The 254,795-nt window shown below is 43.3% G+C and overlaps 1 protein-coding gene across 4 annotated transcripts; it reads left to right on the plus strand.

The window, feature by feature from the left end:
- The first annotated feature begins 116,702 nt into the window (after positions 1 to 116,702).
- Positions 116,703 to 243,083, plus strand: LOC101935011 (heparan sulfate glucosamine 3-O-sulfotransferase 1-like). Of its 4 annotated transcripts, none has more exons than XM_005304161.5 (3): positions 116,867 to 117,506; positions 174,491 to 174,510; positions 240,855 to 243,083. In XM_005304161.5, the coding sequence occupies exon 3, from the start codon at positions 240,958 to 240,960 to the stop codon at positions 241,885 to 241,887; it is 930 nt and encodes a 309-aa protein (XP_005304218.1). In that variant the 5' UTR covers positions 116,867 to 117,506; positions 174,491 to 174,510; positions 240,855 to 240,957; the 3' UTR covers positions 241,888 to 243,083. The 4 variants fall into 4 exon arrangements, with proteins under 4 accessions (XP_005304216.1, XP_005304218.1, XP_005304217.1 ...); XM_005304160.4 differs by lacking the exon at positions 116,867 to 117,506 and adding an exon at positions 118,011 to 118,216; XM_005304159.5 differs by lacking the exon at positions 174,491 to 174,510 and having other exon boundaries at positions 116,703 to 117,506.
- The last annotated feature ends 11,712 nt before the right edge of the window (positions 243,084 to 254,795 follow it).

Raw genomic sequence — 254,795 nt, forward strand, 5'->3', positions numbered from 1 at the left:
GGGAGCGGAGCAGACTGGGGCCCGACCGCTTCTGGAGTCCTCAGGGGAGTGGGGGTGGGGCTGGGGCAGGGCGGAGGCAGGAAGAGGCAGGGCTGGGGTGGGGAAGGGGTGGAGCCAGGGCGGGGGCCCTGCAGAAGAGCCGGAGCAGGGGCTGGAGCAGCATGCAACTTTGTTGGGCACCAAATTTCCTGGTGCCCAAGGCAGCTGCATATTTTGCGAATGGGTAAGGACGGCCCAGGATTTATGTATCTGTGACTTGACTAGTCACATAGGTGAGGGACTGTGCACACGGAACATAGGTAAAACACTACAATTATACATGGATATATGTGTGTGTTTTTTGTCAGACACTATCAAAAGACACTTGCCAGCTTTGACACAGAGTAATTAGCTTGGCTATTTTAATACTTTTGAAATAGAAAGGAATGCTAATTTATATGAAAAATATAAAGCAGACCAAATACTTCTCTGAAGTGTTAAAATATGCTTCTAAAAGTTTTGCAGACGTCATGTGTCAAAGTGCTGTAACATGGTAAAAAAGTGACCCACTTTAAATTTTGCCCTTGCAAAGCTTGAATAACTCAAAGAAAATGTCTTAAAGTATAAAATTTGCTATGTTTATCATTTCATGGGACTTTTGTTCAACTCTGTGTATTCATCTTGCTTTGTCAAACATATTTTTTTTCTTAATAGAATAAACTCTGTTGCCTTAGCAATCCACTCTCTATACAGTGAAAGTCTCTCAACTTCCATTGAATTTCTGCAGAGTCAGCCAAAACATCCTTTCTCCCACCAGCCACTGAGTCTACTCAGTTTATATAAACACATGCATCATGCACATTCTTATTTATCAGGTCTCAATTATTGTGATAAATATTTACATATAAGAAAAAAGCCTATTTTGCTGTTTTCCTGGGGAAGGGCACATCAATTTTGTGACTTAAAAAAAAGGTAGAAATATGGACAGGAAATAAAATGAAAGGCACTATAAGAAATGCAAACTAAACTTCTGGAGAAAATTAATCCAAAATGCAGATGCTCAACAGAGGAAGGTGGTGGGAAGGCTGTTATACTCAAAAGGTTCTGGGAAAGGAGCACCTAATAAACAGCAGATTAGATATGAACTTGCAATGTGTTATGTAGGCAAAATATGTGGTTGGTTTTCTCTTTTGGGGCAGGGCTTATGCAGAGGCAAAGCATCACAGGCCAAGGAGGCAAATAGTCCTCCTTTACTGGTGAGATTACTGGTGAACCCTGCACACCGTTCTGGGTACCCAGTATCAGAAAGGTGTCAAATTATATAGAGAACTCAGAAAATGTAACAGGGCAGATTTCTGCATTGGCAGGGAATGAATAGACTGGTATCTCCTCACTCTACTTCTTATGGGGTTTGATTTCTTGTTTGTTACTGTCATACAATAATTTGTGAAGGGCCACATTCTCCAGGCTTGCTGAGCTATGGGGCGAGGGTGGGAGAGACACAGTCCAAAGATGTCTTTTAGCTGGACCAGTCCACAGAAGAGATCCATTTCCTGGACACTACAGTACAAATAAGTGATGGTCACATAACTACCACCCTATACCAGAAACTTACTGACCGCTATACTCACCTACATACCTCCAGCTTCCACCCAGGACACATCACACGATCCATTGTCTACAGCCAAGTGCTAAGATACAACTGAATTTGCTCCAGTCCCTCAGACAGAGACAAACACCTACAAGATCTTTATCAAGCATTCTTAAAACTACAATACCCACCTGGGGAAGTGAGAAAACAGATTGACAGAGCAAGACGGGTATCCAGAAGTCACCTACTACAGAACAGGCCCAACAAGGAGAATAACAGAACAACACTGGCCATCACGTACAGCCCCCAGCTAAAACCTCTCCAGCACATCATCAATTATCTACAACCTATCCTGGAAAATGATCTTTGAGAGGCAGGCCAGTCCCCGCTTACAGACAGCCCCCCCACCCTGAAGCAAATACTCACCAGCAACTACACACCACACCACAGAAACACTAACCCAGGAACCAATCCCTGTAACAAACCTCATTGCCTACTCTGTCCCCATATCTACTCTAGCGACACCATCAGAGGACCCAACAACATTAGCCACACCATCAGGGACTCATTCACCTGCACACCTACTAATGTGATATATGCCATCATGTGCCAGCAATGCCCCTCTGCCATGTACATTGGCCAAACCAGACAGTCTCTATGTAAAAGAATAAATGGACACAAATCAGACATCAGGAATGGTAATATACAAAAGCCAGTAGGAGAACACTTCAGTCTCCCTGGACATTCAATAACAGATTTAAAAGTAGACATCCTTCAACAAAAAAACTTCAAAAACAGACTTCAAAGAGAAACTGCAGAGCTACAATTTATTTGCAAACTTAACACCATTAATTTGGGCTTGAATTGGGACTTGGAGTGGCTGGCTCACTGCAAAAGCAATTTTTCCTCTCTTGGGATTGACACCTCCTCATCAGTTATTGGGAGTGGACCACATCCATCCTGAATGAATTGACCTTGTCAACACTGGTTCTCCACTTGTAAGGTAACTCCCTTCTCTTCATGTGCCAATATATATTTATGCCTGTATCTGTAATTTTCACTCCGTGCATCTGAAGAAGTGGGTTTTTTACCCATGAAAGCTTATGTCCAAATAAATCTGTTAGCCTTTAAGGTGCCACCAGACTCCTCACTGTTTGTTTTTAACAACTGTTGCACTCCCCAGTATGGTACCCAGCACAAATTAAAAGGCTGTTTTGCATAGGCTGCCAATTGCTCCGGGGGCCATTCCATCAGCCAGATCAGATGGACACAGAGTTGGCCTGGGCTCCCCTCCTTTACCCAATCATACATTCTCTTCTGGGAGCTGGAGGTGGCCAGAGTTTCCTGTTGGAGCACTGGACTGGGACTGGATTGGGACTCAGGCATTGGACTGGGACTCAGGAGACGTGGGTTCTGTTTCTGGCTCTGCCACACGCACACCCAAGCAGCACAAGTTACAGTGACCTAAGCGCTGTCCAAACCGGCGCTATGTCGGTGGGAGATGCTCTCCCAACAACGTAGCTTCCGCCTCTGATAGAGTGGAGTGATTATGCTGATGGGAGAGCTCTCTCCCATCAGCACAGAGTGTCTTCATTAGACGTGCTACAGCGGGCATAGCTGAATCGCTGCATCTGTGCCAATGTGGTGCTTCTAGTGTAGACAAGCCCTTTGTTAACAGACCCAAAACCTCTCTCCCTTTTCCAGGATCACACTGTGCTCACTAGCTATTGCTTGGCTTTCTTGCCTTTGCCTCTATCTCTTGTTCTTCTGTTCTCTGAATGAATGCATGCTCTGCGTGTGTGCACGCACACAGCAAAATCCTCCTCCCCACCCCTCCCCAGTCCAAACTCCTGGATGGGGTCGTGACCGTTATTTGTCTCAGGTGAGGGCTTCTGATTAACTCATCCTGACAGTTGTTAGTTGACACTCAATCTCCAAGAGGTTTGTGATTCATGCAATCACCAGCCAGCATACCAATAACAATATCAAGAAGTGTGAGAGAATAATCAGCTCTTTATCACTTTTGGTTGTCCCTCCAGTAAGCTCTCCAATTCCCATTTTTACAATGGAATTTGCTTCACCTGCATAAAGCTTGAAAATCAGCCTCAGCCCTTCTGTGCCATTTTCTTAAGGTGTTAAGGACACTGCATCTGCAATACAAAGATCTGATTGCAGATCCCCTGGCCCATCTTCTGGCCCACCAGACAGCTGCCCTCTGCAGCAACCCCTCTGTACAACCTCCGCAGCAGTTCATCTGGTGCAGTTTAACAGCAGGATTTAAAAAGTGCAGTGTGCCCTATCCAACAGGGTGAGTTAGATCCTTCAGTTTTCTTACGGATTCCTACATTCTTCTTGAAGAAGTAATCATGCAGAGTATGAATATTGTAATCACTGAGCAAAATCCCTTTGTTTTGGTAGCCATACATCTCAAGCTATTTGCATAATTTAAAAATTTAGTTGATGCCCTATTGACACCACACCAGGGCCATATTGCATAATTAAATTACACTGGAACTTCAAAGTCATGTTTTAAAAGTGTACTGCAGTGTTGATGTAGTTTCCCTTTAAATCATTGTATCAAAACTGCAGTTAAAGGGTTTTGTTTTTTAATTTTTGCTTAGTGAAAAAAGACCAGTCCATATTCATAACTTTTATCTCTGGACAACAGCTGAAACCTGCAGACTTAATTTCGTAACGATTTAATTTTTTTTTCATCCAGATAAAATGTTTCTGATGTGTTTGGATTAAACCACAGAGGCTATTCCTCTCAGACCTTCCCAGAGGAAACATGCACTCTTTCTTGTTGAAATCATTAGATATAGCTGTGATATAATATTATTTCTGAATATTTTATTTGGAACATTTTATGAAATCTTTGTATATTCACAAATTATTCAATATTAGGATCTATATGCTGGATGAGTAACAAATACCATTTGTCAATTTTTTTTTTGAAAATTATCACAAAATTTGTCCTATACTTATTCGATGGAGATTACTCAGCTAGATAAGGTTATGATATAAAGCCCTAGAATCCCTCACTGAATTTATTTCTGTGTAAATCACTCTCACCGGTGGAGGGTGGATGATATTAGAAAGCCCATTTTTGATACTAGAGTGTTTCCCTATACATAAACACGGGGGGGCTGGAGGAGTTCCAGGGCACAGTACTGAAGCTTGATTGAATTTAACCACCCAAGAATTACAAATGTTTCCTAAAATGACACACAGATATTATTACTACTATGAAATAGAAAATATAGCTGAAATGAGGATGAAAGTTGCATTTAATGGGTACTATTGGTATGAGTCTTGTATTGACAATTGAAGTCATTAGTAGCCAGAACTCTGAAAATGTACATGTTTAGTATGTACAAACACATACAAGAATATTCCAAATGTGAACACGCATTGAAAAATATACATTTCTACATACTTTTTCTCCACTTAATAGAAGAATACCCCTATACTATTTTTGCTATGCTGTCCTTAGTTTTCAACATTTCTGTGCTTTATTTAAAAGAAAAACCACAATAAAATTTTGGCCTTTTTTGTGTGTGTTGCAACAATGACATTTACTGTATTGGATTACTCCCCTTGCACAGTGTAATTAATTGCCTCAGCACTGCTGTCGAAAATACTCTTCCACAGCTGAGTCTGGCTTTGTGCCAAGCTCCGTAGATAGTTGTGTTAGTGGCTTTTGTAGATCCTTGTTTTATGGTTAAGCTTAAAACAGACAATTTAGGCTGCTTTGTCCTCTTCAATCTAATTTTCTTTGAACTTACCACTGAAACGGTGGAATTTGTTTATGTATTATTGGAGAAGTACCAGTACTTCAGCACCTGCCAGTCTAAATTACTTAGCGACACTGGGAGTATTCGTGCTATCACAACTAATTGCCTGTGAAAATTCACTGTTATTTGCAATTTGAAATGACAGCAAGTGTAACACTAGTAGTAGTAGGAAGCTATTCCCTCCCTACCCACCTCCAATTTCTAGCTTTACTGTTTTGAGGGTTAGAGTATAATAAGTGTGTCAAGGTACAAAAGTGTTAAGATGTATAGTGGGGAAAAATTTCCCTAATATATTAATAAAGTGGTGGGCTAGATCCTCAGACTGGTTAAGTTATCATAGCCTTATTTGATGTAACTATGCTGATTTACATCATTTGAGGATCTGGCCCTATGTTTTATTTCTTTATTTCTTTTGCACCAACCTTAAATTGAATGTGACCTCAGTAAATCTCTGCTAAGCCATCTCTTTTGCTTTAGAGGGTCATGTGACCTCTGAACCTATAGTTGAGCTCTAGAGGGTTGGGCTCTATCTAAGCTGCCATCTTGGATCAATGTTAGTGAAAAATGTCCTATGTATTTATATTTTCTTTCCTCACGTTAAGTTTTACATCTTTATTTTCATTTAGAACATTATTCTACAACTATAGTGGACAATTAACCCTCTTGTTGGATCTCCTTCCCTGAATCCCTATATGCACCATGTTATGGGATGTCCAGCTCTAAGGAACCCTGCATGTAGGTGCAGAGCTATTTTGCTGACTCAACCTGGCAGCAAGAACAGGTGGATATTATTAATTGCTGCTCAGAAATATGCAAGAGTTTATATCTCTCTGAGGTAGCAATAGAGGAGAAATAGGCTTAAAAAACTTAGGCTATGCTGCACTGTATAAATAGTTGAGAACATAAAAATATTGAGGCTGCTATTGCAGAGCAGAGCCCGAAAGATAGGTTATTTGCAGCAAACCTTTTTTCAGCACAGCAATTGCAAGAAGCGCCATTTTGATTTGAGTAGGAGCCACATTTACACCTGTCTTCTCTGTTCGCTGAGCTAAGCTTGTTTACAGGGTTTATAAATTAATGTTGCTTAGTTTTGCACATCTGTAGCTTTTATAGGTCTGTGAAGTTCTTCATTTGAAAATTCTCCGAGATATTTAGCCCACACTAGTCGAAGACAAGTTGTCTGCATTCCCATTCATGTTTCCCCAGAATTGCAGTTGTGAATCGTGAATGAAATCAGGGATTTTAAATCTTACTCCATATACACTGTGCTATAAATATTAGCTTTATTTTTTGTATCTTGTACCCTCCGCATATTTTTTTAGTTGAGTAGCATGTTGATTGCATGCATTTTATAGTGTAATTACACTGGCACTATTCATACCATTATGTTTAAGACTCAGCTAGCATTTTCATGTTAAATCTGTATTTTCAGGGTGTTAGTTTAGCCATAAAAAATCAGGCCCTGCTCAAAACAGAGACAGAAGGTCTAAGCCAATGTATTTATTTTATAGTTTTAAATTCTGGCCTTTTAAAAAGTGACAATTTTAAAAAATACAAATAACTATTTTATAGTGTCCAGATGAATGATGACTTTTTTTCCCTACAAATGGAAATTCAGTAGGTAATTTCACCAGAATAAGGACTAATTTATTTCACTCCTTTTAACAAAACAGTTATTTTTTTTGTTTGTTTGTTTAAACATAGCTTTTCCTCTCAGTAATTTTGATTTAGCGCTGGTTGTAGAAAAATTGCAAATGCTCAATGTATTAATGGAACAAAAAACTTCCTTACGGCTTATAGATTCTGCATAGTGGCCTGATCCTGCAAACACTTAACACCAGGTGTAATACTTACTACTGTGATGTCAATGTGTTACTCATGGTATTAAGCACTATGGACTTGATTCACAAAAGTTTCCCTATTCTGGAGGTACGTGCTTAACTTTAAGCACATGTATAAGTGCCTTTGAAGTCAGTGGGACTTGAGCATATGATTAAGTGTTTTCCTCCAAATATGGGGTAAAATTTTCAAAACACCTAAGTGGCGTAGAAGCCGAAGCCCCATTTTCAAAAGTGACTTAGGCTATGTCTACACAGCAACTAGACACCTGTGGCTGGCCTGCGGGACTGTTTCATTGCAGTGTAGACTTCTGGGCTTGGACTGGAGCCTGAGCTCTAGGACCCTGTGAGATGGGAGGATCCACCTCTAGGCCTGCAAGCAGCAGTAGCTAAAGCATCATTGGAATTCATTGGGGCTGGGCTCAGACATGTAAGGATTTGCACACATGGAACAACTTGCAGGATCAGGAGGACCTAAGACAGGAACAGACCGCCCTCAGGCACAAATCAGGGCCTTACACTGTAATATACACAATCAATACGACTACAAGTCTGATGGGTTTAAAAACAAAAAATGGAACTTACAGAATTGCAGAAAGCTGTTTTCTTTATTGCCTTTCGGCTCAGTTGGGAAATTTTTTAAATTCATTTTTGTTCACCCACTGGCTTGTGGTGGAAAGTCTGCATGGAAGTTCCTGAGAAACAGCACAAAGTCACTGCTGACCTCTGAAACAAAGACCATTTCTGTCATTTTCCATGTGGTTTTGTTGTATTAAAGGAAGTAGGGAGAGAATTGTGGGTTCAGAAAGGTTTAAAGTGAAATTTCACAAATTCCTGTGTGTGTGTGTTCATTTTGAAAACAACAATCATTCTGAGACTTCCCCCCTCTCTCCCTTAGAGCACTTGTGTTCAAACTCTATTATTAGGATTATATACATAACTTATATATGTGTGTCCAGTTAAGTTATATGCAGTGCAGTTGTAGCCGTGTTGGTCCCGTGACCAGTAGATGGGTGAGGTAATACCTTTTATTGGACAAACTTCTGTTTGGTGACAGAGACAAGCTTTCAAGCCACACAGAGTTCTTCTTCAGGTCTGGGAAAGGTATTTCCAGCATCACAGCAAAATGCAAGGTGGAACAGATTGTTTAGCATAAGTTTAGCATATTGTAAGGGACATTTCAAGGTAGAATTGCCCATTAACACCTCTCCCTTCATGGACTCACCAGAGACTTAGGATTTATGGTTTATTACAACAATCTGTAACTCACTAACCCCCTCTTTTTGTCCTATGACTGCAGAGGTGTTAACAGGCCACAGTCCCTTACAATATGTGCCAACTACTAAAGGAATATTAAGGCCTTGGCTACACTCGCAGCGCTGTATGTACTCCACCTCTCCGAGGGGAATAGCTTGCAGCGCTGTGAGCGAGTGTGCAGCGCTGCAGGCTCTGATTACACTGGTGCTCAGGAGGGGGGCATTTTCACACCCCTGAGCGCAGCAAGTTGCAGTGCTGTACGGAGCCAGTGTAGCCAAGGCCAAAGTCATGTTTTTTTCATAATAATAGGTGACTTCTGTCATGTGCCTCATTGTACTTGAAATATACCATCCAATATTGCAGCTTGCCATAGGAAGGACAGACTTGTAATTAAGGGATGGGATGAAGATCTGGGGTTTTCATTTATGACTGTCTGCACTGAGGTTCATGGTTATCCTGATTTCTTCTGGGCATGACTTCCCATTTTGCAGGCCAGTCTCTGAGAAAGCTGTCTCCTGCACGTGAAACTTAGGCCTGGTCCCCACTAAGCCCCCACTTCGGACTAAGATACGCAAATTCAGCTACGTTAATAACGTAGCTGAATTCGAAGTACCTTAGTCCGAACTTACCGCGGGTCCAGACGCGGCAGGAAGGCTCCCCCGTCGATGCCGCTTACTTCTCTCGGCGAGCTGGAGTACCGGCGTCGACGGCGAGCACTTCCGGGATCGATCCCAGAACATCGATTGCCTGCCGCTGGACCCTCCGGTAAGTGAAGACGTACCCTAAGGCTATGTCTACACTACAGACCTTACAGCGGGACTGCTGCAGCTGTGCCGCTGTAAAGTCTCCCTTGTAGCTGCTCTATGCTGGCGGGAGAGAGCTCTCCTGATGGCATAATTAAACCACCCCAACAAGTGGCAGTAGCTATGTTGGCAGGAGAGAACTGTCCACACCGGCACTTTTGTCAGTGAAACTTATGTCTGTCATGGGGGTATGTTTTTTTTCACACCCTTGACCGACATAAGTTTTACTGACAAAATTGCTAGTGTAATCATGGCCTTACTCTTGAGGTTGACAGTAGAACATAGCTGTTCTGGTCCTGCTCCTGTCTTCTGCTCTGTCACACAGATTGAGTTTGACAGACTAGAAGACAGGAGCAGGAGTTAGCCCAATCATGCCTATTAAACTTCCCAGTGCAATTTGTTTACATTTTATCTTCCCACTTACTAATCCATACACCATAATTATTTACAGTTTTAGTTTCTCCTCCTCAGTTTTATGCCAACAGAAGGGAAGAGATCTTTCTGCCCTGAGATCCTTTCTGACAGTAGCCAGCCTGTCTGTCTCTGTGTGTCTCTCTTTCCTTCATGTGTTGTCTTATACCTATTTGCTCATTATTCCTCCCTCCGCCTGTTCTAATTCACTAATTAGGTCCTTTCAGGTCCACTCTGAGGGGAATTAATTGGTGTTCAAGTGACTAGAGTACTCACTTAGCTGTGGGTTCCTAGTACTCTGTTCATGGGGGGAGGGGGTGTCTCAGGTAACTTGGGCCAGACATAGGTAAGACTTGGAAGATGAGCACTGAAAACTTGAGTTTGATCTAGTTTTCTATGAGGAGCTGGTGAAGAGAGCAGAGCGGTGATGTGCTCTTCATGTCCTATGTTGCTGAATTACTGGATTCTGAACCAGTTATAGCTTTGTTAAGGTCAGCAATTTCATTCCTAGCTGCAATAATCAAGCCTGGAAAGTAAGAATGTGTGGATCACCATGGCTGAGTTCAAATCCAAGAACAAAGGGCACTCTTCTTCCCAGCCATAGACAGAAAAGTGCATTATTCATGGCCTTATCAGCCTAAATATCCAGGAGCAGTGAGGAGGCCTGCTAAACATTTAAGTGTACATTTATCAAAAGCAGCTGAGCAATTTATGAACACAAGTCCTATTGATTTTTCCAGGCGTCCTGTGAAAAAAAATAGTAAGTGATAATGTAAGTAAAGACTGGATCATAATGGATATGCAAAAAGGGACCAAATTAAAGTTGCACTGGCAACCTTAATTTTGGCATTTGTTAACTGTTGAGTGCTTGACCCTTTTAACATAGTATTTCTAATATACTTTAAATAATTTCAACCTAGCCTCTCTGCTTGGGCACTTCTCTCCCATTTTTAAAGAAAAGTTGAGCTTTTTTTCTGGCTTCTTTTTCCTTTTTGTTATATGGAACATGTATTTATTTTGAGAGATTTTCAATTTAATAATATTCCCTTATCTTTCTTTTTCTCTTTACCATCTACAGCTCTTTTTGTACAATACCTAAAAACGTTTTCTTTTGATGTTTTTCAGCGTTCAAAGGTCTAATGTTATCATCTGAATAATGTTACTGGATTTTGTTATTGATCTGCTATCTTCTTTGTCCTTCTTCCATGTTTAAACTGTAAGAAATTTCTGCCTTTCTTTTATTGGCACAGCCAACAATGAGAGAATTAATCTCCAAAATAGGCACAATTGCTTCCCCTTTTTTGCTGGTGATTGCTTATTTGATCCGTCAGTCATGTCACCAATTTCAAACACAGCTAGAAACAAAAAGTAGGACTAAAGGAAACATATTAAAGATGCTCACATTTTACCATTCAAATCCAGGACAAGCCTATCAATATAAATTAGACTTCTATTTGTCACCTTTATCACAAAAAATATATACTTTTCATTTTGGGAGATTGCATTAAACACAGATGGAAATATCTTTATACATAATTTAACAACTGAAGGAAGCTAAATTGGGAATAGACAAAGTCAAGTGTAATTTCAGAAAAGCAGATATCAGTAAATGGGAGATGCCTACATTTATTTTAGATGGACAGTAGTGCTCAAAGTTTTAGGAGGGCATATTTCACGCTTTTCTTAAAACAGAGTGGTTTAGCTTGGTTAGGCCCTGCTCCTGCAAAGATTTACACATGTGCCTAATTTTATGCATATGAATAGTGCCTCTGAAGTTAATGGGAATACTAACATACTTAAATATAAGTATGTGAATGAGCCTTATAGGAGTGGGGCTAAAATTAGTCTTTTTTTGGGGGGTGGTATATTTATAGGCAATTTTTTGTAACCAATAAGCAATTTTCAAAGATAAGATGTTACTTATGCTAAAAGTGCTCTAGTCCCTATGCTCTTGAGTTATGGTTGCATACACATTTTTTAGCTCCCTACTTTCGTTATTTTCTAACATTTTAATCTGTGGACACATTTAACCACTTTTGTGATCATTACATATATATGATTTGGAGGAGTTTTACTCCTGAGCCCCCTTTAATAGTCTTCTGCTTGATCCCTCTCGAAACCTTGTAGTGAGCCTAATCCAAAGCCCATAGAAGTCAATGGAAGGAATCCTATTAGATTCAGTGGATTTTGGATTGGCTCAGTATCACATCCCTCCTGATGGAGAGCATTCTCTTGATTAATCTTGGTTCTGTACCAAGGCTAATCTTGGTGTGAATGATGTGTAAAGATACTACTGGTAACTAACAGAATTTCAGAGGGGTGCCATTGTGGTCTCACAAATAAACCTTGCTGCATCCAATGAGATTCCACTTTTACCTAGCAATCGGCGTAATATATTAGTCATAATTTGACTTATTATGAATAAATAATTATTATGTACATAATTGTGGAATCACCAGCAGAAAGGAAATCTACAAAATAATTAAAACCAGCAGATGTTTTACCACCTGCTCAATTTAGGTCACCCCGCCTATACCCTAGCAAGGCCTCAAGGCATGACCCAATCAATTTAGGCAACCCCACCCTTTCCCTTCCGCGGGCTCAGGGTGTAAGACACCTATCCTTACCCACAGTGCTCAGGAAGAAACCCTTTCAATTTAAGTACCCACCCTTTCCCTCTGGACTCAGGGCTTTACGGGTCTGCAGAATCTTTTCACAGTGACAGAGCCTTGCACAGTTGGGCTCTAAACATCTATTTATTAGCAATACACACAGAATACGTATACCAAGCAAATCTCTTATGCTCACCACTCCCAATATACAGACAAATTTCACCCAATGGCCAGTTAGGATTCATTTATCTGGGGATTCCCGGCGGCGATACCTCTGCATGTCTCATTCGTTCAGAGGCGTCAGAGTTCCAGCAGCTTGATCTTGCACTGCAGTCCAGAAATGGTTCCCAAAGAGCATTGTTTTTCATTTACATTATATAGGTAAAACTAGTTACCTCCTTTAAATTTACTAAACCTATCTCATTATCCCACACTCCTAAATAACAATTTTAACCAATTACATACTGGCACCTATGTGTCCTTCTTTCTGCCCAAGTTTTTTACCTTTTATCTTTCATGCCCAAATTGTAACTTAGTTGTGACCTTCTCTGTTTATGCAGATGATCAGCATAAAAACACTGGTTAGAGCTTATTTTACCATTTATTGAGTCTCTCTCTCTGTATCCTCCCTAATTTCCCAGAGCCTAGGTGCCTCTACTTTACAACCTTGGTGGTTATAACTCTTGTTAGGGACATTCCTGGGGTGGAGGTGCTTTATCAGCAGCAGAAAAATCTTTTTTTCAATTTTAGTGGTGAACTCCCTGAGTTTCACCCAAGGCTGGTTTAGTATGAGGCGGGGGGAAGCTTGATCAGGTCTCACAATTTCCTGCCATGATGACACTTTCTGGGAAGTCTGGTGATAGTTGTGATATCTAAACATGGTGCATCCTATGGTGATGGGGAATCTTAGTACAGAAGGATGTATAGTTGGCTGAAATGAAGCAAAAAGTTTAGTTGTGTGCTGAAAGACCCATTTACCCTTGCTATCCATTGCATCCAGCACCCCAAAATACATGTAGTGCCATTTAAAAGGCAACTATTTGATAATAAAAAGGAAAATGAATGTGTCTGTTTCGTTCCAGATTTCAGACACAACCAAAACTTGGGTATGTTCCAATTAGTCAGGTTTGGCCCATCATAGAGAGAGATGCTAATAATCAAGTTTGGACCTGAGTCTACATTTTTAAACTCTCCCTTCATCTACCTCAAAGTTCAGCTCTGTTCAGACTCAGATCCCAGTATGGATTCATCTCTGTTTTATTGGGGGTTTCATGGGAAAGACAATAATAAACTTTAACTAAATATTGTGCATATAGGCATATTATAGGGTATCAAATAATCATCTGAAAACTCCAGTAAATTCTGCTATTCATTTTCAATATGCGAGTCAGACCATATGCCATGATGGCTCTTCACTATATCTGCATACGAACAGTGGTACAACCCAAATATTCTGAATGTAAAGTTGGCTGTTTGTGTACTATTTCAAGTATGTATTTAGAGCACATATCCTGCAATCACTCCAGCAGTTCTGAAATAAAAAACAATATGCTGTTAATTCATTTTAACTTTCAGACACATTTGTGGATTATGGCTCTATGAGTTTTTCTGAAATATAGATCTATCACATGAAATATGCAATAAAAATCTTTATGAAAAATAGTTACTACACACAAAGTAGCTCTTCTTATACTTCAATATTTCAACTATTTACATTTTTCCTAAATACCAAAGCTGCCAAGTCCACACTATAGATTACTAGTTTGTACCTTTTAATTTTACAACACAAAACTGTTTAAAGTGACATGACTGCTAGGAACTTAGACTTGGATGTTAAAATAAAACTTTACAATGTATATTTTAAACACATTTCTGAAAACATCTACTCTTTTGCTGAACCATTGTATGCCTGGAAAAAATGTTTAGAGCTGAGTTACAAATGCCTGAAATTACCTTTCTGTAATGGGAACTCTGATGGCCCCATTACGGTAGCATCAAATGCTGGTGGCACTATATTGACATCTTTATAGAAAATATAGGCTATAGTTGTAAAAATAAGCTCTGGATCCAGACATTAAATACTCCAAAGATTTTTGGTGGTGTTTTGCTGCTGAAGTTTTAGTTCTCCTCAAGATAGAGGTTATTTTCAACACTGGGATCCCAACATGGGTTCAGATTTTGAACAGATCCAGGATTTTGATTTGGCTTCATCTCTATCTGCGGTCACAATGGTTTCAGTGTGCTGATGACACCCAGCTTCATATACTCCTCTCCCATGAGAGGTAGTGGAGAAGTAACTTCTCCAATGTCTAGCCATCAGAGCTAGCTCCTTGAGAATCAACCCAGACAAAACTGAGATCCTACTTATTGGATGGGGAAAGTAGCCAGAGGAAATAGTGGAAGATACATCCGCCTGTCTGATTGATGTCTGATTTTGTTTCTAATAGTCATGTCGGATCCCCAGCTATGGCTGGGTATCCAGTAAGGTGTGCTACTTATCTTCTGTATTTTGCAAGAAGGTGGTGTCCTTCTCTTTCAGAGACAGATCTCACTATAGTCATTCATAGTTTTGCCACCTCTAGGTTAGACTATTGTAATGTGCTGTATATGAAACTACATGCTAACACTATTCAGAAATTGCAGAATGCAGCAGCCTGTTTAAGTGGCCTTTCCTACCAGGAGCACATATTACCTTTCTTCTATAAACAACAGGATCTAGCAATTAATTTCCTGGTGAAATTCCAGATGTTGGTTTGTCCTATAAATCCCCAAATAGTTTGGAGCCTGTATATCTGAGACTGTCTCACATGATACCATGGCAGTTGTGATCATCTGAGGAGGATGAGTAACTGTCTGCTGTAACAAGGAGATGGATGGTGGCAGGGCATTTTCAGTGAGAAGTTAGCAGCTCTGGATTGATGTTTTGCGTACTCTGCAAAACTCACTTGTTTTGCAGACTTTTCCTGGGGAAAGGGTTTTAAGAAGTTGGTTGAGGTTGATGATGGTTGAGACTGGGAAGGTTTTCTTTCACTTTGTATGAAGGCTTATTTATAGATCTGTAAAATATTGTGCCATTTTAAATCTGCGTAATGCATCTAGAGTTCGAGAGAAATACAATAAAAGTCTAAATAAATAAATCTTCATTCTGTAAGAACACAAAACCAGGGAACTCATTAACTGAATATCCATCTTTCATAGTTTAAGACCTTGCTTAGTGGCGTGTTGAACTGAAGTACAACTGTAGTGGCATGGACCATGCCTAAGCCGTTGTCTAAAGCATCGATCTAAAATCCCTCTTCAAAAATTTCATCTAAAAATGTCAGTTTTAATATAAGTACACGTAAAGCATCTCAACTGCTGGCAATTGCTGGAAATCCTTTTTTGGAGATATCCTACCTCTGGGGAAGGGGATAATTGTCTCTTAAAAATAGCTAGCAAAAGCAGACTATAGGAATTACCCCAAGATGATACCATCCTTGTTGGGTGGCAAAGAAGCCAATCTCATTTACAGTGGGCTCCTTTAAATTGTCCCACTGGCCTGAAAGATTCTACCAGGTCTAATAAAATTCTGTATTTTTAAGACAGGTAATATACCTGCAACTTGCAGACTCTCTTAAGTCAGTGGTACTTTTTTAAGGATGCCCACTAGATGTCCAGTGAAATCACTGTGACCTGTTCCTACTGCTAGACTATATTTGTATGTTCCTTTTAAAGGTGATTTCTAATGCTGGTTCCCTATAAATGTAGCCATTTATATATCTAACTTACAAATTCTGTGGGCAAGATGCAAAGGTAGACAGATTGCTATGACTAGAGGTGTACGAAATTCAGCCATTTCTCTTGGCAGAGGTGCAAAACTTTTCCTTGGTTTTGGTTCATATGGGATGGGTTCATAAGCTCAAAGTTTCACTTTGAATTTTGAGTTCAACAGACCTCAAAATATTAAGATTCACATCATAACCATGTGAAAGCAATGCAAAATTTTGAATTGGCCCATGTTCCCTTAAGAGGAATATAAATACAATATATATTTTTTTAAAACTTCAGCAAACTTTGGTCTCATTTTGTAACACATCTGCAACCCAAGCAATCTTTCCTACCTCAGCATCTATTACAAATCTTGCAGACATCTTGTTTTTGTTTGTCTGTTTTGTGCTCCCGTAGATGTGGCTGCAGTTAAAGTTCTGTTACTAGCGTTAGAATTCACAACTGTTTAAAAGAGATAATTACATGATTTTGAAGATGACCCTTTCTTGATATGTATGTGTCTATTTTGTAAGTAGAGATTTTATATTGTATGCAGTAAATTTATTTGCATACAGTGTATACTTGATACTAATTGTTAGTTTGCTTTACAATTTGAATGTTTTGACAATTATTTTGAATCTGAAGTTATGTACTCAATGTCTTTAAAGATTTCATTTATGCATTGCAGCCATATGTTAGCCTTTCCCAGTAGTATTCTTTAGGAAGTATGTTCTGAAGTCAAACTAGTGACTTCATACTTAAACATACAATTCAGTTTCCATTTTGAGACCATTCTGATAATATCGTTCCCCCCCTGACTCCCCCACAACCAAACAGTCACGCACAATCTATTTTCAGCCTAAAATATTATATGTCTAGTCTTATGCTGGAGAATAATTTTGGGGGGAGAGTACTGAGTTTAATTGGAGAGAAAATCTGCTTTTGTCAACTCATAATTTTAAAACACTCTATCACAATTATTTTTAAGATAATTATTACAAAAAAACCCCACAATTACTGTATTATTAAAACACTTTGGCCTGTAACATACATCTGTATCTGAATGAAAACAAGTGCAGTAAGCTTATTGTTTCTTTTCAAGGCCCACAAGCACATCACATATACATGGTGAACTCCAATATATTTAGGGTGACCAGATAGAAAGTGTGAAAAACTGGGACGAGGGTAGGGGGTAATGGCCCATATAAAAAAAAGCCCCAAATATCAGGACTGTCCCTATAAAATCAGGACATCTGGTCACCCTAAATATACTGGCTATTAGAGGGTTTATAGTGCCTGAAGATGATGCCTCAGCCTAATAATTGAATATCAGGGTTGGAAGGGACCTCAGGAGGTCATCTAGTTCAACCCCCTGCTCAAAGCAGGACCAATCCCCAACTAAATCATCCCAGCCAGGGCTTTGTCAAGCCTGACTTTAAAAACCTCTAAGGAAGGAGATTCCACCACCTCCCTAGGTAACCCATTCCACTACTTTACCACCCTCCTAGTGAAAAAGCTTTTCCTAATACCCAACCTAAACTTCCCCCACTGCAACTTGAGACCATTACTCCTTGTTCTGTCATCTGCTAACACTGAGAACAGTCTAGACCCATCCTCTTTGGAACCCCCTTTCAGGTAGTTGAAAGCAGCTATCAAATCCCCCCTCATTCTTCTCTTCTGCAGACTAAATGATCCCAGTTCCCTCAACCTCTCCTCGTAAGTCACGTGCTCCAGCCCCCTAATCATTTTTGTTGCCCTCCGCTGGACTCTTTCCAATTTTTCCACATCCCTCTTGTAGTGTGGGGCCCAAAACTGGACACAGTACTCCAGATGAGGCCTCACCAATGTCGAATAGAGGGGAATGATCACATCCCTCGATCTGCTGGCAATGCCCCAACTTGTATAGCCCAAAATGCTGTTAGCCTTCTTGGCAACAAGGGCACACTGTTGACTCATATCCAGCTTCTCGTCCACTGTAACCCCTAAGTCCTTTTCTGCAGAACTGCTGCCTAGCCATTCGGTCCCTAGTCTGTAGCAGTGCATGGGATTCTTCCGTCCTAAGTGCAGGACTCTGCACTTGTCCTTGCTGAACCTCAACAGGTTTCTTTTGGCCCAATCCTCTAATTTGTCTAGGTCCCTCTGTATCCTGTCCCTACCCTCCAGCGTATCTACCACTCCTCCCTATTTAGTGTCATCTGCAAACTTGCTGAGGGTGCAATCCACGCCATCCTCCAGATCATTAATGAAGATATTGAACAAAACCGGCCCCAGGACCGACCCTTGGGGGACTCCGCTGGATCCCGGCTGCCAACTAGACATGGAGCCATTGATCACTATCCGTTGAGCCCAACAATCTAGCCAGCTTTCTATCCACCTTATAGTCCATTCATCCAGCCCATACTTCTTTAACTTACCGGCAAGAATACTGTGGGAGACTATATTAAAAGCTTTGCTAAAGTCAAGGAATAACACATCCACTGCTTTCCCCTCAACCACAGACCCAGTTATCTCATCATAGAAGGCAATTAGGTTAGTGAGGCATGACTTGCCCTTGGTGAATCCATGCTGACTGTTCCTGATCACTTTCCTCTCCTCTAAGTGCTTCAGAATTGATTCCTTGATGACCTGCTCCATGATTTTTCCAGGGACTGAGGTGAGGCTGACTGGTCTGTAGTTCCCCAGGTCCTCCTCTTTCCCTTTTTTAAAGATGGGCACTACATTAGCCTTTTTCCAGTCATCCGGGACCTCCCCCAGTCGCCAGGAGTTTTCAAAGATAATGGCCAATGGCTCTGCAATCACATCCGCCAACTCCTTTAGCACCCTCAGATGCAGCGCATCTGGCCCCATGGACTTGTGCTCGTCCAGCTTTTCTAAATAGTCCTGAACCACTTCTTTCTCCACAGAGGGCTGGTCACCTCCTCCTCATGCTGTGCTGCCCAGTGCAGCAGTCTGGGAGCTGACCTTGTTTGTGAAGACAGAGGCAAAAAAAGCACTGAGTACATTAGCTTTGTCCACATCCTCTGTCACTAGGTTGCCTCCCTCATTCAGTAAGGGGCCCACACTTTCCTTGACTTTCTTCTTGTTGCTAACATACCTGAAGAAACCCTCTTGTTACTCCTAACATCTCTTGCTAACTGCAACTCCAAGTGTGATTTGGCCTTCCTGATTTCACTCCTGCATGCCTGAGCAATATTTTTATACTCCTCCCTGGTCATTTGTCCAAGCTTCCACTTCTTGTAAGCTTCTTTTTTGTGTTTAAGATCAGCAAGGATTTCACTGTTAAGCCAAGCTGGTCGCCTGCCATATTTACTATTCTTTCTACACATCGGGATGTTTTATTCCTGCAATCTCAATAAGGATTCTTTAAAATGCAGCCTGCTCTCCTGGACTTCTTACCCCCTCATGTTATTTTCCCAGGGGATCCTGCCCATCCTGAGGGAGTCAAAGTCTGCTTTTCTGAAGTCCAGGGTCCGTATTCTGCTGCTCTCCTTTCTTCCTTGTGTCAGGATCCCGAATTCGACCATCAAGAAGAGCTCTGCCCCTAGTTGGTTCCTCCAGCAGTTGCACCAGGAAATTGTCCCCTACACTTTCCAAAAGCTTCCTGGATTGTCTGTGCACCACTGTATTGCTCTCCCAGCAGATATCACAGTGATTGAAGTCAGGGCCGGTGCAAGGAAGTTTCGCACCCTAGGCGAAACTTCCACCTGGAGCTCCCGCCCCAGCCCTGCGGCAGCTCCCTGCGCCCCCCTCGCCCTGAGGCCTCCCCCCCCCCCCGTGGCAGCTCCCCTCCCTCTGCCCTGAGGCATCTCCCCCACGGCAGCTCCCCCCTGGGGAGCTGTGCGGCAGCTCCTCACCCCAGCTCACCTCTACTCCGCCTCCTCCCTGAGCATGCCATCCCCACTCTAATTCTCCTCCCCTCCCAGGCTTGTGGTGCCAAACAGCTGATTGGCGCCGCAAGCCTGGGAGGTGGGAGAAGTGGAGCGGCGATCACGCGCTCGGGGAGGAACGCTGTAAAAAAAAATTGGGGGCACCACTTTTTGGCGCCCCCAAATCTTGATGCCCTATGCAACCACCTAGTTTGCCTTAATGGTAGCACTGGCCCTGATTGAAGTCTCCGATGAGAACTGAGCCTGCGATCTAGTAACTTCTGTTAGTTGCCGGTAGAAAGCCTCATCCACCTCATCCCCCTGGTCTGGTGGGCTATAGCAGACTCCCACCACAACATCACCCTTGTTGCTCACACTTCTAAACTTAATCCAGAGACTCTCAGGTTTTTCTGCAGTTTCATACCGGAGCTCTGAGCAGTCATACTGCTCTCTTACATACAATGCAACTCCCCCACCTTTTCTGCCCTGCCTGTCCTTCCTGAACAGTTTATATCCATCCATGACAGTATTCCAGTCATGTGAGTTATCCCACCAAGTCTCTGTTATTCCAATCATATCATAATTCCTCGACTGTGCCAGGACTTCCAGTTCTCCCTGCTTGTTTCCCAGGCTTCTTCCATTTGTGTATAGGCACTTAAGGTAACTTGCGCTCTCCTGCTTTCTCAGTATGAGGCAGGAGTCCTCCCCTCTTGCGCTCTTCTGCTCATGCTTCCTCCTGGTATCCCACTTCATCACTTACCTCAGGGCTTTGGTCTCCTTCCCCAGTGAACCTAGTTTAAAGCCCTCCTCACTATGTCAGCCAGCCTTCTTGGGAAGATGCTGTTCCCTCTCTTCGTTAGGTGGAGCCCATCTCTGCCTAGCATTCCTCCTTCTTGGAACACCATCCCATGGTCAAAGAATCCAAAACGTTCTCTCCGACACCACCTGCATAGCCATTCGTTAACTTTCACGATTCGACAGAATGCTACACAGCTTATGTAAGCTAATGCTGCACAGCTTAAAATCTCCGCATGGACTGCTACAGTGGATTACAAAGGAACTCTGTGGCAAAAGTAGAGTTAGAATCCACTTCTCCAGGACATCATTCCACTGCTTTAACCCGTTCCAGTATCCAGCCCACCCTGGCAGCTGGCCTGGACCAGCAAATACAAGAAAGGTTCTTCTGAGTCCCAGTTAATCCTGGGCTGGAGCATACTTGGTCATTCTGTGGGGGTGGCACATATGCAGTCTGGTTAGCACTGGGAGCTGTGACAGTCTGGTAGCATGCTCGATGTGGACAGAATCTTCAGAGATATTAGCCATTAAAATCACAGAAGTCATCACAGAAATCATGTGCAAACTGAGATTTTTTTCAGAAGTAAAAGGCTCATCCCAGACACCAAAAGTCAACCCTACAAAATTTGAAGTCCCTGCCCAAGGCATGAGGGTACTAGAGATCTTAAAAAAAAAAAAAAAAATCCTGCAGCCTGTCCTGGGAGTCCAGCTGGTACATGCCAGCTGAGGGTTTTTCTTTGGTGTGTGGACGTACGCATTGTGGCTGGCAGTGTCCAGATTCAATACAAGATTTGTAAGAGAATTTTAGCAGCTCTCTCATCAAGGAAGAAAGGTTTTTGGAGTAAATCATGAATGAAGATTTCAGACTAATTGTACACTGTACAAATTAACCAGTGCCAGACACTGGCAGTGCTGCGTTGTGTCTTATTGTGCAATCATGATATGACAGCCTAGAAATCTCAGAATTATGTCACTGTGGGAACCAGTACAAAGAACCACCTAACAAAAGGAGAGAATGAGGGACACTAAAGAAAATCAGTTGTCTAAATCTATATATGTATTGAAAAGAAGCAAAAGGGAACTTTAAAATCATTGGATCACCATATGCCATTAGTTTTCAAGCATAACTCTCAAATGATTTAAATAAGTTCTTAAAACATTGAAGTAGCCCATCTTTTGGGCTGGGGGTGGAAGGGTCTGGGATTCATCTAATTCCTCCCTGCTTCTGACACCCACATCACCCTGACGTTACTATTTCATCACCGTCAGGCTAGAGTTTGGTGGAAACTGGGTTTTCTGTTTCATAGCAAAATCTGAAGTTTCAAAGATTTTTCTGTTCTGAAGTTCAACCAAAAATTTTCAACATTTCCTGCAAAACTAAGTTCAGGAAAAAAAATTGTTTTGGGTCAAATTGTTCTGATTTTGATTTTTTTTTAATGTTACCGTGTATTATACAGCATAAAATAAAAGAATTGAAACCTTCCATTCAGAAAAAAGTTGAAACAGAACATTTTGACCTTATTGAAACGTTCTCCATTTTCTTTCTGAATGAAATGTAAAAAAAAAAGAGGTTTCACTGTCAACGAATCAGTATTTTCTGACAGAAAACTGAACATTTCCAAGTTGTTCTACTGTAGGCTGTACATCATCAAGGCCTTCCCTTTGGTTTAGAAAGGCTAATTCTACACTCTCTGGTGTTCTTCAACAGGGCTCTGAGTTCTGGCCAGAAGGTGATGCTTCTTCTTCCAACATCTGATATCATGCTCCCCACACCAATGGGGGAGCAAGCCACACATTTAAGTTTAAAGCATATATATCTAACACATTAATGGCACAGTCTAATTACCCCTGGTCAGCACGGATTACAGTTAGTATAGCTTTAAAAACTCTATTTTGAATAAATCACGAAAACGGGCTTTTTGATTTCAAGCTGTATTAATGTTGTTTGCATTGCAGTAGTTCCCCAAAACCCCACTCAGGATTGGGCCTGGTTTTGCTAGATGCTGTATACAGTCAGTTAGGAAAATATGGTCCCTGCCCTGAAAAGCTTCCAAGCCTAATGGGAGAGACAAGACACCACATCAAGTGTGGGGAACAAGAGAAGAGAGTCTGGAGATAAAAATAAGCTCACACAATATAAGTGATCAAAAAGCATGGTGTGGTGATAGTCTATTATGTTACAAGCAAGGAGAGGGAAGAAACTGGTAGGAAAAGGCAAGGGAGAAAGACTATGCTTTACATTGCAATTTAAAAGCCAAGTTATTACACACAAGGAAAGTTGGTTATTCTTTGAAGAAACTGATTACAATTGTTTAAAAGGGGGCTGATGTGTGAAAAGGATGAAAATATTCCTGGTGCCTCATACTCAGCAGTTACTGCATTCAGAATATTTTGGCTGTTACTTTGTTAGATTGCTATGACTTCCTGCAGCTTATTAGGTGCAGCAGTAGTTTTCCCATGGTTCTCTACTTTGTCTGGAGCATAGATTTGGACACCTTTGGAAAATTAAATTGAAGTGGGTTGCAATAAGATTGGCAGAAGCAGCTGATGCTGGAGATTTTGTATAAATCCATCCATCCTAATTTTGAAGGAAGGTGAACAGGACATCAAAAAATAATGAGACAGAAGACAAATGGCTTGCCTGTTTGGTCACGTGGTGTGCAGAACTTCTGTTTCAGATGTATTTGCACACTAACCCACAGTAGTCAAAGAAAAGGAAAAGCGGTAAGAGCTGGAGGAGAAAGAAAATAGTTATATTAAAAATATATAGCATGGCTGTTAAGACATGCCAAATAGTGACCCACAAGCTAACCCTCATCACCCTTTACCCGTTTCTCTCCCTCCTGATTGTATGTTACTCTCACTCATTGTGTCACCTCTAAAATTACATTGTAAATTCTTGTTTGTTTTGGAAAGTGCCAGCAGTGCTAAGGTGCTGTATAACAATATGCCTGGATCTAATGTGTTTTTAGATGTGATATTTTGATACAGTTAACAACATGAGTTTGGTTTGTTAATCAGCTTAGTCAAAATTATGTTAACTATTTCCACTAACCCCCTCACACACACACAGTGCTGCACAGTTTTAGCCGCGCTGCTGCGCGTGTCTGGTGAAGATGCTCTATGCCGATGGGAGACAGCGCTTCCGTCGGCATAATAAAACCACTTATGCTGATGTCAGCTGTAGTGTTACACAAATCCTAAGACACAGGAGCCTGCCCATATAGAGATCAGTGTGGGATCAGGGCCAGAGGACTGGTCTACACTGAAGAGTTACATCAGCATAGCTGTTTCTCTCAGAGGTGTGACAAATCCACACTTTTGAGAGACGCACTAAAGCCAGCCTAACTCCTGGTGTCGACAGCGCCTCTTGTGGAGGTCGATTACGATAGTGATGCTCCTGTCACTGTAGTAGGTGTCTATACTGAAGCACTACAGCGGTGCCACTGTAGCATTTCAAGTGTAGACATAGCCTAAGTGGCTATTATCTCCTTTTCACTTGTGAATGAATGAATCTTGGGGAAAGAATTAATAGCATTTTCTATGGGACCAAATCTGAAGTTCATACTTGGGGTCTGGTCTTATAAGGAGCACAGGAAGGTGCAGGTTCTCAATACATCTCCGGATGTGCTCAGTAACTCACAGGATCTGACCTTTATCCCTTACTCGAACACTCCAAATGAAATCAATGCAGGAAAAGCCTGAGAAGTGCTACACGCTTGCAACTCTGATGGACTGCAGTGGGAATTGCATATGCTCAGGAGCTCTCAGGATTTGGCTGAATTGGAGGTTTGTCTGAATAAGAATGTGAGGTATTGAGTTCCTTCATCTTCCATTGACTTCAGTGGGAGTTGAAAGGTGCTCAGTGGGAGTTCTCAAGAGGCACTTAGCACCTAGAAGGATCAATCCCTGTGGCAGGAGTGACGAGCCTTAAATAAAGGTTAGGTAAAGAACTCCTAAAAATTGTATTTATTTTGTTGCTATTGAATTGCTTAGCTGCATATAGAAAGAGAAAGAATTGATTTATTTTAGTGAAAACTATTAGAATGCATATACCTGTACAGTACATCCAAACACTGTCACATTACTGTCTATTCATGGACGGTGTGGGTTTTCATTTTGAGACTTGTGATCGCTGGCACTGCCCTCACAGGACTACTCAGAGATGCTAGATTGTCAGAGTGATTGGCTCTGTGACAGAACTTTGAACTTGTTCTGGAAAAGAAGGCTTTCCAGAAAATATAGTTGAATTTTCAGGCTCTTTCTTTGAATTACAGCTGAGTGACACTTATCTGTCCAGTTTCCACCTTGATCATCATGAAACCTACAAAAGAAAGAAAACAAATATGAGCATAATTAACGTTTGGAACAACTTAGCAAGGGTTGTGGTGGATTCTCCATTACTGATCTTTTTAAAATCAAGATTGGAAGTTTTTCTAAATGATATGATCTAAGAATTATTTTGGGGATGTTCTATGGCCTTTGTTATACAGGAGATCAGACTAGATGATCACAATGGTCCTTTCTGTTCCTGGAATCTGCGAATCTGTGAAAATGGACTAGAAGCAAAGAGGGAAGTTGGATATGCCATGGGTATACAACAGGACACATTTGGGACGGTTTCCCTTTCTTCCTAAATTTACTTCAATTCCACAGCTTTCACTCAATTTTCATGATTCCTATATTGAGCCAGGTGAAATAATGGACCTTATGCTGACAATCGCATTCAGTGATTTGGTGCTTTTTTCCCTCCTATGTTGAATCTGAAAACTGTTGTCACCAATAATCAGTAAAGCTATAACAAGACTCCTGCAAATTTCCAGAGATGTTATAGTTCTCATTCATCAACGACTTCAGATAACTGAAAGACTGCAATTGCTCCAGGTTGCGTTGTTAACCCTGTTGCTCTCTCTAATGTGCTACTTAATTTGATTTTTTTTACATTCATATTAAGGCCAAAATGAGGAGCAGCTGTAATTACTCTTGCATCAGGATTCTGTATGCAACTTTGTGCTCACGATGAAAACCACAATTTTCTGCAAAACTCATGGTTTGTGACCATGGTAATGTCAACATATAATGTACTCTGCCTTTAAAAAACAGCACATTTCTTATGCTGTTAGCTTCCTGCTCTCTGTTTTACTGCTGCTTTAGCATAACTTGGGCTCAGGAGCACAAGGGAAGAAACGGAAAGAGTAGTATTCCATTACAACTCTGCTTGTCCCTTCTTTCTTCCCAAAACAACAATTTTCTATTTGGGTGGGGGGGACTCCAGAGTAATTAGACTTAACTCTTGTACAGGTTCTGAGTAGAGATGGGTCTGGGTTATGAAGTTAGGCTCCCAGTTTGGATTCTAATCCAAATGCCTCCACATTTGGGAGTGGTTTGATTGGATGATCTAGCATGTCCCAATACAGTGTTTTGTATTCTAATGGCTTGATACAGATTCAGATCCAAACTACAGTGGTGTTTGGATACGATGTTCTAGTCTGGGACCATCCCCGATTCTCCAGTTATAAATTTGTTTGAAGCAGTAAGTCAGTCTGTCTGCCTTATTTTCTTGCTCCCTGAAAGATGTATGCATCATTACAATCCTGAAAAGGATAATTTTTCTTACCTCTAGTTTTGAATGGGCCAAGGTCCAATAGAAATATTTTGCCTACCTCTAATTGTGAGTCTTTGATTCTGGGGAAGTTCTAGAGTACGCAAGCACTAGAGGCTGTTGGCAGCAGAATACACATTGACTCAGGTAAGGAGGATATTTATCCAAACCTCCAAAAAGATTATGTGGTTGGGTGTAGAGATGGGGCTGAACATAACACCAAATGAGAGTCCTTCCCCATCAAGACTTTGTAGCAAATCTGGATCTGAATTTCGTCTCTCAGGACTATTTTCAATTCTGTACTTCAGCTGCAGGGCTGGTGCTACCATTAAGGCAAACTAGGCGGTTGCCTAGGGCGCCAAGATTTGGGGGCGCCAAAAAGCAGTGCCCCCAATTTTTTTTTTATAGAGTTCCTGGGCTGGGCTGCCGCGCAGTTGCCACTCCACTTCTCCGGCCTCCCAGGTTTGCAGCGCCAATCAGCTGTTTGGCGCTGCAAACCTGGGAGGGGAGGAGAATTAGAGTGGGGGCGGCGTACTCGGGGAGGAGGCGGAGCAGAGGTGAGCTGGGGTGGGGAGCTGCCGCACGGCTCCCGGGGGGGGGGGAGCTGCCGCGGGGGGAGCGCCTCAGGGCAGGGGGGGGAGCTGCCACAGGGTGGGGTGTCTCAGGGTACCGGGGGCGGAGAGCTGCCGCAGGGCTGGGGGGGGGACACAAGGTGGAAGTTTCGCCTAGGGCGCGAGACTTCCTTGCACTGGCCCTGTTCAGCTGCGGTCCAGGTTAGTTCCCATGTTTTTCTGAACCATTTTCCCCATCCAATGCATTTACAAAGGATATTGCACCACTATGTATGGATATTGTAACACAACATTCTGATATGAAGAGTTCATTTCTCAAAGAAAGTTTTGTTCTTCAGGAAGAAAAGTGGCAACCCTGAAGTTCCTGTAATCCCATTACATCCGTACTTAAGCAGCATGTATGGCACAAGTCATTCCTAGAACAACCATCTCATGGAGGCCAAATTTCAGGGGAAATGGGCCACGAGTGTTGGAAAGTAGTTCTGTGTATAGCAAAATCCCTCTGTCAGTATTCCTCCTTTATGTACAGAGGTACCAAATGACAGGTACCCTAGCAAAGATTTATCAAATGCATAGTACTACAGTGATTCTGGAACTAGGGGTGCTGCCCCACCCCCTGGCTTGAAGTAGTAATAAACACCAAATATATGGTTTCCATCATCAACACCTCCACTATAAGAATTGTTCCAGCACCATGTAGTTCTATGTGTTAATTTGACTACAGCTCCACTTGACTTCAGCTTGATATTTGCTTTATATTAACTTCTTCCACACAACTCTGACCTCTGAAATTTCAAGTTAATAGGGTTGATTATAGAAACTATTTCTCGGGCAAGTAGTCCTATTGATTTTAATGGGACTGCTCACATAAATAAAGACTACTCAGTAAGGGTTTGCAGGACTGGGCTCATAGGGTTCATGAACTTTTGTACAGATAAGAGGCAAAGGCCTGAACACTAACCTCTTTGGAGCAATAATACTTTCCAGCTCCCATTACCACTCTCCTCTTTGATACTTCTTAACCAATTATTAATCCACCCCCTTGTTTGGCCCAGGATTCTTGTAGTTAATAGAAGTTTGCCATTAGGAATTTCATCAAAGGCTTTCAGAAAATATAAATAAATAATATCATCTGCCATTACAGAACTTTTTGTAATCTCCCCTAAAATATCAAGGAAGTTAGACTGGCAGAATTCATCACATTCTGTACTATGCTAGTTATCCTTTATTAAATTATTGCTTGTCCTTAGAGACCTGCTAGTTCTGAAATATCTTCTACCTACTTATTATTTCAATACTATTTCTGATTGCTAATTACCTGGAAAAAGTTACCTGACATCTGACCCAAATCTTATGAATAGCAGAGATGTTTTTCTAGTCTTTAAAAAGTAACTGGTAATTTTCTTTTGGTTGTTGTAGAGTATCATTTTTTTGCATGTGATGCGCTGGCTAAAAGGCTATACATACCATGGGCCAAAGTTGCTTGGGCTATTGTCAGTGTAAGACTCAGAGAGAGCTTCCTGTTCCCCTGGCCCACTGCCTAATCAAGGTCCAAACCAGCTCCCAGCACAACTTAGCACAGCTAAAGGTCCAGTTTGGATGACCATGTATCACCCAAGTACAGTGCAATCTTGCTCCCTTCTCTAAACAAACTAGGGAAATATGCCCTAGATGGAGCTACTATGAGGTAGGTGTATAACTAGTTGGTAAATAATTTCCAGAGAGTGGTTATCAGTGGTTCACAGTCAAGCTGGAAGGGCATATCAAGTGGGGGTACTGCAGGGATCAGTTTGGGGTCCAGTTCTATTCAATATCTCCATCAATGATTTGGATAATGACGGAGAGAATACACTTATAAAGCCTGTGAATGATACCAAGCTGGGAGGGGTTGCAAGTGCTTTGGAGGATAGCATTAAAATTCAAAATGATCTGGACAAAGTGGAGAAATGGTTTGAAATAAATAGGATGAAAATCAATAAGGAGAAATGCAAAGTATTCCTACCTAACTGGAGTAATCAGTTGCACTCATACAAAATGGGAAATGACTGCTTAGAAAAGAGTACTGCAGAAAGGGCTCTGAGAAATACAGTGGATCACGAGCTAAATATAAATGAATAGTGTAATGCTGTTGGGGGGAAAAGCAAACATCATTCTGGGATGTATTAGCAGGAATGTTGTAAGCAAGACACAAGAAGTAATTCTTCTGCTCTACTTCACACTGATTAGGCCTCAACTGGAGTATTGTGTCCAGTTCTGGGCACCACATTTCAGGGAAGATGTAGACAAATTGGAGAAAGTCCAGAGAGAAACAGCAAAAATTATTAAAGGTCTAGAAAACATGACCTATGAGGAAAGATTGAAAAAATTGGGTTTGTGTAGTCTGGAAAGAGAAGACTGAGAGGGACATAACCATTTTCAAGAACATAAAAGGTTGTTACAAGGAAGAGGGAGAAAAATTGTTCTCTCTAACCTCTGAGGATAGGACAAGAAGCAATGAGCTTAAATTACAGCAAGGGTGGTTTAGGTTGGACATTAGGAAAAACTTCCTAACTGTCAGAGTGGTTAAGCACTGGAATAAATTGCCTATGGAGGTTTTGGAATCCCCATCATTGGAGATTTTTAAGAGCAGGTTAGACAAACACCTGTCAGGGATGGTGTAGATAATACTTAGTCCTGCATTGAGTGCAGGGGACTGTACCAGAAGGACCTCTCAAGGTCCTTTCCAGTCCTATGATTCTATTATTGCTTGCTCCACCCAGGAATGTTCCCCACACATAGAGGAGGTGAACATATCCCGTAGACCCAGTTACGCCAGCATAATGCCACTCAGAAATCCATCTACTTCAGGGGAATCCCTAACTGCCCTGTTAGAGCAGCTCTGTCCCTTAGTGCAAAAAGGACAGAGGCAGGGGAATGGGATCTGGCTCTATGTGTAAATGGTGAAAACTGGAAGCTCACTCCTGGGAGTGAAAGTCTCTGCTCTGTCCATACCTACATTAGCAAACACCTTCTTATATTGAAAAATGGGAGTGGTCCATTCCAGATGTTCCTTTCAGAAGGAAGAATTCTCCAGCCACTATGAAAATTATATCTTTCTATTTGAGCATTTTAATGATTCCAGAAGCCTATCCTTAGATTTCTATAAATATCTTGCTGAGCTGCTCCAGACAATGTTGAACTGTAATTGTTTGGGGGAAGGAAAGCTCAAACAGTGGCAAGGGTTAGTGATCAGTGTACTGAGAATCTAGGCTCTCTGTTTTCAGTGCCAATGTGGAATAATCATTTTCTAAAATTAAGATTGTAGTAGGAGGAGGCCCGGAGATATAAACCTTGGTATCAGAGGCCCGGTATGAGGCCTAAGGCCTGAACTAAAGTAATGGTCAAGACTTTGCTAACATAAAGCAAAGTTAAGCTGTGAGCCAGATGCAGGCCCTGCTCACAGAAGCTGGCAGGAAAAGGGCTGATGCTGCATAAATATATATTCACCTAGCAAAGTTAAAGTACAGAACACACTATACTGGAACATTCCACAGATAACATGGAACAGGCCGACCCATCCCAATGACAGGGCCAAAAGGGGAATATGATGGATAGAGTTATTTTGATTGAACCAACATGTACAAGGTGAGAGGCGGCACCTTACTACATAGAGGGGTTGTACCTTGCTATGTAGAGGGGTTGCACCTCAATACATCAGGAGTGATGTATAACTTGTTTGTACCGGTGTATAAGAATGTATCCCTGGGGTGGTGTCTTTGTCCGGCCGAGGGGGCAGTGGAAAGTCCCGCCACTGACTGAGCCGGGTCCATTGCCAAGAGGCATCTATTAGTAGTATGCCCGGTAGACTAAGTAATCTACGGGGAACTGCAATTGTGTCAGAGGTCACAATAAACCTAGTTGACGTGACTTTGCATCTTACTAGACTCTGTGGTTATTGGGGGTTCTCGTTGGGTTTGCTGTGTCAGCTATCTGCAGAGCTGGGACAGCACACAGAGGGAACACACGCACGCAGCCGAGTGATATCAACATAGGAGAAAGCAGAGCACCACACCGGTAGCATCTGACAACAAAGATGATATCTAATGAAGGGAGCAGGGATGTCTAAGTACTCCCTAAAAGTATACCGTATGATTCACTGTAAAAAATTAGAAGAATGAAAGCATTAACACTTATTATGCTTCTCTGTGCTGTTATGAACTTCTGTTCTTCAAAAGCAATCTTTAAATAACATTTAATATTTGTAAAAAAAAAATTAAAAAAACACCAGCTCAATAAAACACAAGTTTATATGAATTGTTGACGTAAAATCAATTGTAGTAACAAAACTGGGTAATAGTGCATTTTGGTAGCCATTTAAGAAGAAAGTACTAGTTTTATATTTTAAATTCTTACACAAATTTGAGAGTAAGCACCTACGTTGTATATTTCAGCTATTTTATCATCATCTACAGTTTTTTGTTCCTTCCGTCTAATCGGAGATATGCATGACTGTTCAGATACATAAGTAGAGCCATTGCAAATATGGGTATCTTCCTACCTTTGCATATCTGGTGTGCAATTGCTTTCCCTCTCATTCTTATGCAAGAAGACTAGTAATAACATTACTTGATTACATTTTCTATGTCTGGTGGAATTGTGGGTTGGCCATGGGAGGATTCCTTCAATGTATGTGGATCCTGCAATGTCATGGGTCTCAAATATCATCTCCTAAACTGCTCTCCTACTTATCAGGTGGCCTTACACGCTGCTGTTCTCTTTTTGTATTGGCTGATATCAGGCAAAGGTTGCTCTAAGTTGCATTGGGGGACCAGGAGACATACCCCCGCTGCCCCATGATCTTGAGGGGTACAAAGTTAAACTTTGCATTCCCCTTCTTGACCAGTGCCACGCAGTGCCATAGCTGTAGATGAAACATTAGGGCCCTTGTATTTACATAGCCTTTTGCCTGAATGGGGTTAGGGGCTGATTGTGGGGCAGGTATATACATTGTAGTTTTGTTTGTAACTTATTCATGCTGGATACATGCTGGACACAATGTAAACAAATAGCCCCTGATCATCTGAGCCCGCAAAAACAAAATGATGGAAAATTATGCTCTCTGTCCCTCTATTTATTTCCAGACACCATTTAGTTCAATACTTGGGAAGATGGCGAAAGAGGAAAATGTTCTAAATGACAAAAACAAAATGTTAGAGGACTCAGTGAATACGGGATGGTGGTTTGGGGAGGATGCCTGGGGGGACCTATTCTTTCCAGCTCAATGAGATGTTACTTGGTGCACATTGTATTGGAATTAAAATAATTGAAACAGACGAGCCTAAAAATACTTTTCACAATCATGTGCAGTGTTAGAGATGGGTACGAATGGGACTCCCTGATTGTATTGCTGTAATACGCAGTACAAGAATGAAATATATTGTTATGTTATGAACATATTTATATCCTCTTCTACGGAAAAATCCAAATGATACTAGTTAAATATATTTAACACAACATTTTATAAAAGGATAACTCTGGATCCATCATTTATTTTTGTGAGTTATAGATGACCTCATAACTTATGAGCGATAGAGCAAAGCAGAGCTGGAAGTGAGTTATAAAAGGTCATCAATAGAAATAAATGGTGTATTCAGAATCAGCCCGCTCTACAAGTTCTGTTTATGCAACACCAATTTTAGCTGCAGTCTGCACTGATGGACTATAATAGTTTTTATTAAGTGCTGGAGCACCATGTGTGTCTTGGTCGCAATGTGCATGACTGGTTGCATTGCTGATGTTTTGAAAGTAGGAAATGAGCAAGCATGTAAAGTAGTGGACTAAATCACAAGAGCAGCCATTGGCACTGATCCTTCCAGTGCTGATACAAGAGACGAGGCGATAGTGACAGGATCACAGGAAGGCAGTTAGCAGATTTTTTAAAAAAAAACGGAGGGTAAATTCAATAGATCGAGTCATGCTCCCAGGATCCACACGTGGGGACCCTCCATACATGAACCTTAACTGCTCTGCTTAGGAGAGGACTTGGGAATTGTCTCCCATTCCAGAACCTGCAACAATCTCTCTGTGTGATCTGGGGACTGTATGATCAAATGGAGGAGATGGCGATGGGGCAAGGCAGGAGGAGTGGTGAGACCTGGGAATGCCTGGCAATTCCTATTTTTGTGCGTCTAGTGGAAATTACCTGGAAAAGGAATAGAGTTTGAGGCACACCAAGGGATTCAGACATGCATTTGTATGTGTCTTTCATATTACAGTTGCAAATCTTTCCTGTGCCTATCATGTTTTTCTGTGCCAAATAGTTTGCTAGGTAAACAGGCAAAATTCCATTGGGGTTCTGAAAAGGATTCAAGGGTTATAGTGGAGAAGCAACTCAACATTATGTAAGCGGGGGAATGGTCCTGCTGTTGTGGGGACTTTCCTGGCTTCTGCAGTACCCCAGTGAAATGGGCTAGTGGAAGGATCTGAGTTCTCACTCCCACTTCCTTTACCAGGGGCCTCCCTGCCCTCGAGGACTCCCCTTCCACTCTCCTGTCTGGCAGAGTCCTTGTAACCCCAACAAGGCTGGGCCCAGGATTCCTGGGGGGCTCGACCCCCAACCCTGCTGTGGTCACCTAGGTCAGGGACTAGCGTGTCCCCACTCCAAAGTACTATCTCTGCACTAGATGCTTTCCTGACCCACTGATCATTACATACAATTTAAAGCAATACCGTTTATTTAATTAACAATTAGTTTTAAAAGGAATAAGGAAAATGGGAAAAGTTAAAGGAAACACATCGCCCTGCTCTGTGGCAGGGAACATCACAAACAGTGTCTCTGGAATGTCAGGGCAGGTCACTGTCTGTTCCTTGTAGGTCCCAGGCTCCTTCTCAGGCTCTGGCTGTGCTGCAGGGATGCTGTGGGTTGGACACTTGCTCTGGTGGTGGTCACACGCTCTCAGGCTCTAAGTGGCAGGACCCTTCTTCCCAGCATCACCCCCACCCTGTCAGGGTTACAATTCCCCTCCAAGTCTGGCCTGCAGAGCCTCTTGGCTGAGGAATATCCCTGTGCTGGGCCCACTGCCCAGGGTCCCCCTCACTCTCTCCAGCTGCTCACCATACCCGGCTCCGGACGGCTCCACTGTGCCTCAGCATGGCTGCTGCTGCTGCTCTGCCTCGAGCTCCCTGGGGCTGCTTCTCTGGCCCCTCTGGCTCTGGTTGCTAGAGCTCTGCCCCCAGGACAGGTCTGCTCTGCAGGCGGCTTCTGTGACTCTGCTCCCAGCTCTGACCTGCTTCCTGGGCCGTTTTTCTGGCCCCTCTGGCCAGGGCCGGCTCCAGGCACCAGCTTAACAAGCAGGTGCTTGGGGTGGCCAAGGGAGAGGGGCGGCATGTGCGGCAATTTGGGGGCGGCAGGTCCCTCACTCCCTCTAGGAGCGAAGGACCTGCCGCCGAACTGCCACCGCCAATCGCGGCTTTTTTCCCCCCCCAATTGCCGCCGCCGGTCGCGATTGCGATCGCGGCTTGTTTTGGTTTTGTTTTTTTTTGCTTGGGGCGGCAGAAATGCTGGAGCCGGCCCTGCCTCTGGCTCTGGTTGCTGCAGCTCTCCTCCCAGGGCAGGTCTGCTCTCTTTGGGCTGTGCTTTGGCTTTGGGGCTGCAGCTCTGCTACCAGCAGCTCAGCTCGGGCCCCTGCTCTCCCCTTAGCTCGGCCCCACTCTGTCTGATGCAGGCAATTCCAGCTCACATGGAGGACGGGACCCCCCTGGCCTCCTGACTCCTTGATTAGCCTGCCCGTCCTGTCAATCAGGCTGACCTGGAGCATTGGCCTCTCCCCATTGCCCCTGGGGACTGTCAGTCTCAGGGTCCTGATTTCCCATCGACCCTTCCCCTTTTGGCACTGGGAGCTAGCCAACCAAACACCCACACTGAATGTTAGTTAGTAAGGGGATAACAGTCACCTTACAATTAGTTCCCAGTCCTATGCTGTGACAATAAGAGCCAAATTGATCCTTGGATGTATAAACAGGGGAGTAGTGAGTAGGCATAGCAAGGTAATTTTACCTCTGTATGTGGCATTGGTGAGGCTGAAACTGTAATACTACGTACAGTTCTGGTATCAACATTTTTAAAGGATGTTGAAAAATTGGGGACAGTGCAGAAAAAAGCCATAAAATAATTTGAGAACTGGAGAAAATGCCTTGTAGTGAGAGACTGAAAACTTGACTTCACTACTGGGGAGATCTACACTGCTGCAATCAATGCAGCGGGTGTTGATTTAGCAGATCTAGTGAAGACCTGCTAAATCGATGGCAGATGCTCTCTGGTCGACTCCGGTACTCCAGCTCCCCGAGAAGAGTAAGTGAAGTCAACCGGAGAGTGCCTCCCATCAATGCAGCACAGTGAAGACACTGGGATAAGTTGACTTAATTATGCACATAGCTGGAGTAGCGTAACTTAGGTCGACTTACCCCGGTAGTGAAGACAAGCCCTTAAAGAGCTCAATCTGTTTAACTTATCAGAAAGAAGAGAGCTGACTTGATTACGATTTATTAAGTACCTTCAGTGAGAAAATACTGGACACTAAAGGGCTTTTTAATCTAGCAAAGAGAGCCTAACAAGAGCCAATGGCTGAAAGCTGAAGCCAGACAAATTCAGATTAGAAAAAGGGTACAAATGTGTTTTTTTTAAACAAGGACAGTGACTAATCACTGGAACAAACTACCAAGGAAACTGGTAGATTTTCCATCTCTTGATGTCTTCACATCAAGTCTGCATACCTTTCAGGAAGATACGCTTTAACCAAGCACAAGTTATGCTTTAGTCACACACAAATTTAATGGGCTTAATATAGGGGTAATTGGGTTAAAATTAATGATCCGTGATATACCAAGTTTAAACTCTCTATTGCAACTCTCCATTGCCTATTTTTAAAGTTGCTCTATATAAAGTTATATATATATATGGCTTTACTTTCAACTTTTTATCCTATTTAGTAATGCACTGAGGTACATAGGCTTAATTAACACCAGATAATTTGCTTATCTTATAGTATTGTCTCAACTATTTTGAAAGCACTAATGCCCTCCTTGTCATTGGTGTTAATACCAAACCAATATAGAACCTATTAGCACTAGAGGTTTGAGTTTCTAATTAATTCAGATGATGATATTCACTACATCTTCATATCTGTATCTCTTCTTCTCTGTCTCAGAGGTTTTTGGTAATTAGAGGATTGGAATTACCCACTCTTATAGTCTTATTATTTTTTACCTTCCTTCTCTCATCTCATCTTTGAGCAGGATTTTATTCTCATGTCTTTTCTTTGCCCTGGAGGTCTGTACAATGTCCCTAGTGCTATCCTTATTTTTAGCCCTGCCTAGTAGCTTAATCCCAGATTGATTCATTATATTTCTCTGAGGTTCACTATTGCAATTTTTCAGTTCCGATTTTTCTCCTGATACACACAGTTCCACTTCTCCCTCTCTCATACTTTTGTCTTCCAGAAAATCCTGAAGCCCTATACTCAGAATTAATACCCTTCCTTGGGAATAAAGCATGTTTCTCATGTAACTACTGCAGTAACATGCATTTGATTAACAGATGCTTGATTTTTTAATATTGTACTTCTGTAGGAGCATCCCCAGAAGCAACATCGTAGTTGCAAGCTGGGTGAAGAGGGGTTCCATTAATATTTTATAACTCAGTTCATGGTAGGTCCTCCTAAAGTGTACATTTCATATCTCCATTCCATGGGGAATCAGTTGTACTATTTTTCAGGAACCTGCAGCACTGTTGCTAGATTCACATGACTGTTATCAATAGTTCCACTAGGTCTGACCCTCAATTTTAATTACAATATCATAGAATTGTAGGACTGGAAGGAACCTCAAGAGGTCATCTAGTCCAGTCCCCTGCATTCATGGCAGAATTAAGTATTATGTAGACCATCCCTGGCAGATTTTTGTCTAACCTGCTCTTAAAACTCTCTAATGATGGAGATTCCACAACCTCCATATAACATAACATATAAATAGTTATGCTGCATGTCTCTACTGTTGTATATGCGCATCTGCTGGAGAGGGAACTTGGAGGCAAAGTTTGGTACCTCAATGACTGAGGTGTTTGGATCTGTAGTTTTGGAATGCAAAGACTGCAATACTGGATATAGAGCTCAGCAAAACTTGGGATTTCACGAGAAATTTTGGGATTTCATTGATCCTGGAAGCCCATTCCAGGACTTGTAGACTACCATCCCCACAGTGCTGAGCCTGCAAGTCCTGATAGCCCCTAGGATTTCCAGGTTAACTGTTGCAGAGCTATACACATAGACTGACAGCCCTGGCCAGAGCTGGGTCTTTAGAGCTTCCATGCTGCCATCTCCACAGGCAAGAGACTGGAAGCCCTGAAAGTCTGAGTCAAGACAGGATTCTCAAGGCTTCCAGGCTCCCTGCTGCAGAGCCAGGAGACAAGGTCCTTAGCAAGTTATGTACTTCTGGTACTTACCAAAAAAAGTTTAAAAAAAATCCTTTTTATTTTGGTAGTTTTATGCCATTTCCCACAAGCAACTTTCTACATAATTAAAAATGCTTCTACAAAACCATGCAGTAATTTTATCCTTGGGATAAATGAGTTCAATCACTGTCTGAATTTACAAGCAGAAATGACTTTTGTGGTCTTGTTCCAATCTCCATTTATCCATATCACCAAACTGCTTCATAATTTGGCATCATTCATGACAGGTAATCTCTACTGTGGAAGGGCCTGCAACTGTTGCAAGTCAGGATTGAAGTACATTATATCAAAGAAATTGTCCAAACTTTCCCAGCCTTGTGCTCCCAGCTCAAAGCACTATGTGAGCATGAGCACTAAATTCACTCACAAGTTTAAAGAGAGGTTAGAAAAAGTTCTATGAAGTAATTTTTCCATATTTAAATTTTTTTCACTGCAGATATAAGTTTGTAAAAATAAACAAATGTACTATAAAAAGGTTCAGTGTTTGCTTTGTTCCTTTTATGGAAATGGAAATAAAAATGTTTAGAGATAGAGTATGTTATACTTACATACATGGTTGTAACTCTTCTGAAAACTATATTTGCCTCTAATGTTGAAAGTTGCATCCAAGTCCCCAATACCATCTTACCTTTTTATTACTTTTATTTCCCCATAGCCAGAGACCAGCTATCCTAATCTTGATGTAAGCTATACACCGGAACTGCATTAGCTATCATTTTGATATTATGCATTCAGTATCGAGTAGGAGGGTGCAAAGTTTATGTATTTAAGTGCGGCTGAATCTTCCCTAATGCAGTTATATATGCTAAAATTTGTGGTTTTGACCATACATTCTTTCCCATTGTTTATAATGTACTGGGACATTTATGGCTTTTTTCTGGAATGCTGAGTGAGTGTTAAGAAAATACTCTTGGCTTGAAAAGCATACTAGGAAACTTAGCTAGCTACTCCATTGAGAAATGCTACTAAGCACTGAAATACTGCAAAAGAGCCACTTCTCTGATCATCTCTGTGCATAACTCCTATTGGCTGGGAATTAGAAGGACACAGCAAGAGCAAGAGCACAGAATTTCCAATATAATATGTACTTAAAGGAAAACTAACATCATTAGTGATAAATAAAATAGGGCCTTATGTTCCCATTCACTTCTTCAAGCAGATGTGTCTGTACCCACAGATCTGATTTGGCAAGTCATGGAAGTGGGGAATGCTGCCTTTGCAGTATGCGCTCCTTTCCATGCCTGATTATGCAGAAGCGCCTCTGTGGGAACTCCAACTGATGTATAGAAACATTGTTTGGGAAGGAACAGTTAAGGCTTCGGGGCCAGCTTCTCTGTACAGCAGGTTTCCCTTCCCAGTCCATGGGCCAAGTAGTGCTGAGCAAGATGTGTCCTTTTTTGCACTATCGAACCCTCACTGATGGACATTTAGTGCATAGTGAATACAGGCTCTGAGACTGCATTTTTTCCTAATGCTACTTACAGAAATGTAACTACAAAGTCCTATTTTACACCACTTCCTAGTTATGTTGGTGAATGTATGGCAACTCCTCATAGGGATAATTAATACAAAATTACCCATATTGTAGGGTGGTTGTGACGATTAGTTAATGTTTGCAAAGCACTTTGAAGATGAAAAGTGTCATCAAGATGCTAAATATTATTGAATACATAATTATCCAAAGGCTTTATATTCCCTCTTCAGGTTATTTTCATGTAGGGGAGCATAAACTCTGAGCTTCTCATCTTGAAATTCAAATCTTGAATTTCTGAACCATGGAAGACATTTTAAATACTATTGATTTCAAATATAGTTCCTTCCAAAGGCTTGAATCTGATCCCATTGAAGTCAATGGCAAAAGTCCTATTGATTCCTATGAAGCAGGATGTACAAACAGGAATAATCCCAGGTCTGGACTTCTTTCATAATTATTATTTACATAGCACAATACATATGCATGATGCTTTGCAGACAAATGGGGCAGACTGCATATTTCTTAAGAATTACTGTCTCTGCACCAGTCTTGCAGATCCACTTTTACAGACCCTTAGGGAGACCCATTGACCTCACTGGGGTTTTATACAGGCACAATAGATCCCATTTCAGGTTAAGGACCTAAATTTGATTTTATACAATGAGGTAATGGCAGTAGGGAAGAGTAAGAGGGGCAGGAGTAATTGGAGGACAACAATTTACAATAGTGTTTTTAGGGATTCCGCTTTGCGTATTGAGGTGTCACTTTAAAGACTTTTTAAAGACTTTGTTATTTATAACTATAAAAAGTTTTTAAATGTATGTTTATGGGGTTTAGGAGCATTTTCTCATTTTTCCCACCCAGCCTCTTTTTTTCCCCCTCCCTATCTCTCTCCTCCTTATGTCCCAATTTTTATTGGTTTAGTATTGTCCTGATGTATTAATGATGCCTTTCCCTTGACGATGTCGTCCATCTTCATTGATTCCCTTTCCTGCCACACCCCTGAGTTCCCTAGTTAAAGCAGTCATATCATGTAAACAAACTGAGGAAAAGGAAAGGCAGATAGACTGTGAACCCCACCTCAGAAGATAGGGCCCTGCCCACATCAGAAGCACTTGATACAAGTATCTCTCCTGCCCCTGGTATTTCAGCTGCTGCTTCACCATAAGGTGGGGGGGGAACAAGGTCCTCCACTTGCTAATGGGGGTGGGGTGAGCAGGAGGCCTCCTTCAAACTGAGCTCATTGGGAAGTGCATACAATGATGTTACAGAAGTAGAGTTCATAATTGAGTCCTCACTAAGATAAAAAATGACATCTCAACATTAGCTCATTTAAATTTGACCTTTTTAATGTGTTACAGCAGCATATTATCTTATGCTTTTAGCTGTGTTGGCTCTTAAATCAGGGTCTAGATGTAAAAGGCCATTACTGAGTCCTTGAATTACATATTTCACAAGAGACAATATCTAATTTTTTCATGGTTAATGCTCAGAGCATACAGGGATATTTAGAGGAGAAAGCAGGAAAGCATGTGACAATTCAGTGTCTTTGCATACCATATTCCACTGGTTGCAAATGTTCAGTAATATGGTAAGAATAAGCAAAGTTAAATAAATAATGGTTAAAATGTAATGCTATAAAATAAAATCCTTTGATTTCCTGTGAAATCAAATGTAAATCTTTTTTCATTCAAGAAAAAAATTTGACCTATGTGTCAGATACTCAGGAATTACAGAAGTTAATTATAAGTTTATGATTTTATGGTTCTAAAAAATTCTTTTCCCATAGGGAAGCATGAGATATTTGTGTGTTTGCAGGAAATTGTAGAAATAGTGACTCATCTTTTCAATAATTTACACAGGATAACTACTTGAAAAGCAAGATCAGCCTGGCCTTTTTTTTTTTCTGAATAAAAAGAATTTGGCCAGCTAGTTTTGTACGCTCAGAAAACAGGGGGACTTTTCAAAGCAGAACATGGACAATGCTTGTTCTTTGCTAATATGCTTCTGTATTAGGTGCTGCAGTTCTCTTGGCCATTTCAAGCCTCAGCTTGGTGCCTCATTTTTGAATGATGCTGTTCTCCATGTTTCTAAAGATCATAGTGCCCCCCAACTCAAAGCTCACTCAGACACTTCCCCAGTCTTCTCAAGGGACATTTGTGGCCTTCCAGTGTCAGGACACTTCTCTTACCATCACTTAAACAGATAGATTGAAAATAGACTTGGGGATAAGGAGGAGTTAGTCAATGTTTTTTTAAATGTTATTTCAAAGCAACTTTACACCTTCTGTGCTTGAATATTACAAATGTGGAATATGAAGCAAATGAGGGTCAATTTCTATGTACCTTCTTCTGAACTAGGCATTTATTTTTATCTGCTGGAAGGGAAGTCAAGAGAGAGAAAGATCCAGTTTGTGTAACTCTGGGACATCACTCTACCCCACTTTTGTGGACTCCAGATTCTTGAGAAGCTAAAGATTGTTTAGTCCATATTGTAAATTAGAGGACTGTCACAGGCTGATGCCCCTTTAAGAGGAAATGGGGGTCCAGTGCTCAGTTGGTCTTAGTGGATCTTAAAAAGGGGGAGTCAGCAGCAGGTGAGGTAGGCTACTCTGACCTCTTGCAACCCAGACAGGTAAGGGTGCTTTTAGACTAGACGAAGCTGTGGTAGAGACCGAAAAGAGCAGGAGGCTTCTGAAGATCACCCTGAGTAATAGGGGGAAGACCAGGAGAGGAGCAGAGAGGTTTTGCCTGCTGACCTCTCTGAGACAGAGAGGGTATGTCTACACTGCATCTGGGACGAAGGCTTCCAGCCCGAGTCCCCAGACTTGTGGCTGTGGGGCTTGCACTAGCATGATTAAAAATAGCTGTGTAGATGTCGCAGGTTGGGCTCTCAAGCTGGGGGTGGGCTTGAGAGCCCAAGCCGCAATATCAAAGCAAAGTCTACTCACCATATTTAGTAAGCTAGTGCAAGCCCCACTAGCACAAGCCTGGGGACTCAAGTTGGGAGGCTTGCTCCAGAAGGGGGGAGAGCAGAAGAAGGCTGAGCTCTAGCTGGGAAAGGCTGGGAATGGCTGCTTGGCAAAGACAGATTGGGTCAGAAGAAGATCATCTCCAGACTGGTTGAAGATGGCAGAGCTGAGTATGAGCTTTTGTGTTGTGTTGATGGACTTTATTTTGGGTTGTTGAGGATTGTTTTGAACTGTTTGTTGTTAAACCAGCCCCAGGCCAGGGTACTGGTAGGCACAACAAAACCTGCATGGAGCCCTAAGAGAAGGGGAAACCATAACAGTCCTCTGCAGAGCCAACCCGGGTCACGTGGGGGTGCTAGGGAAGTGATGTACCCTGTTACATGGACTCTTTTCATTTCTCCAATTTGTAACCAGGTGACCACAGCCCTGGAAGCCAGAATAGCTGGCGTGCAGTACCTGTGTTGCCACTTTGCTTTGGCCACATCCCTTATGCCAGAAGCTGGGAGAGGGGATGGCACAGAGCCACTTTAGTAGTTTTATACCCCTAGGGCAGTTCCAGGTAAAACATCATCAAGGCTATTGTTAAACAGTGTCAAATAATATACACATAAAAATATTTCTTACAGATTTGCTGGTGTTGTACACAACAGAATTTTGACTGTGAACAGAATTCAGCAAAAGTTTTGTTGCTAAAAATTAGAACAGGGTCTTGTGAAAGCCTGAACATGACTTGATGTCCAACATAATGAATATGTAAAATGATTAGCCACAGGACACAGAAAACACATTAAACGTGTTCCATTAAACTTTTAACAGTGGGAATCTGCTATGACATTGCATTTTTCTTTTGGGCATTTCTAATTTAAAATTTATTCTAGTATACATGTCACTCTGGAACCTGTAAATGGTAACTAGGATAGAGGGGTATAAAAAAAAAATTAGTACCAATCAATAAAAAGTATTACCAATAAACACACATTTGAAAAGTACATATGTAAAAAGTACAATCCCAGACTGCAGAATATTCTAAATGTTTGAGGTGAACTGAATAACCCATGCTTAGCTATGCCATACATGAATAATGCAGTCACCCTGAACTCATGCTATTAGAAGTTGTAATAATAGTATGATATGAACACACTACATTACATTAGGGATTTATTTGGCCCAGAGCATTCCATTACAACACACAGTAGGATTCAATGTGTATGTTAAAATGAAACATCCAGTATCTGCTAAAATGGAAAAGGAAACTATATGTTTCTAGAACAGGCCCTAGATATTACCATATGTTTTTCTCTTTTTAAATGATTTTTGGACCTTTCACAAAATTGGAAGTAGGCTGAAAGTGATATCAGACTATATTTAATATTCAATCAATGCTCATTTTACTATTGCTTATTTTTATTACAAATTCTATTTGTAATATATATGTATATATCTATATATAAGACACTTCAGGCTGTGCACTTTAGAGATATTACAGTGCTACTTGAATACTTGCTGCTATTTAATATCTACCTTATAGTTATACCTGGACTGTAGTCCTATTGTGTTAGCCACTGAAGGAAGACATGATTCCTGATCTAAAGAGTTCACAGTCTAAGTTTAAATTACCTGATCTTTGGTCCTGTGCCTTAATGTCAGACAAAACCTGTTAGAGTTGTCTGGAAATTGAACTGTTCTTCATGTGTTAATTCTTAATTATAAAACATCCAAGAATGTGCAGCAATTCAGTTCGCTCCATTGGCTCAATATCCTGGTCTCAATTCATGCAGTGGAATAGTTAAGGGATTTTGTCTTTGTTTTTGTTTTTAAATTGCATTCTATTTAGAGAGTCTTCAGTGTGCTCCCATAGCATCTGATGGCTTCACATACATTAATGACTTTATCCTCATGACACCCCGAGAGGTATGATCCTCATTTTACAAATGGGGAACCCAAACACAGCTACAGTAAACCAACGTCCTCAAAAGGCATTACTAGCTTTGGGAGCCGAAATTGAGATACAGGCATCTCGTGTTGGACAAACAAAAACAGCCACCCAAAATTCTAAAATTTTAACATGTTAGGGCTTATCTACATGGGAATACACAAAAACATTAATCTGAATTATTTTTTTTAAATTGATTACTTGTCCTAGATTACATAAGAAGGCTTTGACAGAGTCATGAATAAATCCCAGGTCTACTCTTACAGAACCTTGCTAGTTAAAGGGCCTGGGGGGTGGAGGGATAGGGGACTTTCCTTTTAATTATGACATAAATATTTTATTTTTAAACCAAAATTAAGTTATACAAAATCCTTGAGCATTCTTCACAATGTATTATTAATATATAGCTGCTGCTGCATGTATTTTTTGCTTCTTGAGTGAGCTTCGGTTTTCAGTTTAATCCAAACTGCTCCTATGAGTAATAGTGTGAGGAGAAATAAGCCCCACAGCTGCACTTATTGACACACAAATGCCAAAAAAAATCATCATAAATATTAAGGCAATGATGCTGCAAAGAGAATGGCATGGCTAAACCCTGCACCCATCTGGTGCTTGCCCATACAGTTCACTTTGCAGGATCAGGACAGAGATCTAAAATTTAAATGCTGAAAAGTCAGGAAATTCAAGGGTAATACAGTGGAGTGGAGTATTTAGCCCTTTAAATGCTATGAAAGGAAGAGAGATATTACAATAACGTGTATCTCTATTTCTTTAAGAAGGGCTTGTTTGTCAGTGGGAGAAATAAGATGCAATTGATTCCCTTTATAAAGTTTGTGGAAAATTCTGTACAAGAAGCATGGACATAAGATAAAAAGCAATTATTTCAAAAGTTGCTAAATGACTTAGGAGCCTATGTTCCATTGAAATCAATAGGAGTGAGATTCCTAAATCGGACACTTTTCAAAACTTTACTCCTACTCCCAAAAGTAACATCATCTGAATAACTGAAAAATAAAAAAGAGAATGTCCCTAATTATTTAATAAGATTAACATCTTTCCTCAGATATTTACCTCCTGTTATTTGCAGCATGAATGAGAATTTATATCTAATCTACTCAGGCCCTCTCAGCAGTCCAGAGAGGCCCGGGCCACTTCCAGCTTTTGAGGCCACTAGCCATAATAAAAATTAAAAATGATGACACATGAAAACAAAATAAGGCACCAAAAAAAGAGTGAGACATAATTTGAATATTTTTTATTTAACAAATGCTTTTCTAGCTTTTTCCTGTGCAAATGCACTAATTATTGAGGAAAAATCTAGCTTTCGTGCAATGTCACAGTTGATATTAAACATGGCGAGCCCATTCAAACGCTCTTGTCCCATAGTTGAACGGTGATAGTTCTTTACCTGCTTCAACACATTGAAGGTGCGTTCACCTGAAGCCACTGATGCAGGCAAACTGACAAAAATACACAATGCAATTGTGATATTAGGAAACCCCCCCAAGAGTTCAAGTTCGAGTATTTCTTGAAGCAATTTGTTTGGCTTGCAATCCAATTTAAAGTTCGTGGAATATACTCGTTTGAGGAAGATCACCTCGTCACTGAGATCTTTTGAGATTTCTTTGTTGTACTGTTGCTGAAATTGTTCAGCTGCAGAAAGTAGATCTTCATTACTCAGTCTGTTGAACTGCCAAAGAAACCAAAAAGGGTACAAATTAGTCGCAGTGACTCAAATAGACGTGTAAGACTGGATTGAATAGAGTCAATGATGACAAGGAAGACATTGACCTTATAATGCTGCTCAGCATCAGATTCAGTAGATAAATTGTGGTTGGTGGAGAACTCACATGAAATGCCAATATTCTGTGTTACTAATTTGTACTCAGTCAAGATCTCATCCAATTGGTCACAAATCTGTTGAATGTCATTGATAAAACTTTCAGTGTTATCCCTCTCAACATCAAGTGTAGAATTGCGTGCTTTAATTGCCAGATTCGTTTGGTGGATCATTGTAAGTAGCTTCATCCACAAAGATGACATCAGACTGCATTCAAATTTGGACATGTGCTTCTGAATAGACTGAAGTTGCCCCCATGTGTTGGATTAATTCCGCTGATTGTCTCTTTCTTCTCTCGCTCCTGACTTTATGGGGTACTTTCTTCTTGGCCAAAGCAGAGTAGGTGAGAGTCCTATTGGTGCTTCTCCTTTACTGCTTGAGGGGTTCCAGTGAAATGAACAAAGCACTTGCTCCTCACCTCAGAAGCACAAGAATTTTGTAATGATTTCATATATATAAGTTTTGAAAGCATCATGATCCATGTTTTCCAAGCTTGTACCAGAAAACAATACTGACTTCTTTTAGATTGTTTTCTTTGAAGCCAATGTAGTCTACAATGCAAAAATATATTATACTTTTAAAATCTGTAATGTTTAAGAGGTGTTTATCATCTGCCATGAGGCAGATCGACAGGGCAATTCTCTCTATCTGTCCCCACTCCCAGGGCATTATTTACCAGCAGAATTTAGTAGCACGTAAGTGCCTAACAACTTGCCCATGTCTGTATGAAGCCATTGGGATGTTAGTAGTATAGGAATGTGAATTTAAAAAGATATAAGATAAAATCATTGTACATGTGCTGTAGCCAGTTGTATATAGCTTGACAGTTTTATGATCATTCTAAATTCTCTAATTCATTTAATCTGTATATTTTTCAATTAATACAACAAAAAAACTTTTAATTTACTTCCTTTCCTCATAAAATTAGAATGCAATAAACTGTTTTCTTAACACTCTTACTGAAAAAATGCAATTTTTTTAAATTGCAAAACTGTTTCTTGCAGGGCTACAGTCATCCAGTGCACACCAAATTTCAGCGTAGAGTGAATTTTGTAACCAAGTGGTAAACAAGGGGTTAGAAAAGAAATGCTGACAGTGACAGGTCTGCTACTATGCTGGTGGTAACTTACAATGCTGTAATAGTGCCAACTGTGAGAAGTTTCTAAAAACTGCCCTACTATTTCCATCTTGTGTAATTACAGTACTTACAAAAGCATTTCTCAACATAGAAAAAAGGCTAAACTTAGCTGTAGCAGACCTGTCATTTTGCCTCTTTTTCAGCATTCCTACTTTTCTTGGAGGTCATTTTTAATGAGTGCATAGAGCACCTGAAAAATCAGGTGCATAAATTAACTACCAATTAGAGCAGTAAAAAAAGAAAAAATAATTACTGGTTTCTATATTTAAGTCCACTCATTAGCATGCAGTACGCCTGCATGTTTATCACATGGCAATTACTGAAGCTCCAAAGAAAAGTGATGCTTTCATTGTGTTGCAGTCCTGAAACTGGATACAATATGTACCAAAATCTGCTTTCAAGTTTATATGTCAGTTGACACAGTTGAAAGACTATTATCACATTTTAATAGAAAAAGTGCTTAATTATTTCTTTATAAGTCCTCTCCCCCCCACCCCCAATTTAATATCATCTGTCTGGAGTGGCTGTTGACCTAGTTTTCAATTAATTGCAATGGGAATACAAAATTGACTTTAAGGCAGTGAATTTCTTCACTGGGTTACCTGTGATGGCTCATCTGAAATGAAGAATTCCTAATTGCTAAACTCTATCAACAATGAAGTGGCATCATAACACAAAATCTTACTCCACAGTATGGCATTAGAAAATATACAGAGTGTAGAAAAACAGGACTGTATAGGATACATAACATTTAGCCACAGGATAGGGGGAAGGAATGAAATATACGTCATCAGGATTCAAGATGCCAATTACCCTACACATTCTGGTCAGCTGTTTGTTATCTATTTTATGTAACTTTGCTGGGGTTCAACTAAGGAGCATCATTCAGCTGTATAGTCATAAAGCTAAAGAGCAAGTGGTTCCCTTCAGCCTCCAAAGAACAGAAGGTGATAAGATAAAGGACAAACCAAGCGAAGAAAAAAAATTGGTCATTTGCTGCAAATCTTCTCACTCTAGTCGATCAGGTGTACAACCCAGCTTATCTGAAACAGTCAGGCCATGGTTTAAAGTGCAAAAGACAGAGTCAATAAGCTGTATGTGGCAAACTATACATCTTTGGTGAAATTTTTGTCAGTATCAGCCAGATTTGGGGGAGATTCTCACATGTGTTATAAGGAAAGGTGACCATATTTCATTAATTCTCTTATAAAGTCCAATTCTTAAATGAAGAGCCTCCTGCTCCTTCTATATGTCTGGCTATCACTGATTTCTATTCCAGATAAGATCTTCCAAACAGAGGCCTTGACTATGTTAGAAAATGTGCACTGCCACTGCTGTAACTAAACGGATTTTAAATCAGTGTTACAGTGGTACAAACTCCTGTAACACTGCACTTATGCAAAGTGGGGTTTAAACAATTTTAGTTCAACTTGGTAATTAAAGCCATTAGAGATTTACACTGGTGTAACTGCATCAGTTTTAAATCAATTTGGTTGCATCCAAGCAAGTCCTCTAATATAGACCAAGTCTATAGAAGTAGTATAAAGTCAGCAGGTGGCAAATACACAGTGGTATAGTGGTGGGTATCTAAGCACACCTCTACTTAAAGGCCATTTTTCTGAACCATCTCTCAAAGCAAACATCAGGGAGCAAATGGATTGTAAATTGGTTGTTGTTGGCATCTCAGATTCCAAACTAAGTGAATACAATTTAGGTAATGTGCAAAATGCAGCACACTGCATTACGGACATTTTACTGTTTGAGTGCATTCAGGCCCATAATTGCTATGGATTGTGTTCAGAACTTGCTGTCCAAATTAGTGTCAGGGAACACACAGCTAACACCGAGTTACCATTTCATTATTCTCCATCATACTTTGTTGTAGCACATAAGCCTACAATAAAATACAAAATGAATCACCTTAAAGTGATTTTATCAGCCAAATTCTCCTCTTTTACATTGGTCAACTGGGGCTGCAGTGTTGTAATGAGAGAGCATAATTTAGCCCAATAACTGAAAGTTAAAAGAGATGATGCTTCTGTATAGATTGCAGTCTTACTTACAATTTGGACTTCAAGTTGGTTGCATTTTAGTAGATCCTGTATGCTTAATATGAATTATACACAGTACAGTAATGACAGGGGTTAATGGTGGCATTATTAGCTATTAACACAGCGCTCCTCATATGTGCTAGTGATTGCTTACTCTCATGCCAGTTATTATTCCCCATAAAATTACTATTAAGCATGCAATTCAGGCATGTCAACACTTTCATCCCCAGCCATAGAGAGTTCATTATCTATAAACACACACAAATTATTCAGGGCCTAATTTATTTAGAAATTATTGGCGAGCTGTATGTGGTTTTTAGTTCAGTCATTTTCCATATGACCTTATATGTTTACAAGTGTGCTGATATCAGCAATTCAGAAAAGAAAGGCAGTGGATGGACCTGGGGTGAGAAGCCCAGGTAAGAGCATGTTAACTAAATGTGGGACCCAAAATAGAGGTATGTACAGACAAAGGAAATGATTACAAAATCATAGCTGAAACAAGTCTGTAGGGTTTCATTCATTAATATGAGCTGCAAAGCCTGTATTTTGCTGCTGGATAAAACAACTGTACAGAAGGGTATAGACTCCACACATCCACAATGCCGATGTCCAGTTCACCTACACATGCTGATACAAATCCATGTACAGAACTAAATAATACGAAAGCACAGTAGCCCTCTATAATCATCAGTGCACATGAACATGGTGCATCTAGTCTGAGTACATTTGTTGTATAGGACAAAAGTGGAGATACATTGGATGTGAGTATGGGATAGGAGGTAACTGAGGATGAGGAGGGGAAGTGATATGTGGAGATGCCAAATGACTTAACTGCTTATTTCCTTGCTTTGTGTAGCTGTGATGTTGGGATAGACAGCCCAGCAACCTTAAATCAAAAAAGCAAGAGCTAGACAAGAGCAAGTTTCACACTAAGTGGGAAATTTAACCTGAAGGAGACTGTTCCTGCTTCTCATGCAGATGATATCCCTCAGGTATTTAGATTTGGAAAATGAGCAAATACTGTTGTTTGAAAATTTGTGGGTAATTACCAAACAAGCTAGCCTATGAGAAGTTGGTATCTCACCACTGCTAATCACCATGCATATACATAAACTGTCTTTTATTAGCTTTAACATCCTGGCCAGAGGCGGATTGTGGTTTTGTGGGGTCCTGGGTCAGAACAAGTGGAGGCCCCTCCCCACCCCTTCTACGTGCAGTCCCCTGGACCCCTAGTGCTCCTGCCAGGGAAATGGGGTCAGAGCCTGGGGTCTTGTCCCTCTCTGCCCGCCTGGCACTCCTGCCAGGGAGCGGTGTTGGGGTGGGGGCTTCCCCTGCTCCCTGGAAGGAGCATTGGGTGGGCTGAACAGGACAAGCCCCCCAACCCCTGTCCCCAGCAGGAGCGCTGAGCAGTTGGAGCGGATTGGGCAATGAGGGCGCCCATTTTGACCCTGAGCCACCTAATTGGCCCAATGAGGGCACAGGCCCTGTTGGCCCAGTGGCTAATCCACCACTGATCCTGGCAGACAATGTCATAAGGAAGGGTCTCAAACTAAGGGACTCAAACACATGGCACCACAGATCATCAAATTACAGCCCAAAGATGTGTAGCAGTTTTATACCCGTGTCTATAGTACTTCTTATCAGATCCATATAATTGACTGTAGATTATTACATGATGAACAACAACAAATCTGATGTCCTCATAGGGTAAGTTATTGACCAGTCAGCAGTTATATGTTACTGTTATGCCAGACAGAGAAGTTACTGGTATTTAGAAGCTTAATCTGGGTATAGAGTGGGACAATTCAATTTGCCATGCAAATGGTGACACCATGAGTTTGTGTTCATTTAGGCCAACTTAATGGATTATTGAGTAGGACTGATTTAATTTAAAAAAAGGAGTCAAATCATAATTCGTTTTCTGTTTGTCCCATACAGAATGCCTATTTCTGAATATTTAAGCTGGTTGAAAATTTTCTATCAAAGTGGTTGTAGATGGAAATTGTCTTGTCAACAAAATGGAAATTTTCACAAAAAAGTCTCCATTAATGTCAAAAATGTTCTGTTTTTTGACAAAAAAAGAAAATGTTTTGGTTCTCAGCATCCAAAAAAATGTTCTTTTCAGGTTTTCGATTGCAAACTCAAAAAAAAAAAATTCAAAGAGGAAAAAAAGGGGGTTTTATCTAAATTTTTGGCAGGGGAAAAATTTTTCTGAATGGCTTTACTGGGTATTCATTTGGATTTTCTGAAACCAGAAACAAATACTTGTTGTTCTCTGTTATACATGGTACCTATTCATGGTACACAGTTGGTACCTAAAAATGACTACTTGCTCCTTACATGGAGCCTGATCTTACCCTTACCTCTGATTATTCACCGTAGGTTTTTGAAGTTTGGATATTTGGATAAATATATATATCAGATATTCAGCATCCTAATGTGCTTCATGGTAGTCTTTTACACAATAAAACGTTGTACTCTGGGATCCCATCCCTTCATGTGCAGATCCATGGATCCATCCTTAAACCTCTATTGTGTACCATATGCTAATTTACATGTGGGAAATAGCCTTTTTTATAGTTTTGCATCTCTCTGCACTTTAGAAGCTCACTAAGGAGAATGCTTAGAAAAGTATCTCCTAATTAGGTGATCATTCCATGATAATAGTGCCATGAGACACTTTAGGAAACTTTTCACTTCCTTTTCAATTGAAATTACATAATTTCTGAAAGCACCCAGTTAAGATGCATTCCCAGTTCAGACTGGTGGCTTTTTGAATTCTTCAAGGGATGAGTGCAAATACAATATCCTTTCATTTCATAGCTCTTGTCATTCATTTATCTAGCAGAATATAGGAAAATGGCAAAGACATATTTCTGAAAGGCTTTGTGAAGGTGTGTAGCTACAGTATTGTGCATTGTGTTTGGGTTAAACAAAGGGAGTGGGGCGCTGCAGAAACAGGAGGCAGTGAGGGTGACAGAGAGGGTGTAGCGAGAGCCTGCTGGGGTGGGGTAGAGTGACTTAGTGTTTCAGAATGATTTTAATTAATAAAAACGATATCACTATCAGTGTAGTTTTATTGTAAACAGTAGAGAAAATGTCTCTTCAATACATAACCATATTCAGGACCTACTTTTCAACTCCGTTTTTCAGAATTAAAAGTGCCTTAATTTGTTCCTCCATCTCAATCTCCTCCTGCCCCACGTAAAAAGCAAACACTTCCAATTAATTTCAAGCCTTATGTTTATTTTCTTAATAGGATTTACAGAATTCTCTGTTTGAGGATGACTGAGTTTTATCTGCACATCTGTCAAGGCAGTGGCTAAGAATATCTTATAAGGATGTGAAAAAGGAAAGGGACACAGAGGAAGACTGGGAAAGACCTTATGTACAAACAGGACTACATTATTCCCTTCATCTCTGCAGGTGGAGAGTACATGAACCTGATGAATTCAGGTAACATGAAGTGGAGAACCTTCAACTCAGGGTTTTGCATTTTCTCAGCTTTGCAATTTTGGGAAATTTGAATCTATTTTGTAAAATCTGGCAATTTTTCCTCAGTAACAGGGCGATTTTATTATTATTATTACTATTATTATTTATTTATTAATAAATTTTCATTCAAACATACATCCCATTTTGAGTCCAAACCTTTACAATTTAAATGTTGAGTTCTTGGTTCAACAGAACAGTTTTGCATCAAAACTTTTGACATTTCATATAGTTCAATGTGAAATTGACTTAAAAAAAAAACTTGTAAAAAATGCTGGGGCAAGAACAAAAAGGCAAACATATTTTCACCAAATTTCTTAAAGTCGGTGGGAAAAGGCTCTTGTAATTTCTGCACAATGGTATCTTGTCAAAAGTTTACATTAAATTCTCAATGCTGAAGCTCATGATTGCTATAATGAACCGTAAAGATGTTAAAATGTAGAGAAAAAAGTAACTTTTTGGGTGTAAAAGTTGAACCACATGTTTCAATACTGTGTTGTGTTTTCAAGGCCCTGATCATGGAAAGACTTCCACACATGCTCAACTTTAATACATGAGTAGTCACATTGCGGTCCAAGGGCCCAATCCTGCAAACTGTTACTCATGCAAGTATCTCTATTGCCATCAACCCAGCACAATGATGATAGGGATGAGCAAAGATTTGCTGGATCTGGCCCCAGTACAAAAACCAGTCAGAGAGCAGGTTCTCCTTAACATTCCATTGGCTTTAGAATATTTTAAAAACATCAGTAGCTATAATAGGTATTTATAGGATAGTTATCTGTATAATTTTCTTCACTTTTTACAGTTTTTGTTATAAGCCATAATTTGTGAGGGGAAGAATGGATTGAATCCATAATACAGTGCTCTATAATACTAAAAGCGACCCATTTTTGAATCAGAGGTATATAACTCTTTCTTAGAACTGTGGTAATTACAAAAATTATTCAAGCTTCAGTCTCATGAATGGTCAGCACCAAAACCATTCAATGGAATTATCATCCCTCTGATTGGCAATTATTTGGTCCTTTACAGGTTAACGACTCACAATGAGCGGTGAAGTACCTCTTGTATGAAAGAGCCTCCATTTCCTTTAAGAAAAGTCATTTCAAGAAGGAATTATCCAGTTGTTTAAATTGTGCCCATTGTTAAAGTAATTAAGACTGGAAATGGGAGAGAAGTATAAAATGTGTAGCTAGAGCAGCTGTACCATAGTAAATCTACAGCTGGGTAGGTTATTTCACTGGGAGTTTGAACATCATTTTAGAGGCTTGTCTACACTGGCAAGATTTGTCAATGAAACTAATGTCAACAAGGAAAAATCGACAAACGCAAAGTCGCCAAAGCGTGTCTACATTTAATCCCTCAGTCGACACATCATGTCCAAATTCGGGACACCTTTGAGGAACCACTTTGACAATAAGGGGCAGTAACACATGTCTGCTTTGGAGTTGCTTCCCTGTTGCATCTATGTAGAATTTTGGAGCCCAAGATTCATGCAACACAATGCTTTCGAAGCCTGTACCCGAGAGTGAATTGATTGCTATACGCTTCTGTAGAACACAGAATAAAAACGCTGTACCATTAAATACCTTAGCCTTTATTTATTGTTTAAAAGTTTACCACTCTGCACTGTTGCATGTCCCAATCATAGCCCTTTTCACATAAGCCTTGAGAAATTTGCCCATATGTGTCCCGATTCCTGCAGGTCACTTGCAGCTGCGACTGAACTGACTCCTCTCCCCATATCTTGATCAGATCTAACAACTCAGGGGTAGTCCAAGTGGGAGTGCATTTGGGGTGATAGCCAGCCATGTTCACCTCAGAAGCTCCTCTGGAAAGCCAGCAAACAGAAAATGAGATTTAAAAGTCCCGGGGCTTGCAAGGGGGAGGGGTGGGTTGGCTGCAGGGCAGTGTAGTTCAAACCGCTGACCAGAGCGGCAGCAGGGGTATTGTGGGATACTTTCTAGAGGCCAATAAAATCGGGGGGGGGAGGGGGGAACTGTGGTGTCTACACTGGCTGTTTGTCATCAATAAAGGGAGGGGAAAAGACAAAAGTCTCTCACAGGGGTAGAAGTTTTTTTTCCGCCAAAACTTGGCTTTTTTTTTTTTTTCGAAAAAAGTGACCTTGCAGTATGTACGCTATTGCTGTTTTGTCGCCAAAAGCCAGTTTTTGGTGACAAAACTTTCAAGTGTAGACAAACCCTTAGAATACTGAAAACAACTGAGAAGAGTTTCATAGAGTTTAAGGCCAGAAGGGACCATTAGATTCATCTAGTCAGATCTCCTGTACATCACAGTCTAGTACATTTCATGCAGCTGCCTCTATATTGAGCCCAGTAACTTGTATATGTGACTAAAGCATAACTTATGTGTGGCTAAAGCACATCCTCCAGAGATCCAGTCTTGGTATGAAGACATTGAGGATGGAATCTCCATCACTTCCATTAAAAGTCTGTTCCAGTGGTTAATTACTCTCACTGTGAGAATTTCCAATTCCCCCTACTTGATATCCAGACTCCTAGCATTGCTATGTAAGTAATTGAAAATGTTCTTCTTTACATTCTTTGTCACATTGGTTCAATTTGTTCATGATGTGCTGAGTTTGAGTTTGTAATGCATTTGCCTTCTTAGCACTCTCCCCTTGCACTAATGCTCTCTTGGCTGCTCCAGCTAGCCTTTAAGAGAGAAGATTAGCTCCCCTTCCTGTGAAATACAGGCTGTCCCATTCATACAAGCCTCTTTCCCACTGAAACATGGCCCAGTACTCCACAAACCAAAGCCTACAGTCACACAGCCAAGGCCTTCAGCTACACACCAGTCACACAGCCACTGGTGAAGCTCATGTACTTCCAGTGGCAGGCAGACCCCTATAGACCTACTGCTAGTATTTTCATTACCTCTCATAATGTGAAACACAAATCTGTTCACTTCATAACAATTCCTTCAAAACCATTTCAATTACAGATAGGCCAGCCTGGTTTGGAAATCTTTGAATGTGGAGGTACCCAGCACTGATAGGTCACTGAGACAGAGAGAGAGACCAGAGCTTAAAAATAATGCACTGATGCACAGATGTGCAGTGATATTTGAAAAACATGCACTGACCTTTTAAAAATGTACACATTGTTTAAAACAAAAAATCTAAAGTCCTTCACTCTTTGACTCTGTCGTATAATGTATCACAACTTTTCTTATTACAACATTCAGTTCCAGAGCTCTACCTTTTTTAACTGCTTCATGTTCCTTCCAAACATACTAGCTATGACTGACTGGTATATACCTCCTTTCTGGCCAAACATACCTAGCATGTCCTGACATTCCATTATGCATTTTAAGATCTCCAGCAGAGAAGAGGTTAATCCATTGTTCATGACTGCCCAGCTCCCATGGCTATACCATTTTCTTTCCGGCACTTGTATTTTATTGAATGCTGCCTTGAGTAGACACATGATCAATGTGTCCATCTCATCACACTCCTTTTCTCTTCACAGTAATTTCAGACTTCATTTGGAGTTTGGGGAAAGCAGTGAATTTCATTACTGCAAATAGTTCTCAGTCTGTTTTGATGCCAAGAATTAGTGAACTTGTATAAAAAAGGCACTATCATTCTTAAAACAACATTGCATTAATTTTAAAAATCATATTTTTCAACTTATTTAGCTGTGTGACTAATAAGACAATAGAATCTGGTAAATGAAATCTGATTTCAGACTGAACTAGATGTTTTCCATTTACAGCATGTAACTTTTTTTATGTTAAACAGTTCTTAAAATTCATATTTTCTCTTTTCAGCCTCCCAGTCTTCACAACAAGTCCAACACCTTATCCACCATGCCCAGTTCAGATTTCTCTCCAAGCTCCAGTTGCCCCTTCTTACCCCCATATGTCCCATTTCTGAGACATCCCAGGCTTGCCAGTGTAGGATGTCTGCAGTGAGTTTCACTACGCTTCTTCATCTCTAGGGACCTGATCTAAAGCCCATGAAGTCAATGGTAAGACACCCATTGGTTTCAATGGGGTTTGTATCAAGCCCTAGAGGAGCAGGATGTTCAGTGAGAAGCTTTCACCTCAGGCCCAGGATACCCTCATCAGATACCAAGAATACTTTAGGGATAGCCTATCAGTAGCAAGAAATTCCTTAGTAGGCAGACAGTTTCCCTGATAGAAACATCTGGGGGGAAAGAGCATGATAAAACTCTGACAAAACCTCATTCTGCTATTCTTTTGTGTCAGCAATGAAGATACAGTCCCTGCCCTGAGAAACTTCCTCTCTGCAAGACAGGCAAGTCAAGACAAGTTAACTTAGCACGTATGTGTGTGTGTATAAGTGTAATTTAGAGCCACATTATCAATGACCCTTGCTCATGGACAGAACGCATGGTAGGGATGTGCTAAGTGTCAAGTGGTCCATGTTTAAACAGTCTTTAGGCTCCATCAGTCCTATTTGAATTGTGCTATTCAAATAGGACTGAATTCTGCAAGGTGCTGTGCACTCCGGTCCTGATCCATCAAAGTTTTTGAGCATGGGAACTGTTTGACTAAATGCAATGGGACTACTCATATGCTTAAAGATAAGCATTGGGCTTAAATGGGTTGCTGAAGTGGGGTCAGTGTCTTCAGCACCTTGCAAAACTGAGCCCACAGAGGATAAGTGGATTAGGTCCTAATTTTGCCTTGAATACTCGTTTGTTATTCCAACAGTATTTCTTATATTGGAAAATATTTAGGCCTTTTTTGTAATAATTGGGAATATGTGATTTTTAACTGTGCTTGTATCTTTACAACCTTAAAAGATCACATCCATTCTGTTCTGCAGTCAAGGCAGCTCTGTGGGGAATCTTATCCCTGACATATGCCAAATTATACAGAATCTCCTCCATCTAATTGCGTATCATGTACAGTGACTTTTTTAAAGTATTTTTAGGCCCTGTGTGTCTTACTAACCTTTAAAAAGTGCTCAATCCACTTGCTGTGCCATCACCTCTTTAATTTTTGTCTTCTGGCCTTTAAGGAGAAAAAAGCTTGGCTGCTTACTATGTATGGTAAGTGTATAAACAGATGCACAAGTCCATCTTAAGGTATGGACTCACAGGCCGAACAATCACATTGGCAGTGGATGGTGCAATGCACACCTGTGGCTTGATGAGAGTGCGCTGGACTCAGACACTGACTCCATGGTTGCTCCAGGGCTGGAGCACCCACGGAAAAAATATAGTGGGTGCTCAGCACCCACCGGCAGTCCTGCCGATCAGTTCCTCCCTCTCCTCCCCCACCCCTCGCCAGCACCTCCTGCCCACTGGTGATCAGCTTAGATGGTTAGGGGAAGGGACAGAGTGGGGGTGGGGCCTGGGGCAGAGTGGAGGATCAAGCAACCCCCAGGAACTCAGGAAGATGGTGCATCTGGCTGGACTACAGTTTGGGAAACATCTATCGTCAAAGCCAGCCATTTTGTTCTTTCATGTGAGACTTTCTTTTCAGTTTTTCTTCTGACCAGTACATAGCTTCACTGGATCGGTGGACTCTTACACTCACAGAAATCAACTTGCAGGATTGGGGCTTATATAAATATTCAGCGTTGTCCACATATCTATTTTGCCACCATTTAAAAATGTGCTAAATATAAGTGCATCTATGGAAATAAATGCACTGGGATTTAAGGAAGTATGTAGTGGAAATAAAAACCCTTTAATAAGCATAAAATCATTGAATGGGGTTTTCTAAGTGACCTAACTGATGTTAAGTTTCAATGGGAATTGAGTTTGTAACTATGAATCCCGTCCATTGCCCCTACCTTGTTTTTGTATTGGGATAAGAGTGTTGTCCCAACTTTTTATTTTTAAATCTAGAAATTAAAATTATTTTGCCACACTCTGAAACCTCAACAATTGACTTTATTTTATTGAAATGTGAAACATATTTGTAGAAATAAAATGTCCAGGGTCAGCTGAAAAAGTGATTTATTTTTCCAACTAATTTAATTTGACCTGCTGCTGTTTCATTTCATTATTCTGTCAAACTTTGATTTGTTCCTCTTCAGCTGGGTAGTGTGCAGTGCCCAGATCAGATTCAGTAATGCTGTAGCTATGTATTGTTAACGATGGAATCCTGAAAAACTCTCACAGGCAAACCTATCAATTCACATGGGGCACAATTGCAAGAATTCCCCTCCCAAACTCCAATGCACACAAGAAACTATTTTTGAATATATAACTTGGTATTTGGTCCCTGGAAAATCTGCAGAATGCTGTGAGAATTGGAAGCTACAAGGTTTGACAGCTCAAACCATAATCCCTAAAAATGCTTCATCTACAATAATTCTCCCTTACTCTTGTGCATTAGGATCAATAGAACTTAATGCTGTTTCTTTTTACTGCATGGGTGGCATAGATTCTTAAATTCAGTTTTAACAGGAACATAAATACTTAAGAGAAGCTGTAATGTATTTTTGTGGATTTTAACCCTAAAATACTTTCCCTGTTTATACCTAAACCAAATAGACAACCATGAAACCATCCCACTGCCTGGGGGAAAAGGATCAGATGTGAGGGGTATTGAAGATTCAGGTAAGGGTGGTTTTGTTGTTGCTTGTTTTTTAATATTATGAAGGAGCAAAATAAATGTGTTTCAATAACTCAGACACACTGGGGATAACCGGGTAAACTTTTCCTCCTAAAATGCAATGTTATCTAGTGTTAGCACAAAGGCTGTAATTAAAAAACACATTTTAACATTAGTTAGGCCAGGACCTGTGGGAAGTTCTTTTTTGTTTTTTAAATATTTTTACAGTTATAAAAAGAAACTCGGCCAGGTACAGCAATTCTAGTTTTGGCACTTTGAATTATGCAGGTGCGCCCCAGAAGTCCAGATGAAATAACTGTCCTTTTGAGGAGGGTGGGGATGGGAAGTGTTTTATACATGTGTTTCATACTCATCCCAAGGAGCACTTGTTCCGTATGCTATTATTTAGATATATACCAGTATTTTGAAAATGTAAAACAAATACCTTTCCCCTTTAAAGACCATGTAAGGGGCAAATAAAACTGGCGTGACAAGGGCAATGTATCTCACTATGTGCATGATTGGGGAACATAATAGAAGATATATAGGAGGGTCCATGATAAACTTCAGGATCCCTGACCCATAGTTTCTCCAGTTGCTGTATGTGGTAATTAGGGATGTCTTGGGCTCCAGTCCATAGCAAAGAATAGTGAGCAGTGCTGCCTTTCCTTTCCACCTCTCCAGAAGCTTCCTCTGCTGTTCTCCACTCCACAGTATTCCAGAAGATCTAGGGAAAGTCTGCCCATACCTTACCAATGTTCCTAATGATATAAGATTAAGAACCAGGCTAGCTGACCACCCTCAAAGATCCCAGGATGGGGTAGTGTGCCTGTCAGTTCCACCAGAAGAACCTTGGAGGGAAGAAAATAGTATCAAAAGGCCCTGCTCATCCCAAAGATGGCTTTCAGAAGTGGAGGGAGGCAGGCAATCTGGGAGAGATCCATAATCCGCTTACCTAAAGGGATCCAGGATGGAGAGAGCTGGATGGATGTGAATGAATATTTCTTAAACCCTCCCCTGGAGTCTACGGATGAGTGTCTGGCCATGGGCACAAATGTGCATTATTTGGAAGACATATTATCTGATCCATTCCTGTTCATTTTAATGTGGCTTGTTTATTGTTGCCAAAGACGTTTGGATACCAGTTTGGTTACCTTTTTACATGTAGAGTAATGTAGCAGTATTCATGGATAGTTGATATCCTATTTTAACTTTTTTTTTTTTTTTAGATTATTAACCTAGTGCCTAAAATTCCAAAGTGAATAAAAGTAAAAACATTGTGTAAGGCAGGTATACAAAGGGTAAGTTAGTGGCAGGTCTCAGAAAGCAGCTTAGGGCTCTCCTGTACACTTTCACTCCTCCTGGGTCTGCTGTGTGTATGTCTGTTACACTTGTCCTGTCTTAGAGTTCACTTGTTTTGCACTAGCCTTTTATGGTCAAAGGGGGCCAGAAATGCAGTCCAGGATCAGTGTGGCATAAGGGCATCCCATCCATGCCTACCTTCCTCCATTACACTAGCAGCAAGGAATCCTGAAGTCAGCTCTGTACCATTGCAGGAGCACTTTTGCAGTGGGGTGATCTTTCCTGGGCCAGATGCAGTGAAGTTCCTTCTGCAGCTTAAAGATTTGTTAGACTCTTGGAAAGGATTTTCTCTCCATATTCTCCTCAGGGAAGTCCTAGTCCATGCACTCTAGGTTCTGAAGTCCTGATAATCTTTTCAGAATGGTTCTTACTCTAAATTCTCTCTTCATTCCTCTGTCAGTCCAGCTATAGAGGACTAAATGCCAGTTGTTTCAAAACTTGTCAATGAGACTCCTTAATTGACGAAAGCAAACTACTCCTTTTCTTTGGAGTAAAGTCACCTCTGCCAAAACCTGCCTGCTCATAGACAAAGAAAGGACATTCAGCATTCTTTTGAAAAACCAAAGCCATACTCATGCAAGTTTTGTTGGGGGAAAGAAATGTATATAATATACAGAAGCATAATTTCCTTTAACTCTTAACCTCTTTTCTTGAACAGTCTTTTCTCATAAAGGTAATACAAGCTTCGGATCCCTTAAGGGATTTCATTCTCTTTCATTAGCATCGTAGTGAATTCGGGTATCGCAAACAATGAATTGTTACATCTCTAGAAATCAGATTCTAATGCTCTTAAACCGAGTAGTGCTTCATTCTCTGAGCAGCTCTTTGATTTCAGTGGGGTAGTGAGCAAGAGCACTAGAATCTGGCCTACAATGGAGACTGATTAGAAACATATTCTATATCCGCAGGAATATCTTAGTTCTTAACAGCATTAGGAAGGGAACTATAGAAAACATATCTGCTAGCATAGGGCCTGATCCTGAGATATGTTGCTTCTACAACTCCCATTGACTTCAGTAACTTTCAGGACATTTTGGTAAAATGTGATATTTTTGTTCATTTTTGAAGTAGTGGCTGTATATCTGGAGAAATCAAATGTCAGTCTCCAGATTTAGTCCAAGGTGCTGAAATTTTCTATTTTAGGTCCCAAAATATTATTTTGCTTGAAATAAAGTGGTTTGTTTTGTGAGAAGCATCTATAATTCTATGTGTAAACTGCTTAGCTCTTCAGAACAGCGTAGAGATTCTGAAGCTGCTGTGTTGCAGAGGCGTCACTGCATTTTTTCTGTTTCACCCACACAAGTTCTGTCCAACAGCATTTCAGATGTATATACATTTGGCAAAATATTTGATTGAAAAAAGTAATAGCTTTATATTGGCTTGCTGTTTCTTAAGAAACATAGTGCTGTACGTTTACATGGCAGGAGTTAATAAATGATGGCAAATTTCTTAAGGCATAACCAAATGTTGTGAATTTGTGTATCTGATCAAATATTTATTAGCTGCAGTCTTTTCCTGCTGGATGATTTCTCTTTTCATTTATTGCTCTAGGCCTTACTGCACAACGCTAAGGTGACACTCTTCGGCTTATGGCCCCAAAGAAAGGCAACCATTATGAAATATCTGACTTCAAAACCACAGGCTGCCTATATTTTAAAATGTTTAGTATTATTTCTTTAAATAAACTGCCACACTATTTAACTATCTTTTCCAGCTCATTTACTTGCCCTATATTAAAACTAACCAGAAACAAAATTTCATTATCTATGCTGATCACAGACATTAATTTCCACTGATGTGACCTTTTAAGCTTTTTACTCTTGTATTTAAGCCGTTCTCACCATTGTAGTTTGCTACACTAAGAAAATGGATACTTCTGATTGATTGTTTGGCATCAATATTTACTGTTTTGTATTGTGGTGGTCTGTTATGAATTGGCTGGCTGCACAAAAGTCCTATTGCACCAAACTATTTGTGCAGTTTTGGATCTTGCTGTGGCATCAGTGAGGGTCGTGAAAGAGCAGAGGATCACAAGGGACCTTTCACCAGCATCAACGTGGGCTGGCCAGGAAGAGTTCATGACGCTCGCGTCTTCAGGAACACTACTCTGTTTAAACGGCTGCAGCAAAGGACTTACTTCCCGGACCAGAAAATAACCATTGGGGATGTTGAAATGCCTATAGTTATCCTTGGGGACCCAGCCTACCTCTTAATGCCATGGCTCATGAAGCCATACACAGGCAGGAGCTGTTCAACTACAGGCTGAGCAAGTGCAGAATGGTGGTAGAATGTGCATTTGGACGTTTAAAAGGTCGCTGGTGCTCGTTACTGACTCAGTCAGACCTCAGCCAAACCAATATTCCCATTGTTATTTCTGCTTGCTGTGTGCTCCACAATCTCTGTGAGAGTAAGGGGGAGACCTTTATGGCGGGGTGGGAGGTTGAGGCAAATCGTCTGGCTGCTGATTATGCGCAGCCAGACACCAGGGCGATTAAAAGATCACACCAGGAAGCGCTGCGCATCAGAGAAGCTTTGAAAACCAGTTTCATGACTGGCCAGGCTACGGTGTGAAAGTTCTGTTTGTTGAAAACCCGCCCCCTTGATTGACTCATTCCCTGTAAGCAAACCACCCTCCCCTCTTAAATCACAGCTTGCTTTTAAAGGAAATAAAGTCACTATCATTTAAAAATCATGTATTCTTTATTAATTGATTATAAACATAGGGAGAGAACCGACAAGGTAGCCCAGGTGGGGTTTGGGAGGAGGATAGGAGGAAAGTAAAAATTCAATATAATGACAGCCTTTTGGTTGGGCTGTCCACTGGGGTGGAGTGGGAGGGTGCATGGAGCCTCCCCACCCCACGTTCTTACACGTCTGGGTGAGCAGGCTATGGAACATGGTGAGAGGGGAGGGAGGTTATACAGCTGCTGCAGCGGCACTCTGTGATCCTGCTGCTGTTCCTGAAGCTCCAGCAGATGCCGGAGCATATCCATTTGATCACGCAGCAGCCCCAGAATTGCCACCTCTCATCTTGAGCGTCCCTCATGAGCTCACGTTCACTGGCATCTTTCCTGTACTTAGATACCATGTCCTTCCACTCATTCAAATGAGCGCTTTCATTGCGGGTGCATTCCATTATTTCCGAGAACATCTCGTCTCGCGTCCTCTTTTTCCACCACCTTATCTGAGATAGCCTTCGGGACGGAGGAGGGAGGCTTGAAAAATTTGCAGCTGCTGGAGGGATGGAAAAAAGGAGAGAAGTTTTTAAAAAGATACATTTTACAGAACAAGACTTATACTCTTTCACGGTGAACAACACTATTCACATTACATAGCACATGTGATTTCAGTACAAGGTCGCATTTTGCATCTTAATATTGAGTGCCTGTGGCTTTGGTGTTAGAGATCACAGACGCAGGTCCGGGCAACAGAATTCGGCTTGCATGCAGCCATGGTAAGCCATTGTCTTTTGGCTTCTACGCCCTCCTTTCCCACATACCAAGCAAAGCCCATTGAGTGCTGTGGTTTTCCTGTTAACCTTCAGCAGCAGAAAACAAACTAACCCCCCCCCCCTCCAATTCTCTGGGATGATCGCTTTATCCCTCCCCCCATCGCGTGGCTGGTATCAGGGAAGATCCCTGCAGAAACCAAACTAACCCCCTGTGATCGGTGTCGGCCCACCTACCCGCTAGGGGGCGGTGGGGAGCTACGAGGTCACTGGCCGGCCTGGGTCACGCCACCGTCAGCGGGGAATTAGCGGCGGGGCGGCCGCCAGCCAGAGTCTGTAGCGCGCCCCTCAGGCAGGGGAGCGCAGGCAAAGGTCAGTAGCGCACCCCTCCGGCAGGGGAGCGCAGGCAAAGGTCAGTAGCGCGCCCCTCAGGCAGGGGAGCACCGGCTAAGGTCAGTAGCGCGCCCCTCAGGCAGGGGAGCGCCAGCAACGGTCAGTAGCGCGCCCCTCAGGCAGGGGAGCGCCGGCAACGGTCAGTAGCGCGCCCCTCAGGCAGGGGAGCGCCGGCAACGGTCAGTAGCGCGCCCCTCAGGCAGGGGAGCGCCGGCAACGGTCAGTAGCGCGCCCCTCAGGCAGGGGAGCGCCGGCAACGGTCAGTAGCGCGCCCCTCAGGCAGGGGAGCGCCGGCAACGGTCAGTAGCGCGCCCCTCAGGCAGGGGAGCGCCGGCAACGGTCAGTAGCGCGCCCCTCAGGCAGGGGAGCGCCAGCTAAGGTCTGTAGCGCGCCCCTCAGGCAGGGGAGCGCCGGCAACGGTCAGTAGCGCGCCCCTCAGGCAGGGGAGCGCCGGCAACGGTCCCGGCGTGGCTCTGCCGGGTAGGGGAGCGCAGGCCCACCCTACACCACTGCGCTCCAGCCCAGGGCCCTGACAGTGGCAGAACGAGGGTCCCACCACTGGGTCAGCGGGGTCGTCCCGCTACATAGACTCACCACTGTGCAGCTCTGTCCCTGGGCTACTTCCTACCCGATTGCTCGCCCGAATCCCTCTGGTCCCGTCAGTGCGTCGGGGTAGTCCGCTGCTGGCAGCTCCGGCTCCCCCTCAGGCTCAGGCTCCTCCAGCTCCTCTGGGTACTCGGCTGCTGGCAGCTCCCGCTCCCCCTCCGGCTCCTCCAGTTCCTCTGGGTACTCGGCAGCAGGCAGTCCTGGCAGCCCCAGTCCGTCCTCCAGGTGAGGTTTCCACGGGTCCAGGGCCTCCCCTGGTGTGGCAGCAGGCTCTGAAGGGAGCAGCCCGCGGTCTGCGTCTGCCTCCCTCCCTGGTGCTGCCCTAACTGAGCTAAGGGCCCCGCCCTTTATACTTCCTGTTCCGCCCCTCCCCTTCCGGGAGGTGGAGCGAGCTTGGGCTGGCCCCGCCCACTCAGGCTGAGGGAAAGGCACTTTACCCTCAGGTTCGGAGGGAAGCCACCCTGGCTCCCTACATACCCCACCCCTCAAATCCAGCTCCCGAACCTCGGAGCTGGCGTCCTCAGCCTCCCCCAGACGGGAGAAGAAGTCCGCGTTGGCGTTGTCCCGTCCCGCCCGATGGTGGATCGTGAAGGCGTAGGTTTGTAGTGTAAGATACCACCGCTGCAGGCGGGCATTCGCGTCCTTCATCTTGTTGAGCCACTTCAGGGGTGCATGATCCGTAACCAGTATAAAGGGGGCCCCGAGGAGGTAGTAGCGGAGAGCATCAACCGCCCACTTAACAGCTAGGGCCTCTTTCTCCAGGACGGAGTAGTTCCGCTCCCGGGGGAACAGTTTCCGACTGATGTAAACAATAGGATGCTCCTCCCCGTCCACCTCCTGTGAGAGGACCGCCCCAAGCCCCACGCCGGAGGCATCGGTCTGGACAATGAAGTCCCGATCGAAGTCCGGGCTGAAGAGAACGGGCTCGCTAGACAGGCGGTCTTTGACAGTTTGAAAGGCCCTCTCGCAGTCGTCAGACCAGCACACTCTACGGGGGCTATCTTTGGTCAGGAGTTCTGTCAGAGGGGCCGTAATGGTTGCAAAGTGGGGTACGAACCGCCGGTAATAGCCGGCTAGGCCCAAGAATTGACGCACCTGCCTCTTCGTGGTTGGCGCCTGACATTCCTGGAGGGCTTGAACCTTCCCGATGAGGGGGCATACCTGTCCCCGCCCCAGGGTGTACCCCAGATAAGTGGTTTCTTCGCGCCCGATTCGGCATTTCTTAGGATTGGCTGTGAGGCCGGCGGCGCGGAGGTCCCGGAGGACAGCCGCCACTTGGTTGAGATGTTCCTCCCAGTTGCTGCCATAGATGACCACATCATCCAGGTAGGCGGCGGCATACTTGGTGTGAGGTTGCAAAACCCGATCCATCAAGCGCTGGAAGGTTGCTGGGGCCCCATGGAGGCCGAAAGGCATCCGAGTGAACTGGTACAAACCTGACGGGGTGGCGAACGCAGTCTTCTCCTTGGATTGGGGTTCCAAGGGGATCTGCCAGTACCCCTTGGTGAGATCCAAGGTGGTGATGTAGCAGGCTTCTCCAAGCCGGTCAAGGAGCTCATCGACGCGGGGCATTGGATACGCATCAAACTTTGAAATGGCATTGACTCTTCGAAAGTCAATACAAAACCGCCGGCTCCCATCTGGCTTCGGAACCAGGACGACAGGGCTCCGCCATTCGCTCTGGGAATGCTCGATAACACCCAATCCCAACATGGCCTGGACTTCCTCCTCCACAGCCTCTCGCATTCGCCTAGGCAATGGCCGGGTCGTCTCTCGGACCACCACCCCGGGGTCGGTCTGGATTGCATGGTAGGCAAGCGTAGTCTGTCCGGGCTTCGTGGTGAAGGTCCTGGGGAATGCCTTCACTAGGCAGAGGGCCTGTTCCCGCTGCTCAGCCGTGAGCGTCTCGGCTAGCTGGGGTTCCCCATTATCAGACTCTTCGGGGGGTTGTGGTCCAAGGTCTGGTTCAGGTGGGTATGGGGCAATTAGTAGTCCTTCCCGTTCCCGCCAGGGTTTTAAAAGATTCACGTGATAGATCTGCTTTCCCTTCCGGTGATCAGGCTGCCGGATTTCATAATTGACAGGCCCCACTTGGCGAAGGACTTCATACGGGCCCTGCCAGCGGGCAAAAAGCTTTGATTCCTCCGAGGGGAGCAGGAGGAGAACTCGGTCCCCGGGGGCAAATAATCGGACCTGGGTGCCCCGATTATATTGCTGCTCCTGGCCCCTTTGGGCCGTGTTTAAGTTTTCCCTCGCGAGTTCACCCGCCCGGGCCAACCGTTCCTGCAGCTGCAAGACGTATTGTAAAAGGCCCTGCGTTGAGGATGGTGTATGTTCCCAAGTTTCTCTCAGGAGATCCATCACTCCGCGGGGCCGTCGCCCATAGAGGAGCTCAAATGGAGAGAACTTCGTGGAGGCCTGTGGAACTTCCCGAATCGCCAGTAGTAAAGGGGGAAGTAGTTGATCCCACTGACGGAGGTCCTGGGTGGGGAAGCGTCGCAACATTCCTTTCAGGGTTCGATTAAAACGTTCGACTAACCCATCCGTCTGGGGATGGTAAACTGAGGCCTGCAGCTTCTTAATCCCCAGCAGGGCACATACCTGACGGAACAACTTAGATGTGAAGTTGGTCCCTTGGTCAGTAAGTAACTCCCGAGGGAGGCCTACCCTGGCGAAGATCTTCACGAGCTCTGCCGCAATAGTGCGGGCAGTGATACTCCTTAAGGGGACAGCCTCAGGGAAGCGGGTGGCGTAGTCCATCAAGACAAGGATGTATTGGTAGCCCGCCTGACTTTTCGGGAAGGGTCCGACCAGGTCCATTGCTACTCGTTCAAATGGAACGCCCACGGTTGGTAATGGAACTAGGGGGGCCTTCCGGATCCCGGCCGGGGCGGCGCGTTGGCAGTCCGGGCATGACCCACAGTAATCCTTCACTTCGCGGTGGATGCCGGGCCAGAAGAACTTGGCCAGGACCCTAGCTGCGGTTTTCTCTGGTCCTAAATGGCCTGCGGCTGGGATGTCATGGGCTAGCTTTAGGACCGCCCGTCGATGAATGCGGGGAACCACGAGTTGGGTCCGGACCTCTTGAGTTTGAGGGTCCCGCTCCACACGGTAGAGACGATCTTGGTCAAGCTCAAATCTAGGCCATTGGGTAGCCCGCTGGGCCTCCACGACCTTCCCCTCTACCCGTGCCAGCTGTTCATAGGCAAACCGGAGCGTAGGGTCCTCCCTTTGGTCTCGGCTAAAGTCCCGAATGTCCACCGGGGGGCCCCCTGTCTCCTGGCCGTCCTGCCTGGGTGAAAGGGATGAGTCACCGTCGGGGTCGGGGCTCCGCCTGGGGCCTGGGTCCGTCGCAGAGGAGGCTCCCTCGAATGCCTCTTCCGGAGATAGGGACCGGAGCAGCTCGACGAATTCTGGCCAGTCCCGGCCCAGGATGATTGGGTAGGTAAGGGACGGGGCCACCGCCACATTCATTACCTGAGTCGCCCCGTCTACCGTGAGAGGGACCTGCACGGTGGGGTACGGTTTCACGTCCCCATGTATGCACTGTTTCCGTACCTCCCCGATGATCTGCTCGGTGTCCGGGAGGAGGGACTGGCGGACAAGAGTCTGCCCACAGCCCGAATCAATTAGACCCACCACAGGTGTCCCGGCGATGCTCATGGGGGCTGTCAATTTGGCCGCGGATGGTGTGCGGGCCCGGCTCTCCCCGGTGTACACCTGGCCAAAATCGCATTCCATCGCCGTACAGTCTCGTTGCAGGTGGCCGTACTCACCACACCGAAAGCAAGGTCCTACCTCTGTGCGCCCCGGCCGTGCCGAGTCACCCGGGTGGCCGCGGGGTTGGCCGGGGCCCGATGGACGGGCCAAACGTCCAGACGGTGCGGGTTGTGGGGCCTCGGGCCGTCGGGGAAAAGTAGTGCCGCCGCCGTTTGGTCGTCGGGCTCGAGCGGGCACGTTGACTTTGGGGGTGGACCCCCTTTCCGGCTTCTGAGCGCCGGGTCCAGAGCTTGGGGGTCGGGCTGTCGGTCCTATTGGGGCCTCGGCCTCTAGAAAGTTCTCCATAAGTGTGACTGCTGCACTTAGAGTTTGAGGCCGGTGCCGCAACACCCACGCCCTCCCAGGAGTCGGAAGGATGTGCACGAATTGCTCGAGGATGATCTGTTCTGTCACTTCAGCCACAGTTCGATGCTCGGGTTGTAGCCATCGGCACGCTGCATCCTTTAATTCCTGTGCCACGGCTCGGGGCAGGGCCCCCGGGGGGTACAGCTTTCCCCGAAACCGTCGCCGAAAAGTCTCCGGGGTGATGTCGAAGGCATCCAGGATAGCCGCTTTTACTCTGGCGTAAACCCGGGCTTCATCGTCTGGTAGCCCCCGGTAAGCCTTCTGGGCCGGCCCCGTTAGATAGGGGGCAAGCAGGGTTGCCCATTGGTCCGGCGCCCAACCAGCTACTGCAGCAACCCGCTCAAAGGTCACGAGATAAGCCTCTGGGTCATCCTCAGGCCCCATCTTGGCCAGACGGATTGGTGGAGCAGGAGGGTTGGGGGTGGTCACCCCACCCGGCTGGGCTCCACCGGGGCTCGGCCACAGGGTGGCAAGTTGCTGGAAACATTGAGTCTGTTGTTCGCGGTGCTGGGCCCCCAAGGTTTGAAGCAACTGCTGCTGGTGGGTACCCAGCTGCTGTATGAGTTGTTGCTGCTGCTGCTGCTGAGTCTCGGCCAGCACCTTGATAAGCCTTTCCATCTCCATCTTCTGTTTAGGGGCTGTCACTGCCTCCTTGCTCTAATCCCTTCCGGCAGGGATAGGGGGCGCTGCCCGCATTCTCCACCACTTGTGATCGGTGTCGGCCCACCTACCCGCTAGGGGGCGGTGGGGAGCTACGAGGTCACTGGCCGGCCTGGGTCACGCCACCGTCAGCGGGGAATTAGCGGCGGGGCGGCCGCCAGCCAGAGTCTGTAGCGCGCCCCTCAGGCAGGGGAGCGCAGGCAAAGGTCAGTAGCGCACCCCTCCGGCAGGGGAGCGCAGGCAAAGGTCAGTAGCGCGCCCCTCAGGCAGGGGAGCACCGGCTAAGGTCAGTAGCGCGCCCCTCAGGCAGGGGAGCGCCAGCAACGGTCAGTAGCGCGCCCCTCAGGCAGGGGAGCGCCGGCAACGGTCAGTAGCGCGCCCCTCAGGCAGGGGAGCGCCGGCAACGGTCAGTAGCGCGCCCCTCAGGCAGGGGAGCGCCGGCAACGGTCAGTAGCGCGCCCCTCAGGCAGGGGAGCGCCGGCAACGGTCAGTAGCGCGCCCCTCAGGCAGGGGAGCGCCGGCAACGGTCAGTAGCGCGCCCCTCAGGCAGGGGAGCGCCGGCAACGGTCAGTAGCGCGCCCCTCAGGCAGGGGAGCGCCAGCTAAGGTCTGTAGCGCGCCCCTCAGGCAGGGGAGCGCCGGCAACGGTCAGTAGCGCGCCCCTCAGGCAGGGGAGCGCCGGCAACGGTCCCGGCGTGGCTCTGCCGGGTAGGGGAGCGCAGGCCCACCCTACACCACTGCGCTCCAGCCCAGGGCCCTGACAGTGGCAGAACGAGGGTCCCACCACTGGGTCAGCGGGGTCGTCCCGCTACATAGACTCACCACTGTGCAGCTCTGTCCCTGGGCTACTTCCTACCCGATTGCTCGCCCGAATCCCTCTGGTCCCGTCAGTGCGTCGGGGTAGTCCGCTGCTGGCAGCTCCGGCTCCCCCTCAGGCTCAGGCTCCTCCAGCTCCTCTGGGTACTCGGCTGCTGGCAGCTCCCGCTCCCCCTCCGGCTCCTCCAGTTCCTCTGGGTACTCGGCAGCAGGCAGTCCTGGCAGCCCCAGTCCGTCCTCCAGGTGAGGTTTCCACGGGTCCAGGGCCTCCCCTGGTGTGGCAGCAGGCTCTGAAGGGAGCAGCCCGCGGTCTGCGTCTGCCTCCCTCCCTGGTGCTGCCCTAACTGAGCTAAGGGCCCCGCCCTTTATACTTCCTGTTCCGCCCCTCCCCTTCCGGGAGGTGGAGCGAGCTTGGGCTGGCCCCGCCCACTCAGGCTGAGGGAAAGGCACTTTACCCTCAGGTTCGGAGGGAAGCCACCCTGGCTCCCTACACCCCCCCTCCCCCGCCCACCATAGATTCTCTAGGATGATCACTGTACCCCTCCCCCACTGCGTGGCTGGTATCAGGGAAGATCCCTGCTAGCCAAATGCGAAAAGCTCAGCGCCAATTTCCGCCCCCCCACCTCCCGCGCTTGGCTAACTGCAGGGAAGGATTTCTTTTCAGCCACTGGCAAACAGCCCAGTAGGAACGGCCACCTCTGTCCCCTTAATTAAATTCCCATATTTCAACCAGGTTACCATGAGCGATATCACTCTCCTGAGGATTTCACAGCGGGATAAAGAACGGATGTTGCGTGAATGCCAGCAAACACCGGGATCATACGCTGCCAGGCTTTGTCGTGCAGTGATACCAGATTACTTGCTACTAGCATGGCATGGTCAAGTGTCCTACCATGGAGGACGGAATAAGGCTGCACTGACCAGAAACCTTCTGCAAAGGCTTTTGGAGTACCTCCAGGAGAGCTTCATGGAGATGTCCCTGGAGGATTTCCGCTCCATCCCTAGACACGTTAACAGACTTTTCCAGTAGCTGAACTGACCGCAAATGCATCCCAAGTCCTCAGGGCAAATTAATCATTAAAAAATGCTTGCTTTTAAACCATGTTTTATATTTTAAAACGTAAACTCACCTGAGGTCCCTTCCATGGGGTCATGGTCTTGGGTACTGGCTTGGGAGATTTGGGAGGGTACTTCAGTCAGGCTGAGAAAAAGATCCTGGCTGTTGGGGAGAACGGAGTGCTGTGTGCTCTCCGCAAGCTCGTCCTCCTTGTCCTCCTCCTCCTCCTCTTCCCCGTCCGCAGAATCCTCAGGTGTGGCTGATGAGATTACCCCCGCCTCGGAATCCACTGCTCTGAGTCCCTATTGTGGCCTCTCTCCATCATGCTCTTGGAGATTTTTTCAAAAGTTTTGGCATTTCGTCTTTTCGAACGAAATTCTGCTAGCACTGAATCATCTCCCCATATAGCGATCAGATCCAGTACCTCACGTACGGTGCATGCTGGTGCTCTTTTTCGATTATCGGCCTGCATGGTTACCTGTGCTGATGAGCTCTCTGTGGTCACCTGTGCTCTCCTGTGCTGGGCAAACAGGAAATAAAATTCAAATGTTCCCTCTGGCTTTTCCTGTCTACCCGGCCAGTGCATCCGAGTTCAGATTGCTGTCCAGAGCGGTCACAATGGTGCATTGTGGCATAGCTCCTGGAGGTCAATACCATCGAATTGTGGCCACACTAACCCTAATTCGAAATGACAATATCGATTTCGGCACTACTCCGCTCGTTGGGGAGGAGTACAGAAATCGATTTTAAGAGCCCTTTATTTTGAAATAAATGGCTTTGTTGTGTGGACGGGTGCAGGGTTAATTCGATTTAACTGTGCTAAATTCGAATTAAACTCATAGTGTAAACCAGGCCTAAGTGTTTCAGAATTGATTCCTTGAGGACCTGCTCCATGATTTTTCCAGGGACTGAGGTGAGGCTGACTGGCCTGTAGTTCCACAGATCTTCTTTCTTCCCTTTTTAAAAGATGGTCACTACATTAGCCTTTTTCCAGTCATCCGGGACCTCCCCCGATCGCCAGGAGTTTTCAAAGATAATGGCCAATGGCTCTGCAATCACATCCACCAGCTCCTTTAGCACCTTTGGATACAGCGCATCCGGCCCCATGGACTTGTGCTTGTCCAGTTTTTCTAAATAGTCGTGAACCACTTCTTTCTCCACAGAGGGCTGGTCACCTCCTCCCCATGCTGTGCTGCCCAGTGCAGCAGTCTGGGAGCTGACCTTGTTCGTGAAGACAGAGGCAAAAAAATCATTGAGTACATTAGCTTTTTTCACATCCTCGGTCACTAGGTTGCCTCCCTCATTCAGTAAGGGGCCCACACTTTCCTTGACTTTCTTCTTGTTGCTAACATACCTGAAGAAACCCTTCTTGTTACTCCTAACATCTCTTGCTAGCTTCAACTCCAAGTGTGGTTTGACCTTCCTGATTTCACTCCTGCATGCCTGAGCAATATTTTTATACTCCTCCCTGGTCATTTGTCCAAGCTTCCACTTCTTGTAAGCTTCTTTTTTGTGTTTAAGATCAGCAAGGATTTCACTGTTAAGCCAAGCTGGTCGCCTGCCATATTTACTATTCTTTCTACACATCAGGATGGTTTGTTCCTGCAACCTCAATAAGGATTCTTTAAAATACAGCCAGCTCTCCTGGACTCCTTTCCCCCTCATGTTATTCTCCCAGGGGATCCTGCCCATCCTGAAGTCTGCTTTTCTGAAGTCCAGGGTCTGTATTCTGCTCCTCTCCTTTCTTCCTTGTGTCAGGATCCTGAACTTGACCATCTCTTGGTCACTGCCTCCCGGGTTTCCATCCACTTTTGCTTCCCCTACTAATTCTTCCCTGTTTGTGAGCAGCAGGTCAAGAAGAGCTCTGCCCCTAGTTGGTTCCTCCAGCACTTGCACCAGGAAATTGTCCCCAACACCTAGTCCTTCAGGTCTGGATACAAAAAGGGGTTTAGAAACCATTTAACAGAGAGCGGGAATGGTACCTCTCCCCATTTCAAGGGCCAAAGAAAGATTTCCTTTATTTTAATAATTTATAGCATGTCTAATTAATAGACCTGAGCAATTAATTGATTTTTCTGATTCAGTGGCTGAATTGAAAAAATAATTTTAAAAAAGACTTTTTGAGCCAGAACTTTTTTGGGGGGAAGTGAAGGGGAGGAGGATCTTGCTCAAATGAAAAAACAAAAAAAAATTGTTCAGGTTGAACAAAACATTTCAAATGTTGTTTCAAATTGATATTTTTTTACATGAAATGTCAAAATAGTTCATTTGAAAATGCCAATACAAAGTATTTTGACATTTCTCGGGGGGGAGGGACATAAATTAGTTTTTTGGGGGAGTTTTTGGCCAAAAGTGTTGGCCGAATTTGACCCAAATTTGCAAATAATTTTGGAGCCCTGAAAAATGCATTTTTTGGTGAATTTACTATTGGCTAAAAAAAATTTCACCCAGCTCTATAAATGACTTAGCAGATAAGTGCCAATTTACTAAATCATATAAAACTATAGAAAAAAGGGGAGACAGAAGAGGTGTTCAAGTTATTGTAATGTTATTTTAAATGTTTTAATCTCACTGAAGACTGTCACAAATTATCATCCCTCACAATGCTGAGTCAGCTCTCCCATAGGCACTACTTCTAGTGTTCTCAACTGGGGACAGCAGGGGACAGCATCATCACTGGCTGCCCATAAAGGAAGAAGGATTGAAATTAACCCAATTATGCAGTGCAGTTGAGGGAATTTGATACTGGAAGAACTGAATCAGCACAGGCAGCAGGTACTGTGTATTCCTGCATAACAAACCCCAGCCCCTTCAAACTCAAGCACTAACCAGGTTTACCTTTTCTTTTCTGTTCCTTAGCCACTGCTGAGCTATGTTCAGTTGCCAGTCTCAGCTCCCATAGTGCTAGCCCAACCTTTATTTATGTTGCCATGACAGATGCCTAAATGTGTATTATAGTGTTTCCTAAAATACTTCTACTTGATGCAATGGGAGCATGAACTGTTGCTGAGTGGTTCTGGCATGGTAAAATCAAGGTACAATATACACTTCATACAATGCATTGAAATATGAAATAAGCTTTCTTTTATTATAATTAATTTTGTGGTGTTAAACTCCCTCTAAGAATAATCTTAATATATTCCACCATTTGGACGCACCATCTGTGTGGTTCCCTGGGCTGCTGTAGCTGCAGGCTATGAAGGAGCCAATCCCACAAAATAGGCTCCTGTCTGGATCAGTGACTGAAGGATGGTGACTAAGGTCGCTAATTATTGCAGCCATTCACTGCAGGGAGCTGGTGGCTGCAGTAGGCAGGTTTATTTTATATCCTTTTCCCCTCTTTATTCTTTTCCCTCCTCCCCAATCTGTGGCTGTGTTTTTGGAGCATTTTTGTTTCTCATTTAGGTGTTCGTTTTTCTTAATAATTATACTATAAGTCTGTGGAGAGATCACAGTCTGTGTGTTGATTTTTAATGAGGCATTAGGGCCTGATGCAACTCGCACTGACTTCAATGGGCATTGAATCAGGCCATTAGAGACTCTTTCTTTGCATGAGTGGGGTTTTTTTTTTTTTTTTAATGTATCGCTTTCGAATGTCTGAGGTGGGAGGGGAAGTGACAGTTTCCTTTCCGGCTTTGTTTTATTTTGTTGTGATTGTGAACAAGAGAAACCAAATAACTATTCACTGTTCGATATCTGGTTAATCAAATGTACCAGTAATGTGCCTTGGTGGAGTTTAAAATGTATTTTTAATTGGGCTTTTCGGGTCTGCACTGGCAGTGTCACATGTATGTATTTCTAGCTTGTGTATATAAGAGAGGTTTCCTATGAACCCCAGCATTCCAATACATCAAAGTTGAAGAGTTCCTTGACTTCTAGACAGGGCCGGCTCCAGGGTTTTGGCCGCCCCAAGCAGCCAAAAAAAAAAAAAGCCTTGATCACAATTGCGATCTGCGGCGGCAATTCGGCGGAAGGTCCTTTGCTCCAAGCGAGAGTGAGGGACCATCCGCCGAATTGCCACCGAATAGCTGGACCTGCCGCCCCTCTCCGGAGTGGCCGCCCCAAGCACCTGCTTGCCAGGCTGGTGCCTGGAGCCAGCCCTGCTTCTAGAAATCCATGACTCTAAACTAGTTTGAAGAAATCCAGATGGTGGAAAAACAAAGGGCCTGCCTTCACGTACAGCACTACAGCAGCGCAGCTGCACCAGTGTAGCACTTCAGTGAAGACGCTACTACACCAAGGGGAAAGCTTCTCCCATCGGCATAATTAATCTACCTCCCCAAGAGGCGGTAGTTAAGTTGACAGGAGAAGCTCTCCCATTGACATAGCACTGTCTACACGGGGAACAGAGGGCGGGAGGTTAGAGAAGGTATTAGGCCAGTATAACTACATCGCTCTGGGGTGTGGATTTTTCACACCCCAAATACTGATTATAGATCTGTAGTGAAGACCTGGCCAAAATGTTAATGAAAAATATTAGTCCTGTTTTTGTTGTATCAGTAGCTGAATTTGGATCTGCACATATGCAGAACAATAGGCTTTATGGGAGCTTTGTTAAGGCTTTTAGAAAGTATCAGTGTTCTAGATCCTTCCGGTTTCAAAGCTGTTTAAGTCCACTGGGCCAATGAAGTCAATGGAGCTTGTCCATTAACACCAGGTGAGAATCTGGCTTATTGTCTTCTGAAGTCCCCAATGCCTAGCTCAGGAGGTTTATTAAATATTTCATATTCCTAGATAACGTCATTTGAATAAAATGCTTTTCTCTAATCAGTAAAAGGGAGTGTAACTTTATGTAAAAGTGGAATGTTACATCATTCTGTCTAAGAGACTGTGAAGTTAACACATATACATTCTGATTAGTCGTGTTTTGGCTTCGTCTGTCTAGCTAACTAGGTTTATATACTACATGCAGCACTGGGGTAGGGAGCTTTCAGAGCACCTTGCAGAATTAAATATTCGATGTGAGTGATCTATTTAGAGTTGATTTTTTGTTTGTTTGTTTCTCTCCCCATACTCAGAAGTAGGTAATATTAGTGAGAACTATTTTTATCCTCCTATTCTTGCCCTTCCTTCTTCTGGCCTCCCCCATCCTGTGAATAGGCTGAGTGAAGTCATGGTCTGGGTTAGGTCCTAACAGGTCTTTGGGGGAAACCCTTCTTTCAAAGATGTAACTATGCTCGGAATAGTTTGACTTTTAATAGGAATATGAGGATTTCTCTTTATTCACCTTAAAACTGTTACCATATGTTATGAAAACTACAGTGAATGGGATTCAAAACCTCAAACACTATTGTCAGCTGCTGAAACCCCTAACAGACCAGTTTCCTTCCTGAGACTTGGCTAATTTTTGTGATGCTAACTGTGAAATATAAGCTTGTGTCTAGAAATAACACTACAGTCAAATTGTAATAAAGTCTGATTCTGCTGTCTTGATTTGATTTTTTTTCCCAAGGATGCTCTGACTCTCAAACACAAACAGCCTAGGGCACAATGTAGGTGCCTTTCTCTGTCTGTTATCTTTTCATACACTACAACTAGGCAGTCTGCTTAAGTGTAAGGATTAAGGGGGAGATTTTCAAAGGCACAAATGGCAGTAGGTGCCTGACTCCCACTGAAAGTCTCAATTGAAATGTACAAGAGCTTGTCTTATTTTATAGAAATTGGTAAAATCTTCACTACTAATAAAAATGCAAATAAATGTATTTTGATTTTAACTTGCAATATGAAATAGTGGTTCATATTGCAACTTAATGTTGTAGCTGAAGAAAAAATGATTGCACCTCGGTAACTTAGACTTTATTTTCTCTAAAATTATAATAGATATATCTATTTCCATAACATGCTATTGTTGTTGTCTCTTCATTTACATGCACTATAATGATATTGAGCACAACTTTGAATTTTAAATCTCGTCTCAGATATGCTGTTAATCTTTCAAAATGAAAAGACCAATGACAGTGGTATATAAATGAATGTTAACAGCAATATAATATAATATTGTATGTAGAGCTGGCCTAAAATTATTCATGAATAATTTGTTGGATGTGAAACCACTTTTGCATTTTGTACGCATTTTCTGGGAACATTTCTGTTAGCAAGTCAGTTACATATAGAACAATGTCCCCCCTGTTTGCTGGGGTTGGGCTTTAGCTGACAAGGCAGGAAAGAGTCACCTGAGAGAGAGAGCAGAGTTCAGTTCTGCCTCCTCCCCACTCCCTTTGAGTGCTCTTTGTAGGTGGAGGGAGGAGAAACAGGAAGAGGTGGGTTTGAAGTGAGCCTCTGGTCAGCCATCACACCCAGGCTAGGCACGACTCTGTGGTTTGGATGTTTCAGAAGGGTCTCCACAGGCCCACCAGGCCCGCACCCATCTGGTTTATAAGGGGCCTCCTGAATGGTGTCTAGCCAGTGCCTGAAGCCCTTTCAGGAAAAGTGGAAAAACCTTTCCAGAACAAACCTTTCCACAGTAAAGGAACCAGGACTGGTTCCGTCTCTTTGAATTGTTCTGGTAGCACAAAGGAACTGGAGAGTCACTCTAACAGGTAAAGGTGGCATTCCTAGGGGAGCCAGGGGCAGGCATGCAGCACTGCATTCTGGCAATCTCCACTTGGTGGTGTGGTCCTAGGGAATTGCGCTGGCTGGCATAATTTAGAGCAAACTTGCGCTCGGGAATGGTTTGGCCCCTGGTCAGCAGAATGGAAAGCTGAGCCACCCTGCGTCTTGCGCTGAGTGCAGCTCAGCCAGATCTGGAACCTGGCCCCAGATACTTCTTGTGTGCCCTGTTTTCAGAGGGTGGCATTTGTTGTTGTTTGTCTGTTAAATTGTTTGTTTTTATTCATTGTACAACACTCCAAAGTTGGGTTTATGGCGAAAAATGTAAGGCCCCAATCTTGCAAATGATTACAAGGGTGAGTAACTTTATGCACATGTAGTTCCACTGGGCCTGAGCCTTTGCCTGTGTCTGCATGGTTTGAAGTAGTTTACACCAGCGTGATGTGGGTGTTAAAACGCTGACTTTCTGATCTGAGTGCATCTTATATCCACTTTACACTGGTGTAAATTACTTCAAACCAGGCAGGGCAACATAGAATCAGGCCCTCTGGAGTCTGGTCTACACTACAGATCTACATCGGTATAAACATCACTCAGGGGTGTGAAAAATCCATACCCCTGAGTAATGTCATTATACTAACCTTGTAGACAATGCTGTTAGCAGGAGGGTTTCTCCTGCCAACATAGCTATCGCCTCCTAGTGAGGTGGATTAACTATATCGACAGGAGAGCTCTCTCCATTGGCATAGAATGTCTTCATTATAGCGCTACTGCAGCACAGCTGCGCCGATGTAGCATTTTAAGTGTAGATGTGCCCTGAGTCAATGGGGACTCTCTTGAGTAAAGTTACTCATGTGCATGTGTTTGCAAGATCAGAGTCTCTGCCAGCCTCCGCTGCAGTGACAGCACTGCCACCAGTATTTCATTCTCCTTGGAATATCCTCTACAAAGCTAAGAAATGCTATCACAACTAGCTATGAGTGCAAATGTGGATTTTTGTAATTGGGAGAAGTACAGTAGCTTTAAACAAAGGGCATATCATTACAAGGAGACTTATAATGAGGGTGATGAGTACTTGCACTGCTGCAACAAGAACCTCTGAACTATACTGTATGGAAGTCTAATTACTGTTTTTTAAAATTAGTTCTGCGATGGAAGAAATCTAATATGACTTTCCCCTATTGTCTTTTTGTGACATTAGATCATTTTCTTCAGTTAATGTTTCATAGAATCTCCTGACTGCTCTTTGTTGTCAATAGAACACTCTTCTTTGTTAGCGTATGGAATTATGACTGGTTCTTTAAAAATATAGATCACAGTATTGCAGAAAAAAGCATATGGGCACCTAAGGTAAAACCAAAGGTTCCAATCTGTAATAGACTGGCATTTTCCAAATTGTGTCTCTTGGGGACAAACCAAAAGCCTCTGGCAAACTGAGTTTCCAACCAGAGTTCCATTATGAGTTAAAGTTTCCCTTTCCCTGAGAACTTCAGAAAGGAAAATGATTCAGGCATAAATATTTTTGGTTAGTCTCAAGGAAGAGTTGATGATTTTTAAAGTTTGAAGTAAATTGATCGAACCATATTGTGTACAAGAGCTTGTACATACATATATATGTGTATGTTACTGGACTAGAAAAAGATTTGGGGGGGGAGGGGCACATTACATTGTAATGGAAAAGTGTCTTACATCTGCATCCCTATAGTTTAAAATAAATTAATTTAAAAATAATAAATAGGAGTATGATATAAAAAATCTTGCATTTGGAAGCTGACCAGTTACCTGAAATTTTCATGTTGTCTAGTTTTCTAAAATGTTCAGTATAATGTGCATCAACTTATCTCATTTTTATCTATTTTTGTATTATATCTATGTGAAATTACATTAGTTCCAGTTATAAAATGCATATTCTACTCTCAGCATTCTTATTGGCTGTACTTAGCTTAAATTAACATGTTAGATATATTTTCCAGTCAATGTATGCACATAACTTTGATATATAATACCATTTCTGGTAATTTTAGAAAGGTCTCTCAATGACGATTCAAGCAATATAAGTTTCTATACTGCTACACAGAACAGCATGAGTCCTGGTAGTTTATACTGGCCTAATTATATTTCACATTTAGATTTTGTTTATTCTGGATAGCATTTCTGGAGTGTATCAACTCAAACACACCAGACCCAGCCTTTAGAGAAATGTATAGAATGTGCTGATAAAAATCAATATATATTTTGCATAGTACATCCCACAGGAAACATAAAATGTGTGTGGCTTGAGATTGCTTAGTGCACTAAATCATAATATTCATGCAGTGCAGAAGATAACAACTACACTTAGCTGTGAAGGCATTAAAAATGAAAATAAAATAAAAAAGCCCTGAAATTTAATGTTAAGATTCATGCAACATAGAAGAGTAAAAATATGGTCCTCTCAGTGGGACTAACTGCATAACAAGAAAGAATGAAAGTGATACCAGGTCAGAATTTGAAAGTGCACAGACCCAAAAGGCCTGAAAAGATCTTGTCAAAATTAGATAATTTCAGCTGTATGTTTTAGTGTTGTATCATAAACAATGTCTAAAACTTACAAAAAGGTTAAAATAGCTTTCTTTTTACCATTTCACAAGGCACTTGACTGAAGTCATTATATGGGAGAATTTTGAATTCACAAGTTTCTGACTGGGCCATAAATTCCCTAACAAGCTGATTTCTGCCTTACAAAATTTGTAGTTAAATATCAGTGTTAAATTCTGAAGCAGTATTTGTAGGTTTTGCCTGACAAAGACTCTGCACTGGAGTTGACCGATTTAGAGACATGATGATCAAATGGGCTACATCACTAGTCCCAATACTTGTGACTGCGGCAGAGACCCTCCAAATATGAAGCATCTCCTGCTATGCCAGCTGCTTGAGCATGAATGCTTTTCCAGTGTTCTTGCGGAGTGCAATGATTGGGTAATCACATATGCCTGGAAGGGGTACGAAATAGCATGAGGACATGACAAGAAGCATACTTGACAAAGAGAGAGCCAGGAAACAATGTATGTCTTTTATTACAGCAGTGGCTGTTTGTGTTACATGTTTGAGATCAGTTTTGCAATTTGAGAGCTTTGAGATCAATAGAGTAATTATCAGAGAGTGGATGAAGGGACCACTTATAACCAAAGTAATACACGAACAGCCTCTTCACCTACTTGGCCCTTGTTTTCAATGGACCATATTCACCTCTGTTGATGCAAGGATGGACAAGTAACTCAGCTCCCTGTGTCACCATACACAGAAGGACACATCCACAGAGCAGGGCTGTTGGTGCTTCCATGTTTGTTTTTCATTTGTGGGATTCTACATGGGGAGGTAGCTTCTAGTTCCACCCAGGAGTGTAGAAGGAACCTAACCAGTGGAGACTGCTTTAGGAAAGTGTTGATACATAACATTCTCTGACAACTCAAGTCATGCTCCTTCCCCAGCCAGCACTGCGCATTGTTTGGTTTGTGTTGACTGCTTGTGGACCCATTAGCAGAAGGGAAGTCACTGCTAGTATAGACAATGGGTAAAATTTTCAAAAGTACCTACACTTAGGAGCCTAAGTTCCATTTTCAAGTGATTTAGGCATGTAGAGCCTAATAGTATGTCTAATGCCACTGCAAAAATACCCCTTGGCAGTGAGTCTCAGAGCCTGGGTCAACTGACTCAGGTTCATGGGGCTTGTGCTATGGGGTTAAAAATAGTGTCAATGTTTCCACTCAAGCAGGAGCCTGTCCTCTGAAACCCGGTGCAGGGGAAGGATCTCAGAGCCTGGGCTCCAGTCCAAGTAGGAATGTCTACACTGCTATTTTTAGCCCCGTAGCGCAAGCAAGCCCTGCGAGTGCTAGTCAGTTGACCCCGTCTCGGAGACTCAGTATTGTGTGGTTTCAGAGAGGTAGCCATGTTAGTCTGTATCAGCAAAAATAACAAGGAGTCTTTGTGGCACCTTAGAGACTAACAAATGCAATTGGGCATAAGCTTTCATGGGCTGGATGAGGCCACACAAGAGATCCACTTCCTGGACACTACAGTGCAAATAAGCGATGGTCACATAAACACCACCCTGTACTAGAAACCTACTGACCGCTATACTTACCTACATGCCTCCAGCATTCATCCAGACTACATCACACGATCCGTTGTCTACAGCCAAGCCCTAAGATACAACCACATTTGCCCCAATCCCTCAGACAGAGACAAACACCTACAGGATCTCTATCAAGCGTCCTTAAAACTACAGTACCTACCTGGGGAAGTGAAGAAACAGATTGACAGAGCCAGAAGGGTACCCAGAAGTCATCTACTACAGGACAGGCCCAACAAAGAAAGTAACAGAATGCCACTAGCCATCACCTACAGCCCCCAACTAAAACTTCTCCAGCACATCATCAAGGATCTACAACCTATCCTGAAGGACGATCCCTCACTCTCACAGACCTTGGGAGACAGGCCAGCCCTCGTTACAGACAGTCCCCCAACCTGAAGCAAATACTCACCAGCAACTACACACCACACAACAGAAACACTAACCCAGGAACCAATCCCTGAAACAAACCCTGTTGCCAACTCTGTCTGCATATCTATTCAAATGACACCATCATAGGACCTAACCACATGAGCCACACCATCAGGGGCTCGTTCACCTGCACATCTACCAATGTGATATGTGCAGCAATGCCCCTCTGCCAGTACATTGGCCAAACCGGACAGTCTCTACGGAAAAGAATAAATATTCAACGAAAAAACTTCAAAGCCAGATTTCAACAAGAAACTGCAGAACTGGAATTAATTTGCAAACTTGACACCATCAAATTAGGCCTGAATAAAGATTGGGAGTGGCAACAAAAAATAATTTTCCCTCTGTTGATACTCACACTTTTTTGTCAACAGTTGGGAATGGGCCACATCCCACCCCTGACTGAATTGGCCTCGTTAGCACTACAAAAAGTAATTTTCCCTTTGTTGATATTCACCCCTTCATGTCAACTGTTGGGAATGGGTCACATCCACCCTGATTGAATTGGCCTCGTTAGCAGTGACCCCCCCACTTGGTAAGGCAACTCCCATCTTTTCATGTGCTGTATATTTATACCTGCCTTCTGATTTTTTCACTCAATGCATCTGATGAAGTGGGTTGTAGTCCACGAAAGCTTATGCCCAAATAAATTTGTTAGTCTCTAAGGTGCCACAGAGACTCCTCGTTGTTTTTCTTGTGGGGTTGTTGTTTTTTTGTTTGGTTTGGGGTTTTTTGTGTAGACGTAGAAAGTCAGTGGGACCTAAGAACCACATCACTTTTGAAAATGGGACTTGGGGAGACTAAATCATTTGGTTATTTTTGAAAATCTTATCCAGGGTGTGTGAATTTAGGCCAGTTTCAGACTCATCTCTACTATCTAAAGTTGCATCATTTCCCAACTCTGATTATCCAGCTTTTCCCCACTTTTTTGCCCACTGCTTTGGTGGAACACTTCACCTTATGAAATTCCCTTTATTCCAATTTAAATCAAAGCTTTGGAACTGTTATTTTTCTTCTATATATTTTCTTCTTAATTCACTCTGAAATAATTGCTTTGGGGCTTGTGAAAAACACTCCTAAATTTGCAATCAAGTGGGGATTTTCAGATTCCCTGCTTTGCTATCCATGGCTTCAATTATATGAAATCTTTGTGGAAGAAGGATTCCAATTTGAGTTTTTGTAAGTGGTCCAAAAAAAATCCAAAAGCCCAAGAGCAGTAAAGTAGTTAATATAAAGGCAAATTAAATGGCAAATACGATTAATAAAACTGTCATGCTTTATTCAGCAGATGGATGCCTTCTGTATTGTTGTGGAGGGTTATGGATTTGGCTTCTTGGCAGAACTAATGAGTAGGAGCCAGACCTCACTGCAAAAAGCCTATCTGAGATCTTCTGTGTGTGCAGGGTTCCTGGAGAAAACCATTCAAGAATGGAGACTTCATTAAAATGATTTAGCCCAGGCCTTTTCCCCCCTTCACAGCTGTCTTATTCAAAGGGTGTGAGGATGATAATTGACCTTCTGGATACAAAATGACATTTTAAAATAAATAAATGCAATAAAAAATTAGTCCGCTTATTAAAAAAAAAACATAGTGTAAGATACTCCTTGTTTTCATTATTACTTGGAGCAAAATCCTAAGTCCATTGAAGTCTATATGAGTTTTGCCATTGATTTCAATGGAGCCAGGCTTTCATCCTTGATCTCCCACATTCAGAGGGTCTCCCTCCTTTGGAGAGTGGTTAACATTAGACCCTGGTCATGAAATTTTTGACAAAACAGTTTTTTGTCAAGACCAAAACTTTTCACGGGAATGTGCCAGATTTGACTAAACTTTTGTTTGGGAAGGTTTCTCTGGTCCAGGAAGAAATTTCTGGTCAAAAGCCGTGGGAGAGAGCTGCATCAATAGCCTAGTGGTTAGAGCACTCACCTGGCATATGGGACACCTAGGCCTCCAATTAGGAACTTGAACTTGGGTCTCCCACATCCCAAGTGCCCTAACCACTGGGCTACAGACTTCATTTCTGTCTGTCTGTCTCTCTCTATCCCGCCTGTTGGAGCGATTCCACTTTTTATAAATAATTAAATGTTCATTGAGCCAGATCATCGACTGAGATCAATGATTGGGCCCTCATTGTGTTAGGTGCTGTACACACATGTAGAGGAAAGACAGTCTTGGATTTAGTAGATGGATGTAACCAACAAATAGTGGAGGGAGCGGGTGGTAACAAGGACTCTGAATGAGATAACGGACAAGCAGGGGTTTTTTTGCACAAATTAGCTGTGTTCATAATTAGTCTGCACAGACTTAGAAAATAGATTTTCCCCCTGCATCTATTGGAGATACCAGTAAATGTTTGAGCTGTAATGCATTCTTATCTTGTCTAGAGCTCTGAGACCATCTGTGAAAGCTCTAAAAGATTCATTTTTACTAATTCCACCCTTTGAGTACCCTGAGACGTAATTGGTGCATCTCAACAAGAAGTGTGAGCCATGAATGTATCTTGGGTTCATGATGCTGATTATGTCTGCCTCAGAATAGATGTCTGTGGGTGGGGCAGGGAATGACAGGCAAGTATTTAATGCACAGTGGGGCTTCATCCCCCAAGAAAAAAAGTGATTGATTTTTTCCCCCTCCTGCTAAGAAAGAAGTTAGACTAATAATTTTCTCATTTTCAGATGGCTTTTCTTCTTCCCTTTTGACCCCTTTGAAAATAAAGATATTTTATTGAGAGACTCAGGCCTGGTCTACACTTAAAATTTAGATTGCCCTAGCTACATCACTCAGGGGTGTAAAAAATTCACACTCCTGTGCACTGTAATTAAGCTGATCTAGCCCTCCACCACCCCCAGCGTAGATGTGGCTCAGTTGAGGGAACAATTCTTCTATTGACCTAGCTACTGGCATTTGGGGAGGTGGATTACCAGTGTGGGAAGTCTATATTACAGTGGCATAGCTGCAGCTATAGTACCCATATTGTAGACATGGCCTAAAAGTGATGTGACTATATTTAGAAAATATATACCAGAATACCTCTTTTTGTGGACATTTTTAGAGGGTTCTGTATTCTGGTGACTAGAAGATTGAATTCTCAGTGGAAAAGGTTGAAGAAATATAATCAGATCTGACTGAAAGCCGATGAGAAGGAGATAAAAATGGGGGGGGAGGATAGACTTTTTTTTTCCAAACTTCACACACCAGAGTTGCAATTTGCAACACAGCTGTCATCTTCAGCAACGCAGCTGACTTCTTCCACCGCTTCTGTCTTAATGCAAGGCAATGCATTTAGTGAGTTGCTATACCAGAATAGACAAATTTGTCAATGCTGGATCACAAAAGATTAACTTCACAAACTAACAGGCTGCACAGCTATATGATGGGATAAAATAAATAAACCGTGAGTTAAAAATGATAGACACATGGTGATGCCACAAGTGAAATAAAATGCCTCACAATTTAAAAAAACAAAAAACAAAAAACTTTCAGTGGTTTAATTTAAAATTGAGATTTTTTTTTTAAAATTAGGCTTGGGCAAAGAATGTAATTCGTGGGAGTCTCTGTTAGAGATGTGGCCAATCAACTCATTTTTTAAATCTTGATTACCATAGATTAGGCTTTAAATTTCATCCGACATTACATATAACTCTGGGGGAAAGGTCATGACACAGCATATTTGAAAAAGTATACATATGGCACCAGGAATATTCTATCCTGGGGGAAGGTGGAGAATATCTTCTGTGCCTTTCATAACTCATCCAGTACAGCAAAAGGCAATGTGGGGAGGGGGGATGACTCCCAAAATACTTCATGGTGACCAGTTGTGGAATTAAGTGCTTTAGAAATTAAATTACATATTTATTTTTGGGAGGGAGTAATGAGAACAGAGGCTAGAAGTCAAGAAATCTTGGTTCCATGCTAGCACAATGCCTCCAGGAGCTCCCACAGGAAGAGATCTCTGTACAGCCCCCACACCTGGCTCTCTTAAAGGCCCAATAAAGTTATCTAGTGTGTGCCTCCATTTTCCCATCTGTAAAATAGTGCTAATAAAGCTTCCTTTGTGGCTTAATTCCTTAATGTTTGTCAAGTACCTTGAGATTCTTGGAGGGAAGGCACTATACCATGTGAGTGCACTATATTCGGTTTTTTTGACAAGCTGTGGTGTATAATTTTTGCTATATGATTTTTGCTAAATGAGTCACATGGTTTCCACTTCTTTGGTCTCCCTACGATGTAGATATGCTGCAAACAAGACTCTGCCAGGTCTGGATAGCTCTGAGTAAGGCAGAGTTTTTCACCTGCTTCTCGCCATCTAAGCTTCAGCTGTACTTACAGACACGCCTATGGTGATGGGTGTTTCCTAGGGTACGTCTACACTGCACACTCCTTATGGTGGCATGTAGAGCGTATACTCTGTACACCCCCTACTAGGTGTACAAACAACAGTGTAGATGGTGAGGCATTGCTTAGGTGAGTAAAGATGCACCTTAACCTTTTGGATATGTACCCTACATGGCTCTCTACATGCACAAGCAGCACCTTCCCAATCTACACCGCAGTTTTTAGCAGTGTAGTGTCCTGCTGCCTCCCTGCTTCTGGAGACTTTCCATGGGCTTCGGCAGTGGGGAGACACTGGGGAAAGGCTCCGGCAGCTCCCCATCGCTGAAGCTTTTCCCTGTTGCCTCCCCCCGCCACAGCTTTTCATTGAGTCGTGTAGCCACACACTGTGATGTGGAGGTACCCATAGTCACCTGACAATAAACTGATACATTTTTAACTGGTTACATTGTGTCTGTACGTACATGGAAAATTTTACGGCTGCTACTAACAAACTTTCATTTTCCTTTCAGATCAGATGAGTAGAAGAAATCCTCCTATAATACGATGCCCGCTTAAGGAATAACAAGGCCCTAATCCTACAGTCAGAGTTGTATTAGCAGACCTTATGCCCACACAGTCTAGCTAAAGTCAGAGCTCCCAGTTCAGATTCCCCTTGGGTTTTCATTTTCCACCAGAGAGGAGGAAGAGCTCTGGAGAGCCAGCACTACCTCAAAGCTGCTCTCCTCCTGATCCTCTGTCTTCCCCTGCATTCCCTCTTAGTTGAACCTTGGAATGTTTTCAGCTTGCACCTGGGAAGATCAAACTTTGTGATTTCTGTGTTAACTCCTAAATCAGCCCAGCTTCACAGGAAAGGTTCATAAGTTCTAATAAGCCTGGCTGGCCTGATTTTAAAGGTGGTTATAAAACCAGAAAATAAGTGAGTTTCTTGTTGTTTTAAGGTTTTATTGAAAAGATTTTATACTGTTCAGGTCTCAATCACTTGTGTCTTCAAGAAAGTTATGAAACCAAGTCAGTAATATTTCATAGCAGTGGGGGCGGGAAGATATGTTCAGAAATCCTGTTAACAAACAATAAGATTTATATTACTCCTGTGCATTGCTTTTAAAATGCACCATTCGGTATCTGATTTTAGCTATGTAGGTAAGAAATCCTAGGTGCTTGCAATTGTGAAAATGTCATTTCTCTGAAAGTTGGATTCAATCTTTTCAAGCATTTTTTCCAAAGAACTGATTTTTGATATAACATAATTAGTCGTATGTGCACTAAAGTAAATGAGAGATGCAAATTCGTGTTGTTTACATCCAGTTTACTGTTGCCAGTTGAAGTTGGTGATGTTGCAGTCACACAACCATAATGTGTTAAATGTCAATGTGTTTAATTTGGCATTTATTCAATCTGATATTTTAGTGACATAATGTGACCATATTACAATCACTTCCATTGATTGTATCAGCATGACTTAGGTATATTAAACTTTCTTTTCCAGAGATGTATCCCCATATCCCCACCTATGGGGAGACTTGTAATACCAGCTTCTGGGATATGAATTCTGCATACCTAGAGTGAGCAAAGGAAGAACTTTTTTTCCCAGTCTCCATTATAAATTCAGAAATATAAAGAAAAAGCTGGTTTTTCCTTGAATAAACTGTCATTTTTAATGAATACTGCATTAACTCATTAATGTTACTTATGAAATTTTATAACCATTTAATTTATGCTGTCCTTGCTTATTGAAATTATTGTCATGTGGTTTGTAAGCTTGTAAATGAACAGGGCTATGTTTCATGTTTCCTCCCACCCTTAGCTCCTTTCCCTTTCAGTATCTTTAAAAAGGCATTGGAGAAAATATGTCGCGCTGATCTCCCCAGGTAGAAATCTGTACTTTGCCAAACTTTGCAAACAGCATTACCTGTTCCTGTTTCACTTGCCTCTAGAGCATACTCATTCACTAAGTCGATGCTTATGAGTAAACTGTGTCTGAGCGATGCTGCCTCAAGAACAGTTCTTATTTTATAGCTGCAGTATCCACTGCAGGGGATGGGGGAGGGGGAAGCCTTCCTGCTTTGTTGAAACTATCTATGTTGACAAATTTGCTGTGTGTAAATTTTCAAGGTTTCATTTCAATAATTAAACTATCTGACATTCAGTAGGAAAAATCTATTCTCTTTTCAACTTGAGTTTAATTATATCAAGAATAAACGGTGCACAAATACAGGCTGTTAAACTGGAAAAGTCTTTGCTCATGCTTTCTTCATGCACCATTGATGAAAAGTCAGACAAAACAAGTAATGATTTAATCAGTTTCATGTTTATAATAAACTTTGATATGGCGATAATCAGTGTATGCAGGCAAAAAATTCCCAGTGGAAAAACTCCGACCCTGATTTTCCATTGCCTTTCTCTTCATACAGCCAGTCACACCAGTGCAATGTGAATGTTAAATGCTACCATTCTGATCTGAGTTGATCTACCTCCCATCAGCCACCAGCCAGCACAGTCTATTGGAGTGAGGTCTGAGAGTCAAAAGTTCGTGGCTTCTAATCCCATCTCTGCCACTGATTTGCTGTTTGCTCTTGGGCAAGTCACTTTGGACCAGATTTGTAAAGGTACTTAAAGATGCAGGTAAGTGCCTATTGGGATATTCCAAAGCTCATATGTGCCTAACTCCCATTGATTTGGAATATCCTACTGGGCACTCATCTGCATCTCTCTTGTTTTTACTTTACCCATACAGGGCCGTCCTTACCCATACGCAAAGTACGCAGCTGCGTAGGGCATCACATTTCCTGGTGCCATGCACAGCTGCATGCTGCTCCAGTCCCTGCTCTGGCTGTTCCCCAGGACTCCCACCTCTTCCTGCCCCAGCCCCGCCCCCACTTCCCTGAGGACTCCAGAAGCGGTCGGGCCTGCACTCACTGGTAAGTAGAACGACCCGGCCCCAGCCGCGCCGCCGGCGAGTGCTGGAGGGTGGTTCCCCCCTCCCTCCAAGCCTGGGAGCCAGGGGAGCAGAGCTGGCTGGGGCCGGGTCACTCCACTTCCTGCAGTAAGTGGCCAGCCCCCGTCCCCCCCGGTTTCCTATGGAGGCCTGGGGCCAGCCCCCCCTCCTGCAGAGGCCTGGGGCAGGGCCCCACACAGCCCCCCAGCGGAGGCCTGGGGCCAGCTCCCTCCCCATGGAGGCCTGGGGCTTCACACAGCCCTCCTGCGGGGGGGCTGCGTAGGGCGCCAAAATAGCTAGGGACGGCCCTGTCCCCATGTAACTTCCCAGTTAACACAGTTAGTGATACCACATAAAAACCTATGTAATAATATGAATCTGCCTAACACTGGTGGTGTGAGGATGTTTGTACAGTGGTTTGAATAACATGAAGCCTTCAATAAGTGTTCAGTATAATTATGAATAATATTAAACATGTTTGACGGGGGAGGGAGAGATTGGACTGGGTGCTATTACTCAGTTCTGTTCAGAGTACACCAGTTAGCAGAAGGACACTCTGAGTCACTCCTTTAGGCTATATCTACACTGCAGCTCAGAGGTGTATTGCCAGCTCAGGTAGATCTAAACACAGTAGCTCTGACTGAGCTAGCGCACTAAAAACAGCAATGTGGCTGCAGCAGCACTGGCAGTGGCTTGCCGGAGTACACTGAATAGCTTACATGCAGACAAGATATTCTGGAACTCCTGGAAAAGAAAGTGAAGTCAAGGTTCTCCCACTGACAGATATTCCCATCAGGTTCCCTTCTTTTGACCCTCTGACCACACTCCTGTCCCTGTTATTTCATTAGTTGTCCCCCGAAATCAGTTGGGTTTCAGGTCCTGTAGATCCTCCCCTTAGGCTGGGGGGGGGGGGATCCTTTAGCAGTGGGCGGGCTTCCGCCCACCCACTTCCCGGAACCCAATAGGTACACTGAATAGCTACCTGAGTACAATCCTGTCTGAGATCCTTGGTACAGGTACATACTCGGGTGGCTAGCCCGAATCACTGCCCATGCCACTGTGGCCACACTACTGTTTTGGTAAAGGTCAGAGCATGGGCTGGGCTGACACTACTCTAGGGCAGTATTCCTTCATGAAGACTGTTTTGGGTTTCGCTGATCTGAGGGTACAAAGGTCAATCCTGGTCCTTATGCTGAGCAGAGTGTAGGTTGGGAGCTTGCTGGTGCAAAGTTTTATACAGGGCAACATTTGCTAATAGCTGCAAACATCAGTTCTCACTATGAAAAAATCTATGCCGTAAATCCAGGGGATTTTACGTAGTTCTGTCACAAACTTAAACTAGCAAACAACATAATTACAGAGAGACTGTCAAGTTGTTCACACCAAACATGTGACTTGCCATAAAATTAGAATAATGTCCTTTGATTTCCAAACACCTTTACCCCTAAAATCCACCCTTTTAAAAATAGAGAAATTAAAGAAGAAACAATTGACACTGTCTATATTGTAGCTAAACTATCTTGGCATGACACCTTTTTCAAACTAATGAAGCCTTACTCTATACAATACATTTCTATTCTAGCATCCTCCCTTGCTTAATTATGTACTAATTACTGCCTTTATATAGAAGTATAGCGTCATCTTATTCACTGCAGAGGAGGCTGAGGAGCTCACATTTCTGCATTTGGCCTTTTAGCCTGAAGCAGTTTTAAAAATAGATATGACAATGGATGTTCATTTTTCAACCCTCTCTTTATTCCACTATAAATTGCCCATTTAAAAATCAGTGGCATGCATTCACTATATCACAGTACATGTAGCTGAGTGACACAAGTCTCTGCCCTCTTGTGGCAGATCAGGCTGGCAAAGTTAGATAATTATTGGGAAATGTTTTCTTTTCATTAACTGCAACAGCCTAGCGTTATTATAAATGATGCAAAGTATTAAGGGCTCACTCCTGCACCCACTAAGATCAATCTGCATGTTGGATGCAGGATTAAGCCCTAACTGTTCAGTCCTCCTCTTCTGGAGGTGCCCATGAAAATTAAGTAAAGGGACATTAAATCCTGATTGGGGTGTATTGCAATTTAAACGTTACAAAATAAAACTAACTTATAAATATATGGACAGTGCAATGAGAATCGACATCCTGGCGTGGGAGATGCTTTTTCCCTCCCTTTCTATTGCGCCAGCATCAGGATACATTACAATGACAACTTTCCAGGCACTCATTGATTAGCTAACTCTTTTGAGCTTCTGACAAATCAGGTGGCTGGGAACACTGTGAAGAGAAAAAAGAGAAGGAGTGGGAATGATTATCAGCAGGAGGTCAAGAGAACGATCTGGAGGAAGGCTAGCATGCCATGGCTATGATGGGCCAAATGTGACAGGAAGTGAGAAGGAGGTAATGGGTTACAATAAATAAAAGGCAGGGGTTCAAATGTGTAAGGTAAATAGTATAATTAACAAAAATTAAGTCACATTTAGCTACTTTTCTTTGTATGTCTGTCAGGTGTCTATCATGTGCAGAGTTATTCTGCTGGCTTTGCTAGCCAGACCAAAGGGGTCTCATTCACTCCAATTCAGGAAGTGAATGAAAAGTGAACTCAAACTAGAGTCCTACCTCAGTAATTTGTGATATAAAATAAGGGTAAAGAGGAGCTCCAAGAATAGGGTTATTTTGGACTATAATCCATTGTGTGTCAGATGCCTTAGAAGTAGCATTGAAACTCATACAGATTTACAAGGAGAAAAAAGTGTTTGTCTGATTATGGTCCAATCCTTCAATAGGAGTCTTTATGGGAGTAAGGTTCTGTGAGTGTGGGTTCTGTGTGGGTCTCTGTAAGCTCCTTAGGGAACAGACCATTCTCCTGTATGTCTGTGAAGTGCTACTGGGAGTCAGAGAAATAAATAAACAAATGGGACAACCATAAGCAAAAGAAATGCACATACCTGGCTCTTTGTTTATACAGCCAATTGCTACTATGTAGCATAAAAGCCAACAAAACCCACAAGAATATAAAATAAAAATGAATCGGTAAAATAAATTAATGTATTTAAATGCAAATAAAAAATAAATTGTGGCATGGCATCAATTTATTGTGAGCATATTTCAATTCAAATTTGCTGCTGCTTGTCTTTTGTGTACTGCTAACATTAGCAGATAGCCTCCCATTTTTCAAACATCTGTTTTGAAAGGCTTGTGAATATTTGCTTACAGTAGCATGTATTTAACATTTAAGCACTTTCAGCAGCTCTTTGAACAATTAGCTCATAATGAGCAGCCTCCATGCTAGCAAGCTATACTAAAATGCTTATTAAATACTTTAAAATGTTAAGGTTTTGATTCTAACAAGAGAGAGGCCACACAATCCTCAGCTCACCCTGGGTAGCCTCCATGATGTGTTATATCTAAAAAGTCGAAAATAATTGCTGTTAAGAAGTTCTGTTTCACTGTATGCTTTGTTGCTAGGTCAATGCCTCAAGGTGTACTTGAAAGCCTGCAGAGGTCCAGGGCTTTTTAACAGATCCCTGAGGTGCTACAAGAATAGATCTTTGACATGACACAACATAAAAGTTTTGGGGATAGACTTGAGCTTCTTCATAAGAAGTTACTCACCTTGTGCAGTAATGGCTCTTTCAGATGTGTGTCTCTATGGGTGCTCCACCGTAGGTGTGTCTGCGTCCCTGTGCTGCTGAACAGAGAACTTCAGTAGCAGTGTCAATTGGGTCCCACATGTGAGCTGTCTCTCCTCATGCTGTGCCACGAGGCTAGCCAGCAGGTGGACTAACCATCCTCAGTTCCTTCTCTAGCACAGAGTCAAAGCAAGAACTCTGAAGTAGAAGGGAGGAGAGTGGGTAGTGGAGCACCCATGCAGGGACACATCTCGAAGAACCATTATTACTGTACAAGGTGAGTAACTTCTTTCTCTTCTTCGAGTAGTGTCCCTATGGGTGCTCCACTGTAGGTGACTCCCGAGCCCTCTTGGAGGGCTGCGGCTTTGGAATCTGGCTAGTCACAGATGATAGTGACTGGGCAGCCAAAGATGGCATCAGAGGCAGAGTTTCCAGTGATCGCATAATGTTCTGCAAAGATGTGGACTGATGCTCACATTGCCGCTCTGCAGATCTCTGATATAGGGACATCCTTAAAGAAGGTGACAGATGAGATAGATCTTGTGGAATGTGTACAGATCGAGTCCGGAGTGGTTATGTTATAAATTTGGTAGCACTGTCTGATGCAATTTATGACCTACTTGGAGAGTCTTTGGACTGATATCGCTGAGCCCTTAGACCTTCCTGCCATAGAGACAAATAGGTCTGGTCTACATTATGAGTTTAATTCAAATTTAGCACCGTTAAATCGAATTAACCCTGCACCCGTCCACACAACAAAGCCATTTATTTCTAAATAAAGGGCTCTTAAAATCGATTTCTGTACTCCTCCCTGATGAGGGGAGTAGCGCCGAAATCAATATTGCCATTTCAAATTAGGGTTAGTGTGGCCACAATTCGACGGTATTGACCTCCGGGAGCTTTGCCACAGTGCACCATTGTGACCGCTCTGGACAGCAATCTGAACTCGGATGCACTGGCCAGGTAGACAGGAAAAGCCCCGCAAACTTTTGAATTTCATTTCCTGTTTGCCCAGCATGGAGAGCACAGGTGACCACAGAGAGCTCATCAGCACAGGTAACCATGCAGGCCGATAATTGAAAAAGAGCACCAGCATGGACCATACGGGAGGTACTGGATCTGATCGCTATATGGGGAGATGATTCAGTGCTAGCAGAATTTCGTTCGAAAAGACGAAATGCCAAAACTTTTGAAAAAAATCTCCAAGGGCATGATGGAGAGAGGCCACAATAGGGACTCAGAGCAGTGCCGCGTGAAAGTCAAGGAGCTCAGACAAGCCTATCAAAAAACAAAGGAGGCAAACGGTCGCTCCGGGTCAGAGCCACAGACATGCCGCTTCTACACTGAGCTGCAAGCAATTCTAGGGGGGGCCGCCACCACTATCCCACCTCTGACTATGGATTCCAAGGCGGGGGTAATCTCAGCCACACATGAGGATTCTGCGGATGGGGAAGAGAAGGAGGAGGAGGAGGAGGACGAGCTTGCGGAGAGCACACAGCACTCCATTCTCCCCAACAGCCAGGATCTTTTTCACAGCTTGAGTGAAGTACCCTCCCAACCCTCCCAAGCCAGTATCCAAGACCATAACCCCATGGAATGGACCTCAGGTGAGTTTACCTTTTAAAATATAAAACATGGTTTAAAAGCAAGCATTTTTTAATGATTACTTTGCCCGGAGGACTTGGGATGCATTTGCGGCCAGTAAAGCTACTGGCAAAGTCTGTTAACGTGTCTGGGGATGGAGCGGAAATCCTCCAGGGACATCTCCATGCAGCTCTCCTGGAGGTACTCCAAAAGCCTTTGCAGAAGGTTTCTGATCAGTGCAGTCTTATTCCGTCCTCCATGGTAGGACACTCGACCACGCCATGCTAGTAGCAAGTAATCTGGTATCATTGCATGACAAAGCCTGGCAGCGTATGGTCCCGGTGTTTGCTGGCATTCAAGCAACATCCGTTCTTTATCTTGCTGTGTAATCCTAAGGAGAGTGATATCGCTCATGGTAACCTGGTTGAAATATGGGAATTTAATTAAGGGGACAGAGGTGGCCGTTCCTACTGGGCTGTTTGCCTGTGGCTGAAAAGAAATCCTTCCCTACGGTTAGCCAAGTGCGGGGGGGGGGGGGGGTAGGAGGGTGGAATTGGCACTGAGCTTTTCGCGTTTGGCTAGCAAGGATCTTCCCTGAAACCATGCGGTGGGGGGAGGGGTAAAGCGATCATCCCAGATAATTGATGGCAGGGGGAGGGGAGGGTAGTTTGGTTTTTGCAGGGATCTTCCCTGATACCAGCCATGCGGTGGGGGGAGGGATAAAGTGATTATCCCAGAGAGTTGGATGCGGGGGGGCATTAGTTTGTTTTCTGCTGCTGAAGGTTAACAGGAAAACCGCAGCACTCAACAGACTTTGCTTGGTATGTGGGAAAGGAGGGCGCAGAAGCCGAAAGACAATGGCTTACCATGGCCGCATGCAAGCCGAAGTCTGTTGCCCAGACCTGTGTCTGTGATCTGTAACATCTAAGCCACAGGCACTCAATATTAAGACGCAAAATGCGACCTTGCACTGAAATCACATGTGCTATGTAATGTGAATAGTGTTGTTCACCGTGAAAGAGTATAAGCATTGTTCTGTAAAATGTATCTTTTTAAAAACTTCTCTCCTTTTTCTCGTCTAGGGGCATGCTGAAAGCCTTTGTCCTATCGAGGTAGAATGCAAGGGCTCTCCTAATGTCTAGGGTATGCAGTATGGCCTCCCTATTGTCTTGGTGATGCTTGGGGTAGAAGACAGGAAAGTAAATAGACTGAATCATGTGACATTAGGGTGTCTCTTTAGGGATGAATTTTTGATATGGTCTGAGTGTAACTTTATCTGGGAAGAACACTGTGTATGGGGGATGCGCCATGAGAGCTGCTATTCACCCTATTCTTCTAGGCGAGGAATTGCGATTAAAAAAAACTCATTGATAGGTGTGCTAGCGAACAGGTAGTCATAGGTTCAAAGTGGAGCCTAGTCAGTCCTTTCAGGACTAGGTTTAGATCTTGAACTTCTGAGCTTTGACGAACTTGTTGACAGCTCTGAGGTCCAGGACGGGTCTCTAACCTCCCTTCCTTTTGGGCATTAGGAAATAATCAGAGTAAAACCCCTTGCCTTGTAGGTGTTGAGGTTCTGTTTCTATGGCTTCTAACTGCAGGAGTAGATCTATCTCCTGCCGTAGTAGACTCTCATGAAAAGGGTCCCTGAAGAGGGATGGGGAAGGGTGTTGTGGAGGGAGTAGGGAGGTGAAGTGGATGGAATATCTGGCTCTAATGATCTCTATGTCCCATCTGTCCAACGTTATGCACTCCCAGACACTGTGGAACGCTGCCAAATGGTGGCTAAAAGGGTGAGTGGTCACAGGTAGTAGTGGGGAGTGGTTTTGCGGTGTCTTGACCTGCTTGTCAATAGTTATGCTTAAGGGCAGGTGGTTGGGTCGAGGACTGGGAATCTGAAGGATTTTGTTTTGAGAACTTTCTCTTTTTCCTCTGGGGCTCATGGTGCCTTTGTGGCAGGAATTGGGATGACTACTCTGTTGGTGTTGAAGGCTAAAGCATCTCTTTTGCTCTAGTGTGTAGATTCCCAGTGATCTGAGTGGCCCTGGAATCCTTCAAGGAGTAAAGAGAGGCATGCGTCTTCTTGGTGAAGAGCTTCACCCCCTCAAAGGAGAGGTCCTCCACCATGGTCTGCACATCCTTTGGGAATCCCAAGAGGTGAAGCCATGACGCCGGTCTCAGCACCACAGCCATGGAGATAGTCCTGGCAGACATGTCGGCAGCATCAAGGTCATACACCTTAATACCAAAAAAATCAAGGTGCTTCCAATGTCTGTTGTAGGGTGTTGTCAGCCACGAGATTTCACAGCATCCGCCACGATGGAATTGGATGGTGGATGGGTAAATAGGCACTATGATTCCTTTGCGGTGATATATTTTTTGCCTGACCGCTTGCATGTTGGGGCCCACCAAAGCCTGGGTTTGCCACACCATCTTAGCTGGGTCTAGGATGGCTCATTGATTGGGAGGTCGATTTTGGAGGTAGATGAAGCATGGAGGATATTGGTGAGCTGGTGGTGCATAGCTTTAATCTCCTCCAGTGGTATGCAGAGGGTGTCCACCATTCTCTTCACCAGCTCTTGGAATAAGCAGAAGTTGTCCACATGGAAGGTGGCGATGGCATGACCACTTTGTCCAGTGAGGAAGAGGATATAGCCTTAGATGTGACCTCCCCTTCTGTGTCCACCTCCTGCTCTCCATTCCTTGGGGTTCTGTGGCCCTCGATGCTGTGGCTGAGGGAGCATGCCTGGGAGGCTCTCGGGCAATGCTCTGTGCCCTCAAGGCAGGCTGTCAGTGTGCCGCCTCGGGTGACCAGGTGTCCTGATTTTATAGGGACAGATCTTTGGGTCTTTTTCTTATATAGGCTCCTATTACCCCCCACCCCCATCCCAATTTTTCACATTTGCTGTCAGGTCACCCTAGTGCCACCTAGGGATCCCAGTATGGCCACTGCAGTGGCATAGAGTCTGGTTGAGGTTCCCATGGGTGACCATAACAAGATGGTAGTGGTACCATCTGGTGGTACAATCCGGGACCCTGTTGATATTGGGTCCCATATAGAGTACTGGAAACACCTTCCAGTTCAGTGTGATCCCTCACCTGACATTGAAGGGCATGGCATGATTGTGGAGATATATACCCCTTGGTAAGCCATGGCTCAGTGCCGTGATCTCCGAGGGACGGAGAGTCAGGAGCTTCCAACATGGCCAGGTCACATTCTGCTGGTACTGAGCATCCCAGTTCAGTGGTGGTGCTGGGGGAGATGGAGACCTCACCCACACTGATCTCTCCAGTGCCGGATGGGCTGATGCTGCTGGTGGTACCTATGTCAGTTTGTGTACCGGGAGTGTCTTTGGGCATTTGCCCTTATCTTTCTGTACTGAAGATTCGGTGCTCCCACCCAAAGGGTCTGTGGACCTATCAACAGTACCGGACACCAACGGTCATTGTGAGCTGTGGATGCCAGACAGTCTTGGTGCCAGCGGTGCCAAGGATACCCAGCGAGATGATGATCACTTTCGGTTATCCCTAGGCTCTCTGAGGGGACTTCCTGCTCTCTTATTTGACCTGTGAGAGGAAATCCCAGATCTTTTTTTCAACCCACTATCCTTCAGAGTCAAAGGTTGAAGGGAAGACTTTCACCCGCCAGAGGGCTGGGGTCAGAGGGCCGCCTCCATAAAGATGATTTTCTGAGCTCTCTGTCCTTGCAGGATCTTGGTCGGGGCTGTTGGCAGAAGGAACACTTTCGCTGGAAGTGGCCCTCGCTGAGGCAGCGAATGCATTGGGAGTACTTGTCTGCGATCAGGATCGCCTCACTGCCAGTACAACATTTCTTGTAACCCAGAGAGCCAGGCATGCCCTTGTCCAGGGGGATCCCACTCTTTCAACCAGGGTCAACACAAGAACAATGTCTTTTCTTTTTTCGATTTTTTCTTTTCTTTTCTCTTTTTTTTTTTTTAAAAGCACTGCCAATTAAAAGTCAGAAGGAAGCTAAAAGGTTTCTAAGAGCTAAAGATTAACAAATGAAAAGGACAGTTAATGATCTGCTAATGGACAGCTAAAGGCTCTGTTTCTAGCCAGGGGCAGATCAGAAGGACCTGAGGACGATTAGCCCATGCATGCTGGCTAGCCTTGTAGTGCAGCATGAGGAGAGACAGTGCATGTGCACGCTCAATGGACACTGTTACTAAAGTTCTCCGATCAGCAGTTCAGGGATGCTGACATACCTACAGTCGAGTACACATAGGGTTTCTTCTTTGAGTAGTGCCCCTATTTCCCAGCTTCTATGCTGCCAGCAGCCCCAAATCTACAAAGCCAAGATTCCTGGCCACAGACCCTGAATATGACAGATTTCATTGTGTGCCCTTAATGGTGTGTGTGTACTTGAGACAGGTGGAGAAGAGGTTAATAAACTTCCTTGAAAGAAACAGAACTGCCCTGGAGGTAGAGGCTGACAGCTGGGTCTTGTTAAGGAAGTAGACCATTAAAAGGAAGAGCTTAGGCCCCCTTTCTCCTAGGGATATGTGTGCTTTTCTGGGTGGAGATGGAGAGTACCCTGTTTATAGGGCTTGGAACTGAACAGCATGCAGGGAGAGAGAGACTCTGAGCTTGGACTTTTTGTGAACTCTGACTTGTAGCATTCTCTGGTTTGTGGTGGAAGAATCCTTCCGGGGGAATGGAATAAAACCCAGGTTAAGGTATACAGTCGTAGTGTGTGATGGAGTTTGAGTCCTGCAGTCAGCTGAACCCCAGGGGCCCTGTGGGGCTGGTAAAGACTCAGACTGAAGCTGCAAACATGAGTTATATTTGTTCCTTGAACTACTTTCAGGAATCAAGGGATATGAGGAGTCCCTCCTCTTCTCCCAAAATGCTTTCAAGTGGCCAGTTACCACCCCCTCCTCCCAAATTTAGACTTCTCTTACCTAAATGAGTCTAATCCACAATTTTCAACTCAAACAACAAACTTCAATGTATGACACAATTCATACCAGGCTCTTAAGCATATGCTATAGTAACTATAAAGGAGATGTTGAAGTGTATCATGTCAATAATCCATAGTATGGCACTATTGTGGCGCTAACTCAAACATGTAAATCACCAATGTTATGAAAAAATACAAAAGTACATCTGTCTAATTGTATAAAACATAGAGATGTTAAATTATGTTGTTAAAAAGCCAAAGTCCATGTTTCTGCACTTTTTAATTTAAAACTGAATACAGGTTTTCAAAAACATGTTAATGGAAATGGTAAAAATGCCTGTCTTTTGACCTTAAGTAACTAACCAGCTGCAGAATTGATATTCAAAAATTTACAAGAAAAACATTGTCCCTGAGCTGGGAACTTGTAGTGTACTGGATATAACAAGTCTCATCCCAGAGCAATTTTCACCAAGCTAAGAACCTTAGGAGGAAAAAAAAAATATTGTAACATAAATACTGACAGAATCTTGACTACAGCATTTGTAGAGTTTTCCCTATAATACAGTCAACCTAGCAATACTGAAAATGTGTCTATGTTTTGCTAAGTGAAGAGGTCAAAGCTGACCGTTCTTTAGCTACTCAGATTATATTGATATTTGTTTATTACTCTGTATAGTGCAGAGCCTTAACTCCCAAGAACTAGGACTGGGACTAATCTTTGAAATAAAAGCTTACTGATGTTGTTGAAAGGTTCTCAGGTACAGTTTACTTGTGACCATGTTACAGACAGCAGTAGCAGTGATTTTATAAATATTATCCTTTGAATGTATAAGTCTGAGAAAAAAGCCCAAAGGAAGAATGCTCCAAAGACAAAAAAATGGTATTAAAATGTTTCTGGTTTTGATGTAAACATAGGTTTAATGGGTAGAAAAATCTCCTGGACTACAGACTACATTGACACCTGTCCCAAGGGAAAATGTTTTAAAAAATGAATATTTCTGATTCTCTAAGAATTGATAGTTTACTTTCCTTAGAACAATGAAAGGGCACATTGTTCTGGAAGTGAAATACTTTATTGAAAGCAAATATACAAAGAGCAGAATACATGAACATCTTCAAAATGTCTGATTATCTCTTATACTGCAGCAAGAACATGTCAAAGCCTGCAGTAGGTTATTACAATAATGTATAGAGGCACCAACCAACACTGGGGCTCAGTTATGCTAGGCTTTATACAAACACATAGTAAGAGATAGTCTATACCTGGAGAGCTTACAATCTAAACTGACAAGACAGAAGAAAGGAAGGAGTATTATCCCTATTTACAGATGGGGAACTGAGGCACAGAGAGATGAAGTGACTTCCCCAAACTCACATTGGAAGTCTGTGGACTAGGAAATGAATCTAGATCTCTTGAGTCCTCATCTAGTGCCTTCACTACAAAGCCATCCTTCCTCTATAACATGTTGGTCATTTAAATGTTTACTTAATTGAAATGATTCACAAACTTTAACATAAGAAATGAAATAACAGTGGTATGTAAGTGGATTACAAATAATGTGAAATCCTGGGCTCACTGAAATCAATGGAAGTTTTGCCATGAACTTCAATGAGGCCAGGATTTCAGCCATTATATTAATCGCAAACTTTATTACACATGTATATTTTCTTTTAACAGGAAACATAAGGCATTCCAAGGTAGAATCAGGATGGTTTGAAAGCTTTATGAGGTGTTCTTGTTAGAAATATACTTGGACTAAAACACCGGTTCCCCACAATATGGCAATGTTCTAATCTGGAACTGAAGTTTTTGGCAGTCCCCTGTCTGTTTGGTGCGGGTCCTTCTTGAACTTTCGAGCACAGCATGAATTGTAGCTGCTACAAAGTATAGATTCACAGGAGTTAAACCTACTTTTGACACAGGCCACCTCTTCCAACAGCAAGTATAAGGCTTCAGAGTTTCATTCCTTCCTAAATGCAATAGTCTAGGTCAAGTATTCAAGCACTAGAGATTGATTCTTCCTTGAGTAGTTACATGTGTATTCCTTTCAGGTGTGTGCACTCCCAGAGCACTGAAGCCTGAGAAATTTGCATAGCAGTACCCATCAGGGCAGTGCACGCTTCCTACACCTCATTGTGGTGCCTCCCCCAATGCCACCCTGACCCTTCCTCAGTTCCTTCTCACCACCCATGGCTTGAGTCAGAGCTTCCTGTGTGTGTTTTTCCTCATGGTTACTGAGTGCCACAGTGAAATTTCTCTGTGTTCTTTTTTAAATAACTAGTTTAGTTAGTAGTACCCTTTAGTTAGTTAGTTTTAGCTCTTATATATATATATATGGAGATATACCTATCTCGTAGACGTGGAAGGGACCCTGAAGGGTCATTGAGTCCAGCCCCCTGCCTTCACTAGCAGGACCAAGTACTGATTTTCCCCCAGATCCCTTAGTGGCCCCCTCAAGGATTTTACTCACAACCCTGTGTTTAGCAGGCCAATGCTCAAACCACTGAGCTTAGTTAGTGTTCTTTAGTAATTAGCCTGGTATTCTGCCCTCACCAGGTTTTAAACACTGTCCTTCATGTGGGATGGCTGTCCTGAATAGTGACCCCCACACTTGGTAATTGTTCTGTCTGGGAGAGGGGCACATGAAAGAAAAGTGTTCTATCTGCAGGTCATTCAAAAGGAGAGCCCAAGTTGCCAGAGACTTACACCTGGAGCAACTCCTCATGGAACAAGCCATGGGGCCCGCTTTGTCTCCAGGACCTCAGATTGCCTGGCCCCTCAGACTACTTTGGAACCAGCACTGACTGCCAAACTCCGATTCTTCTCTACAGAGAAGAAGAGACCATTCTTCTTTCTCTGATCCTCAGAGGACGAGAACTCACCAGATTGATTGGAGCCATTCTAGGGATTCTTTCACCTCTTCTCTGAGGAGTGCTGGCATCACGGCGATTCCTTGGAAGCCCAAGATAGAGCATGACCATCTATCTGCTGCCCAGTTTTGAGATGAGAACAGACAGGAACTGTGCCCTTGACTCCAGCACCATCCATTGAGTGCTGTACCAACATCTATTCCGGCACCAATGATATCAAGTCCAGAGGCTTATCAGGCAGCAGCTGATTTACTCTGCCTTTCTGTCACAGACTCTCCTCTGAAACAGGAGTTCTCAGCTGTGGTAATGTTCCTGGCCGCCCAGAGACAGTGAAGGTTGGTTGCTCTGGACTATGAACTGTTGCCAGCATCTTCCGTGGTACTGATTAAGAAGCTTAAGAAGGAGGTGAATCTGGTCCTATCATTGGCATCAAGACATCCTTCTTTGGTATTGATACCATCTTTGCCCAGTGATAATGCTAACTCAAGTCTCCACACTTTTGGTACTGACTTATTCTTCATATATACTACCAACTTCTGCTCTGGTAGCAATGGCCTTTTTGGTACCGAATTTGAGTGTGGCTTCTATTTTCCAACTGGTACTCTCAATACCGACTACTGTATCATCCTTGGTATCAATGTGGCTTTCTCACTGAACCTCCGATAGATCAGGGCACTTGATGTCCCTAACAAGTTCAGCCCATCAGTTGCCTGCAAACTATTTGGGGAATTCCTCATACTCGGGCTCAGAGTTGTCTTCTACTTCTCCATCCTATTCCAGGTACCAATCTCAGAAGTCCTTTAGATCGCCTCTGGAGGCCACGAGCTTGGATTTAATGGGGAGAAAGATTTATTCAACATTGTTATTACAGATGCATATGGCTAATCTGCGGGTACTTTTATTTGAATAAGATTTTGTAAATTGGATCTTGATGTCCAAATTTATGGATAAGTTGCCCAAAGATGCCAAGGAAGATTTTAAGCCATACTTGGAAGAAGGTCAACTAATGTCCGATATCACTGCAATCAGCAGTCAGTGTGGCAGATGCTGATGCTAGGGTTATGGCTTTAGCTGTACTATTACAAGGGCTTCTTGATTACAGAACTCTGGGTTTGCTTCTGATGTCCGACAGAATATAGAAGGACCTCCCTTTTCATAGACGGTTCTTGTTTACTGATAACACTGGTAAGAGCTCACTGGTAAGACTGCATTCTTTGAAAGACTCTCAAGCCACTTTGCAAGCATTGGGAGTCTATACCCCACCCATTAAGAGAGAGCATAACAATGGACAGCAACAATATTGACAATACTCAGCAGTTTCTCAGACAGCTAGCTTATTCCTCCAGACAGCAAGACTTCTCCAAGAGGAGACACAAATCACAGTGGAGAAGGTCCTCTGGTTCCAACTTTAAACAACTGTCAGATTTGGGCAAACAGGCAATTTGAATCTTCTCTCAAGGTTAGCATTCCAGCTATCTATGACTGCCCAGTCATATCACCTGTTTGTGGACAGGCTGTCCCACTTCTTCAATGCTTGGGAAGCAATAACCACAGAGGGGCTTAAGCACTGGGATATGTCATCCAATTCCTAACCATCCCCTCTTCACATCATCCTACCCTGTCCCTTTTCAGGGACCCATCTCACAAGTTGTTGGTGCTTCAACAGCTTCAGACTCTGCATGTTTCACAGAAGAAGTTCTCCCTCCAACACTGGGGAAAGTTCCTGAACCCCAAAGTCCAAGGGGGAGTTGAGACTGATACTCAACCTCCAAGGTCTTGACAAGTACAACAAATATATGAGATTCCACCTGGTCACCTCAGCCACAATCCCTTTCTCCTTGAATCACAACAGCTGGTTTGCTGCCCTCAATCACCAAAACTTTACCAGCCACAGGAAGATTCTGAGATTTGCAGTAGTGGGTCAACATTTTCAATACACAGTACTCCCTTTTGTTCTGTCCTCAGCCCCATGGGAATTTACTAATAGGCTGCCACTATGGTCATACATCTCAGGAGAATGGGGATTCATATCTTCCCATACCTGGATGATTGACTAGGGAGGAGAAAGTCCAAAGACCAAGTCCTCTACCACATCCAGTTCACTCTACGTCTCTTCAATCATCTGGGGCTGATTTTAAACAAAGGAAAGTCCACATTAATTCCAACACAAAAAATCAAGTTCATTGGGGGCACTGCTAGATTCTAAAGTTCAAGGGCCTTTCTCCCACATGAGCAGTTTCAAACAATTCGCCACTTATATTTGTCTTTCACACTCTGATTCAGATGAACAGCACCTGCATACACTGGATGTAAGATGATCCTGGATATTCTATCTGGACAGGACTAAACTGTTTCATTTATCGCCCTTATGTGGAGCAGATGAGCGGTCAAAGGATTTCAGCACAGACAGCTTCTAGATGGATTACTTTCTGCACTATGACAGCATATGATGCAGCAAAGGCCACACTTCCACAAAGGCTATTGGCTCATTTGATAAGGGCCTAAGATGCTTCAGTTGTGTTTCTTAGGGATGTTCCCCTATTGGACATATGCATTTCTCGACCAAGCATTATGCTATCATAACTGCTTCTAGGTCTGGATGCAAGCTTTGGAAGAGCAGTTCTGCAGTCACTATTTAAATAGACTCTGAACCCCACCTTTTTCCGCTACTGCTTGTGAATTAAGTGAGTGGATACTCATCTGCAACCACTCAAAGAAGATGAAGTGATTACTAACCTGTAAAGAGGTTACTAACCACTGAAAGAAGATGAAATGGTTACGTAACTGTTGTTGTTTGAGATGTGGATGCAGACATGTATTTCACAAACCACCACCTGTTCCCTCGGTGTTGGAGTCTTCAGACATGGATTACAATGTAAAGGAATTGAGGGGGCTCAGGATGGTGCTGTTCCTAAATAGTCTTGGGAGGGGGCCATGAGTGGAGGCATAAGGTGCATGTACCATCCTGATGAGTACTGCTCTGCAAAGTTCTCCATCTTTGATGTGCTGAGTCTGCGCACGCCTGAATGCAATGCACACTTGCACCTACATCTCAAAGAACCATAGGCGCCAACTCCATGGGTGCTCCGGGGCTGGAGCACCCACGGGGAAAAATTAATGGGTGCTCTGCACCCACTGGCAGCCAAACTCCACTCCTCCCCCCACCCCAGCATGCCGCGTCCCCGCTCCTCCATCTACCTCCCAGCGCTTCCTGCCGCTAAACGCTTAGGACTTTCCAGGAGGGAGGAGGGAGGAGGGAGGAGCGGGGACGTGGCGTGCTCAGGGGAGGAGGCAGAGAAGATGCGAAGGGTGGAATGGGGGCAGTGCGAGAGCAGTGCAGGGGCAGGGCCAAGGGTGGGGGGCGGGGTCGAGCACTTACCGGGAACAGTGGAAGTCAGCGCCTTTGCAAAGAAAAATAGTTACAGTGCAGGTAAATAACTGTTTCCTCTGTTAGATACACTTCATGGACCAAATGTGTCTGAGTCCTAGAACTGATATTAAGGAGTCACATGGATTGAATCAGTTGGGAGTGAATTGTGGACCGAGGCCTACAGACATAGTTTGCTCTAGGGAAATAGGAGTTAGCATGAAGTGAGGGGAGAATCATAGAAATGTAGGGCTGAAAGAGACCTTAAGAAGTACATCCTGTTAGGCCATCCCTGACAGGTGTTTGTCTAACTTGTTCTATGGGTATTATTCATGCTTTTTATTTTTTTCTGAAGTGCTGAAGTCTGGGGATTGCAGGAGTCAATTCACCTTATTTAAACTTGCTGGCATGCAAAGTTTTCCCCGTGGAAAGAGCTTGGGACTAAACATTTCCCTTAGAAAAGTGCTCTCTTTTAAATTTTTGCCCAAGGGGCTCATATTAAGATTTCTCTGTGAAAAACAGCTTGAAGAGGAATTAGTTTTTGAGGCAATTCCTGACTGTATTCCTGTGGTGACAAAATGTGGGATGCTATGTCCATTGAAGTGACAGCCCACATCTTAGCTTTCTCCACAACATGTGGGCCACAACTCCATGGATCATTTTTTGCAGTATCCAAGGCTACCCTGCTCCTAAGCAGACCAGAGAAAGTCAGTTCATAAAGAGCCCACATGACATAGGTGTCTCCAGGGAACGATCTGGGCTATAGTTTTTTGGAAATGCTTCGTTTTCCCTACCTGCTCAAACACAATTTGAACACTGGTATAAAATGTATAAAATATGCATTGAGTGTGTCAATGATAAAAGGCTCCTTTCAGATTCTGTAAATAGACAAGAGCCCTTGCTAATTATGCAGGTTTTGAAGTCCTAAATCAAATAACCAAGGCATTTTCTGCACTCCTTGTTTTCGGTGATTATCCATGCAATTACCATAATTGCTTATTGTATTCAATGCATTATATTAATAGTCTAATAACCAATGTTTTGCAGAAAATGTCATATTTCTAGGCATTGTGTAAAAGTCAATGGAAAGTGCATGTGTTTTGCATGATAGCGGGCATATCGTGTCAAAAGATAACATATAGCTTTACCTCATGCTATCTTAACAGAATATTTTATTTTTAAAAATCTATTTTCTATATTTGTTTAGACTATGATGTTTGTTTAGATTATGAAGGTAGTGAATGTGAATGGTATAGTATGGTATAGTATGTTTGCATAGCACCTTATATCTAGAAGAATTTGCGAAGTATTTTATAAATTTAGGGCTAGATTCTTATATACGTACACTGAGTAGTGCCTTGATCCTTGAGTAGTCTCATTGCAGAGAACAGGACTTCTCAGAGTAAGGTACATTCAACAAATGAAAGGGTATGAGAATCTGGGCTTTACTAGACTGAAATACACAAACCATGGGATATACAAGGATCACTTCTTCCACTGCTGGAATGTATCCATCTCTGGGGTGAAAATAGCCACTGCGATATAGCACAAAATAACATTCATAGCCATTTAGGACAGAAAGTGATGAATATTTTATTCATTTGAAACTACAGGAATAGATTAGTTATGAACAATTTAATTACGCAAGTTGAAATTTGGCCAGGACATTGGGGTGAATATCTCTACTTCTACAGAAGGTGCCCAGATGACTGTCTCGCAGCACACAGAAAAATAAGACCGTGGGCTCCTGACAAACATGGCAATTGTTATTAAATTCTGAATTAAGTTTTCACTTGTCTTTTAAATTGCAGTATTTGGCTTTGTGATACATTTAGAATGCCTGTGCCAAATCTTATTGTGCGTTTATTAAATTCCCACTCCGGTCCATGAGACTTTTGCAAGTGGAAGGACTACAAGATTGTGCTCCCTGTGGTATACAGGATACGTTAATGTTCTCAAACCCCTAAAATATCTATGCACAACAATATGAATTAAGCCTTTACTTCAAATTGACTTACTTTTGTGGATTTGTCTGATCCTTAATGTTGTTTGAACACAAGGCTTATGCTGTAATTGATTCACAGGCAAAACTTCCATTGACTTCAGTGGCAGTTCTGCACAAAATCAATACTACATAGAAAGCCCATAGATCTAATTTGTTTGCCCTCAAGTTCTTCTAGAGAAACCATGGATTTAGTGGAAGTTGATGTTATAGCAATTTTAATAAGGTGTATCTTGAAGTTGATTGATGTTCCCATGCCTCCATTTTGAATCTTCATTGACAAAGTAACTCCAAATGAATTTTGAAAATTTTTATGATACATTCTGTAGAGGTTTGATCTGAATGACTGTGGGCGTTTCTTCTAGGAAGCCAACCTGATTTGAAGGTACCTGCACTATTGTCCCTTTGCATGCTATTCACAAGGAACAAAACTGGACTAAGGAGTGACTGAAAGTGATTTTTCAGTGTTTCCCAATATGTGATGCTTTTGTTCCACAGTGTATCAAAAGACCAATGGTTTGGACTGGGAATATTATGTGAAAAATTGGTCATAAAAAGATTTTTTTAAAATAGTTCTATAGAACAAAATGTTTATAAGTGGCCTCTGATTTGGGATGCCTCCATTTTTGGGTGTCTAGTTTGAGAGAACTTGAGGGTCATTTTTCAGAAGAGTTGAGCATCCAAAGTTCCCATTGGATTCAGCTGGAACTCTTATTGCTTAGCAACTCTGAAGATCAGGCCGAAGTTGTCCACAGTTGTCAAAACTGAGGCATGTTTTTGAAAATGTTGGCAATTATCCATTAACCATAGACTTAGTAGACTAGTATGGCTATCGACCAAAAATCCTGATGCAAAAGGCTCCATTATTTAAGTATTAATCCGCACTATAGCCTTAGCCTATAAAATGTCTGTGTCAGAAAGTTTATTTTTTTCCTGTGTTTTCACTTTTCGGAACACTATGTGAAGTCTGAAACAACAGGAATACGATGATGATTATTGGGGTTTTTTGGGGGGATGGAGGTGTCTAATTAAACCATAGTTGCAGCCACTGCTGTGAGAGAATTGACTGTGACATGAGTTATGGATCCTAAGCCAAAAATGAGATTGTGCAGTAGAAGTCTAGTTTATTATCTCACAGTGGTACCCATAACAATAGAGTATTATGATTAGAAGAGTATAGATACCATTTCATTTTCTTGTTTTAGTATTTCTCCTGTGACGAGTGTGTTAACTCATTCTTTTAAAGGACCATAAACATTTTCTCACAGCATAAGCATCATTTTCTGGGATTAACCCATGAGTTAGAGTCCAATGAGAAATAGATTCTGGGTATCTAACCATGTTCCATAGTATTCTAATTTGTTAAAATGACCCAACTAATGTGTTTACCAAAAACAAAACAAAAAAACAACAACCCTGAATTATTTAATATTTATATACTGTCAAATACAATCCAGCACAGGAAGGAGGATGAACTGAATAACCCAAAGACTGCCCTTTTCCATCTCTAATTTCTTTGGCTCCTTAGTTCCCCATTTGTAACATGAGATTAATAATGTTTCCTTAGTCAGTCTTGTCCAGTTAGACTATAAGCTCTTCAGGGCAAATACTGTGTTTTGACAGTGTTTGTAAAGTGCCTAACCCAATGGCACCCAACTTTGATTCAGGTCTCTAATCAGTATCATGATGCAAATATTAAACATTTATGTTCTGCACCTAGTGGCTTTGTTCTGCTCCCACTGGAGTCAATGACAAACCTTGAATGATTTGTACAGATACAGGACTGGGTACTAGGTGCCCTTTTCGTGCTAGGTGCCCTTTTCATGATAGGTGCTCAATAGTTATTTAAACAAATGAATATAATTTCCCCAGTGATCTGGGACTTTGAGGCTCTGGGAACATGCAGCCTAATTATCAACTCTGAAAACTGCAGTTTATAACATATTTCTTTCTTTTTACCCAAGCATTTCATTTGAAATATTTTTCTTTTTGAGTCTGATCCTGCTTCCAAACCCTTTCTTTCGTAAGAAAAGTTCAAGTTTTAAGCCTGTGACTCAAAATCATTTAAAACAATTAATTAAATAACTGTTAACGCAACCATGCAGATAAAGGGGGAAACTGAACTGCTTTTATGGCCTGAAACGTTACGTACATGCAGGGACAAATAGGTGGAGGAACATAAAAACATTAATGTATAAGTTAAAGGTATGTAATGTGATTCTTTCATTGTAAATGTAATCATTTATCAGTTAACCTCTGTTTCATTATGCTGATTGATATGACTTCACATTCTCCTTGGAAAATAGTGGGGTTTTGCCTGTTCTCTGTATTTTTCTCTTCTGTATCTATCACTGTCATCTGTTAAACCATAACGAATATTTTACTTGATAAAGAGGATAATGATCATTCCCCAATGTCTGGATAAATAAAATCCCTGTCTCAGATTTTCTCAGCACCTAGATGAATAAAGCTGAGATTAACTGCAACTTTCAAAAACTGGAGGAAATATTTTTTTAAGTAATTCTTGTCTACCAAATTCTGGTCCCTATTTCTCCTTCATAAAAGAAAGGAGAGAAAATTGTTTGCCCAGTGCCAAGGGCTATATTTACATTTAGGCCTAGTTTGTGATTGGCCCTTGTGTGGTAAACTTGCAAAGAGCCTTACTCTCTTTACAGCCCTGGCACAAGAGCCAGGCACAGTTGCAGACTCTGTGCTCCACTCAGTTTATGGACTGCTCCTTTTTCAGCACACCCTGGGTCTCTAGCCACCCCAACGGGGAATGGAGGAGATGGAATCTGTTGATCAGAGTTGCTCTGGTATAGGGACCTAATGGATGATAGTGTGTGTTCATCTTCCATGGTGATCTTTGGAAATCCAGGGGAGACTGTTTTTTCCTGGAACAGAATTCCTGTCATAACAGCCCTGGGGAATGAGGTTCTGCAATGCCCCCAAGTGGGGCCAGCACCATCAAGGCATAGTCTGGTCCTTAAGATGTGTCTGTAACTTCCCACCATTGTACTTCCACCTGTGCAAACCCAGGAGTAGCAACAACAGTAATGCCAACAAGTGACTGGCCTTTTAACCATATCATCTAATCCTGCTCAGAAGAAGGTCTTCCAATAGATGTCATGGTGGTTGAAACACTCCTGGTTGATCTGCACAAGGGTTTCTATCATTACTACTACCAGTTGAACTGTACAACTGGTATCAACAGTAGATTTTCTTAAACAATGTTTACCGTGGACAAGGACTTAATGAGCCAGGTAAGTTTATTCAAACATAAAGTTAATTGGTCAGTGTTATCACGCCAATCAGACCCAATATATTTTTCACCTTGAAGAATAATCAGTTATGTAACAGTATAGATTGGCAAACTGTCTGCCATATATCTTGCATGACAAACTCATTCACTGAGCATTCTGTCTTAATTCCCTATGTGTTGCAATCATTGTGCTGGGATGCCTGATAATGTCAATGCATTAATCAAGGGGCTAGAACTCTGTGATTTCTTGAAAATGTATGAGTTTAATATATTATTAATGGTTATTTAATGTTTGTATAGCACGACAGTTGTGAACAGCAACTTAGACTAGGTCCTTGTATGAATTAACCAATATAACCCTTCAGTTCAGTGAAAACCAAAGCCAAAACTTTTCAGCATTTTCGATAACCCAAAAAGTTGATTAATTTCATTCTGGGTCAAATGAAGCATTTTATCTGACCCAAAGCTAATGTTTCATTTTGTTTCTGAGCATTTTTAACCTCCCCCCCGCCTTTAAATAAAAGCAAAGAACATGATAGGGTAGATTTACAAAACAGAGGAGGTGTGGGTGCCCTCTGCCCCCAATAAACTTTACCCAGTGGTTAGGGCACTCGGAAGGGATGTGGGATACCTAGATCTGAATCCCCACGCTGGAACAGAGACTTGAACCCAGAGTCTGCGCCCCTCCTTAATGAGTGCTCTAACCACCAGGCTATAGAGTAGTCTGGAGTGGGTTACTCTCAATCTCTTCTGTTGATGCTATTTCACTTTGTATCACTAATAAAATAATCCTTGGGGTAGGGATTTGAGTTTGGGTGTCCCATATCCCAGGTGAGTAACATAACCTTCAAGCTAAATGTTATATGGGGTAGCCGCACCATGACTGTTTGTTTGTGAATGGCTGCTAAGCCTTCTTGTGAATCTAGCCCCAAACTTACTTTTGTCTAAATTTGCAAATTGTTTTGATTGGCCTGAAACTGTATTTTTCAGTGAATAATCTATTTGTCTGAAAAAATTTGCTAAGCTCTCGGTCATTTTCCTGAGTAGTGAAAACAGAAGTAAGAGTCAATTTTTTCCTCATCTTAAGAATCTTTCTATAATTCTGGTATTATAATTGATAGGCAACTGTGAGCTAAAAAAAGAAATAAATATGTTGAGGGGTTGTGTTGACACATTGTTATCCATAAAGTGTGGAAAATCTTGCATCACTAAAGTCAATAGGAGTTTTGCCATTGACGTCAATGGAGTCAGGATTTCACCCTCAGAGCACATAGATTGGCTTTTTTTATTTTGAATAATGTAAGGTTCATCTATTTTCCTGTCCTTCCTCCCAGTTACTTTTCTCCTCTTCCTACTCTCCCTTCCTTTAATTTAAATTGCCTAGGGAGGTTGTGGAATCTCCATCTCTGGAGATATTTAAGAGTAGGTTAGATAAATGTCTATCAGGGATGGTCTAGACAGTATTTGGTCCTGCCATGAGGGCAGGGGACTGGACTTGATGACCTTTCGAGGTCCCTTCCAGTCCTAGAATCTATGAATCCTTACCTCCCTTTCATTCTTGCTCTGTCTGCTGTATCTGCCAAGCAGTTAAATTTTAAAATAGCTTTTTTCTTTTGAAGTGCTAATGCCTGCACTGATGTTTCTGTAGCGTTTAACTTTGCTGGCTGTTGTGGTTCACTTTTATTCTTTGTTTTGTGTATGTGGGTTTTTTTTAGTAATCAGGAGCAGAAAAAAAAAACATTCTTAATTACATTTTCTAGATAAAAGTTAAATCCAAGCAGCCATACAACCTCAGGCTGTGATCTTGTCAGATCTCACAAACTAAGCAGGTTGGCATTGGTTAGTAATTGGCTAGATCTCCAAGGAAAACCCAGGATACTGCTTGAAATGGTGCTGGAGATTCAGTAGTTGCCCCTCTTCCTTCTTTCTGAATCATATTAAACCATTGCATATAAGTCTTCTTTATTCACTATTCTAAATTATTGTGTAGTTTTTCTGTGAGCTGTTAAACAACTGCCACCATCCATCTCAATGGTGGCTGCTTTTCAGTACTGAACAAAATGACTCTATAAAGATGTGTGTATATATGTAATTATTATTTGTATTATAGTAGTGCTTAGAGGCCCCAACAGGGTTGGGACCCCATTTGTGCAAAGTATTCAACAGACATATAATAAAAGACAATCTCTGCTCCAGTTATTTATCTATTTAGTTATATAAATATGTTAATATATTAAATGCTTTGGGAACCTTATAGATGAACTATAAACATGCAATATTATTAAAGCAGCCATCATGTTGTGTAAATGATACGTACATTGTAAGAGATAGAAAGTTTAGAAGGGTCTCCTTTTTAGCAAGGCAAATGTTTTAATTCATGAGTGTGCTTTATATTACATTTTGGCGATTTCAGGTTTTTCCAGCTGCAAAAAAGTATGACCAATTAACAGTAAAGCCACCAGTTGTGCTGCAATAAATTTACTAAAGAACTCTGGCACTGTTAATTAGCCAACATTGCCTACCTTGTGATCCCCCAGTAAATGTATTGCCAAACTATTACATTTCCTGGTAGAAGCAGACTTTGTCATTATATAAGTTAGCTAATTAGTTGTATTTAGATCTGTCTGGTAAAAGTGAAGAAGAGGAGAGCAGGGAGAGAAATGAGGGTACAAGGGGGGGGGGGGGGGAGAGAGAACAAGCACTGTTGCCCTGGCACATTCTGCAATGATTTAACAGGTGTATGTCTTGCTGTTTACACACTGAGAATATTCATTTATTGCACTAGAATCATCAGATAGCTGGATATATAAAATTATTCTAAGGTTCACTTTTGCAAAATAACTTGAGATGTTTGGAATGCAGGAAGTGAGACTGTGTATATCCATATAACTGAATATTATCACTGCCACCATAAATATTGTTACAAACCATAGTTCAGTTAAAGACTCTGAGCTAGCTATTCAATCTCCAATACGTCCGTTTTGTGCTGCAGAGTGGCACAGGGAAATCCTCTAGGCTATCATCTTCCATGTCCAGTGCCGGTGCTGGTTAGAAGGCACACGGACTGTAGCACATTGCACACCAAAGATCCTTGGCTATTGTAATAGCCTCGAGAAGCTGTTAAGAGTCGGTGTAATTTATAACAGACTTATGGCTACTCTAATTTATGCCAGGGTCTAAGGCTAGGTCTACACTACCTGCCTGAATCGGCGGGTAGAAATCGATCTCTCGGGGATCGAATTATCGCGTCTCGTCGGGACGCGACAATCGATCCCCGAATCGACGTGCTTACTCCACCAGTGGAGGTAGGAGTAAGCGCCGTCGACGGGGAGCCGCGGAGGTCGATTTTGCCGCCGTCCTCACAGCGGGGTAAGTCGGCTCCGATACGTCGAATTCAGCTACGCTATTCACGTGCTGAATTTGCGTATCTTAAATTGACCGCCCCCCCCGTAATGAAGACCTGCCCTAAAACTGGCCTGTGGCTGCCTGCATGAGCAAGGGAGTGCAATGGTGGCTTTAATCCTTTATTCACCCTCTGCCCTGGTCCTGCACAGCTCGGTGAGACCCAAGGCTCTGGAAAAATGTCTCCCTTTTTTATATAATCTTTCATTAGTCCATACCCACTCCAATTGTTCACCCCTCCTATTTTCTCTTCTCCCTTCTTTTTCTTCAATTCAGTCTCTCAGAAGGACCAACTCAGTACAGTGGATGCAAGAGTGAGTAGATTTAAAATGGGAAATAGAATAAGTAATATGTGTGGCAGTTTTAGAAATTATCTGTTCTCAATAGGAATATCCTCATTAGCCACTGAAGAGTGAAATGATCACCCCATTTTATGAAAAGAAATTCCAGTATTCATAGAATAACACTGACATACTCCAACTAACTTGTCTGTCACTTTAATATTAATAAGAATTTCTAACTGTCTTATGACTTCAGTGAGAAAAGCCATTTCATGATAATTAAGAGGTCATGGATTACAATACCCAATTACCAAATAAATATTCGAGAAGATGCACTTCTCTGGAGTCTTTCAAAGGTTAGCACTGCATGAATACCAGATGCTGCAGATGTCAAGCCCTGAGGTTTAATACGATGAAGTTCCTGTGAGTTTTATGCAAATTTAAATCCATATTTATCTGAATAAGCTCACTTTATTATACTATTGTGAAGAAAATTTCTAAGGAAAGTAATAAAACCTTGGGCCAATAGTCCCAATAGTGTCAAAACACTTTAAACTTATTAAAAATTAAATATATATTCTACATAACATTTATATAAATATAACAATTAAAATTGATATAACAAAAGGAAATGAATAAAAAAGAATGCAATGAATGAATCAAAAAGAATGTGTTGAAATCGACATATTCCCATGAAATATTTCAATTTTGATGAAACTGCATTTTTAGATGTGAAATTTCTCTCAAAAAAATTTCCACCAACTTTTCCCTGAAGCCTAGGAATAGGTGTAGAGCACTACTGATAAGTCAGGGTTAGAACTGGTCAGAAAGTTACATGGAAAATTAAATTTATATGAAAAAGAACCTAAAATTTCAAACAAATTATTCACGTTTCATTAAATGTTAGGGAGCCAGGCTGGCAGTTTCTGAAGGCAGAAACAGAAGTAGTCATCCATTTGAATCACCTTGGTCAAACTGAATTAGGTTGTGACAACTAATAGAATAACTGTGTGTGCTTAAAATTTCATAACTGGCTTTTGCCTGAGTTATCACATTATGTATGCAGTTATTGGAAGATTGGTGGTTAGAATTACAGCAATCCCAAACGTGAGGAAAATGGTAACATTTCAGAAAGGAAGAATTTGAAAATGTTTCTTCTGCAAAAATTAATATAAAACAAAGAACATGCAATTGTCCTCTGAAGGGACAAGTAATGAAGTATTACTGTGCCAAACTTGTAGACTAAATTCATTCAGTCAAGTATGAAACGGGCTGCTTTAAGCACAAACCACAATCCAAGCTCAACTGTGGAATTGCTAGTGCTTATTCCTTTGAATATAGCCAACACCTAAAAATCGACAACAAAAAAGGAAAAAAAGAAAACATAAAACAACACTGTGCCATGTAAATTAAATTCCTCTAAGAGCAGTTTTCCCTTTTCCTCTTGTCTTTTGTTCTCTTTCCTCAGACTTTGTCCTCATTTGGCATGATGTGGGCTATATGCTCGTCAATTACCAATGTAACCCTATTGCTCCCCATCCACTTGGTGTAACCAAGGGGCAATTGGTCCTTAGGTTCTGATTCTGCAAATCCTGGGGAGAGCCCTGTTCCCACCTGGAGCCCCATTAATGTCGCTGCGGGATTCGGACCTTCGTTTGTAAGCTTTTTGGGACAAGGGGCCTGTCTCTTTATTTGGCAGCAAGCAAGGCACCATGTGGGGCAAAGGACTAGCCAGGGGTGGTGCCATTGAAGTCAATGGGGGTTTGGTCCAATATCCCCAAACCTCACCATTCAAACGAGCAAGCTGCTGGAACCCGCTCAGCCGCCCGGCCCCTCTGCAGCGCCCTGCCCGCCAGAGTCCCTCTCCAAGGGCGAGCCTGAACTTGCCCCGCGGACTAGCCCGGCTTTGCTGGAGCAGGGGTTTAGGTACTGCGCTGGATGCCCCGGCGCTACCGCCTCCCTGCCCGGGAGCTGAGCGCTACCCCCGCCCCCTCACTCCCAGCGCCTCGGCAGTCACGGTAGCCTGCTCCCCGAGAGCGGCGTGCGGGCGGGGCAGCGCCCGGAGCCCGCCCGAGCCCAGCCCGGCGGTGGCCCCGGAGCGGGAGCGGTACCTCCCAAGGCAGGGTAAGGAGGAGCCGGGCTCGCTCCGACAGCGGGTGTCTAGTCACCTACCCAGACTCCTCCCCTCTCTCGGAGCCAGGGCCGCGCTCCCCGCTGAGCGGCCCCCCTCCGCTCTGTGCCCGGCCGGCCGAAGAGCCATGCGTCCCTCCAGCAACTCCGGAGTGACCGTGCGAGCCGCCTGCCCTCCCCTCGCGCCGCGTCTCCTGCTCTGGTCACCCGCGCTGATTAATTAATCATGATGGGGCTGCTGCTGTTCCTGCATTTATCTGGAGCGGACGGGGCCACCGGCTCCAGCCGCAGCACTGTGGGGTGAAGCGACTGCGCGCCTGCCCCCCGCTCCCTCCAGCATCTGCTCCAGCTCCCAGCCCGGCATACCCTGACGCCGAGGAAGCGTCGCTCTCTATGGCTCCGGAGGAGGTAATGAGAGTAAGGACTTGCCGTAGAAGCCAGGGACTGGCTTAATCCCTGGCTCCTGTTTCCAGCAGCAGGCAGGAAACAGGGCTGGATTGGGGGGCAGTTTATGGTTGTGCATGAGTAACTGCTGCTTTTATTGCTAGAGATCCCTTGGTAGCTCAGGAAGAGTAGTAAACAGACACGCAAGTAGCCTGATGTCCTTAATCCTTTCAATAGTTAAGAATCGGCTCTCCCTGCATAACTCTGCATCATTCATTCCTACTTTTACAGCTACTGATGCTGTCAAAAACATTGTGACTTAAACCTCCGGACTTCCAGGTCACTTGAAAATATATGAAATAATAAACACAGCTAGTACATTCATAGTTCCCTGGTTACACCATAGGAATGAAAACTTGCTAATTAATTTACATACTAAGAAATTATTTGGGGGGGGGGGGGAACCACACCCCATTGCACCTGCTCCATAGAGATTTGTCATCTGAATCTAGAGAACAGCCATAAATCATGTAAAGTGGTTGCCTTAGATTATGCTTGTGAGAGCTGTGGAATTATGAATCCAAGTGCTGAATTTAAATTTGCCACTAGGAAAAGACAGACACCATTTAAACTCAGGTTAGATCCAAAGTACCTCATTTCATTTAAAGCTAAGCTGCAGTTATTTATTGTAATTCTGAAGAGAGCACTCTTGTCTTGTTCTGATACAAATACAGGTAATCCTTTTAGAGTACATAATATTGGGTAAATTGTTAAACTGTGATATTTCTCAGTCTCAAAAGTGGGTGACTAATATAAGGATTATGTTTTAGACTTAAATGCATCTTTTTATTTTGACACCTGTCAATGATAAAATGAGAATCATTGTGCTATGTTAAATTTCACTGTCAAAATTCTGGACAGTAGGCATGCAAAATCATGTTCTCCAATTTATATCATGGCTGAAAATTTGACTGGAAAAGCTGCAGCTTCCAGTATAATGATTCACTTTCTCTTTTTAAAAAAAGAAAATCTATGCCAAATGCCAAATGTATACAGACTGCCTTGATCCTCTGAATCACCCTTTTAAAATTGTAGTAAACTTCATTCTCTGTAGATTTTTGACTACTCCAAGTGAAACACTTTTAAATAGTTTTTGGTTCATGAGAATGAAATGAGATTAGCCAATATTTTGTTACTTTTTCCCCAAAAGCGATTGCATGTGAGCGCTATTTATAGGAATCTCTTATCAGTATGGCTGATATTGGTTCACTAATTGGGGAATTTGATTATAGACTGGTATAGTTCTAGAAAATCATTTGTTTCATGTTATAGTATCTTTAAGATAAAAATTTAGATTTTTTTGTTGTGACATCAGTTAAGCTTGCCTATATTTTATTAGTCATACTTGCAGATTTAAACAGATGGCTTGTGTCTGTACATATGCAAATAATATTTATGTTGGATTAATATTAGCAATCTATAATATTTGTAATAAGTGTGATTCCTATATGTAAATCTTATGGCAGGAAACAGTGAAAGTTGCAAAAACTACAAAAGTTTTGTTCTTCCAATTGTGCAAAAATACTGATGTCCGTACTGAAAAGACAAATTGTTATGTTTTGCAAGTTTATTTGAGGCACAGTGACTGAAGAAAATGCGGGGTGCTGTTGTTATAATAGAAGTGGTGTTGACCTTTCAAATAGAATCTGGTTTGACCTTTCATAACTTGCAGGTTTAATGAAGAGAGATTGTTGTCAATTAGTGTAAGTGAGGCTTCTATGAAGCTATTTGATAAGCCCAGGTATGTCGGAAGTAACAAAAATAATCACAAGTGATCTTACTACTGGACACATGTACTCTTAAAAACAAAAATGGTTGCACTAACTGTCTCATCAAAATTCAGCACTACAACTAAAGCATGAAGGAGTCAAAAACAAACAACCAAGATGTATAAAAAGGACAAAATATAAAAAGAAAATATTGAGGAGGAAAATATATTTGTGAGTTGTGGTCTTTTTGTCAAACCCAGTCACTCAAGGATTGACAGAGCACAGCAGATAGTTCATCAAATATACAGCTGTGGGGGGGGGGGGGTTAAGTTTGTCAATAAGCCCATCAAAAAGGTGGGGCACCAGGTATAGATGTGCGTGAAAAAAGGAAACTACAGGTCAAACCACTGTGAACAAGGGGGTCTTCTTTATTGGCTTCTTAGTTGGCTTGAATATCTTCAGTGGCAATTGGAAGGCAGCTGTTTTTCTTTAAAAGCATAGGGTTTGCCAAATATCATTCTGCTATCACTATCAATGGCATGCTCAGAACTGTCAGTAACATTGGAACATCCCGGGTGTTCAAAATATACACTGAGTGGTGAGCAACTCAGAGAATAACATTTTGGATATTTGGCTGGGGAATGGGGGTGATGGGAATGGTGAGGTTAGCACCATAGTTAACTTTTTATTTTTGGATATATCAAAATGTCTTCCCTTATGTGCTGACTTTTTTAAAGAAAAAATATTTAGCAATAATAATTTTTCACTGATCTAGAAGCTGATTGAATTTGGATTGAATTTGGATTGAACCTGTATAGATTGATAAGAGAAAGTAAAGTGTTCTACATGCTCTGTAGGAGTCTGGGGTGGCAGGAACATGATGTTCTATTGCTACTTTTAGTAGTCCTCTTGCTGTCACTCTGGCTGGTGTTCTGCCTGAATACGTTGCTGCACATGGTATGGAAGCTCTGGAAAAAAAAGATGATACCAGAACCACCATCCCAGTTTGAGATTAGTATCCATATAAGGCTGAAGTATAATATATGTTTGGCCACTGAAGCCTGGATCATATTATGTTGGAAATCATTTGTTTCCATTTTAATCAAAATGGGAAGTCATTGGTCAACCAGCAGCAAGGAAGGAATGTGCATGTACAGTCGTCATGCTTTACGTCTCAGACTATATTGACACCATTGGTTGATGCAATGAATCCAGGGCTCAGCAACTTGAGTAAGTGACAGTCCCATCTGGTTTTTCAACTGCTGCAACAGGTTGAGTGTTACTTTTCTTAAAAGTGTGGTGCTCCATGCCTCTTGGTGACACGTGGTTTAAAAGGAGCAGGGCAATACCAGAGGGATATTACCTGGGCATCAGCTGCAGCCATACATTTTAAGAGTGGTTGCTATGAAATATTTAGATGGCAGCATAAGTCTATAGAGTGCAATGCTGACAGCATAGGCCTGTAAGCATGAACAATTCACTATCCAGTCGCTCTTCTTGTTTTATACATTGTCACTTTTCTTGAGCATGTCTCTTCAACTTGTGCTCAAAAGGTGGTGGTGCTTTCAGGGTTCAAAACAAGCTGTTCACTTCAGCAAAACTGGAAGGAGTTCCATAGGCTTTGAGAGTGGACTCATAGGGGCAGTCAATTACAGGCTAGCAGTGGGTGGCAGTAATCTAGGGAAATAAAACCACACTGAGAATTGGAAGGCACACGCAAAGACATAGGTAATTACAAACCTGGTAGCTGGTGAGTGGTGGAATGTTAATTTTCTTATGAGCCTGTACGCGAGGCAATATGTTTCCAGGCCATCAGTCTGTTTGGTAAAATTTCCAGTCTTTGCTTGAATCTCTTGATTTGAAGAAAAGAGTAAGTCTTCTTCCATGCAAAGATAGCCTTGAAAATGTAAAAGGATATGAACCAATCGCTAGTGGTTAAAGCGTGGAGCTGATTGTTTCCTAAGCATTGTGGGTTATTAACAGTCATCCTGGTTTAGGATTTGGTGTCCAGAAAAAAGCATAACTCCAGGTCTTTGGTGTATTTTTGTGGGTTGGTGTATTTTTGTGGGGGGAGGAGGGGTTAGAGTGGTGGTGAAGACTGCGTACCGAGTTTGTGGTTGTAATCAGTGTCACGTAAACTATTGGTGAAGGCACTAGAGCCACCGCAAGCTCCCTAATAGCTAGCTGCCTGGGCCTGTCTCAGTGCCTTTGCTGAGCACCCTGCATGACCTGTGACCACAAGGAAGGGCAACTCGGTAGTATGAAAGCCGATGTGGTCTAGTTGACTAATCAAAGGCCTGAGAGCAAGGGACTAATCCCAGCTCAGGCACTGACTCTATCTGTGGCCATTGTTAAGTCACATAAGCCAGATATTTCAAACTGGGTGCCTAACTTTAGGCACACAAAAGATGGAGGTGAAATACCCTAGTTCACCCTTGTGTCTCCTTCTTCTCCCTCTACACTGTTTTTCTATCACATTCACTAGTCATGCTAGAGCTGGCTGGGAAATACGTTTTGTTCTTATGAAAAAAAGATGAAAATTTTACTTTTACTTTAGAAGATTTTTCTTCAAAAGTTTTCAGGTTTTAATTAAGAACCCCGAATAGCTTGTTAATTTTTGAAAACAATAATTAATTATTGAAAACAAATTTCCAGGTTGATGAAAAAGCCATTTTTAATTTAAAAAAAATATGGAATGAAAGATTTTGACCTGCTCTAATCAGTCCCTCTTATTCCCTTTGTTCTTTTGCCACCATCATACTACACTCTCTGTGCTCACCTTTGGCCCAGAGACTGTGAGGAGAAGCAGGAAGACCTGGCATTGGCCACTGTTGGAAGACAGGATACTGGGCTAGATGGACCTTTGGGTTGACCCAGTATGGCTGTTCTTATGTTCTAACACCAGCCCACACTTTTTTCATCAGTGGTTGCCTGCATGTGTTAGTGCGGCTGCACTGCTCGTAGGCTCACCATTTGCAGAGTGTCCAGAGTCTTGCACTTTGCATGGATCTGACTCTGGCTTTGTTGACATTAGAAACTTTTACCAGTATAGCTGTGTTGGTTAAGGATATGTTTGTTTTTTACTGACATTGCTGTGACTGCAAAAGTCCTAGTATAATTGCAGTTTTACCAGTTTACGCCATTACAGCTTATGTCCATTCGGCCAGGTCTACACTTAAAGGTTTTGCTGGCATGTTGGTTAAGAATGTGCAAAAAAAAAAAAAATCTCACCCCTCCCTACCTGACAGACCTATGCCAGCATAAGCCCTAGTATAGATGGAGTTGTACTGGCAAAGTCTGTTAGCTGGTGTAACTTATTTCATTTGGGAACTGATATAAGCTATACCAGTGAAAGAACTTTTTGCCGGTATAAGCTATGTCTCCACTAGGAGGACAACAAAGAGTCTGGTGGCACCTTAAAGACTAACAGATTTATTTGGGCATAAGCTTTCGTGAGTAAAAACCACTAGGAGGGTTTGCCAGTAGGGCTATTCCAGCAAACCCTGTCCAGTGCAGATACTGATACCAGCAAAGCCTTCCTCATGTAGACAGTACCTTTGTGTGGAAGAGGATTATCATGAAAAGGTTGCTTGTTGTGAGGCTTCCTGGGGACTTATGTCAGAGCTGGAGTGCTCCTTGAGGTGCATATGTACTGACCCATCCTGTTGTCTGTCTTACCAGCTCAGCTGGCCAGTGGCTATTCAGGTGACAATTCTCCGAGGGCTGACAAAAACCATGAGACAACATTCTGTTTGTTTTTTTTTAAACTGACAGGGACAGGCCCTGAAAATGAAGTCGTTGCGCTTCTAGCAAAAAACAGACAGTCTGTCATGAAAATCTGCTACTATACAGGATACTACATGGGGAGCTCTGGGAAATTACAGCCCAGTAAGCCTTACATTTGTACCTGGTAAATTGGCTGAAACAATAATTAAAAATAGAATGATACCTAGAATATCATGATATGATAGCAATTAACAAGCATGGCTTCTGCGAAAGAAAATTGTCCCTTGACAAAGAAAATTCCTTGAACAGATCAATAAAGTAGTGGCTAAAAAAGAGCCAGTTGATATTTGTTTGGACTTTTTTAAAAGGCCTTTGACAAAGTCCCTCATGAGAAGCTACTAAAGAAATGAAGTAGTCGTGAGGCAGAGGTAAAATGCTATCATGGATCAGAAACTGGCAACAGACAGAAAACAAAGAATAGGAATAAAAAGTCAGTTTTCATCATGCTAAAGGTAAACAGTGGGGTGCTTACAAGATTCTGTACCAGGATTGGTCTTATCCCATATATTTATTAATGATTTGTGAAAGGTGGTAAGCAGTGAGATGGCAGTTTACAGACAACACAAAATTATTCTTATTATAAAAGAACAATGGAGGATTCAATGAAACTGAAAGGGCAAATTCAAAACTATAAAAGCAAATGCTTTTTCACACAATGCACAACCAGCTTATGAAATGTATTACCCAGGGACATCTCGTGGGATGTCTTCACTAATAAAAGACCCGTGGCTGGCCTGGGTCAGTTGACTTGGGCTTGCAGGGCTTGGGCTGCGGAGCTATAAAATTTCAGCATAGACATTTGGGCTTGGATTGGAGCACAGGGCCTGAGACCCTCCCCTAAGGACATTCAGAGCATGGTGGTGCATCCCTGACCATGTTGGCTAATAGCCATTGATGGACCTATCCTCCATGAACTTATCTAGTTCTTTTTTGAACCCTGTTATAGTTTTGGCCTGTTTTGAAGGACAATAGTGGCTGGAAACAATCAATTCAGGTCACTAACCTACAGATAATACTTCCTTTGCTTAATCAATCAGTTAGATTTAAATGCAAAGCATGTTTTAATAAACCTTTTTTCTTATGTATCCAGCATATTTACAGTAGTTTTATTTAATTAATTTTTAAAAATGTTGGTTTTGTGCATTTTTAATTGAATTCAACTTTTCATCCAAAAAGAGCTTGACACAAATCACAAGTGAGAAATGCATCATTCACCATTTTCTAACTTAATAAAAATGTAAAAATTAAGAATCTGAATAAGTGTACTGACCACTATCAGAGACAGGATACTGGAGTAGAATGACCACTTGACTTATCTGGTATGGCAATGCTAGTATTTGAAGTTCACATGATAAGCTTATTATTTGTAAAACCTGAAATTGTGGTGGTCATTTATATTAATGCAGAATGGTTGTGATCATCATGGACAGTCAGAGTTATTTTTGTTTGCTTTTGGTGGGGGACAGAACAGGAGTCAGTAATTTTGGTCAGAGGCGCCAACTTTCTAATGTGCTCGACCCCTGCTCTACCGCAGGTCCTGCCTCCACTCCATCCCTTCCCCCAAGGCCCCACCCTGGCCCTGCCTTATCCTGACCTGCCCCCACCCTGCCTGTTCCTGTCCCTGCTCCCACCCCTCACTCACTCCTCCCCCTCCTCCCCAGCGCCTCCTGCACATTGTGGAACAGCTGATCGCGGCAGGCGCTGGGGAGGGAAGAGGAGGCACTGATATATGGGCGCTGGGGAAGGGGGAGGAGCTGATCGGGGGGCTGCTGAGCACCCACTGTTTGTTTTTCCACATGGGTGCTCCAGACCCAGAGTACGCACAGCGTCAGTGCCTATGATTTTAGTGGCTCCAGAATGGCATTAGTGTTGGATGTCATCTTTAGTATCAAACTTTAGCCGGTAGATGTTGGATAAATTAGTAGCCCAGGCACCTGTCCACTGGAATGAAAAAGGAGCTTTCTTTCTCCCACTCCCCTGTCAGAGTATCCTGACTGATAAGGGGAAAAGAGGAAAGATTTCTGCTACTCTCCCTTCCCCAGGACCTTGGTTGCTGCTAGAGTAAAACTGGTCTCTCTGACACTCACACACAGAAGCAGCCCTAGTTGTTTTGTTGGCCAGGATGGAAAACATTTCAGGCATCCACACGCATGAGTTGCTGAGCAAAAAAAATATCCACACAATTGAGGAGAGGGGGCCGGCCAATTAACTGATCAAGACCAGCTGCCCTCCTCTCCCCAAAAAGCCAAGCAGCACAGTGGTCCAGCACTCCCTGTAAGGGCGCGCCCAAGGTGACGAACTTGGTTGCCCACCCTTAGGTCCTGCATGCACACACACTCAATTGCTGTTTTGTTGGTCTTCCTCACCTGTGTGAGAAACTCCAGTGCTGCTTGCAGCTTTCCCTAGCAAAGTGAAATTGACATAAATGTTGTCCATTTCACTGCTGCCCAAGAAGTTCTGAATGAAAGTCTCCTGTTACTTTCAATGTAAAGGAGCTGCATGAACAGTAAGGAACTGTTAGTCTGTGGGCTCAAGAAAATCCTGTCCCTTCAGTGCACATTTAGAAGGTTACTCTACAACCAAGAACTTAAATTCTTTTAAAATAAAGGGCTAACTTCTGTACAAAATAGAAGGATTTAGGCCCCATTGGCTACTCATCTACTCTCAGGCTACGTCTTCACTGGGGGGGGGGGGGGGATCGATTTAAGATACGCAAATTTAGCTACGCGAATAGCCTAGCTGAATTTGACGTATTCGAGCTGACTTACCCCGCTGTGAGGACGGCAGCAAATCGACCACCGCGGCTCCCCCATCGACGGCGCTTACTCCTACCTGTGCTGGTGGAGTACAAGCGTCGATTTGGGGATCGACTGTTGCGTCCCGATGAGACGTGATAATTCGATCCCTGAGAGATCGATTTCTACCCGCCGATTGAGGCGGGTAGTGAAGACGTAGCCTCAGTGGTGAAGTTTTTTTTCCCCAAGCCCAGACAACAAACATATGTACTCCGTATTTATGAAATATATATGTTCAAGTGGTAAACAAAAGAGTTGGGAACACTAATAGAAAACCATAAGTACTATAAAGGCTTGGATAAATGGAACTCAAATAAAAATGTCCGTGTATTTAACATATTTTTTTCAAATGTAGTAGTTTTAATGTACTTTTGAGGTTGGTTAGTACATTGACTAGTGATATTAGTGTATTGACCTTATTTTAGTTCATGTTGACATTATAATTAGGTTTGTAAAGACTTGTCCTGGTATTGATTTGTTTCATCTTGACATTGTAACATGATCTCCGTGGAATTGCACTCTTACAATTTTGCTAGTGGCTTAAAATTAGAATGTAAACATCAAGAGAACAATACAAAAACCCTGTGTGAATGACACATTGAAAAGTCAGGACAAGATGTACAGATTCTTATCCTAAGTAGCACTAGTTTACTCTTACACCGGGGTGGGCAAACTATGTCCTGGGGGCCGCATCCGGCCCTTCAGATGTTTTAATCCGGCCCTTGAGCTCCTGCTGGGAAGCGGGTTCTGGGGCTTGACCCTCTCCACGCGTACCGTGGCTCCGCACGGCTCCTGGAAGCAGCGGCATGTCCCCCCTCTGGCTCCTACGCGTATCGGCAGCCAGGGGTTTCCACACGCAGCCCCCCGCCCCAAGCACCACCCCCACAGCTCCCAGTGGCTAGGAACCGTGGCCAATGGGAGCTGCAGGGGCGGCGCCTGCAGACTGAGCAGTGCACAGAGGCACCTGGCCGTGCCTCCACGTAGGAGCTGGAGAAGAGATATGCCTCTGCTTCCGGGAGCTGCTTGAGGTAAGCGCCACCCAGAGCCTGCACCCCTGACCCCCTCCCGAGCCCCAACCCCCTGCCCAGCCCTCATCCCCCTCTGTCCCAGCCCAGAACACCCTCCTGCATCCCCAACCTTTTATCCCCAGCCCCACCCCGAGCTTGCACCCCCAGCCTGAGCCCTCCCCCCTGCACCCCAACCCTCTTCCCCAGCCCGGAGCTTTCTCACGCCCTGAACTCCCCATTTCTGGCCCCACCCCAGAGCCCGCACCCCCAGCCGGAGCCCTCACCCCCTCTCGCACCCCAACCCCAAATTTCATGAGCATTCATAGCCTGCCATATGATTTCCATACCCAGATGTGGCTTTTGAGCCAAAAAGTTTGCCCACCCTGTCTTACATACACAACATTTACCTTGTTTAAATGCTTATACTGTTTGCTCAACACACTTCCCTGTGGGGAGCTGTCCTGCCTTTGGGAAAAAAACTTCTCCCTCCTTGTACAGGCAACACAATAGTGGGGCGGGGGGAGGCAGAGGCAGGAGTGCCTGAACACACATGGCCACATCATGTTCCTGAGTATAATCTGATCCCAGTCTGGCCCATACAGTACGTGTGACATGGGAAAGTTAATGTTACTTGTGTGAAATAATATGTATGGTCTAAACACTACATCTGTATTGTTTGTATGCATGTAATTTCCATTTTCCCCTTTAAAGTGGGGGAGAAACCCTATCCAGGCTTAAAGTTTAGAGTGGAGGGTTTGAAGTGTATAGCTCTTTAAAGTGAATGGATTGTGGGAAGGGAGGAGCCTAATGAGTCAGATCTTGGGGCGTAGATGAACTGCACAATGCATAGGTCAGGGTGTGTGGGTGCAAAGATGACACAGCTCACATTAGCACTCCTCGATACAGTTGTATGTAGGTACCTATCTTTTTTACCATGTTAGAACAGCCTAAAGGCTCTTGTCATTTACTTAGGCTCCAAATGTTCACAAGAGACTGAAAATGCCAATGACAGCTGTGACGCGCACACCCCTATTCTTTTGGCCATGCCCCTTTTATCTGCTATGTCAGTAGCAGAGAACGGGAATGGCATCTGAGTACCTACATTGGCACTGCACCGTGGGAGGATGGCCTGTATGCTTCATTGATACTCCATGCACTAGGTAACCTTGTTTAAGGGCCAGATTGCTGTGTGCCAGGAAATCTGTTTCGATATCTTGACTATTGCTTGGTTGGAGATAGATGTCTGCAAGGTTGGGTTATTAGGCCAGCGGTGCATCTATTTCCAAATGGACAGCTGTACCTTCACAATGGAGGGGGTTGGGGACTTATCGCTAAAATGAAAGCTTAACATTTTACAGAATCTTGCAAAATGCAGAGAAATCATAAATTGATGGGATCCACAATTTTCTCACATTCATGATTTTTTTTTCTTGCCCCTGATGTGAAGACATGGGTTTCTGGAGGTCTGAAGATATATGTACTTGAGGTTTATAATTTGGTATAGTATTTCTCAAAGTCTGTGTAATCTCCGTATGACTATATTGTAATGCTGCCTAAGGCCCATCAAATCACAATTCACATCCTTTAGGGTGCCCACACATGAAGTGCCTTCTAGAAAAAAATAAAGGGCTTTCTCTGTATGGCAGTCAGGCCCTCTCTAGAAGGCAGAGACACACAGAATTTTGGGAGAATGACTGAGAGCTTGTCAGCTGCAAGAAACAGCCATGAGCTGAAACACTGTGAATCATATAACAATACAATTTCCAGTCTTTGGCCTTTTTCTTGATTTCTCCCCCTCCCCCCGCCCCCCAAACCTGGATGCATCTTCTTATAGTCTGAATTTAACACTGGTAAGAGTAAATGACTTTGGTTTTTAATCTGTTTCTCTTCTTGCTTTCTTAAACGAACATCATCTTGTTTAAATGTAGTTATAATTGGGATCTGATTGTTAGCCTCTGTTCCCAGGGACACACAGATCCTTTGCTCTTGGGGACTGAGTAGGGTAGACCACAAAGGTGGCATATGTAAGCGGGGGAATGGTCCTGCTATTGTGGGGAACTTTCCTAGCTTCTGCACTACCCCGGTGAAGTGGGCTAGTGAAAGGATCTGAGTCCTCGCTCCCACTTCCTTTACCCAGAGGCCTCCCTGCCCTCGAGGACTCCCCTTCCACTCTCCTGTCTGGCAGAGTCCTCGTAACCCCGACAAGGCTGGGCCCAGGATTCCTGGGGGGCTCAACCCCCGACCCTGCTGTGGTCACCTGGGACAGAGGCTAGGGTGTCCCCACTCCAGGGTACTCTCTCTGCACTGGGCACCTCCCTGACCCACTGATCATTTCATACAATTTAAAGCAAATACAAGTTGTTTAATTAATAATTAATTTAAAAAAAGAAAAGAAAAAATGGGAAAGGTTAAAGGAAAACACATCACCCGGATCTGTGGCAGGGAACATTACAAACAGTGTCTCTGGACATCAGGGCACTTCACAGTCTGTTCCTTGTAGGTCCCAGGTCTCCTTCTCAGGCCCTGGCTGTGCTGCAGAGATGCTGTGGGTTGGACACTTGCAATGGTGGTGACCACACACCTCCGGCCTTCTTCCCAGCATCAGCCCCCCTCCCCCCCGTTGGGTTAAGATCCCCCTCCCAGTCTGGCCTACAAGGACCCTTGGCTGGGGGTGTCTTTCTGTGCTGGGCCCTTTGCCAAGGTCCCCCCCTGCTTCCTGAACTGCTTTTCTGGCCCCTCTGGATCTGGCACAGCTCTGCTCCCCAGCTCAGCTTGCGCCCCTGCTTTCTCCTTAGCTCTGCCCCACTCAGTCTGACCCAGGCAATTCCAGCTCACACAGAGGAGGGGACCCCCCTGGCCTCCTGACTCCCTGATTAGCCTACCCGCCCTGTCAATCAGGCTCAGAGGCTGAGGCTGACCTGGAGCATTGGCCTCTCCCCAATCTTTTAGTGCTGGGAGCTAGCCAACCAAAACACCCCCACTGAATGTTAGTAAGGGGGCAACAGTCCCCTTAAACATAAAATAAACCCTCAAGGCTAGTAGTGTGCAGAGACTGCCAATAACAGGGAATGACCATCTGTTTTAATGAGATGTTTGCAATCTCTCTGTTGTGAATTGTCCCAGATGCTTGAGCTCAGAAGCCTCTGTCTTGGCTGGGCAACTGGCCAGGCTAAGAAGGGAGAGCATGCAGTTGCTTCTTCATGGTATCACAAAAGGGTGGAGAGCCAGTGCACTCTGCAAAAATTTTAGCAGATAACTACAAAGCATGCTCAGTTATGATTTTTTGATTATTTAATTTCTTTTCATTCCCCATCACCAAATTTAGCCAAAAAGGTTTTATTCATGGAGGTTAACCACTGGTTAACTTTGGAGGGTGGGCAGGATTTATTTGTATATCATCTTTATAATATTTGGGATCAAAGAAGTCTTTTGCTTTTTCATCTTAGTGTTTAGCTCCTTTTAAAAAATATCTTTTCCTCCAACTTTAAATAAAACACAAACTAACACCATTTCCTTCTGGCATGAGACCAACCATGGAAAGCTTTAGACCCAAAAATATTTTTTATACAGCTTTGGTTTGTAATGGAACTTTGCACAGTGTGTAACTGAAATGGCAGCTATTACTACTGTCCAGTCGTGATATCCCAAAGCACTTTACAAAGTATAAAGAAAAATGGAAGCTAGGAAGCTGTGTAGATCTTATTTAATAGCAAAACTAAAAAATACAGTCAGTTTTTCAAACTTGAGTGCCTAAAGTTTAAGGCAATCAGAATTCTCTGAGCAGAGCTGAAGAAATATTTACTTTCTGAGGCTGAGAGAAATTGGACTAGTTATGTTCCCTGTCATAATAACTTAGCATTTATATATAGTGCTTTCTGTGTTCAAAGAACTTTGCAAACATTAATAATCTTAACATCCCTGCAAAGCATGTCGATATTATATTTGTTTTACAGATGGACAGTTTAAGGCCAACAATTTTTAGACCTGGGACCTTTAAAGTTAGGCTTGATGTCCCCTTTCCTGCTCCCCTTCCCCCCCCCCAGTGATAATGGGTTGGGTTGGTATGCTCTGCCTCTCATACTCCCCTTATCCATGATCTGTCCCACTCTGATGGCAACCTCCTTCCCTCTCTGCCAATGCCCCTGTTCTGTTTTTATCCTCATCCTCATTTTCCAGCCTTTCCAAGCTGGAAGCTTCTGCAGCCTTCCTTAGGAAGAGAGCAGTTGAGGAGTTGGCATGACAGGGGATGATGGGACTAGCAGTGTGATTTGGTATTCCTTTCCTTGTTCTCCTCCGCTCCTACCCTAGTATTAGATGAGTCCAATAAACGTAAATTTCATTGTCTCCCATCTGTGTAACCAAGCTAAGAGTTGGTGAACGAAGGTTAGAGTTTGTTGTCTGTGCTGAATGCCAAATTTTTAAAAAATGTTTCTTAATTTACAAACAGCTTGTCCGATTTAACATCAATTTCTTTTTCTGTTGACAAGCCACTCATGTGTTCAATTGACATATTGAAGTCCAACTCTGCAGGAAAAGGTCTACTTAAAAAAAAAAAAACTATAAAAATTTGCCTTTTGATTTGGGCATGGTATGGTGGAGCCAATGTCATGCTTAAAATGGAAACTCTTTTGCAATCTTTAATTCTGATGTCTCTGCCATCAGTGAAGCCATTGTAAAGACTCCACAGTCTTCAGTGAGACTACTGTCATGCTTAAATCTAAGCATGTGTTTAAGTTCTTTCCTGAATCAAGCCAGAGTGTGTGAACCTCTGCAGGACTGATCAGACTTTGCATCCTATTTCTGGACTCCACAAAGGTGGAATAGAAGAAAAATAATTTTAAATCTAGTTACTTGATTTTCTTGTATATTAATTTATATTTACAGAATTCCATTTTTACTGCTTTGGTTTTGCACCACATTATTAAATGCTGAGGCTTCTGTCTTGGCACTAGTTTTGATAACCTGTGCATCACTGATACTTTCTGGCTGTAATATTTTTTTTGTTCCCTGGGATACAACATTAATGAAGTCTCTCTGCAATGTATAGCCTCCTGTGTACTTCTAGGGGTTTCTGAGTTCAGAAACTGACATGTGCACTGGAGAATGAAGAAAAAGAAAAGGCTTATTATTTTCATACTCTACTGCATCCTCATGGTAGCGCTAAATTTCTGGATCTTAAAGTTAGACCCAGGTGTGTATCCAGCAGAAAACAAGAAATTGAGTCAGGATAACAGGCCAGATGTTTGAGTTTTCACTGTGTTTTCAACTCCCTTTTCCCTCCATCTTTTAATCAAATTGTAGAAGTTGAATATAGCTAGCAAAAGTGAATATAGACATCTTCTCATGAGCTCCTTCTTTATAGACTTTGTAAAATAATGATAGTTCAAACAATATATCAGTGATACAAAATGGAAATTTTCAAACTAGATTTTTTTTTCCCCTTGAGACCAGGGATGGGGGGAAGATTACAGTTCTGTTTTTATAGAACTGCCTGTAATGTGAATCTTTGCTAGATGAAGAGCCAGGCATTCTAAATCTCATCAAAATATCAATAAAATCCAATCCTGATGCCCGGGTATTCAGAAAAGAGTACTGCATTCTTTTTTCATTCTTGCATGGTAATACACATAGAAAATTGTGCTTTAATACTCCAAGGAATTGTTCTACTTTGCTTCTATAATGAATCAGTTTCCTTTAATCAAGTGAAAGCCAATGGGGATACACAAACATCTAACGTGGTTTTATTTTGCCCACTGGGAGATATTTGGATTAGTGCTGGCTTGCAGTAGAAGGAAATGCAGTAAAAGCATTTTTACCCCCTCCCCAAAAAAGGAAAAATACAATGTTCTCACCCCACTCCAGCAGTTAGTGTATACTTGTTATTGTGTTTCTAAAATGTTAGATCATATTCTATATTACATTTTAGTGTTCAGATAATCTATTGACATTCCAGTACCAAAAACACATTCTTCTAATCCACTCATTTGTACTACTGATGATTTTTTTTTCTATAGTGTGCATGAAAAATCAGAGACTGGGAATCTGAGCTCAGGAGTTCCTAGTGCCTGCTCTGCTATCAACTTGTTTTGTGGTTTTATAGAGCGCCAAAGGGGCTTGTCCTCATCTGTTAAATGGGGATTATCAGTCTTGCCTTCATCACAGGGATGTTGGGAGGATAAGTATATCAAACACTATTTAAGTTCTATTTCTTTCAGAGATGATTTTCCTCTCTTTATAAAGTATTCCACACACAAATCAGTTCCATACAGAAACCTATATAAAAAGAAAAAATGTTTAGATTTCAAAGAGAATAATAAAAAATAGTCAGGAAATGCCAGATTTAAGTTTGTCCACACAACCCCTGGTGTCTTGATATTATGATGCAGTCTTTAACTTAACTGCTACATACTATATTTTCCCACAGGACTCCTACCTCAGTTGTTGAGCATATATAATAATTACAATGAATGGTTGCCTCTTATATAGCACGCTTCAATGTAGATTTTAAAATGCTTTAGGAACTCCCATTTTACTGACAGGGGAAGCAAGCTGTGCAAGGTCTCATGGCAGATTGGAGACAAGACAGGTAACAGAACCCAAGTATAGTGCCCTATTCACAATGAATATGGCAGCTGTTCAGTACTTTTATCTTTATTGTTCAATGGGTGGTTGTGGGCCTCATTACTACACAACCCTTGCTTTATTCACTATCCAGTCCGTGCACTTGAAGTAAGCAGGGGTCCTTTGGGGGAAAGTATAGTATGTGACTATGTACAGTGTATTAAGGCTGAATTATAATGCATATGCATAATGAGGTAGAGCTAATGGAATGGGAGCTTCAGATTTTCAGTGCCTAAAGAAATACCTATAAGAAGGCACCCTGGGATGGGTTGGAAGGAGTGTGGAGGATAATATTATGTGGATATTGTCTCTGCGTAGACTCTCTCAAAAGGTTTGGATCCTGCTATTGAAAGTTTTAAATATGAAATCCAGTTTCAGAAAAGAGGAGACTAAACAGTAAACTAATACTTTGTGACCCCCTATAGTGAAAGTACTATGGAAACAGAAAGTGCTTTGCAAATGTTGATTAGTTAAGCCTCACAGCACCCTGAGAGAGAAAAAAATATCCTCGCTAATTTATGGATGGGGAAAGGATAGTGCTGAAATTGAAGGTGACCTGCATAGGAAAAACCTGTGCTTGCTTGTCCTTTTTGCTGCTTTGCGATGGATAAAGATGGCCTGAGGGGTTGTTTTGTTTTGTTTTTTAATTTTGTTTTTTAATTTCTGCTAGGGTTTTTTGTTTTGTTTGTTTGGTTACATTAGAAATTCAGTTCTTGTTGAGGCCAGTAGACTGGACATGATGATTGGAGAACAAGTGCGATAGTGACATCATGTTAGCAAGAGAGCTGAAAGTTAATTGAAAAAAAAGAGGCAGTTTTCAACTGTTTAAAACTGTTATGGTGTGTGGCGGGGAGAGGGAGTTAAACACCTGTCTAGCCCTTCAGTGATTGATGCCGAATAAAAGGAAGTCTGTTAAAGATTCAACACGTGCATATCTTCAACTAAGGTGTTAGAGCTCTTAATAAACATGTTTTCAAGACCGCATTATGATCCCACAAGAAAAACCAAGGAAGACCAGACTTGATGCTCCTTTTTCTAAAGTAAGAATAGGGAGGAGGGGAAGCTCAGGCTGTCTTTATAAATCAGCAAAAAGGGGGGGAGAGAAGCCCAATTTAAAAAAAAAACCCTTTACAATCAACTTTAAGTGACTTGACCAATTTCACACTGGAATTTATGGCAGAACCAGGAATACAATAAAGATTTCAAAGCTTCCAGTTCTGTTCTTTACAGGAGAGGAGGGATGGTTTTGTAGTTTAAATATAATACTTTTGTTTAATTCTCATGCATTTAAATATGTAGTTACATTTTAGTAGATGTTGCATAGTGTAAATATATTGAAGGAAAGTGTAATAAGTTAATCATAATATCGTACAGTTGTATTGTTTTGACATTTTTCTAAGACATGTTTTTCTTTCTTGTTTATTTGCTGTTTTTCTATTATTTATAGTTGCAGTTTTTTCCAGCTCACCATTTTGGTGTACTTTACAACACTGTCACAGCTTTTTTTTTTTGTCCTTATTTCTTTAGTCACTTGACACCTATTTGTGCTTTTCTATTTCTCTCGACGCTTTACTGTCCATTTCTTCTTTTGATTCCCTGTTGCCATCCTTCACTATCTTCCAGTCTTCCAGCTTGCATTATACAGGAGGTCAGTCCCTTCTGGCTTCAAAATAATCTTTAGGCTCCTAAATACCTTTAAAAATCTGGTCGTTAGATCGCTTCCAGCCCTCGTCTCTCAGTTTAATTCCACCTGGGTTTTTCAACCACATAAGGACAACTTTAAACTATAAAATCAATATGTTCTTGCAGTAATTTGTTGAAAATACCACCATAGGCTTTTCCAGTCTTCTGTCAGGAGACTCCAAAGTACAAAACTACTGGTGTTGCAGGCCATTCCAGAACATGCACACACAGTGAAAAGCAGTTTCTTGTCCATTTTCAGTGGACTTGCTGGATATAGTGGAGAGGCAGATGGGCCCAGATTCACAAAGGGATTTAGGCGTTGAAACGCTCACTGTTGCGATACTGAACTTTTGAGCACCTAACCACCTAGTAGAATCCACAAACCCTGAGGGGCCTAGGCTCCCTATACAACACGTGGGGTCGGGGAAGAGATGTGCCCAAGAATGAGATCCACAAAAACTAGTGTGTAGGAGGAGGGGTCACAAAAGCTAGCCAATAGCAGATGCTGAGGAAAGGGGTGTATCCTAAGTCACCCCTCCCCCCTCCCTCTGTGAGTTAGGTGAGTAAGCGTAGGCTGGAGGGAGACCCCAATCTCCAGTTGGGATCCACAGCAGGGAAACATCTTCAGGAGCGAGGCACCTAAGCCATTTCTTGCAAGAACTCAAGTGCAAGATGCAAATTCCGTGCAAGATGCAAACTCAATGCAAAATGGCGGAGGAAAGAGGAGAAGTCCTTCTAATCTTTAACCCTATGGTTAGGGCACTCAGCCAGGCTGTGGGAGACACTGGTTCAATTCCCTCTTCAGCCTGAGAAGAAGGGTGTTCTACCCTCAGATGACTGCCCTGACTACTGGGCTACAGGGTTATTCTCACTATCTCTGCCTGGCCTAATTCATATGTAATTATTTATCCAGTGGAAGAACTTCAACAGGAGAGATTGAGGAAGATCCACATCAGAATATCCCAGAGCCAGTGGTTAGGGCACTCACCTGAGAAGTGGGAGAGCCATGTTCAAATAAGGTAGCCTACTGTCTCTTTTCCCCCATCCTCTCCCACAGCCATTTTATGTGGAGTTAGGCATGCTTTGAGAACACTGACCAAATTGGGCCCTGCAGGTGAGATAGCAGCAGGAACACCTATTTTCACCTGGTTTGAGGATCCCGTTGGGGCTTAGGTGAGAGAGAGTTGCCTAGGTACCTAGACTGAGACATTGTGTGCCCAATAGCAGCAGCAGAAACATAGGCACATAAGGGACTTCACTGGCAAAAATTTAGGTTCTGAGGGACTTAAGGCGCCTCCAGATTTAGGGGGCAACCAAGCAGGAGTTTTGAGGATCTCAGTTGTGCCTGAAATGGGAGTTAAGTGTCTTTTTGTGGATCTGGGCCTAGGTCTTCTTCTTTTACAGAACAAGTAATTTAATGTTGACTTTGGGGAAAGACTTGACAAAAGTAGAATTGGACATTTGGAAAAGCAGTGTGAGAGCTGTCAAAGAAAGGTCAGACTAATTATTTGGATTGCCTGACAGTATTGCCACTGGAAAAGAACAAGACTTAAACATCTTGGCCTACATTTTCAAAAGTGACTACTGATTTTTTGGATGCTTCAGTTTTGGGGTGCCAACTGCCACCTTAAAGGGGCCTGGCTGGCTGAAGTATTCAGCACTAGCCCTCTGCAAATTAGGTCTCTTTAAGGTGTCTCAAGTTGGGAGCCCAAAATTATTAATATTTTTTTAAAATGTAGCCCCATATAACTACACATTTTAAATCTTCGTTTTTAAATTGATATTGGACTTTTTGCTTTTTCTAACATGTTTTCATAGACTTGATCAGCTACATGTAAATAGCAGAAATTATTTTACTGAAATGCTGTACCCCTGTTCTGCCTTTCATTGAAGTAAGGCAATGCTAATTGATTGCTTAGACCCCTCTTTAGATTTATAATTGAGGTGCAATCATTGCTAATTAATAAAGCACCTGATTCCATGAGATACTTAAGCATGTGCATAATTTTAAGCATGTAAATAGGCCCATGTAAGTAAGTAGAATTATTCATGTGATTAAATTTATACAGTTCATGGAATTGATGCCAAAACTGTATTAAACAAAATTTGATGTGTCTTCTATAAAGGTAGAGGTGAAAGCAGTCCGGTCCAGCATATCGGCAAGAGCTGGTATGCTGTGCCAGACTGGACCGGCTTCTCTGGCAATGATTTAAAGGGCCCGGGGCTCCCTGCAGGGGCCAGAGGTCCGGGACCTTTAAATCTCCGCCGGAGTTCCAGCAGCCGGGCTTGTGCGGGGATTTAAAGGGCCCGGAGCTCCTGCCACTGCGGGGAGCCCCGGGCCCTTTAAATCACCGCGGGAGCCCTCTCCGTGGTGGCCGGAGCCCAGGGCCCTTTAATTTGCCCCTGAGCCCCGGGGCTCCCAGACGCCTCTGCAGCTGGCAGCTCCGGGGTGATTTAAAGGCCCTGGGGCTCCCAGCCAGAGCCTGGAGCCCCAGGGCCTTTAAATCTTAAAAGGCCTGCCTCTTCCAATTGAGGGCACAGCCCCGCTCAGGTCTCCAGCATACCGGAAAGTCCTTTAAGTTACTTTCACCCCTGTATAAAGAGTTAGGTGGAAAATGTAAACCTGTGGAAAAATAAAAGGATGGCACATCAAATTAAAAAGAAGCTTAGTGGCAGAAAATCAGCATCTCCAAAATCTTTTCAGGCTGGAAACAATCTATCAGCTTTTAATAACTTTTAGATGAAGTTTGGATTGTAGAATTGAAAGAAATTAGGAGGAACAATGTGGTCACATTTTGAACAAAAGATTTTAGGCCAGTTAAATATACAGGCTCAGAGCTGTCAGATGCAGATATGGAATAGAATGACTCTTGGGTCAAATATTAAAAATTAAAAATATCTAAATGGAAAATATTAGAGCATACTAACCAGAAGAAGGATGTGAAGGCTTAATACATTAGAAAAATCTCTAATGTATTAAGCATTATTTCACTACAGCTCTATGGTGGTGGGGGCAGAGAAATTCCTAGAAGAATATGTTGGAAGTGATAAGTGGCTATTACGGTGATAGCCAGGACATGTCTACATGGGGATGCTCAGGAAAGTTGCACCAAATTTACTGATAGTGGAATTTACAGCTAGTTAAACCCCTGTGTGGACTCTGGCACATTCAGAAATAAAGTGACTGTAGTTCACTTTAGTTTAATTTACAAAGTGGCCACTTTACTTCTGAATTGGAGCATCCGCACATGGATTTAATGCACTTTAACTAATGCACCTCAACTTAACTTTCCTGAGTGTACCTGTGTAGACGTGCCCTCAGACCTTATCTAGCCCCCTACAGTGCTAGAAACTGTGTACTATTGTGTGTTTGAGTAGTTAGTTAATTTATGCGTCAAGTCACTCAATTCAATTCACTGCTGATGCAAGAGGAGATAACTTAGTGGGACTGTACCCCCTTAACCCAAAGGTGAATTTGGCCCATTGTGTGTAATTCCTTTTCAAGAGGTGAGATGGAGAGTAAATCAAATAATACATATAATATAAAAAGAGTGTACTGGTCTCTCTGGTAGGTGAAGCTTTCTCTGCTATTTCACAGCAAAAGATACAGAACAAATCCTCATCCATCTTCCTGGGTTAAGTTTTGGTGTTTTAATAGGTCTAGCTAAGACGAGTGACAAGAATTAACCCAGAATGTCTGGTTATGTATGTTCCGACCCTGCTCTGACCAAAGTATAAGCACCGTGAGCTTGATTTTTCTGTAGCAATCCAGCTGCTTTATGCTATACCAATGTAGAGGACCTTTGGGTATGTCTGCATGGCAGGTCGGGGAGTGATGCTCAGACCAGGTAGACAGACTCATGCTAGTGGGGCTTGACCTAGCATGCTAAGAATAGCAGTGTGGAAGTTGCGGCTTGGGTGGCAGCTTGCATTCTCAAGCCCACCCGACCCCCAAGATCTGAGCTCAGGTGGGTAGCCTGAGTCTGTGCTGGAACTGCAACGTCCGCACTGCTATTTTTTAGCGAGCTAGCTCAAGCTTCACTAGTGGAAGTCTGTTTACTGGGCTGGGAGGCTTGCAATCAGCTGAAGTGGAGACATACCCTCTGTGACTGGCACAGAGCAGGCATCAGGACTCTGCCTCTGTCCCCCTGACAGCCCCCAGCATAGGAAGAGTGGCCAGAGCACACTGCACTCCTTCTGTTTTAAGGTGCCCATGGACTCCTTTGCTCTGCCCACATTTCTGTGCACAGAAATGGAACAATTGAGAATCAGGGCCTCTGTATTGAGAGAAAGTCACTTTTTCTGGGGCCTGGTTTTACTGGTAACTCAAATGAAAACATATGCCCCAAACCCGGCCGGTTCTTTGGAAAGACCCTTCTGCCTAAAGGGCTGCTCCCACCTCCTCCATATGGTGAGCTAATGAGCTACATCTTCCATATTGAGTAGTCAGGAATTAGCTGGCAGTTTTATGCAGGATTCCATCACAGCATGGGTCAACAGAAGAGCCTGGCCATCCTGCTACTGTTATCATCAGTATAATTAAGCTGGGCAGAATTTGATACTTTGTAAAATTTCAATGGATAATATCAATATTTATCTTAAGCAATATTTTTATTTCTACTGATTTTTAAATTTTCACAGTTGTACAAAATTATGGGTTTTAAACATTTTTTTTTCAATTTTTATCAAATTTTCCCAGTTGTGGGAATTATAGGTGGTCAGACAATAATTATTTAATGACAGTAGAAGCTGAGATTCAAAAAGGTAGTTTTATAACCGTTAAAACACAAATTGTCAACATTACGAGTCAAAATATACAAAGTTTATATATCGAATCAAACTCTTAAGAAGTTCTCAAGCAGCATCTTTCTTTTCCTATCTGTATATTTTGATTTTTTTTCAATGGCAATATTTTTTGTTGCTCTGTGTGAAATCTATGTTTATCAACATTTACCAATCTAATTCTTCCATGCCTACATATAATGCTTGATTGCTGAAATCAGTCTGAAGTCACACATCTGCAATAGCCATAGTTAAGACTAGTTCAACAATTGCAGAAGCAAAGCAGGGTCAAGCATGGACAGGGCCGGTGCAAGGAAGTTTCGCGCCCTAGGTGAAACTTCCACCTTGCGCCACCCCCCCACCCAGCTAACCCCGCCCCCCGTGGCAGCTAATCACGCCCTCCCACTCTCCCCACCAGAGGGGCCCCCCCGCGGCAGCTAACCCCGCCCGCCGCAGCAGCTAACCCAGCCTGCCACCTCCCCCGCCACACCCAGGGAGCCCCCCCGCAGCACCTACCCCCCCTCCATGGCAGCTAACCCAGCCCGGGGAGCCCCCTCCCCCCATGGAAGCTAACCCCGCTTGGGAGCCCGTCCCAGCTCACCTCCGCTCTGCCTCCTCCTCTGAGCATGCCGGCACCGCTCTAATTCTCCTCCCCTCCCAGGCTTGCGGCGCCGATTGTAGGAGAATTAGAGTGGGGGCTGTGCGCTCAGCGGAGGAGGCAGAGTGGAGGCGCTCTGGGGCGGGGAGTGGTTCCCCTGTGCACCCCACCCTGTTACTGCGGGCAGCCCTTCCCGCGCCCTTCTCCCTGCCCCAGCTCACCTCCACTCCACCTCTTCGCCTGAGCGGGCTTTTAGGCCCTAGGTGGCCGCCTAGTTCGCCAAGTGGTTGCACCAGCCCTGGTCATGGACAATACTTGGATTGAACATGCTGGACAGGAATGCAGCATGTAGGAGTGTAGTGGTGGTGGTGATGATGATGATGATGATGGATTATCTCTGCCTGACTCAGTACTGAACGAATGCCTTAGCAGGATGTTAGAGGTGAATATGCTGTTGGGGTTCCATAGCTCAAGTGTTAACCCCAGTGCCCTGGCTAAGTTTTGGTTTAGGTAACTATATTCTGCCTACCTAAACTACTGTGTGTTTCTGTATTCAGTTAAATTGGGTAGAAGGAGAAAGGAAATTGCCAACTGCACAGGGCGCACAGAAGCAATTCTACCGCCGTATTATTACTATTAATAATAAAAACAAAACCTAAAGCAATAAAGTTGATCCTGCTTCATTTATGCACTATTTTTATTTTAACCACTGGAATTGGTTTTCAGTGTTTTATGGTAGATTCTCTCATCAGAGCTCACTGATGTTATTGTTTGTCCCCTTTGTCTCTGCTCTGGGCTTGTTGGTATCTTGAATAATTTCTGTATTTAGCACTCTCTAATGCTGGTTAGGGGAAACAACGTATCTCTGTGGCCTTGAAGCGTCTGTTCTTCGTTTTTAAATGAAGCAACTAAACCCCAACAAAGGGAAAACTGCACTTCTTCAAAAAGCTAATGGTGAAGAGGAAAAAAACAGTTTCACAAAATGAATGGCATCAGCTTTTCATTGTATGCGCATCAGCAATAAAAGTCCAAAACTGACAGTCATTTATGTCACCAAGCACTACAGTAGTATTGGGTGCTCACATATTGTGGTGGTGGAGGGCAAAATGAGTAGCTAGATGGATAGACAGATGGTATTTTTATTTATTCTCCTTGCTGTAGTCATCAAGGCTGCAAATTGTTTAAAGTTTTAATGGGGTGAAGTACTGAGTAAAAATAGAAGAACAGGAGTACTTGTGGCACCTTAGAGACTAACAAATTTATTAGAGCATAAGCTTTCGTGGACTACAGCCCACTTCTTCGGATGCATATAGAATGGAACATATATGCATCCGAAGAAGTGGGCTGTAGTCCACGAAAGCTTATGCTCTAATAAATTTGTTAGTCTCTAAGGTGCCACAAGTACTCCTGTTCTTCTTTTTGCGGATACAGACTAACACGGCTGCTACTCTGAAACCTGAGTAAAAATCTTTTTTTTTCCAAGTGCTAATATAGACAGGTGCAGTGATATTCACTCTAATTAATCAAAATCTAATTGTAACAGAATCTTGATCCACTATTTTCCTAGTATTTTCTTCCTTGAGACTTTCCCCATTCTGTGTAATTTTGCTGTGTATAGCCTGCATTAAACCGAATGCAATCTGGTTCACATCTCGATGATACTGAAAAGTATCTTAAACAACAGATGATATTTCAAAGATATGGTGCATCTTTCCGATAAATAGATTTCTTTCTTCCACTAGATTGAGTTAAAGATACAGCAGCTCTTGAATGAATGCAAACTTTTATATTGGGGGATTTGCAGACCCAGTATCTGAGCAAGTTCATGTGGGTGGGGAAGATCTCAAATTGTAGATGGGCTGGAGAAAATAACAAGTACAGATCATGCTCCATTTAAAGTTGTGCAATGCTTCGCTATAATGTGGTTTGGCTGCCCGCTTTGTCCACAGCTGGCAGCCCCCCCATCAACTCCCCTATGCCCCTCCACACACTGCCTCCTGCCTGCTGGCAGACCCCGCAGATCAGCACCTTCTCCCTCCTCCCCCCGCCTCTTGCCCACAGCAATCAGCTGGCTTGCGGCGTTTAGGAGGGAGGAGGGAGGAGCGAGGACTCGGCACGCAGGCTCCCCCTCCCTCCCCTGCCTCCTGAATGCTGCAAACCAGCTGATTGCCGCAGGCAGGAGACAGGGAAGGGAGGGGGAGCCTGTGCCAAGTCCTCACTTCTCCCTCCTCCCTCCTGTCCCCTGAACGTCGCAAACCAGCTGATTGCTGCAGGCGGGGGGAGTGAGGAGTGCGTACGCGGCACACCTCCCCCCTCCCTCCCCTGCCTACTGCCCATGGCAATCAGCTGGCTTGCGGTGTTCAGGAGGCAGGGGGAGCCTGCGCGCCATGTCCTCGCTCCTACCTCCTGCCTCCTGAACACAGCAAGCCAGCTGATTGCCGCTGGCAGGAGGCAGGGGAGGGAGGTGGGAGGAGGAAGGATGTTGCGTGCGGACTAAAGGGGGAGGAAAGGGGGGAAGAAGAAACTGGTTAAGGGTGGGGACTTGGGGGAAGGCAGGGCCGGCTCCAGGCAGCAGCGAACCAAGCAGGTGCTTGGGGCGGCCAATGACAAGGGGCGGCATGTCCGGATCTTCAGCGGCGGGTCCCGGCAGAGATTTAAAGGGCCCGGTGCTCTCCGCGGCGGCCAGAGCCCTGGGCCCTTAATTTGCCCCTGAGCCCAGGGGCTCCCAGCAACCTCTGCAGCTCGTAGCTCCAGGGTGATTTAGCTGCTGCTGCGCAACGTGCTTATCCTAGCCTACAGCACTTTCAGCCTCCTTGCCTGCCTCACTGTCTCCAGTGCCAGTGGGCTGTGCCTGTGTGGGGTAAGGTGGGGGCACCTCCCTACTATAGTACTGTACTGTATGGCAAAAAAAAAATCCCTGGAACTTAACCCCCCCTCCATTTACATTCATTCTTATGGGGAAATTGGATTCGCTTAACATCGTTTCACTTAAAGTTGCATTTTTCGGGAACATAACTACAACGTTAAGTGAGGAGTTACTGTACCAGCTTTTTCATGCTGCAATAAGCAAGATAATAACTGAAGAAACAAGGTCAGAGCTGGAACATTTCAAAGAGGTGAGGATCTAAGCAATTGTCTCTAGAGAACCAACAAACATTATCTACAAAGAACAGTTTAGGAGGCATCCTTAGGGCCCAAGGACAACTTTAGCTTATTGGGAAGAAAGTTATGTTAAAACTTGTCACAGCAATCTTAGTAGTCTTTGAAGGACCTGTTCCCATTGAAATCAATGGGAGTCTAGCCAGGCACTTGAATGGGAGCAGGACTGAGCCCCGTGCACCTGATTTGTTGCGACACACTAGTGCAGCAGGAATTATAACCAGCCAAGGAAACCCAACACATGTTGAACTGTTAAGAATTTTTTCCAAACTGGATGACACTTTGGCATGTGTTCTGTGCATGGATCAGATAGCTATGATGAAGGCATAGAGGGAATGGATTTTAGCTGATTTTGGTAACAAGTGAAAGATTTTCAAATCTGTTCTGTAGGTGGTGTGCATAATAATAATGTGTAGCAACCAAACCCGTGTTGTGATCCATGCCATTTTCATTCTGCTTTGTGTACATGTGGGTGGGTAAAATTAGTTTTAAAATTTAGCCTGAAAAAGCACCTCTAGCTTGTCTTTTTCTCTAGTTGTATTAATTTCCTTTTCCCTACACCCAAACAATTATTTTAGGAATATATGTTAATTTCAAGATCAATCACTGTAAGTGCCTTCCCATTTTTACATATGTAAAACTTGTTCCCAGTGCATCTCATAGCTTTAGTTTCTTGATGAACAATTCTAGTAAACAGAAAACTTTTCACAACATAACTCCAAAAGGGCTTATTCAGATTTAATTAATTTCTGAGGAATGGAATGTTCAGAAGAAATATTTCTTTCCTGGTTCATTGATGAGCAAGCATCAATACCAGGAACTCCTCTGTCACTAATAGCAGGAAGCCTGGTTAAGACCATAGACATTTAAGTACTCTAACTCTCTTACAAAAAAGACACATTTCACCTTTGCATTTTTTTGTGGTTCTGACACTGTAAAGAGCAAAATTTAATCCTCTTTGCTTTAGTGTCTCTGTGTGCACCCATTTTGTTTGAAGAATTACTTTGCTAGTTCCCAAAAATCTAGGACAGAAAGAGTGTGTCAAATCCAGGACTGATGTAAGTGCAGGAGCGTCGCAGCTTTTCTGCCGCCCGAGGCGGCGGAAGGTCCCGCCCCGAAATGCCGCCCCCCACAAAGGCGGCGGAAAGTCCCGCCGCCGAAATACCGCCACGGTCGCCACCCCCCAAATTGTAGTGCCAAAGGGAACCGCCTAGGTTGCCTAATGGGTTGCGCCGGCCCTGTGTAAGTGGCTATAATAACTCTATTGAATATATTAGATTTCCACATGTATTAGATTTTTTTACTCTAAGGACTGAATTTGGGCCAATATTTTGTTAGCTCCTCCTGGACTCTAATGAAATCTTACAGCAGCAAATGTTGTTTTGGGTAAACTATGAATTGTTTTATAGAAGCTTTGCAATGGCTGGTCCAAACTTAGAGATTGTTCTCTTTCACAAACCATTACTTAGCTTAACTATTGGTCCTTCAGAATATTCTGCCCAGATGGGCAGGATCCCCTGGGAGCATAACATGAAGGGCAAAGGGGTCCAGGAGAGCTGGCTGTATTTTAAAGAATCCTTATTGAGGTTGCAGGAACAAACCATCCCGATGTGTAGAAAGAATAGTAAATATGGCAGGCGACCAGCTTGGCTAAACAGTGAAATCCTTGCTGATCTTAAACGCAAAAAAGAAGCTTACAAGAAGTGGAAGATTGGACAAATGACCAGGGAGGAGTATAAAAATATTGCTCAGGCGTGCAGGAGTGAAATCAGGAAGGCCAAATCACACTTGGAGTTGCAGTTAGCAAGAGATGTTAAGAGTAACAAGAAGGGTTTCTTCAGGTATGTTAGCAACAAGAAAAAAATCAAGGAAAGTGTGGGCCCCTTACTGAATGAGGGAGGCAACCTAGTGACCGAGGATGTGGAAAAAGCTAATGTACTCAATGATTTTTTTGCCTCTGTCTTCACGCACAAGGTCAGCTCCCAGATTGCTGCACTGGGCAGTACAGAATGGGGAGAAGGTGACCAACCCTCTGTGGAGAAAGAAGTGGTTCACGACTATTTAGAAAAACTGGACGTGCACAAGTCCATGGGGCCGGATGCGCTGCATCCGAGGGTGCTAAAGGAGTTGGCGGGTGAGATTGCAGAGCCATTAGCCATTATTTTTGAAAACTCATGGCGATCGGGGGAGGTCCCAGATGACTGGGAAAAGGCTAATGTAGTGCCCATCTTTAAAAAAGGGAAGAAGGAGGATCCGGGGAACTACAGGCCAGTCAGCCTCACCTCAGTCCCTGGAAAAATCATGGAGCAGGTCCTCAAGGAATCAATTATGAAACATTTAGAGGAGAGGAAAGTGATCAGGAACAGTCAGCATGGATTCACGAAGGGGAAGTCGTGCCTGACTTACCTAATTGCCTTCTATGATGAGATAACTAGCTCTGTGGATGAGGGGAAAGCAGTGGATGTGTTATTCCTTGACTTTAGCAAAGCTTTTGATACGGTCTCCCACAGTATTCTTGCCGCCAAGTTAAAGAAGTATGGGCTGGATGAATGGACTGTAAGGTGGATAGAAAGCTGGCTAGATCGTCGGGCTCCATGTCTAGTTGGCAGCCGGTTTCAAGCGGAGTGCCCCAAGGGTCGGTCCTGGGGCCGGTTTTGTTTAATATCTTTATTAATGATCTGGAGGATGGTGTGGACTGCACTCTCAGCAAGTTTGCAGATGACACTAAACTAGGAGGCGTGGTAGATACACTAGAGGGTAGGGATCGGATACAGAGGGACCTAGACAAATTAGAGGATTGGGCCAAAAAAACCTGATGAGGTTCAACAAGGACAAGTGCAGAGTCCTGCACTTAGGACGGAAGAATCCCATGCACTGCTACAGACTAGGGACCGAATGGCTAGGTAGCAGTTCTGCAGAAAAGGACCTAGGGGTCACAGTGGACGAGAAGCTGGATATGAGTCAACAGTGTGCTCTTGTTGCCAAGAAGGCTAACGGCATTTTGGGCTGTATAAGTAGGGGCATTGCCAGCAGATCGAGGGACGTGATCGTTCCCCTTTATTCGACATTGGTGAGGTCTCATCTGGAATACTGTGTCCAGTTTTGGGCCCCACACTACAAGAAGGATGTGGAAAAATTGGAAAGAGTCCAGCGGAGGGCAACAAAAATGATTAGGGGTCTGGAGCACATGACTTATGAGGAGAGGCTGAGGGAACTGGGATTGTTTAGTCTCCAGAAGAGAAGAATGAGGGGGGATTTGATAGCAGCCTTCAACTACCTGAAGGGAGGTTCCAAAGAGGATGGAGCTCGGCTGTTCTCAGTGGTGGCAGATGACAGAACAAGGAGCAATGGTCTCAAGTTGCAGTGGGGGAGGTCCAGGTTGGATATCAGGAAAAACTATTTCACTAGGAGGGTGGTGAAACACTGGAATGCGTTACCTAGGGAGGTGGTGGAGTCTCCTTCCTTGGAGGTTTTTAAGGCCCGGCTTGACAAAGCCCTGGCTGGGATGATTTAGCTGGGAATTGGTCCTGCTTTGAGCAGGGGGTTGGACTAGATGACCCCTTGAGGTCCCTTCCAACTCTGATATTCTATGATTCTATGATTCTATGATTCTTCCTGCTGGCTTTCATTTACATCTACATAAAAATAGTATGTAGTTGCAACATGAAATAGCTTCTCATTTTATTTGGAAGTTGCTTTCAGCCATGAAGTTTATTTTTACATAGCACAGTGTGATCATATGCATAAGGGCACCACAGAGTATACAGTATAATTCAGCACCAGGAAAGGACCAAATGGAGCCAATATTTGAATTAGTGTCAGTGTTGATTTTTTTTTAAATCTGCTAGTAGCTAGTAAGCTCCTTCATATTGTATCCTCCATAATTTTTGATGAAAAGTCTAAAAGAAAATAATAAAATTGTGGGTGTTTTTAGAAGAAAATTGGTTTACCTAATTCAGGAGTTATTCACACAATATATGTGGGATGTATACAGGCAGCTTCCTCTCACAAGTAGAGGAGACAAGACCACAGTTGATTTAGCTGCACTTTATGAAGATAAATCTTCCAAACAATGCTATTTCGATAGTAGATTCCTTGCTCCAGTAATAGTAGATTCCTTGCTCTGAATTCATGTATAAAGTGCTAATGATCAGCTGCAGTTTGCCTGTAATGTAAAACAAGTCTCAAATATCAATAATGCTCACATTTTTCTTGGAGAAGGGTAAATGTGAACAGATAAAGCAATTTCTTAATGGCCATTACACTACCACAAAAATATATCTCTGTTCTAAGTGACTTACTGTATTGAGAGAGTTCTAGAATCACACAGAATATCTTGTATACAAAGCCCTGAAGAAGAGCTCTATGTAAGCTCAAAAGCTTGTCTCTCTCGTACCAACAGAATTCTGTCAAATCAGTGGCGGATTAGCCACTGGGCCAATGGGACCAGTGCCCAGTGGCCCCAACCAATTGAGGGGCCCCGGAAAAATGGCCCCTACCTGCTCTGTTCCACCCCACCCCGCCGCTCTTGCTAGGGAGTGGGGTCAGGGCACTGGGACTTGTCCCGCTCTGCCCGCCCACTCTGGCCGGGGAGCGAGGTCAGGGCACAGGGGCTTGCCTCGCTCTGTCTGGCACTCCTGCCGAGGAACGGGGTCAGGGTGCAGGGGCTTGCCCTGTTCCGCCTGCCTGGCACTTCTGCTGGGGAGTGGGGCAAGCCCCCGCGCTCTGACCCCGCTCTCCAGCAGGAGCACTGGGTAGGTGGAGCGGGGCAAGCCCCCGTGCCCCGACTCTACTCTCCAGCAGGAATGCCAGGCAGGTGCTGCAGGGCAAGCCCACACACCCTGACCTCACTCCCCGGCAGGAGCGCCGGACTAGTGGAGTGGGGCAAGCCCCTGCATCCCGACCCTGCTCCCTGACAAGATCACCTGGGGTTGGGGGAATGGCAGGTGGAAGGGGTGGGTAGGGCCCAGGACCCCACAAAACTGACCACTTGCTCTGGCCCAGCAAAATTGTATTCTGCCTCTGGGTCCAATAAAAGATATTACCTCACCCACCTTGTCTCTCTTGTATACAAAGAAGCAGTCACAAATTTAGCTTAGTGGGGAAAGTCCTTTTCCACTGGCACAGTTTCACTTGCTTTCACCATAACCGGAAAACAGTTTTGACTCGTGAAAGTGCTGTCATCTTCCCCGTATGGCGGTGCTGTAATATGTTGAAAGGATAAAGCCAATTGACCTATCAAATCACAATAGGGTTGCCAACTCTCTAATTGCTGAAAACTGGAAACCCCTGCCTGATCTCTTCCCCTGCTCTGCCTCCTCCTCCCCCCCCCCGCCCATCACTTGCTTCCCCCTGGAGAGCTGGGCTGAGAGGAGCTGATGCAGAGCCTGCCTGCCCAATTGGGGTACAGCAGTTGGGCTCTGGCTCAGGAAAGGTTGGTCCTCGGAACGAGGGGCCGGGGGCAATTGGGGCATAGTGGGGCAGAAGGAGGTGTTGGATCCCGGAGTGAGGGGCTGGGGGAAATTGGGGCACTGTGGGGCAGTGAGGGGGTGTTGGCCATGGAGCGAGGGGTCAGCATGGGGTTGGTCCCTGGAGCAAGGGGTTAGGGTGGGGGCAATCAGGGCACAGTGGGGCGGATGGTCCCCGGAGGCTGAAGTTGCGGGTTTGGGAGCCAGTTCTCTCTGTCAGCAGCTGAGCAGCTCCTCCAGGCAGCAGCTGCTGCTTTTCCCGCCCTCTCGGAGGGGAGGCTGATTGCAGTTACTCTGGTAACTGGACTTTTAGTGTCTGGTCAGCATACTGACCGGACACTGCCAGGTCCCCTTTTCGACTGGATTTTCCAGTTGAAAACCAGACACCTGGCATCCCTAACCCACAAGTCCGCTTTAAGAAAATCAGCAGTTTACACAACAATGAACAAGTACAAGAATCTTATAAAAAGTCTTGTCTTGGAAATGGTGTTTTCTGCTTGGTTTTTTATGTCATTTACATGCTCATTATAAACAGTAGGGCAGAGTGTGACATTCCACCAACCACTTGTGTTTTGCAATGCAGAATATAGGTGCCTCAATATGCAATCTGTTTGGCTCCCAACTTCTATTTTAGAGCAACCTTTACTTAGTAACAACCAATGTGACAGCTTTTTGTACCTCATAGATTTTGCTGTAAGGCTGTGAGGTCTTTCTGCAGTTTGACTTAATAAAAGATGACATGCTGCAAAATGACATAAAATCCAATCCAATGATACTACAGTGCTGAACATTTTTATATTGTGACTTTGAGTCAACCCGAATCTTGTGTATAGTGTAAGAAAACTCTTTGCAAGTCTCAACAGAAAAAATGGGATATTTACAACAGGTGAAATATGAGCTCAAGTAGGAATGATTTCTAGCTGATCTAGGCCATGCCTACACTTACAAGCTTACAGCAGGACAGTTGTACCAATACAGCTGTGCCATTGTAAGAACACTTGTGGAGCTGTGTTATGCTGATGGGAGAAAGTGTTCCCGTCGATATAATAAAACCAGCTCAACAAGTGGCAGTAGCTTTGTTGGTGGGAAAATGTTTCCGGTGATGTAGTACTGTGCACATGAGCGCTTATGCCAGCAAAACTTATGTCACTCTGGGTGTGTGTGTTTTTCACATTCCTGAGTGATAAAAGTTTTTGCCAACATAAGTGCTAGTGTAGACATGGCCCTAGACTTGAATTTTTGCCTGTAAATATGAAATGCCAGTGTCTAAAATTATGGAATCAGCCAGTCAGTAGGAGGTTACCCTTTTAATAAATATCTATTCTGAAAGAAACAAAGAAAACACATTATCTTTTTGGAGGGGTGAGTCCCTTAGCCCACACACGTTGAAATTTGGGGGGGGGGGGGTTACACTGATTTCAAAAGGGCCAAGATTTCATCTATAAGCTAAACAATTAATGTGCATCTAGCACTGATATATATTCTGGCTTTCCCAGATGACAAAGAAATGTGATACAGATGAATGTACCCTGACTGAATGGTACCTAAAGCAATGTTGGAAGTGTTATGTTTCAGCTATGCATTCATACTGAAGGCCGTACTCACTATCTGCATGTATCCAGAATAACAAGAATAAAAGGCCTTGATTCTGCATTTCCTCTTACTTGTGGGAATAGATCTATTTACTTATAGATTTCACTGGATGTGTGATACATAATCCATTATTCCTTCTTAATTCAAATTATTTAAAAATGTGAAACATGGCTTCTGTAGAAATTTTGGCTATGATTTTAGAAAAGGTTCATAATTTTTAAAAGCAACTAGGGAAGATAACAAATTTAAAGTTGTTTAAAGTTTTAATCTTCCCCTATTCAATTCTCATTATAAATTATCCATTCAGTTATAACCTAGTTGTAGTTTCCAACCCTATCGGGATAAAACCTTCTTAGAATGATATTACAGAAATGTCAATCTACTAAATATAATGCCTAAAAACAATCAGTTTTTGAAAAATTTTGAAGTCAGTGTGAACCTGGCAGCCCTCTTATAAAACAAATCTATAGTCTGGAATACAAGATAAGTAGAATTATAGATTAATTGCAAAAGCAGCAATAGTAAAAGGAAGCAAAAGATTTCTACAATATTTGTAGGTTTTAATTTTTTGGGTCACATTTTATATATTTAAGGTACTAGTCATAATGCATGGGAATAACAAAATCAAGATCTTTTTTCTTTCTTCACTCTGAGTGAAACCACTCTTTCATTGTATTGTATTGTATTCCAATACACCGAATCCTAAATTCCCCAGCGTTTTGGGTAATTCCCTTCTTAGGCTAATTCCTGACTTCTAAGTCAGTTCTTTCAGTCAGCATTTCAAGATGGGCAGGATTCTTGTATGTTTCTAGTCATCTTTCATATACTCTTAGATGAGACTACTTTGATGCTTTTGCTGACTGACTACTTCTCCTTTATTCATTGCTGATCTCTCATTTATGTGGCAGCGAGGGGTCAAATGTTGGGAAGGAAGGCATAGGATAAATTGACTTGAAGTTGGGGGTTGCTGTGGGGAAATATGAGGGGGATGAATAGCGGAGACTGGTTTGGAGAAGGTAGCCACACCAACAGCATAAACAAACAAACCTATAACTAAGATGTGAGCTTGTCGTCACCCTGATCACTGTCCATCTATCTAGCAGGTTATGGCTATGTCTACACTGCAATTAAAAACCCCTGGCTGGCTCATGTCAGATGACTTGAGCTCGGGCTAAGGGGCTGTTTAATTGTGGTGTAGACATTTGGGCTCAGGCTGGAGCCCAGGCTCTGGGACCCTGCGAAGGGGAAAGGGTCCTAGAACTGGGGCTCTACCCGAAGGCTGAACGTGTACACCACAATTAAACAGCTCCTAAGCCTGAGCCCCACGAGCCTGAGTCAGCTGACAGCAGCAGGCGTTTAATTTCAGTGTAGACATATCCTATGTGGCTCTCATTATTTGCTTATAGGCTGTATTTATTTTGCCTCAGCCCTTGTTTGCCTTTGCTGTTTTAGAATGTAGACTTAAAGGCAGGAACCATGTCTGAGTTTGTGTAGATCTGGTGCACTGTGGAGCACTACTGCAATCTAAATAATGATGATCTTGTGAACAGAAACTTTTTATCTTCAGTTAGCTTTAGAAATATTGGCTCATTTAATCATCATACCCCCTATGATGGAGTCTAATCCCATTCTAAATATTAGAAAATGAAGGCAGAGTATTTGGGACTAATCCAAAGCCACAAATGGAATTATGGTGTACTGAATAATCTTTTAAAGGTGTAGGTTGTCACTTTAAATTTCAGTGTCTTTTTGTGGTCCTGCTTGCAGATTAGGGAGCCCTGTAGGGAAGTGTGTGATCTCAGCCTACCAGCAGTCAGTTTGCAGCTAGCAAGCTTACAGTAAGGTGGGGGTGAGTTGTGCCTCTGTTTTAGGGAGAAGCCTGCTTTGTCTCGTGCTATTTCAGGGTTTTGTGGTGGTCTGGATTTTAAGAAATAAAATGGTGCTACATTGAAACCTTCCAGAATGTGTGTTGTGTTCAAGATGGTAACAATGAATATGAAGAACAAAACCAAGATCTTTTCTCTTACTTCACGCTGAGTGAAGCCATGCTCTGAGTACTTTATTTTAGTACGTTAGTACAGGATCCCAAAGTCCACCCCCGGGTATATGCTGTGAAGATAATAAGAATCCACGTCAGAACTGGGACATGACCTTAGTAATTCCTGTCATGTAGGCCCCCACCTTACTCTAGTCATTGAGAGAATATAGTTATTGAAGATGAGAGCCCTGTAAAAATCCTTTGCTTACATATAATATAGGAAACACTAGTATTGCTGTTTAGCGTGAATGATGACATCCCAAAATTTAATTAGGAATTGGCAGTTTTTTCCAGCTGATGCCAATTGTTGTATGGATTTATTGAGGTGCCCCTTCCTCCTCTCAGGTCAAAATGGAAGGTTGTAGATAGATTGGGCTGTTTGCGAGGCTCCTGGATTGTTTTGATTTGTCGTGTGGGATACTCTTATTGAATCCCAGCTGAAGGAAGAAATCTCTTACATAGCAGGGTAAGAACATCCATCCTGTTAGCAGCTCTGACTCCTTTGTGGATTCTCAACATAGATCAGGTTCTTTAAAGTACTTGGGATGTCCCCAAGTTCCCTGGACATCCTCAGTTTGGTCAGTTGTGACTTCCTTGGCCAAAATTCCATTGAGAAGATGAAGTGGAGCAACAGCTCTAAATCTAAAGCAGGGATATAGGAAGCAGTCTACCCTCAAGCATAGGAAGAAAGAACAAAAACTCATAGTTACCAGCTCCAAAGAGCATCCACTGCATCTTCCTGAGGCAGGAGAATGTCACCTCCACAGAGCCCTGTCAGAGAGAAGCAGTTTTCAGTTTCAGGCTTCCATATTACATATTTAGCCATCGCAGCCTTTCACGGCACACTTTCTTGCAGACACGCGTGGAACCTCATTCTGTTACCAAAAAGTGAGTCATGGGATAGTTCTATGAGAGGCCCCAATAAGCATAAACAAACTAGATCTCTTTCAGTCAGGAAAGTTCATAACTTCTTGATAACTTGGGACACCCGCAAAGATGTTAGCACTCTACTCTTTTATTTGCTGTAGGCATAGGGAGGGAGGGAATCAGACTGGCTGACAATCTGATTGTAAGGAAGTCTCCCTCAGATCAGAGTCTTTCACAGACTATCTGCAGGGATCCCCATAAGAGACAGATTTGTTTCACTTCTTTAAAAAACAACAATCCTAAAAAGAAAACCTAAAAAAACTTCTGAGATTCCTGTGCAAAATGGCTGTAGTGAGAGATGTCTTCTCAAGCCACTGGGCATGCCCTCAGTGCCTGAACATCACTTCTCCCTTTGGGCAAGTGTTAGCAAATGTAATCAAGAGTCATTCAGTGTGAAGCCTTCTCATCTTACCCCAGTTCCTGTCAAGTCATGGTTCAGCTCAGTTCTACAATTCTTGATAGATTTCTGCATAGTCTTGAGCAAAACTAGGCATCACAACCCAGTTGCAGGGGGGGAAGAGGGAAAACTCTGCATTGAAGGATTTTCTGATGATAGCACGTATGCTAGTGGGATTCCTTACAAAATACAGGTTTTTGAGAACAAATTGTCAGACTCCTGCTTTAAGTTTGCAAAATACGCCTCCAGTAGATCATGCAGTAGGGTTTATAGGTACTTTGTTTTGTGGGCATAGTCAAAGCCAGGCAATAAAAAATTCCCTTTCAGAAGTTAAGCTTATAATCCTTGATTACTTGGTGAGCAAGGTGGCAGATGGTTAATCTACTGCCACCATTAAGAATTATATCTCTGCTCTGGCTTTTGTTTTCCTTTAGGGTGAAAAGGATCAGAGAATTTGGCATGCTAGTCAGATCTCCCTCCCTAGCCAAAATAATGTAATGCCCAGTATGACTCCTTTAGGGCTATTAATGTTTTGCTAAATCATTTAGTTGTTGTTACATAGATTTGTAAACTCTCCATCACCATAGCGGGTTATTGTTTTTTTTTGTAGGTTGTAATTTCTTTGAGGCAAAGATTGTGTTTTTGTGTATGTTCAGCACTAAGTGATGTGTTTGTAAGCACTAAAGAAAACAATAATATCAGTTTGCAGCTTTCATCATCTAGATCAGGGACAAATCACAATTTCTGCCAAATAAGTAGCATATACTTCACAATCCTGTACAAAATGGAGCCTGTTACACTGAAAGGACCAGAGATTAAATACTTTTTTTTCCAAATGTGCTTAAATGACATTGTCTTGAAGGTCAGTGGGACTCCAAAGAGACAAGATGGGTGATGTGTAATATCTTTTATACGACCAACTTCTGTTGGTGAGTGAGACAAGCAATCACTCTACATTCAACCTATTGGTCCTCATCTTTAAAGGAAACCCACACAACACTTTCAAAAGAAAAGCCTGGGAGCATTCATAACTTTGCTAGAAACTAAAAATCATGGACTGAATAGAGACACTGGATTTATGGCTTATTACAACAATCTATAACCCACTAATAACACCCCACCCTTCTCCTTCCTTTCTCCCCTATGACTGGGTGGATAATGGGCCACCTATCCTTGAATGGGCCCTCAAAATATGTGTTAATTACTTATGCTAAACAATCTGTTCCACCTTGTTTTTAGCTGTGACACTCTGAGTATATTTCCCAGACCAGAAGAAGAGCTTTGCGTAAGCTCGAAAGCTTGTCTCTCTCACCAACAGAAGTTGGTCCAATAAAAAATATTAACTCACGGCTACGCCAATACTGCATACAACAATGGAACCCCAGAGTCATTTAACTAAAATGTTACTGTTGGCCTCCAACAAGTATATAGCTGCTAAATTAGCTTGTCTCTTAGCCTTACTTGGGTCCACCAAGGTATATGAACTGCCTCTACTAAAAACAAGTAATCCCTAGCTGAAGAAAAATCTGGTAGGGTACAAACACCTCATCTCTGGGAGGACTAAAAAAATCAGCAAAATTGTAACCTTGCTTTGCTTTGTCTTGTCATAGATGACAAGATAGAGTCTGTGTTCCCATGTATCTTCAGAAATACATTGATCTGAGCTGTGAGTGCAGCAAAGTTCCTGTAAGCCTGAAGTGTATGTACAGTAATGAACTAGGTTATATTCCAGATGTGAAACACAGGGTTAGACCTGTGGTACTAGAAGGTGGAATCTCCCATCAGTGGAAAAATAGAATCATTTCTTGAGGTATAAAAATAGACTACTTTTAATTTTTAGCAGCAGTTGTTTAGGTAAGTTTCATTATTCTTTTCTTACCCGAGAGGCATGAATCCAATGTGACAGTCCTTCTATCTTAATAAGACCCAATATGATGGCACTTGCTGAACATTTGCTTTGGGACTTGACATTTCAAAACCTTATTTCTCTTGTAGTCAGATGTGTTGACTGAGGCAACACAGTTTACCTCAATGTTGTTCTAAAGGTACATCATGACTAGATCTGGTCTGTTGTATCTGACAGTGTCCCTGTTCTGTCATTTTCCTACATGCACCTAGTTCATAATTGACTATGAGTGAATTTCAAGCCCTCATCCAATGTCTTAAAGGGCTAAGAGTAAAATAAAGTGTCTAAGTGACTTAGCAGCCTGAGTCCCATTTTTCACAAGTGCATATGTCACTTAGAGTATATGTTCCACTGACAGTCAATGGGACTTAGGCTCCTAAATCACATACACATTTTAGAAAATTTTACTCTAGGTGATTGCCTTCCAGAGAAATACATCTTTCCCTTCCAATTACCCAAATTACTGTTGTAATAATCAAATTTAATCTTTTTATACAGTTAATTTATGCTATGCATTTGCCCCAGTTTTAGACAACTAAAACAGATGAGTGAACATTTTTGTTTCTCTTTCTGGTTCTTCTACAGTATCAGAATGATGTAATGTTTGGATAACATGTGTTACTGGGAATGTTTCTTCTGTTCCCTTTCCCCCACTTTAAAAATAATATTATTTCACTTTTTTTTTTAATATAGGGTCCCTTTATCTCTTAAAATTTGTTTTTACAAAAATAGCTTAGGCTTTTTAGTCTAAACTATTTTAATTTAAAATTTTACATCTTCAAGCTAATCATTTGGACATAATGTGCTCCATTAACATAGGATATTCTCACTAGAATGCCTCCTATTCTACAGAAAGCCAACTGACACATTCTCTATAGATTTGTTTTTTTTAATCTGCTCCTCTATTTTTTCTGTTTAACATTTTGGTATTCTGGGTTTTGCTTCAGGAAGCATCTTCCCAGTACGGTATTAGCAAGTTGGTAACAAAAAACAAAACAGAGAATGCAATCTATTTGTTAAAATGAACATCAGGAAGGAGTATGTAGAGACATAGGCATAAGGATACTTACAGCTGTATCCTGTATCTGTTGTGTCTTTGATACAGATGTGCTTGAGTGTAACAAGTTGGAGGGTGCTATATTATGTATTACTCCACTTTTTCCTGCAGCTCTGCCTACCTCTCTGCTGAAGCACAGGCCAGAGCTCAGTTTTTACAGGACTTTAAAAAAATTTTTTTTAGAAAGTATGACAGGGTTAAAGCACCAAGAGAGCATGCCACACAATTTCTGAAGGAATAACATTTAATATAGATAAACATCTGCAACTAGGATTTGGAATACTTATGGCATAATAGTTGTGAAAAATGCTCACAACTAGTAGTGTTTTCCCCAGGGAGACGAGGTGGGTGAGGTAATATCTTTTATTGGACCAACTTCTGTTAGTGAGAGAGACAAGTTTTTGAGCTTACGCGGAGTTCTTCAGGTCTGGGAAATGAAGGGCTTGTCTACACTACCGCTTAAGTTGATGTAACTTACGTTGCTCAGGGATGTGAAAAAACCACTCCCCTGAGCAACATAAGTTACATTGACTTAGCGCAGTGTAGACAGTGCTTTATGTCAGCAGCACACGCTCGCCTGCCAACATAGCTTCCTCCTCTCGTTGAGGTGCAGTCATTACATTGATGGGAGAGTGCTCTCCTGTTGACGTAGCTCATCTTCACCAGACACGCTACATCAGCACAGCTGCATCAATGTAGCTACGCCGATGTAGTATGGTAGTGAAGGCAAGCCCTGAGTGTCACAGCTAAATACGAGGTGGAACAGATTGTTTAGCATAAGTAGTTAACATGTTTCATGGGACCATTTAATTGAAGTGATCTGTTAACAGTCATAGGGAGGAAAGGAAGGGAGTAGGAGAGGAAAAAGCAGCTGGGGGTGGGGGGGCTGTTGTTAAGACCCACATGGCTATAATAACACTGCAAACAGTGTTTTCCCTACACAGATTTTGCCACTTTGTTGCTGTTGCGTAAATTTTCAGTGCAAGGTATGCCTTGGTATATACCCATGCATAGACACTCCCCTTGAGTCTTCTCAGGATGTGTCTGCTACAAACGCTACAGTGGCACAACCGCAGTGCTTCAGCTGGGAGGCTGTAGTGTTGACGCTTGCTACAGTGACGGAAGGGGTTCTTCCATCGCTGTAATTCATCCACTCCCTCAAGAGGGGGTAGCTAGGTTGATGTCAGTCTACCTGTCAGTCTAGTGGTGTCTACACCGGGGCTGACATTGCCTTAACTATGTCTCTGAGGGAAGTAATGTTTTCACACTCCTGAGTGGCGTAGCTAGGTCAACCTAAGTTTTAGGTGTAGCCCAGGACTCAAACTCTGCAGTGTGGCATGAGGTGACATGTGTCACCTGGACTCTACAGAGCCAGAGACAATGGCAGCCCCACAGTTACTCTCCAAATTCCCACAGAATCTCCTCAACAAAAGTGGTCTGAATAGCCTCACAGCGAGCAGCAGTTTCAGTCCCAGAGCCAATAGCTTCCAGCGAGATAGGGAGCCTGCAATCTGGATCCAGAGGCACAGGCTCTGGGACATGGTCCTCACAGCAGAGATGTCTTAGTCCTGTATTTGTTCAGCCCCTGAGTCCACAGAACTGTCTTCAGCTCTTCCTATTGTAACTTTTATCCTAATGAGGTCCAGTTGGCTCAGTTCTCTGATGGCGGGTGTGTGGAACCTGCTAGACTGCTTGCCCTTAAAGGAAATCCTTTGCACTGCTTCAGAGTCAGCTACTGAACAAACCTGTAACTATCTCATTCAGATGCCACTGGGCCCTTGTAAGCGCCCTCCCCTCCTTTCCTCTCTGAATGTGTGCAAAGACAAGATGATTAATTAAAAATCCATGTCTTCTCCCAACTGCCTTTCTCCCCTCTTTAGACTAAAGAAAATCAATCAGTGCAGTACTACAAGAATGTGAGTTACATGAGCAGATGGTGTTGAAAACTGACATGACATATTGAGATCCATTAATGTGATAACAACGAGTCCTGTGCTCCTTGCTAGTGACTAACATAGACATTGATAGAGCCTTGTTTGAAATGAAGAGCTCTGGCAGTAACTGTGACAGCCAATAATCCTTACCTGCTATTCATCCAAGGAAAGAGCAGGAAAAAATGAAAGTTTCTTGGGGTGACCTTTTGAAAAGCTAAAATATAGTATGTGTTAAGGTATTTTGGTCATAACTCCAGAATTTAAGCATCTATGTAAGAAATATCTTGCTTCTAGAAGACTTTAGATAAACTTTCAAGCAAACCTGGTGATTTGTTGCCTTGCATTAAAAACATCAGAGTATCGCCTATTTTCTCTAATTTTCACCCAGGATCTCTTAAAATCTCATCAGGTATTTTCATATTTTTATCACTTATTTATAAAGATTTATTTATCACTTAATTACAGGCCTTTTGTGCTGCTTATATTAATGATATGATTTGAATCATGACATACAAAGGCGGTAGAATTCATAAACCCAAGCAAATGAGTAATTTTGATTACAAAGTTTGCTTCTAAAATGATTCACTGATATTAATGTTGGTAAAGCATAAGATTTAGGTCAATAAACCTAATAGCTAGACTCTAGATACTACGTAGTAATTTTATTTATATATACATTCATACTTTAAAACTTTCAAATTAAATGATCGTATACTAGATAAAGCTAGGTGAATGTATCACTTCTGGTATACAGTAACTTATTTTGTGATGGTTCAAAGTAGGATAAGGTAGGAAAATATAACTTTTTGACACGATATTATAAAAACCTTATCTGATTATATATGCTCGTTCCTTGGATTTCATGTACTATCTTAAGTTATCTTTTTGTCTTGTCTAGCCTGTGATTACGTATACAGCTATTGCTAGGGTGTGAAAGTGTTCTTGAGAGACTTATTTAGAATCCCACACAGAAAACCGGGCACAACTGTAAGGATACACTAACTCACAACTGTAACTGCTAGACAGACAATATGAGGTGAGGTAATATCTTTTATTGGACCAACATCTATTGGTGAAAGAGATAAGCTTGAAAGAGACTAACAGAAATTGGTCTCACTCACCTTCACTCACCATCTTCACTCACCATCGCCTGGGACCAAAATTGCATATGATGCTCTTGTAATTTTGAAACCTTACAAAATATGCATGCATATCTGTATACTATATCAATGATAGATGGGTTATCCCTAATACAGTAATCTATAAGGTTAGCAATTTTTAATTTTTAATTTAATTTAAAGACTTTTTAGTTCAGTACAATGATATGAATAATGTATACAACAAGTGTCTTGTTAAAAGCTGCTCTGAGAAATCTCTGATGTTTTTACCTCTTCTCATAACTTTGATCTCTGATGAAACTAACTAATATTAACAATTATTTTCTGAATTTCTTGCTGCTTTATAATTCTTCCCAAGCAGAAGTATCAAAGGCTGAAAGGAAATCAGTATTCATATAACCTTATGAAAATACTGTTAGTTTCATTGCAGAATACTAAGTGTACCATCCATTATGAAGCTATGCTTGTGAAACAGAACTTGTTAATAGACAGCACAAAAAATCTGTTCAAATAATACTAAGGACCTAAGCCAAACCTACAAAAGCACAGAATTTCCAAATTGAAGGCTGAACTCCAATCTGTCTACTTCCAACAGTGAGTATTTTTCCATGCTTTCCTCCCCAACTTGCCTTTCACTCCAACCTGAAAATATTCACAATGTTCATCGATAATTTTTGCCGTGTTAGACCTCAATCCTGGAATAGATGCAAGTGGTAGATCCCTCTGTCTACACAGAGCCCCACTATGTGGGTGCTGGATTTGGGCCTTCATGTTACTGGACTTCTGCACAATTTTGCTAAATTCTCAGTTTGCAAATAAACTATATTTATAAAGAGGATATCTGGTGCATTGTCTTTAGTGGGGGCCCTGTGTGGTTTTTATTATTATTCATATTTATTACAGTAGTGCCTCCGGCCCAATCAAGAATGGGGCCTCATTGTGTTAGGCACTTTACAGAGTAGTAGACACTCCCTGACCTGAAGAGCTTACAATCTGTTTGACAAGACAGACACAGTGGGGGAAGGAATAGAACACATAAGCAGAGTGAACAATGTGATGGCAGCAAATATCATATTAGTTACACAGTTTTTGGCGGGGGGTGTTTAGTTAGGAAGGGATCAGCTAAATGGAAAGAAAACAGAAAGGAACAGGGTAGGGGAGAACAAGGTAAGAAAAGCAGGTGTAGAGTGAAGCAGAGGTGAAGAGACAATGAGGGAGGGGGACAGTTGGATGGCACAGGAATCCATCTGCATTCAGCTTACTGCATGAGTGAGGCTTAATGGTGCAAAATTTCTTCATGAACATTGCAATATTTTTTATTATGTATTTAAAGAAGAGGGTGGATTGAAGGCATGATAAATCCCATCTTCTGCTTTAAGACTCTCTGTAACACCTGGGTGAATTAGAGCAGGGTGTGGGGAGGTCTGACATTGTTGAATCTAAATATACAAAATGAAGACTTTGGCAAATACTGCCAAAAAAAATTGATTTGCTGAAATTTTTAAATTATGTGCTTCTTTTGTGCTCCTCGCCTCTTGTGTGTTCACTTTCTGTGAATTACTCCACATAGTAGGCACTACTCCAATAGTTGTCTCATTTCAATCCTGCTTCTTTGCTCCACAGGGGAGGGAAGTGAGCCTGAGCAGGGGAGGATTCTGTGTTGGTTCTGTTCTACCCCAACCTGACCCACCCCTTACATCATGTGGGAGGTGGTAGCTGGTGAAGGAGACACCTCTACTGGGATTACACCTACAGAATACTTCTCCCTCCACAAAGTGAATTCTCCACTGGCCCTTGATGGCCAAAATCCAGCCCCTTTGCACCCCTTGATCGCACTAGAGAATCTGGTCCAGTGCATGTTGACAGGGTTAGAAAGGAAGAGGGGTTTCGCTTCATTACAAATAGATTGTACCTTATGCTGATACAAGGTTGCAGTTTTCTGAAAACATAGATGTGGAGTTAGAAATGTAATTCCATGACTAAATAGCCTCTCCAAAGACAATAGTGTTTGAGAACTAGACAGAGGCTGTTTTTGCATTTACCACAGGTAATGAATCTGTTTAAAGAAAACATCTTTATTTACAGGTGCACAGTTACACCTGCTTCTCTCTTCTTACACAGCAGTAGCCAAATTTTTCACTTTTTGAATGCTTCTAGGAATATTTTATAGGCAAATAAATACCAACAGTGTAGAGTGACTTCACAGTGGGTGGGAAAGCGGCAAATAAACATTGTTTGGCTATAAGTATTGAAGATGAACTATGCACAGTAAAAATACTTTCAGATAAAGATCTTGTCCATCTAACTGTATTCTTCAATAGCTGTGTCCACTTAACTGCTCTAAAATAGCCCACGTTGCACAGCTGGTGCCTTAGTAAGGAAAGTTCTTCGTAGTTGGACCTGGATCACATGGGAATTAGGCAATCTGAAAATTGTAAAAGCGCCTGCATCTCCTCTTTCAAAGGAAGTATAAGTGCAGAAAGAAAAGAGTACATGCTTTTGATTTCAGTGTTTCTCTTGCTATTCCTGCAAACAGCTGTGCTTTTAAATTTAGCTTTATGTTATAAATTTCTTACTTTGAGTGAAATTCACTTCTATGCCAAGGACTGGATACCACTCAGGTCCTCACCAATAGGTGCTATTCCGTGTTCACAGATGAAATTTGCCTTTTATCTGTCATTTTATAAACAAATGTACATAAAAACGTGAACAGAGAAAACTGCAGTTCACAGATGGCTTTCCTGTGGTTTTCCTGTTACTTTTTTGCTTGTTTTCTATAGAGCCCACAATGTGCTAGGCACAAATATTAAAAGTGACAGTCCCTGTTGCAAAGAACTCACCATCTGTATGTTCTTTCTTCATTCTGTGTTACTGTAGTATTTATTACACATGTGAAAGACTAGTGTTTAAGCAAAATTGCTATAAAACTTGCCACCTTATATTAATTTTTGTCCATGGTATAGCGTAGATTGGTCTTTTCAGACCAACTCTCTGAAATGCCCAAAGATAGCATGTGTAGCTTGACATACCATTTATAGAAGTTCCCATTAAAGTATTTGGGGTGAATGGATTAATAAGGGAATTACCCCAGCCATGTCATTAGGGCTGGAAGATATGAGTGACTCCCCAGGATTGCAAACATGTGGTAGTGCCACTGGGACATGAGTCTTTAAATAGGGGAGATGTAGCAGGGTGGACACCCGCTCCTGCCTGGAAGGGCTGGAAAACAGCCCTGGAGAGGGCTGCAGCTCTAAAAGCTGGGCTGACTGGGGAAGCAGCCGCAGCTGGGCCACACCCCAATCTAGGGTTACCATATTTTCATTTTAAAAAAGGAGGACACTCCATGGGGCCCGGGGCCCGCCCCAACTCCGCCCAACTCCGCCCCTTCCCCAAAAGGCCCTGCCCCAATTCTGCCCCCTCCCCTGAATGCTCTGCCCCCTGCTCCTCCCTGCTTCCCGCGAATCAAATGTTCGCGGGAAGCCTGAAACAGGGAGGCAACAGGGAGGCAGCAGGTAAGCTGGGGCTGGGGCGGGGTGCGGCCGAGCAGCCAGGCCAAGAGGCTCTGGCCCTGGCGTCTCCCGCCCGGCTCGGCTCGGGCCCTGGCGCGCCGGCCCCGGCCCCCGGCTGAGCGCCGGCCGCCAGCCCCCGGCCGAGCACCCGGGGGCCCCGGGCCAGCCCACGGCCCCCAGCTGAGCGCCGGCACCTGGCCGAGCACCCGGGGGCCCCGGGCCAGCCCCCGGCTGAGCGCCGGCCCCCGGCCAAGCACCTCCGGCCCTGGCTCCCGGCCCCCGGCCGAACACCCCCAGGCCAGCGCCGGCCCCCGGCCGAGCACCGCCGGCCCCGGGCCAGCGCCGGCCCCTGGCCCAACACCCCCGGCCGAGCACCACCGTCCCTGGGCCAGCACTGGCTCCCGGCCCAACACCCCCGGCCGAGCACCGCCGGCCCCGGGCCAGCACCGGCCCTTGGCCCAACACCCCCGGCCCAGCGCTGGTCCAACACCCCCGGCCGAGCACCGCCGGCCCCGGCCCGGCCCCCAGCTCCTGGCCGAGCGGCCCCAGGCCAGCCCCCGGCCGCCGGCCGAGCACCGCCGGCCCCGGCTGAGCGGCCCCGGCCCGGCTCCCGGCCCCGCACTGCCGGCCCCGGCCGAGCACCCCCGGCTCCGCACTCCTGGCCCCGGACCCCGGCCGAGCCCCACCAGGCCCTCCCTATTTTCCTGGACATGTCCGGCTTTTGGGGATTTCCCCCCGGACGGGGATTTGAGGCCCAAAAAGCCAGACATGTCCGGGAAAATCCGGACGTATGGTAACCCTACCCAATCAGGCCACAGCTGGCCTGTATAAAAAGGCTGGGAGCCAGGAGCTCAAGCAGAGAGTCTCTCTCTGCATTCAGAGAGAGACGGGCCTGGCTGCAGGGAGCTAGAGGCAAAGTACCTGAGTGGAGCAGGGCTGGGGAAAGGCAGAGAAGCCGAGGAGCTCCAGCCTAGAAAGTCCCAGGCTGTAGCCTAGCATAAGGCCAACAGGTACTGGGGGTTGCAGAGGGCAGCCCAGGGGTAGGCAAAGGCAGCAGGTCCAAACCCAACCTTGCCAGTGATGAGTAGGCTGATACTGCAGTCTGCCCCAGGGCATGGAGCTAGATGACTGGTAGTAGCCTTATACTGAGGCGAGGTGGGGATAGTGAGTGGGGGTTTCCTGGGGAGAGGAGACCCTGAGAGAAAGAGGTTACTGCCAGGGGGCAGCACCCCAGCTAACAGGAGTCCAGGGAGGGACACGGGGGCCAAGCGGTAGTGGATCACTGGCCTGCAGAGGGCGCTCCAGGCTGGAAATCGAGCTAATTCCCTGAGAGACCAGCAGGAGGGGCCGCAGGGGTGAGTCCGCACCACTACAGGAGGGTTAAATTAGACAGTGAAGTGGTGCTGTACCCAGGCTTCAGGGTCACCTTGCCTTGACCCACACTCTGCCACTCCAGACACTTGTGCTTGCAGGTATTGGAGGGATGTGCCTAGTGTAGGGTTACCATATGTCCGTATTTTCCCCGGACATGTCCGACTTTTTAGTTGTTAATCGCCGTCCGGGAGGATTTTTTAAATATATAAAAATGTCCGGAAAATACGGATGTATGATAACCCTACCCCCTGCCCCTCTCTCCTCTTGGGGTGTCAGCTCGCTGCAGCCTGCGGATTGCAACCTACCCTCCCTCCCAGTGCTGCTGCAACCCCACGCCCCACAGCTAGGAGCGGTGGCATCTCTGCAGCCAGCTGCAGGGGGGGGGAGACCCGCGGCCGCCCCCGCGGCTCTGGCAGAGCCTCAGTTTCCCTCCTCCGCCCTGGCCGTGCAAGGAGCCCCCCACCAGCGGGCCGTGCAGCCGGGGCTGCCTCCCCCTCCCTCCTCTGCGGAGCCGCTGCCCGGGGGGACGGTCCCGGCGCAGGGGAAAATTTCTCAGTGCTCAGCGGCGGCTCCCAGGAGCCCGAGCTCCGCCCCCCCAGGAAGGGCCGGTGCTGCAGTGCCTCCTGTGGCTGCCCAGCCTGAGCTGCCGCAGCCTCGCCGGGTCCGGCTGGGAGCGGGGTGGAGGCCCCCCTGAGCCCGGGGGCAAGGCCCAGGCCATGCACACAGCACTTCTCTGCTTCAGCCTGGCCAGAGAGGGAGCCTGCAGCTGGATGCAGCCTCGCAAGTGGAAGCACGTTGGGGCTGGGATGCCCAGCTTGGGGGCAGGCCTGGGGCTTGAAGCAACTTCCTGCCCTCCCCCCTCCCGCTTCTGGCTGCGCGGGGGAAGCGCCCGGCCGGGGGCGCACAAGCTGGAGAGTGGCTGGAGCCAGGAAAGTTGGAGCCCAGGGAAGAGGTGGCTGTTTTGGGTGGCTGGGAGGGAGGGGGAAGGAGGGAGAATGTGGCGCGCTCAGGGAGGAGGCGGGGCCGGGGCCGGGATTTGGGGAAGGGGTCCAATGGGGCAGGGAGGAGGCGGAGTTGGGGTGGGGACTTTGGGGAAGGGGTTAGAGTTGGGGCAGGGAAGGGGTGGAGTTGGGGCGGGGACGGGGGCCCCGTGGAATGTCCTCTTTTTTTCAATGTTCAATATGGTAACCCTAGCCTAGTGGCAGATTAACCAATGAGTTGACAGGGCCTGTGCCCAAGGGCCCCAGCCAATTGAGGGGCCCCGGAAAAATGGGTGCCCCTGCGCCCTGACCCTGTTCCCTAGCAGAAACGCTGGGAGAAGCGGGGAAAGCCCCAGAGCCCAGACCCTTGCTGCAGCCCCAGGTTGGAGGACCTCTCACTCCCCACTACGGCCATGGCAACAGGACAAAGCTTCTCTGGTCTTGGAGCCGCAGTGGGGAGGATGGAATGGGGCGGGACCGTGGCTGGAACAGGGGTGGGGCTGCAGGGGGAAGGGGCAGAACGGGGCAGGACTGCAGGCAGAAGGGATGGGGAGGGCCCCCCCCCCCACTTGCTCTGGCCCAGGGCCCCATGAAATCTTAATCTGTCTCTGGATGAGCCCTACTCTCTACTTTCCTCTCTAAAAATATCTAATCACATTTGTGAGGACATTCAATTCAGCTCAACTATACAGGGCACTACTTGAGTAGAAGGGAACTTCTTCAGAAATAAAGGGGACCTCCAGATCCAAAACTTTCTCTTCCTGTGCAGATGACACCATTCCCAGTGCAGCCACTTCAGAACAAATCTTGGGATGGGACAACATGATGTTTGATTAGAGAAGAACATAGAGAATGGGGGTGAGGACAGAGAAACCAGGAAAATGGGGTGAGATTTTGTGACAGGGGAAGTGGATAACAAATAGCTGAAAATAAAGGGATAAGAGCACAGAGGAGGAGAAGCAGAGACAGAAAATCTATATTGTAAGAAATATTTGTCAGTGGTGGGCATGAAAATAGTGCTTCCAGAAAAGCCAATTAAGGTATTGTCAAATGGCTGGAACAATAGGGAACCCTAACTCACCTGATCTAGGGAAAAATAGGTGGGGGGGGGGGGTTAAAAATGACAGTGGTGAAAAGTAAGGGTAACATGTTTAAAGTTGGAGCTGTGCAAACCTGTTTGTGTTATCTCCATATTGGTTGTGAGTTTTAGTTGTTTAGTTGTTTGTTTTTGCTCAGAGCTAAATTCACAGGCTCTGAGGTTTCAACCAGGTTTTCCAATACCCTAATCTGTTTGCAAACACATAGGCAAGGCTCGTGGTGGAGGAGTTTGCTTTCCTCCTGTGGGTTTGCTGGAAGTGGGAATAGGCCTCAGCTCTGATTCAACCAGGAAACTCTGGTGTTAGTGAAAACTAGCTTCCCCCGTGATTTTATTATGCAAGTCAAAATTTAATGATGACAGTTCCTACTTAACTAGGAGAATTAAAGAAGGATTTTATGTTCTAGGCCACACTACTTGTTACATTTTGGTAGACCCTCTTCCAACTGGGATCAGTTATAATGCATTCCTCACCATATCCATCCTATTTCTTATTTCTGAGAAATCAAATTAAAATGGCTTCTGCTGAGTGGACCTTCTTGTTCCCATGGGGGCAGTTTTTTGGCAGACAGGGATACTGAAGGAATACCATGTGCTATTCCCTAAGATGTGTGCTTTAGCGCTAAATGCACCAAATCCAACACAGTCAGAAGTCCAGCAGTTCACAGATAATCAGACAGTTTCACAAAAAGCTTTGGTAATTTTATGAACTAAAACAAATGTTCTACAGGCTTATTTTTAGGCCTTCAATGATTGTAAGTCAAATATTTAGCACAGTTCTATTAGAAATACTTCCAACATGAATTTATATTTCAGACTTTTTCAGGGGGCTCTGAGAACCCTCCATTTCACACCTACATCTGGGACTTGAACTTCCAGCAAATTCAGCTCTTCCACTGATGTCTCTTTTTTCCCCCTCCTCTGAGTAAATAAACAATGTTTATTATTCCCTCTCCCTGATGATAGTGTGTGTGTGAACTGACTCCTATCAACAAATGAACTCTAGGGCAGACTTTTCCTTGGTTCAGGCCATCTTGGTAGTAGGAACTATTGACCAAAAGTCCATAATGAATTAATTAACTTTTCTTTTAAAATGCCAAGTATGAATTATTTTTGCTAAAACTGTAGTGAAAACATTATCTACTAGCAGTTTCCCCTAGATCTTTGTAATTTTGTTAGTTAAATATTTACTATGTTGTTTCTGGTTATCAGCTATGTTCATGCAGTATAAATACAAATAGTAACAGCATATAATAGATTTTGTTTCATTTATATTCATTTGTTTTAATACACATTCCATGGACAACAACAGTCGTAATCAACAAAATATGCAAAATTGCTATAAGCAATCATGGGATGCTACAAATGCAGCATATAAAATTAACTAAATACTTTTCAGAGATGGAATGGCATATTTATAATTTTTTGTGACACTTGTTCTTGATTAATCATAATACTTTACTAAAGAAACTAATTAGCTAACTACAGTATGTGACACGATGTCCCACATGCCCTAAATTTCCAGCTTGATAATTAAGAATACTAGAATGGGGAACTGGTTGAATGCAAATGATGTTTGAACTTTACCATCTTCATGATTTATCACATACTCGTTAAAAAAAAAAAAAAAAAAAAAAAACTCCAAATCTACCTTTTTGATTGGAAAAAGAATACTGTACATACACAATGGTGAATATTTAAAGCCCAATATCCATTGAACAATGATTGTTTGTTTGTTTGAGATTATTTTTCAAAGAAAAAACAAAATAAAGTTTTGCTAAAACCACCTAGCTTCAATTGGTTTCATATTGAAACTGAGATTTCCACATTACTTCCAGTTCTATTCTCCACTTTCTTTCAGAGATGCAGTCTCCTGATCCACTTCCAATTATGGTTTATCAGGGAACCAGACCTCCTGTTAATCGATTACCTGCCCTGGGTACCTGCTAAGTTGCAACAAAAGTTAATTTTACAGCATAACTTACCCACCAGGTCCCTGATCTGCTGAGAGGAAAGTTTAAAAACCCACCTCACCCTGGCCAGTCTGGCAGTGAGGAAAAATTCCTTCCTAGCCTCAACAGGCAATGAGCACGATACCCACTGCAAGGCCCCAAAACATGGTCCCATTATAAACCCAAAGGGGAAGCTTTTCTTCCTGTGCAGAATGGCCCCCAGGCTTCGAGGAAGGTATTACAAACTCTTCCACTAAGTGCAGTGGGAGCTGATAGGTTTTGCTACAGCTTTGTGTCCTACCTGTCAGCTCAGAGTCCTGCTCTTTGCCTCATCAAGACCATGAGGGAGGCTGAATGCCCAAAAAGAAGTGTGCCAGGGGGTGTACTCCTTTAAAAGGGGCCACGTGTTTTCTTTCCCCTGATGGTGCAGACTTCTGAGGCCATGGGGCAGAGGCTTCCAGTGATTTCAGTACCCATTGCTATGACTGACCATTTATACAGCATTTTGATTGTTTTATTCCTGAAAGAAAAGAGTTTATTTAGTCTCCATGTTCATCTGTCTGCTCAGATTTTGCCTGGGGTTACAAATGTTTGGGGGTATTGCCTAGGGCAGTGGTTCCCAAACTTGTTCCGCCACTTGTGCAGAGAAAGCCCCTGGCGGGCCGGGCTGGTTTGTTTACCTGCCACGTCCACAGATTCGGCCGATCGCGGCTCCCACTGGCCGCGGTTCGCTGCTCCAGGCCAATGAGAGCTGCTGGAACCACTGGCCTAGGGAATTAGTGAGGCAACTGTCTGGGAATGTTTCAAGTCTGCACTTTCCTTGTACTATGCCATGGTGGCAGGTGAAGACTGCAGATTCTTTCTATATGCCAGTCACTGGCAGCATGTCATCAATGTTCCAGGTCAATTAATGTTTTATTAATTGTAAATATACTCAGAGGCTCAGCCTGGTACATTTTTTAAAATAACAATGACATGAATTATATATCTGTATTTAAGAATTTCAAAGCAATAGTTCACAATGGATATATTAAATCTAGTAGAACCAAAGCAGATGAGCTTTTGTGGCTCTCTTTGGTTAGTTTTACCAGATGAAACTTTTTAATGCACTCTAACTCATTTTGCAAGACTTTTCATGCCAGGTCTTGACTGTCTTTTTAATCATGAGATCTGGACCATAATTCTTCATTTAAATATATCCCATGGTCTCTCCAGACATTTTTAGCAGCTTAACCTCATATTTTTCCTAATTATCTTCTTGCTATGTAGTCTGTCCAGTGGATCTTTATTTTGTTACTAATAGAGAATTTCTATTCAAGCTTTAAAATAAAATATTTCTTTTTTAATGATATAATGAGATGATATTGGTCAGCATGATAGGCAGGGCTCTAACCAGAGCAGGGCAAGCGGGGCAGCCACCCAGGACACAAAGCCACAGGGGTGGAAAAAGGGGGCCAGATATGACGCTGGGGAAGGGTATGGGGGGGGGTCACATTACCACCACCCCCGATTTTTTTTTTTGTTGCGTCCCCACCCCTAACCCAAACAGGCGGGGTGGCCCACTGAGGTAAGTCATGGGGTGGAGGTGGCACTCCCTTCCTGAGCCCCACTGTGTGGGGCTGGCTGGACCCAGCCTTCCCAAACATTACTCCGGGGTGTATCCCACAGTTGGAAAACCTCTGTGGGGTGGTCACATGTCCCCCTAGAATCTTTACATTGTGCCCCAACCCACTATCAACAGTTATGTGTTGCTTCTGAATGGGGCAGAAAAATTATGGGGAAAAAAAAAACAGTACGGGGTGCAATTATGCTTGCTCGCTCCAGGTGCTAAAATGCCTAGTTGTGGCTTGGATGATAGGCAGGGATCACAGCGTATCCGCAGCTTATCTGCTGTCAAGTGTTTTGTAGGCATCACAGCAAAGGAGAATTTTAAGAAGGGTGTTGAAGCAGGATAATGAGGTTGCTTTGTGAAATTTATGGGGAGCGTGAGAGGCAGCACAAGAGAAAGTGGCGGCTGGTATCATGGGCCGGTAAGAGTCAACATTTCAATAGTTTCAGAGTAGCAGCCGTGTTAGTCTGTATCCGCAAAAAGAAGAACAGGAGGACTTGTGGCACCTTAGAGACTAACAAATTTATTAGAGCATAAGCTTTCGTGGACTACAGCCCACTTCTTCGGATGCATATAGAATGGAACATATATTGAGGAGATATATATACACACAGACAGAGAGCATAAACAGGTGGGAGTTGTCTTACCACCTCTGAGAGGCCAATTAATTAAGAGAAAACAAACTTTTGAAGTGATAATCAAGCTAGCTCAGTACAGACAGTTAGATAACAAGTGTGAGAATACTTACAAGGGGAGATAGATTCAATGTTTGTAATGGCTCAGCCATTCCCAGTCCTTATTTAAACCGGAGTTGATTGTGTCTAGTTTGCATATCAATTCTAGCTCAGCAGTTTCTCGTTGGAGTCTATTTTTGAAGTTTTTCTGTTGTAATATAGCCACCCGCAGGTCTGTCACTGAATGACCAGACAGGTTAAAGTGTTCTCCCACTGGTTTTTGAGTATTTTGATTCCTGATGTCAGATTTGTGTCCATTAATTCTTTTGTGTAGAGACTGTCCGGTTTGGCCAATGTACATGGCAGAGGGGCATTGCTGGCACATGATGGCATATATCACATTGGTAGATGTGCAGGTGAACGAGCCCCTGATGGTATGGCTGATGTGATTAGGTCCTATGATGATGTCACTGGAATAGATATGTGGACAGAGTTGGCATCGGGGTTTGTTACAAGGATAGGTTCCTGGGTTAGTGGTTTTGTTCAGTGATGTGTGGTTGCTGGTGAGTATTTGCTTTAGGTTCGGGGGTTGTCTGTAAGCGAGGACAGGTCTGTCTCCCAAGATCTGTGAGAGTAAAGGATCATCTTTCAGGATAGGTTGTAGATCTATTTCAATAGTGAACGTGAGATGATAAGGCAGGGATAGGCTTTCAAGGGTCTTGAAAGTGAAGACAAGCAAGTGAAGACAGAGCAGGCCTTTGGCTAAAAGTTGTGTTTGATAGCTTCAGAATCTTTGAACTTTTCTTTCTTTACAGAATTGACTGTGTTAACACTAAAGTTCCAGGAGAAAAAACTCCTTCCATGTACTATGTTACAGTTCAGCAAATAAAGTCACCCAATGTGTGCGTTAAGCTGTTACAGATTTTCTTAAGTTGCAGACACTATAGAATCCAAACAATCTATTTACAGACTGGGGCCTTTAGAGGGTACATCTGATATTTTTTTCTCTTTTGTGCATAGAGTTGAAATTTTCCCCTTGAGTGGCTACTGCCATGCTTAATTAACAAGCACCTCATGAGAGAAACTGCTTCTCCACCAACTGTGACCAGCAGGTATAGACAAGAAAGCCATGTAAACTCTACAAACGTTAGCTAGTGTGCTTAAAACAGCAGGAAAAAAATGTGCTCAGTGTCCCAGAGTTATTCAGCTTTATATATTGGACAACAGCTTTTACTGGAGATGTGGGTGCAGGACTGGTGAGTGTGCTAAAATGTATTGCTAATGCTCTAGCTGTTTTTTATAAGAAAATCCTATCAGTGCTGTATAGTCAATACTTAAAACTATATGGATTAAAAATAATTTCTTGGAAAGAACCCTAAAAAGTAAACAAGTGTCCATTTAAACATTTTCTGATCATCTGATAATTTTTCACCTCTTTTTTTTGGACATTAGCACTGAAGCCTTGGAACAGTCACTGTCCCATAACAGCAAGGTTCTTCACTGCCTACCACTATTGAAATTTCAACTGGCCTGTTAAAACTTTCTCAGAGACAACAAAAAAAAAAGTCTTGTTTCTTATGGTAGAAGCACTAGAATCCAATAGTGCTTAAATAGAATGAACTGTGCCTGTAAATAAACTGCAGCTGATAAATGTAAAATTATGCTGATTTTTATATGGTTTGTACAGAATAAAATCTACATACTAATGACAGACAAAAAGCAACACATCTTATATTTCCAAACTGTGTTTATTAAGATAGTCTTGTTCTGTACCTACTTAAATCCTAATTTATGTTGGAGACAAAATTCTGTGAGTGATGAGGCTGCAGAGCTGTACCATAGTGTGGGCCTGATTTGAAGAAACAGGCATTAGGTGTCTCAGGTTTGGCCCTTACAAAAAGAGGTAGCCAAAATTATTCGACACTTCTGAAAAAGTTGGCCTAAATTTCCATCTTATCAGATTCTTGAAATCTAATTCAAAGGTATTTCTAAATGCTCTTAAAGAAGACTATGATCTTGATCCTTCATGGTACTAAGCACTCTAGCCCATCAAGCAAGCATTTAAACATGTGCTTAACTTTAAGCATATGAGTAATTCCACTAAATTCATTGGACTACCAGCACACGTAAAGTTAAGCATGAGGCTGTAGTGCTTAGAACTTGCAGGATACAGCCCCAAATGTCAGACATAACTTTTTCTAGGCCAAAATATTCTAATCCTTGATTTCAGAAGATATACAAGCCAAAGAAGAGATGTCAGGAAATATACTATGATGTAGAAATATCTTTGTATATTTTTTCATATGACAGCTTGTTAAGGAATGAATTTTACAGGAACAAAATAATGCCCCAACTCAGGAAAGCACTTCAGGACTTAAGTACTTGCTTTTGACCTCAATAGAACTTAAGCATCTACTTAATTTTAAGCATATGCATAAGAGCTGTCCTCCTGAATGTTTGCCTAACTGTGGTTCAAAGTTAGGTAGAAACAGAAATATGGATCTAAAAAGTGAGAGGAGTGTCCTTTTTTAATTGCTTTAGATTACTGTCTCAAAACAGCACTATTCAGGGATATGTGTTTTAGATTTTTGTTATTCATTTTAATCTTTTTTTTACTTTGTACCTCTCATAATATTGGGTAATAATTATTCATGCTGAATAACATTTTCAGTTTAACACCCTCTTCTATATTCTTAGCATCAGCAGCCTACAAGAGAATATTATAGTGTACTTTTAAACAGCATGAACAGTCCCATAAGCAGTATGATGTTCTTTATAAAGATGCAAATTACTGACATTTTAATACTATCAAACAAAGACTACACTCTGACATTTTAAGAGGGAAGCCATTGAATAACTGTATTGTTTCTATCTACTAAAGTACATTGAATCTTTTATTATTATTAGAGATGGCCTTCATTTTTAGGCAAGCTTTACTATATTTAATAGCTCTTTTCTCTAGTTGTATTTGTTTGGTGCATCTCAGTCTTTTATAGCTGATAAATTTAGGCATATTTACCAATGAACCATGTTCAGTAATTTACTGCTAATTAATTAGATGCAAAATTTGAATTGCATTACTTGAAATAATACAATAGTTTTAATTTAGGAAACTGTGTAATCCTATTTAATTAACAGCAAATGAACTTTAATTAGGTTTTTTTTTTTCAATGCAGGTGAGGATTTCTTGCATAGGGTAAGTGAAGAAGCAATCTACAAAGATTTGTTTTTCTTAGTGTTAATTATAGTGTGAATAAAAGTTGAACCTTCCAAGTGTCCCATTTATATTTGGCAGAAATGTTGATCAGGTTTAAAGAGATTCAGAACTGAAGAAAGTATCTGAGTTCGGGCAGGAGGATTACAGAAATCCCTGTGGGGATTTATTATACAATTTCCCAGAAGATGTTTAAAGACATGCTATTTAATCCTTTCCCCCTCCCCTGCACCCTGCAACCAGGAAAACCCAGTTACTGAATTAGAGCAAATCTGTTTCCCAACTATACAGTTGGTGTAGCAAAAAGTATAGTATACCCCTGGGAGTCTAAAGAAAATTACACATACAACTATTTTCTGTAGTATTTATCTTCAGGTCTTTATGATTTGTGATTCAAAATCCAGAGATCGGTTTCAATATTCTTATGCTAATATACAGTCAGTTTCAGCTTTATGAAAAGCAAGGTTCATTGTCTGAAAAGCCCTGTACAAGAAACATTATAGAATTCATACAGAAACAAAATGATCAGAACATAAATTCATAAAGTATCTTACATTACTGGGAACATTATACAAAAGTTCTGAGTAAGACTGGAACATCAAACAAGGGGTTGAATATAAGGAAAGTTCTGTACCTTGGATGAGTAGAGGGCAGAAGCAAAAGTAAACTCCCTTTGTTAAAGACTAACATTCAAATCCTCTATAGTGGGCCTAATTCTGAGGTGAAATCCTGGCCTCAATGAAGTCAATGGCAAAGCTTCCATTAATTTTAGTGCGGCTAAGATTTCACTCCTGTTGTATTGACTGTATCATCCAAAAACACAAGCAGCATGAAGCAAAGTTCTATGGTGTCTGGGGGGCACAGGAGGGGATAAAACCTCTCCCTGCTCTGGGGTGGTTGTTGCAGCCTTGGGCATCAGGAGACTGCATAACTACATCATTACTTCTCATAGGGGCTGGCTAGTGAAGCCTGTGAGTCAGGGGAGTCCACCATGTGGAGCGTGAACTGGATCTGGCTCACTTGGTACATTTATTTGGCCCACAAAGAGTATTTTGATGTTCCTAGCCCTCATGGTTGAGAACAATATCTTTCACGTGTGAACCGAGAGTAAACTGATTCAGTGATGTTTTCAGAGTCTGTGGCCAGCTTCAAACAATGGCAGAAGGGTGAGCTCTTCTGTACCCTGTTAATCTCATTGGAGTGTTAACTCAATGATGACACTTCAATGTCTGTTTTCTGCCCAGCTCTAACACAATTTCTCTCCCATGAAAAATTGATATATTTTTTTTGTAACATTTTCATTGCAAAATGGGACAAAAGTCAAAAATTCAAAATTTTTCACCAGAGGAAACATTCTGAAAAATTCTTTCAGGTGAACAAAAACAGAATTATTGGACTTTTTCCTGGCCACCATACTTCCAAGGCACTTTCCTCCCCAGGCTGCCTGACTCCCCATGAGGTGTCTGTCAAAAGTGTCAAATCAGCATTTTTGAAGCTGAAATTTTGCATGGTGCATGTGTGGCGCAAGCTGAACTTTTTGGAAAGTTTCTGCTAAAAATGGTTCAGCTGTTTCCAGGAATGAGGTTAGGAAAAAGGTAGCTCATGTTAAAAAATGTTTACACCTGTTTAATTCATAAGCTCTAGCCTCCATACTTTTGAAGGGGATGTGTGGGGGTGAAGGTGGCTGTGCCCTAAAGAAACATAGAGACTGAGGACTCCTCCTGGGTTAAATTCCAGGATCTGTAGGGGTATGTGCTCCAGTGTAAAGATCCCCTGAGGTCTAATTTTTAAGCCCAACCTGACCTGAGCCCGAGAGTGTTGAGAAAAATCGTATCTGACACGATACATCCAAGCCCAACACTTGTTATCAGGTCCCATGAGGCTCTGGGTAGTTGAAGGTTCTAGTCAGGGCCGGCTCCAAGCACCAGCCTGGCAAGCAGGTGCTTGGGGCGGCCGCTCCAGAGAGGGGTGGCACGTCCAGGTGTTCGGCGGCAATTCGGCGGATGGTCCCTCACTCCCACTGGGAGCAAAGGACCTCCCGCCGAATTGCCGCCGCAGATCACGATCGCGGCTTTTTTTTTTTTTTTTTTTTTTTTTGGCTGCTTGGGGCGGCCAAAATCCTGCAGCCAGCCCTGGTTCTAGTCAGAATACTTTTTGCTGTACTGTAGCAGTGGGGGGATCTCTGAGAGCAGTCATCCCTCCCCGCTTCCTTGGTGGTGGAAGTGGGTCTTTCCCCTTTGGCTGCACCAGGTGGAGGAGAAAGGGTCTTGAATCCTTTGAGTCCCCAGTCCTGGGCCACCACTGCAGCTGGGACACTGTAGCTCACCACTCACACGAGGTGATGGAGTTTGCCCCAGAAGACAGCCCCCTGCCAGGCAGCTGGTGGGGCTTGACACCTGGCAGCAGGGAACTAGGGAGCAGGATGCCCTGGCTGCCACAGGCCTTGGGAGTGAAGGGATCAGGCTGGCTCACTCACTTTGGGAGGCAGCAAGGCCGCCAGGTCTGCGTGGCTGGGAAGACTGCCCAGACTTGCACACACAGCGAGTGCTGGAGAGGCTGGCACCCACCTCAGTCTCTGCCAGCCATGGCTCCTTGGCTCACTCTGTAGCCTCAGATTCATGGAGTTTTTTGGTTTATTAATCTTATATCAGAAACTTTTAGGCTCTGCGAAAATTATACCTTTTCAGTCTGTGGGACCTGTCAGGCATAGCAGCAGTTAAATGGAACCACTTTGCTCATCTTTCACCATGAAATCATTTAAGATGGATGAGACCCCTAGGGAATTATGCTAGTCCATTTCCGTGTATCGTAGAGGGACTGATTTCATTAGTTCTGAAAGATCCCTAATAAATGGCTGTTTTGGCCAGTCTTGAATACCTTGAATGATGATGATCTTTCTTAAACGGCTTGTAAATTTCAGCCAAAACCTCCACTGGTTTGATTAACAAGAGGGCTTCAACCAATCAGTATAGGGAAATGCAGCTGTTTTTCCTACAAACCTTGTTCAACTAACTAACCACTGTAAACTGATTTTCCTCCCAAACAGGCTGGGTCAGTATAAAGGAGGTGTATCTCTCCTCTAGAGCCAGGCTCTTCACCTTTACTTTACATGAGCGCAGCCAATAGTCGCTTGTTCTGCCTATCAGCTATATTGTTTAGTTATACCATGGGTTTAATTAATGCTGCAGAAAAGTTATTGGCCAAAATGAGGGATAGAAAACATTGATATTCCTTTCCAGCTTTCACCTATGGTATGTGCCAGAAATGTATGGCATAAGGAAAAGATTGGTGAAATAGATTCCATTCTAGAAAACCTGAAAGTGATGATAGATGTAAATAATCATTTATCTCTTTAATGCTCAACAATATATCTACAAAAACAACAAGGAGTCTGGTGGCACCTTAAAGACTAACAGATTTATTTGGGCATAAGTTTTCGTGAGTAAAAACCTCACTTCTTCAGATGCATCCGAAATATGCCCAAATAAATCTGTTAGTCTTTAAGGTGCCACCAGACTCCTTGTTGTTTTTGTAGATACAGACTAACACGGCTACCCCCTGATACTTAACAATATATCTAGTATGTCTGAGAAACTTGCTTCTGAAATGCAGCCAACATCTCAAGAAAGTTAATGAAAGTTCGGTTGAAAACTACTGCTAAGGAACTTGTATGTTTCAACTGATGTGAGGGTATCTAAAAAGTTCCTTTGAAATGCTTTGAAATGAACACCTCCATTTAGGTGAATGGAAGCCATTACTGTTGCTGTCTGTTTTTATGACTGATCATGCTTTAATTTATTCCCTGTATCTTTTCACACGACTGTTTTCTGTAGTTTGTCAAATACCAACTGCTGTCATTTGTTGTTAAACTGTATTAAATGTTTTGGAATGTAGTTTGTATAAGACTATAAAGAAGAGTTGTATTGTACATATCACTGTCTGACTTACTGGGGCAATGCTGCAATGGCTACTATGGAGAAGTCTACTTAGCAGGAATAACTACAAATGGTGCTGGTCAAAAACATTTAATCAAAACTGTTTATTGACAAAAAAAATTGGGTTTTCAACTAAATGAAAAGTGTCTAATTTTTTTGATGAAATATCAGAATTTTACATGGAAAGCATTTTGCTCAAAAAAATTAAACCTCAGTTTTCAATATTTTGATGAAAAGTCAGAATTTTCCATGGAAGCAAAACTCCATTTTTCTGACCAGTTCTAATTACCCATGGGTTTTGTTTTCTTTAAATGAAAACTTTGTTTGCTTTTTCATATAGCATCATTTTTTTTAATCAAATGCAGAAAGGACCCATATTCCGGGATGCATGATTTACTTATCTTATTTCCCACTGGCCTTGATATTAAGGTCTTGGTTTCTTTAAAGGGCATGTAATACTTTAACTTTCTCCATTAATTTGCTGCTACTTTATACCTTCTGTCTCCTCACTACATCTTTAGTCTGTGAACCACAGTCATCACGGCAGGCTCTTTTAGTGTCCTTTTGAGGCCTTCTAAAAGTCAGTAGATCTTGCTTGTGCTTTCACTATAAATCATGAACTATATATTTTAATAATAAAGTTTCTGGTCTTCCCAATATTTATGACTAGTTAGTGAAATATGAAAAGCTTTGCTTTGAGCGGTGATATGAAAGCTCTGCTAAGCCGTTCAGAAACAGAGACCCCTGAGAAGACAATAAGGAACAAATAAATCCTAACCTATTAAGAAAGTCATGCTTTAGTTGCTGATATCTTGATTTAAATAAAAGAGCACTGAATTCAAAAAAATTTAATGAAGAGGGTATTGAGTCACTGATGGAAAATTTATGTTCATATATGCCATTCCCAAGTATTGTGATCAGAGAAATAGTCTTACACATTCAATTCAATTTCACTTTAACTTCTTATAAATCTACTTTATTTTTATAATGGATACTTGCTTACTTAAGAACATTTTTACTTTCTTGTATTCCAAAATCCTTTACTGCCTTATCTATTACTTGGATATTTTATTTTGGTTTTTTTGCTTTTGGATAAATCCTCAATGATATTCCGTGACACAGTTCCACAAATTAATTGAGCATCACTAAAGAAGCATTTCATTTTATCTTTTTTTTTTAATTATTTTTTTACCTTTCCATTTCACCGAGTGTCCATTTGTTCAGGACTTGTGAGAGGGTAATAGGTGTACCAATTTTCTCTCACTAACATAGATTATTTTGTCTCTCTTTCTAAATTAAGCAGTACCAGTCTTTTGAATCTCTCCTGGCATGAAAATGTCTCTATGCCTGTAATCTTTGTCACCTACTTCTGAACCTCTTCTATTTCTACTATATTTTCTTGAGATAAATTGACCAGAACTGAGCACAGTATTCTCAGTCAGTCTGGACCCTTAACTTACAAAATGACATAATAGCTCTGATATTTTCCGTCCCATTGCTTTTGCATACTAATGATTTGTTTGCCCTTTGACCACCACTGTGCATTGAGCTGAATTTTTCATTGAACTTTCCACAAATAAACTTATTGTTGGGACTCTCTAAGGAGCCAAAGGGAATTAGGTGCCATCTCCTATTGAAATTCACATTCAGTAGGAATTAGGCACAGAAACTCCCATTAGGGTATGTCTACATTTCAAAAGAAGACCCATGACAGCAAGCTTCAGAGCCCAGATCAGCTGACTTGGGCTCACAAGGCTCACACTAAGGGGCTAAAAATAGCAGTGTAGGCTGGACCTAGACCTGAGACTCACTCCCCTCTCCACGTTTTGGAGCATGGGCTCTGAAACCCGTGAAGGGAGTGGATCTTGAGCCTGGCTCCAGCCTGAGCCAACAAAGCTATTTTCAGTTCTTTAGTGCAAGCCCAAGTCAGATGACCCAGGCTCTGAGACCTGCTACTGTGGGTCTTTTTTGCAATGTAGACGTACCATTAGGTTCTTCTTCGAGAGATGTCCCTGTGAGTGCTCCACTCCAGGTGTTGGTGTGTCCCTGCGTCTTCGCTCTGAGATTTTTACAGCAGTACTTGTACCAGTCGCACATGTGCAGAGCCTGCCCCCTGTTCTGAGTGTACTTTAATAGTGCGTGACTGGTCTCCTCAGTTCCTTCTCTACCGTCCCCAGCCTGAGACAGAGCTCAGCAGACTCATTAGAGAATTTCTTCTCTCCCCTGTTCAACATTTTCCCCTCTTAGTTTAGCTTACCAGTATTAGTTAGGTACCCTTTTCCCTTCTCTTCTTTTCTCTTTAAAAAACCAAACAAATAAAAAAACAACCAAAAAAACACTTTTTGTTCCTGTCACCACAGCCGCTTCTCCAGGTTTTAAGCGCTGCTCTAACTGTAAAGATGCTATTCCTCTTTCAGATGGCCACTCTAAATGTATTAAATGTTTGGGGGAGTCCCACATCCCTCAAAAATGTGCCCACTGCAGCAAGTTGAAATCCAGGGCATGCAAAGACAGGGAGCTGTGGTTAAAACTACTCCTGCTGCAAAAATCTCTCAGACCAGCCTCAGACCTGGGCTCTGACTCTGCTGTATACCGCAGCCCCCACGCTTCAAAGAGACAAACGAAAACTTCAAAAAAACATCAGTCTCTCTCACTCATAAAGGATATTCGCAGGGACATGCCTTCTCCTGGTACTGCTTCCCTCCCTGCACTCCCCCGGCTGAGTACCTTTGATGCGCTGAGCTCCTCCGGTGCCACGTGAAACCCGCTTGTGGCTGCGGCGGTTGCACTGACCTCCAGTACCGAGGCTTCAGGCTTTCAGTTGCCTGCCTCTCACACGGCACCGTTCAGCACCACAATGGAATCATAGAATCATAGAATATCAGGGTTGGAAGGGACCTCAAGAGGTCATCTAGTCCAACCCCCTGCTCAAAGCAGGACCAATTCCCAACTAAATCATCCCAGCCAGGGCTTTGTCAAGCCGGGCCTTAAAAACCTCCAAGGAAGGAGATTTTTACAAAGCCGTACTGACGCATACTAGCCTACCTGACCCCCCGCCCCCTCCCCCAGGCTCCTCTCACTCTCCTGGCACCGTCAGCCTTTGAGCTAGCCAGCAGTGACAGAACGCTCAGGACACTGGTGCAGAAGAATCCCTCCTCACAACAAATTCCTCTCGCTCAGCCCTCCCCTCACAGAGGCACTACGGCAAGCAATTCACACACTCAAGGGACCTCCTGGTGTCACCCCTACTTAACATCTACTTCTGTCCAGACACTCAGGCAAGGTCCGCACAGCTTTCCTCCAGTGATGAGGAATCTGGGTTGCAGGGAGAATTTTCACCTTATCAGATCTCCTGTCCACAGACCCCAATCAAGAGAGGTCATAGAAAAGCTGCCTTATCCTACTCCGAGGGTCCTGCCCCATGGTGCGTGAACCCCTGGATGGCACCACCCATGCCCTTCCCACCACAGTGGCAATATTGGGCTCCATGGGCTCCTTATACCACACTCGTTATACCACTGCAGCTCGGTACCACCAGCTGACGACCCTGCCACTGACTCCCAACCCAAGGCAGCCCTGTCACAACCACAAGAGCAAGCACGGCCTGCCTCTAACCTGGTAGAACCAGTTGTTCCACCTGATGAAGCATTGTTTCCTCCTCCCCCGACGCCTTCAGACGACTTCTCAAAATTTCAAGACCTGTTAAAAAGAGTTGCTAATAAGCTATGAACAGAGGTGAAAGTAAGCCAATACGCCCCAGTATGGCATACCGGCAAGGACCAGCTTCCCCAGGCAGCAATTTAAAGGGCCTGGGGCTCCCAGCAGCGGCTGGAGCCCCAGGCCCTTTAAATTGCCGCCAGAGCCCCGCTGCCGGAGCCCTGGGGAAGCGGCAACAGGGCTCCGGGGTTTTTTTAAAGGGCCGGGGCTCCCGCTGCCTCTACTGCCCTGGGCCCTTTAAATAGCTGCCAGAGCCCCGCCGCCGCTACCCCAGGCCTATTTAAAGGGCCCAGGGCAGTAAAGGCAGGGGAGCTCCAAGCCCTTTAAATAGCCTCCGGAACCCTGCTGCCAGAGCCCTGGGGTAGTAGCGGCAGCCGGGGGCTCTGGCAACGGTTTAAAGGGCCTGGGGAGGTAGCGATGGCCGAGCCCTGGGCCCTTTAAACAGCTGCCAGAGCCCCCGGCTGCTGCTGCTACCCTGGTGGGGGAGGGCACTTAGCGGTACAGAGTGGGCTGGGGCTGGCTCTGACCCCCATCCCCGCCCCTTCCGCCTGAAGCCCCGCCCCTTCCAGGGGCCAGAGTCGGCTCCAACCCAGCCCTGTACCGGTAAGTCCCTATTTCTACTTTCACCCCTGGCTACGAATTAACCTGGAGGAAGTCCCTGAACAGCAGCATTAGCTAACTGACATCCTAGAGCCCTCTTCTTCTTCTTCTAGAATTACATTACCTATCACCACAGCCCTTTTAGAACCTGCCAAGGCCATTTGGCAAACCCTGGCTGCAAGCCTGCCTACCTGTAAGAGAGCGGACAGAAAGTACTTTATTTCTTCCAAGGGCTTGGATTTCCTGTTTACTCACCCAGTGCCAAACTCGCTGGTAGTAGATGCAGTTAACCAAAAGAACAAGCACCAGTTTCCCCGCTCCACCCCTTCCGACAAGGACAATAAGCTCGGACATAAGGTATACGCTTCTTCCACATTGCAGTTTCGCATTGCTAATTATACAGCTGTTCTAGCAAAATATGACCACAAAAATTACAATAAATTCATGGACTTTATTGATCACATTCCAGAAGAAAAGAAACAACAATTTACAGCTATAGTTTCCAAGGGACAAATCATCTCCCGCACTACTCTTCAAGTTGCCCTTGATAGGCCAATACTACTGCACGGTCCACTGCCACAGCAGTCGTGATGCGCCAAGGGTCATGGCTCTCATCCTCTTCCTTTCCCCAGGAGGTCCAGAGTACCACTGAGGATCTCCCCTTCGACGGTGACAAATTGTTCGCCTCCCCTACAAATGATGTACTCCACTCCAGGAAGGACTCCAGGGCAACTCTCCGGTCTCTAGGAATTCAAACCCCTACGACCAGAAGGCAACAATATAGATATCAGCCTTACCAGTGACCACGCTACCCCACAAACACCCAGAAATTCCATAGATCTCACAAGCAACAGCAACAACAGCAACGCCAGAGATCTAGATACCAATGCTACCATCCCAACTCCTCGGCAGCATCTCAACCCCTTCCTACCAATAAGCAAATTTGAAGCCTTGGTCAAGGGTATAAAAAACAATATTCCCACTTCAGTGCTTACACCGCCTGCCACTATTTTTGGTCACTGCCTACACCCATTCTCCCATCAATGGCGAAATATTACCACCCACAAGTGGGATTTAGAGGTCGTCACAGTTGGCTATTCCATCCCTTTCCTCTCCCCGCCTCCCTCCCTGTCCCTCTTCAGGGACCCCTCTCACGAGCAATTGCTCTTCCAAGAAGTACAACATCTCCTTCAATTGGGAGCAGTGGAAATTGTGCCCGAACAACACAAAGAGAAAGGTTTCTATTCCCATTACTTCAGAAAAGAAAACTGGGGGATGGCGACCGATCCTCGACCTCAGGTGGCTAAACAAATTTATCAAAAAGGAAACGTTCAAAATGGTTAACCTCACCACCATAATCCCAGCGCTGGAGCAGGGTGATTGGTTTTCAGCCCTCAACCTACAGGATGCCTATTTTCATGTGACTATTTACCCATCCCACAGACGTTTTCTTCATTTTACCCTCAGTTCAACACATTTTCAATACAGATTGTTGCCCTTTGGTCTATCTACCACCCCTCAAGTTTCTCCAAACTCCTAGCCATGGTTACTGCCCACCTCAGGAAACGGGGTTATAATAGTTCCTTACCTTGACGATTGTCTCCTCAAAGCCTCCACACTCGACGAAGCTCTTTGATCCACGCAACTTACCGTCGCTTGCTTCCTTTCCCTTGGCCTACAAATAAATAAAAACAAATCCACCTTATCTCCTACCCAACAACTGGAGTTCATAGGAGTGCACCTCGATTCCAGAACAGGAATAGCATCTCTCCCGCTCAATTGTTTCAACACCATAAAACTCCTGGTTACAAAACTTCGCAACAATCTCCAGGTCACTGCACGAGATTGCCTGCAACTATTAGGCCACATGGCCTCATGTACTTTTGTGGTCAAAATGCAAGCCTATACATGAGGTGCTTCCAAGCTTGGTTGGCCACGGTTTACAGACTGAACGTACGCACCCTAAACAAGCCTCTATCCATACCCTTCAGAGTCAAAGACTCCCTCCGATGATGGACAGTTCCCTCCAACCTCTGCTCAGGAGTCCCTTTTCTCCAGGACTCCCCATCACTCATAATGATTACCGATGCATCCCTCATGGGATAGGCATCATCCCACCACACAGCCCAGGAGCTATGGTCTTCCACCAAAGCCTCCCTATAGATAAATGTCCTAGAATTGCGAGCCATACACAATACCTGCCATCACTTCCTCCCATTCATTCAGAACCAACATGTTCGGCTAATGACAGACAACATCATATGCATGTTTTATGTCAACAGGCAGGGAGGGGCTCCATCTCACTCACTTTGCACAGAAGCCGTGAAGTTCTGGAATTGGTGCCTCGCGAACAACATCTGGATATCAGCCGCCTATCTTCCTAGGGCACTGAATACCACCGCGGACATACTAAGCAGACATTTTCCCTGGGATCACGAATGGGAGATACGCAATATATTCCATGTTTGGGGCTATCCAACCCTGGACCTCTTTGCAACTGTGAAGAACAAGAAATGTCCTGAATTTTGCTCTAGAGTGGGATTGGGCAAACATTCCCTAGGAGATGAGTTCCTGATCTCATGGGCTCAACACTTAATAAATAATAAATAAATAAAATAATGTATGCTTCCCCCCCCAATACCGGTTCTTCACAGAGTTCTGACAAAGATACGAACAGATCGTGCCACGGTAATTCTCATTGCCCCATCATGGCCCAGATAACCGTGGTTTCTGTTCCTCACCAGAATGTCAATTCGCCCACCGATTTCATTGCCCCTCACTCCGAACCTCCTATCGCAGCAACACGGCCAATTTCTTCATCCCAACCTGTCCATGCTTCACCTCAAAACTTGGTTCCTACATGGTTCTCCCAAAACAAATTAGCATGCTCTGAGCAGGTTCAAAGAGTGCTCCTACATGGCAGAACACAATCTACTCGCACCATATATCTCCAAAAGTGGAAACGATTCACACAATGGTGCTCAACTAAACAATGTCCTCCTACTTCTGCACCTCTTCCGCCCATACTTGGCCTTTCTTTCAGCTCCATCAAAGTCCACTTAGCTGCTATTACAACTTTTCATGACAAGATCGACAATACCTCTGTTTTTGCTCATCCAATCACCAAACGTTTTCTCAAAGGGCTCCAATCCCTATACCTGGACATTAAACCTCCTACCCCTCCGTTAGACCTCATTTAGTATTAACCTGCTTAACTCAACAACCATTCGAGCCCCCAGCCACTTGCTTCCTCTTACACCTCTCTATGAAAACAGCATTCTTAGTGGTAATCACCTCCACCAGACGTGCAGGAGAAATAGCAGCTCTCATGGCAAACCCACCTTATACACTGTTTTTTAAGGTCAAGGTTACCCTCCGACTACACCTCAAATTTCTTCCAAAGGTGCATTCGTCATTCCACATCAATGAGCCGAAACCACATGCAAACTCCTTTTGAATCCACAATCCATATGTTAGATGTATGCAGGGCTTTGTCCTTCTATCTGGATAGAACCAAGCCCTTTAGGAACTCTTCCAGACTCTTTGTCTCCATTGCGGAGTGCTCCAAAGGGACACCTATTTCTACCCAGAGACTTTCAAACTGGATTTACGACTGTGCTATCAGATAAAGAAAGTTACGCCTCCAGCCAGCATCAGAACTCACGCCACTAGATCTGTGGCTACCTCCGTGGCTTTTCTACACAAAGTTCCTATGGCTGACATCTGTAAAGCAGCCACTTGGACTTCTGAACACACATTTGTTAAGCATTATGCCCTTACTCAAGGCCCTCTCTCTGATACCCGGTTAGGCAGAGCTGTATTATTTACTGCATTCCTACCAAATCCGAAGTCCCTACCTCCTGGAGATACACTGCTTTTAAGTCACCTGGAGTGGAGCACCCACAGGGACATCTCTTGAAGAAGAGGTTACTCACCCTGTGTAGTAATTGATGTTCTTTGATATGAGTGTCCCTGTGGGTGCTCCACTACCCACCCTCTTCCCCTCTACTTCGGAGTTGGGGTAGCCTCTGTTGTAGAGAAGGAACTGAGGAGACTGGTCACGCACGCCTACTATTAAGGTTCACTCAGAGCGGGGGGCAGGCTCTGCGCGTGCGCGACCAGTACGAGAACTGCTGTAAAAATCTCCGAGCAAAGGCGCAGGAACGCACCAACACCTGGAGTGGACCACTCACGGAGACACTCATCTCGAAGAGCATCAGTTACTGCACCTCCCAGTAACCTCCTCATCTTTTGTGAATCTCAGCCTGTGTCTTTTCCTGAACAGTTACAATTAATTTAGAACCCAGTAGTGTGTATGCTGAAGATTTACTATACATTACTGCTCTCTGTTTTCAATGTTTTAGACAGTTTTCTAATCCATGATGGAATTTTTCTTCTTACCCCGAAACTGGTTAGTTTCCTCTTGTAAAAGATTTTGTCAGATGCTATTTGAAAGGCCCAAATAAGTTATGTCAGCTGGTTCTATTTTCTCTGTTTTGCGGACATGCTCAATGAATTATAATAGATTAGAGAGGTACAGTACACAATCTGTCAGATTATACAGTGGTGGGGGGGCATATCAATAGGTAGACTTGACCTTATGGCATGTTTAGCTAAGTGATATATAATTCTGTTAGTTCAACCAATTTACCTGATTCTAAGGATCACTCTTAATGCCTTTCATAAAGATGGGTACATTTGCCACCTTCCAGTACAGTGCATATTTTAGTGCAGTGGTTCTCAAACTTTTGTACTGGTGATCCCTTTCACACAGCTAACCTCTGACCGTGTCTAAGTTCTCAGACAAATTGCTAGAACCCTTAAAGGAAGAGTTTATGGCATTCATTGTGGAAGGCTACATGGTGGCCAACACTTCAGCTCTGGACATGGCGGATGCCATGACCAGAATTATGGTGCCTTCTGTGATCATGAGGAGGGCCTCATGGCTGCAGAATTTGGGCATTTTTCCCAATATCCCCAAACCCTTGAGGATTTACTGTTTTGATGGCCAGGTTTTGTTTTCAGAAGATGAAATCCTGCACTCTTTTAAAGACTCCTGAGCTATTTTACATTCTTTGGGAGTATATACTCTGGCCACGAAGAGATGACACTATAACACTCAGCAGCAACACAGCAATACCCCTCTCAGCATTTTTTTGGACAGTTCTCCCTTCCTTTAAGGCAGCAGGACTACTCCTGGAAGAAGCACAGATCCAAAAGGAGGAGATCCTCCAGTTCTGGGGTTACCCAGTCAGATCATCTCTCTCTCTCTCTCTCTCTCTCTCTCTCACACACACACACACACACACACACACACACACAGCAAGCGCCTATATTGACTTTATTGACTTGTGTGTCCAGGACAATGACCCAGTGGTAACCTCCTCTTTGTCCCCTCTGTTCAGGAACAGGCTGGCTTGTTTTTATAATATTTGAGACTTGATTACCACAGACAACTGGGTCCTGAGCACCCTCAGGTCAGGTTATGCCATTCAGTCCCTCTCCATCCTTCCGCCCCACCCTGCCCCTCACAGGAGACCCTGCTCCTTGAGCAGGTTCAATCTCTGCTGCCTTTGGAGGCTGTAGAGGAGGTCACCCTACAGCATCGGGGACAGGGATTCTATTCCCAGTATTTCCTGGCTCCCAAGGCCAAGAGAGGGATGCAGAGGTGAAAGTAAGCTGGTACGGTATGCCATGCCAGATTGGCTTCCCCAGGCTGGCGATTTAAAGGGCCCGGGGCTCCCTGGAGCAGCCAGAGCCCCGGGCCCTTTAAATTGCCTCCCGAGCCCCAAGGTAGCGGCTGCAGGGCTCTGGCAGTGATTTAAAGGGCCCCAGGCACCCGCTGCTGCAGGGAGCCCCGGGCCCTTTAAATCACCCCTGAGCCCCAGGGCTCCCAGCTGCCTCTGCAGCTGGTAGCTCCAGGGGTGATTTAAAGGCCCCGGGGCTCCCAGCCACAGCCGGAGCCCCGGGACCTTTAAATCTTGATTTAAAGGCCCAGCCTCTTCCGGTTGAGGCCACGCCCCCCACTCAGGACTCCGGGGTACTGGTAAGTCCTTTAAGTTACTGTCATCCCTGGAGGGATGAGACCTATCCTCAACCTCTGTAATCTCAACAAATACATCAGATATGTGAGATTCCGTATAGTCACCCTAGCAACTAAGGAGTTTGTAGGTGTGACAAGTATTTTCCAAGTACATTGATGTCAGACTTTCCCCCTTGACCAAAAAGTTCTGAAGAAAATTTAACCTGTTCTTAACATTAAAGCTGCTTTTGGCTAAAACATTTACGTTTATATGAATAGAAACCCAGAGAAATAAGTAGGACATGAGCATGAAAATATTTTTGCTGAAAAAACATAATGCTAGTGTATGTGTCTAAGATGAAAATATAGCATTAGAAAATATAAAGTAAAGTATAGGATTTACATTTTCTAGATAAAATACTGTCCTCTCTCACGAGGATAAGCTATTACCATTTTTCCAAGAGAAAAGTGCTGGCATCAGTAATTGATAGCTTACATACTCTTTCATTGCTTTTTTTTAAGTATGTTATAAACAGAAATAACTCTTCCATATTTGTATAGTTCCCAATTAAATTTCAAATCTAGATTTATTGTCCCCTGGGATACATTTTTTTAAGTAAAAGAACTGAACATTTATAATCAATAATTCAGAAAAGGTTATTATTTGTAGCTGCAAAATTAAACATGACATCACTGTAATGAGTAAACACTTTTCTCACCAGACTGGACTGAAATGTTGAAATAGTATTCTGTGGGGTTTACAAAGCACTTTGTGTATAAATGACTAAACAGTGAGGGACTAAAAACTCATTGAAAGTAGGAAGAGCAGACACAATATGATCAATGATACTAGGATTTCAGTGCAGATACTTTTTTTACCTAAATAGATTTCACATTAATCTTTCCAAACAAGTGAATGTTTCCTTGCTGTCTAAATATATAAATAAGGCGCTACAGAGCACAGCAATATTTCGAAATATGTCACCAGCTGCAAAAAAATAGTTCTCAATTTTTTTCACATATAGCATCAGTGCACATACTCTGTGACACACACATCTTGGTAAGTGTGAGAACTGCACTGGTGAGTAGGTCTCCCTCCAACTATAAAGATAAGCTGGGTGAGGTAACATCTTTTATTGGACCAACTTATTTTGTTGAGAGAAAGAGAGGGAAGCTTTTGAGCCACAAGGAGCGATTCTTGAGGTCTGGGGGAGGTATTCTAAGCATCACAGCTAAATGCAAGATGGAAGAGATTGTTTAGCACAATCAGTAGTTGGTAAATATTGTAAGGGACCATTCAAGGTACAGTGGTGTGTTAATACCGCTGCAGTCATAGGACCAAAAGGGGGGTTAGTGGGTTATAACTTGTTATAATAAGCCAGAAATTCAGTGTGTCTGTTCAGTCCCTGATTTTTAGTGTCTAGCAGAGTTGCGAATTTAAGCTCCCAGGCTCGTCTTTTGAAAGTGTTGTGCAGGTTTCCTTTGAGGATGAGGAGTGATAGATCAGATATGAATGATCACTTTGTGAAAAGTGTTCACCCACAGGTGATATGGTGTTTTTGTCTTTTATCATTTTCCCGTGTGAGCTCATTGGATAGAGTAGTGATTGTCTGTCTGGTTTCACCCACACAATTGTTACTGGGGCAGTTAGTGCACCAGATGTGGAATACCACATGTTGTGATAGATATGTGTAGAATTCATGGATCTTGAAAGATGTGTTGTGGAGGATGTTGGATCATTGTAGCAGTGGAGATACACCTCTGCCCCAATAGAATGCTGTCCTCGGGAGCCAAAAAATCTTACCGCGTTATATCGAACTGGCTTTGATCCACCGGAGTGCGCAGCCCCGCCCCCCCGGAGCACTGCTTTTCCACGTTATATCCAAATTCGTGTTATATCGGGTCGCGTTATATCGGGGTAGAGGTGTATGTCTGCAGGTTTTGCATCTGTTTTGGCAGGGTCTGGTGCCGCTTTGAGTTGGTGTGTACTTCGTCTGTGGGGAGCTTGCTTCTGAGAATGAGCTTGGTGAGGTTGGAGGGTTGTTCGACAGCTAGAAGTGGGGGTTCAGAAAAGACTTAGTTCAGGGTGGGGTACCCATCGAGCATGGGTTATAGTTGTTTGATGATACCCCATATGGGTTCCAGTGTGGGGTGGTAGGTGACAACCAAAGGTGTGCAGTTGGAAGGGATTTTATTTCTGTATTAAAGCAGGTTCTCTCGGGGTATTTGGGTGGCTTGTTCCATGATGCGATCCACTTCACTGGTGGAGTGTCCTTGTTTGGTGAAGGTGGTTTTAAGTGTGCTAAGGTGCATATCCTGGACTTCCTCCTCAGGGCATATTTTGTGTCTCTCAACAACAGAAGTTGGTCCAGTAAAAGATATTACCTCACCCACCTTGTCTCCTAATATCCTGGGATCAACACAGCTATAACTATGCTTCATCCAACTTTAAGACATACTGCATGCAGTATAGCTTTTGGCCATCTGTGATACATGGGGGGAGAGGGGGGGGCAGTAGCTCCCATAGGTAAAAGAAAAGGAGTGGGCATCTGACCAAAAGGGATTTTACAGCTAACTGGCTGGCTGGGTGTCCATCAAAGAGAGCTACTCCGCCCCTCTTCATGTATCACACCATCCAAAGGGATGCAGAAGCACATCCATTGCTAAGGGTAGGTCTACACTTACCTCCGGGTCCGGCGGTAAGCAATCGATCTTCTGGGATCGATCCCGGAAGTGCTCGCCGTCGACGCCGGTACTTCAGCTCGGTGAGAGGAGTACGCGGCATCGACGTGGGAGCCTGCCTGCCGCGTCTGGACCCGCGGTAAGTTTGAACTAAGGTACTTCGAATTCAGCTACATTAATAACGTAGCTGAATTTGCGTACCTTAGTTCGAAATGGGTGGCTAGTGTGGATCAGGCCTTAATGACTTTGGTTTGATTTTTTTTATACAAATTTATATATGGAATGTCATCTCTCTGAATTTAAAACAAACCATCCATGAACTCTTCCTGGGAGGTGGCAGAAAGACCATTGTCCCTACCAGGGGTTACGTAGGAGCTAAGTGAATTTACAAGAGTTTAATAAGACTGTGGTTTGTTACAAGGATTCATGTATTCCCAAAACATACATAAATCAAGAACACTCACCCTTCTCCTCTTTTGTTTTTATATTTGTCACTTTGCTACATAGACTTTTCTAGTCTTATTTATTTATTTGTTTGATTTGCCAGATGCCTCTTTTTATGTAACTCCTTAACTGACCCCATTATTTTTCTAGCAAAAATCTCTGTGATCTCAATCTGTCCCCTCCTCCAGTTCAGCTTTGATTTGTCCTGCCTTTTATTAACAGATATAATATTGCTTTCGGTTAACTGGCAGATGTCTTTGACCTGACTGCTCTTCTCCACTTGTCAGCTTTCCCCCTAGTTCCTATATTAAATAGTTGATCTAAAACTAGTCAATTTTTTCTTCTGGCAGCCTGGTCCCACGTCAGTTAAGGTGGAGCTCATCCCTTCAATATAGATTCTCCTTTCCCAGTGCTGAATGAACTTCAACCCTTCCTGTTTACACTCCCTTTGCATCCATGCATTGAGAGCTCCCAAGTTTCCCCTGTCTAGCTGGCCTGAGTGTAGAATTAGGAGCCTTTCAGAGAATACATGAGGCCCTTGCCTTAAATCCTTTTCCTGACCCTCTAAATTTAGCTTCCAGGACGCCTCTCTCTTTTGCCTTCGATTCAGGGGTGAAAGTAACTTAAAGGACTTGCTGGTACTCCAGAGTCCTGCGGAGGGGCGTGGCCTCCACCAGAAGAGGTGGGGCCTTTAAATCCCCAGGCCCTTTAAATCAGGATTTAAAGGGCCCAGGGCTAGGGCTGTGGTAGCAGCAGCTGGGAGCCCCAAGCCCTTTAAATCACCACCTGAGCTCCCAGCTGCAGAGGTGGCTGGGAGCCCTAGGGTTCGGGGGCGATTTAAAGGGCCCGGGGCTCTAGCTGCTGCTACCACAGCAGAGCCCCAGGCCCTTTAAATTGCCGACGGAGCTAGGGTGACCAGACAGCAAGTGTGAAAAATTGGGACGGGGGTGGGGGGTAATAGGAGCCTATATAAGAAAAAGACCCCAAAATCAGGACTGTCCCTATAAAATCGGGACATCTGGTCACCCTAGACGGAGCCCCGGGTCTCCAGCAGCAGGGCACGGGGCTCCGGCTGCCGCTACCCTCCAGGGCCCTTTAAATTGTCTCCGGAGCCCTGCTGTTGGAGCCTTGGGGTAGCGGTGGCAGGTCTCCGGTGGCTATTTAAAGGGCCCGGGGTGGTAGAGGCAGCGGGAGTCCCGAACCCTTTCAATAGCCACCAGAGCCCTGCCGCCGCTACCCCAGGGTTCCAGCAGGCTCTGGGGGCTATTTAAAGGGCCCGGGCCCTTTAAATTGTCCCCAGAGCCCTGGGATAGCGGCAGTGGGGCTCCAGCAGCGATTTAAAGGGCCTGGAGTGGTAACGGTGGCAGGAGCCCTGGGCCCTTTAAATTGTCACCCACACCCCACTGCCGCTACCCCAGGGCTCTGGCAGCAGGGCTCTGGCGGCAATTTAAAGGGCCCCGGGCTCCAGCCCTTTAAATTGCTGCCTCAGGAAGCTGGTCCACCCTGGTATGATGCACCAGCTCTTGCCGGCAGGGGTGGCAGGTTTGTAGAAATTTTGGTGGTGCCCAGAATCTGCCCCTGCCCAAACTCTGCCCCCCGCAAACTCCACCCCCCACCTGCCCAAGTCTCTGAGAGGGAGTTTGTGTGGGGGAGGAGGTCTGGGGTGCAGGCCCTGGGCTGGAGCAGGGGACTGGGATGCAGCGTGCAGGCTCTGGGAGGGAGTTTGGGGATGGGAGGGAGTGCGGAGGGAGGGGGTGCAGGTTCTGGGAGGGAGTTTGGGGATAAGAGGGGGTGCGGAGGGAGGGGGTGCAGGGGTGAGGGCTGGAGGGTGAGGCTGGGGGTGGATTTGTGTTGTGGCTGGGGATTAGGGGTTTGGGGTGGGGGGGGCTGTCATCACATGTGCCTCCTCCCCTGCTGCTGCCCCTCACTGTAGCCTCACTGGGGATGGGACTGCCCCTTGCCCAGCGTGGGGCAAGAGCGGTGACTGCGGGCGGGGGGGCAACTGTACTGGTGGAGGGTCCCACCGGAAAATGAAAGGGTCTGAGGGGGAAGGGCAGCCTGCCCTAGCAGTTGTAGAGGAGGGCACTAGGACCCTGCGGCGGCAATTAATGCAGGCAGGCAGCATGGAGCTTCAGGGGAGAGACACGAGAGCTTCCGGGACCCAGGGAGGTGCACGGGGGCAGCAAAGGGGGGCCAGCCCACACTCAGGGGAGGTGCGGGGGGGCAGCAGGTGGGAGACCCGGCCACGAATATTCGTGGAGCCGGGCCCTTGGACCCTCAATATTGCTGGAGCCAGGAGGAGGAGTCAGAGAGGGAGAGAATGCTCCATTTTCTTGCCGGTAGGCTACTGCACCTTTTCTTACTGGTCCTCCGTACCGGCCCGTACCGGCTTACTTTCACCTCTGCTTCCATTGTAACCAATTGATACCAATTTGTACTATGACATTCAGCTCCTCTGCAGTACTCGTTAGAAATGCGCCAAAGATCTGCCACGTTCCTAGAGTGGGGAAAGAATCTTTGGGTCAGTTAAGACTCTGTTGGAGAAGAGGAAATGTTAATATTTTAAAATGTCCCATCCACACCCTGGCTGTGGTGAAGTAGTAAGTACTTCTGTAAGCAGAGTCAGGATGAGCTCTACCCTGACATCTGGTGGTGAATTATGGCAAGGGTAGAAAAGAACTCCAGGGGCTGATCTTGTTTGCATAGGCACACCCACTCGCCTGGCATGAAACCACAGCAACTCAAAGTGGTTACTTTGGCTGGTGTGGGATCCCCAGTTTCTCTGTTATTGGGGCAGGAAGAATAAAGTTTTGTTACCCTGATTCTATGAATCAAGGCCAGTGGAACTGTTGTATGACAGAAGGACTGAGTGAGTCATTCACCATTACCTAAGTAGCATTTGCTTGACAAGGGGCATGGGTTACAAAACCCAGTGAATTGAGAGAGGATGGGGACAGGTATTTGTACCTGATGGTGTGGCCCCCTCCCCAAGGGGGTTGAAACACCAATTGCACTACCTCCTCTCTCCACTGTTGAATGTCAGAGCTAACTTTGATTCCCTTAGGAGTCTAGTTACAGACTGCTGAGCTGAGTTCGCTTTGGGCCAATAGTGCACCAGCACTGGGGCTCCCCTACTACTAGCTGAAATCACTAAGAGCTGAAATCACAAAAGAGCTAAAGCTATTTAAGAGCTGAGATCACTGAGGCTGTGTTAACTAGTGGGGGAGCCTGAAGCTATAGCTAAGCTAACTTAGCTTAGCGGGGAGTGAGCGGAGCGGAGCGGAGCGGCTCACAGGTCGGTGAGCGGAGCGGCTGGAGGAGCAGCTAGCAGAGCAGAGCAGAGCCTTGTGGGAGCGGCCCAAGGGACGGCTGGAGTGGAGCGGAGCGGAGCGGAGCGGCTCACAGGTCGGTGAGCGGAGCGGTGCAGCTCACAGGTCGGTGAGCGGAGCGGAGCGGCTCACAGGTCGGTGAGCGGAGCGGCTCACAGGTCGGTGAGCGGAGCGGCTCACAGGTCGGTGAGCGGAGCGGAGCAGCGCGGCTCACAGGTTGGTGAGCGGAGTGGAGCGGAGCAGCTGCCAGAGCAGTTCGTGGGACTGCGGGTGGAGTGGAGCAGTTCGTGGTGAAGGCTGCAGTGGAACCCCACGGAGAAGCAGCCGGTTGGCCTCGGATCACGTAAGGTGCCCCTTAACACCCTGCTCACCCCCCCCCCCTTGAACTCTGGGGCTGCACTGATCATGGACAGAGACTTTGGGGGGGGTTGTCGGACTTTTGGGACTTTTGTGATTCTTGGGTTGCTGGACCCAAGAGACTTTGGGATTGGTGGACTTTTGGGACTTTGGTGATTCTTGGGTCGCTGGTTTCAAGAACCAACGGGAGAGGACACGGCCCAATTTGCTGGGGTGGGTCTTCGCTCATGGTTTGGTCTAAAAACTCTAGTTGTGGTGTTTTTTCCATTTAATGCTGATGTTGTTTACCTCATGTTATTAAACATTTTCTGTTACACTCAGACTCCGTGCTTGCGAGAGGGGAAGTATTGCCTCTTAGAGGTGCCCAGGGGGTGGTATGTAATTGTCCCAGGTCACTGGGTGGGGGCTCGAGCCGGTTTTGCATTGCGTTATTGAAACGGAACCCCTAGATACAGAACCCGGCCCTTGTTGCTGCCAACTTAGATGGGCAGAAGGGTTACATTTTTGGGGGCTCGTCCGGGATCCCCTGGGTCAGTACCCCTCGCAAGCACCTGTTGAGTGTTCCCCTGCATTGGGAAAAAAAAATTGTGGTTATATTTTGAGGAAATTACTGTTTGTATAATGGCTAATATGTCGGGTTTGTTGGGCCCCGGCCCTGCAGCCTCTAGTTCAGGGGCCACAGCCTCAGCCAATGATTGGACAAAAGCACTGGGGCAAATATTGGAAAAGGTTGTGTTGTCCCATGCTAGGTCAAACTCTTGTCGTGAGTTAAGGTTATTTGCTGGGGCAGAGGAGTTCGAACCCTGGTTGGAGCATACCACTGAAATGCTGCAGGAGTGGGCCGTACCTGATGCAGAAAAGCGAAGATGTCTGATAGAGAGCCTTAGTGGCCCAGCATTAGATGTGATTCGCACCCTGAAGCTCATTGATCCTGGGGTCAGTGTGAAGGACTGCCTAGAGGCCCTTGATCATACCTTTGGGAGTGTAGAGGGCCCTGAAGACAGTTACTGTAAGTTCCTTAATTCCCGACAGCAAATTGGCGAGAAGATTTCAGCCTATATACAGAGGCTGGAAAGACTGCTTCAGAGAGCTGTCATGAGGGGTGCAGTGACTGCTGAACAGATGGATCGGACCAGACTGGCTCAAATTGTAAGAGGAGCTCAATATCAGAACTCGATTCTACTCCATCTCCGGCTAAGAGAACGACGGGAACATCCCCCAAGTTATTCCCAGCTGATAAAGGAGGTCAGAGAAGAGGAAGAAAGGCAGGCTGCCAGCGAGTTTTGGGAAGCCCAAACATTGGAGCCAGCCGGCACAACACCACTGCAAATGGCCAGTGTACTGATGGTGAGCACCACAGAGGAACTTGCCCAACAAGTGCAGGTACTGACAGAACGGATAGCTGAACTGCAAAGCACCATTGACCAAGCTAAGACTTCCGGGAATAAGGAGCCTCTGACCGTGGCGATGGAGAAGTCAGCATTTAGAGCCACCATCCCATCTGGGCGAAGAGGGAAAGGACAATTCTTCTGCTACCGATGTGGTCAGGATGGACACAGTGCTGCCAAGTGCCATAATGAAGAAAACCCCTCCTTAGTGTATGGAAAGCTGAGGATCAGTTGGGAGAGATCCGGTAGCTGCCAGAGAGTCCAGGGACGGGGACCACCCAGGCCTGCAGGATTTGAAGATTCCCCCAGAAAAGACTGTCCAGCTGGGATCCCCGCAGGACTGATAGGGCCCCGAGCAGAGGTCATGGTGAAGATTGAAGGGGTGGAGTGTAAAGCCGTGCTTGACACTGGATCTCAAGTGACTATTATATTTCAGTCATTCTACCAACAAATGCTTAGGCACCTGCCTATACAGCCACTGACTGGCGTTGGTCTGTGTGGCCTCAGCATGGATGAATATCCCTACCAAGGGTATGTCATAGTGCACCTGGAATTCCCAGAGGAGGTTGCTGGGGTAAGGGAAGAGGTGGACACAGCTGCATTAATATGCCCTGACCCTAAAGGGACCTCTGATGTGTCTGTGCTGATAGGGACCAACTCCAGTCTCTTCAAGGTGCTCGCGGATTACTGCAGACGACGGGCTGGGGACCAGTACCTGAATACCCTGATGATCCATACGCTTTGTGCTGAAGCCTATAGGAAGATTGAGGGTGCTAAAAAGGAGACATCTGAGCTACCGATTGGGGCGCTGAAGTACATGGGCACAACCCCGTTAGTAGTGCCTGCAAGGACGGAGCAAGAAGTGCTTGTCATGAGTACTCGGCTGAAAGGCAGTAAAGGGGCATTAGCAATGGTAGAGCAGCCGGTTGAAGGAGAGCTCCCGGAAGGAGTGCTGGTCCCCAGTGGAGTCATAACCCTACCTGCTGAAGCCCAGGAAAAGGTGACTATACTGATTGCTAATGAAACAAGTCGAGATGTTGTTGTGAAGCAAGGACAAAAGATAGCGGATCTCTTTGAGCCTGAATCAATTGTAAAACCCCAGTGTGAGACTCAAGTTCCGCCAATAGACCCTGCAAAGTTTGACTTTGGAGATTCACCGTTGTCCGAGGAGTGGAAAGATCGCCTGAGGAGGAAACTTTGTGAAAGATCCAAGGTGTTCTCATTGCATGAGTGGGATGTGGGATGTGCAAAAGGAGTAGAGCACAACATCAGACTACATGACTCTCGACCTTTCAGGGAGAGATCTAGGAGGATTGCCCTCTCCGAGATGGAAGATGTGCGACAACATCTTCAGGAGCTGGCTGCGAATGGCATCATTACAGAGTCCCACAGCCCATATGCCTCACCCATTGTGGTGGTCCGTAAAAAGAATGGGAAAATCCGGATGTGTATTGACTACCGCACCCTAAACCGCCGTACTGTGGTTGACCAGTACACAATGCCTCGAGTCCAAGATGCCTTAGACTGTTTGCTGGGAAGCCAGTGGTTCTCTGTGTTGGATCTTCGGAGTGGATACTACCAGATCCCTCTGGGTGAAGCAGATAAGGAGAAGACAGCCTTCATCTGCCCATTAGGGTTTTATCAGTTTGAACGCATGCCCCAAGGGATCTCTGGAGCACCTGCCACATTTCAACGTCTTATGGAGAAAGTTGTGGGAGACATGAATTTACTGCAAGTGTTAGTTTATTTGGATGACCTGATAGTGTTTGGAAGAACCTTGGAGGAGCATGAAGAAAGACTTCTTAAAGTGCTTGATAGGTTAGAGGATTATGGTTTGAAGCTTTCAATTGACAAATGCCAGTTCTGCAGGACCTCAGTGAAGTATGTGGGTCACATCGTGTCCCAAGAGGGTGTGAGTACTGATCCCGATAAAATAGAAGCCCTCACTACATGGCCATGTCCAAGTAACTACAGAGAACTCAAGACCTTTCTTGGGTTTAGTGGCTACTATCGCAGATTTGTGAAAAATTATGCTACGATTGTAAAACCTCTGAATGATCTTACCAGGGGATACCAGTCCAGCAGGAACAAATCTAAGACCAAGAATAAGGGAAGGTCCCCAAAGCCTCCTGTGCAGAGACACTATGGCCCCTTCGAACCATTTGGGCCACGGTGGGATGAGAGATGTGAAAGGGCTTTTCGAGAAATCATTACTTGCCTAACTCATGCTCCAGTCCTAGTCTTTGCTGACCCAAGCAAGCCATTTATCCTGCATACTGATGCCAGTTTGGAGGGTCTGGGAGCAGTACTGTACCAGGAAGTGGAAGGAAGACGTAAACCTGTAGCCTTTGCCAGCCGAGGACTGTCTGATAGTGAAACTCGCTATCCCACCCACAAGCTGGAGTTCTTGGCCTTGAAATGGGCCATCACTGAGAAATTTCGAGACTACTTATATGGTGCTCAGTTCCAGGTGTGGACAGACAACAACCCACTGACCTATGTGTTAACAAGTGCTAAGCTGGATGCTACAGGGCAAAGATGGGTGGCCGCTTTGGCTAGCTATGACTTCAGCATTCAATACCGATCAGGGAGAAGCAATGTAGATGCAGATGCATTGTCCAGGCGTCCACAGGCACCAGGAGTTGCTGTGATACCCACAGATGGAGTGAGGGCTATTTGCAGTGTGAGTCGCCGGGAGCCAGAGTCCCATGAGAGTCTTCATGGATGTGCTGCAGAAGCTTTGGGCCTGCCCCCTGAATGCGTGCCTTCTGCTTCAGTGAACTATATTGCGTTGGACCAATCTCCTTTGCCCATGCTCAATGCGGCTGACTGGCAGGAAGCCCAGCTGCAAGATATTGGCATTCGTGATACACTACTTGCCAAAAGGGAGGGGCGAAGCCCAGCTGTGGTTGTCCCACCTAACCCGGAGGGTAAACTACTATTGAGAGAATGGACCAAACTAAAACTGATTCAGGGAGTGCTACATCGAGTGACCACAGACCCTTTACAAAAGCAACGAGCACAGCTAGTGCTGCCAAAAGAGTACAGAGCCCTGGCCATGAGGGCCCTGCATGATGACTTTGGACATTTAGGGATGGAGAGGACCCTGGAACTTCTTCGTAGTAGATTCTATTGGCCTCGGATGGCTGAAGATGTTCGCAGGAAATGTGAGACCTGCGCTCGATGTGTTCAAAGGAAAACTCTGCCCACGAGGGCTGCATATCTCAAGAACATCACCAGCACCAAACCTTTGGAACTGGTATGCATCGATTTCTTGTCTTTAGAAGTAGACAAGAGGAATATTGGGAACATTCTAGTAGTGACTGACCATTATACACGATATGCACAGGCATATCCCACGCGTGATCAGAGGGCCACCACGGTTGCTCGAGTACTGTGGGAGAAATATTTCTCAGTTTATGGATTTCCAGCCCGGATACACTCGGATCAGGGGCGGGACTTTGAGAGTCATCTTCTGAAGGAGGTGCTGAGGATAGCGGGAATTAAGAAGTCTAGAACAACGCCTTATCACCTGCAAGGTGATCCTCAGCCAGAGAGGTTCAACCGAACCCTATTAGATATGTTGGGGACTTTGCGACCAGAGCAGAAAGCAACCTGGAGCCAACATGTTGCATATCTGGTGCACGCCTACAATGCCACAAAGAATGATGCTACAGGAGTCACCCCATATCTCTTAATGTTTGGACGAGAACCAAGATTACCCATAGACCTGTGCTTTGGTGTATCAGAGGATGGAGATAGCTATGAAACTCATCAGCAATATGTATCCCGACTGAGAGAAAAGCTGCGGGATGCTTATCACTTAGCTACATCTGCGGCTCGGAAGAACGCCGACCGCAACAAACATCGATATGATGCTAGGGTACGTCTGCAAGAACTCCAGCCGGGGGACAGAGTTCTGCTGCGAAATTTGGGTATTGCTGGCAAACACAAGATAGCCGACAGATGGAAGGCAATACCTTACTTGGTGATGGAAAAGCTAGGAGACCTGCCGGTCTACAAGATCAAAACTGAAGAGGGTCCAGGGCAGACAAAGACAGTGCATAGAAACCTTTTGCTCCCTGTGGGGGAATTGGTAGGCACCCCGTATGAGATGGGCCACAACAGGGCAACTGGGCAGAACGAAGGTGCTGGACCAAAGCCGCCCTCCAACGTGGACAGCCAGCCCCCTGCAGCTAACCTACCCCCATGCAGCACATCTGAGAGTGAGTCTGAGGAGGAAGACACAACCATGGTGTACCCTGGGATGGAGACAAGATTTCAGTCTCGATCGGCTGAATCAACAGAGAGCTCCTCTTCTTCCACCCTAAACCCCATGGCAGAAGTATTTAGGCCCATTCCTGACACCCCTGAGCCACTGGTGGGACCCCCATGTGATGACACACCCAGGTTATTGGACAGTGGAGACATACAGGTGGAGGATGTCCTGGGCACCTTGGACCCTCCACTGTTAGAACTAGAAATGCAGGGGCCTATGCCAGTAGCCGAGGGACCCTCAAAGGAAACCTCTCCATCCATCGGTCAAGAGGCTGTCCCGCCCACCACGGCAACAGAGATTCTCAATAGACGAGACAGGGTAATAAGACCAGTAAAACGGTTGACTTATGATGCACCTGGGGTAACTAGTGAGGAACCAATATGTTTAGCACACAGGCTTGTGGAAGCTAGAGTGGGCTATCTGAGGCCCTTTGGAGGGAACCAGTGAGTTGTTATAATAGGGAGTGTGATTTGTCGGGACGACAAATTTTCGGCTGGGGGGAGGATGTAAGCAGAGTCAGGATGAGCTCTACCCTGACATCTGGTGGTGAATTATGGCGAGGGTAGAAAAGAACTCCAGGGGCTGATCTTGTTTGCATAGGCACACCCACTCGCCTGGCATGAAACCACAGCAACTCAAAGTGGTTACTTTGGCTGGTGTGGGATCCCCAGTTTCTCTGTTATTAGGGCAGGAAGAATAAAGTTTTGTTACCCTGATTCTGTGAATCAAGGCCAGTGGAACTGTTGTATGACAGAAGGACTGAGTGAGTCATTCACCATTACCTAAGTAGCATTTGCTTGACAAGGGGCATGGGTTACAAAACCCAGTGAATTGAGAGAGGATGGGGACAGGTATTTGTACCTGATGGTGTGGCCCCCTCCCCAAGGGGGTTGAAACACCAATTGCACTACCTCCTCTCTCCACTGTTGAATGTCAGAGCTAACTTTGATTCCCTTAGGAGTCTAGTTACAGACTGCTGAGCTGAGTTCGCTTTGGGCCAATAGTGCACCAGCACTGGGGCTCCCCTACTACTAGCTGAAATCACTAAGAGCTGAAATCACAAAAGAGCTAAAGCTATTTAAGAGCTGAGATCACTGAGGCTGTGTTAACTAGTGGGGGAGCCTGAAGCTATAGCTAAGCTAACTTAGCTTAGCGGGGAGTGAGCGGAGCGGAGCGGAGCGGCTCACAGGTCGGTGAGCGGAGCGGCTGGAGGAGCAGCTAGCAGAGCAGAGCAGAGCCTTGTGGGAGCGGCCCAAGGGACGGCTGGAGTGGAGCGGAGCGGAGCAGAGCGGCTCACAGGTCGGTGAGCGGAGCGGTGCAGCTCACAGGTCGGTGAGCGGAGCGGAGCGGCTCACAGGTCGGTGAGCGGAGCGGAGCAGCGCGGCTCACAGGTCGGTGAGCGGAGTGGAGCGGAGCAGCTGCCAGAGCAGTTCGTGGGACTGCGGGTGGAGTGGAGCAGTTCGTGGTGAAGGCTGCAGTGGAACCCCACGGAGAAGCAGCCGGTTGGCCTCGGATCACGTAAGGTGCCCCTTAACACCCTGCTCACCCCCCCCCCTTGAACTCTGGGGCTGCACTGATCATGGACAGAGACTTTGGGGGGGTTGTCGGACTTTTGGGACTTTTGTGATTCTTGGGTTGCTGGACCCAAGAGACTTTGGGATTGGTGGACTTTTGGGACTTTGGTGATTCTTGGGTCGCTGGTTTCAAGAACCAACGGGAGAGGACACGGCCCAATTTGCTGGGGTGGGTCTTCGCTCATGGTTTGGTCTAAAAACTCTAGTTGTGGTGTTTTTTCCATTTAATGCTGATGTTGTTTACCTCATGTTATTAAACATTTTCTGTTACACTCAGACTCCGTGCTTGCGAGAGGGGAAGTATTGCCTCTTAGAGGTGCCCAGGGGGTGGTATGTAATTGTCCCAGGTCACTGGGTGGGGGCTCGAGCCGGTTTTGCATTGCGTTATTGAAACGGAACCCCTAGATACAGAACCCGGCCCTTGTTGCTGCCAACTTAGATGGGCAGAAGGGTTACACTTCTTAACATGTAACTGGAGAGCAGTTTCAGAGCTAGATCCAATTCACAAACCTAAACAGTGACTACTGAGCAGGCATCTAAAAATATATTGCTATAAAACTTCTGAAGTAACGATGCTTTGTAAGGTAAAACTCCATTTGTAATGAACTTTAAGAAATAGTCATATGGAGACCAGTCATTGGTTTATAGCCTGTTTCTGTCTACTCATGGCCACAATATCTGAGCACTTCAAAACAATGAATTTATCCTTTTATCATCCCTGACAGGTAGGGAAGTAGTATTATTCCCATTTTACAGGTGGGTAACTGAGGCACAAAGATGATTAAGTGACTTTTCCAAGGTCATACAGGAAATTTGTGGTAGAGTTGAGAAATGAGCCCATGTCTCCCAATTCCCAATCCAGTGCTTTAATAACAGGGTCATACTTCCTCCCACTGAAAGGGGAAATCTCCAGCACCAATTAATAAAATAAGTATTTTAAAAATTTGTAAATTGAATTTCAGCTCAACCCAAACAAAGAATATTCTGATATAGAACAAAGCAAAAAATGAAAAGCTAAATTTTCCTTTATTGTCTCTAAAAGAGCAGAACACAGCAGAATTTTCTGAGATATTGGGTGGCTGTCTTAGATTAAAACATATGGTGCAGTTGCTGCTTATAGGGAATATTCTTTTCAGTGCATGGACATTCCTCTTCTAGTCATTAATGGGAGTCAATGCAGATCAAGAGGAGAATATTATGCAAAGCAAAAAATGATCAAATCTACACAGGATTTGATTGATTCTCTCGTGATATGCTCAGTGTCTCCTGCAAAATGCTCAGCACCCTCAGCTCCCCTGAGCACGTCATGGAATTTGGGTCCTGAGTTTGGGATGGTGCTTTTAAAACCCACCCAAAGGAAAATGTTTGTGTTGGAAATTATTTAAAAATTCTTCATACAGCCTGTATGGGAAAGCACTTCGCAATAATGAGTTAGCTACCAGCAATAGGGAGTTTATATGCAATAATTGTGCAGACGAATGCAGCAGCTCACCCTCAGCAAGTAGCTCACATGACATCTGAGATAGTGGAACCTGTTTTAATGAAAGAGGGAATGTGAAATGTGAGGAAACCAGGGTTATCTAACCTTATTGAAATTAATGCAACTTCCACCTGGATAGCCACCAGAGACAGAAAGAAGGGAGCTCCCTTTAAAAGCTTTAATAGCAGGGAACTACACTTGTAGCAGACCACTGCCCCCTCCTGGTGGCACACTGCAAAGTCCAATACTGGTATGTACTCAGTCCTTGAATCCATATTTAAGAGGTCCACAAACGCAAGTAAACACATTATTTCAGGTTCAACATTAATCAAAATAAATACTCCCCACCAGTTGACAGTCTGATTTCTCTTACACTGATAAGTAGCCATCTGAAAGGTGAGGTTATTTTAATCTAACAACTATAAACCAGTAGATTTTTTTCAATACTTGAAAATTCTGTTTTCTCAAGAATTACCTGAACAGGAATTATATAGTAGCTCTTTGACCTCTGCCATTTTCTATAGGTTAATGTTTCCACTGATAACGCTTCCCACAGAAATCTTTACTTACCAACACTGCATGCTGGTATAGGTGAGCTTTTCCCAGTGAGCAGGTATTGCTTATCTCAGCAACCATAACTGTTTAATGAAGAGTTACCTAAATCTAATGAAACTTTGACTTTTTTCAAAGGATTTCCCAAACAGTCAAATTGAATACATTTGTTTGAAATGGTCAGTGTAAAGATTGGGTCACTATTTTCAAATGTGGATGCCTAAAGTCAGACAGCTACCTCCATACTTAGGCCATCAGAGCTACAGGTGCTCGGTATCTATAAAAGCCAGGCCACTTTTATACAGGAGCTTTTAAATATGGACTAGCTTCTGCTGCTCTTACCGAACTCCATTTTCTTTAATGGGATTACTTCTGGCATAAGGCACTACTCAGTGTGACTAAGGGAGGCAGAATTTCTCCCTATTGATTTAAGTGCCCAAGTTTGAAAATGTTGGCCTTGTGCTTTTCTCTCTGTCTCAGCAAGCTTTGAAATTAACTGCCATTCACCTGTTGGCCTTTGTTCTTTATAAGTCTGAAAGTAACTATTAGGCAGGTGATGAAGAGTGACACCACAAACATGCTGAAAATAGCTCTGCCGAGCCAGCCCTCCAGGAAAACTCAGATTGCTTTGAGAACATGAGGAAAATGACCTGCTCAGAGGTAACATGCAGAATGAGATGGCACACTACAAGGATGGCATTAACATGGGGCATGTTATTGTGATTATGGGGTGGGAGGGATAAGAAGTGAGAGGTGCAGGAAGGTTGTACATTGAAAACCATGACCTTTTTTCCATTTCACATGACAAGGCTTCAATAGTCAAAAGAAAAAAATGGCTACAAAGAGAAGCAGGGGCTGATCTTCAAAATAGATCTTTTAATTTTCTTGTTCTTGAGCAACCCCAACCTAAAAAAGGGACCAAAAAGGGGAGGAAATGCTTGGCTTGAGATCCATACAATAAGAAAAATTGGAGTTCCATTCCTTATTAAATACCTAATGAAAAATGGATAGAATGATTGATCACAAACCTACACTTCAACCTTTTCTAATGGTTTATTTTCAATTCTATTTGAAAACTGAGGGGAAACGTAGGGGAGATGCTGGATTAGAAGGACAGGACCAAAATAGAACAGCACTTTCAAGTGTGCTTTCCTCTCTCTTCTCCCTCAGCCCCAGAGATTGTTACATATAACACAAGTCATGGAGAGCAACAGTCTTTTGTTAGCTTGAAACAGAAATAAAACATTTTAGTGCTTTGATTTTTTGTTCGTTTGTTTTTGCTTTGACAGTTTTGCCAACTCTGTTACTTCACTGTGAAAAAAAATATGCTATAAAATTCTGTGTTACCTAAGAAGCATGAATACTTCTCTAACGTTACATTATGTCTAAGGTTTGTTATTTGGACATTTTCTGGATGTCACATCAATATGATGTCCGTCTGATGTTTCATTATGGTACCACTTTGTAGTTGTTGAATGTGTGCATGAAAATTCTAAGTTTTCTGTGGGTTCAAGTACAGATTTATGTACTCTGTAAACTGCTGGTAACAGAACAACAAACATGACAGCCACTTTTTTGCAGATTAATTAGAGTGGTATTTATCAAACCTTGTTCACCCATGACCAATCCAAACCACTCATTTCCCCCCCTCACGCCCCTGTTAATCAAGTCTATAATATAGCACTTGGTCTCCATCTCCCAGAATACTTTGCATTGTTTAAAGAAAAGTAATGAGTTAAAGTTCATTGTGCCATGTATAGCCAAAGTAGCATGTAATTTCACGTTTGAAACAAGAAGTATAATATGAAATTGTTGTGAAAGACACATTCCCCAATATCATATTCAGTAAGTATAATTATTGCAGCTTTTTCAATGCAGGAGGTTATCTTGCTATGCCCAGATATCCCCATCTGCTATGCCTCATCCCTTTCTTCCTTGACATCCTTGGCCACTATTGCCAGCTCTTGTGATTTTTATTGGGTCTCACCATAGTTGAGGTTTTTCTGAAAGCCCCAGCTCCTGCATTCATGTGATTACGGGAGAATCCCAGATTTCATTTAAAAAAAATGTTCCTATTCCTCATGGTTGCAAAGAAAAGCTTAAAATCTCAACCCAAAATGCACACTTAAACCTTGGAAACCAGAAGACACTTTTTTTTATCTCGTCATTTTTGAATGCTTGGGCTTGGCAATACTGCATCCCATCTCTCACTCAAAGAGGCTCGTAAATCATAGTCTAAAGAACGAGGAGTATTGAAAAGATCATGGGTCAGGTTCTCAGCTAGTGTAAATGACATTACTCCATTGAAGTGATGATTTACAGTAGTTGAGAATTTGGCCCCATTTGTCCACTTGCTCACATAGGTAAGAAATTTTACCCAGGCAAGAATGCTGAGAAGCAGGCTCAGGCTTTTCTGAAGAATAGAGCTGACCAGGAATTTTCCAACCAAACGGGGCTCCTTGGAAAATGCCAATTCCTCTAACCAGAAATGTTTTTCGGAAGTGTATTTGACACACACTTCTGACAAACCATAGGCAGGTTCCCACTTTCCTGGCAAGCTGCTGGGAACACCAGGCTTCCCAGGTTCTGCAGCTCCAGGGCAGACTGCCCCAACGTTGGGGACTCCTGGGCTTCCCAGAGCTGGAAGTCCTGGGAGCCCCAGCTGTAGCCGGGGATCAGCTCCTGGCTCCACAGCAGTGAGCCTGGAAGCTCTGAGAACCCTGCCTGGGGTCAGGGCTTTCAGGGCTTCCAGATTTCCTGCCATGGATCTGGGAGCCTGATCTCCCAAGTTTATGCTCCTGGCTCAGCCATGGCTCCCAGGGCTTCTAGGCACTCAGTTCCCCTCAATGCGATAGGTTCTGCTAATCTGTCTGCTATGGCTGATGAGGATCTGGGAGCCTAATATCCCTAGGAGCCATAACTGAGCTGGGAGTCTTGGATTTTGGACTCAGAGGCTCTATTTCTTTTCAAAGTTTGAATTGAAACATTTTGATTGTTTCGAAACAAAAACAAAAATAATTGGCTTTCTCCTTCCATAGGAAACTTTGAAAATTCTACTTTTTGTTCCAGAGTGGAGTGAAAGTGTGTTTGAGAATTTGCTGTGGATCTGAAGTTCTGACACTCAACCTGCTCCCTTGGAGAAGACAAGAGTGGAGCAGCCAGAGTACTGTTACTTGTTGAACAGGAGAGAAGTGGGTAAATAAGGCAGAGAGAGAGTCAAGTGTCACTAGTTCTTTTCTGATGAAGTGAGAAGGGGAGCAGAGTACTGGAATCTGCTACATTTCTCACAGGATTAGAAATAGGAATAGGATTGCCTCTGAAAAGCTGTTCCTTTAAGATCAGGGGTATGGAGACTTAAAAACAAAGGGCTAAGGTGAAGAGGAGGAGTTGGCCAAAGGCCTCAAACTTACCCAAAAGAGCAATGAAAGAAGGGCGGAAGGAAGAGGACCCTTTCTAAAAAGTAGAGGGAAAGTAACTGATTTGAGTGGCAGCATTAATTGATTTGGAGGGAAGCAGCACTAAATACATTTGGAGGGGCAGACTATATTTGGGGATGGATTTGAGCTGTAAACATAAATGATTTTTATCTGTTAAGGCAGAAATAATTTACTGAGGGAAGTGAAGATGTGCTAAAGGAAATGAAACATACTGCTGGGCTTTGTAGGTGTGATGTTGGCATCCTTTCGTCTGGGAGAGACGGTGGGAATTGCAGCCTATGATGTAGATAGTCTGCAATGTCTCATGTGACTGAATAGGCCAATTCGAGATTTGCATGATCTTTAGCAGTTATTGCAAATGATGCATCTTGGTTGGGAGCTGCTTGCTTCCTATGGGCTCTTTTCTCTTCAAGCTGTAGGAGCCAGCTTCTCTCATGAACTTTGATACCCTGATGGAGACGATCGCGCCACTTGTTACAATCACTTGCCAAGATTTCCCATTGGTCAGGATCAATTCCAAATTCCTTCATATCTCACTTGCATGTGTCTTTATAATGAAGCTTGGGACGTCCTGTTGTTCTTGTTCCCTCTGCTAGCTCCCCATATAGCATGTTCTTGGGTATGCATCCGTCTTCCAGCCTACTCAGATGGCCCAGCCAGCGCAGTCATCTTTGCTTGAGCAGGGCTGTCACAGTTGGTAAATTTGCCCTTTGAAAAACCTCTGCATTGGTGACTTTATCTTGCCATTTAGTGTTGAGTATGCAGCATAAACAACGTAGGTGGAAACTGTTCAACCTTTTCTCCTGATGAGCATTAGTTGTTTCCCCACCATACATGAGAGTACTGAGGACACAAACTTGGTGTACTAGCATTTTGGTCTTGATGGTAAGCTTTGAGTTGTTCCATGCTCTTTTAGTTAGTCTGCTAAAGGTGGTAGCAGCCTTTCCAATGCGAACATTTAGTTCTTCATCCAGTGAGAGGTTGGTAGTCACTGTAGAACCTAAATAGCTGAACTATTGGACTACTTCTAGTTGGTTTGCATTTAAGGTAATTGAAGGATCTTGTGGAACCCCCTATCCTAATACAACCGTTTTCTTGATGCTGATGGTGAGAGCAAATGCCTGACAGGTACTTGAAAGGCAGTAGATGAGTTCTTGTAATAGATCTTCATTGAGGGCTATGAGGGCAGTAACATCAGCAAATAGAAGTTCCCTGATTAGCACCTTTTTGACTTTTTGGTCTTTGATTTAAGTCAGGACACGTTGAAGAGTTTCCCATCTGATCTTGTGTGGAGATACACTCCATCTTTCATGTGCTTAAATGCACAGTTCAAAAGTACTGAGAAGAAGATTCCAAAGAGTGTAGGGGCAAGAACACATCCTTGCTTCACTCTGCTTTTCATCTCAAAGCTGTCCAAAGTGGACCCATCAAACTGGACAGTTGCTCTCATGTTGTTGTGGAATGAAAATCGAAGATTTAACAGGGTTGGTGGACATCCTATCTTTTCTAGTATTGCAAATAGACCTGCTCTGCTGACTGTCTCGAATGCTTTGGTTAGGTTCACAAAGGAGATGTACAATGGTTGGTTTTGCTCTGCACTTTTCTTGATGCAGAGAAAATATCATGTTTATAGTTGATCTTCCAGCCCCGAATCTGCACTGTGATTCAGGGTAGACGTGATTCGCCAGCTGTTGTAGGCACACTAAGATTACTTTTGTGAAAACTTTTGAAAACTTTCCCTGCTACGCTTAGCAGCGAGATACCCCTGTAGTTGTTGCAGTCCCCCTTTTCACCTTTATTTTATACAAAGTGATGATGTTTGCATCGCACATCTCTTGTGGTACCTTACCCTCTTTCCAGCACTTAAGTAGCACCTGATGAAGATATGGTAATAGGCTGTCTTTCCCGCACTGGAGGATTTCTGCTGGGATGCCATCTTTTCCAGGAGCCTTGCCACTTGATAACAAATCAATGGCCTTGCTTAGCTCTTCTACAGTGGGCTCCACATCTAGCTCTGGCATTACCTGTAGAGTTGGTATTTGGTCCAGTGATTCACTGGTGATGTTTCTTTCTTGTGCGTATAGCTCTAAATAGTGTTCAACACAAATTGTCAACTGCTTACTTTTAACTGTAATGATTTCACCGCTGTGCGATTTGAGAGGGGCAACCTTGTTGACAGTGGGAGCTAGAGCTTTCTTCAGGCCATCACACATGATTTTGAGGTTTCCTGTGTCTGAGGCTGTCTGTATCTCTTCACAGAGCTTGATCCAGTAATGATTTGCACAGCATCTGCTTCCTCACTGTATCTCGGTTTTTGCATGTTGAAGTCTCTCTGAGGTGCTCTCTGTTGGCTTCTTGTTGTGTTCCAGATAGGCTGTGTTCTTAATGTTGATGAGAGGTAATAGTTCCGCTTCATTTTCTTCAAACCAGTCCTATTTTGATGGTCTCTTTTCCCAAAATGTAGCTAAAGCGGGTTCATGGATTGTTGTTCTCAAATAATCCCAAAATTCCTCTGCCTTCTCTGGTAATGACTTCCCATGCATGCTAAGTTCAAAAGCCTTCACAAACTCCTGGCATTTCCTCTTTTTGGTGTTAATAGCATTGATTTTGGGTTTGCTCCTAGGTTTTGCTCTATATAGTTTCTTGCCTGTAATCTTCACTTTGCTAATAATCAAGGAGTGGTCACAATCAGCACTGTGGAATGTGCAAGTGTTCTGCACTAAGGGTAGGTCTTTCCTCCTGACGATAACAAGTGTCCGAGACCAATACAGGTTCGAATGAGGATTTGAGTGGAAGAGAAAAATTGAGACAGAGGCAGATTGTAATTCAAAACAGGTAGCCGTTTATTAATGGGGGATGAATTACAACTTGGGCTGGGGAGGAGCACCTGTACCAACTAACAGTACAAATTCAATTGAAATAGGAACAAGCAACCAACCAAAAATATCACCAGGGCAGTAATATAAAACAGTCTATGTACACTTAACAACAAGGAATCAGATAATTTACAACCAACGGTTTACTGACAAACCAGAACAAACATACAAAACTGAGTAAACTGTAACAATTCGTCCTCTATACACTATACATGAGATTTGGTTCCAAGTAATAAAGAAAAAAGGGCCTAACAAACCGAATATCTGCAAAAATTAATATGTACATACCACATTCCAGGCGCAGCTGACCAGCAGTACAGACACCAGAGACATGACGTGATGTAACCCGAGATGACACGACACGAGCCGGCTAAATCCGGAGGAGATCCTGGCTGAAAGGGTGATCAGGCCTTCCAGCTAACACGCGGACACTCCTGCTGATTTAGGCGAGGGACATAGTTTTATTCGAAGACCCTTGCTTGTGCTAGCATCTAATTGGTTCCCCGCTCCTACACCAACCAGGCTCCGAGCTGGTGCCCTCTACGTAAACAGATACTGCACCCAGCACGCTAAGCTTATGCACACGGCACGCTGGAATTGTAGCACACAGTACCACTGTGACCCACAATTGATCAGGTGGAAGGTTCGAGAATGGTATCACGGCCCCAGTGTGTTGCACACGACACTAAGGCCCTGCACACGGCACCAGGGTGCTGTACACGACACCGATGTGACCTTCTGACCGACAATTGGCCATCCAGACGCCATGACAGAGCATAGGGCTGCGACAACAAGGTCTAATTGGTGCCTGTGGCCTGCTCGTGGATGTCGCCATGACACTTTGTGGCAATCTTTTCCTGTAAAATGTGAATTGGCAATGTACATTTGATTTGGGGCGCAGAATTCAAGAAGTCATTGGCCATTCTCATTCATCTTGCCAATGCCAAATGTCCTAGGCAACCTGACTATGAGTTGTTGTCTGCACCGACTCTTGCATTAAAGTCACCAAGGAGGAAAAGTTGCTCAGTGGCTGGTATTCTTTTGACACCTTGATGCAAAGAGTCATAAAATGTATCCTTCTCCTCGGGGCTAGATTTGAGTGTTGGTGCATAGGCACTAATGATGTTCACAGAGCCGATGGTCGTCTGAAGATTAGTGAGATGATACGCTCTGCCTTCCCAATGGGTGTTTCTAGGAGTTTTACCCACTTGTTTCTCTCAGCAAAACCAACACCGTGCAGATGATTTTCTTAGCTGCTTTTACCTTGCCAAAAGAAGGTGTAATTGGCCTCTTGGACAGAACCAGCAACTGCAAGTCTTGTTTCCTGAAATGCTGCAATGTCAACATTGAGTTTGTATAGCTCACAGTCTATCAAAGCTGACTTCCATATGCTGCTTGTGTATTATAGGTCGTCATAGTCTGTCAGTCCTGACATTCCAGCTGCCAAGCCAGAAAGTTCTTGGTTTCTTATTTTTGCCAGGTGCAACGTTTCGTCTGCCATTCAACTTTTTGTCTAGCCCCACATATCTCATGAGGCGGGCAGACTGTGGTGGGTCAGCACCAAATTGTCCGGGGGCTGCCCGTCTTTGTGGTGGGTGGCCGCTGACCAATGGAACACAGTGATTCCTCCCACTGTCGAAGGTGACCCATGGTGCCCTCCTCTACTCCAATTAAGTGAGAACTTATAACCCGTAGCTTCCACCTTCCGTGTTGTGTCCATGTTGCCAGCAAGGATGGAGTGTCCTCTCCATGTGATGTGGCTGCAATAGCCTGGGCAGTTGATATGGAGGCACTGCTTTGCCCATGTGTCAGCATTCCCCTCTTGACTTTACTGATTTGGACCAAAGGAAGGATGGGAGTTGATACATTTGGAACCAGCTATGCTACAGGAGTTGCCAGAGCAAAGGAGATCTTCCATCTGCCTGCCTTTTGGAGCTCCACTCCAAGATTGGTTATCAGCCACAGCTGAAGGACCTAATCTGTCCTGCATGGGTGTCACTGGCAAAAACACTGAGTGAATTTGCTCATCCATCTTTTGATGGCGTTTCCTCCAGCAAGGATTCCACTACCCTCCTCAGGCGCTCCTCAGCCCAAAGCCATTGGCACTTCCTGAGGTTTCTCGGTTAATTAACTGCCACCCAGCACTCGTCATTGACCAATACAGGTTGTACCGCTTAAGGTCATAATGGTAGCAGGTTTTAAATCCTGACCTGACCTGACCTGACCAGGCATGATGGTGCAGGTAATTTTCCCCTAAAAAGGCTTAGGCCCAAATCCCCAAAGAAATTTAGGCCCCTAATACCCATTGATTTCAATGGACTTCAAGTGCCTAAATACTTATTACCCCTTTTTACCCAAGCAATTAGTCAAAGGTGCTTTGTTGCAGTTGGTGTAGAAATTGACGATGGAATCGGGTACTTTCTTTGATGCAATCTTGTTTATTTATCAGGAATATACAAGGTTCTGTTCCTCTGAACACTGTAGTAGGAATCAAATAGTAGGAAACTGTTGCTTTGTTCACCATTCCAAGCCTGTCTTTCCAGCCAACACTTTCCACCCCCAAAAGCTTTTTCTCTTTCCTTTGTCACAGGGCCATGTTACTGTGCTTCTAGGCTGCCTGCCTGGCTGTGTCTCTGTTTCTGTCTCTGATATATGTGTGTACGCATACAGACAATATGGAGCATAAAGTCCAAATTCTTGTATGGGGTCACATACCCTGTTTGTTTAAGTGGGTCTGTTTAGCTTGTTCTCACTGTTGGTTTAAGAGGGGTGGAGGTCAATAGTTTAGATGAGGTCTAACCCAACCCACTTCACATACCTTTCAGGATCTGGGCCTTAGTGCTTATAAATTATAGAACACATATTAAACACTTTGTGTTCAGCTATTGAGAAACCTTCAGTTTACGAACATAAACATGTCTGGCACAAGGCAAAATGTACTAGTAACACCCAAGTCATCATTTCATTTACAATCCCCCGGTATTGCGAGGAAGTTAGTGATAGACAATAGCATACTTCAGAGGCTGCTTCCAGATTTCAGTGACCTCCAAGCATATTCAGAGTATCAGTTAGCAAGGTCACCATCCTTGCTCTCAAATTATCAAAAAACCAACCAAACAAAAAACCACCAAGGAGAAATTAAGCTCCGACAGTTACCTGCTTTCTTCCTAGGACTCAGCTCATTATTTTGTCTTACAAGAGAATACCTTGGCTCTTCTGGATATAGTCCAGAGGACTTAGGGTGGGATTTTTAAAGGAACCTAAGTGAGTTATACACCTAATTTCCATTGAAAGTAAATTCAACTTGGCTTCCTACCTCCCTCAGACACTTGAAAATCCCAGTTTAAAATCTTGGATTTATTTTTAAAGGAAAGCTTGCTCACTATGTGTTGAGTCTGCAAACATTTTTGTACATGCTTAGTTTAAGCATATATGCATACCATTGACTTCAATGGACTATTTATATGCTTAAAGTTAAGCATGTACTTAAATATTTGCAGGATCTGAGCTCAGAAAGAGTTTTCCTAAATTCTATTTTTTTTCCTTCACAGAAATGTATAAAAATCCAGTGGAAAAAGGTAACATTTCCCACCACTTTTTTCTGCCCTATGCAAGGTGCAGTCAATTTATCATTCAAAAGGACCCAGGGATGGAGCTATATTTTACATCACCTGGATATCAAACATGTATTCTTTGCCATTTATGGGTATAGGTGTATTCTTTGCCACTTTTGATTCACATTGGGGTGAAGGGAACCTTTCTTCTCTATATATGCATGTACCTCAAGTGGGAAACTAAAACCATCATTGGATAATTTGGAGGTTTCTCATCAAATGTGCTTTGGTTTACTCTTAATCCTTTGTTTAAAACTATAACATTTAAAAAAAAAAGTCAAATGTAATCCACAGGAAAATCAGTTAATTCTGATTTAATTCTGTTTTTAGCTTGCAGAGTATTTAAATGTAAAAGGTATATCATATTGCATACTTGTGCTCAACCCCCATCAAATTCAATAACAAGCAAAACAAGTAACTGCACCCTAATGATGTGATAGAGAAATTTCTCCTAAATAACAAGATGTAGATGTAGTGTGAAACTAAGAGTATTTGTGCTCTCTTACCTAATTCACAGTTTAATACCATACTCTTCCCCTTCCCACCCCCACCCCCCCCACCCCCAAAAAGTTGAGAAGTAAGAGTCAGCAGAAAGGTTTGTCAAAGCCCAGACTTTACAAGCTCTAATTATTTGGCATCCAGCAGTGTTGCTACAGCTACTGGTCCATCAATGTCTCCATTAATAAAACTGCTTTGGAGGGGTTTGGAATGCCGATATTTTAATTCAAACGTGGCTGAACTTTGGCATGAAAAATAGCCCAGATGCCAATTGTGTTAAACAAAATTTAAAATTCTAAATGCAGCAAAAGCAAACATACTTCAGTGTCAGGGGGTAGCCGTGTTAGTCTGTATCTACAAAAACAACAAGGAGTCATGTGGCACCTTAAAGACTAACAGATTTATTTGGGCATAAGCTTTCGTGGGTAAAAACCTCACTTCTTCAGATGCATAGAATGAAAGTTACAGATGCAGGCATTATATACTGACACATGGAGAGCAGGGAGTTACTTCACAAGTGGAGATCCAGTGTTGACAGGGCCAATTCAATCAGGGTGGATGTAGTCCACTCCCAATAATAGATGAGGAGGTGTCAATTCCAGGAGAGGAAAAGCTGCTTCTATAATGAGCCAGCCACTCCCAGTCCCTATTCAAGCCCAGATTAATGGTGTTAAATTTGCAAATGAATTTTAGTTCTGCTGTTTCTCTTTGAAGTCTGTTTCTGAAGTTTTTTTGTTCAATGATAGTGACTTTTAAATCTGTAATAGAATGACCAGGGAGATTGAAGTGTTCACTTACTGGCTTTTGTATGTTACCATTCCTGATGTCCGATTTGTGTCCATTTATTCTTTTGCGGAGGGACTGTCCGGTTTGGCCAATGTACATGGCAGAGGGGCATTGCTGGCACATGATGGCATATATAACATTAGTAGATGTGCAGGTGAATGAGCCCTTGATGGTGTGGCTGATGTGGTTGGGTCCTCTGATGGTGTCGCCAGAGTAGATATGGGGACAGAGTAGGCAACAAGGTTTGTTACAGGGATTGGTTCCTGGGTTGGTGTTTCTGTGGTGTGGTATGTAGTTGCTGGTGAGTATTTGCTTCAGGTTGGGGGGTTGTCTGTAAGCGAGGACTGGCCTGCCTCCCAAGGTCTGTGAGAGTGAGGGATCATTTTCCAGGATAGGTTGTAGATAGTGGAAAGTGCGCTGGAGAGGTTTTAGCTGGGGGCTGTATGTGATGGCCAGTGGTGTTCTGTTATTGTCCTTGTTGGGCCCGTCCTGTAGTAGGTGATTTCTGGGTACCCGTCTTGCTCTGTCAATCTGTTTCCTCACTTCCCCAGGTGGGTATTGTAGTTTTACAAATGCTTGATAAAGATCTTGTAGGTGTTTGTCTCTGTCTGAGGGGTTGGAGCAAATTCGGTTGGATCTTAGGGCTTGGCTGTAGACAATGGATCGTGTGATGTGTCTTGGATGGAAGCTGGAGGTATGTAGGTACGTATAGCGGTCAGTAGGTTTCCGGTATAGGGTGGTGTTTATGTGACCATCACTTATTTGCACTGTAGTGTCCAGGAAGTGGATCTCTTGTGTGGACTGGTCCAGGCTGAGGTTGATGGTGGGGTGGAAATTGTTGAAGTCCAGGTGGAATTCTTCAAGGGCCTCCTTTCCGTGGGTCCATATGATGAAGATGTCAGCAATGTAGCGCAAGTAGAGGAGGGGCACTAGGGGACGAGAGCTGAGGAAGCGTTGTTCTAAGTCAGCCATAAAAATGTTGGCATACTGTGGGGCCATGCGGGTACCCATAGCAGTGCCACTGACTTGAAGGTATAAGTTGTCCCCAAATCTGAAGTGATTGTGGGTGAGGACAAAGTCACAAAGCTCAGCCACCAGGCCTCATCAGGGATACTGTTCCTGACAGCTTGTAGTCCATCTCCATGTGTCAGTATATAATGCCTGCATCTGTAACTTTCATTCTAACAAAGAAACTGAGGAACCACCTGATCAGCATCCTGTACAGCAGACAGGAGAAGATCAAGAATGAGCTCTCAGAACTGGAGACTCTCATACAATACCAAGCTTCCACACAAACTTCCACGTGTCTGGACTTTACAAAAATGAGACAAGTCATTTACAATGCACACTTCACTTCTCTACAGAGGAAAAAGGACAGTAAGCTATCTAAACTCCTACCTGCCACAGGGGGCTACAACAGTGGTACCCTCAACTCATCTAACAACATTGTCAATCTTTCCAACCACACACTTAGCCCAGCAGAAGAGTCTGTCCTATCTCGGGGACTCTCTTTCTGTCCCACCATCCCCACGAACACAATACAGTTCTGCGGTGAAAATCTGTTAGTCTTTAAGGTGCCACCGGACTCCTTGTTATACTTCAGTGATTTTAGATCTTCTTGTTAAACTCCTTGTTATACTTTAGTGATTTGTTATACTTCAGTGACTTCCTTTCCTCAAATTTAAAACTCTGACTTCTATCCAAATTTCCTTCCTTCCGTCTTTTTTTTTACTTCATATTTGTTTCTGCAACTACTAAAACTATAAGATGAGAGAGAAATGTGTTTTTAAATGTGTTTCCTTTGTGCATTTGCCAATGCTTGATATATACTTGGTCCCACTGTTTCTCCTGAGGAAAAGATCAGTCATCTTCCTCTTGTTGTGTGGGTTTAAAAGAAATAAATAGGAAAATGTGATTGTAATACCACAATATTTAGCGGGGACTCAGAGACAGAAATAGTATCTGAAATTACTTTAACTGTTTAGAGTGTAATTCTCTAGATCAAGCTGATGATAGCCTTTTGAAATAAAACTATTTTTTCAAGTAATTCCAGAGGTCAATTACTATTCTGATCATTTTACTATTCTGACCATTTTATATAATCTAATTTAAGACTACAAACTACATCTGGCTTGCATGGTAGTTAGATAACTTTTATTACCTTAGATACTTATATGGGCCTCAGACGTTATAGCAACTGAGCACCTCACAACACCCAGTGCTATTATCCCTGTTTTATAGATGGGAAATTGAGGCACCGAGAGACTAAGTGATTTGCCCAAAACCACACAGGAAGTATGTGATGGAGCAGGCAATCTGTCTCTCCCAAGTCCTAGGCTATCACGCTGGTCCATCTTTCAATAAATGCTGCAAATCGAACTGAACATCTATATTGGAATTAAAGACCTCAGGCATAGCCACAGCTGGCCTGTATCAGCTGACTCTGGAACATGGGGCTTGGGCTGTGAGGTTAAAGATTGCTGTGTTGACATGCAGGCTCAGACTGGAGCCTGGGCTCTGGGACCTTTCCCTCTCATGGAGTCCCAAAGCCCAAAAATCTACATCGCAATTTTACACCCTGCAGTCCAGGGCCCGTGAGCCCAAGACCGCTAACCCAAGCCAGCTGCAGGTGTTTAATTGCTGTGTAGAGGTACCCAAAGGAAAAACCCTGCTTCCCCAAACATGTGTGCCAAAGTCCCTGTAGTTAAACTGCATGATGAGATAAGCAAGGAGTTGGCTGCAACTTCTGTCACAGAGCATGGTAGAAGAGGAATTTAAGTAGGCACGCCTATCTCCAAATGAATTAATTGGGCTCTTATTAGTGTTATTGAGTGATGGCTAATGCCCCCACCCCCATTTCAGTGTAAATGCTAGGTTGGTAACCTTACTGTAATAATCTGGTTTGATAAAGCAACACAAGCAAATAAATTTCAAGTTAAGAAAAAAATCTGTTTTCCCTGTTCAGAACCATTGAGCTACATGCTCTAGCCCGGGGTAGGCAACCTATGGCACGCGTGTCAAAGGCAGCACGTGAGCTGATTTTCAGTGGCACTCACAGTGCCCGGATCCTGGCCACCGGTCATGGGGCTCTGCATTTTAATTTAATTTTAAATGAAGCTTCTTAAACATTTTTTAAAACCTTATTTACTTTACATACAATAGTTTAGTTATATATTATAGACTTATAGAAAGAGACCTTCTAAAAACTTTAAAATATATTACTGGCACCTGAAACCTTAAATTAGAGTGAATAAATGAAGACTCAGCACACCACTTCTGAAAGGTTGCCGACCCCCTGCTCTAGCCTCAAGATAATATGTCCATGGAAAGATGGTGCTTTATCCTGTTTTGTGATAGGGGCCCTGTGTTAAAGAAACAAAACAAAATGTGATCACGTAATTAAAAACTATTCATAATGTACTTGCATATGGGGTACGCGTTAACATTGCACAGGCAACCTTAATTTTGACACTTCCTAACTTTTGAGTCATTGACCTTGCAACCTTAACATTCTCTTACCATTTCTTTAATGTAAATTTCTTACTTTTCTACAAAAACTGAAAAAATAGAAATTCCACCATGTTGAACCATATACTGATCACCAGCTTGGGTCATCAGCAGGGTTTGGACCCCTAGATCCATGGCACAGCCCTCTGCCACTTGAGAGAGTGGAGTAGACTGAGTATGTGGATAGTAGTAGTAGCAGGCTGAGTATGTGGACCAGATAGCAGAGGGGTATCAGACATACACTTTGTTAGCTGTTTGCTCACAGAGGAATGTTGACACTCAGGAGTAAGACTCCTCGGTTTAATTCCAGGATCTGGAGGGGAGTGTGTCAAGTGTCAAATCTAACCTCTTGCCCCCTCCAGGCCTCTCTCTGCCCCCAACATCCCTGCTCCTGCCTCATTCCTTCCTCTGCTCCTAGTAAAACCTCCCTGCCACATCTTTCTCCCCCTCTGCTGCCACCGCTACTGTCACCCACTGTTTTCCTTTTGCCCGCATCCCCTCTGGCTCTCTCCCTATCCCCCTCACTGCCCTGTATTCTAAATCAGGCTGCAATCTTCTTCTCCTCGCTGCCTGGGCATCAGCAGGGACAGCATTGAGAATGCAAGAGAGAGAGTCTCCCTGCCCTCAGTTCTGGTGCGGGGAGCCACAGTAGCCCAGAGTAATTACAGGGAGAAATCCTGCCCAGACCCAAGATGGAGCATACGAGTCACTGTGTGGGGATGGTAGCACCTTAAAGACTAACAGATTTATTTGGGCATAAGCTTTCGTGGGTAAAAACCTCACTTCTTCAGATGCATCCGAAGAAGTGAGGTTTTTAGTGAGGTTTTTACCCACGAAAGCTTATGCCCAAATAAATCTGTTAGTCTTTAAGGTGCCACCAGACTCCTTGTTGTTTTTGTAGATACAGACTAACACGGCTACCCCCTGATACTTGTGTGGGGATGCTACATGAGCAGTGCAGTCACATGTGGGAGCTCTGTAGGGGCATACCCGTGCAGACAGAATTTCTCTACCAAAACCTAGCAACTCCCTACTGAGCATACATGATCTGTCTGTGAGAGTTCAAAGGCTCTCATATCTTGGCCATATGTGGACAGTATTTCACAGGGATGGCAAGAGACACATCCCTGATGCCAGGGCAACCCCCCTACCAAATTTCAAGTCCCTGCGCCAAACCAGAGAGGTGCTAGAGCTTCTAAATAATACCACCACCAATTCATCAACATGGCAAAACATCAACATGGGCAAAACCGATATATTTCTTTAGTCTTCTGAAAAACTATTAAACTATTTTTGCTTAAACTTACCCAAAAATTCAGCCTAAAGCAGACACCGAGCATGGAAAACTTCAGCATGAACAGTTAAAGTTTGGCAAAGTTATGAGCAACTGAAAACAGGGTCTTATAGTAGGAAGTGTCAGGCAGCCTTAATTATTTGTGTCACTACCTATGCTGTCTAAAATAATGTATGAACCTGTGTATACATACTTCAAGAATACTTGAAGTAGCCAATATACTTAAAGGTGTTGCAGGATTTAGGATGTTTGAGTGCCTTAAAGCCTGTGAAATAATTTGTACTAAGATACAATCTAGAAATCTTATAAAAATCATTTTAGGATTTTTTTTAACTGATTATGTGACTGTATAACTTTGATGGTAGGGACACTTTGGCCTGGTCTATACTACCCGCCTGAATCGGCGGGTAGAAATCGACCTCTCGGGGATCGATTTATCGCGTCCCGACGGGACGCGACAATCGATCCCCGAATCGGCGCTCTTACTCCACCAGGGGAGGTGGTAGTAAGAGCCACCGGCGGGAAGCCGCAGAAGTCGATTTTGCCGCCGTCCTCACAACAGGGTAAGTCGGCTGCGATACGCCGAATTCAGCTACGCTATTCACGTAGCTGAATTTGCGTATCTTAAATCGACTCCCCCCTGTAGTGTAGATGTACCCTTTGTCTTCAGCGTCGTGTCTTACAATACGTGAGACATATTTATCCTGCACAAATATGACATTACATTCTATCATGAGGTGTTCCTTGCTATCTTTTTTTTCTTATATATGCATAACATTGTAATTAACCAGATAAATTAATTAATCTGCTAGGACTTTTAAAAGAAATAGAGGGAGCAGCAATAATGCAAAATATTTCTGGAAAAAGATGCTGCATCAAAGCCTCTGGTTTTTATGTTTAACTTACTTTATTTTTTCCAGCAGTACAGCTGTTTTCTGAATACAGCCGAGCATCTGAAATATTGATCTTTTTTTCTTTAAAGTTTGAAAAGTCCTGTGTATTCTCTTGTCTGTTTGCTCACACTAGTCTACAAGGTATGTATCAGCATCTCCTTCATCTTATTCAGTTAAAACTGACAACTGACTGATGGGCCAGTGCTACACAAAAATCCAATCAGCACAGCCTCTGTGGGGCTTCAAGTCCAGTTCAGGAGCCAAATCCACAGTAATTCCATGGAGTTCATACTCCCTTGACTTGTACAAGGCAAGAAATGAGCCATCCATCAGTTGCCATATATTGAGGATGGGTTACACCAAGGATATGATGTTGACTCATCTTGTTGGGTTCCAAAGAGAGCACAGATGTCAACAAACAAAGGAAAAATCTCTAATTGAGAGCATCCAATGGTTCCCCATTTTCAGCAGCAGGACCTAGGAATTTGTTGCTACTGATTCTCAACTTTATACCTGAGAGATGTCCCAGATTGCACTGATGCACTCTATGGACTAATGAGATGGGGTATAAAGGGGCAAAGATAGCAGCTGGATCCAGTAGTGATTATATAAGTCTTGCTACGAGTATCTAAAAATACTTACCCCTAGTGGATTGGGGAAAGCAGCCTATCTTGCTAACCCAAAGATGCAGGGTGGGTGAGAGTACCACAGTATTAGGAGTTAAAAGGAGGGCAAATAGCTGCCAAACAGAGTAAGGGTGAAGAGCATCAAGGCATCCAGCATCCCCTAAGAAGATAACTAAAGAGGTGTGTGTGTGTGTATGTGAGAGAGAGAGAGAGGTGGTGTGTGTGTGTCAGAGAGAGAGAGGTATTGTGTTGGCACTGGGATGCTTGGAACCTGTTGAGAGGATGAGATAGTTTGTGTGGAGGGAAGAAAGAGTCCAGCCTGGCCTGACCTGCTTCTTTTCCTGACAGGGTCCTTCATGCCCCTCCTGAGCACTGGATGATCTTTACTCCCAAAGTCCTTAGGGAAGGGAGCTTCCAGGGGAAGGAGGCCAGGGAAGAGAGATTGTCCAGCCAATGTCAGCTCAAATAGGAACTGTTGGCTGGGCTGAGCCAGGCAGAACTAGGAGTGCTATCTGCTGTTTGTGTCTGCTGCTCTTGGATACTACTCACACAAATATTAGCCATATTCTGAAGTACTTGGTTCAGTTAGTATGGCTGATTCATATTTACTTAACACATTAATTATTTGATTTGCCCCTTCCTACTCTCCACACTGAGTTCTGGTTGCAATGCTGGAACTAGGCCAACAGGACTGGGTAAATTTGTGATCAATATTAGATGGAAAGGAAAGGAAAGCAATTGTCCTGAGACTGTGATTTCAACTATAAAACTGTAAATTAGCTTTTTATTGCTGAAAGCACATGGCATACAAAGTCAAGGGGTAGAAACATTAACAAACAATTATTTTCTTACAAGTGTCTACTCAATTATTTTTTTAATTGCCCTAGTAGAAGTGTTTATTCCATTCTACTCAGCCCTGCCTACAGCCAACTCCTCCCCATTTCTGGAAAGTCCAGGACCTCCCTTCCAAAAACCTCTCTGAACCTTTGCCCATTGATGTGTCAGGATTCCCAGCAGTTTGGAGCAGTGAAAGTTTGTGCTCTACTGTGGGAAACCTTGGAGGTCTTCAGTTTCATAGGTTTGGGAAGGTTTGGGGAGGCCCATTGGGTTCTTGGTGTCCTGTAGTTCTGTGGAGCCCAGCTGATCTCTTCTTGTAAGCCATCAGTGACTGACACCCTTTTGTGATTCTAATAATTATTTATACTCTGATTTGCAGAGTATATCACGTGATTCCCACATGATATCTTTTCTCCCACAAAATTGGGGAATGTCAAAGTGTCCTTTGTATTCATTCAGAATGAGGGTGGATGAATATAATTAATCATGCCACTGGTAGAATGACCTGATCCTGCAATCTTTACTCAGTGGGAGGATTCCTGTGTGAGAACTGCAGGACTGGGCCCTAAAACCACAGCCAGTGTGTAGCTGAACATGGTCACATCCTGCACTTGATGTGTACTACTATTTTGCTGAAAGCATTGCCTATCATGTTTTATTGCTTAATTAAAGCGTTCGTCCTGAAGTATAATTGACAGTTACAGGTGTAAACTTAAACAAGACTATAATTCTACTTGAAATATGCCCATGCTGGTTTAGACCAACATTTCAAACTGACCTTGTCAGTTTGTATTAGTCTGACCACAGGCTATAGCATATTAAGAGATTTTTTTTATCCGCACTTAGAGGCAGTGAAGACATGTTTTGAACTTGCATGGTTATGTGGAATTAAGCACATTAATGGAATTTACCAAGACTAGAAAACAACAACACATACATGGAAGATTTTGTTTTTCATCTTCAAAATACCATAGTGATATCAAAATGACTAAGTTATAAAAGATACGCTTAGCCCAGAAACCTATTGCAGTGTATGTATGTGTATATATATATATATAATTTGCAGTTATAATATCATCAGGCAATTTTGCATCTTACATTATTAGAACAAGGTAATTCTAGTCTCAGGGAAGTAAACTTTTTAAAACTCCAATGTGCTAACATCACCTGCCAGCTGTTTAATGTATTTATAGTTTATGCTAACCTTCCATAGCTTTTTTTAAATTCATTATAGTCTGTGTACCTGGTAAGAGGGAAGCCTGCAACCAATTGCAATTACTTTGCAGCTCCTATCTGTAGCCACGAAATAGCTATTTTCTTTTTTATTTCTGGAAGTTGGTGATTGTGGGGTGTTATGGAAATGCGGCCTCATTAACAAAAGATCCAACCAAATAAATTCACTGCTAATGTTAGAACTTGTAAATGTTTACTTCTTCACCCTGCTCTGGGTTAAATATATATTATGTCCAGTAATTTGTGTTTAAATATTTACCTTTTGACTTTTTTTCATTCTCGGGAGATGTGTTAAGATGGCTTATGGCTCCTGATAAGCATTTTAGTGGGTTCTTTTATACCATATTTATTGGAAATGCATCATTTAAGAAAATGTTTTATTAATGCTTCCCCCCATCACCCCTTAATTTAAGTACACACATGTTCTAATTTAAGTAAAATGAAATTGATGATGTGCAGTTGTAGTCAAGATTATTAACATTGGCAATGGTGTGACCATCTGCTACCTCTGTCTGTTACTCTGAATATCACAGGGATCTGCAGTCCTCAGTACTCACCTTGTCCTGTATTCCTTGCATAACCCAAACTGAGTGACAGTATTGTGGGTGTCCAGGAAAGCAGCTTCAGGTCCAAAGTTAGAGAATTACTCCTGTTAGCAAGTAGTACGAGCCCGTTTTTCCTGGTCAGTGCTTTCATACATTCCACAACTGACATTGATACTGAGGGAATAGGAATTCCAAAAATCATGCATATAAGGCTTTTTCCCATCCATTTCTATCTGTCTAGTTTTTGAGTGCACATGGAAACAAGAATAACCTCAGAATTATGATAAATCTCCGCCATGACATAGTTTGGAAAAAAGCAATGAAATCTATGATAGAAAGTACCGTACTTGTACCATACAAATGCTACTTCCCTTTTGGGTCTGATTCTCAAAGGTCCTATCAGCATTGATGGGAGTTAAGGACTTGAGTCTGCACCATTTCAGATCAATGGGTTTTCCCATTGAATTGAATGGGAGTAGCATTATGATTAAGATGGGGATGGGATATTGAGCAAACACATGGGATTATAGGCCCAGATCCTCAGAAGTATTAAGGCACCTAACTCTCATTGATTTCAGTGGAAGCTAGGTGCCTATATACTTTGAGGATCTTGGCCATAGTTACCCGTTCTTTCATGCTCAGAAAGATGTGCTGGTATGAGTACTCTGTCCCTCTTTTTAGCTTCATGGACTAGTTGGGTTTAAAAAGTTGGTAATATTGACCATTTTCTCATTCTCACATATCAGAGGGGTAGCTGTGTTAGTCTGAATCTGTAAAAAGCAACAGCAACATGTGTCATTCTCACATGTTGTTCTTCCAAAGAAATTATGCTCTGCTTAGAATGTTGCAGCACTGACTTCAGCTTCACCTGTCTAGCTCCTTCATGTATTTCTTACTGTAACTCTGATTTGAGGCTCTCTTTAGAGTTTCCATGTTATTCTTTTATTTTACCAGTCCACTTCCTGTCACTGCTCAAATTACTCTGCAGCATTTATTGCTCTGTCCTGCTACTTACTCTCCATTCCTAAAACTTTCTTTGCCTACACATATCCTGCTATGTTTATTTTTAATAATGTGGGTGAATACACAGCTGGTTGTATCAGTGAGCACAAATAGTTCTTACAGAATTACATCCCTGTAATACTTTTTCCTCTGCTTCAGCAAAACCCATAACTGTCATACTGGGCATTTAATTTTCACTAAGCCAAAAAAGAAAGCCAGCAACTCTACTGATTTTCCTTCTAGGGCCTATTCATCACCTTTTTTCGGGGAAAACTCTGAGTGAGCCAATGGGAATCTTGCCCAAGTAAAGCAAGAGGATTTGTATCTTAAAATCTAAACATACTTCAGGGGTGCTGGAACAACTTTTATAGTGGGGGTGCTGATGTTGGAAACCATGTATTTGGTGTTTGCTATTACTACTTCAAGCCTGCAGCACTTGAGCTAATCCCATTTCATATTTTTCTCCTTGTGATATGTTTGTTATTGTTTTTATAGGATTTTTATTTGATTCACTTAAGGTATAACTACTTATTTTAGGGGTAAAATTTTCAAAAAGCACTTATGTCATTTAAGGAGTTTAAGTTCTATCAGTTGCTTAACTGCTTTTGAAAACAGGACTTAGGAGCTGAGGGTATGTCTACACTGCATTTAAAAGCCTGAGGCTGGCCCGTGCCAGTTGACTTAGGCTAAGGGGCTGTTTAATTGTGGTGTAGAAGTTTGGGCTCGGGCTTCAGCCCGGGTTCTTGGACCCAAGTCCCAGGTGTTTTTGTAAGGTATATTTTGAATATGTTTTTGGAAACTAAAGTTGGCTTAAAATTAAGTGTTAATTAGACACTGTAATTTTAATGATAATCTTATCACTGTACAGTGTGCATACTCTCTTTTAGCAGTCAGCAGTCTAAGATTCCAACCCAGGCATCTTAACTAGGTTATGCTAGCATTAAGGCTCTCTCATCAGAACTATTAAAAAACAAAAAACCTTCCACAACAGAACCCAAAACCAAGTGAGAGACATCTGGTTTGGTGTTCTAGTGTAAATTTGAAACCTCAAGCCATATTCTTAGAAAAGTTTGAACTTGGATGCACTTTTCAGCAAAATTGGGGCAGTTTATGGATTTGCACTGAAATCATGTGATATTTGCAATTGCACATAGGGTTGTGATATAAAACCTGGTGAAAGTTTCTACTCCATTTAAATTGTGTCTGAATCCAAGTCTCAGTGAAACTATTAAGACAAAAATTTACAGTAATTAAAACTGAAGAGCATGGACCAAATTCAGATTTCAGTTTTGTCAGTATAAATCTGCAGTAATTCCATTGGTTTCACTGGAGTTAAAGTTTACTTAACTTTTTTGATTTGGAAAATTTTGGGAAAGGTTGACTAGAAGCATTGTGATTCTTTCTTTCTTTCTTTCTTTCTTTCTTTCTTTCTTTCTTTCTTTCTTTCTTTCTTTCTATAAAGCATTTGCTTTTTCACACTAAGAATCTATTTCTTTAATGCTGCCTTTCATTCCTCTTCAGTGACTGGACTGGACATCTCTGAGCTATGCACATAAGAGTAGCTGAATTTAAGAATGGAAGGAATCAACCAAAGATAGGCACTCTTTGCTGTAACAATTGCACACATGCTGACTACTTAAGAAGTTTCTCAAATTATTCTACAGAGAGAGATTAAGGCATTGCAGTGATGACTTTGGATGGTCCCATTACTTCTACATCTCATTGCTAAGAATTAAAAGATTTATTCCTCCCTTTATTGGATTTGAATAAATTCATATTTAGTTATACTAAGCAATGGGTTTTATATGCATTGGATTATTGGGTTGCCTGTTTTGTTGAAATGGATAAAAAATATTTAAGTGAAAACGGATTTGCATTTATTATCTAATGTGACTAGCCCCACTTTCACCACCTAGCATACCAGCATCTATGATAACTTGTGCATTCTACAAAGTTTGTCCACTTCAGTTTTGTCAGACACTTGTGTTGTGTCTTGTGTTGTGTTTTTTAATTTAAAGACTAGAAAATGTTTTGGTTTATTTCCCCCTAAGAACTAGGTTCTCGACCTTGCCAGTGATATCAGATGTTGCTGGCTACTTTTCCTGCAGACTCCTTTGCACTTTCTCCCAAACCAACCCTTAGGCATTAGAGGAGCCCCTATAAAAATCTGCAAAGCTAATACATTACCTTGCTTCAAATCTCTCCAATGCTCACTTCTACCACGATGCCTAGGAAACACTTGGCAATGGCTAGACATCTGATGTTCTGTGACCACTGCCTGTTAGACTAATCATAATTGTCTCGCTGTCACCTTGTGCCCGCAATAGGGTTCCCAACTTTCTGATTGCAGAAAACTGAACGCCCCTTCTCCAAGGTCCTGCCCTCGACTCACTCCTTCCCCCCCCCCCCCATCACTTGCTCTTCCCCACCCTCACTCACTCACTCACTCATTTTCACCGGGCTGGGGCAGGAGGTTGGGGTGCAGCAGGGGATGAGAGCTCTGGCTGGGGGTGCAGGCTCTGAGGTGGGGATGGGGGGTTTGGGGTGCAGGAAGGGGCTCAGAGCAGGGGCAGGAGGCTGGGGTGTGAGAGCGGTTTGGGGTGCGGGCTCCAAGCGGCACTTACCTCAGGCATCTTCCAGAAGCAGCCAGCATATCCCTGCGGCTCCTAAGTGGAGGGGCCAGGTGGCTCCGTGCGCTGCCCCACCCGCAGGCACCGCCCATTGGTTGCAGTTCCCTAGAGGTCACAGGAACGTGTCGCCGCTTCTGGGAGCCGCGTGGAGCCAGGGCAGGCAGGGAATCTGCCTTAGCCCCGCTGCACAGCTGACTGGATCTTTAATGGCCCGGTCAGCGGCCCTGACCAGAGCCTCCAGGGTCCCTTTTTGATTGGGCGTTCCAGTCGAAAACCGGACACCTGGCAACCCTAGCCTGCAAGTCTGTTTGTTGTGTCCACCTGATGTCTCATGTCACATACTTAGACTGCAAGTTGTTTAGGACAGGGACTGGTTTTTGGTTGTGGGGTTCCTGGCACAGTGGGGCTCTGATCTTCATTGGGGCCTCTAGGTGCTTGGCAAAAGGAGTTCACCAGTTCAAATCCAGGTAAGGCCTCGTCTGTGCAGTTTTTGTATGGATATAACTGTTTCAATTAGGGGAGTGATTTCTTTACTGAAATAGTTATACAATTACAACCTGTAGTGTGAAAACAGTTCTGGTGGTATAACTTACTCACCTTCCATACCTAGGTATAAGCAATACCGGTATAAGGAACCTTGATACCCATATAAATGCATCCATGCTAGGAAGGTTGTACCACTTCAATTATACCAGTATAGCTAAAGTGAAACAACTTGTGTGTGTAGATGAGCCCTTAGTAATGTCTGAAAGCTATCATCTTAAGGCTGCTTGGTAGCCTGTGTTGGAATGGGCTGGTATCCTTAGTGTAACAGAATTTCACAGTGAAATAATATTTGTTCACTTCCAAAAAAGGCTTTTGATTTACAAGAAAATTGTTAAGGGAGGAACAAAGTATAGTTTGCTTCCTCTGGTCCCAGTCCAACCCCCACGAAAATGTTTGGTTTTGCTGCTGCTTTTTTTTTGCCAGATTCCCCAGTGAAGGGACTATTTTTGCAGAGCTGTGTTACAGACTGTGAAAGCTTGAAGCCAAATATTACTATTTTATTGCCTCTCCAACTTAACTACATAGCCAGATGTTGTAGAAAAATCGGCTGTTAGCCTGAGATACTGAGTCTTTTCTCTCACGTTCAACATAAATCTTCTGTTGCCATGAGAGAGGGAGCAATTGTCATGTAACAGCATGAAAGTTGAAATCAGAAGCCCTGGGTTCTGTTCTGGTTCTGCCACAGACTTGCTCTACAGCCTGGGGCAGGTCACATAAACCCTGAGTCATCAAAGCATTTAAGCATGTGCCTCAATTTCCCTGTGTAAAATGGGAATGATATACCTACTGCACCTCACTGGAGTGCAGTGAGTTAATTCATACATGTCAAGTGCTTTGAAATTCTCATGCAGAAAGCACTACAGAAGTGGAAAGTAGTATTATTAATTATAATGTTATTACTATGGTTAAATTGACCCTATCATGCTTTATTTAAGACTGAAGCAAGATAAATTACAAACTCCCTCAGAAACAGGTTTTATAAGAGTTCAAATAGACCCTTAACTGCTCCACACTCAACTCAGTTAAAATGATTTTCAGCCAATTTATTAGACCCTTTAGTAAATGTCATCACTAAGATTTTCAAAAATTAAAAAATACCCTGGTTTTCTCTGCAGCATGAATTTCCTTCTAACCCTCACTTCTGTCGAATGTATACCAAGTCTACTGATGTTACTAAGCAACGCCAACATTACCAAATAGTAGAAAACATAACATATAATGATGCTATAATTTTGACGCTGTATCATGGGGTTAATTTTTTAATTATATACCATAAAGCTAATAGGAATGTGCTGAGATTCAGGAAGTGCATGATGCTGCAATTTAAAATCTATTGTTTTCATTATACAAAACAATTCATATTGTCTTCTAAAAATGTGCATTTAATTGCATAAAGACAACAAAATACAAAAATTATTGAAATAATGTATTCCAATTTAAATCCTTTAAATCCTGTTTAAATCCTTTTTACATTTATGTAGCAATTATAGTCTAACCACAGGATCTAACATCATAGAGCTTCATCAAAATCAATCAAATTTCTTAGGCTGAACCTGGAATGTTGTTCTGATGGAATTGCTCCCAAAGGCAATTTTGATCTATTTAGGCATCAGTTTTACAGCATATTCTGAATTAGATTATCCCTGGTAATATTTTCAAGGTAATGTTTTATTCTGGCAATAAATCTAGAAATTTTGATCATGTAAAATAATAATTGAATTGTAAAGTAGCTAAACTGAAATATTTGTTTGTACTCAAAGACATTATTAATACTGTTAGAAAGTGCAGAACCAGTTTTGTTTGAGTATGTAATTGTAACAACTCTTGCTCTCAAGCAATAGGCACACCAGACCCTGAGAATCCTTTGGTGTGGACCTGCTAAAAGGGGTACAAGCTTTCTGTACTACTGATCATTTGTCTTTCAATTTCTGGGCTCCCTTGACTCACAACACATGTGACTGACTCTATGAGTGAATGAAACCAGATCTGTCACTTACTCATGGGATAAAGAGATAACTAGATTAAATAAATAAATAAAACATTGAGTGGGGACAATTTGGGCTTCTCTGTGCCTGTGGCCAGAGCTGGGGAGAACCTAACCAGGATTCAGATTCTAATGATCACTTGATGATTACCTGTTCTGTCCATTCCCTCTGGGGCACCTGGCATTGGCGACTGTCTGAAGACAGGATACTGAACTAGATGGACCTTTGGTCTGACCCGTATGACCGTTTTTATGATCTTATGATCTGTCTACATTACAAAACTATCCCTAATGTGAAACACTTTTCTAGGGTCTTAGAAACAGACTGGAACCAAGCAGCAAAACTATGCCAAATGAGAAAAACTTTCAAAAGTTGTTTAGGGCTCTAACTTAGCTAGTCTGACAGGTCGTTTCCAGAAACCCTTCTAAAACATGTTCCCCAGCCACACAAGATGATGGTTCCTGCTGGTTAAACCATGTTACCTGACATAATTTTTAGGAACCAGTCTATAAACTGTTTCAAGATTGGGGATTTTTTCAGAATAAATTGTATTATCATTTATTAATCAATTTTTGTTTATGGTAGCATCCCAATGTATTCAAGAAAAGACAGTCCCTGTTCCAAGGAGCTCAGAGTCTAAGGATGTACAGACAGGTAGACAGAGGTTGAGGAAAGGAAATCAATATGGATTTTATTTTAAAACACAAGTCAACTGCTATTCTGTATGAGTGTTTTATACTGCCCTCATCACTGTAGTATATGAATGCCTTCCAGTAATAGTAGTAAGCAACGTAATTAACAACTGAAACAATTTGATTCACTCTAGGCAGGATGGCAAAAGTAGGTCTTTAAGAGGGACTTAAACATGGACAGGGTAGGGGTCTTGTAATTGGAGTCATGCCATGCATATGAGACCATGTAGAAGAAGGCATGGAGATGATGATTCAAGAAGCTGACACATGGGGATGGAGGATGGCAACATTGCATGGAGCAGAAGGAGCTAGGGCAGTAGTTCTCAAACTTTTGTACTGGTGACTACTTTCACATAGGAAGCCTCTGAGTGCGACCTCCCCCCCTTATAAATTAAAAACACTTTTTAATATATTTAACATCATTATAAATGCTGGAGGCAAAGCGGTGTTTGGGGTGGAAACTGACAGCTCACAACCCCCCATGTAATAATCTCGTGACACCCTGAGGAGTCCTGATCCCCCGTTTGAGAACCCCTGAACTAAGGCAACATGAAGCTTGCCAAGTGAGAGTAAGTAGGAAGGAAGAGTTATAAAGAACGCTGAATGTTGTGCAAAGAAGCTTAAATTTGATGCTATAGCAGACGTGAAAACCAAAGGAGAGATTTGAAGAGGGTAGAAGCATGATCAAATCAGCAGGTAAAGAAGATGGTTTAGCAGGTGGATGTTTTTAAAAGTGGCTAAAGGGAGCAACATGTGTTTTTTGGGAGGCCACAGAGAAGGCAATAGTCAATGTGGGATATAATGATGGCCTGATGAAGATATTTGGTTGTGAGGGTGGTAAGAAAAAGATAGACTGGATCCATTGAGCATCTTTTCATAATTATTCTAACACTTATAATGTTCTTTGAAGGTGAGCCAAATAGCTCAGGCAAATACTATTTTTTAAGTGTTCAGAGTTCCCAGATACATAGCATAAGGGCTTAATTGTGCTCTGAATTAAGACACGACCCGTGGTAGGGAATGATGTGGACATTACCCCAGCAATAGCCTCTAAGGGATTGCACTGCAGGCAGGAATAGGGCTTCCAAAGTTAGGAGAGTATGGAAAGGGTTAATTTATGCTGTTTCTTTTGCCTTGTGTTGTACCAATCCTGATGACTTTGTGGAAGACTGGCTGGGTCATAGACCCTCTCTAATCTTTTGAGGAGTCCAGTTTTGCAACAGTGATAGACTTGGTAAGCCTTGTGCTGAGAGGAATCATGATTGTGCTAGGCCGTGTATATGAGTTAGGAAGGATATTCCTTGCACCCTACCCTTCCTGCCACAGGAATACCCAGTGCAGAGTCTAAGCAAAGTAGCGTTCTTCACATATGTAAATGTATTTGTAATCTTTAAGAGAAAATACCTGATGCCACATAGCTGAGCACATACACTGGTAATGTATTATGAGTGACTGCTTGTGATGTCTTGGCAATAGTGCAAAACTCTTTTAGGGCACATGATACTTTCCCCACGCAATTAAAATAGATTTAGACTTCTTATAGTGAAGAAATCACTAAGGGGAGAATCAGTAGCTATGATTATTGCCATCATCCTACACTACAGGTTCTAGAACATAAATCAATATGGTTTCTGATACTGTTGTGGCTGCTACTGCATTAACTGGTACTTGGGGAACGCTGCAGGAAAAAACACAACTTGAAAAATTAGCAATGGGAAAACCTGATGTGTTTTAGATGCTACACAAAGCTTAATCAAGCTATCACAAGCAATTGTTTGCAAACTTGGGCAGAAAATCTTGCAAGAACAGTCTCATGTTACTTTACTAGTTCCAGACACACGTGTTCTCTTCCCCAGGCCTGGTCAAACCCTTCACAACCTTACCCCTTCAACAAGCTACACAAAGGTTATATGATGTTAGAATGTGTTTTGTTCTGCAGAAAGACACATCCAATTCCTTTACTTAGGGTGGATTAGATTAGAGATGACATTTCACAGCATCTTTAAGGGTTATGAAGCAGATTCTCATCCCCAACTCTGCCTGCTTGCTAAAACAAAGCACCCAGAAAGAAAGTGCAATCTAAGCACTTTCTAAGGGAAAGCTCCAGGTGATTTAGCCATCATTGGGAGTATGTCTAAGAGACAGGGGATGTCGCCAGAATACTGCTGCACTCTAGTGGTTTGAAGCTGCTGGAAGTAGCTGTTGCAGCTATGAGCAACTTCGATCAGTCCTGAGGCTCCAGGTTACACCTTGGCCAGCCCCACGATAAGGGGAAGCATAAACATAATCTAAGGCCCTTGGGGATGGTTGATTGTGGTGTGCAGGACCCTGGTCTCAGCATCCCAGTCAGAAGCCTAGCTCTCTGGGAGCATTTCTCATGCTAAATCACCCAGCTATGAAGGATGCCTGTCCCACCTAACAACATTTAGACCAAAGGGGGCAGATGGAGATGCAGGTAGCAAAAATAGCACTTGATTGCAAAACTGTCACAAGAAATAGATGCCCTAAATACAACAGCTGTGAAATCACAGATTCAAAGGGACCTGTGCATAATACTACATTGTAAAGGATGGAGCCTGTTTGTGCTCAGCTAATGACTGAAGTACAGGGCCCTATATCACTATTATGACTAGAAATACTGTGACAGATGTACAACACAGATTGATGCCTGATTGTAGTAAAAGACTTTGGGCCAGACTCTGAATTCTGTTACACTGGTTTAAATCCAAAATAACTCCATTGAAGTCATAGTTATTCCCGACTTACTCCGATGTAGCTGAGATCATTAGCTAGCCATTTTTTAAAAAAACGTTTTCACTCTTTCTGATGTTTTTAAAACAGCTTACAGTTTTCTCCAGTCACAAATGAAAGCACAGATTGTGGATGTAGCACAACAGAATTAAGTTTTAAGTGTTCTCACCTGAGTTTGCTGTAAAAACCTGTGTATCAAAACAGATGTAATAACTCTAAGCTCTGCTCATTTTAAACATTGAATACTTTATATTAAAATAAGCACTGCCCTGAGTATTGTCTATTTGCAGATGTTTGGGACTTGGGACTTTGTTTTCTGGTAGCATTTATGTATTAAATGAGCAATCATCATTAGTAAAAAGAAAATGTAGATATGTTTGAATGTTTCCCAAAATTTGTTTGAGGATTGTCAGCATGTGACTAAAATAACCCAGATTTCAATTTACCCTGAATTTTTCTGGCATGGCAAATCCAGATAGTCAAATGTTTTCTCTTCTGTAATGATTTACCTTTACATGGTATTAATTAGCACTTTGTGAACCTACCCTGCATGCTTTTCGCCATGTTTTCTTTTAAAGTCAGCTCAGTGAATGAAAATGCATTTGGATATTTTGGCCTTTTTTAAAAAAAAATCCACTTGTTTCCATTTCAAAACAAGTTTGTTTTGTTTGTTTGTTTGTTTTTCCTTTTTCAACATAAATATATAAACTTCAAGCAGCATACCTTGATGATTCTCTCCATGACAGCATGGCATTCTCTGTGCACTACTGTTCACATGGTTGAAACCTAGTCAGCTCTTACTTACAGCTGTCTTATCATTTGTCTCACACCTTCAGAGGTACAGTTTCAACCTGACCTGCTGAAATTGAAAATGTAACCTTCCCAAAATAACAGATGAGGGATTCTTTGAGCTGACATTTTGTGTGGGCCTGAGTCTGGGAATCTGTGACCTAAAGCATGAGAAACATCTAAACTACCAGCTTACTGTACTTATGGCTGCTGTAGCCTCCTAAGAGGGTACATCAGTTGAACTTCACTGTATATGTTAACTCCAATGATCATAGAGGTTGTAAATAATAGGGCAAATGAACAACAGAATGCACCTAACTGTCCTTTATGTGAATCCTTGACAGTTTAACCTAATTTTTAGCTTTGTTTCCACATTTTGCATCAAAATAACTACAAGACCAAACAAAACAAGTCTCTCAGGGCTTGGGCACAATAAATAAACAGCTTGTGTAATAATTCATCTACAGTGTTTTGTTCTTATAGCTACAACATTTAAAGAGCTAAGTAAGTATGTGTTGGTTCCATGACTAGCACAGTGGTTTTCCAATCTTGGTCAAAGCTTCTGGGAACATCATAATATAAAGAAATAATATTTAATAGGCAAACTGTGTTTTAAATCAAGGCTGGGATTTTTCAGTGGAGCCTAGAGACAGATGGACAACTCCCATTGTAATTAATTGAAAACCCCACCCTATGGACCCTAGTTCTGCATCTGAATATGTGTGCAGGGAAGTTCACTTGTGCATGTCTGTTTGCAGAATCAGGATTCTAGATGTTACAGCATGAACCAAAGCATTTGTGTTTTAATTCACCAAAAGTTGGTGGGGATTTGAACACTATTTTTTTTAACAGTTTGTTGTTTCTATGTTGCTTAAACAGTACATCTGTATAATTTTTCCTGATAAGTAAATTTTCACTTTTGGGTAACCCAGCCTATTTCATTCTTCATACGGTTTACCTGAAAAAGAAGAAAAAAATGAAGTGCATTTCAGTAACAGATTAAATATCCTAACAATGTTTTTGTAAAGAATATCAGAAAAGAATCATTTTATACCATTAATTATTCAAAGAGGTAATTGGCTGATTATGCAAACTAAGAGACTACCACTGATAAACCTCTTAATTTGCCTTTCTTCTCTGCTGACATATTAGTAGAAATCTTTTCCACTGGAGCTAAATGAAAAGCATAAGAAAACCTCTCCGAATTTTGGGGTCTCAAATAAAAAGGTCAGAGATAAGCAAGAGCATAGAATAACTTAAATATGAGCTGAATTTTTCATGAGAAGCAATATTCTCACTGGCGATAAATAAATATAGAAATATCCACTGTCCTAATCAGTAAGTGTCCTTATGAGTCTCAGATCCCTTTCTTACCTGGTTCTGAAGGACCCATGGTGTAACTAGATTCCACAGTACCCTGGGTGCTTGTGGAGTCTCTCTGTAGGCCAACATTCTCCTGTGCAGTGGAGTGTGGGATTTCTGCTACACTCCTTGCCTGCAGTGCCTGTAGGCAGGAAGCCAGAAGAAAGCAGTATTTCAGCTTATACCTAGTTCTAAAGGCAAGACTGGGCCTAGCTATTACAGGATTTACATTCTAATCACATTTTCATTTATAATTACTGTAATTCTTTTAATGTGTTCTTGTTCTCACTACATCTTTAAACAAAAAATGGTATTTAAGGTATATAGACTTCATGGTGCTTCTATGTTTGTGATGGTTTTTCATAAAAAGGGGATTTTTTAAAATACCTTTTTCATAATTGTCCTTAAATCTGATTCATAACTGTGCAAACCACTTTGAAATATCAAGAGCCACAGAGGTAAAACTGTGTTGGAAATTCTTAGACTGTAGCATCTGACTTGCATTCAAATCCTATGGCCAAAATTTTCACAAAGAGCCACTGTTTTTAGGTAAACAGACTAACTGTTTTGCGGATACAGACTAACACGGTTGTTACTCTGAAACCTGGTTTTAGGTACTTCAACTTTGGGAGCTCTACATAGGGTGCTTTACGCCATCTTTGAGAAAGAGCTGTGCACCTTCAGCTTCCATTGCAGCTTTAGGTGCTCAGCACATCTGAATATTAGGTCCAACGTTTCTCAAGATGGATACCCAAAAAATAGTAGCCATTTTTTGAAATTGTGGCTGCAAATGACTCCTGGTGTGAATATATATATTCTGCCATAGTGTCCTAATATAAAAACTTGCATTTGGTGTCCCCTGTGTTGTCTTTGCGAATTTAAAATAAATCTTGAATGGAAAACTCATAATAAAATGGTGATATGTATGAACCCTTTAAACAGAAGTTTTCTCTCAACTGGTAAAACTATAACAATATTTTGTCTAGTTGTGACTACCAAGGCATTCTGCTTTGGACTTTTTATCTTGGGTTTGATTTGGCTTAAAATTTCGGACTAGATTAAAGATTGGATTTTTCTGTATTTAAATATGCACATATATTTATGTATCTATTGCTCCTTTTGAATAGGCTGCTGCCCCGGGGTCTTCCGCTGGGAGCTCTGGGGCCTGCTTTAATGTGGATAGAGTCTTGAGTGAAGTTAGTTCCACAATAGGAGGCACTGTTCATAAGTAAAATTAAAGTTTTAGATATATTCAGACAGTCCAAAAATCTTGCTGATGAATGCTGCGTATAATTTAGGGCCTGATCAAATTCCCATTAGAGACAATGGGAGTCTTTAAATTGACTTCCAAGGCAGTTGGATTTGGCCCTTAATTATTAAATTTAGAATTGTCATTTAGTGAATCTGCTGCTTTACTTACACAGTATTAGGAACTACCATAAAATTTTGACAATATTACTGTGATAACTTCAGCCTGTAAGCTTCCAATAACTCATACTAAACAATTACCAAAAGAAATATAATAAAGGGAAGCTGTGAATCCTCTTCAGAGCCATGACAAATAGAAAGTGTCTGCTTTCTTTGAGGTACTATGTAAGAGAAGTTATTAATGAACTAATGTGATGAATATTCAAAAAAAGCACAGCAAATCACTGAAACCAGAATCTGAAAAAGGAACTATAGTTGCAGTAACTGAGAGCATTTTAAAATTGGAGAATGAGATAGAGGTAATATATATCTAAATAGGTAGTTCTTGTTTTAAGTGACTTGCTTCATTGTGTAAGATAACTTCACTATTTATAGCCAGAGCTTGTCAAATGAACTAGTTTTCACACTACATTTTATTAGGATTAAAAATAAATCATGTTCAGAAAAATATGGTGTATATATTACACATGCTTATTACCAATTGAAAACTTCTAGCTGCCCAGAAATAGGGCAAAATCCTAAAGTCCTTCCCATGGAAATTTTGCCTGAGTAAGAACTTAAAGGATTGAAATATCTAGTCCAGAGCACTCAAGCATATTATCCTGGTGCAGATGTTGTATTTTTCTAAATTATTTTTATCAGTGGTTCTGTGATGCCAGCTCCGTTATAGCTAAGTATCCAAATAGTATATAGAGGGGCCTCACGCAAAGTCCATTTTAAATATTAGTAAAACAGTAGGAATTTTATATATATTCTATATATATATATCCCTTCCCCATCCCCAGGAGTCCTGTCCCATCTAGCTGGGACCTTCATCCCATTTAGCAATCTGGGAGGGCAGGATAGTTGCAACTGTCAGATTGAGAACCTCTGCTCTCCTTTAATATCTGGTTTCAGAGTAGCAGCCGTGTTAATCTGTATCCGCAAAAAGAAGAACAGGAGTACTTGTGGCACCTTAGAGACTAACAAATTTATTAGAGCATAAGCTTTCGTGGACTACAGCCCACGTCTTTGGATGCATATAGAATGGAACAAGTACTCCTGTTCTTCTTTAATATCTGGTTTTCTTCTGCTTGAGGATGAATTAATAGTAAATAGAGCCCAGATCCATCCAATCTTACCCCCTGCTCCCCTCCCTCTCTCCACCCCCCACCCCGACAAAAACATTTAGGATCCCCTGAATGTATTCTAGGTGTCTCTTGGAGAGAACCTTTAGCCACTCCTTGGAGACACTAATGTTCTCTGCTCTAATTCTAAAACTCTGCCCTTGCAGCAACTACCCCAGCTACGCATGTGTGCATGCACACACCACAGCTCCTTGATCTTCCACAACTAATCCACCCAGACTAGCTTATCCTCTCACTTCACATACAGTTGATGCAGACTCCATTTTTCTTGCTCTGATGCATTGTTGTGTCTGTCTCTTTACTGATCGAAATGGCTTGCAACCCAAGGATTTTGCCTTATTTCACTCCTGCTCTTGCTAGACACATCTTTTCTGTGCTACAAGTCAGGACTCTCAACCCATAGCCCATTGGAGACAGAATTAAGGCATCAACTAAATGACACTTGCTATTTAGATTCTAGCAGTGAATTTGGGGAGATGAATTGATACTCCAAAATGTCATGGAATCATTATTAATGGCTAGGGTTGTCGATTAATCGCAATTAACTCAAAAAATTAATATATATTAATCACAGTTTTAATCACACTGTTAAATAGAATACCAATTGAAATGTATTAAATATTTTGGATGTTTTTCTACATTTTCAAATATATTGATTTCATTTACAACACAGAATACAAAGTGTACAGTACTCACTTTATATTATTTTTATTACAGATATTTGCACTGTAAAAATGATAAACAAAATGGTATTTTTCAGTTCACATCATACAAGTACTGTAGTGCAATCTCTTTATCATGAAAGCACAACTTACAAATGTAGACTTTTTTTGTTACATAATTGCACTCAAAGACAAAACAATGTAAAACTTTAGAGCCTACAAGTCCACTCAGTCCTACTTCTTGTTCAGCCAATCGCTAAGAGAAACAAGTTTGTTTACATTTACAGGAGATAATGCTGCCTTCTTCTTATTTACAATGTTACCAGAAAGTGAGAACAGGCATTCACATGGGACTTTTGTAGCCAGCATTGCAAGGTATTTACGTGCCAGATATGCTAAACATTCATATGCCCCTTCATGCTTCGGCCACCATTCCAGAGGACATGCTTCATTTTTTTTAAATTGCGCAATTAATCATGGTTAATTTTTTTAATTGCTTGACAGCCCTATTAATGGCATGTCCTAAATAGCAAGAAGTAAAAGGAAGGAAATGATAGCTAGGAATATAGAACCTCCTCTTCTTTCTTCATAGCCTAGTCCAATGTTTTGAGCTAGCAAATGTTCTCATTGATTTAGTATCCACCATTAATCATAGCACTGAGCAAGAAAATGTCAATTCACCATTTTTCTCTCCTGAAACAGAGTGGCGGGGGAAAGGAGGGGAGAGGAAGTGAACTGCTTTAGATAATTTTTCTACATGGTACTAATTACAGAGAAGTCAGACTTTATCTATGATGCATTCATGCATATACACAGAGATAATGATTAGTCTTATTTTATTTTGCAGATGCTTCAGAAAGTTGTTTGCTCGCCCCCAGTTCTGTCAACCAGCTCCTCAAGAGGGGAATCGCCTATTATTGAACTAATTTTTTGAACTAATTATTCTCCACATGGCCTTCCTCCTGGTGTCAGCTTATCTTTTGCTGACTCACACTCAGGGTGCTCCTGTTGAGAATGGGGCACTGCTGGAGACGCTGAAGTCGCAAGTAGGATTTTTCAGTAATAAAAGTGAACACTATTCTGCACAGGTGAGACCTCCTGGCACAAACCGACGAATACCTCAGACGATCATTATAGGAGTTCGCAAAGGAGGGACCAGGGCCTTATTGGAAATGTTGGATATTCATCCTAATATTGTGGTAGCAACTACAGAAGTCCACTTCTTTGACTGGGATGAAAATTATGTTAAAGGAATAGACTGGTATAGGCGTCTGATGCCATTTTCTTATGAAAATCAAATTACTATTGAGAAAACACCAGGCTATTTTACCTCACCACAGGCTCCAGAAAGAATTCATGACATGAATAGCTCTATTAAACTGCTGCTCATTCTAAGAGACCCCACTGAGAGAGTAATATCTGATTATACCCAAGTATATTACAACAGACTAGAAAGTCACAAGCGTGTTCAGCCCTTTGAAGAAATTGTTATTAAAAATGGAGCACTTAATACCAAATACAAAGCTATTCAGAGAAGTCTCTATGATATCCATATGGAAAAGTGGCTTAAGCATTTCAACTTAGATCAGATTCACATAGTGGATGGCAATACTTTAATCAAGGACCCTCTTCCTGAGTTACAAAAAGTGGAAACATTTCTTAATCTTCCTTCCAGAATTATGTCTTCAAATTTTTATTTTAACCAAACCAAGGGGTTCTATTGCATTAGAAGTGATGGAAGAGAGAGATGTTTACATGAATCCAAAGGGCGCCCCCACCCTGTTGTCAACAACACTGTTTTAGAGCAACTTTACTCCTACTTCAGAGAGCACAATGCAAAATTTTACAGAATGGTTAATCATTCGTTTGACTGGCATTAATACATTTGGAATAAATGTTTCTTAAAATGTCCTGAAATAAACTATTTTCAAAGTTACCTTTGTAAGCTCTCTGGGGTAGTTCAGACTGAAAACTTCAGAAGTTGTTATACTGAAAACATAGCCTTCATTGGAGATAGTTGTCCATTAGCAGCACCCTTTAAACATGGGAGAAATAAGTTTGATATATTTGTGTATAACTACTGTGGGCCAGAATTTGATCTCAGTTTCACTGCTGCAAATCCATTAATTTCAGTGGAGTAACTTCAGATTTACACCTGTATGACTGAGATCAGAGTTGAGGCTCTTTGGAAAAATGAGACTGCTTTAAGCAGTGTACAAAATGTAGATAGTTGAAATGGTATCATTCTAACTGTTCTGTAATTTTTGTTGGTAGTATTTTTTATATCATGTGCCATGATAATGACATTGATTTCTAGAACTTTCATACAGTAGAATAATGACATATGTTAATACAGGGGACTCCAAAAGTGCTTCCTTTAAACTATTTAAAATCTGTGAAAGTAGCTATTATTGTAAAGTACTTCCTACTTAAATAACTAACATATAATAAAGGGGTTCCAGTCCAACTATGGTTTTGAATACCTACCAGCTTGCTCTATGTTGAAGCTCCTTCTATATAGAATGTTAGTATTAAACAACACACTTATTGGTGCAAAATCTTCAAACTGGTGGAGAAAATTAACTATTTGGAGAAACTTAAAATTTTGGGGTTCAGGATGCAAACAGACAAGGATCCAAAACACCCTTGGTTTACATAGCAATATTGATCTGTTTAATAAAAAGTAAATCTGTAAACAAAGTCATTAGATATCAGCAATTGTACAAATGTTTATTTAATTACATAAGTTGTCACTTTCCTCTGGAATGGAAAACAATTTTTCATTGATACTACCTTATTGTTTGTATTTCTGTGACTAATTGTTCTATTGCTCTCTTAGATTTAGTTTACGTATCTAATTTGACACATTGTTTACTGAAAAAATATTACTTGCCTGCTCTCCAAAGCATGGAATAACTTTTTTTTGTAATTTCTATTTGCAAATCATGAGATGTACTCAGAGTTGAAAGTAATTTCATGTAACATGTATATAATATGTATATCAGTCACAAGTTATCAGATTCAAGCTATCAAATATGATTTACTCAGATTTTCTATAAAATCATGTCAATCCATATTCATGTACTAGGAATTGTTTGTTCATTATAATTTTGACAGCATCATGCTGGTCTTTTTTAGGTTCTAACCCTTCTCAAGTGTATCAATACTGAAAAAGAAAACCTACTTTTATCATTCTGGCAGGAGTTATTTTGCCAGTTACAGTTATCCTGAGAAATGTACTAGCAGTTGCATTTGGGTTTTGGTCTTAATTATCATAGTATGAAAATCTCTTAATAATAATCACCCACCAATGTACAAATAAGATCCTATAGAGGGATTTTAAAAATACTTTCTATATCCATCAACAGACATGGCTCCGGGCAGGCAGGAGAGACGAAGAAAATATAGTCTTCATGATCAGTTGGAATGTTGCTACTCAGGAACTCCAGTTTCACAATGATAGGTGACGATTCAGCCACACAGGCAGAGGTAAAAGAAAGCTTCTATGGTCCAGTACGGCGTACTGGCAAGAAAGCCGGAACACGGCCGACCGTACCAGCGGGGCCGCTGATGAGGGTGGGGGGTACAAAGGGGCAGTTACCCTGGGGCCCGGCAATTTAAAAGGGCCCGGGACTCCTGGCAGCAGCTGGAGCCCCTGGCCCTTTAAATCACTGCCGGAACCCCAGGGTAGCGGTGGCCAGAACCCTGGGGCTCCCGACCACTGGTACCATGCCAGTGGCCAGAGCCCCGGGCCCTTTAAATCGCTGCCAGCCCTGCCCCTTCCACACAAGACCCCACCCCTTCTGGGGGCCCAGAGCCGCCCCCCCTCCTTGCCCAGGACCCTGGCTGCCCTGCGTGCCAGTAAGTCCATCAAGTTACTTTCACCCCTGCACACAGGTCACATTGGTATGAATTGGAGTTCTGCTACTCATCCCTTAAGTGTTCCTAGTACCACACTGCAGCCTGTTCCCTAGCAACCACAACCCTCCACTCTAGAGACATGTTGACTACTGAGCAATAACAGGGGATGCCTTTCTGGAAGACATAGTTTAGTTTTGATGAAATTCTATGGTCTGTTATACAGCAGGTCAGAGTAATGATCTTATAGTCACTTCTGGCCCTAACAGTTATTAATCTAGTGCTTTCTGCACTGAGATCATGTGTACCTTGAAATCCAACTGAAGTAAATGGGAACTGAAGTTATTCAATCCTTCTACAGTTGGTTAGTGTGTTCTTTACATCCACAGCCAACTCCTCTGGAGGTTAAATAGAATCATCCCCAGACAAAGTTAAAGGGAAATATATCCTTAGTCAAAACCTCTCCAATATAAAAGCAGAATATTAAAAATTGTGCAGAGCAGCTTGTATTTTCAGACTAATATTTAAATTACCTACTTTTGCTATTTTTGTATATCTGTGTGTACATATAATAATTTCTGTATTAATGAGCTTTTCCAATTACTTTAGTTTTCTGGAGTATCAATCATTTAGTAAATCTCTGATTTGTAAAAGTGGGTAAGTACATCTGAAATGTACTTATAGACCAGGGGTGGGCAAACTTTTTGGCCCGAGGGCCACATTGAGGTTGTGAAACAGTAGGGTGGCCCTCATAGGGAAGGCTGTGCCTCTCCAAACAGCCTGGCCCTACCCCCTATCCACCACCTCCCACTTCCCACCCCTTACCCATCCAACCCCCCCGCTCCTTGTCCCCTGACCGCTCCCTCCTGGGACCCCACCCCCATCCAACCCCCCTGCTCCTTGTCCCCTGACCACCTCCCCCCTCCCCCAAGGATGACCAGACAGCAAATGTGAAAAATCGGGACGGGGGTAATAGGAGCCTATATAAGAAAAAGGCCCCAAAATCAGTACTGTCCCTATAAAATCAGGACATCTGGTCACCTTGCCCCCCCTCCCCCGAACCTCCACCCCATCCAACTGCTCCCTGTCCCCTGACTGCCCCCAGGGACCTCCTGCCCCCTTACCATGCCACTCAGAGCAGCAGGACAGGCTTATTGGAAAACCTGGTAGGTAGGAGGGCACAAGCCACGCTGTCTGTGCAGAGGCATGGCTGCGGGGGAGGGGCCAGGGTCTAGCCTCCCCGGTTGGGAGTTCAAGGGCCGGGCAGGACGGTCCCACGGGCTGGATGTGGCCCGCAGGCCGTAGTTTGCCCACCTCTGTTATAGAGGAATAAATAATTATGGTCCAACTTTTTTACCAAAGTCAGAGTTGTATCATCTTCTAAGGAAAGGCCTCAATGGAGTAAGAGTCTGATTAGAGTGTCCCATTGAAGTCAAACCAGAAGTGAAAACCGTATTCCAAACAAGGACATACCATTAACTTATAGCATTCATTTTTCCCCAGTATTATTTTCCATTACTTATGCATTCTAATACTTTAGTTGTACTATTTTTCACATTTTGTTTTTCTTTTGGCAAGGTTTTGATTGAGGTTAGTTCTATTTAATTGTATCAAGCAAGTGTAATGTTTTCCTTGGTGAAAAATGAAAGTTGAAGACAAAGGCTTATTTATAGTAGTTGCCAATAACAGATGATTTCACAAGGCTGCATCAAATTCCTTTAGGTTTCTGAAAGAAAGCAAATATCTTTCTATACATTTGCCTGCAGGCATCAATACAGGGGGTTTTTTTGTTTTTTTTTTCTCTGAGGTGTACAGATAATCTTTAAATGACTAGTATGCAGGAACACCAGAAACCTGTGTGCATCTGTGAAAATGTTAGTGTCTGTTTCTGAAATTTACATTTCAAGGAGTGCTGATCTATATGGATTAGTGATGCATAAATCTACCTGATTTGTCAGCAAAGTGTTCATCCATTTCTGTTCAGCAGTTCTGGGAAAAACAGCTAAGGGAATGAATTCAATGAACTCCTTACAATTTACTAGTACCAGGAGAAATATATTATGCATAGCTTAACTTTGTTGATCAACTTTTTTCATTTAACTAAACCCCTCTGAAGTTTGGATTGAGGAATCCATTTTAAAAGATCCAGTTTAACCTTTGCATTTCAGTATTCATCGGGCTGAAAAGGCTGTAGTGAAGATTGCAACTATAATTTCAATGACAGACCCCATTTCAGTCTCCTGCAGGACAGAAATGTTCCATACATGGGCTCAGGTGAAAGGTGACCTTTTCCCCATACATATAATAGAAAATCCATGCAGCTATCTTTTAGCCATATGAAACTAAACATAATAATTTCCCCTGGTGACGTAATACAATTTATTTTATATACACAACTCAAAAATGGTTCAATTTTGAAACCTGCTATTTAAATAATGCTCATTGAGGAGTATATGCACCATCAAGTGGGAGAAACTATTATCCAAGGAATTGTTAAAGGGCAGGAGTGACAAATATCATCCCTCCCATTCCCTCCCCCTGTCCCCCCTGAAAAAAAAACAACTTTTGGATCATCCAAATGCTCAGACACGGCCTGCCAGCCAGAGGAACTGCTTCAGAGACCATTTTCACAAGGGAGATTGGTTTGGAAGATTGTGCAGAGATTGTTTTAAGCCCTGCCACTAACATCAGAAACAAAAATACGGTATTGCAGAGACGGAGGATTTCAGAAGCTCTCTAGCATTCTGCAACATCCTGTAAATTTTAAGCTTTCACTTTAAATATAGTTTCCCTCCTTTTTCAGTTGGCAAGATACAGCTGGCAAAATATAAACAGCTGTGCTGTTGCCTTTTTTTAATGCAGCCTTGCAGAGAACTGGCACCAGTCAAACAGCAGCAGCAGCCACACCCGTGTGAATTCTTTTTGCGTTGTCCCCATCTGTACTCCCATGCACTTCAAATGAAAGATTTTACTTTACAGCCGAACACTGAAAGGTCCCAATATTATTCAGCTAAGGTGCACTTGGTCTCTAAAACACACTAATAATTTTCCAGTTGATTTTCATTATTATTATAGGCTGGATAGTGTCCTCCTGTGGTACAACCCACTCACTGATAGCATGGCTTTGATGGAGCCATACAAGTGGGCTCCCCCCACCATCTCCCTTAAGGGGGGATTTCCCTGCATAGAAAGGCTCTCTGTGGACCATCCCTAGGATGCAGCTGCTTTCCATGCAAATCTTCAGAGACCCAAATCCTAGAGGGTGCATATCATGTCACCCTCCCATCCCCACAAAATACTACACCCCCCCCAAGCAAGGCTACATCTTTCCACTCCCCCTCGTACCCCCCATGTGGATCCCAAACCCATGCCGCTTCCAAAACAGGGTCCTGGGAAATGGTTATGATTAGGCTGAACCATCCTTGCAAGTGAAGGAGGGGGGAACAGTCACATATTTCAAGGGCATGCGCAAACAAGAAAAAAAAAGCAAAAATTCAGAAGGTTCCCACAGCAACTTTAACTCATAATTTCCGCCCCCCCCACTCAACCACTACCTCTCCACAAGATCTTTTCCACCTTCAGTTGATGCATAAAAGTTTGAGTAGTGTCATGATGCTACATTGTATCTTGTTCAAAATACTGACTCTGCTTTGGCAGTCTATTCCAGTTTACAAACTCAAAAATGGCTTACATGTTACTCCTGTGGGAGGCATAGACTGAAAGATGAACTGATTTGGGTGGGGGCAGGGATTGCCTGTATTCTAGCCTTCAAAACAATAATTCGACTATTTTACAAAATGTATTAAGGTCATGGATGAAACATAAGGCTGGAAGTGACCTCGCAAAGACATCAAGGCCAGATCCCTGTGTAACGCCAACAGACCCCCCGGTCGTTGGCAGGCAGGATCAAACCGCGGACCTCTGGAGCTAAAAGCATGAGCCTCTACAGTAGGGGTGGGCAAACTTTTTGGCAGGGGCCACATCGGAGTACCGAAACTGTATAGAGGGCCGGGTAGGGAAGGCTGTGCCTCCCCAAACAGTCTGGCCCCTGGCCCCTATCCGCCCCCTCCCACTTCCCATGCCCTGACTGCCCCCCCCCGGAACCCCACCCTCCATCCAACCCCCCCTGCTCCCTATCCCCCTGACTGCCCCCCAAGACCTCTTGCCCCTTATCTAGCCCCCCCACACACACTCCCAGCCCCCTTACCATGCCACTCAGAGCACCAGGACTGGCAGGCAGGCAGGACAGTCCCATGGGCCGGATGTGGCCCGCCAGCACAGTTTGCCCACCTCTGCTCTACATAGGGTGACCCTATTTTATAGGGACAGTCCAGATATTTGGGGCTTTTTCTTCTATAGGTGCCTATTTCCCCCATCCCGATTTTTCACACTGGTCACCCTAGCTCTACAGCATGAGCTAAAAGGCAACTGGGTGTTAGCTAAGACTGTAGAGCAGACTCATTTTTCTCTCTCTCTCAATGGTCTTGGTGCCACTAGATGGGACAGAACACCACACTCATCTGCACTGTGGCAAGATCAAGTAAACCTCCACTATCCCTGACAGATATTTGACCAACATATGTTGTTTTTTAAAACTTCCAGTGATGATGATTTCACAACCACCCTTGGAGGTTAACTACTCTTCTAGTTTTCCTAAACCTACATGCACTCACAGAAACTCCTGACTTTACTCAATTACACTTTAAAAATATAACAAAATAGAAACTGGAATCCAAACACCGAGACTTTAAAAATATGACTAATGTGCAGGGAACTAAGCCTTTAAATTATGAAGATGAAGTTTAGACTTTTTCCTGCAGTTGTAAATTTGATCCCTGAGTCCAAAGTTTGAATTGCATCAGGAGGAAAAAATGCAGACCCATTGGAATTAAAATCAATAGTAACTAGCCTATTAAACCAATAGTTAATGACCAATGTTTGTTACTGGCCAAATACTTTGCACGCTGGTTATATGGGATTTTATTGTAAGTGACATTAAATTTCAGTTACTATTTCCTAAACCAAATGCCAAGGTAATCTTGAGCAGTGGCTAAAAATGTGTCTGCACTATCATATAGTGGTTGCACTGGGAGCTGTTAATTTCCTTAGTTTAATGTCCTGGGACCCAACTCATCACAATTCCTGAAAAATTAATGGAAAGAGAGAAAAGAGTTGGATTCAGGACTATGAATTTCATGCTAGTGCCTTACTCAAATCTGCTGTGATTGCTGTCACTAATATTCCATACAGATAAAAATAGCACATTGTATTATGAACATACTGTATTCCTTTAAGGTCATGTCATGTCAAATTTATAATATCTAGTAAAATAACAGATGTGTAGCAAATATCATTTAGTACGTTTTTGTGTTATACTTTTGATGCGAGTTTGACTTGCACTTTTATCCTGTCTGTCCTTTTATTCTTAGTACAAATAACGCCCACCAGCTTTCTGAAGAAAAAAAATGTCTTACTGCACACTCTTTAGAAGAAATGCAGAGGTGTTTTTGGCAGAAGAGAATGAACAGTTTTTCTTAGCGGTAGTTCAAATATTGCTACAATGGAGCAGAAGGACATGAAACATGCTGGGATTAAATGGCAAGAATTGTTATGGCTATGAAGTTGGTTCCAAAAGCCGACTCTTTAGTCATGGATTGAAAGTAGTTTTAGAATAGAATTTGCCTCATTTTTCTTTCTCTACTCAGAAATACAGCTAAGTAATCAAGTATTTTTGTCCTGTACAGGCATATACTGCTGTAAACTTTTAGTAAAGCATAGATCTCCGGCTTCAAATGAAATAGGAAGGGTGTGAGGGAAGCACAGTGCCCTTAGACTCTGTTGCCATATGCTACCACTAGCCTTGAGCAACATGACCTAAGTCTGTGTCAGGCAAAAATTCTGAGTTGCCTGATCTGAGAAGTAAAACATCTTCATACTGAAGTGTCTCTTTTTATCCTTCCTGAAAAACCATGTTCTGTAAACACTAAAATGCCCTCTTTCATATATATCTATACACACACAATGGCGGGTGAATTTTTGTCTTGATTGGTTTGTAAGAGGAGTGAAAAAATAGTGACGATTCAAAGAAGGTATGCTATAGCTGTGCAAAAAAAATCATCTCGCACCATTTGGAAAATACCCTGCTCCAATACAAAACAAGATTGTATCCAAAGCTCTGCACTAAAATCAATATCCTGTTGGGGGTGGGCTGTAGCATGGGCAGCTATTGGAATGTTTGTAATTTACTATTACATATACATACCTCAGTCATTCCAGGGCCATGCTCCAGTGAGTCCCTCATGAACAAATACCTTTCATCCCGCCTGATGAATCTTTCCTAGTGTGACATTCTATACCTTGGGGGAACATCATGGAACCCCCATATTCCTCATTTTTATATAATTGTGATCTTACCTATAAAGTATGCCTTGTAAGATATCAGGGGAAAGCTTATGATCTGCTGAAAGTCATTGTTCTAGCTAAATACGTGTATCATCAACACATATGAAGTTATGAGAATTGTGTTGTATGGCTGTCATTAAAATATGCTGTGGGTTGTGGAGGCGCCCAGATACTGGCTCTACAGAGACAATGACAAAGGAGGTAACCAACACCTGGGTTGGTGCTGTTGAATAGAAATCACCAGCCATTGTCCAGCAAGGAAGCTACAATTCAATGACTCACCTGCATGAGGCCACACCAGGGGAATTGCTCAACTTTGCTTAGGGACTCAGCAATGCCCCCAGACGTGCCTGGACTTGCATTCTCCAAGCACATGGACCTGAGGTTATAAAAGAGACCATAGGGGCCCCATCCTTGGCTCTTCTCCTGCCCCCATCTACACTGCAAGCAACCAAGACACTGAGAAGAAGACAAGACTCCAACAGAGGAGATTGGCCCACATTTAAGGAACAAACCTGTATATTAAGACCTGCAATATCCAGTGGGGTGAGAAAAACTGCTTAATCTAGTTGCTGCCCAGTCTAATAGGGTGGAGCGTTTAGACTGCGTGCTTATATTTTATTTCTTTGGTAACTAACTCTTTTTTTTTTTTTGGTCTATATCACTTAATATCACTTAAAAATCTACCTTTTATAGTCAATAAATGTAATTGTTTATCTTTATCGGTGAGTTTGCATGAAGTGTGGGGCAAATCTGCTCCAGTTTGAGAAAGGCTGATATTCCACTTTCCATTGTTGAAGTGGTGACCCAATTAATAAATTTGCACTGCCCATCTTGAGCAGTGCAAGACGGTATATTCCTGAGGTACAGTGCTGGGAACTGGAGGGATTTGGCTCTGGTGCCTTTCTCTGTGTGATTCATGAGTGGCTCTGGGAGCATTCATGCAATCTAGCTGGGTGTGGGGCTCCACATGCCATTGTGCTGAGTGATCACAGTGCCTGGAGTGGCTTGCTGCTGGTCATTAGCAAGGCCTTGTGAGAGACAGCTCAGGCTGAAGAGAGTTAAGGGGGCACAACGGTCCCTCAGTCCCAGGCTGCACCCTGGGGGGATCCCGTCACAGTGGCGCAGAGAGCAGGGTGAAATACATAGCGTCTTGTACTGAGCAAGATTTGCACTTCATACACTGGTGTAAAGATTTTAAGTGTGGTGGCTAATGACAATCAGGAGGAGGCTTCCGGTTTGTTATTTTCTGTTTGCTTGTTTCAGAAAAGGTCAGTAGGAACAGAAAAGCAGGAAAATGACTGAAAGCAGTGAAGCAATTGAGAAGTTGGAGCTTTTCAGTCTGCAGGTTGCAGAAAACGAGAGGGAGCACCAGAGACTATTGCAACTGAAAGGACTGGAGATAAAGGAGAAGTGGGAAGAAAGAGAGAGAGAGCAAAAACACCAACTGGACCTGCTAGAGAAGCAGAACCAGAACCCCAGCGATTCCCATCATGCCAAAAATCCACAGCTGGGACCATGTATGTCCTGCGTACAAGGAGACAGATGATATTGCTGAATATCTGACTACCTTCGAAAGGCTGTATGCAGTGCATGAGAACCTTGATGCCAAGAGAGTTCCTACCCTAGTTGCAAAATTAACTGGTAAAGCTCTAAGTGTATTCACTGAAATGCCCATTGAGGATGCTTTAGACTATTGTAAATTCAAAAGCACTATTTTACAAAGGTTTCAGATTACCCCTGAAACACAGAGAGTTAAATTTAGGAATCTTAAGAGGGATATTGGTATGAACAAATTGAAAGATTTGATGGGAAAGTGGGTGAGGGCAAAGGTGTTACAAGCTTTGAGGGGAATGTTTGATCTTGTGGCTCAAGAGCATTTCCTAGGCATGTAAGGCTGAGGTAAAGCAGAGTCTATGGGACAAAGATGTAAAGTCTGTGGATGAGATGGCATCTCTTGCTGATGCCTTCGAACAGACCCAGACATCTATTGAAAATAAACCACCGAAAGAGGTGTTTAAACCTGGTGGGAAGGGGAGATCCCATTTTATCTCTAGCAAGAGAGTGGGAGGCTGGGTACTCACCAGGGCTGGCGCTTCCACTAGGCGACCCTGGGCGGTCGTCTAGGGTGGCAGGATTTGGGGGGTGGCATTTTGCCATCCTCGGCGGAAATTCGGCAGCAGGGGGTCCTTCTGCTCCGGGTCTTTGGCAGAAATTCGGCAGTGGGTCCCTCACTCGCTCTGGAACCCGCCGCCGAAGTGCCCCGAAGACGCGGAGCGGAAGGACCCCCCGCCGCCAAAAACCCTGGCGCCGCTCCTGGTACTCACCTCCCCAAAAACCATTCCTCTAAACCTCATCCCAAATCTCCTGTAAAAGCAGAAGAGCCCAAAGCATGCTATCAGTGTAATCCCACTGATCACCTGAAGAATAAATGTCCTGTGCTAGGAGGAAGCAGGCAACCAATAGCTCATGTTAGCCACTTGAATTAAACAATGTGAGGCAAATACTAAGCTCTCTGCCAGCTGATACCTTCCACTCTTAGGTGGTGCATTGCGGGGAGAGGGGGAAGAGGTATCAGGCATATTAGGAAAACCATAGCAATATATGATCATAGAATATTAGGGTTGGAAGAGACCTCAGGAGATCATCTAGTCCAACCCCCTGCTCAAAGCAAGACCAACCCCAACTTGATTGTTGTCAATCAAGCTCTGAAATGCACATAAGTTGAATCAATCTGTTCTCTACAGACGGAGGGTTTCAAAAGCACCTCTGTGACTGAAAATCCCACCCTCTGCTTCCAGGGCATGTGACGCGTGCCAGAAAAGGAATAGAGGTAAAGTTTTGAAAAGCCATCGTAAGGCTAAATTCACAGAGGGGACTTGGGTCTCTTTCTGGACAGTGGAAGTCACAGCCCCCAAAATGGACTCTCAGTCATCAAGTGAAGTAGGGTGCTGCCTAAGCTAGCCTGTAGGCAATGCAAAAGAATGACAAGTGCTTAGGGCCCAGCTCCTGAGGGTGCTTAACTCCCATTGGATGCCTGACTGACACATGGGAGGGAGGCACCTATCTCCTATACTGATTCTCAGCTGTGAACCCTGAGTTCGGTGCCTAAGCCAGAGCAAACTTTCGCACCAAAAAAAATGAGAATGAGAGCTTTTATTATCCAGTGGTTAGGAGGGCACTCATCAGGGATGCAGTGCAAATCATCACACTGACTGAGAGGAGTAGAGACTTGCACCCAAGTCTTCAAGCAGCTTCGATGTGAGTAGCTAAGCAGTTTCAAGACTTAGGCCTTGGCTACACTTGCAGATGTACAGCGCTGTGAGTTAAACCTGACTTCGTACAGCTGAGTAGGGAAAGCGCTGCAGTCTGTCCACACTGACAGCTGCCCAGTGCACTGTCGTGGCCACATTTGCAGCATTTGCTGCTCCATTGGGAGCGGTGCATTATGGGCAGCTACCCCACAGAGCACCTCTTCCCATTCTGGTGCTGTGGGTTATGGGAAGGGGGCATGGGTGCGGGGCATTCTGGGTCCTGTCCCAACGCCCCGCGATGCATCGCTTCGCATCCCAGAAATCCCTTTGTTTCCGTCCACCTTTGGCGCCATCTTTCAATGGTTTCTGTGCAGCGCGATCTGTCCATGGGAAATGGAGCCCGAACTGCTGAGGCGTATGCTGACTTATCTCGCCAGCATGTTACGTTTGGCTGTCGAACTATTCCTTAGGATCCAAAGTGACAGTGAGAGTGAGACGTCTGACGATGCTATCGAGCTGCGTAACGCATACGACACGAAATTGCTTGTGGCATTCACAGACGTGGGAAGCTGGACTTGGCCGAAAACAGCATCCCCGCGGTTATATCCGCATGCTGTGCCCTCCATAATATTTGTGAAGGGAAGGGTGAAAGCTTCACTCAGGCATGGACCTCTGAGGTTGAACACCTGGAGGCTGAATTTGCACAGCCAGAGAGCAGGGCTATTAAGGATTAGGGATGCCTTGAGGGAGCAATTTTTGAGGCTGAAAACCAGCAGTGATATCTGGTGTCCTGCATGGGAGTGAAGTGCAGTAGTTCCAATCTTTAGGAATCAGTGTTTGCTAAGCAGACAAGCAGACTTGCAGTGCCTGTTTATTTCCTGGGCTAAGGAGTCTTTTACTTTATGCAATAATAAAGAATGTTTTCAAAGCCAAAAAATCCATGTATTGAAAAGAAACAAGGGGATGGAGTGGGGAACGGTACAATCACAGATTTGCGTATGTCCTGTCTGGTGTGCTGTGCAGTGAGTGCTGCACTTCAGGATAGCTATACTGCATGGTGATGGGGGTTGAGTGCAGAGGGTAAGGGTCGTGCTTTTCAGGGCTGGGTGGTGAAGATACTGGTGTTGGAGGCAGCTGGTGGTGTGAAGAACACGGAAGTTGAGGAAAGTGGGTTGGAGGTGACAGTGGGGCACAACGGAAAGAGTTTTGGGACAAGGGCTGGGGGGGGGGCATTTGCGTTTGCGGTACTGCTCCTCTTTCTGCATGGCTACGAG

The sequence above is a fragment of the Chrysemys picta genome, chromosome 7 (genome assembly GCF_011386835.1).
Source record: "Chrysemys picta bellii isolate R12L10 chromosome 7, ASM1138683v2, whole genome shotgun sequence".
In the NCBI taxonomy this organism is placed as follows: Eukaryota; Metazoa; Chordata; order Testudines; family Emydidae; genus Chrysemys; species Chrysemys picta.

Coding starts and splice junctions, on each gene's coding strand:
- LOC101935011 (XM_005304159.5), top strand. CDS start 240,958: ATGGCCTTCCTCCTGGTGTCAGCTTATCTTTTGCTGACTCACACTCAG.